The 216,409-nt window shown below is 40.6% G+C and overlaps 3 protein-coding genes across 4 annotated transcripts; 1 reads left to right on the plus strand and 2 right to left on the minus strand.

Moving 5' to 3' along the window:
- Nucleotides 1-8,553: 8,553 nt before the first annotated feature.
- Nucleotides 8,554-18,437, minus strand: PEF1 (penta-EF-hand domain containing 1). Of its 2 annotated transcripts, none has more exons than XM_075264645.1 (5): nt 18,328-18,437; nt 12,596-12,896; nt 11,477-11,632; nt 10,620-10,763; nt 8,554-10,193 (listed from the first exon to the last, which is right to left on the minus strand). In XM_075264645.1, exons 1-5 carry the CDS (start codon nt 18,352-18,354, stop codon nt 9,964-9,966), a joined length of 858 nt encoding a protein of 285 aa, XP_075120746.1. In that variant the 5' UTR covers nt 18,355-18,437; the 3' UTR covers nt 8,554-9,963. The 2 variants fall into 2 exon arrangements, with proteins under 2 accessions (XP_075120746.1, XP_075120747.1); XM_075264646.1 differs by having other exon boundaries at nt 12,596-12,887; nt 18,328-18,430.
- A 239-nt stretch (nt 18,438-18,676) lies between these two features.
- On the plus strand, nt 18,677-19,449 carry IMP3 (IMP U3 small nucleolar ribonucleoprotein 3). Its single transcript, XM_075262757.1, has one exon. It carries the CDS (start codon nt 18,786-18,788, stop codon nt 19,335-19,337), a length of 552 nt encoding a protein of 183 aa, XP_075118858.1. The 5' UTR covers nt 18,677-18,785; the 3' UTR covers nt 19,338-19,449.
- Nucleotides 19,450-39,615: 20,166 nt separating this feature from the next.
- COL16A1 (collagen type XVI alpha 1 chain) lies at nt 39,616-180,699 on the minus strand. Its single transcript, XM_075263112.1, has 73 exons — nt 180,572-180,699; nt 180,412-180,481; nt 168,339-168,426; nt 158,169-158,237; nt 145,772-145,889; nt 144,301-144,424; nt 143,123-143,398; nt 142,943-143,023; nt 139,746-139,889; nt 125,852-125,896; nt 122,909-122,944; nt 117,438-117,464; nt 108,534-108,596; nt 107,967-108,008; nt 105,538-105,582; nt 100,512-100,556; nt 100,362-100,424; nt 95,858-95,902; nt 95,408-95,503; nt 94,749-94,787; nt 94,252-94,296; nt 92,360-92,395; nt 92,157-92,273; nt 90,964-90,999; nt 89,908-89,943; nt 88,603-88,674; nt 86,352-86,396; nt 81,508-81,543; nt 81,254-81,307; nt 81,030-81,152; nt 80,808-80,843; nt 80,602-80,709; nt 79,552-79,674; nt 79,424-79,477; nt 77,550-77,591; nt 77,392-77,427; nt 76,983-77,036; nt 75,874-75,942; nt 75,459-75,512; nt 74,575-74,601; nt 73,732-73,773; nt 73,607-73,648; nt 71,122-71,175; nt 67,957-68,010; nt 67,680-67,718; nt 67,399-67,506; nt 62,940-62,966; nt 62,767-62,829; nt 62,645-62,689; nt 61,867-61,911; nt 59,749-59,802; nt 57,984-58,037; nt 57,234-57,287; nt 56,123-56,167; nt 55,462-55,515; nt 53,379-53,414; nt 52,763-52,825; nt 51,774-51,845; nt 51,643-51,696; nt 50,601-50,645; nt 50,113-50,157; nt 49,957-50,010; nt 49,816-49,869; nt 49,680-49,730; nt 49,506-49,595; nt 49,360-49,395; nt 46,924-46,968; nt 45,862-46,053; nt 44,926-44,992; nt 44,637-44,813; nt 44,343-44,420; nt 42,831-43,370; nt 39,616-41,238 (listed from the first exon to the last, which is right to left on the minus strand). Exons 1-72 carry the CDS (start codon nt 180,697-180,699, stop codon nt 43,174-43,176), a joined length of 4,983 nt encoding a protein of 1,660 aa, XP_075119213.1. The 3' UTR covers nt 39,616-41,238; nt 42,831-43,173.
- Between the last annotated feature and the right edge of the window lie 35,710 nt (nt 180,700-216,409).

The following is a 216,409-nucleotide window of genomic DNA, read 5'->3' on the forward strand; positions in this document are numbered from 1 at the left end:
ATGTGCGACATAATCCATGTGACCCTCAGACACGTGATTGCACATTTGGACATAACTGGCTGTGTGCGCTTCATGGGGAAGCACTGGATGTATACAGACTATTGCCGCTCAGTGGCACACCATCACATTTCTGTGTTCACGTCCCGAGCACTGGTCTGTGAAATATTTGCTTTACAAACAATTGGTTACTTTGATGAGCAACCTATGTGTTTGGTGTTAGAAAGCCCCAAAGGTCACATGCCACCTTTGTGCCAACCCACAGCCCGTCCTTGCTGTCTTTTGTGCATTACTATTCAGACTGTTCTGCTGCACATGGATAGAGCCTACAGCCCGAAGCCAGGAGCCATATTCTAGTATGGAATCACTCACCATTTATTACCTAGGAGAACAGTGCCTGACACTTCTATGACAGAACCATGCTCAGACATTTCATGTGGGCTCCCTGGAATTTTTGACATATAGTACTAGCTACTGCTTTTTTCAGAAAGGGTTGAATATTTCAGAATACTCTGTTATTTTGGAGAACTACTACAGTCTATGCAGACTGAAGGGCATATATATATATATATATATATATATATATATATATATATATATATCTCAATGAACTGTTTCAGTAGTAACAAATTTCCCACATTCATAAAGATAATAGTTAAGGTGAGGTCCTTATGGGTAAAATGGTTATAAAAAGAAATATACAGCAATATATGTAATATTTCTGTCTACATCAATGGTTCCTAATGCTTTAATCCCTGAGCAATATTTCTAGTCCCAGAAGTCACCTACTCTATCTCAATCTAAAGAAGCTTAGTATGGGGGCAGATAATGTACGGTATTCTTTCATTCTTGCACAACACTACACTATATTTTGAATGAGATGTGTTCACTGTCCTGGCACATCTACAGGAGCAGACTACAATAAGCCATATCTACTGTGACAATGACAGTACATGTAACTGCTTTGTTCTGTCAAAAAATCTGATCAGCTTCCAAGGATCTAGGTGAAGAGAGACTAACCTAGGTGAAGATGTACAGTAAGTGCACAACTCCAAGCTCAGATACTGTAAGCCCAGTCTTTAATACTGTACAAGCATGGAGTTTCAGAAGGCAGAAACAGTAGTATACGTAAATTACCAGTATAGATAGGATCCTTGAGATGGAACAACCCCTTTAAAGGGTTAAGTCCCTTATTGCAGTTTTTTTTTTTTTTTTACAGAAACTGCCGAATAGTGCTGCTTCTAACACCGAGAGTGGTGAACGGGAGCTGCATAAACCGCATAGCAGAAACAGTATGGTATGTTGTTTCTGTATCACCTATTACCTCTATGGGACTTACAGAAACAGTCATGTTTAGCTCAGGGTTGTAACACATTGGTGGACCCTGTGCAAAGGTTTTAAAAGTGGCCACCCTCATCACCAAACGTAGAAATACTTGACTTGCACAAATTATATTGATACCTCAATGGCCACTATATAGTATAACACCCCTTAAAGGCTCTATACAGTATAACAACTCCCTATTGGCCCCATACAATATAATGCCTCTTATAATGTCCCTTCCAGGTTGCCCCCACAGGTTGCCTCCCACAGTTTCATGCCCCCCCCCCCCCCCCCACTGTATATATTTAAAAAAATAAAAAACCTGAATACTCACCATTCCACATTCACTCCTCCCTCTGGTCCTGAAGTCTTCAAGGAGCAACAGGCATTATGTAAGTGACATCACTACATTGTGCCTCCTGCTTGCAAGACACCAGGAGCAAAGACAGCAGGCAGGTGATGAAGCAGGGACCAGACAGTTCCCCACTTCATTGCTTTCTTCAAGTCATTGGGGGCTGGACAATGGGACAGCAAATGCAGGACTGTATCATTGTCCAAAGAGGGCCCCCAGTACCATAGGGCCTGGGTCAAGTGCACTGTTGGTACTATGGTTAAAGTGGCCCTGGTTCAGCTGTTTCTGCAATGCCAATCCTAGCTGATGGGAGAAGAAGCACAGTATTCTCATCTCAATCATATCTCAAGATGGGAATACTCCTTTAGGCCTAATTTAACAGAAAAAAAACTGTCAGAAAAATGGATGTACTCTTTGTCTATTTTACACATGAACCCAATGGAAATCTATGGATCAATTTTTAATGGATGTAAAACAAATTGATATCTGAATTTTGGCCACTAAAAAGGAATCTGTGGGTAGGGTTAAAAATGAGACCAATGAAGTTCATCCATTTTTTAAACAGCTTGCTAAAAACAGATGCAAAACCGATGACACTTGGTGTCAATAATGGAAAAGCCAAAAGGATGCAAAACAGACACCAAACATGGATGTTCATGGATGTTTTTCACAGCCGTTAGATCTTTTAAAAACTGCACTGTTCTGTGAATAAGGCCTAAGGCTGCTTTCACTTGACCAAGTTTCATCCGTGTGTCGGATTTCCCGGTTTGAACAGTATGCTGGGACACAGATTCCTAGCATTATAGTTATATATGATGCTGAGTGAGAGTCCCAGCCTCCCAATGAAATACTGTTCTGTACCACAGTCACTATGGGACGGTATTTCACTAGGAGACAGGGACTCAGCATCATGGATAACCACAATGTTAAGAGTTCATGACAGCCTCCCTGTGACTGTTGCGCCACTCTGCTTGTGTGTCTGGCGATCCATTCACTGCTACGGAGTTACCTCATATTAATAATTAAATACAGACACAGAACAGATGCAATACAGACAAATATAGAAAATGTCAGTTTTTGTAATGGAGCATTTTTTGTTTGTCAAAAAAAAAAAAAAAAAAAAAAAAGAAAATCAGATATGGGGATATAAATATTTTTTTTTTAACCCCTTCCCGACATGCGCCGTAATAGTACGGCGCGTGTCGGGTCTGTAACTATGGCGACCGCCCGGGAGCCGGGCGGCCGTCATAGCCGCCGGGTGTCTACTGCTTCAAGCAGTAGACAACCGGCTCTAATGCCTCCGATCGGTCCCGGGACCGATCGGAGGCATTAACCCCTCCGGCGCTGCTGTCAAAGGCGCCGGAGGCACCATCTTCCCGGCGGCGCATGGGCGCCGCCATTTTGGCAGGGATCGCCGGCTCCTGGAGCATGCTCCAGGGCCGACCCCCCGTTGCTATGACAGCCGGGAGCCTTGTTAAGGGCTCCCAGCCAGTCTGCAAATTCTCTCTTTTGCAGGCTGGTGTATACAGCCTGCAAAAGAGATGATGCTTTTTTGCAATGCATTGCAATGCATTAGCATTGTAATGCATTGCATTAGTGATCAGACCCCCTGGGGTTCAACACCCCTAGGGGGTCTAATAAATGCAAAAAAAAAATTTAAAAAAAAGTAAAAAAAAATATAAAAAGTATTAAAAGTTCAAATCACCCCCCTTTCCCTAGAACAGATATAAAAGTAGTTAAAAACTGTGAAACATATACATGTTAGGTATCCCCGCGTCCGAAATCGCCCGCTCTACAAATCTATACAAATATTTTTCCTGTTCGGTAAACGCCGTAGCAGGAAAAATAGTCAAAAGTGGCAATCCGCCGTTTTTTCACTGTTTTAATTCTGCTAAAAATTTGAATAAAAAGTGATCAAAGTAATAACATTTCCCGAAAATGGTAGAACTAAAAAGTACACCCGGCCCCGCAAAAAAAGACGCCCTATGCATCCCCGTACACCTATGTATAAAAAAGTTACGGCCGTCGGAATATGGCGACTTTTAGAAAAAAAATTTTTTAACACCGTTTTGGAATTTTTTTTAGGGGTCAAAATGTAAATAAAACCATATAAATTTGGTATCCCTGGAACCGTACCGAAACACAGAATATAGGGGACATGTCATTTTGGCTGCACAGTGAACGCCGTAAAACCAAAGCCCGTAAGAAAGTCGCAGAAATGCATTTTTTCTTCAAATCCACCCCATTCTGAATTTTTTTCCTGCTTCCCAGTACATTATATAGAATAATTAATGGTGGCATCATGAAGAAAAAATTGTCCCGCAAAAATTAAGACCTCATATGACTCTGGGAGCGGAGAAATAAAAAAGTTATGGGGTTTAGAAGGAGGGGAGTCAAAAACGAAAAACGAAAATCAAAAAATGCCATCGGCGGGAAGGGGTTAAATGAACATGTCACAGCTGTCACATAAGTGACCGTCACATGGCTTTTTTTTTTTTTTTTTTTTTTTTACTCTTGTGTGCATAAGGCCAACCTCTCTACTGTTCTAATCCTCTGATGGATCAGAGCAATAGAAGAACATTTTTTACTATAGTATGAATAAGCCCTTAGTTCTCATGCACACAATCACCAAAATAAAGTCAATGAAAATGGATGCAATATTCATGCAACATTCAATTTTTCATGTCCATTTTGCATTAGTAAGGCAGCCATTTTCAAGACCTCCCCTCATACACTTGAGTCCATTAACAAATTCATAAAAATGGACAAAACGTCCTTATGACGTCCTAATATTTGACGGTCCGTACGAATAGCCCCATTAAAAGGAAATTGTTCCAAAAACGGCCGTGCAAGCCATTCTAAAAACTGTTTTCACTGTTATGTGCATGAGGCTGAAATATCTGCTGTATGTTTTTAGCCTAACACCACAATTTACTATTGTAATTATGGAACTTCTTGCTGTATATCAATATACTCTTAGGTTATATTTACAGGAGCAACAGAGAAGAACCATTACCACATTGTGTGGACTTTCTGTATTAACATGAAGTGTCACATGCATTATGCTCTTTGGTGTGGTTGTATGACATTTTCATACACTCTCTGATCAGTGTATATTTAAGGGGTGTGCTGGCTGCGATTATCAGCAGTAAGTCATGGGCCGAATTCTGAGACAGTGAATGACTCAATTCAATGATGGTGACAATTCACCATATCAATATAATGTATGAATCTGTTACAAACTGAAAAGCTTACTCATCCGGGCCATTTTAACACATTGGTGGGCCCAGTGCAAAGCTTTCATAAGTGAGAAACCTTCCCCCCCCCCCCCCATCACCACCTGCTATTATACCCGTCTGAAAACTGCTAAAATCTGGGATTCTATATGGTGACAGCCAATGGATGAAAATGTATTATCTGACTGATGGAACTTGTCTGCCTGTCAGAAATGTTTTACACATTCATCTCTAGTAATAATCGTTATTGCTATTATTTTAGTGTGTAATGGATATCGCTAGAGAGAGCAGTCGGCGTATTTCACTCTATAAAGATCAGGTATGGACAGGACAGTGACAGTGAAAAATTGTAAACTATAGTGATGACTTTGTTTATCTGTTGTGTCGGTTTAGTGCAACTTTTTTGGCTCTACGATCTGGAAGATGGTAAACGTCTGGGTCACAGCACCAATAAACTTCCTGGTTATGCTAAGTTCAGAGGGTTATTACATAGGAATACTCCTGTAATTAGGAATTAGGTATTACTCCTGTGATTATTCTCAGAGGGGTATTACATTATCCCTCTATGTGACAACCAGGCTGGATTCACACCAGTGCTCACTGTACATTTAGGGATTCCGCCCCTGAATCCACTTGAATATTTAAATACGGTTATGTTCATAGGAAAACCCCTTTTAATTTTATCTATATGAAGTAAACATAAATGCTCTGTAATAATCTATAAGCGCTTTGTCACAGAGAGCCCTCAGAGGTTTACATCATGTAGGGCCCTGGCCTTAAAGACTTTCTCTAATCCTTATTGGTGACAGTCTTTAGTCTTGATCAGTTGGCAATGGATATGACCATGAATGAAGAAAGCTTCTTTGGCCTGCTACTTGACAGAAACCCAGGCATGATTTCCTTGTTGAGTCTGGGTTATCTTCTTATACATGTGGAGCCCCTGCCTGTTAACCCCGCGACAATAAGGAAATCATGGCTGGGTTTCTGACACTTGTCAAACCATACAAAATTCCTGATGGTTGGAGAAAACATTTAAAACTCTGTAACATGTTTAATTTAATTATTTATATTTGTAAAAATGTTTAACTTTTAATTAAATCTGATTATGTTCATGGGAACACACTTTTAAGTCCTAAGTTTATGTTTTTGCCACGTTCTTTTTCTAAAATAAAAAAAACACAAAAATGCCATATGAAAACATGGATGAGCATGTTCACATTGCCCTTTTTATTACCTTTCATTGGATTATAACCATCTAGATAGAACAGATCTGTCAATGCAGTAGATTTCAATGGGATTTTATCTGTTTGCATTCTTTTTAGAACATTCCAGTTAAGAGCTTGTTCACACTAGCCCTTTTCTGCTTTCCTTTCCTCTGCTTCTAAATCCTAGAGTGCATATCTGAAGGCACAACGTGGATTTCTAAATCAGAAGCATGCCATGTCCGTTACTAATTCCTTGTGGGTTTCAGGCTGGTACCAGAAATGCAGCTTTCGTAGTAGTGTTATTAGCCAAAGCCAGGAGTGGACCAAAAACTAATTTAAAGGGGCTCTATCGGCAAAATCATGCTGATAGAGCCCCACATATGCATGAATAGCCTTTAAAAAGGCCATTCAGGCACTGCTAATGTTATATTAAACTACCCCCGTTTTAAAGTGAAACCCTAAAACAGAATATGTTCACCTTACTGAATGTGCACGGGGGGGGGGCATTCAGGGTCCGACGTCATCTTCAGCCACGCCTCCTCTTCCAGCCATGTCCTTGGGTCCCGTCTAACTAGCGAACTGACATTGATAAAAAATGGCGTGGGTGCATGTGCAGTAGCATGCTTAACTAAGTGCTTAACACAACATAATAGTATAGTTTTTATTTTATTTTTTTGTATCATGTAGGGTGGGGTTTGGTGAACATTGTGCTTTATTTATATATTTTACTTTCTTTTAATAAAAAAGAGGTTCTGAAATTCTCACTTGCAGCGCTTAACTGACCTATTGCCAGGAGAAATCAGAAGACATTTGTATTTCCAGCATTTACACAGTTGCCAAAGAGTGTGGGACACGTCAAATAACCGTAGCGCTGGTTTTCTACCACTTACAACAGTACTTTCCTATGCCACCAAGATCACACTTCTAGTTATAAAATACCCAGAGATATTACTAGTTAAAAATACAGTCAGGAATTAAATTAAAGGGAGTCTATCAGTTGCAATATCGATTTTTAGCTAAGAACATGTTGGAATAGCCTTTAGGAAGAGGGGGTGTTACCTCTGTGCTCAATTCTTCAATGCGCCACTAGCAGCCAGGATGTTTGATGAGATGAAAATCCCGCGCATGCGCTGTATACTGGGCCACTGTGAACAAGTATTTTAATTTTATATTGGAATAAAGTTTTCTTGATCATCAACCTGTTGGAGTGCTGAAGTACTACTTTACATATTGCAACGGTTTTCGGTATCTTCTGGCACCACCTTTCTAGAACAAGAGTGTATATCTTATTTTTTTATCCTTTCTCAAAAGGGCTGTCTTACATGATTCAAATATCTCTCTCAAAGACTGCCACCTATCATTATTATTACTTGGTAACTCTGCACTATAATTCTTAACTCCAAATTAGGTTGTATCCACGTATCTCAAGTTTACAAATATACACTTATGCCCCTCCCCCCCCCCAAAAAAAAACAAAAAAACAAACAAACAAACAAAAAAAACCTATACGACAAACTGATAGAAATGTTGCATTGCTGCAAACCTTAGTGTGCAAGTATGTCTCAGGCAGATACACAAATGATTACAGGTGTGGTCAGATTAGACACCAGGTCTTTCCATCAGAGGGCATGAAAGTGCCTTCTCTGCTGCTCTATAAAAACGCTGTCAGAGGCTACATTTCGGTAGTATACCGCTTGCCAAGTTTTCTGCTAGACATGTTATGAATCCATGTTCTGTTTCAAATCTGACAATAGTCAGGTTCAAGTATGGAACCTTTGGGATACGTGCTTCAGTCTTGCCTTGTAAGTGTCATGATCTGGGGAGCCATCATATATGGCTGTTGGTCACCCCTAGTAGTGATACGAGTGACGCTTAACAGTTCAATGCTATGTGCAGGATATCCTGCAGCTACGTTTTGCCTCTCATGAAGGGGGGTCCAACTGGTATTTTTCAGCAGTATAATGCTCACTCAAAGACAGCATGATTTTCTTACAAATGTCTCCACGAGATGGTAACACTTCCTTAGCCAGTCCCCAGGTTAATCACCAATCGCGATTTTATGGGGTCAGCTGGGGTGCTAATTTTGGCAACCTAAGAGTATGCCAGCTCTACAGACCCAGTTGCAGCATACCATACAAAATCTGTATGTCTCCATGCCCAAACCTATCTAATTCTGTATCCAGGATAGAAACAGCCAACTGGGTACTAGAGCTTTCTTTCAATTGTACAAGTTCCCCCAAAAATATTTTCTCTCTAATATTGTGATCCCTTACATATATCATCCTTACATTCACACATATAATGGTTTGTCTTTTGTCACTGAGTGTACTTGTGTTAAACAAGCCTTGTCCATAATACTACAGACTGTATTTCCCTTCTAATTATCAACTATACATTTATTCATGACACATAACTCTTATAATCCATATATACACATATGTTTATTTTAGCACTTTATTATTCGCCTGATAACCTCAGGGATTTTACAAAGCTTTGGCAAATACAAAAGATGGCGAATATTTGCAAGGTTATTTAAAAAATAAAAAAAATATCAGAACAAAATTGTGGTCAACGTTTCCAATGCATAAAAATTCAACCTCCAATGTACTAAACAAATATACAGCCGATGCAGGAATAATGAAGGAATGGATAATAAAAGTAATAAGATACATAACATGTTATAACAGTCACATTTTCTAAATTTAAATTCAGTACTTATCTAAATTTTTCCTCTACAAAATTGCAAACCCCCTCACTTGCCCTGAGCAACTCAGAAAGTGTATAGATGGTATGGGTTCCCAAAAGTATAAATGCATGCAAGATTCCCAAGATGTAAGGGGAAGTCCACAATATAATGGATTTGCTGTGAGAATTTTTGATACGGCATATGCACACCAAACAATGCAGATGTTAGGTCTGGTTACTGGTTTTGATTTTTTCATTAAAAGAAGACCTGTCAAGTACGAAACGCTAAAAGCCAACATCACCCAATTAGTCAGGGCGACGGTGACAATAACATGAAGTTTGTCATTTAGCATTCTGTACTTAGGGACACTCTTTAACATAATGGAGAAAATTCACAACAGATCTGCAACCAATGTGCCACACAACTGAACACCTGAACTATAGGTCAATTCCTATATAGAAAATGTCTGCAGTGTGTGGATGAAATTTGGTCAAGTCTGATTCCCTTTGCTGCTACTGTATTCTGCAGTGGATTCTCCCTCCACCATATTTCTGCCCCATGTTACTATTATTGAGATTTTGGAATGTAAACACATTGACAGTTGTCACCATTTTCATGGAAAGTTTTGTTTTGTGAATTGTTAAGCATAAGGAAGAGAGCGAAGATCTTCTACCATATTATGACCTAGATGTTCGGTTTCTATTATGTTACTTCAGCATATACAAGAAGTCATTTTGCCAAATATAGCTATATATCTTAAGAAAAAAAATACATATAAGAATACAAAGATTAAATGAATTAATATCAAAAGAGCATGCCGAAGTCAATGAAAGGGTTAAACACAAAAAAACGGCAATATGTAATAAAGCAGCATGACATTGTTTTCATGACCGATTTATTATTCACTATCTCCCTCTAGTGGATAAGGTTTGTAAAGGCTTCAAACTGCCGAGTGACGAATAGACAGACCTCTTCAAACTTCTAGTTATACAGTTTTATATACATGAAACGGTGCATTAATACAGGCAAAGGCAAAATGTACAAAAATTCTGGCACAACTGGATTTACCCTCAAAAACGTACTACTATCTGCATGGAAGTATTGCACGCTGTTCTTCACAAGGTTTAATGTACAGGAACAAGAGGTGTGACAAAGACTGTGACTTTACAGAAGACGTCCTACAGTTATGGTAAGAAAATCATCATAGCTTAACCTGACATTGCCTGATCTCTGCGTATCCTTATCACGAAATGCTTCAGTCATGCTCTGCAGCTGGGTACAAATGTGAATAAAGCGGTCAAGCTGTAAGCCTGGGTTGGCAGATTTCACAGAAAAGCGGGTCATGATCTGCTGGATAAACTGAGGACTGACATTATATCCCATCTGAGAGAGAGCTGTGGAAACAAAAAGAAGCAAAATGACAACAGTCTGCAATGGGAGGATATACAGACATACTAAGGAATAAGCAAGACGTCTAGTAACATGTAAACGTATTGTGTAGTGAGTTAGAAGCACTGTACAATGAATGGGCCATTCTCCATGTATAATGAGCCAGAGAATGCAGCCTGCTCTTCCTGTTCCTGGCCCAAGGAAACCATGGTGATGCCCAGTGAAGGTTAGGGCACAGACAATGAGCTACACCCTCTGCTATGCAGACAAGTGCTAGCTCAGCAGGTTCACATCTCCATCTGAGTACTTGCAATATGAAGATGTCATCTCTGAAGAGTATCACCCTGCTACTGTCACCATGCACTATACAAAATCCATACTAGAAAAAGCTTGTGGGTATACAGAAGTCTACTAGCGCCATGGCCAATTACCTTGATGCAGCTCTGTCTGGCTAATACAGCCAGATCTATCCCGATCAAATTGCTGGAACATGCTCTTCCATTGCTGAAGGTAAGTCCATAGAGCCGAAAATCCAAATAGGTCAATCCGGCCAGACTGACTCCTATCAAACATGTCTGCAAAGAAAAAGCATTGCTCAGTATAAACAAAACAATATATAAAAAAAATATAATGCTAAGGGGGCCGCAGTCCGACCCGGGGTTTCCATCCTAAACCCTGGGGAAACTGGACAGGGGACAGCGTGCCGGCGGTCAGCTTTAAAACCCATTCACTTTAATGGGTGTTTAAAGGTCCGTATGCGGCCTCTCCGCAAGGAAACAGTTTTGTTTTCTTTGTTTGTTTTTTTCACGGACACAAAATCGTACATGCAGTTTTCTTGTAAAACTTTAATAAAGACTATAGTTTTTAAAAAAGTTGCATGTGTCTGATTTCTGTCAGTTACATGCATTACATCTTATACTATTAAGAATCAACAGCTAATCTGGATATTAGGACCTAGCTGGTTTACAGTTAATTTATTGTGTTGGTCTATGTTTATTTCTATTACCTATGCAATAAGGATTCTTGTGGCTTTCAAGATCTCATCTTGCAGTCATTTAATGGACACTTTTTTTTTGGGGCTTATTTCCAAAAAAAACTCCCCCCCCCAGGCAAGTGATGGTCCATGCACAAAGTGGTCATAGTCTGTTACGCTATAATAAACAGTACCCCCAGGAAATGTGTATGTATTATTTATGTACAACTGATGGTTTGGATGTACTTATACCAGACACACAAACAAGCATTGCCACTAATGTTTTCCATTATATTTTTAGATGTAAAAACTTACTTAACATCATGATACAAGTTTCATCATTGAATGCCGACCAGTTGGAGTTGACGAGGGCTTGTTTAAGCTCTTTTAACGTTATGTAACCACTTCTATCAGTGTCAACAGTTTGGAACCAGTTATAAGCTTCAGGGTTTACTCCTTGGGGTACATTCCCTGTGTGAATAAGAACAGAATAAAGAATGCAAAGAAAACTAATACATTAAAAGGGTTCCAATTTCTGCAAACAAAGGTCATTCTTTTGAAAGTTACATTTTCCAATGTATTGTCTGTATGGATTTCTCCTGATTTTCAAGATCTCTACTTTCTGCTATTCAATAGAACATTTGGTTACTCACTTGCAGGGGATCAGACTCTGCTGCAATCTTTTGACGGATACCCAGGTACATGGTTTGTTACAGTACGAGAGCTGTGTTTTAGAACAAGTTGTGTACCTGTGTGACCACCAGACAATCAAGGTACATTTTTATCCACCCAAAGTAAACACTGATGATTTATTTCTCTTTCAAAGCTTATAAGTGCAGTTCCTCTACTCCTAAACGTTCCTCCTATACCACTGGAAAAACTATGGATCCATAGCATTATAAACATACATGTCCACAAATATAAATACCAATGCACAAGCTAGGACGGCTCGGTTGACATCTCTGTCACCATTTCTGTTCACTTTTAGGAACAGAAAAGGAAAATCCCGATGGGGATAGAACCGTCATATGATGGACACAAACTGATCCCGATGACCCCCAATGGACATAATGTCTGTTTGGTATCTGTTATTTTGTTGGGTGCATGCAGGGCTTTTTTGGTCACGATATTTCAGAGAATTTGCTATGGAGGCTTCTAACACAACCTCCTACACAAATGAGAACATAGCCTTAGGATGTGGATACTAAAATAATGGTTATTTAGATTTACAAAATGGGGAGATTTGTGAATAGTGTTGTCAGATAAACACATAAATCAATGAGAAAAAGGTAAAAGTGTGCCAGATATATCAACATTTTCCCATTTGTATAAGCAGTGTTGTTAGTGGTAAATATGGAGTTTGAAGCTTCAACCACCTTAATAAATATATATCAGATGATAGCGGTAACAAACAGTATAACATTTCAAACTTACCAGCAGGTCTTTGACCATATTGTCCTTGTTGTGGAGCTCCATATGGATTGCCTCCAGGTGCTCCATAAGGTCCACCTGGAGCATGTCCACCATAGGGCCCTCCTGGACCCCCTGGTGCAGCACCACCTGGTATTTGCTGCCCATAACCATTACTGGACAATGGAGGTCCATACGGTGCTCCAGGTGCAGGTCCACCATATGTAGGCTGGCCAGGATGACCACCACCTCCTCCATACTGCTGGCCTGCATAATAGCTTCCTGGAGGTGCACCAGGGGTCTGTCCTGCGGATCCCTGATATCCCTGAAATAAACAAGACAATAACATCACCAAATCTGTTTATATTATGACAATTATAGGTGTAGACTTCCAAAATAAAAAGATCTGATATAACCTGTTTCTCCAAAAATAAAACCTACCCCCAAATTAAGCCCTAGCGTGATTTTTCTGGATTTTTGGAGTATTCTTAAAATATAGGCGCTACTCCAAAAAGAAGCCCTAGCTACAGTTCATTAGATATAGTGCCCAGGCAGCTATGCAAGTAAAAAACTAAATATAATACAGCAGGATAGATAAGGAAAACAGACACCCCCAAAAGAATCAGAAGACAATGACCTTAAGGGAGCTATCTGTACAAGATGGCACTAGTGAGATAGTTCTCTACAACAATAAGTGTTGACTACCGGTACATATGGGTTCTCACACACAGGTTAGGTAGTCCCACTGGCGTCACTCCACTCTTGAGTAGGGTTGTAGCTACTTCTAGTCACCATGGAGAGTCTACCGCTACACTTGGGTGCAGTGGAATGCGGATGTACTGGCAAGGAACCCAACAGTGTCATGACAGGAGTGAAGCAGATCTCTGTGTGAGAGCCCATCTTCCATTGGCACTTACCAACTCTAATTGTTTTGGGTATAGGAAGGTCTGGCGATTGGACTGTTCATGGAAAAAAATATAAGGCATCATCTGAAAATAAGCCCTAACCCATCTGTCAGAGAAAAAAAATGACATGAAACTCTGTCTTATTTATGGAGAAACATGGTAAGAATTTTTCTTATTTATACAAGCACAGACTTGAAGAGCAACATTATGCACGTTTCTGCCAGTTACATGCATAGACAACTTGCTCAACACTGCTATTAGAGTAAAATAGTCTTGAACAGTATAGTACACTTTGTGCTTTTTTTGACCGCTTATGGCCCTGTTACAAACTCAGCATGCTCATTTTAGTGTACTTTTTTCTGAAAGCAAGCGTACGCTAAAATGTAATATGAACGTATCCTTATAGATTGACTGGTACTTTGTGATGAAAAGGAACAATCTGTTAAACTTTACCAGAAACCAGATTTTCTTTTGCGTATTCACACTATACCAATAGGTCTAAAATCCTCCTTACATACAGGAGAAAATACAGACACACCTACAGATTCTAATGGGACTGTCTAACTTGTGTGTGTGTGTATATATATATATATATATATATATATATATATATATATATATATATATATATATAGAGGGCTCCCCCTCACAATGCTAGCACTTCATTTGGGAGTTGTCAGCTTAAGACAGGTCTTTCCATATGTCTTACAGATATTATAGTTTTTCCTACATAATTCAATGTTTATACACGGTCTACCAATAAGTATTTGGACATCCATGCGAATGAAGATACAGTATCTACGGTGGTGATGTATGTCACGCCTTCCACCATTAAATAGGAAACAGCATTGGCATTAGTCGTATGCAAGATGCCACGAAGTGCATGGTTGGCTGATTTCGAGAAAGGGTAATTGTGGGGTACCACAGACATGGTCGATCCTTAAGGGTCATAGCAAGCAAACTGAATTACCCAAAATCGACAGTGGCCTTTGTGATTACAAGGTGGAAGGTGAACAGTGATTGTCGGAATGAGCTCCGAGGCAGCAGACCCCTGAAACTGGGAGATAGAGACCGACAGGTGCTGGCCAGAGAAACCGCACCCAACCGATGGCTCACATACACCAGGAGTTCCAACAGGCATCCGGGAGTATTATGTCCATCAATACCATCCATAAGGAAGCATCTGCTGGGTTCTGCCAACTATGGAATATGAATAAATGTTGTTTTTCTATTCTACCACAGGTGACCAAATACTTATTGGTAGACAGTGTTTTAGGAAGTAATGGATGTGTGGAGTGGGGGTAAGCAGCAGGATGTGCCATCCTCCGTATGTACTGCTGTGGTAGTGCCAAACAGGTGTGGATAGCAACCAATCACACGACACATCTTATGTGCTCAGTTTGGAAAATGAAACAAATGATGTGAATGACTGATGTGGGCTGTAGCCTCCTTACCAATTTAAAAAAATAAATAAACCTTTTTCCCTCTTGTTAATAAATAAAAATAAAAACACACAATTGGTATCACCACATCTGTAGCACCCCTTAAATTAAAATTAGTATTAGTGTTATTTATTCTACATGACAAACATTCCATGCCGGCACTTCCTTAGCGGAGCGTCAGCATAACTGCCGGTTGTAGGTAGTGTAGGGGAGGAGGGGGAAGGTATCCTACTTACCTTCCCCATCTTCATAGTAGCGCTGGTGCTGCTGTTCATCCTGGCAGCAGCAGCGGAAGTAGTGGGCGGGGCGTAGCGAGGCTTCCGGCGGTTGCGCTGGAGAGCCTCACTTCACTGGCATTGCAGTCGGCTGGATGCTGTGCACTGTGCTCTGCGTGCACAGTAAAGCCGGCTACTGCCTCTTCTGTATGCCGGCTGCTGCCTCTCCCTCTGGGATGAGCTGGGAGAGCCGACTCCCCGCAGCATATGCACAGTGGGCATCTTCCAGCTTATCCTACAGCAGCAGGGACAGTGGACACAACAGCAGAGGCAGTAGCCGGCTTTCCTGTGCACACGAAGCACATCGCACAGTGTTCAGCAGCTGCAAAGATTTTTGGCCATGCCTTATTTTCGGAGGGTGCCTTATATTAGGCAATTCAACAGAAACCCCCCGCATGCCTTACTTTCGGGGGATCTATGAGAGCCTGGGTGTAATTTATTGTTACTCTTACTGGTATGGCACCAACATATTCCATAGCACAAATTGTAAAGTGCAGCGGATCACGTTGGTGCTATATAAAAACTATTATTATTATTATTATAGAACTTTACAGGCGTTTCCAGTCACTGTCCCTATCACTATGTAGTTGGAGTAACACTCTCATAGACTTGCACATAAACAGAGATTCCAGCAGGTATGTGAAACCTTCTGATCACATGACCAGCTGGAGAACCAGTTCAGTGACTAGATTATAGAAACAATCAGCAGGTTGGTAATGTCATCATACATTAGACAACAGAATGGTCTGCACTATGCAGGTAGAGATTACTAAAAACACAAGTGTGGAGCTAAAATGTAGGTCCAGAATTTAAAGCACAGATAGCAGTGATAAGCTATTAAATGGAAATTAAACGGCTTCATATACTCAGCCCAATTCCCCGTTGCAGGTTGTTACCCGAACCCAGCTTTTGAACCATGCAAGTTCTGCAGATAGATTTGTAAGGGACATCTTAAGCAAGAGTGTTCGCCTCTTGTGAAAAGGTGCCTCCGTTACCAAGATATGCCCATAAGCAAATGAGCTCCTTGGAGCAACGAGGCTGTTGTCATTGCCCCAGCGAGGTAAGAGACAACTCCCTGGTTGCTGCAAAAAGTGCATTTCCATATCAACAAAAATGGCGATATCTTAGCAACAGAGGGACCAATTCACAAGAGGAAAATACTGTTACTTCAGGTGACTCTAACCTACCTATCTGTAGGGCTGGGGTCTGGTGATAAACCTTTAAGCCCTTCCCACACCATACTATTGTGTAACTCTGAGCATAAGTTTAAAGGGGTTGTCCAGGCAAAAATGGACAACCCCTTTAACTTATCTGCGACAGTGAAAAAGATTAAAAAAAAATGGTATGGTCCTTCTGCTCCAGCATCTTCTCACAGGTCTCTTCCTGAATTCCACTGAAGCTGCTGATTGGGTTCAACATTCACATGTGCTGGGACTTCTACCACACGTCAACACTGGATCGAGAAGACCGGACCGCACTGGGAGGCACCGGAGCATCAGGGAAAGGCGAGTATGGTTTATTTATTTTTTTTAACCTCACATTACCTATTTAAAAGAATAAATGTTATGTCCATTTTTGCCTGGACATCCCCTTTAATATCTACATTTCCCTGCGTCCCTAAAGGGTTAAAGGACTAGCTAATATTATGACACCTAAATTACACCCCTTAAATGACCTATTATGACACCTAAAATATGCAACTTTGATGCAATGTCACAAGCTATGATACAAATCATGAAAAATGTTACTTCCATCCTTAAAGGTGTTTTTCAACAGCAAGGGGAAATTCACACTAGCACTGTGAATGACCATTACTCAAATCATCATAGAGATAAGAGAAATGGGCTTTAACTGCGATAGAGTGACAAATACAGCCAAAGCCCCCTCCCTCTGCATCTGTTCTCATTGATGCTAATGTAAAAAATATGACATTTTTTCGGGCAAGTTTTACTTTTGTAACATAAAAAAGGCCTAAATACATGTTTTTTTTTTCATCAGAAAAGTTAAGGCATGTTACTTAGTTTTTAACATGAGAGTGAATGCAATGAGACACCTGATGGAATGTGCTGCATTTTACTGGTAATGTCTGTTGCTCTCATCCTATGTTGGAACCCACCCTAAATATTGATGGGCTATCTTTAGGACAGAGACAGAGGTACCGCACTTTCTTCATATGATCATGATGCCAAATGGAAGGGTTCTCCAACCCAGAACACAATATAATAGAAACCACGGCACACATTAAGGTGTTTTTCCAAAGATGAAGTGAAATTTATCAGTGCATTAAATAGCAAAGATCACGTGTGAATCCATCCAGCAATAAGAATAAAGGAAAGCACTCTCAGATCATATGATGATAATGTGCCAGGCAGTAAACTACCTTGTTCAGTCCAGGTCTGTATAAGAACAGCATGCTGATGGTGCCTGTGGCATGTTGGAATCTAAGCATAGAAGTGTGTGCTGTATCTTTATTGTGTTACCTTTAGGACAAGTCATTAACATGAGATCGGTGGCGGTCCAACAACTGGCAAGTCCACTGATCAGCTCATATAGGCTGAGCCAATCGCAACTAAACTCCCATTCACTGCAGTGTGTGAAGAGCCCTTGACCATTAATATGTACTATTAGGCTGACACTATAGGGGTTGGCTATCAGGTGATATATGCTGCCTGTGAGAGCAGGACATGATACATGGAGGGGAGCTCTACGATATAGAAGCTTAGGTGTTTGGCAGGAGGGTAAATCCCGACTGGACTCCTAGGAGAGAGGTGAGAGTCCGGCTTACCCCACCCCCACAGGCTCAGTAGCAGCTCTCCCCGTGTCAGGCTGTCAATCATCCTGTGTGCCTGGGGTGATCAGGACTCTCACTATCTCTCCTAGGAGTCCTGTCAGGTCCTCTCAGAAATCCTTCTCCCGCTGCTACACTATGGAGTAGTCTGTAGTAATCCATTCCTGGACAGAGACCCACCCCACGGCTCCCTGGATCTTCTAGATACCTTAGTCAGCCTCGCCCCATCACTCCCTCTGTGACTCACACACACCCTGCACAAACCCTTTTAGGTTCAGTCACGTGTTCTCCCTAGCTATACAACCAATGCATCTTCCATGCCGCCCGGACGGCAGCGCCTTCTCACCTGGCCGTATGGATTATAACTCGTCATGGTCACCCTCCAGCTGTGCAGCACCGACGTCCCCGAAGTCTGCTGTCAAAGTTCGGCTAGGAAGCGACAGAAGCAGCACGTCACGGCGACTGGTAACTGTAGTAACCATCCAGTAACAAGAGCACATACGGAAGTCACTTTAAGGTCTTCTCTTCAGGCGCCATTTTTCCAGGGTCAGCTTTCTAAAAGCCTGAAGAAGGCTGGACTTCATAAAAATGACGTAAACCCGGTATTACTTGTGTTACGTAGGTGTGCGCTCCTCTAGTGGTGAAGTCAGGCACGTGACGGAAAGCGCAGGGAATTGTGGGATATGCGGCGGAAGTGCTGGCTAGTTACCGTGAGGCTGCGCTGCGCTGTTCACACGTGGAGTTGTCGCTGATCTCTTCCAGTAGTCACAGAGTCACACTGCCGGTACCGGAGGCCGCCGCACAATGGTCCGGAAGCTGAAGTACCATGAGCAGAAGCTGCTGAAGAAGGTAGACTTCATAAACTGGGAGGTGGACAACAATGTCAGCGAGCTGAAGGTGCTGAGGAAATACCACCTGGACCGGCGGGAGGACTACACCATCTACAACAAGCTCAGCAGGAACGTCCGGGACCTGGCGCTCAAAATCAAAGACCTGGACGAGAAGGACCCGTTCCGGGCGCAGAGCACGGCCAGGCTGCTGGAGAAGCTGTACGCCATGGGGCTCATCCCCACCAAGCAGAACCTGCAGCTCTGCAACTACGTGTCCGCCTCATCCTTCTGCCGGAGGCGGCTGCCCACTGTCGTGGTAAAGCTGCGGATGGCCCAGAACCTGAAGACCGCCATCACATTCATAGAGCAGGGTCACATCCGTGTGGGGGCTGAGGTGGTGACAGACCCGGCCTACCTGGTCACCAGGAACATGGAGGACTTTATCACCTGGGTGGACTCGTCCAAGATCAAGCAGCATGTTATGGAGTACAACGACGAGAGGGACGATTTTGATCTTGGTGCATAAGACATTGTCTTCCCTGTAGCCTGATGTATAGACTGGTGCACAGCTCCCATGATCCCTATGTTTACCCTCTGATCACACAATGTGCTCGTGTGTCCCTGCGCTTGTAATAAAGACATTTCTTTCCACAATTTCTCTACAATTTGTCCCTAATATGTGTAATGGGTGCCAAGGCTGGGCCCACCTCATACCAAGATGTCCAGAGGATACAAGGAGTGTAAATGCTCCTCTTGTAGGAGTCTGTGAATGCTTGTGATGCTTGAAAAGGTTATCCCACTATGAACGCCTACTTATAAGATAAATGTATGTTTGCTGGGACCCTTAGGCTGCGTTCACATGGGGCAAGAGGGGACGGATTTTGGCTTGGAATTCACGTCATAATCTGCGCCCTCACAATAGCGGTTTATGTAGACCGCTAGCGCTCTTTTTTTTTCCGTGAGCGACATGTTGCTGCTCACGGAAAAAAAGCGAGCTGCCCTTTCCTGTGGCAGATTCCACGACTGATTCAGTTGCAGCGTCCGCCTTGCGGCAGCACGCTCTGGACTAGGCCCATTCACTTGGGCCTATGCCAAACTGGAGTGCTGCGGCTTTCCACGTCAGAATCAGGACCAAAATCCGCCATCTGCTCCCAGTGTGAACGGGGCCTTACAGATGACTAGATGGGGTTTTCAGGATTCCTGGCCCCAGTTATTGGGCCTGCATTGATTGTACATTTATCCGATTGTTGATTAGGGGGATATGTGTTGTAGGATAACCTTGTTAAAGGGTTTCTACCGTTACCAGCATAACTCTTAAACCACTTTTATTTGCTGTTGTTGGATTGATTAGTGGCATAGTGAACGTCCCTTTATTGTGTAAAAGTGCAATCTTGCTACTGAGAAAATTAACTTTTAATTTGCATGCAAATTAGTGATTTGGCTTTGCTATAGGTACAGCGAACAACTCGCTTACATATAGATAATTTTTTTCTCTGCAGCATGATTTCACTTTGACACAAGAAAGGTATGTTCACATGTATGCAGCCCGGCGTCTCAGTGATTTATATGCTTGTTCTTGTGTTTGTATAGGTTTCCTCCCACACTCCAAAGACATGCTGATGGGGAATTTAGATTGGATATTGACTGGTAACATCTGTAAAGTAATGTGAAATGTGTTTGTTTTATATAAATAGGTGAGTACCTGTAACGGCATGTAAATTGTTTAGATGAGGTTTTTGTTGCAGTAGATTCCCTTTAAGATGAAACAGGCACACTGAGTAATAGAGAACTCCTTTATTAATGAGTTGGCTCTAACAACTGGTGAATGAAATAAGTTAGCATGGCCCTATAACTAATGTTGTAAAAGTAGGCAACTATTTAAAATCTTTCAGTAAATGTTCACTTTTTAAAACACATATTTAGGTCTTCTATGCCACTTCAAGACGTTGCTCACAGGTTACTCCATAAATGTCTGATGTGCTTAAAGAGGACCTTTCATGTCCTCTGGGCACGTGCGATGCACTGCTAGAAAGCCAACAGCGGATAGGGAAGAAGGAGATGGGGACATAGCCTTTAGCAGTCCATTAAGAGTATGTAGAAAACATGATGTAAGTTGACCCTATTATGTGTACATACAGTATGATATAAATGGAACTGAAATTTGAAAACTCCATCCACATGTACCAGAAACATTCTAAATAGACATCAGATTATGCTAAATTCATAATATGTTCATTCTTTTTTGGAAATAGCACACACTTTTATGTAGGAATGGACCCTACGTAATACATCAAGTAATAACATCTGAATGTCGCATGTCCATTTTGGAAGCAGATATGTTACATGTTGACTTTCTGCCCATTGCCGTAGTGTATGGACTGTGCTATAGGTGCTACTGAGTGGTGATTCTAAAAGACACCCTATCATTTGCTTTTAGAAAAGAAGACAATGGCTCTGTAGATTGACATATGGGGATGCGACAATTATTTCTATTTATTGTGATAGTACAAGAAAAAAAACCCTATATGCTTTTCCATGTAAAATAAGATGGACAGAGAACTATAGTGTAGGGTCATATGATACATTGTCTTTGAGGCCGCGGCCCTACATGGCGTAAATGCTGTGGGAATAAAACCCTGTTTTACAATCACTGCAAAGTAGATGGGATTCTAACGATTCCCATCCACACATTGCAGAATAATATGCTCAGCAGACAGACTGCGATTTCTAAAACCACTGCAGTCACCATGAGACCTCTATACTTACAGTATGTCTGACCGCCCTCAGATCCCAAGCCAAACCTGGATTTGGCAGTAAAAACTATATGGTTCCAGTTTGTAGCAGTCCATATTTCTCATTCACAACATCACTGGTAAACAAAGGCAAAGACTGCTGTCAACGGCCACACAGTGGCTCAGTGGTTAGCACTGCAGCCTTGCAGCGCTTGGGGTCCTGGTGTTCAAATCCCGCCAAGGGCAAAAAACCATCCTCAAGGAGTTTGTATGTTCTCCCCGTGTTTGCATGGATTTCTATCCAAATGATCTCTACTGATGGTGTGCTGTGTTATCTGGAACCTGTTAGCAATAAAATACAGGTAATATCTAATTTTGACACAGTAATTCCCGTAAAAACAACCCCCGAGAAAATGGTTCAAATATATTTTTTTCTAATTCCAGCACATTATGAACTTTTTTATCAGCTTCCCAGTTCATTGTGCAAAATATTATTTGATACTAAAATAAAAATCTTAAACGAAAATGTGAAATGGCTGCGGTGGGCAGGGATATGATCCCAGAGGAAGAAATACAGGGGATACAGTGTAAGATATCAGACAGCTTTTTCATGGAACATTGCAGCCTGTACTATACGAGAAAAAAAGGCTGCACAATAAAAATGGTTAATAAAGTTTTAGGAAAATGTTTTTAACTCCTAATAGGTGCAATGGAATAATAAAAAATATGCCTTGAAAACTGTACAGAGACGTTAAAATCTAGTTTCATAAAACGTGTAACAGCTACATAAATCTCTTATCACAGTCACGTCAGAGTGAAGGTTATGGAGTAGACAAAGTAGACAACTACTTATTGGACTAAATTTTTTTTTCACTGTACTACTAGAAAAAAAAATTACTCTGGGCTTTAAACTTTTAATTATCTAAATGCATTGAATGAGTTATTAATTGGGTTAATTGTTATTGTATTAGAGATTGCGGAGGTTCCATTCTATTTTTCTCACCATTGTTTAACAGGTCTCACAGACTTCTGTCCAAGTGGGAGATTATGGTGCCACCATGTGGTAACTAGTTAGGTTGCACTCATTTTAAAAGCTTTCAAATTGAACACCATATTTCTTAAGTCCCTAACTTTTTCCCACACTTACTGTATAACATTTTTAGAATTGTTGGAAAATAAGTTATGGCTTTTAAGCAATATACTCATATTCACAAAAAGAAGGTACTGTCACAGAAGAGTCTAATACCCTTCTAGCAATAGGATCACGTCACATACAGAAGGTCGTTAGATTCAAATGACTTGATACACATGAATATAAGATCAAAGCCCAACTCAGCATAATACTGTGTTAGGTGTTTATTTAAAGGGATTCTATCACTGAAAACAGTTTTTAAACTAAAACCACATAGGATTAGCCTTTAGAAAGCATTTTCATCTCTTACCTATATTTTGCTGGTCTGCTCCACCGTTTTTGAATTTTCTTTTCTTCATTATGGTAATTGTGCTCCAAAAGCACAAAGGGGCGTGTCTTCATTCCGTACATGGACCTTTGTTACCTGGCTGGAGCATTCTGCGGCACCTCCATACTCCAGGAGACTTGTAGCTGGCTGAATGGTCATCCTTATCTAAAACTTAAAAAAGTTATTAGTAGGAACAGGAAGCTTGATATTCAATTTACCGTATATACTCGAGTATAAGCCTAGTTTTTCAGCATGGTTTTTGTGCTGAAAAAGCCCCCCTCGGCTTATACTCGAGTCAAGAAAAAAAAAAAAAAAAATTATTTTTTTGAGGGGGGGAGGGTCTATGACCAGCAGCAATAGTAATGTATAGAATCTCCCATAAAGTAGTGGAAAAAAAGAAGGTTTAAAAAAATATCATAAAAGAATAAAATAAGTGAAAGTTGTAAATCCCTCCTTTCCCTAGAATACATATAAAAGTAGAACATTACTGTGAAACACATACACATTAGGTATCCCTGTGTCTGAAAGTGGCCGATCTACTGAATATAGGATATCTGCAGTGCTCCTGTTCTGTCGGGAAGGGGTTAATAGGAGCACTGCAGATACCCTATATTCAGCTGAATTCTAAGTGGGGGAAAAAACCCAGTCCTTAAGCTCAGGGAAGGGGCAGACAGACAACCAAAACACTCCCTCCCCTTCTCCAGCAACTACTGCACCCAAAAACTCCGACCATTTTAATTTTTGAAATTTTCCAGTAGCTGCTGCATTTCCCCCCTCAGCTTATACTCGAGTCAATAAGTTTTCCTAGTTTTTTGTGGTAAAATTAGGGGCCACGTCTTATATTCAGGTCGGCTTACACTCGCGTATATACGGTATCACGCTTCTTATGCAGCCTATTCTCATTTTGCACTTGCTTAATTTTATTAGCCTAGCTGGTACCTACTCTAGATAAGCATCCGATTCTTACTGCAAAATACACACATATTTATGCCAACAAAATTTTACCCAGAAAGTATAGAATTCCTGTTACCTATCTCCATATTCCAATGAACCAAGTTACAGGGTTCAGGAATTAAAAAGTATCATCCCACCACTTGTCTTGTGTATCTGGGCTGGAATGCTTTTTAAGATACTTATCCCTCTTATCATTCACTACCTGCGTTTCTGCCTAGGTTTACACTACCATTGAAGTCTCCATTCTTCGGGTCCACTTGGAGACCCAAAAAACAAAAACCCTATCCACTTAAAAAGTGGCTACCCATGGGGTATAGATTGAACTCTCTCTCTCTCTCTCTCTCTCTCTCTCTCTCTCTCTCTCTCTCTCTCTCTCTCTCTCTCTCTCTCTCTCTCTCTCTCTCTCTCTCTCTCTCTCTCTCTCTCTCTCTCTCTCTCGTTACATTTTTGACATATATAAACATGTTGAAGCATAACATACACCCCACATTTTCAATAAAGGTGCAATAAATAAAGTTTGTATACACATGTAAAAACACAACACATACGCAAAGAGAAGTTGACTTTTTCAAAGTCTTTTTCTCTGATAAGTTTATAGATTCAATGGTGGCCCAAACAAATTTGTATGCTTAGCAATTTATGGAATAAAATACCACATCTTCATATGCTAGGCCCCAAAGGAAAACTCTGGTATATACAGTAGATATGAAAATATTCTGGGGTCTTGTTCTACATATGGGCATAATGAAAGAACAAAAATTAGACAGTATTGGAGTATAGTCGTCTTGTATAATGTAATCTATAGAATGGCCATGACCAGGGCATGCTTTGATGTGATCCTCGAATTTCTACATAACTATAAGGGCTCGTTCATACGGGGGGAGGTTGGGGCAGATTTTGGCACCGAGAGTGACGCGGGGAGCTGAGTAACTCTCGGGTCAAAACCCGCCTGCCACGACCGTCGCGGCTTCTTTCTCCGGAGTCGGCTCAAATGTTGCCGCTAGTGGAAAAAAGAACGCTAGTGGTCTCCATAGACCACCATTATATGGAGGCGGATTTTGAGGCAAAATCTGCTTTCAAAATCTGCCTCCTTGCCCCAGTGTGAACTAGCCCTTATACACAGTGCCCGCCCCAAGATGCCTCCAACTTTGACTGTCCATTCAGAATCAGACTACTCATTGAGCCCCTAGAATATCCCCCAATCCTAGGAGTTAGTGGGAAAATAGTATGGGATTTGCTGCACCCACTGCTGGCCCAGGGTTATCATCTATACGTGGTTAACTTTTACATCAGCATCCCAATCTTTAGGGGCCTCAGTTACAGGGGAACTGCAGCTTGTGGGACAGTGCGCAAAAATCAAAGAGGCCTCTTTAGGGCACAGATTATACAGTGCTTCATAAGGGGTGAGAATAGGGCAGTCTACAATGAGAATATGCTATTGCTCAAGTATAATGACGAGGGATGTCCTTGTACTGACTACAATTCATGGCAACAGCAGCACCCTTGTCCCTCTATGTGGTACCAGTACCCTTATCCCCAAACCAGATTGCATACAATAAGTACATGGGAGGAGTTGATCTATCTGATCAAGTCCTGAAACCATATAGTCCCAAGTAAAAAGCAAAAGTGTGGTACAGAAAGCTGGCCATGCACATCGTGCAGATGGCATTGTATAACGCTTTCGTGATATCACGATCTGCAGGTAGGGCAGAAACATTCCTTCAGTTTCAGAAAGAAGTTATCAAGACCCTGGTATTTGGGAACCATGAAGTGCCAGGCCCCAATACTTCCAGAGCTGAAGATGTCCATCTTGTACCAGGGCAATTTTTTCCTAGTGAAATCCCACAAACTGCAAAGAAAGGGAAGATCCAAAAAAGTCTGTTCCAAAAGGGGAATAAGAAAAGACAAAATTTACCAGTATGACACCTTCCCCAAAAAACCTGGCCTTGATACATTTCTTGAGGGGTTTAGTTTGCAAAATTAGGCCATATGTCCCAATGTGTACCCATTCATCAGTTTACATCCAAATGTGGGTTATTTCTGTAGTTGGGAGAAAATGCTTAACAAATTGTGTGGTGCTTTATCTCTTTTAGCCCCTTGTGGAAATGCAACAAAAATTCTGTGAAATGCCTGTAGGGTCAAAGTGCACACTATTTTGCTTCTTCATAAATTCCTTGACAGGGGTAGTTTTGAAAATGGGGTAATTTTTTTGGGGGTCCACTATTCTAGCACTTCAGGGGCTCTGCAAATGTAATGGTGCCTGTAACAAATTTCAGAAAATCTGCCCTCCAAAATTCCAATAGTGCTCCTTCCATTCTGGACCCTACAGTGTGCAAAAATTGGACCCTACAGTGTGCTAAAATTGGGGTTAAAGCAACATTTTATAGAAAAAATGTTGCTCTCCATTTACCCGACCAATTCTGCTGAACACATTAAAGGTCAGAGCACTCACTATACCCCTTGATAAATTCCTTGAGGGGTCTAAGTGACAAAATGGGGTCAAAGTATGTGGGTTTCCTCTGTTTTGGCACCTTGAGGGCTCTGCAAATGGGACGTGGTACCTGAAAACTATTCCATTAAAATCCAGCTTCCAAAACTCCATTAGCACTCTTTCTATACCAAACGCTGCTATTGCGCATATATCAGAACCAGCACATATGGGATATTGTCGTGTTGAGCAGAAATTGTGTAACAAAATGTAGGGTGCAAGTTCTGCTTTAGCCCTTTGTGAAGGTGAAAAATTTGCATTTTATTGTTAAAAAAAAAAAGTCATTTTTCATTTTCACACTTCACTGGTAACAAAATCTGTGAAACACCTGTAGGGTCAAAGTACTCACTATACCTCTTGGTAAATTCCTTGAGGGCTTTAGTTTCCAAATGGGGTCATTTTGGGGTGGGGAGTTCCACTATTCTGGCATTTCAGGAGCTCTGCAAATGCAACATGGTGCCTTAAACAGATTCCAGCAAAATCTGCCCTCGAAATTCCCAATATCAGTCCTTCCATTCTTTACCCTAATATGCGTCCATACATCAGTTTGCATCCTAATGTGGGATAATTTCATGCTCAGGATAAATTGCTTAACAGACTGTGGAGTGAAGTTTCTCCTTTAATCCCTTATGAATCTGTCAATTCTAGGGCTAAATGAATATATTAGTGAGGGAAATTGAAAAGTGTAAATTTCACCTCCACTTTCTTTTAATTGCTTTGACATGCTGAAAGAGTTTAGAAACTTTCTAACTGCTGTTTTGGATTCTTTCAGGAGTGCAGTTTTGAGAATAGGGTGACTTATGGGGGTTTCTATTAGAGAGGCCTTTCAAGACCCCTTCAGAATTGAACTGGTCACTTGAAAAATGTGTTTTGGAAATATTCTTGAAAATTTGGAAAATTACTGCTTGACTTGTAAGCCTTACAATATCTGAAAAACATGAAAGAGTGATTAAAGTTTGCTTGCAACATATATTACACTAGCTTTTACCCGCGACTTCGTCTGCGGTGATTTGAGAATTGGGCGGACACAAACGTCTGAAACTGTAAAAGTGCTTTAAAAAGTTTGGTGGGCTAGCAAATGTGTATGTGTATGTAGTGATACAGACAATGTGATGTGTTATATAGTGGAAAGCTATATGTAAATGTGAGTGAGTAGAGTGAGGGCTACTCCTGAGGTGACAGTAAGGAGTGTGCAGGCAGGTTGAGGCAGGAAATGCCAGGCAGTATGTGTGAGTCTATAGCTGGGGCTAGGAGGGCCATGTTGTTTAGTGGCACCAAAATGGGAAAACTATGTTTGTGGAAAATTGCAAGCAAATCCGTCCAGGCGTTTTAGCGTGATATTAGTAGGATATACAGGAGGAGGAGTGAAAGTACATAGCTCTATATACAGTATATATACAGTATATGTTATATACAGGAGAGGCAGTGATAGTACATAGCTGTATATACAGTATATATATGTAATATACAGGAGGGGGAGTGATAGTACATAGCTGTATATACAGTATATATATATGTAATATACAGGAGGGGGAGTGATAGTACATAGCTGTATATACAGTATATATATATATATATGTAATATACAGGAGGGGGAGTGATAGTACATAGCTGTATATACAGTATATATATATGTAATATACAGGAGGGGGAGTGATAGTACATAGCTGTATATACAGTATATATATATGTAATATACAGGAGAGGCAGTGATAGTACATAGCTGTATATACAGTATATATATATGCATACCTCCCAACTTTTGAAGAACCGAAAGAGGGACAAAATGTGCGGCAAATTTAGCCCCACCCACTTTTGTGTTGACTCCGCCCACTCGTTAATTTTTCATGTGCCCGCACACAGTATAATCCTCCTACAGTCACCCGTAAATTATATGTCCCCCCTCTATCTCTCCCCCAGTTTCATATACACCCTTCATCTGCCCCCAGTTTCATGTCCCTCTTCCATCTCTGCCCCCAGATTCATGTCCCTCCATCTCTGCCCCCAGATTCATGTCCTCTCCATCTCTGCCCCCAGATTCATGTCCCCTCCATCTCTGCCCCCAGATTCATGTCCCACATCTCTGCCCCCAGATTCATGTCCCCTCCATCTCTGCCCCCAGATTCATGTCCCCTCCATCTCTGCCCCCAGATTCATGTCCCTCCATCTCTGCCCCCAGATTCATGTCCCCTCCATCTCTGCCCCCAGATTCATGTCCCCTCCATCTCTGCCCCCAGATTCATGTCCTCTCCATCTCTGCCCCCAGATTCATGTCCCCTCCATCCACTGTTACAGACCTAGGAAGAAGGCGGGGCTTGTGGCTTAGGAGAGTGTGGGCGGATACTGTATCCGCCCACACTCTCCTAAGCCACAACAAGCCCCGCCTACTCCCAGCATCAGTAACACTAGCCTGGGAGGTGGGGACACATACGGTGCTCTGAAGACATGCGCAGTAGAAAGAAGAGGAGTGAGAACAGCGCGGATCGGTAGCAGCAGCTGGTAAGTAGACAATAGGGGGGACTTAGGTAGCCGGGGGATTTTTTTAATCACTACACAGCATGGATTCTAACAATTAAAGCTTTCAATTGTTAGATTTCATGCTATGTAGTGAATAGGATTGTTTTTATATCCTATCTCCGATTAGTAAACAAATCCTATTGACTTGCATTGGGATCGGAATTGGGATCGAGATTGGGTTCGAATGAAAAATGATTAGAAATCGGATTTCAAAATCGATCCTGAAAAGTCAAAATCAGCTCAACCCTAGTTTTCACCCATCACCCAACCCAACTTTCATGTCTGCAGAACCTCTGATAGACCAAAACAACGGATGCCTGATGGTAGTGTGAATTTGTCTGGAAACTATATATCACGCAATATCCACTTTTGGAGCACCTACAAAAATATATAGGATTACATAAAATCATTCCACCTAGAGCCTGCAGCCCCACAAGTAATGCACATTCCCTGCAGTTTTACTGTAGATCGACCAGCAGAATGGCGATAATCTATGGACTTGACATGGACCACATAGCATTGCAACAGCCTGTGTGAGACATAGGGGCTGGCATGCAAAATTTAAGGGAGTAGATGTGGGAAAATAGCAATGTAAGCTATTGCTGTGTATTTATTTCCCTAATGTCTTTTGCACATGTTTACCAAAGTTGAACTTTGGCTTTCATCCCTTAGTTTACACCACATTGGATTGGAATGAAAGTGGTGTCAGAAAGGGAAAGCACACTAAAAGCTTGTAAAAGTACTGTGTACAGAATAGTTTTCATCACTACAAGAAAAGCCTATAATGTATGAAAATAACTGTAATTGGAATTTCAGATGCTCTTAAAGTGTGCCTCGCACCGCACAAGGATAATCTCTCCGGAGCTATTTGCTGTAAATCTGAAGTGTTAAAATAGCTGTTTATTCAGATGCATCATGAGGCTTTACAAGATTATAGAAAATCAGATGAAAGGCCACTTCATGCTGGAATCACTACACGTTCTGTAAGACAATTCGGTAATATTTCCTTAAGAATTCTGTGGCACTAACATTTTGCATCAGTATTTGTAATCCAAAAATGAAAAAAAAGAGCACGACAAAAGATTTGTATAATGGAACGATTTGTACCTCTCCATGTTTTAGAATCAATGGTTTTGGCTTATGAGTAAATACCGCTGCGCCTAGCAAAAAGAGGAAAGGATCTCGGCTCAAGGGAAAGAAGATTTGTTTTCTCACCCCTTTCGCTTTAACAACCGAAATTGCAAAAAACTGAAGACGTGTAGCCACTTTAGACAGTGGAATACAGCTATGGAGATTATGGGCTCAAATTTACTTTATGGCAATATTGCTTCATTGCTATATGATGATTGTTTGGAGTTGCTGTATGGCGGTATTTTTCACTAACTGTACAGCGGTATTATTTATTCACTGTTTAGTCACTTCATAGAGGTGGTATAGGGAGATTCACTTGCTAAAGGCCCCTACCTAAAAGAGCAATTCAAGATGCACGGAAGATTTGTTGCAGAAATATCCTCTGCTGAAACTCAGTTCCATACATCTGAGTGGATTTGTTTTTGCAGTTCATGAATATTCGAATGCGCAATTCAGAAAAATTGCAAAAAAACAAGCAATCTATTTTATACAAATATCACTTGCTAAAGAGGAATTTATGGGGGGAGGCATTTATTAAACCTCTTGTGGCCATTTTATTCAAATTCTTCACCCATTATTAAAGCTTTATGTTGTGTGCACATGATTTATCATTTGTGTTTGCCTGTTTTGAAGACTTTTAAGCCAAGGCCCCAGGAGACATCCCGCAGCAATAAAGAGCTGCGGGAAAAACAGAGGCAACGCATCGTGGTTCTTCCCGCAGCGCTTTAAACAGAAAGTTTGTGGAGTTTTCCTCCGTGGACTTTCTGTTACAATTATACCTATGGGCAGGGCTGGCATTGGGGGGGGCAAACCGGTCAATTGCCCAGGGCCCCAGCCCTTGCAGGGGCCCCCGTCGGTGAAATACTTTCCCTATTAATATAGGGAAAGTATATGTTGGAAGATCACAGTGTAGCTGCTGCAGCAGCTAATAGACAGCAGCCAGCTATTGATACAGGAAGCCACATTCAGCGCTTTCCCGAAGCTTCACCCCCCCCCCCCCTTCTTTGGCCGCTCTCTGCCCACCAATGAGAGAATGAGGGGAGCTCAGGAGGCGGGGTTTATTGTTATACAGAAGCTGGACCCTGCCAAGCTCCTGCCCGTCTGCATAGTGCACAGAAGAGAAGGAGGAGAGGATAGCTCAGCAAAGTGAAAGTAAAATGCCTCACATTAATAGCAACCCCATCATGTCCCTCATATTAACGCCTGTGTACTTCACATAAGGGTTACTGATATGTGAGATATATAAGGGTACTAATAATGAAGATATTTATTACCTCCATCCATGTCTCACATATCAGTAACTCTTATGTGAGGCACACAGGGGGTTAATGTGACGGACATGATGGGGTTAACTGCTATTACTATGAGGCCCATGGAGTTACTAAACTGTAATACACATGACTGTACTTTTTATCCTCAATTGTGGATAAAAGTCAGGACTATTATATTTCAGTGGTCCTGTACATACGGCCGTTGTTTTTGCAGCCATGTGTCCGGGCCAAATTGAAGAGCTGCAAATTGTGGAGCAGGTCCCATAGCTGTCCCATAATTGTCCTATACCTAGAGCTTTCATGTCCTCAGAGATGGGTGGTATTATATACCATTAGAAAGATGCAGTACACTGAATTCACTGCACTGTCAGCTTTCACAGTATGTGCCCCTGTGCTGGAGATATTGGTGCTATTAATTTCGGCAGCAATATCTCTCCACTGCCAGAAGAGCGGGTGTTATAGCCCAGCGTCATTCCTGGGCTGTGAGGATCGCCCTCCTGACTGTACTCTTCCATAGCCTTGTACTGACAAGGGGCGCTTTCTACCGCCCAGTGATGCCGCTAGGCTAGAAGGCTCACCTTTCCAACCGTGGAGAGATATCGGTGCCGAAACTAACTGCACCAATATCTCCATCATGGCGAATACCGGCAAAGTTGGAACAACACTGAATTCAGTCAGCTTTCTAGCAGTATATAATACTGCACAACTCTGAGGACATGAAAGGTTCTCTTTAAATACACGTCATCTGCATCAGTTCTTTGGTTATCCAGGACCATTATCCTACCTGCAGAGGTGCCGGGGTATTTCATCGTAAGGCATCAGCACTCACAAGTGAGGAATACATGGCTCCTAGGAACAACCTGCTTATTGCAGCTTACTATTACACTACAAGGCAGGAAGAGGTTAAATGCTGGCTGACATTGAGGGGGCATCTGCAAATAAAAGGGGTCTGGTTATGTTCTTCATATGGGGAATGGAGGCAACTCTGATAGTTGTGAAGTGTTTGGTGCTGTGAGGGGAACATTATACAGTAAAAACAGCTATTTGTGGATTGTATTATGAGGGCAGAGGGGAATCTGGTAGTAAGTGGCTAATGTGAGAGTATTTGGTCCTGGTATAGCGGTCAGTGGTTGATGTGACAGTATTTAGTCCTAGTATAGCGGTCAGTGGGTGATGTGACAGTATTTAGTCCTGGTATAGCGATCAGCGGGTGATGTGACTGTATTTAGTCTTGGTATAGTGGTCAGTGTTTGATGTGACAGTATTTAGTTCTAATATAGTGGTTAGTGGGTGACATGACAGTATTTAGTCCTGGTACAGAGGTCAGTGTGTGATGTGACAGTATTTAAAGGGGTATTCCCACCTCACATACTCATCAGTCTTTACTGCTGTAAAATCTTCTTTCTTCCTGGTTTCTTGCATCATTTGGTGGGAGGGGTTTCACATTCAACCTGCCGTTTAGCTCCACCCCAAATTTGCGTGTAGCTACGCCCACCCATATTGGACTATGAAGTACAGGCAGCAGCAACTCCATTCTGTGTTACATACAGACACTGCCTGTCTCTGCCATAATGAACACAATTGAATTAGCTAGCCTGATAACTGGGAGAACAGAAGAAATGAAAGTAGCTCCTCTCCCCTATCTGATATCAGGAAGCTAGGTCACGTGGTGTAGACACAGGAATAGCCAGATACACAGGCTGCTCCCTGCACTTAGCCCCTCCTCCCTCCCCCCTGAGAGCAGCAGATACATCACTTGACTCATGAGCAGCTAAGTCAGGGCTGTGGCCACAATGAATTGAATAAAGTAAGATGGTGGACAAATAAGGCAGTTTTGCTGAAGCAGTGTATTTAGGAAAAGTCTTACATCCACATTAACAAGCAGTATAGATAGTATCCTTGTGATGGGACAACCCCTTTAATCCTGATATAGTGGCCAGTGTGTGATGTGACAGTATTTAGTCCTGGTATAGTGGTCAGTGGGTGACATTGCAGTATTTAGTCCTGGTATAGTGGTCAGCAGGTGATGTGACAGTATTTAGTCCCGGTATAGCGGTCAGCAGGTGATGTGACAGTATTTAGTCCTGGTATAGAGGTCAGCAGGTGACATGACAGTATTTAGTCCTGGTATAGTGGTCAGTGTGTGATGTGACTGTATTTAGTCCTGGTATAGTGGTCAGTGTGTGATGTGACTGTATTTAGTCCTGGTATAGTGGTCAGCGGGTGATGTTGCAGTATTTAGTCCTGGTATAGCGGTCAGCGGGTGATGTCGCAGTATTTAGTCCTGGTATAGCGGTGAGCGGGTGATGTCGCAGTATTTAGTCCTGGTATAGCGGTGAGCGGGTGATGTCGCAGTATTTAGTCCTGGTATAGCGGTCCTATTTGATAACTTTGTATGTATATAAATATTTTTTAGTCTGGGGAAGGGCATGTTCCCTGTTGCTTCTGCACCTGATCTTTAAAGATAAGGCACAGAAGCAGCTAGTTTGCCTAGGCAAAAAAACTTACAAATTTACAAACAACCACTTAAAAGACATTAAGGCCCCGTTCACACGGGGCACGGGACCGCGTATCTTGGTCCTGATTTTGTTGCTGGAAGTTGCATCAGAATAGGACCAAAATGCACCTGCGTGACTGTCGCGGCTTCCGAAAGTCGCGGCTTTCCGCTCCGGAGTAGGACCAAATGAATGGGTGGGTGGATGGGAGGGTGCTACCGCAAGGCGGATGCCGCGGCTGAATCACCTGCAGAATCCGCCTGAAGAAAGGGCAGCTCGCTTCTTTTTTCCACTAGCGGGAACAAACCGCTAGCGGAATAAAGAATGCCTGCGGTCTACATAGACCTCTATTGTGAGGGGGCGGATTTTGAGGAGAATTCAGCACCAAAATCCGCCCCCTCTTGCCCCGTGTGAACGAGCCCTAAGAACATCCCTGTAAGTACCAGTGATACGCACAGAATGTGACTATGTTGTATGTACGAGTGGGGCCCCACTTTTAATTTTGCCTAGGGCCCCATTTTGTCTAAAACCGGCCCTGCCTATGGGGAAACCGCTGACGTTTTTGTAGGTACAACTGACATGCTGTGATTTCCAAAACCGCGCCAGTTTTGGAAATTGAGGCATGTCTGCACAGAAGATTTTACCGCAAAGTGGGCATGGGATACACTAGAATACCATCCACTTTGCCTGTACTGTAAAACGCCGTGATTTTTCCTGTGGCATTTACGCTGCAGGAAAATTTCGGTGTTTCTGTCCTGTGGAGTGCCTGGCCTTAGGCTAAGGCCCCATTTTGAAGAAACACAGATTTTTTTTTATTGCAGATTTTGCAGCATTTTTTTTTTTTGCCAAATCCAGGAGTGGCTTGAAAAGGAATGGAAAATGTAAAGGAAGAACTTAGATGTTTCCTTTCTTTTAAATCCGCTCCTGATTTTGACAAAAAAAAACAAATAAAAACAGCAAAATCTGCAGCAAAAAACTCCGAAAAGTGGGGCCTTAGACTTTACACAGGTTTATCTCCTTCCTTTTATGTTGGGGAATGTAGGCTTTTTATGATGCATTTATGATGTTCACCTTTTTTAAAAAGGTGCAAAAAGTGCGCAACTGTACTTCACAAGTGTAAATCCTCCCGAAATATCTGTAGTATGACAATAGAAGATTTATTACATACTTGGGCCTCTTCATTAAACACCTTAAAAAAGGTATACATTCCCCAATGTATATTTCACCTGAAGAAGAGCTCGATATGGGCTTGTAAAACGTATTTTGCACATTCCAATAAAGAGATTCCATTATACACTATCCATGGGGAATCTTCAGCGAGAAGCACCTGTATATAGGGCATTATGTCTTCTTTTTTTTGCATAATCTCTGAGTGCCTTACAACTGACCAATACAGTTATCCAGTAGAGCAGGATGATCCCTTGAAGCAGCAGGTACATTTTAGTAAACGCTAAAGGAATTGTGCTATCTCGCACAAATATATCTCTATCTGGTGGTAACTGCAAGTGGAGACTATACATATATATATATATATATATATATATATATATATATATATATATATTCAAACAAAATATATGGAAAGAATTGCCCTCTTGGTAACAGAAGTTAAATAATATCACAATCTACCCCTTCATGTCATCACATGAAAGGGAGTATAATTTTTGTCTTCAATGCAGTTACTTGAATTTTTAGGTATTGCGTTAAAATGGATGAACTAATTTGTCACAAGTCAGGTTCAACATGGATATTCCGAATTCTTCCGTTTTTATTGAAACCGAAGATATGGTGATTTGTCTTGAACGAACTAGAATGGCTGAAGCCACTTGTATTGCGCAGGAAAAATACTGAAGAGGGAAGTGTAACTGTGACGTTTTGCTGCCACCCGGCAGCATCTCTGCCAATAGTTAGTGGTAGGCCATCTTACAGTACTGATGCTATACACACTATGTGCCTGTTGGCATAAACACAAGGTATTGCAGTAATGGTGGATGTAGGGATGGATCTGTTATTCATCTCACTGTATGATACAGAAAGCACTGAGTGCTGAAAACCTTACAAATTTCAATATAGCTAAAGAATTTTAGTAATAAGACAGTTTAGTCAGATCTAATCAATTACAGGCAGATTAATGATATAAATTATTGATAGGATGCTGACAACAGTAGCAGTATTCTGCAGTAATACAGACAAAGGACAGCAAACCCTTTCATTGTCATATAATGTAATTTAAGTCTGCTGTGCAATAAAGAAGCTTCATCTGTCTACACAATGTTTTTTGACATAATTTTTACTAACAGTCAGTTTTTCTAGTAAGAAAAATCTTTTGTTAAGGTTTTTTTTTTTTGGCAATATTTTCATTTAATTTCATGCTGTTCTAACAGTTTCCTCCTGCGTCAGTCTGAAAAAAAATCTGTTTTTATGTGCTGTTCACCCAATAAAAAGTGTGCTGGAGTGTGCTAATCTGAAAAAATATTGGTTTCTTAATAATTTGTTTTTTACTAGAGGAGTGGGAGTGGTGGCACTGGTGGGTTTGGTGAGACAGACATGTTTGCACTGCTGCCTATGTTAGCAGCAGCAATCACACACCGTCATTAGAGATGAGCGAACAGTGTTCTATCGAACACATGTTCGATCGGATATCAGGGTGTTTGCTATGTTCGAATCGAATCGAACACCGCGTGGTAAAGTGCGCCAAAATTCGATTCCCCTCCCACCTTCCCTGGCGCCTTTTTTGCACCAATAACAGCGCAGGGGAGGTGGGACAGGAACTACGACACCGGTGACGTTGAGAAAAGTAGGCAAAACCCATTGGCTGCCGAAATCAGGTGACCTCCATTTTAGACGAATAGTGGATTTCAAATCCGGGTCATATGAGAATGTGAACTTTGTGACTATGAGACAGGGATAGCTGTACAGGCAGGGATAGCTAGGGATAACCTTTATTTAGGGGGGAATGTTATTAAAAATAACTTTTTGGGGCTCTATCGGGTGTGTAATTGTGATTTTTGTGAGATAAACTTTTTCCCATAGGGATGCATTGGCCAGCGCTGATTGGCCAGAGTACGGAACTCGACCAATCAGCGCTGGCTCTGCTGGAGGAGGCGGAGTCTAAGATCGCTCCACACCAGTCTCCATTCAGGTCCGACCTTAGACTCCGCCTCCTCCAGCAGAGCCAGCGCTGATTGGCCGAATTCCGTACTCTGGCCAATCAGCACTGGCTAATGCATTGTATTGGCGTGATGAAGCAGTGCTGAATGTGTGTGCTTAGCACACACATTCAGCTCTACTTCATCGGGCTAATAGAATGCATTGGCCAATCAGCGCTGGCCAATGCATTCTATTAGCTTGATGAAGCAGAGTGTGCACAAGGGTTCAAGCGCACCCTCGGCTCTGATGTAGCAGAGCCGAGGCTGCACAAGGGTTCAAGCGCACCCTCGGCTCTGATGTAGCAGAGCCGAGGGTGCACTTGAACCCTTGTGCAGCCTCGGCTCTGCTACATCAGAGCCGAGGGTGCGCTTGAACCCTTGTGCACCCTCGGCTCTGCTACATCAGAGCCGAGGGTGCGCTTGGACCCTTGTGCACACTCTGCTTCATCAAGCTAATAGAATGCATTGGCCAGCGCTGATTGGCCAATGCATTCTATTAGCCCGATGAAGTAGAGCTGAATGTGTGTGCTAAGCACACACATTCAGCACTGCTTCATCACGCCAATACAATGCATTAGCCAGTGCTGATTGGCCAGAGTACGGAATTCGGCCAATCAGCGCTGGCTCTGCTGGAGGAGGCGGAGTCTAAGGTCGGACCTGAATGGAGACTGGTGTGGAGCGATCTTAGACTCCGCCTCCTCCAGCAGAGCCAGCGCTGATTGGTCGAGTTCCGTACTCTGGCCAATCAGCGCTGGCCAATGCATTCTATTAGCCCGATGAAGTAGAGCTGAATGTGTGTGCTTAGCACACACATTCAGCTCTACTTCATCGGGCTAATAGAATGCATTGGCCAATCAGCGCTGGCCAATGCATTCTATTAGCGTGAACTGAGTTTGCACAGGGGTTCTAGTGCACCCTCGGCTCTGCTACATCAGATTGCTACATCTGATGTAGCAGTGCCGAGTGTGCATCAGATGTGTAGTTGAGCAAAACTGACTCAGCACTGCTAAGTCTCTGCATTCGCATAGGAATGCATTGGCCAGCCTTCGGCCAATCAGCGCTGGCTCTGCCGGAGGAGGCGGAGTCTAAGGTCGGACCTGAATGGAGACTGGTGTGGAGCGATCTTAGACTCCGCCTCCTCCAGCAGAGCCAGCGCTGATTGGTCGAGTTCCGTACTCTGGCCAATCAGCACTGGCCAATGCATTTCTATGGGGAAAAGTTAGCTTGCGAAAATCGCAAACTGACAGGGATTTCCATGAAATAAAGTGACTTTTATGCCCCCAGACATGCTTCCCCTGCTGTCCCAGTGTCATTCCAGGGTGTTGGTATCATTTCCTGGGGTGTCATAGTGGACTTGGTGACCCTCCAGACACGAATTTGGGTTTCCCCCTTAACGAGTATATGTTCCCCATAGACTATAATGGGGTTCGAAACCCATTCGAACACTCGAACAGTGAGCGGCTGTTCGAATCGAATTTCGAACCTCGAACATTTTAGTGTTCGCTCATCTCTAACCGTCATCTCTCATGTCCGAATTTTTATATACATTGCCAAACAATAAATATATGGCAATGTGCAAGATCTGAAAGCAGAAATTTAGCCGTGACCATGCAGAAACAAATGTAGGAGCTACATCTCTAGTGCTGTGGCACAGTAGAAGTGAGCAAGGCTGTTCTACACCTACCTGATCTTCCTTGTAGGCAGGCCACATCTACAGCTAACACATGGTGGTTGTTATCATCGTTATCACCAATTATTTTTCCTCTTCAGTCATCCAAAAGAGAATCTGTGTTCAAGAAACAGCTATATTTGCCCAGTCATCTGGATTAACACTTTGGTACCGCCAATTGGGTATATACATCCGGAGAGTGGTTGTCTTGTTCTGCAAGAATGTACCAATATGTCCTTGCAGCTGCAGAAACAGGGAGCTGGCTGTAACTACATCTGGAGCTCCCTAGAGAATACAGGGAAGGTTTATTTATGATAAAAATTGGAATAAAAAGTGATCAAATGCCTACCCCAATAAGCTCTAGCCCTTTATTCGTAGAAAAAATAATAATATAAGATCCTGTCTTATTTTTGGAGAAACGTGGTAGCATGGACAAAAATTACTTGGTCAAAATGAATCAGGAATGGATCCGTGATGATTTCCACACACTTCCAGCTCATGTCTCCAAATATTGGTGGCCTGGTCTCCCTGTATCTCCATTTAGCGTAATGATACTGCTGCCTGCTACTCCTAAAGAGCTGCCACCACTCAGCCTGACATGTCCTGCAGCCTGATCTGTCATAGTATTCCAAGCCAAACTGCCACTCAAGTAGGTACAGCTACAACCACTGCCACCACTCAGCCAGACATGTCCTGTGGTCTTGTCCATCCAATCATTCCATGCTGCTCTGCCACTCCTTGCCACAGCCAGACATTTCCTACGGCCTGGTCCATGATATTGATCCATGCTGTACTGCCACCCAACTTGAGAGGTTCGTTTATCTCTAATATTGAGTAGGGATGTATTTTGTCTAGTAAGGCTGAAAATATTCTGACCATTGTAGTTTGTGACCATGACAATGTTTGATAATATCATAAAGCACAATGGAGACCAAGGTCCAGAATAGTATAAATTATATTTGATTTTTGTAGTAGAACAAGTATCTACATAACGGTTCTCTGCACAACAACGCATCTATCGAACATTGGTATACAGCTGATACACAAATACCTCCTTAACAGTCAATTGGATTGAGAGCTAACTGTCAATTATAGAAATTTTTGGGAACCCATGCTATATTGCTTGAAGAAGAGGAGGACATATACATTTTTTCCAGCGGAAGAACCCTTTTCCAAGAGGATTATACAATGAGAACTAGGTCGACAGAGACTAAAATGACAAGATCTGGAGAACATAGATGATAGTACATTTACATGTTTTTCTGCATACGAAAGTAACAAACATGGCAATAGCAATAGTATTGATACAGTAAATTTATATTAAAAAATCATTTTCAGAACAATTTGTCAGCTTATATCAAACATGTTTTTACAGAATTTATTATACCGGTTCTAGCTAAGGTAACCTACAGCTCCAAAATCTCAATGGATTGTTTCAGTTTATTGTACCAATTTTAACGAGTATTAGGTAATAAAACCAAAGTGCAGGGATGAGTTAATGGTACCCTGTATCATTGTACTCTGTTGTACCTCACATACAATTCACTGGGCACAATGTTCACTGCTTAATTCTCAATCTATCCATGTGCATTAGGTTTAGTTTAGTCCTACCAAAATTAAAGAAATACCCTTGCCAATAATGTTTTCATTATGGCGTATACATTTGTAAAGTTAGGCATTAAGTGATCTACCAAGTGATTTGGGACAGGCCCCCATGGCATCTACTCTTCAGATGTTTACAATCATCTGTTTGTCTAACCAGCCTTGTGGGTGGCATGAAGGTCCCCCAATATCAGATGCCATTTGTGCAAACCTCGTACATGTGGGTAGACCTCTTACATGTATTAAGATGAGTGAATCTGAAGAATTACATATTTTTTTCACACCTTTATGTACTATGATTGGAGCACCAGTTATGAATTTTCCTAATAATGTGTGATATTACTGTAATTATTAAAAACTATCATGAGGTAATGTAGATAAAGATCTAAAAACATATGTCAACATTTTTTGAAGATATATAGTAGATTCAAATAGTTTCTGTAAAAATAATTTATCAGACTTTTTAGTGGAAAAGTTGCAAGACACGGCAATCTTCTGAAGTTCTACTCAATGTACATTTGGGGGTAAGTGGCTACATTTGAAAGGGATATAGTCAAACAAAGTTACCGGATCTACTGGCATCGTACAATTACTGTATATATTATCAATTCTTTAATCTTTGTCAAGGACACGTTCTGATGAACTCCACAAGGGATAAAGCACCACTACTCCATGAGGGTGCCAGGTAAGTAAAGTGACCAACAGTGGGTGTGGGAGTTTATTACAATTTATCGATAGAATTCCCTATAAGATTTATGGAATAACCATTATACAGTCCTTAATTGGTTGAAATTAGCATGGTTCACCCAGACAATGGAGGTAGCAGAACAGGCAAGATAAAGATTGCTTCAAAGAACAGTAATGGTTCTCCTTTATCTTGAACATACAGAGCAGTATGTGCAAAGCAAAGCTGTAAAACAAGGCAACACAGGAAGGAAATACATATCAGATATACAGTCCTATGAAAAAGTTTGGGCACCCCTATTAATCTTAATCATTTTTAGTTATAAATATTTTGGTGTTTGCAACAGCCATTTCAGTTTGATATATCTAATAACTGATGGACACAGTAATATTTCAGGATTGAAATGAGGTTTATTGTACTAACAGAAAATGCGCAATATGCATTAAACCAAAATTTGACCGGTGCAAAAATATGGGCACCTCAACAGAAAAGTGACATTAATATTTAGTACATCCTCCTTTTGCAAAGATAACAGCCTCTAGTCGCTTCCTGTAGCTTTTAATCAGTTCCTGGATCCTGGATGAAGGTATTTTGGACCATTTCTTTCTACAAAACAATTCAAGTTCAGTTAAGTTTGATGGTCGCCGAACATGGACAGCCCGCTCTCAAATGATCTGAAAACAAAGATTGTTCAACATAGTTGTTCAGGGGAAGGATACAAAACATTGTCTCAGAGATTTAACCTGTCAGTTTCCACTGTGAGGAACATAGTAAGGAAATGGAAGACCACAGGGACAGTTCTTGTTAAGCCCAGAAGTGGCAGGCCAAGAAAAATATCAGAAAGGCAGAGAAGAAGAATGGTGAGAACAGTCAAGGACAATCCACAGACCACCTCCAAAGAGCTGCAGCATCATCTTGCTGCAGATGGTGTCACTGTGCATCGGTCAACTATACAGCGCACTTTGCACAAATAGAAGCTGTATGGGAGAGTGATGAGAAAGAAGCCGTTTCTGCACGTACGCCACAAATAGAGTTGCCTGAGGTATGAAAAAGCACATTTGGACAAGGCAGCTTCATTTTGGAAACAAAAATTGAGTTGTTTGGTTATAAAAAAAGGCGTTATGCATGGCGTCCAAAAAGAAACAGCATTCCAAGAAAAACACATGCTACCCACTGTAAAATTTGGTGGAGGTTCCATCATGCTTTGGGGCTGTGTGGCCAATGCCGGCATCGGGAATCTTGTTAAAGTTGAGAGTCGCATGGATTCCACTCAGTATCAGCAGATTCTTGAGAATAATGTTCAAGAATCAGTGACGAAGTTGAAGTTACGCCGGGGATGGATATTTCAGCAAGACAATGATCCAAAACACCGCTCCAAATCCTCAGGCATTCATGCAGAGGAACAATTACAATGTTCTGGAATGGCCATCCCAGTCCCCAGACCTGAATATCATTGAACATCTGTGGGATGATTTGAAGCGGGCTGTCCATGCTCGGCGACCATCTAACTTAACTGAACTTGAATTGTTTGTCCAAAATACCTTTATCCAGGATCCAGGAACTGATTAAAAGCTACAGGAAGCGACTAGAGGCTGTTATCTTTGCAAAAGGAGGATCTACTAAATATTAATGTCACTTTTCTGTTGAGGTGCCCATACTTTTGCACCGGTCAAATTTTGGTTTAATGCATATTGCACATTTTCTGTTAGTACAATAAACCTCATTTCAATCCTGAAATATTACTGTGTCCATCAGTTATTAGATATATCAAACTGAAATGGCTGTTGCAAATACCAAAATATTTAGAACTAAAAATGATTAAGATTAATAGGGGTGCCCAAACTTTTTCATAGGACTGTAAAGCACCTAGATAGTCAGGCAATTTAGGTAATTCCTCTAAGATTCCTACAGTTTGATGAAGTGCTTTAAGACAACATAGGCAGTACAGGAAGCAACAGAGAAGTAAAAACAAAGAATAAAGGGGTTGCAGACTCTAGTAATTGATATAAAAATAAGAAAAACCTATACAAGGTGCATGAACATATTCTCTCCCTTTTTTCCAGAAAATTCATTGTCTTGATACTGAACAATATATAGAAACAAATGTATCAAGAAATGTGCTGGTGGTCATCAATCTGGTAAGGAAAGAACACAGCTGTTTCAACATGATCCAGTAGGGAGTTGTTGAAGGTCTGAGAAAAATGGCGTCTTATCGTCCTGGCCCTTTCATGCTCTTTGGTTGGTAATCTTGCATTGACATCATGCTATAACAGTCTGATGGATTGCATCTTCCATCTTTGCCCGTGTTACCCTTTGGCCCTGGTTGTCCTGGGATGCCAGGAATTCCTTGTTGTCCTGTTGGTCCTGGAGGGCCCAGTTTGCCATAACCAGGTGGACCCTGTGGTCCTAAATTCATTGAAAGAAGACCATAAAAAGTTAGAATTTGAAATGCATTCTTGTAAGGAAATATGCAATTTGATTCAAAAAATGTTGTCTATTATGAATACTCTATATGAACCTTTTGGTCAGAAAGAATATATGTTGTTCATATACACTGCAATGTCTCCCATTATGGGCGGAATCTGCGGCAAATTGCTACGTGTGAAAAAAGTAGTGGAGCAACTCTTACACAGTCTCTCCAATCTCATGAATAGAAGCTTTCAATCCCTTCAGTTTCATTATGGTCTTGGTGGCCTACCCTACATGTGCCATTTTTATACAGTTTCCAGGGATAGACTGCTGACTGCAGATTTTAATCTTTGCCATATTCTTTCCATTTTTAGTAATTTTGTACTTTAATGGAATTTCAGAGTACATTCAAAGTCACCTCAAAGTACATTGAGGAAATCCTCTTTATTAAGTTTGTCATTACTACATATAGAATCTATTAGCCAGAGCAGGAATAAGTTAATATAGGATAGCTCATTAGAATGTCCCGTATGCAATAATAAATGTACAGCACACCATATCTTTTCTTAGTGATATCAGCTGATCTTGTACTACTGTAAGCCTAGATATAGTAGATTCTATATGCATGGTCTCTGAGGAGGGGGCTGTATACCATCACTTTCTGGAGACTGTTACAGCTACAACATTTCTCTGACTTCCACTAATTTCAGGTGCCATAACGCTCAAACGTTCACATACCCATGTCACACATATCAAGAATATACATGACATACAGGAAGGAATTGGTTCCAGTTCAATGATTTCACATTTAATATTTGTAATTAATGAAGGTTTTCTGTGGCTTTTTTATCTGTTTATCTGTGATAAGTTTGCTCAATATATGGAAACATGGATTTACCATTTCTGTATAAACTTTATACTTAACCAATGTGAATACAAATAATCCAAAATGATAACAGTAAATAATACCTGGTGGTCCAGGTGGACCCACGTCACCCATTTGGCCAACACCGTTTGCACCTTTATCTCCCTTTGGTCCTGTTTCACCTAAAATAATAAAAAATTCAGAGTATGTAATTGAAATTGTGTAAAACATAATAGGTTTGTAGACTGTAATCCTATGTAGAATATAGACAGACTGATCCAATAAGACACAGGAATATAATTCTCCAAAATAAAAAAAAGATATATATGGAGGTTTGTTATATTTTAGATTTCTACCAGTCCAATGTGATCACATTTCGATATGCAGAACTAATATACCTCTCATTCCAGGGACTCCTGGTCTTCCTTCACGTCCAATCTGACCTGGGGTTCCTGGTGCACCTGGCATACCTGGCCGACCTGGTGCTCCATCCTTTCCAGGAGGACCTGGCCTTCCTGGTGTAGCAGCCATTTCTACTGGCATCTGCATTCGTGAGGCGTAGTAAGCCATCCGTTCTATTAAAATAACCATTATTTACATGAGGAAGAAGGTTTGAACTTTCTATTATTATCAATTACGTCTGAAAAATTTGTCTCTATATCAAAGTTCAGGCAGAATCGATCTTACCATCAAAGAGTCTGATCATCTCCTGTCGAATCATCCTTTTTATTTCATCATAATTGATAGGGTCTGCCTATCAATAAAAATAATAAAGTTTATGTAGCATAGTGACAGATAAGACATCAAAAACTTAGCAAATTGTTAAGTATACATTCAGTAGGATTCATATACAGTCCTAATGTTCTGGAATAGAGTTATTTGTTGTAAAGTGGTATTCTGAGCTTTATTATTAATGGACTGTCCTAACAATAAGCCATCAATAGTAAAGTGATGGTCTTCCATGTAATAAGCCATCAATGTGTAACTGTTTGTAGTATGGAACAGGAATACTATCATTCACAGAACAAAGCAAGTGCTTTAAAGGGGTTGTCCAGTTTTAGCAAACAAACATCATTGTTTGTGTAATGAAAAGTTGTTTCCAAAATTTTTCCTCTATCATTTCCGTACAGTTTTTCGATCTCTTGTTGTTGTTATTCTTTGTTTACTTTCAGTGGATGAAAATCAGTCCATGGTCATGTGATGTACATACAGGTGCACAGCTCGTTACATAAGAGAGCTCTGATTACTATGCTGTGACTGTAACGAGCTGTGCACTTGTATTCATCACATGACTATAGACTGTATATCACATGACTATAGGCTGACTTTTAATCCTCTGGGAGTAGGCAGAATGAATGACAGCAAGCAGAAATCTAGAAAAAAGTGAGGAATTGATACAGAAAGTATATTGAAAAGTGGTATAACTTTGCATTGTACAAACAATAACATGTATTTGCTGAACATGGACAGCCCCTTGAAAGCATTTACTGCTATGGCTGAACAGTGCAACTTATGTTAAAGGAGACGTGTTGTTTATCTGCAGTACTAGCCACAGACCCAAACAAGGATGCCCCTTTGTGTGTGATTAACTAGAGTCCTGGTGTCTGACAATTTATTTATTACCATTATTCCAGGTGTTCCTGGAATTCCTGGAGGACCAGGTGGTCCAGGAGGGCCGCTAGATCCCCTCTCTCCTGAAGGTCCTCTAGGTCCAACAACTCCTATAGATGAACTCTTTTCATAACCATTTCCAGGTGGTCCAGGCCTTCCTCTCTCCCCTTGAGGTCCTGGAGAACCTGGTGAACCAGCTTCACCCTATTATAAGAATATAAAGGATAAAGAATCAAAACACATATCCAAAAAAAATGTAAGTTGCTGATGACAGCCAATTATACACATCTTCCTGTGACATCACCCCTGCACTAATACAGAACACCAGTGACTGTCTTTCTGCTGTCTCGAATATCATATCTTTCCTCTATCTGAAACTAAATCTCTCTAAGACTGAATTACTACTGTTTCCACCACCTAATAGATCTGTCCCTGATATAGCCATTGCAGTCTCAGGCCTTACTCCTTAGCAGCATACCCGCCACCTCGGGATTGTGTTTGACTCAGACCGTTCTTTCACCCCCCATATCCAATCACTCGTACACTCATGTCATCTCCACCTCAAAAGCATCTCCAGAATACGCCCTTTCCTTACCAGAGATACATTAAAGACACTTCTTGTTGCTCTGATTCACTTTCTCCTTGACTACTGTAACTCCTTACTAATCAGTCTTCCCCTTACTAAACTCTCCCCTCTACAATCTATTCTGAATGCAGCGGCCAGACTCATCTATCAGTCTAAACGCTTCAGCGATGCCTCCTGTTTGTGCCAGTCACTACATTGGCTGCCTATTCATTATAGAATAAAATATAAAGTTATCACTCTCATCCACAAGGCTCTCCATAATGCTGCATCTCCCTACATTTCCTCCCTCAACTCTGTCTATCGCCCAACCCGTGTTCTCCGTTCATTGCGAGCAGGGCCCTCAGTCCCATTGTGTGAAGTGACTATTTTTTTGAAATGTATCTTTTTGTCAGTACTTGAACCCCACAAATTGCATAGTGCTGTGAAACACACACACATATATATATATATATATATATATATATATATATATGTCAGTGGCCTCTCACCTTTTCTCCTGGGGTTCCAGGAAGTCCAGGCTTACCAGGAGAGCCCTGTGGAAAAAAAAAAAATACATGACTTGTAAAAGTCTTAAACAGTTATCCGCTTAATCCCTTACACATCAATGGCATTTGTAGGATGTATTTTGCTCTAAATGTGCAACACAGGGACGGCACACGAGCAGAAGGTGTCAGTTCTAACTTTTATCTTATATCTTGCTGAATAGTCGAGATCATAAATAATTTGTTCACAGTTGTTTTACCCCTTAGATGCCATTTGCAATACGAGGACAACAACTAATGTTAAACAAAGGTGTTCTCATTTACTAGGAGCAAACTATTATTATGAAAATGATGGGAATTTTAACACATACAGTATATTAATCCTTATCAACACAAACCTTTCCCCTTCTATTTTAGAAAAAGATCTAAATCTGTAGCAGATCCCACAGTAGGTGAACGTTTGGTTGTTCAGCAGCCATCTTGTGATTACCATACAAAATTGCATACTCTGCAAGGCCAAGCAGTGCATGTATGCAGAAAATAGAGATGGGAGAAAGTTACTGGTCATAACCTTTGGCAGTGGCTTTCTCCCCAACAACAAAGGGATAAGTAATTGAGATCCAATGTCCTTATTTCCCTAGACTTCTGCAGTTGGAGGAGTGTCAGAAGGCCCAGACACATTAAAGGTTGGCCGAACCAGACAAAATCATCTTGTTACATATCTAATGTACAAGGTCAGTTTAACAGTGAATGATTTATATAGTTCTGTAGATTGTATTATTCATTCAGTACTTTTTCTTAGGAGCTGATTATACTTGTCAACCTGTGGATATGACAATGTAAGGTGGCCATTTAAACAAGAAATGAAGAACTTAAAATGGGATTTTACTACATCTGCTATACAGAAGATATACTATATTAGAAGGGGGTGGCGTTTTATAATAGAAATTGGAGATCAAGTAAACATAATGGTTACACTGGTGACTATTTAAAAGGTTTAGGCTCAAAAGGATTAGAGAAGTGAAAGTTTCTATGAAATGTGATGTATAAGTTAAAAAAAATTTAAAACATAAAAACAACCAAGGGAAACATGGAGGTGGCCAACTCGCCGCACTTCACATAAATTGTAGTGCAGCAGAAAGCTTTTATCCATGTTGTTTTTGTTTTACTTTTTTTGTCTGCATTGATTATTTCTCTTTGAAATTCACAAGTGGACTCCAGACCTATGTATTTATGAAGCAATTCATGTGCTGATATTTGTTACTTTGAAGAGCAGTTTGTTCACCTAGAAATGGAAGATGTTTGTTAAATAAGATTTTTCTTTCTAATTGAAGACTGAAAACATGGCAAAAGAACAAAAGTGAGTATTTAAAGGGAGTCTATCACTGCCCCTAGCTACTTTAAATTGCTCCCATAGTGCTGTAAATGCCCATCCTGCATTTAGCTTCTCCCCCTGGGCAGTGTGAATTGATCCTCCCAGTGTGAGCTGATCCTCCCACTGTCCAGGGAAATTAGCTGAATTCAGGATGGGCGTGTGTAGTGATGGTGCATCAAGATCGTCATTTGAGTAAAGAATAAAAGTGCTTTTTCTATGCATCCCTGGGGCTCTGAAATATAAGAAAGGTAAGGATTTTATTCTTCCAACAGCATCTACAGCACAGGGAGTCTATCATTGCCCCCAGCTACATTAAACCACTCCTGTGGTTTAATGTAGCTGGGGGCAATGATAGACTCCCTATAATGAACTAATCAAAGAAAGAACAGTTTTACATGTTTTTTTGATATCTCATTCGCACACCATTGATTTTTTTTTTGTATAGCAAGAATACAGTTTAATGTAAATAATGGATTTTAGAAACCCTCATTCACACTCTAAAATATGCCAGATCTGTTGCGGGTTGGCTGCAGAAATCCTATGGATTTCACTCCATTTAATAAGATATTAAAAAAAAATAATAATAATAATTAAGGCCCTATGTAAACAGGAAAATATTTCTAGTATTGATAGCTTATCCTTAGAATAGGCCATAATATTAGATCTGCGGGAGTGTAATACCCAGTAGCTCCCTATCAGCTGTACCAATACAAAAGAGATCCCAGTATGGTGTCATTTTGGAAGCCATGCTGCTCACTCGCCATACAAACACTAGTGGTAAGTGTAGGTACTCAAAGATGATCTAGTAAAATCTACGGCATAGTACTGCAGTACCTACTCTTGGGTTGGTGGCAGATTGCCTTGGGTTGTGAGCATGTCTATTAGACAAACGTCAATAAACTTGTTATATTGTCAATCAGTGCTTATTTTGGGCCTCACATTAGGGGAAGGGCCCTTCCAGATCCGTCCCTCAGAGGCTACACTCCTGCCTGTTGCCGCATGTACATCTATAAATATTACTTTACGGCCTGTAGATAAATATACTTAACTCTAGAAACATTACATACCTCTTTTCCTGGTGCTCCATCTGATCCAGTTTCACCCTAATAAAAACAAAGAAAGATTTTTACCATATGTATTTTACTGACGTATGCAGACCACTGATAATTCTCAGAAATTGTTGAATGGTCATTGTATTCATTCAGATACTTACCACAGCGCCAGGATGTCCTGGGGATCCTGGTTCTCCAGGCAGACCCATCATTCCTCTTTCACCAGGAGATCCTCGTTCACCCTTCATACTCTTCAGTGGAAAAAATAAATGAAATAATTAAGATTACTTTACATATCTTTATATTTTCTAATTATAAATAGTATAAGACCTTACCAGTCCTGGAGGTCCTGGGCTGCCTGGTTGTCCTGGGCTTCCTGAAGGTCCCTAGAAAATAATGTTACAAATGCTATGTGACATGGATATCATAACCGCGAGTATACTACCTTACAAATTATAAGATTTTACTTACTATGTGACCTGGAGGACCTGGTCGTCCTTGTGGACCCATGGGACCGGGATCACCCTAGATAGAATTTATATTTATGGCATTTTTTACAAGAATTTATCATCTGCAGTTTTCAGAAACTAATGAACTAAGTTGTGAGCTTACCTCTGCTCCTGGTCTTCCTGGACTTCCTTGAGGTCCAGCAGGCCCACAATCTCCCTTAAACAAAGATTAACAAATAAGAATTAGTCTATTTGAAACAACGAATGTGTAGTTAGATCTGGAGTGGTAGAGATGCTGAATATTGTTAAACAATTGTACCTTTTGCCCAGGCAGGCCCATGTGTCCAGGTTTTCCTTTGAATCCCTAGAATAAGAATATTATTATAAACTCAACAACAAAAGTTGTAATCCTATACAAATACTGAAAGAACTCCAAAAGAAAGACAATATTTCCATCAACTGATCTTATATTTCATACTTCAATTATGTTACATTTCTCTGTAATTGTGGCCAAAACTGTCTCTTAATTTATCAGTCGCAAACACTAACAGGTAAAGGGCTTTCCAGGACTATGATATCGATAAGCTATCCTCCTGCATGCGGCATATGGAGTTGAAACTCCATGCACAGTCATTATACAACATTCAGCGATGTGCTTGGTAAGCAGTGAAGAGGCCAATTAATATCACTGTTCTGGAACACCCCTTTAAATAGATGATGTCACCATAGCAAACTCGGTATTTCAATGAATACCTTCAGTCTATTCTCAGTGCACAATGCAAAACTTGGCATCATGCATTAACTTACCGGTATGCCCTTTATTCCTGGAAGACCTGGAGGACCTTGTACTCCCTATAATTAGAAGACAAGATAAAATGATACAAGTAGGACTATTTTAATAAGAAATCACTTTGTGTGTACCCGAGACAGTACTTTAAGCTACCTGTAGAATTATACATGCATCTACTCACAATAAAACTAATGTTCATCACTAGTGATTCAAGCCGGGGAACAGCTCCCCAAAAATCCCACCCCTTCCTTGCTGTGTCACTTACAGGGTTATGTGTGCTGGAGTCAGAGCGGAGAGAAGGGGCAGGGAGTAATTAAAAATATTACTCTCATCATTTGTTGCCTGGGGCCTCCACCAATAAAGATGGTGGACACATGGGGCCATTATACTGTGTGAGGGCAGAAGGGGACCATTATTCTTTGTGAGGCATGTGGGAGCCATTAAAATGTATGGGGGCAAAAGGGGCCATAATACTGTGTTGGGGCATAAGCGTGCCATTATACTATTATATGGCAAACTCGTAGCACTGTGTCTGACAGTACTATAAATCTTGTCTCTATTCTACAGCCAAAACCACAGTGGATTTAAACCCACAGCATGTCAATTATAGATATGGGTCTCCTCCATGGTTTTCAAACTTTGCAATGCAATGACTGAAATCTACAGAAGACCTACAGTGACTCTAGGAGGGCTTGCTGCAGAAACCCAGCCAATTTCTTTTTTTTTTTTTTTTAATTGGGGTGGCTTGTAGTGGAACACACAACTGCAAATGGGCCGAATGAGAGAGAATCTGTCACAAAAGCAGCCACACAAACCTGGAGGCAGTCCTGCTCTTATATCTATATATTTGTATTTCTAAGCTTGTTGGGAGGAATAATTTGAATAATATAAATACAGAGAAAGTCAGTTGCAAAGGGCGTATGCAGGCAACAGTTATAACTAAACAGAAGTAACATTGTCAGTACAATTATTAGGGACAGAGGTAGTATATATTAGAAAAAAAAGAACTCGTTCCCTGTCGATACAATTTACTACTAAACATTTTCATTTTGTACATACCGGTGTGCCAGGTTTCCCAACTTTTCCATCTAGACCTTCAATTCCAGGAGGACCCTAAAAAAATAGTTAAGAATGTTAATGGTATTCTAGTATATTACACATTAATTCTCTAAAAAGAAGTGTGCACTTACCTGCATTCCGGGAGCTCCTGGAGGACCGGGTGGGCCGCTTAGTCCTGGAGAACCGCGTTGTCCCTCTGCACCCTGCACACAAAAAGGAGAATAAGACAATACATTATAAAACATGATAAAATGTGCACAGCAGTAAAGAGTATAAAATGTACTAAGTACTAAACTACTATAATATAATTATTTTTGCTTATCTATCTTTTATTCCTATGGGTCATTTTCTTCTTTTTTTTAAATTAAAACCAGAAAATAAAAGATATCAAATTTTCTCATTGTAGGCTTTCATTATACTATTTTCTGTACATGATTAGCATACCTCCCAACCAGGGGTGAACCTTCCCCTTTCGCCGCCCGAGGCAAACGACAGAAAGCCCCCCCCCCCGGAGGAGGGGGCGTGACGGAGCAGAGGGGGCGGGGCTAAGCGAAGGGGGTGGGGCTCAGCGGCGTTCGCAGGCAGAGAGCAGGCACGGAGATGACCTGCTCTCTGCCTGAGCGTGAGGGGAGGCTGCTGGAGCAGCGCTGCTCCAGTGGCCTCCCCAATCCACCGCTCGGTGCTAAGCCAGTCCAGGACAGCTTGCCGCATCAGATATCGTGCCGCAGCAAATTTAGTCTCTCCCACTTCTGTGTTGACTCTCTCCGTTCCCATCCATCTCTCTTTGTGCCCCCACAAATTATAATGCTCTTACAGTTGCCCTAACATTATATAACACATTATATTTCCCCTCCAATTGCTCTCTACAGCAAAAATAAAGTATACTAGGATAAACCATCCATAGGCGAGTCATTTCCTTGTGCATAAAGTGAATGTATTTTGCAGACACAGAATCTAAATATCTAATTTTATTGTCTTTTGAAATATTTTAGCAATTCATACTCCTATATTATTCCCTCATTTCCAATAATACTGATGAAAAATACTTCTTATATGATGCCTAATATGTGATATAGTACAGAATCGTATAGGACACAGTTCCAATCTAAGTAAAATTTACCTTTTCAGCAGGTGGGCCAGGAGGTCCTGATGGCCCTAGTTTTCCTGGAAATCCAGGGGGTCCCTGAAATGAGAAAATTGTCAGATATTATAACATCACAGAAATATTATATTGCTTTATTGTAGGGCTGCAATTATTATACACTAACTGATAAAAAAGAAGCACCCAAATACAAGAATGTAATACAGATAAGTAAATAATTACAGGTGTTGTCTGATGACTAGGCACTGGGTCATGACACAAGAGAACTTACAAGCACTTCCCCAGATGCCCTATAAAGGCTCAGAGGCTACTTTTGGGTACTGCACCACTTGGTGAAAGATCAGTGACTGATAGACATATACTAGTCATGACTTCTATTTGACAGACTTTGGCTCATTATTGAAATGCAACAAGATGTCAAATTAGACTTGTTTGCCTCCATTTCCTGCTATATCCCATCATCAGTGGCGTAACTACCGCCGTAGCAGCAGAGTCAGCTGCCACAGGGCCTGGGACATTAGGGGCCCAGTGACAGCCGCTATGTCACCCATGTCAAAAGTTCGGCACGGGGCCCTGCCATTCCTAGTTATGCCACTGCCCTTCATGTACCATTAGAAAAAAAACTGTTACAAACCTGAAGCCCAGGGAGTCCGGGGGGACCTGGGAATCCCTGTAATTATAAAGAAAACGTTTCAGTATAATATAGTCAGACTGTAACATACTCCACATGGTTTGCCAATGCATTACATATGAGATACAAACGTAGCAGAGTAAGGGAGCCTTCACACGATGTAACACTGCGCTCATTCTAAAAACACTTTCAGAATGAGCGTGTAAAAAGCGATGTATTACGTGCGTAATACATCGAAAGCAATAGGGAAAGCAATAGGGAAAAAAAGCCTCCCATTGATTTCAATGGGGAGCGCACATATGCCAGCTCCCATTCAAGTCAATGGGAGCTGCTTTTTACGTGCTCATTCTGAACGTGTTTTTACGATCAGAATGAGCACAGCGTTACATCGTGTGAAGGCTCCCTTAACGCGGACTTCTGCTATTGGTTAACCTGCTGTAGTTTGATATTTAATAACTAAAGACATCAAAAACATTGAGAAGTCATTGAAAAAAATGTTTTTTTCAATTACTTTTCATTGTCTTTTGTTGTCTTCTGTAACAGTTCAGGTTAACTTTGCTATATCTGTGTATCTGAAGACTGACACACCATTCCATCTTTCACAAAAAATTAATGTATGCCTGCTTTCACACCATGCTTTTTATTACGGGCAGGGAATCACTTGTTTGGCTGGATGCAGCAAAAAGTTAGTCTATTGATCTATTTGCATCATTTTGCATACGTTTTTAGTTTCAAAGGTATTTATTGAACATAAAAAGAGATGAACAAGTACAAGAATCATATAAAAACAGATACAAAATACATCTGGTAGATAATATAAATGTATAATAAAACTATAAGTAAAAAGGAGAACAACTAACATACACAGGGAGCAAAGTGGGGACAGGGGGTGTAAGCTAGAGCACTGCTATAACAATCATATAGAGGGTCTTGGGGTGAACTGAAAGAAAAACAGATATGTGTCTCCTTACTGGAGGAGAATTGTTATTATTATATTATAGGCCAGGACTGCCTGATCAGTTAATCCAGGAGGACCCAATCTTATCGAAATTGAGGCAATTAATTATCAGAAATGGTGGCATTAATCATGTCAGCTAGAATACATGTGCATCCCATCTGTTTGTACAGATTTGTGACAACCTGGATGAGATATAGTACTTATAGTGGTGGGGAATTGCTTGGCTTCCCAGTCTATTATGATAATGCATAGTATACGAGGTCTTTTAAATGACCAAATATATTGAAAGGTTTCCCTCTGCAGTCCCACAAGCACAGAAATAGTATAAAATCCTTGATAAGGTGAACCATTTTAATTGTATTAATTCTTCCAACCCCAGAGAGGGTGTGGTAATTTCATGTGTCTAAATCATTTATCAATTTAGGGATGAACTTCCATTTAAAATAACCATCACGGGAGCTGATTAAATTAATGCCAAGATATGGACTATACTTATCTAGTTTTGAATCCACCGTTCAAACTTATAACTTTGCTAGTAGCTGGAGGGGTATTACAATGCAAAATCTCAGACTTAGTGACATTACTTTTAATATCTGATACTTGGGGCGAAATGGGCGAAAGTATTAATGAAATTAGGGAGTGTTATCAAGGGTTTGATGATGGTGAGGAGCATATCATCCATAAATAGATTAACTTTATATTCCTGCCCTCTGATGCATACCCCCGACATTGCAGGATTAGATCATATAGCTATAGCAAGTGGTTCAATTACAAGGGTGAAGAAGACAGAGAAGGGCATACTTGATGGGTACTCCAGTGGATATTAATTGGGTGTGTTGAGTCCATGGATAGTTGGAGAGTTGGAAAGATGGAGAGCTCTACTGGATTGTCAGACATGAAATATTGACTAACTCTTCAATTGTTTTGGAGAAAAGATGCTTATTAACCCATTATAAATTAAACAAATTAAATAAGGAACATCGTCTACAGAGTGATCTAGATGTGCATATGAGATATATTAAACAGTACATAAACTGAGGCCATTGTATGTCTAACTTGGTACAAAATAGCGTGGTAAAAAAAGATCTATAAAAACATATGAATCTTTACAGTGCGGCAGTTACTCACCTGATCACCTTTCTCACCAGAACTTCCAGAGACTCCTCTTTCTCCTCTTGGACCCTGAATAAGAAATTTAAATCCCGTCACATATTTTATAATAAAGAAAAAACAGAAAGACAGCACCGAGCTGTATATGGTGAAGTACTGTTAAGTTAGAGGTGTAGTGACAGGTTTAAGTGCACTCTCACCTGATAGGGTTGTGAAGAATTCACAACTACTATAAATGCCTGGGAACCAATTCTAGGGGGTTCCTCCCTGTAAGTGATTGAGCAACTGGGTCCTGTTCACCGAGGTGTGAAGGATATAGTTAGGGACCAGAAGGAAGGACCGCGCTTCACCAGATGTCAAAAGATAACCAGTTTATTAAAGTTCAACAGCAAACGCGTTTCGGGCATACATCGCCCTTCTTCAAGTGCAAAGGAACTGCCGTGGTGTATATGCTTGCCTGGAAGACCAAATGTCATTTGGTCTTCCAGGCAAGCATATACACCACGGCAGTTCCTTTGCACTTGAAGAAGGGCGATGTATGCCCGAAACGCGTTTGCTGTTGAACTTTAATAAACTGGTTATCTTTTGACATCTGGTGAAGCGCGGTCCTTCCTTCTGGTCCCTAACTATATTTTATAATAAGGAACAAGAGCATATAAAAAATGAAATAATATCTTACCGATGGTCCAGCAGGGCCAGGAATGCCAGGAACACCAGGAGGACCCTTACATTTTAAAAAGGAAATAATTATTAATATGGAATATTTCTAAATATTACATTAAAACATCATTCCACACACATTTGTTTTTTTTTTTTTTTTGTTTTTTTGAAATCTTCAGCCCTGCTGTGTAATGAAGAGAGAGGCCCCTTACCGGGTACACTCTACTTTATTCAGCCATAAAACAGGTTTCCTGGCTTGTCATGTGATCGGTAGACTACCCTGCTGATTCACATTTGGAAGTCACTTTTCATATGTAAGGTTTCATGCACCCAACTGTGTGCAGTCTGTGGGTCAGTGAAAACGGCATGGATGACACATGGTTTGGCATCAGTGTGTCATCTGTGGTTTCCACTGACCCGTACATTCAAATGAATTGACAGTCTCAATTGTGGACAGGTATTGGATCTGCTCAATTTGCATCTATTCAATTCAGGCCGAACACACAGTCGCAAAAACTATGACTGTGTGCACGGGCCCATTAAAATATATGGGTCTGTACTTTTATCTGCAATTGCTGACTCAAAATTGCAGATAACAACATGTTTGTGTGCATGAGGTCTACTAAAGGGATGAAAATCAAACAAAATATCTTAAAAAAATGTTCACTAAATGATAAATATAAATTTGAAAAAATATATGCGTTTGAGAAAATAATGGTAAGTACCGTAGATATTAAAATAATCCAGTACTATGTCTTCTTTATATTAGATGCTTAGCTACTTACGAAAGGTTCACACTAGTGTTGCATCTATGTTGTTTAGGCCCATAAGGGGACCCAAACCACAGTGAGGCAGACCTCTAAAATGGCGGCTACACATAGAGCTCAGTGGACCCCATTGTTTATAAATAACAGGGATCTGTTGGAAAAGGTATCCAAATGAATGCAGTTGTCCACAGTATCACGCATCCATTTTCTTTTCCTAAAGGAAAAGGTCATTTTTTGAGTTTCTTCTGGCCAATAGTAGTCTATGGATAGAGAGCATTATACAGTACCTCCATTAACAATTTTTACATGTACTGTATACTGCCAGCTGTATGTAAATAAAAGCATCATAATGTACGAACTTACTGACTCTCCTTTTTCTCCTGCTGGTCCTGTGTATCCTCGTTCACCTTTACTACCCTGAAAAGTATGAGTTAAGTGCATTCAGCTATACAACAATGCAAAGATAGAATTGCAACCCCCACGTGGTACTATGTCAAAATGATATTAATAAAAATACAAAAAAAGCAACTAAATCGAGACTTATCATGATACCTCCCTAACTATCTGTTAGTGATACTTGTTAGATGAGCTCTGGTTTGGCACAGAGTCACATATTGTAACAAAGCAACATTCAGTGAAGATCAATGGTCATATTCAATAACATATTCTTTTTGCAGATAGCACTGGACCGCTATACCCCATTACCGCCCCCTCTAATCATCCATCCACCCACATCCCAACCCTCTATACCCACCACTCTCTCTGCCAACCCAACCTCCCCCCATACCCACCACCAGTTACACAATTACAGCACAGCTCAAATTCACTTGAACACAAATTGATCTGTAACAGCGTAGCAAGGCCACAACATAGTGTACAGAATCATCTGCTTATGGCTCCATACACTACTAAAAAGAGGTGACCGACACAATCTCAAATGAATGATCTAGCCAAAGAATAGGTCTTTAATAGTCAGTTTCAGACAACCCCTTTAATAACCAAGTATACTAGCTTTCATTCAGATGAGTTGAGAAGTGCTGATAGTAATATATCTGTAAGGCTATGTGTGACTGCTGGTTACTTATGTTTCCTTGCTATAAAATATCTACTTACAGGAAGTCCTGGAGGACCCAAATTTCCAGGATATCCAGGAAGGCCAGGTGGTCCCTAAATCAGAGGAAGGAGAAAAATGAGTATATCTTAAAAACATAGGAGGAACACAAAGTGTTGGCAAGTTCCTAATTTTTTTTGTCAATACGGAGACATATATGATTTTATGAGATAAATATTCTCTAATGAGTTATATAGTACTCAATGGCGTAACTACCGTGGTAGCAGTGGTAGTCGCTGACACAGAGCTCAGGACATTAGGTGGTCCGGTGGGCCCCTGATGTTTTTTTTTTTTTAATAGGCCGTTATCTGCTGGAGTAACCCCAGCAGGTAATGAGCCCTATTTACTTACCGATCCTGGCTCCCTCTCAAGGCATCTGCGCTTCCCCTTCTGCAGATGTGGCTGTGATTAGGATCAGTAAGTGAGGCTGTGGACCTGTGAACCCCACTGCTATCATCATACTCTGGGGTCTTTTTAGAGTATAATGATAGCAGTATACTGATCGGAGGGAACATAAAAGACACTGTTACTTACCTCTCCTGTGATCCGGTAGGCTTTGGGCCTGTTTGGTGATGTCAAAGACATCACGTGACCCAGGCCAGCGACATTATGCGTCAACAAGTCAACCTGAATCAGGCGATGTCTGGTTCAACATTGAAGAGATCTGTTGTTTTTAGAGATATGTTTGTATCCTCCCCTGGGTCTCTGATTATTATACTCTGGGGTCCTAAAAGACCCCAGAGTATAATAATTGTTCATGGGTGGTCCACAATGGGGCATAATACTGTGTTCAGGGGCTACTATGGGGCATAATACCATATGCAGGGGCTACTATGGGGCATAATACTGTATGCAGGGGTCACTATGGGGCATAATACTGTGTCAGGGGCCACTATGGGGAATAATACTGTGTGCATGGGCCACAATTGAGCATAATAGTGTGTGCAGGAATGCAATTTGTGTGGAGGGCCATGTCAAATGTTCAAATCTTGGGCCCCACCATTTCTAGTTACGCCACTGATAGTACTGACTGTTATATCAGAATACATTCTCTGCGAAAACAGTCACTCTGAGGAATCAGGGTCCAGTAGAGGGATATCATTATCATTGCAAGATTTGTTACTTTCACTTGCAGAACTCATTAGCATAAAAGTCACCAGCATTGAATGGGTCATGCTGACATTTCTGGTGACTAGCATTAATAAAATTGCATTACGCTTTATAGTAACATAAATGGATTATAATAAATGCTACCATTTTTTGGCTTATTACCACTATAATGTGAATTAATGATGCCAGTAAAGTACTACTTTGCAAGTGAAAATCAAACACACATAAAATTAAGTATTCTGATGTTTGTAGTGTTTAAGTAGCGCTCGTGTAAGGCTTATTCAGGCATTGCATCTCTTGCAACCTCCAAACAATAAAAATATTTTATTACTTTAATTATGTTCAGAGTTTTGGAGAAGCTCCTTTGCAAAAACATAACCATAAGTGATGAGTCAAATGATGGGTGAAAGAATGACTGCCTACTGGCATAAATATGAACCCTGCATCAACCTTTTATATTTTATACTGATATGAATATTTTTCAGTCTTTTTTTCTTTAATTTTAAATTATGGCACTTTCACTGAAGCATATTTTGGTCAATATTTTGCATCTATATTATATTGAGTATTGAATATCTTCATTGCTTTCAACTCACTTTTGGTTTACAAATACAGATGCAAAATACTGATCAAAATACTACAATATGAAAATATTACCTGCTCTCCTTTATCTCCATTAGATCCAGGTGGGCCTCTTTCTCCTTGCATACCCTTGAAAAGTAAAAAATATTATAAGTTTCTGAATGATAATTTACCACAGGAGTAAACTACAGACATCACTGTAAATCTGAAAGGTATTTACCTGTTTTCGGAACAGAATTAATACTTACCTATTTTCCGCTGTTGAAAAAGAATACTATATCCCAATAATTGGATCATTATATTGACACTTGCTTACAACTACAAAAAATTGCAATAAAGTGTACGTTTCCTATATGTCACTTTATTGTTTATTATGAAATTTAGGAGAATTTTTTTCTAACAATTCGAAGACTGCATCATCCGTTGGAAGTCTTTGGTGCAGCTATATATTGTATTTTTGTATTTGAACACAAATGTCAAGAATTCTATTATCATCAGCCTAATAACTGGTTAAAACGGTAAGCTGTTAGACATTTAACCATAGTGCAATATCAGTAACACGGGTGACAGGGATTGTATAATGTACATAATACCAGTTATAGTTACAAAGGAATGGAGGGATGTGTATCAGGCCATATTGATTTTGCTTTAGAAATGATGAGAATTGGTGTTCAACAATAGCTATTTCAATTGAATATAATATTGCAGTATTGATTCAAATAGAGTTGTACATTATGTATTAAGAGTTGGTATTCACTAAAGTCATTGAATGACAAATCCCAGAACAGATCCATTAAATGGAATCTGGCAATGGCTTTTTAAGCAGGCATTAACATAATCCATTTGCATGATACAGACCCCAAACATAGTATAGTAAAAGAGACACCAAAGATGGCAGAATAAAGGAATCCCACTCACCAAAAACAAATGCAGAAAACAGCTGCAGTAAGTTAGGGGAACAAATACATGTTAAAGACTTGACTAGGACAACAACAACATTTTGCAACATTTTGATCACAGGGACACATGTAAGATGAGGATGATGCTATCACACAGTAGTGACAAAACACTTAACAAAGTGGTGTAGAGTTGGGTATGAAGTACAAGGGTACAAACGCGGTGACCAAATCTGGTCCTCAATGTCTAGTGCATCTTTATACAGGCTACAAAGTAATAAAGGTCTGCATTTCCTATCAGTCTGTCAGGCGATCTTGAGGACCAACATTATGGCTATTACAGGATCTTGAATAAAAATCAGCCATATAAAAAGTTAAGTGACAAAAAAATAGGAAGGAATATGGAAAACATATTTCTAAAAAGATTAACTGACTTTTTCACTCCAACCTGGGAATTCAAAGGGTTGTTCTAAAGTCATTTTTCCCCTTCAGTTGCTTTAAATAAAAAGCGTGTATACACATCTCTTGATTTGGCCAGGATTCCAGCAGAGTCTCCATTTTATCCCTAATTTGCATTGATCTTATACAGGTTTGCCTATATTGCTCATCATAGGGGAATGCAATCGTTGTTCAGCCTGCATGTGAATGATGGTTTATAGGTTGTGTATAAACACCTGTGGAACAGTTCCAGAAACATGGTGCTAGACTTTCAACTTTATAACTTCATGAACTTCTTGATCTTCTGCCATTGAACAGAGCATCACTGCTCAATCACCAATTGACTGCATTGCTCACATACAGGTCAAAGGTCAGGAAGACCGGGGATCAAGTGGAGACTCTCTCCTGGATCTCTGACCAAATGGAGGGGTAAAAAGAATTTGCTATTACTCATGGTACTTAAATGGTTTGCTTAGGCTCAAAACCACTGCACCCAAAAAACTGATCTGGTACGGATCCACCTACAATATCATAACTCTTCTTTTAGAGTAGCTTGCTATTTCAACTGTTACTATATACACATACACACTTGTAGACAAAATGGCATGGAAAAGTAAACTGAGAATACAGAGGGTGTGGCAGCTGGAGGAGATTTTCAGACAAAGACTGTGAATCTTGAAACACAAGAGATAAAGATTGTATCACAAGTGATAAGACTTGGGGCACATAAGGGGTGAAATTTGAAGTTGCATCAGGTGTGACACAAGAGGTGAGTTTATTGGCACAGCATTGGTGAAGTTATGTGCATTGGGGATTGAGGAAAAGCGAGCGAGCAGGTGGGGGAGAGTTATATTCTTACAGGTAGTCCGGGGGAGCCAGGAGAGCCTGGAAAACCTGGGGACCCCTGAGGGAAAAAAATGGGGTATCACAATCCAAAAGCCACTGTTGGTGGAAGGAGGAACAAGAGCACCCTTTATCCAAGGGAGTGAAACCTGAACCTCTGGAGAGAGGAGCATCAACACTGTTATTAATATTGTTAGATTGTTGTTAAATGTTACACTTAGGATGAGAGATTCTGGAAATCTTCCTGAAGATATTACACAGATAACATTATCTTGCAGTTTCACATTTATAAATCTGTCATATTCTGAGAATCAATCGTTCTGTTTGCCAACAGTGACACAGTGCGATCAGGCAGCCACCAAATGCAATATTTGCACTATAACCTGTATCTTGTGGTAGTTGATAGTCTGGAGGTAACTGAAAAAAAAAACAGAGGTTTATTGGGCAAATATCGCATTTGGTTGTGCTTTTCCTTAGGGAGAGAGCAATGGCTCCTCTTCAGATGGTTAGAGTATAATGCTGAAAGTCCTTTCTGTTTTCTTGGTCTTCTACGAATATAGCTGTCAAAGGAAGATGCTTTCGGGGAAGTATGAGACAATAGACATAAATATTGCTTACAATGCATACCTCATGATCTCTACAAGTAGATTAAACTTCATTTAATAGGTATGAATGAAGTATTGTTTAGAAAAAAGATAATGTTTGTCCTTTCTAACACAATAACATTGATATGTGAAAAATCTTTCCAATATTTGAACATTTTTTTTGTAATTTGGTAAAATGCAATTACTTACTGGTGGTCCTGGGGAACCAGGCAATCCTCTTGGTCCTGGAGGACCCTGATAGAGACAAATCAAGGAATGAGACTGGAGTTTCCACAAATGCACTCCTTTACAATGAATTGTAGGGTCCTTACTTCTACACCAGGTATTCCAGGCACACCCGGGTGGCCTGCACACCCAGAGTCGGGGTCATCTCCCTGAAAATGTGGAAGAGAGATTAAAAAATTTTGTGTGGTCTTTGGATCCAGTTGTGCAATGTACAGCATATATAGCTGACCAACATAGTTAAGTTTAATAAAATGCTTACCACTTCATCAGGCTTCTCCGAAAGGCACTATAAAGTGCAAAAAATATAATTACTTAAATTATTATTTCAAACTTAGAGATATATATTATAGGGTTAATTAAATTAGTTTACAAGAGACACCCAAAACACAAAAACACAAAATAGTTAGCAATATCTTTAAATATGTTCTTCAATGATCCAACACTTGGTTAGATGTTTACTATACAAACAGTCTACCTGTTACTTTTAGCTGTAATAGTAGCAGTTACTGAAATTTCATTAAAAAACATTGCAAGCACCATAGTAAACAGGACAGAGACAGGACTGAACGCAATGGACATTATTATGTTTCACTTATACAAAGTTAGATTAATGGACAACAGAATTTTGTTACAACATTAATAAATGCCTTTACAAACAATATACAGAAGCGATATGACATTTGTTATATACAGACACAGCTACGACACACTGACACAGTTTCAGCTTCTTTCAAAGAGCTATATAACCTTCATACATATCTACATTTCCTAATCATACAGTCCTCTCTTTGTCTTATAACTTCAGTAAAAACTGCTAAGGCTAGGTTCACACCTGGCCTCTGTTCAGGGATTCCGTCCCTGAACCCGCTTGAAAAATGCGGAAGGAAGTCTTGCAAGCAGCAGTTTTCTTTTTGCATTTCTCAGGCGGAAACTCAGCGGACCCCATTATAATCTATGGAGTCCATGGAAAACCCGAACACAGGTTTGAACGTAACCTAAGATCCTATTACACCTAAATATGTTTGTGAATGAGCGCTGATTGGTTACAAACGTGCTGCTCACTACTCGCTCTTCCCTGGTCTAGGAAATATATTTCCAACCCACTGGCTAACACCGTACAACAACGAACATTTTCCTTTTCCCTGGTCTAATCACACAGGATGATGCAGAGGGCACACAAAGGGAGCGACCACTAAAGCATGTATCATTGTTCTTTGGTTACAGAGCTCTTATTAGAGGTGCTGCTGACGGATGATGAAGATTTGTCCTGCTGAAATCAACTGATCACCCAATGAACTAGCAAGAACTTGATTGACAGGTGACTGTCAGCATTACTAGACAGGCCAATTGTCAGGATCAAGGTCCTCCTGACAATTGACAGTTAAATTGCCCTGTCTAACAAGGCCTTTAGTTTGCCATATTGTGTGTCATGCTAAGTAATGTCAATTTATGGTTCCTCTAGAAATGTGAAAAGTGAGGAGTTTTCTGACATTCTTCCAAAATTGTCCAAGGGTATAAGAAAGAAATAGCCAATATTCACTTTTTAATTGTCACTGCCTCAGTGTCTTTGCTCTGGTCGAGCAGTGATAGCCTCATGGTGATCGCTAATATGACCCCTTGCAGCCAGTCACTGTCCTCAGGGCTATACACGCCAGCATCATCACTGAGGCCAGTAATTGGTTGCAACAGTCCTATAAAGATAAACATGATGTCCTCACTACAGGACTAGCGGGGACCAGACTGGTGGGGACTACGGCAGCAACATTTTTAAGATAATATAGGCTTTTTATTTATTTTACAATTTCCTACCTTTGGATGGTTTTGGAAAAGTCTCAGACAGCCCCTTTAATTCTCAATACAGGCACTTACTATAAACACACTTTAGAAGTAAAGACACAAAATGCAATTTTAGGCTTTCTGTAGGTATAATTGACATTCTGCGATATCCACAACCACAATGGTTTTGGAAATTGCAGCATGTACGCTGCGCGTATTTTTCCCCAATGTATGGATGGGATTCGCATTTTCCAGGGGGTGTAAAACATCAAAAATGACTGCTACCTGGGGCCTTAACCTTAGCTATTGTATTGGTGAATGCTGAACCTTGATGAATTTATTTCTGTATTGCTTTCTCTGACATGCCTTCAGTTTCAGAACTCAGAGGGTGTTCCCTGTTAGACATCATTTCACTCACACCCTCTCTACTTTCAGTACTTTGAACAGTGTGCCTGTGTTTCTCATCCTCTGCACTAGTACTGATGTTAAAGGAAAACTTTCACATGAAAGAAAACTATAGACAACTTAATACAACTACAGCATTTCAGAGAATAAAAATGTTTAGACACCCCTAAAAAACTGGATTCTGGGATTCAGGTGTCTGCAGGTTGATTCCCCTTTGGCTTCTCCCCAGCCAGCTTGGCTTGACTAATAGATCTCTTTGAATCTGTGTGTTTGTAGAGACCTGTAAATCAAATTAAGTTGGGAACAAAGAGTCCAGAGGGGAGCAGACCAGATACTTTTCTTCCCTTGCACACTGTTTATAAAACTAGGATTTCCCTGTAATGCTGTGTAACATGTAGTTCTTTATAGTGAGGGAGCCTGTAGCTGCTTTATGCTGCCTGTAGTTATGCAAGATGCATCAGCTGTGATCTTTGTGAGAAATGCAGCTCAGAAGTCTCAGGGCCTATAGCCAGGGCTGCACCTCTAACCTCTAATTTTTGTTACTTTTTTTCTAAACTAGCCCAGGACAGGGCCACTGAGACGCAGACATCTTTTGCTGGGTGAAGAGGAGGAGGCAGCAGGAGCAGCAGTGGCAAAGTAGGTAAGTACTTTTTTTTTTTCTTTTAATAGGCTGCTACCTGCTGGAGTATCCCCAGTAGGTAGCGGCCTGTTTACCTAACTCCTCAGGCTTGCTCATGGCTGCCCTCAGCTTTCCCTTCTGCTATAGGACGTGGGGGGTGGCCCATGAGCAGGCCCGGGCCCAGGCCGCGAACCCACGACTGCGGCCTACGCTGACTGCAGAGTTTAACCTCTGCCCCGACGCAGGCGCAATGACGTGAGTTATCAGCGACTGCAGTCAAAAGAAGGAGGACCCCGGCGGCTCTTAATGGGTAAGTATAAGAGTGTTTGTGTGTGTGTGAGTGTGTGTCAGTCATACTGAAGAGTGTATAATACTGGGGGGTGTACTAAAGAGCATATTATACTGGGGGGCGTACTTAAGAGCATATAATACTGTGTGTGGGTGCCACTCCGGAGCATATAATCCTGTGGGGGGGGGGGGCTACGTACTGAGGGCATACGTATTGAGGATTATATAAAACGGGGAGGATGTGTATTGAGGAGCATATAATCCTGTGTGTGGGAGAGGGTGTACTGAAGAGCATATAATACTGAGGGGATGCGTACTGAGGAGCATATAATACTGTGTGGGGATACTGAGGAGCATATAATACTGTGTGTGTGGGGTACTGAGGAGCATATAATACTGGGGGATGCGTACTGAGAAGCATATAATACTGTATGTGTGGGGTACTGAGGAGCATATAATACTGTGAGGGGGGGTACTGAGGAGCATATAATACTGGAGGGATGCTTACTGAGATGCATATAATACTGTATGTGTTGGGTACTGAGGAGCATATAATACGTGGGGGGGGCGTACTGATAAGCATATAATCCTGTGGGGGGGGCTACTATGGAGCATATAATACAGTGTGGTGGGCCTACTGTGGAGTTTATAATATTGTAGGGGGGGCCACTGTGGAACATATAATACTGTCTGAGGTCCTATCACTATTTATATTACACATCTGTTTTATAGCACACGTGATATTAGTACAGGATGTAAGAACATTGCACGGTCACTATAAAACAGATCCTTTGCAAAGTAAATAGTGAACATTAATTGTTCAAAATTTCAAATGCAGAGACCTTTACATTTCAGTACAAAGTTGTTTGTATTATTGAAAGCTCTGTAAAACCCATTCAGATGGCCGTAATTTGTGGGTCCGTAACTGTCCACAGTTGTGGATCCACACAGTATTAAGTTTAAATTGCCATGTTGGCACTTCACGATAATTTAGTGGGTTTTGGGTTCCAATTTGGGCACTCGGTCTCTGAAAGGTTCGCCATCACTGGTCTATAGCATTATGTATGTAAAAATGACTGCAATAATATCAGACAATATAGAGTCTGAATGAATCATGTAATCACATCGATATTCAAACCTATGTATACTAGAACTGTATAAATAGTATATTTGCAAGTTGCTTAATGTTTGTTTTGCATCATGGACATGAGATGAGCTTTAAAAGATCCTATAGTCACCTCTTCAATCACCCGCTGCTGCAGTGTTGCCATCACAATGGTACCTGCCAGTCCCTGCTTACTTAGCTTTTATACGTATTATCAACATGACTGCCTATCATTGGTGTTAGGAATGCTGAAATGTATGCTGCATGCTGAGGCCATGAGTGATGTATGATACTGATATAGCATGCTGCAAAGACAAAGACCAATGGGGAACAGAAGAGCAACTGAACTGGGGTGGTGCGGAATTTGTTATACCTGGCAAACTCCTTTAGACAATAAAGATATTTGAGCATATACACTTTACATAATCTTATAATTAACATTCCTCACAGTGATAAGCAACAAAGGTAGTAAATCACACTCATTGACATGACAAGGTTGTTCACCTATGTACAACATCTGCATACCCTCTCACAGTCCTCAGCTCCAGGAGTCCCAGGTTGGCCTTGCTCTCCTTTTTCTCCTTTCATGGCGATGGGAGTGTTCTGCCCATTGGCACAGTCCCCACAAATACTCTGTATGAAGCAGGGGGATATCAGATAAACTAGATCACCCCCATAAAGTGGCTGGTCCTTTGTTCCAAGGATTTCCCACTAGACACACAAACTTCAAAAACAGGCCACTAAAATAAATTAAACCTTTGTAGTAGTCCCACATTCCTTTTTGTCTTTCCCTATGACATCCTCACCTTCAGGATATCAATGGTTCTTTCTGCAGCCAGGGCTTCCTGTAAAAGAAAAGGAAACTCTTAGGAATTTATATGGGAGTCCTAAGACACATGGGACACACATAACTGCACAGTGACCCTGCAAAGCAAAATGGCACGATGGGAACACCAGAAAAGGGGAGGGAAGATGTGCACATGTCACAACTGCCCTACTTCTTCTGTGCGATAGGGGATAGGGGTACATATAGAGAGCGTGGCACTGACACACAGCTGAAGCACACCAGCGCTCTATACCTACCAGTTCTCCTGGCAATCCAGGTGGTCCTGGCATACCATTGTGTCCGGGCAAACCCTACAGTCAAGGAAGAAATCTGGGGCTAAAGCATGTGCCATATGTCTCCATTATCTGCAATGTGTGCCTCCCAATACACCCATATAATGTACTACTGATTCCAAAAATAAAGTACTAGCAGGACACACAAGGCAGAAATGAAAGGGTACTGTGCTTCCCCCATATTTTGCTGACTGGCACTGTACTTTCTGTTTTGTGGTATTGCCTGTGTTTGAATGTTGTTAGTAGATTTAACTTAAACATATCAAAGATACGCTTAAAGGGTTTTCCCATAGTCAAAACATATCACCTGTCCAATGATCAGTAGAATAGGGCGTAAATGGTTCCTGTTTGAATGTAAAGGGAGTCAAGCTTGTATATTCTACTCCATTCAACATGGGACTGCCAACATGACTAGATCTTGAATATAGTGGCAGTGTTCATGTCCAACCGCTGCTCTATGTCAACTGGGAACCAAGGTCCCCATTCTTGTGATCAGTGGGGGGTTTAGTAGTGGGGTCCCCAAAGATCAGACACTTATCTCATCCTTTGGTTGATATACCTTAATTATGGGGAAGCCCTTTAATATCCTCCCAACTATTACTCAGTAGTGTAGTGTAGTTGTACAAATAGGCTTCAATTTGTTCTTGTTATGATTATTAACATTTCTGTAACCCAGTGTTTTGTACATAATATAATATTATGCATTGTATTTTGAAAAATTGTGGTTCTTTACTCTGATGACAGATTCTCTTTACTATTGGCTTATTACACTTAAATTTTTCTCAAAACTTAAAAATGTATGAGCGATTGAAGCTCACCCCAACATCCCTGTTCATTCCATGTTACAAGAGTTCTGGGAGATTTGTGTTATTAGAATCCTCACATTGGGAAGCTATTTCAGACTGTGACACAGAGTTAAGCTCCTTGCAGACGACCGTGTGCTAGTTCAGTGTGCTATCTGGGTTTTTCCCGCACAGCACACTGACTCATTCATTTCTATGGGCCCGTGTACATGACCATGAATTACACTTTGCCGTGTGTGGGTCGACAGTCCGGGCCATAAAATATGGAAAAGCTCCTATTCCTGTCCAATTTTGCGGCCGTACTTTTGCAGGTCCTATTCATTGAATGAATGGGGCCGTGAAAGCAAGTCCAGTGCATCGGCAGCACACGGAAGACATCCATGTGTCACCCCTGCGCTGTCAATGCTGCTTATTCACGACCAGTGGCTAGTACACAGTCCTGTACAAACTGCTTTAGTCCAGGGCCCCACGTGGTGTAAATGCTGCAGTTCAGCTGGATTCTAGAAAATCCTATCCACGGAAAATTGTGCAGCAGACATGCTGCAATTTCCATAACCGTTGCAGTATATGCATATTTCAAGCAGAAAGTCCACAGAAGAAACTTTCTGTGAAATGCACTGCAGTAAAAACTATAATGTGTTGCAGCCTTGTTTTTTTCCTACAGCGATTTTTGCTGCAGCCTGCTACGTGGGACTTAAACTTAAAGAGGACCTTTAACCACCTCTACCAGCTCCAACTATTTGCATCCTTTAATAGGTGCTGCTCCATGGATTTTTTTTCTCTAGCCACCTGTTCCTGAGCAATCAATGCTGTTATTTTGAGCATTCATTGATGCAATTAGACTCTCTACTGTCAGGTGAGTAGTCTGTGAAACAGATAGACTGGGACAACTGGGCAAAGTACAAAGGTTTCATGAGTGCCCCCCCCCCTTCATCAACACCTGCTATTATATCCATCTGAAACCTGCCAAAAACTAGGATTTTATATGGTGACATTCAATTGGTGACTATGTGTTATCTGAGCAGATGGGTATTGCATAAGAATACCCTTGTGATTAGGTCAGTGGGGTATTACATTAGCTAATATATATAACAATCAGAGAACAAAAGTATGGCTTATTAAAAGGTGAAAGAACTGAAGCTGGTGGATGTGGTGAAAGGTTCTCTTTAAGGGCCCCTTCACACGGCGTAAGCGCGCCGCTCATTTAGACATGTATACACGTGCCCGAGCCGATATATGCGCGATTCCCATTGAAATCAATGGGCTCTGTTTTGAAGCGCCGTGCTTGGACACATGTATATGTGTATAAATGAGCAGCGCGCTTATGCTGTGTGAAGGGGCCCTAACAGTTAAGATTTAATCCCTGACAAAAAATGATGGTTCTTTAAAGGGGTTATCCAAGATAAAAAAAAAAATCTAAAGCAAGTCAATGGTGTAAAATAATGCCAACATTAAAAAAAAAAAAATAAAAAAAAAAAAAAATGACTCGCTCATTTAATTCCCTCCTCTTCAGTGCCCCCTCTGTATGATGGTTGCCAGTCTCATTTAACTTCCATGCAGGTGATATCAATCTTGTACTGTACTTACGGACAAAATAACTGATCAGCTGCTTGCTTGTAAATCAATAGAGACCAGCAGGGATAGCAGATTGAAGGCACTGAATCAGTAAATGCGAGAGTATTGTTTCTTTATTTTACACCTTTGCCTGCCTTTAGAATTTGTTTTATATCCAGTCAAGTCCTTTAAAGAAGCATTCTTGTTTTAGGGAATAAACCTTACCTGTGACCACTGTGTTTTCTCTGTGTCACATTCAGACATTGCAAAGTCTGTCCTGAGCAATTCCATTTTGTATCTTGAGGAAAAAAATATCACTAGTATCATAAGCAAAAACAATTCTCCATATATTCCCCCTCACATGGTGCAACTGAATATTGAGGTCAACTGCAAACAAGATTGGTTTTTAAGGTTTTGAGTGGAAATAGGCTTAAATATAGCACTGGTGCATTGCGGACAATTGAAATATTACTTTCCTAGATGTACTGAATTCTCATGCTCCCTTTGTTTGGTAGTTATATAACTGCTCAAGCTTAATGTATAATATCCACCCAAATAATGGCATTCTCGTAAACTCACCTGTAAAATGGGCATGCAAAATCATGCATCATGGTGATATCTTCTGTATTATATTTATTCAGGCTCCCTGTGTATTCAATATCTATGTCATGCTGGCTGGAAAAATGTAGCTAACAACAGTGTGAAACATGCATGAAAATTCGCTCTAGACCCAGTGCTTTTCCTTTCTTCCTAAATTAAGAATACGGCTCACCTGGTGACCGGGTAGTCCAGGAGGACCGGGAGGTCCAGGAGGTCCAGGAGGTCCCTGAAACAAAGCGGACATTTGGACAGCAAACAGTTATGAGGAGATTATATGACATAGGATGGAGATGAATGAAAATGTAATGTATAAATATTAGAAAAGTACATTGGTGATGTCCAGGTTCTCCTAGACTGTGTTTAGAGATGACTGCAATGTGACCACAAGATCACTAAAATTATATTGCTCTTGGGTATAGATAGAAAGATGAATAGTAAAGTTGAAGGCTAATAAGAAAGCATTTCCTGGTGTTGGCCATTTCATTATCACTTACTTATAGTAGAAATATGAACTCCATCATATATAGGCAAAAGCACCAAAAGTATAACAAAACCTGCATGTGTAAATTCGTCCTAAATCATAAGAGTTAGATAGGTCACATAGATTTTTTTTTTTTTTCGAAGGCCTCTAAAAAAAAAAAACAAAACAAAAAAACGTGCTCAGGATGCTTTCTGCCATGGGTGTCCATGCCAAAAGGGAATAGGCTCCCGACATCTCTCAAGGCTGCTGGGCCATAAGGCACCAAGCAGCCCAGAGTCACAATTGGGATGGACTGCTGAAGCAGAAGGTCCCGCTTGCTCTTTTCCCCTTGAGCTGCCACCACCTAGGGTACTAAGAGACGATCCTACATCCAGTTTGGCTGCCACCACCTGGGATACTCCTGTCCTCAGATCCGTTGCCTGCCTCCACCGAAGCAGAGGCAGGTCACTGAAGGAGAGGAGAGCCCATTACAGACTCGCAGCCTCTCCACTAGACGTCGGGAAGGTCCCAAAAGGGCACCGCATCCCTTCATCTACACAAAAAAGACGTGACTGAGTGGCAAAACAAAACGTAACAAAAGACTAAACAAGTGATAGAGTGCCCTTTCAGGCCCAGTCTACCAGCCGGATCTGTAAAAATTTCCCAGCACTGGAAAACCAGGCATAAGGAGTGGGTGTCACAAAGGTGTGTATAGTGCAATAGCAATGTGCCAAAGCTCAGTGGGATCCCATCCCCAGTGATATAAGGCGCCCCAGGGGCCACTCGGCACCCCCAGAGCACTGCACTAAAAGCCTTTGAGACGCTTCTCTGGCCCCCAGCCAAGATCCCCAGGCACCCATCCTGTAGTACCTGGTGGTCATGTTGCCAGCATCCATAGCTTTCACTGGTCCCCTACAGTGGCGGACGCCAAACACCACTGGCGGAACCAGATACTAACTACTTCTCCCAGCAACATGTCCCAAGTGGTTCACCATTCCCACAGCTTTCTGATTACTACCCACCAGAAGGGGAATTAGCAACCCTCTGGCGAGCAGACACATACTAACTGCTCCACAGCGTTCTGTCTACTACTGCAATTGGACCCACGACCAGGCCCTCCAGCAGTTTCGATTACTAACTGCTTCTGATAAGAACAGATACTACACTTGATCTTATCCAAAAATCCAAGAAGCAATGATAAATCACATAGATTCTTTCTCATATTTTCTGATGGATAGAAAATGGAAATCTTCAAAAGTAGTAAGACTTTGTCCAATTTAAGTTTCTGATATAGAAAAATATTATTTAGGATTAGAGATGAGCAAACACTGTTCAGATCAGCCAATCCAAACAGCATGCTACCGTAGAAATGAATGGAAGCACCTGTGACTCTGACTTTGCCGGCGGCCGGCTGGCGTCACAGGTGCTTCCATTCATTTCTATGGGAGCGTGCTGTTCGGATCGGCTGATCCGAACAGTGTTCGCTCATCTCTATTTAGGATCATAGATTTGACTTTAAGAAATTACCTGTAGGCTAAGACCCCACATAGCGAGCAACAGCCGAAAAATGTTGCGAAAAAGGCTGTGGTGGAAATGCATTGAGTCTTTTTTATGCAGTGTTTTTCACAGAAAGTCTGTGGAGTTTTCCTCTGTAGACTTTCTGCTAGAATCCCATCCATTTTGCAGGTACTGTAAAATGCAGGTTTTTTTTTTTTTTTTTTGCCACGACAGAAACTATGTTTTGCAATGTGAGGCTAATCCCATCTAAACACTTCAGAGAAAATATCAGCAGCGGAAAACCTAAGTTTTCAAAAATGCTTGAGTTTCTAAACATCGCAGCATGTCAATTATAGATGTGGAAGCTCTGGCATTTTCCATATAGGTATAATAGGGGCAGAAAGTCCACAGAGGAAAACTGAAAATGAAAAGCAATGCTAAAAAAATTATGCATTTCCACCACAATTTCTTCCGCAGAGTGTTTATGCTGTGTCTTGCGATATGGGCCATTAGCTTATCCAATTATTTCCTAGGTTTTAAGTTCTTTTTTATGTGAAACTCACTGTGTGTAGCATTTACTGCTCATACAGTTTGGTTATTGGGCAAATCATTTTTTAAGATGATGTAAAAAGATAAAAGAACTACTTATATATTAGAAACATACAAGAAAGAACTGAGAAAAGGGCAACATAAAACCGACCTGAATTCCATAACGCCAGAAATCACCATTCTCAGAATTACCCTGGGAAGAAAAAGCAAAGTTGATAAGGCTGAAAAATACTTAGATAACACTAAGATTTACATGATCAGAGAAAAAATACCTACCATCCATGGTCCAGGGGGACATGCACACACTCCTGCTTCTCCCTGGAATTAGACAAACACTAGATGTAAAAATCAAATACATGGCCCAGGTGACAGTTGCTGTATACAATAAGAGCACAATAGTTTATTCTTAGGCTGTGTTCACACTGATTATGAAGAAGACAATGTAGAAAAAGACTGAAATCTGACTTCCATTACCTTCAATGGAAGTCCGAGACAGTTGGAAAACTTTTCAGCATGCTGCCCTTACTTGTCACCATTTGTAGCACCAAAGCATGGCTGAAACTATGGCTGCTCTGCCATGAGGTTAAATGAGCCTCTTGCCTCATGCAGCAAGCAGCTACAGGAGGCATTTTTGGAGTGGATTCCCACGTCAAAATCCACTCCAAAAAACTCAGTGTGAACTCAGAATAATAATTCCTAACTGGCATAGACCCCAGAGACTGGAGCCTCTTCATAAACCTGCCGTGTACTGCACCAGTCAGGGCCTTTATTAAGACACCATTCTTAATAAATATGGCACATTGCGTTTTTCCAACATATATTATCGCTGTGGGTACATACCAATAAGTTTGGGATATCTGCAGTATTAATAATTGACAACCATAAGTAAACCAATAACAACTAATAACAATAATGATGATAATACATATATTACTTTACAGCAACCTTTTTTTCAGAGCCTTCTACATCTGCACAAAATATGTTTATGACTTTGATGTGGACTGTAAGGGTCCTCCTGTTTTTGATGATACAAATTCCATAAAGTCCAACAGAGATCTTTATTGACCACATTAACAAGTCATATTTTACTCACTTTACGATTATTAAAAATGCACTTACTTTTTCACCTTTGTCTCCTTTATCACCCTAGAGAGAGAAAATATAACTATCATTGAAGGCCATTTATCCATCAGACAATAAGGAAAATAGAATAAATGTAAAAATGAAGATATATCAAAGTTCAAAGTAATTTTTTTACACAATTTGACTCTGTAAATAGTATGAAATTTTAAATGGTGTAACTACAATGGCGGCCAAAAAAACCGAACCATTTCACAAAATGTAATGATTGTAGCGAAAATGATTTCTTGTCTTTTTCCATTTCTATCCTCTTGTCTCCTGGATGACGAGTATTTGGCAATTTTGTACATGTATATTTTGTACATTTTTCAGTCGATTTTGTAGTAGGAGGTATACATATCATCTGCAGGCATTCAATTTATACACATCACACACATTTTTTTTTGGGCCGTCACTGTAGTCTGTACTGCAATTGCACTCAGTCAATAATCCAGTCAGGACAAAAACAACAGGAGTCTTTATGTAACAGGACAGGAATATGTAAATTTACATTAATTAGAATAAATGATAATGAAGTTATCTGATAGCATTTGCTCTGCCAGGTCATGTGTTATACCTATGGCTGTTCGTGGATTCCGTCCCCCATTCCACTTGAAAAATGCGGAGAGAAAAGTCTTACAAGCACCATTTTTCTTTCTGCATTTTTCAGACGGACTCCATTACAGTCTATTTCCACAGGTAACTGCTTTAAAAGCAGGTTGGGTTTCCACTTTTAGGTCCCCAAGCAGAGCTGAAGACTGGACACCGTTGCACAGGTGTGAACCAATCTGACATTTCAGATCTGTATCAAAGTCTTTCGAGGTTCTTGGTGGCAGGAACATAATGAAAGGCTTAAAGATATACAGTATGGTTCTGTAACTTACTGTTCTACCATTACTTCCTGGGTATCCAGGTTTGCCTGGGGTTCCATCCTGTCCCTGTTAGAAAAAAAAAATAAAACATTAAATAAAACAAAACCTGAATTATTTAGCCTATACATTTACAATATACCAGATGGTTCCATCCAAAACAAAATAGCAGGAAGAAATGTCAGGGAAATAAATATTGCATAGTTACATTCATTACATATTTACTCAGGTTGAAAAAAAATGACATGTCTACATGTCCCCTGAGTCCCTAATGATCAGCAGAATAAAGAGTATTTACAAATGGGTGTGACTGTGCGAGTTTCTGATGATCAGAATAGGTCAACAATGCAAAGTTCTGGAAAACCTCTAAATATCTGGTGTCAATTCAAAGGTTTAAAATAAATTGTATATCAATATCCACTGTACTTACCGGGGGTCCCATGGCTCCCATGCCAGGTATTCCAGGAGCTCCAGTGGCGCCTTTTTGTCCAGTATTTCCCTGCAGAATTTATACTCCATTAATTTAATTCTACTACAATATGTTTTGTTCCTTTTGTTACATATAATGTTACATTTATTTGTATATATATATATATATATATATATATATATATATATATACAGATTTTACATATTGCAATAACAAACAAATCTAAATTGTTAGAATGAGAAGATCAGCTACTGATAAGACAGATTGACATGTACTGTATGGATCACTTGTCAAACACTAGTTATGTTCTACTGATCCAGTTCATAAAACACAAGCCGGGGCCCCACGTGACGTATAAGTTGCGATTTTGCTGTGGTGAGAATGCCAGTGTTTTACAGTCCCTGCAAAATAGCAAATCCTATCCACACATTGCAGAAAAATTTCCAAATCCATCACGTTTTTTGAAATTGCAGCATGTCAATAAATCTTACAGTACAATTGAAGCAGAGATGTCCGCAGAGGAAATCTTTGCAGACTTTCTGTGAAAAGTGATGTGGGAAAAAAAAAGCTGCATTTCCACCATGATTTTTCCTGCAGCACTTTTTTACTGCAGCCCGCTATGTGTGACCTTAGTCTAAGGGTGAATTCACACTGAGTAAACGCTAGCTTATTCTGAACGTAAAACACGTTCAGAATAAGCGGCGTCTAAAGCAGCTCCATTCATTTCTATGGGAGCCGGTATACGAGCGCTCCCCATAGAAATGAATGGGCTGCTTCTTTCACTCCGTGCAGTCCCATTGAAGTGAATGGGGAGTGCCGGCGTGTACGCTCCGGCATGAGCAGAGCTTGCCGTATACGCCGGCACTCCCCATTCACTTCAATGGGACTGCACGGAGTGAAAGAAGCAGCCCATTCATTTCTATGGGGAGCGCTCGTATCCCCGCTCCCATAGAAATGAATGGAGCTGCTTTAGACGCCGCTTATTCTGAACGTGTTTTACGTTCAGAATAAGCTAGCGTTTACTCAGTGTGAATTCACCCTAAGACAGCAATAGCAGACTAGTATCTAATCTTTTTTTCTGTCTGTCAACATTTATTCTGCACACTCACCTTTTCACCTTTAAGGCCAGTATATCCAGGAGGGCCCTGTGGGCCTGGTGGTCCCTATAATTATAGTTAACAGTTATGTCATTGGAAAAATAATGTATATACATATTATAATATTTATAATATTTAATACATTGATATAATATAGCTGAGATATTTTCAGAATGATCAGTAGGTGTCTAAAGTGCTGCCTATGCAATATTGAATGTGATGCTATATGGTCATATTCAGAGCCTCGTACTGTACCATTGTATGCTCACAAACGTTGCGGCTCTTGGGTTCCTTGGAAAACTTTAAGAAAAAAATCTCTTTGTGTACATTTAGAGTCATGCAGTGCAATATGGGATCCTGTACATGATCATATGCTTATATGCCTGAGACCTCATTCATGATTATGGATGATAGTACTCACAGTTTTTCCAGGTATGCCAAAATCTCCTTTCTCACCCTAGGAAAATAGACAAGGTTGTTGTCAGCATTATTGCTGATGCTACTGATGATTATTATATTTACTAACCATCTAATGGTCTTTAATAATAAAATATTTTCAAGTTTCATATTTCCACTTGCCTGTGGCCCTCTTTTTCCTTCACCTGGAGGCCCTGGTTCTCCCTGGTTGGGAAAATAAAGATACACATAAAATACAAAGGCAAAATACAAAATGTCTGAACACTGTCCAAAAGTCAAGGCAGCAAGTCATTGTATTTTCATCCAGTACTGTACTCTGCTAAAAGTACTCTGCAATATTTATAAGCAAGCACATGTAGCTTTACGACTATCTCTCCAAAGCTAAAAATTGGTTGGTCACTGTAGCCTTGCCACATTGCATTTGTAATCCCTACCCTGATCTGCCCAGAAATGCAAAGTTTAGGGAACAACCATATAAAATACACCCTAATTGAGGTCCATCTTGCAGGATAATCTAAAAACTGTATAGTTCAGAAATATGCCCTCTAGTGCTCTGGAGTTTAAATCTTATGACGAAAGTGTATAGGTGGATTTTGTATTTTTTTCCTGCGATCCATTGATTTTTGTCTGGGCACTGTCTTCAGTTTCCGCTCACATTCTAGAAGTGAAAGGCTCCACTCCCAATCATAATATAGGTAGTTTGGGTGGCCTTCTGGGGCCCAATGTTCCTGGGGCTCCCATGGCAGTCCAAACCACCCACTAAGGTTAATTTAGCCCTATACAAGTAGAAAGGAGTATACATTCCTGCAGACATGTGTACAAGCTCCGGACACAAATATATCCAGGATCTGCTCAGAGAGAAGATGTAGGATGGGTAAAGGTAGTTGTGTTGGTTGGTTTGTCTGCCTGTCTGTGAATGTTGCTCATCTCTTATCCTATATATGATCGCTGCACTGCACAGTATCACATCTTTTACCTTGCATAAATAACCCTGACACAGTACCACTTCTCTTGACCTGGGTAAATAGCCACTGCACAGTATCACTTATTTTATCCTGCATAAATAGCTCCTGCACAGTATCACTTTTATTGGCCTGTGTAAATAGCCCCTGTACAATAAAACTTCCTTTACCCTGTATAAATACCTCTGCAAAATAACTCTCCTTTTATTCTGCCTATGTAGCCCCTGGACAATACCACTTTTCTTACCCTGTACAAACACCCCTGCACGGTATCATTTCTCTTCCCCTGCATAAATAGCCCCCACACAGTGCCACATACAGTCCTATGAAAAAGTTTGGGCACCCCTATTAATCTTAATCATTTTTAGTTCTAAATATTTTGGTGTTTGCAACAGCCATTTCTTTTACCCTACATAAATAACCCCTGCATAGGATTACACAAAACAATGGACATAAAACGCCAGATGGAAAGACCTTTCTATTTGCTTGCTGTTTTGTCTTTTTGTTGTTTTTTTTCTTTTGTGTCAGATGGGGTCCTATGATATTCATACAACCTAGGGTCCATGGTAGCCTTAGGGTAACATCATGCCGGGGCTGGGACATATTGTCCATTACTACAATCACTACAGGACAGTATGTTGCTGGGATGTAGGGACTCTTAAACGCATATACAGTATAACTATTATGCTCGGAGTCCCATGATGTTCAGGCTGGTAAATCCGCTGCACACACAGGCCAAGTGCATGAAACTTAGTCATGTGACTCTAGCCTTAATCCATTCCAGATGGCGCTTCATAATATGACGATTCTAAATAATTAATGGAAAATAAAGAATACACATAAATCAGTCCCTGAAAATAACTCACCAGACCAGTCACATAAAACTTGAGTACTGTACCTGAAGAAATCCCACACAAACAAGAGGAATACAGAGAAACTCCATGCTGCCCTTGCTCTCAATGGAGCCCTGGGCCATAGTACAAGGCACCAGTGCTGACCACTGAGCCACCATGCGTGCAATATATAGAGTGCTAAAAGTGAGAAGCTGTGGTGGTCAGGACGGCTGCTACTCACCTGGGCTCCCTTTATTCCTTGTGGACCCTGAACACCAGGTAAACCAGGCTGACCCTTAAAAAAAAAGTCTCTGTTTAGGTAAAAAGTGTGGTAAGACATTGCAAATATTGTGATGGGATATAACTCACTGGCCTTCCTGTCTGTCCCACTCCTGGAGGTCCTTGATCTCCTTTAGCTCCTGGATTTCCAGGTATGCCAATGACATCTGAAAATTCATTTATTTTTACTGGACAGGAATCACAGGCATCTCCCTGCAAACAACATATGATAAATATTAGATTGATTCTGGACTTTCAGCATTATTTTATAGTAGTAGTGGTAGTGGTAGCCTAACATTTTATTTACACAAAATTTTACTGTAGTGAATGTGTCTGACCTGCAATAACAGATATAACCAATGGAAAAGAGTGGCACTGTTCCATATGAGATTGACAGGTGTCGTGGCACACCCACCTAACAGTGATTCTCAGCAGCTGATACACAAAGAATGAAGCAGGAAGCAGACAGCGCTGTTCTCTGTGTAGTGGCTGAATCAAGTTACTACACCTTAGCTCCCATTCAAGTGAATGGGAGTTCATCTGCAGTACCATGGTCTGGAAAGTCAACTTCAACTGTGCTACATCTGCACAAGCAATGTGTGCTACCAGTAAAACTGAAAATATGGATTCGCAAAGAAAACATGGAAGACACTTGATAGTGGAAAAGGAATGTCAGGACTCGAGACTGAGATTTTTTTTAGCAATACTAAGTATTTATCTATATATATGTATATCCATATATGTAATCTGGAAGTCTTCTAATGGTCAGATCAGATCAGATTATGAATAATCAATAAAGACATATATATCACTATAATACCTTATTTGGTCTGTGTATTTGTACCATTGTATTTATTTCATTTTGTGTTGATTCACAGAGTGGAGCTTTGTCTTTGGGAATTAAAGGGGTTGTCCTATTATAGACACTTATTCTCTGTCCTCTGTCTTTAATGAGACAAACCCTTTCATTTTTGTAGGTTAATTTGGATATGCTGCCAATGATTTTTATGTATGGAACACTTTCAAATACATATTTTAGTTATTACAAATGTTTCCTATATCATGAAATACATGTTTTTTTCTGTGTTATAACTGCAACAGATCTAAGCATTAAAAAAGACATTGATATCATATACATACCTTTTCACCTTTTATTCCAATAGGTCCCTGGATTCCTGGTTCGCCGGGTAAACCTGGTACACCTGCAGTTCCTGGTATTCCTGCATCTCCGGTAATGCCAGCCGCACCCTGTATTAGAAGCAAATATAACAATTCAGTGCCATTAATAAGAATTTTCCATAGTGGTTTGATCATTTTCATTTTTCTTTCAATGTGTCATCACTTACCTTTTGTCCTTTCATGCCAGGCCCACCTGGAATACCCTAGAGAGAAATCAAAGAACGGACCAGTCAAAATGATACAACTGCAAATCTACAACTTAATGTGCAGAACTGAATAATTATTACACAGAAACCATTATGAATTCATGATCGTATTCCCATTGATTTTATCTTTATACACATTATCTGCTCGATGTCATGCATTTCCTGCATGTACATGAAACTCACGTTTCTCCCTGGAAGTCCAATTCCAGGTTCCCCTGGTTCGCCTTTATGTCCTGGAATTGCTACAACAGTCTCATGCTGTACTTGTTCAGCGGGGAGAGCTGGACATAAGGTACAAGGCTCTCCCTGTAATGGAAGAGAGATTGATAAGTAATGCTGTAGATATATGATCTATCAAGACAGACCAAAAGAAGATAATAGATATGGGGAAATAAATGATATCTAACCTTCTCTCCTTTTGGTCCTGAAGGTCCTGTGTTCCCCAGTTCTCCTGGAATACCCTGTAAGATACTCAAGTTCCTATGGTTATTGCTTTATAACACAGTGATCAATAAAAAACGTTATGGTTAAAAGTTTATTTGTGAATATTAAAGTACTGCAGACATGTGGACCAACCTACCACTATAATGTCTTCCCTAGTCTGAGTGTGCACTGAATACATGTATGGCAGAGAACACATGAGCTGCAAGATTTTACTTACTGGTATCCCTGCTGGTCCTTGTTCACCACTGTCTCCCTAATAAGAGAATATCACACTAATAAATAAGTTGATTATTGATATAGAGGCAACCTTACAATGCTAACAGGCATGACAGGTCTCTGCACTAAAGGTACATAGCCACTAAATGTGGCATGCAATGTGGTTTTGGCTTCACGATGGACCGGACGTCGATTCTTTACTTCTTACGTTTATTGATTATTGCTTGGTAATTGTTACTGGCCATAGAAAACCATGCAGCAATAACAAGTAGCAGGCAATAACCTAATAAGTGATAACATCAGCAACCCAGCATGTAGCCAAAGATACAATGTTTAGTAGCTCTGTTATCCTCCCAATTTGTTTAACAATTACTTGGACTAAGTGAAATTACTGATTAATACAATTAATAAGGAAGATCTTCAGGAGATTCTAATTACACACATTGTACATAATGGTGAGTTAAGAGATAGCTTTGATGTTCTCATTACTATTAGAAAAAAAGCTGTGCATAGACTACTAATGACAGAAGAAGGCTTCTAAAGTCGAACAAATGAAAGTAGTTGCAAGAAATTTTATAAAATTAAAAGCAAACAATACTGACCTGTTAAATCTCTCACCACTCCAGCTAAAGAGATCTCTGACTTTATTTTCTGGGAGCATTAAGGGCCATATTGGCACAAGGTCAAAGCCAGTCACTGGCATTAGTGGTGAGATCAGCATGTAGGCACATGAATGATAAGGCATTAGTGATGTGTTGGTTTGGTATATCATCACTGCAGGACTACCAGAATATCTGTGCTGGATTTATGGGGGATTTATCTAGTGAGTACTGTTTGATTCTTTTTATAACTTTTTCTTGCAACTATTATAATTTACTGAACTCTTGAACAACCCCTTTAATGTTGAATAGTATCAATAGGTGAGAATTAAACATATAAAATTAACAAGCAAAACATTTCTGTCAGTGACCATTAGATAAGAGATACGGTACATGTAGCATAAGAATTGCTGGGCAGACATACTACACTCACTGGCCACTTTATTAGGTACACCTGTCCAACTGCTCGTTAACACTTAATTTCTAATCAGCCAATCACATGGCGGCAACTCAGTGCATTTAGGTATGTAGACATGGTCAAGACAATCTCCTGCAGTTCAAACCAAGCATCAGTATGGGGAAGAAAGGTGATTTGAGTGCCTTTGAACGTGGCATGGTTGTTGGTGCCAGAAGGGCTGGTCTGAGTATTTCAGAAACTGCTGATCTACTGGGATTTTCACGCACAACCATCTCTAGGGTTTACAGAGAATGGTCCGAAAAAGAAAAAACATCCAGTGAGCGGCAGTTCTGTGGGCGGAAATGCGTTGTTGATGCCAGAGGTCAGAGGAGAATGGCCAGACTGGTTCGAGCTGATAGAAAGGCAACAGTGACTCAAATAGACACCCGTTACAACCAAGGTAGCCAGAAGAGCATCTCTGAACGCACAGTACGTCGAACTTTGAGGAAGATGGGCTACAGCAGCAGAAGACCACACCGGGTGCCACTCCTTTCAGCTAAGAACAGGAAATTGAGGCTACAATTTGCACAAGCTCATCGAAATTGGACAATTGAAGATTGGAAAAACGTTGCCTGGTCTGATGAGTCTCGATTTCTGCTGCGACATTCGGATGGTAGGGTCAGAATTTGGCATCAACAACATGAAAGCATGGATCCATCCTGCCTTGTATCAACGGTTCAGGCTGGTGGTGGTGGTGTCATGGTGTGGGGAATATTTTCTTGGCACTCTTTGGGCCCCTTGGTACCAATTGAGCATTGTTGCAACGCCAAAGCCTACCTGAGTATTGTTGCTGACCATGTCCATCCCTTTATGACCACAATGTACCCAACATCTGATGGCTACTTTCAGCAGGATAATGCGCCATGTCATAAAGCTGGAATCATCTCAGACTGGTTTCTTGAACATGACAATGAGTTCACTGTGCTCCAATGGCCTCCACAGTCACCAGATCTCAATCCAATAGAGCATCTTTGGGATGTGGTGGAACGGGAGATTCGCATCATGGATGTGCAGCCGACAAATCTGTGGCAACTGTGTGATGCCATCATGTCAATATGGACCAAAATCTCTGAGGAATGCTTCCAGCACCTTGTTGAATCTATGCCACGAAGAATTGAGGCAGTTCTGAAGGCAAAAGGGGGTCCAACCCGTTACTAGCATGGTGTACCTAATAAAGTGGCCGGTGAGTGTATATGTGCAATATGCTCCTTAAAACTGATAGGCCAGTTTAGTCTAAGGGTCCATTCACCCGGAGTAAACACACGTGCACGTGTAAAGAATACACGTGTAAAAATAAGACATTTTACACGTGTATTTTGACATAGTTTTTTTTACACGTGTAAAAAATGTCATTGAAGTCAATGGGAGTCTTATTTTTACACGTGTATTTTGCCAAAATGAGTACGTGTTTACTCTGTGTGAATGCACCAGGTGTCACTGGTGGAATCCTTCATACAAATAATCCAGTGAATGAATGGTTGCCTTGCAGCCAATTATATTACAGTGCCTTGAACTTTTCAACCTTTTGCCACATTTCAGGTTTCAAACATAAAGCTATAACATTTACATTTTTTTGGGAAGAATCAACAAGTGGGACACAATTGTGAAGTGGAACGAAATTTATTGGATATTTTAAACTTTTTAACTAAGAAAAAAACTGAAAAGTGGGCCGTACAAAATTATACATCCACTTTACTGTCCAGTGCAGCAAACTCACTCTGTTCAGTTCAGTGAGGATCTCTAAATGACCCAATGTTGTCCTAAGTGACTGATGGTGATTAGAGATGAGCGAGTAGTGTTTGATCGAGTAGATGTTCGATCGAATACTACGGTATTCGAAATACTCGTACTCGATCGAACACTACTAGCTGTTCAAAGTTTAATGTTCGATGCAGAACCAGCATTGATTGGCAGAATGCTATACATTCTGCCAATCAACGCTAGTTCTTCTCTTACCTTTCCAAAGACTTCTCCGGGTTGCGTCCCCGCGTCTTCTTCCGGGTGGAATTCACTCTGCCTAGGCATCCGGCCTAGGCAGAGCCGACAGCGCATGCGTGGGCATGCATGCGCATGTGCAGTCGGCTCTGCTCAGGCGTCGGGCCTGGGCAGAGCCGCACACGCATGAGCAGTCGGCTCTGCCTAGGCCGGATGCCTAGGCAAAGTGAATTCCACCCGGAAGAGGACGCGGGGACCCTGCGCCGGGAGAAGACTTCAAGCAGAATCCAGCCCAACCGTCAGTCTTGGACTTGGTAAGTATGATTTTATTGAATGTTGCCTACCCCTGAAACAAGCATTTCCCCCCATAGACTATAATGGGGTTCGAAATCCGTTCGAACACTCGAACAGTGTGCGGCTGTTCGAATCGGATTTCGAACCTCGGACACTTTAGTGTTCGCTCATCTCTAATGGTGATAATTAGAATCCACCTGTGTGTGACAAGTTTCCATATAAATGCACCTGCTCTGTGATAGGCTCAGGGTTCTGTTTAAAGCGCAGAGAGCATCATGAAGACCAAGGAACACACCAGGCAGGTCCGAGATACTGTTGTGGAGAAGTTTAAAGCCGGATTTGGATACAAAAAGATTTCCCAAGCTTTAAACATCCCAAGGAGCACTGTGCAAGCAATCATATTGAAATAGAAGGAGCATCAGACCACTGCAAATGTACCAAGACCCGGCCGTCCCTCTAAACTTTCATCTCAAACAAGGAGAAGACTGATCAGAGATGCAGCCAAGAGGCCCATGATCACTCTGGATGAACAGCAGAGATTTACAGCTGAGGTGGGAGAGTCTGTCCATAGGACAACAATCAGGCATAAACTGCACAAATCTACAATGGAATGGTTCACAAATAAACGTATCCAGGTGTTAGAATGGCCAAGTCCAAGTCCAGACTTGAATCCAATCGAGAATCTGTGGAAAGAGCTGAAAACTGCTGTTCACAAAAGCTCTCCATCCAACCTCACTGAGCTCCAGCTCTTTTGCAAAGAAGAATGGGCAAGAATTTCAGTCTCTCGATGTGCATAACTGATAGAGACATACCAAAAGCGACTTGCAGCTATAATCGCAGCAAAAGCTGGCGCTACAAAGTATTAATGCAAGGGGGCCGAATAATTTTGCACGCTCAATTTTTCAGTTTTTTCTTTGTCCAATATTCAATAAATTTCATTCCACTTCACAATTGTGTCCCACTTGTTGTTGATTCTTCCCCCCCAAATTTAAATTTTATACCTTTATGTTTGAAGCCTGAAATGTGGCAAAAGGTTGAAAAGTTGAAGGGGGCCGAATACTTTCGCAAGGCACTGTGTGTATATGGCCAACTTCAACATGTTCTTTCACCAAGTACAAATTTCTAAATTCCATATATCACTTGATTTCCGCTGTGCATCTGATCAATTTGGCTCTTTTTTAATCCATCCACCCATTTTAAAAATAATATGTACATTTGCTCTTGTTCTTCAAGTGAACGGTAACCTTTTGTTGTGTCTAAGAAAATAAAAGCTTACCGCTCATTCAGAGATCAGTTTACCTTTGACCTACCATTAGCCATATTATTTGAACAAGTTGACAAGTATAAACCTCCCCTCCAAAAACCCATCAATTTTGATTGAGTGTGTCACCAGAGTCCAGCATATCAACCCAGCCCACAGAGCCTTTTGTCTGGTTCTACCTTGAGCAATATGTTCAAAACCAATGAATGAGAAATTTCCACATAAAACTATATTTGATATAATATATCTATTTTTATATCACTGTATGTAATATAAATTATATTGTGGATTTACAGTACCTTATCTCCTTTGGCTCCAGATGGCCCAGTTGCACCAGGTAGTCCCTGTTTCAAAAAAAAGTTTTAGTTAGTCTTGCATTATTCATATTTATGACTATATTAGTAGGGAACTGCATGCACTATGCTCACTCAGATATTCTTGAGAGACACAACTTAGAGTCCACCATGCTATCAATATCATGTAGGTATAGAAGGAAGCATAGATGTAGTAAGCTGAATTGGTCATGTCACTCATTGTGCAACAGGGTCATTTTAACAAGAATCTTTAGCGTTGGTCATATAGAAAATCTCAGTTATTTTTTGTACAAGTATGTGATCTGAGCATGAGAAAATGACCTGGGCCTAATACATTCCACAATGGTAGATACTGTAATGCAGACAGTTGTATCTGAGTAACCAAGATGCTTAGGTGCTAATAATGATAAGGCTTCTACAATGTGTAATAGCACAATAATGATTTTAGATAGTGATCTTTTTGACAGATAGAAACTCCATTAAAATAAGCCTCTTCCCCCCTCCCTCCTGAAATCCTATCCCTATGTATCCAGTTATACATAAATATGCAGCCTTCAGAAAGTGTTTTTAGATATATCTGAAGAAGAAGCCTAGAAGCTTCGAAACATCATATTCTGTCATCATTATAAGTTAGCCATTAAAAAAGGTATCACCTACTGAAGACTTGCAAGTTTTTTTTAATTTTTTTTTAATATTTCATACCCACTGACTAACACGGTACAAAAACAATTAAAATTGTCCGTTAATATCCATTTCCCATCGTGAGGACTCAGTTTTCTTCAAGAGGCCTAAGGTTAGAATCACACGACCAAGTATCCTTTGTGAAACTCAGTCAGTGTGTTTGCCGGATTTACCAGCCTGAACTTCATGCCAGGAGAGGGAATCCCAGGATCACAGTTACCTATGATGCTAGGAGTCCATGCCTCCCTGCAACATACTGCCCTGTATAAATAACAGTATGGCACAGTATGTTGCTGGGAGCCATGGACTTCTGGCATGAAATTCAGGCCGGTAAATCCAGTACACACGGACCAATTTTCACAAGTGTAAATCTAGGGTTAGAGTTAGGTCAGGAACATTTTTCTAGGATGTGGCAACATCGTCATTTAGTAACCTTATTTTGACAACCTTTAAACAGGAGCAGGTAAGTATTATGACAGTATAGATAGGGCAGAAGAAGAGGGATGATTCTGAGGTCATGTGATAAATCTCAACTTCTCAATGGTGTCTGCAGGCAGAAGTGAGAGACCTCCTCTTTGCACAGCTCCCATTGCTAGAAAAACATGTGATTTGTGACTTATTGAAACAGGTAAAAACAGACACTGCGAATAGTCAGCTATAAATATTATGTGGATTGCCAATCAGACAATATAACGAGCCCCTTTAAAAGTTTATTGGAAGTAGCTGGAAGTGATCAAGAAAATATGATTCTGACATAGTGAACGTCAAAAATGGTTTTCAGAATTTTACAATTGATGATATACATGTTAAAATGGATGATCAATAGCAGATCAGAACAGGTCTTATTCTCAGCTCCTACAATGATTACCTCGTGGAGGGTCCACCATGTATCAGAAGCAGACCCTGCTCAGTATACTATGAACTGGCTGGAAGCACGGCTGCATACACTGCTTAGTGAGTGTGCCTGGTTACTGCAATTCTCTCCCATTCAGTTGCATGGCACTGAGGTGCAGTCACCAGGCACAGCCACTACATAGTGTATGACATTATGCTTTGGGACCTTACACTGTGTAAGTGTGCCTGTTCCACTGTACATGTAGAGGAAACCTGGACACACCCAAGGGACTGCACAAATGTAGTTTATTTGCTCAGCAGAGCTAGGTATGTAGGTAGAAAATTGTCCAAAAGTTACAATTTAGACATAAATAATTGTTTTTAGATCAAGTTGGTGACATTTCGGTCACGGCAGACCTTTCTCAAGCCACATCTGTGTATAGAGAGATGTCAGGTAGAATGGTATGGTATGCTTTCATGAACATTATGGTGACAGAAGGAAATGGTATTACTCTTTTGTAGGGTTGTCCTATTAGGCTATTTTACAAAGATCCATGTAGAGACTTTTATTTTTTTCAGTTTTAATAAAAAATGGTTTAAATTCTTTTTTGTTCTCGTAAATGCTGACCCCATGTTTTAGCTTACAAACTTAAGCATATAAGGTACCAAGAATACAACCAAAATGTGTCTTGTCTATTCTAAAAGTAAAATAGTTACTTACTCGTAGGCCAGTTACACCAGTCTGTATACCACTTGGACTTGGAATTTGTTGGCAAGAAGTACATGACTCTCCCTAGAGCAGAAAGACTAAAATTAAAAACAAATACTCCTAAAGGAGCCCAATATGGTGAGATATGAAGCTAAAGCAATGATAATAAACCCTTGTATTACAGAGGATGGAAGATACGCTTTAAATAAGACTGGACCAACTAACAATTTCATTTACTGTATGCGTGGAAATGAAATGGATATTTCAGCAAGAAACATTACCTATCACTCATATGTCACTCGTACATGGAGAAAATAATTCATTATCAATCAGCAGTTAATTGTAAGCGCTACTACTCCATAAAAACTGTATGAGACTTAGCTAAACAGTTGACTCTCAAAGTTTTTTTGGCTTGACGAAGCCACAAAGCTCTATACAAACTCCAGGGTCATGTGGTTGGAAGTGACAAGATCACATTTCTAATGGTTGATGGGAGTCACAGTTCTTGTTAGGTGATACATACAGTATGTCTCACAGTAATATGCCTTTAATGATATTAGAAATGTATTCGGGGGTAAAGGAGTATAGTCCTTTCTACCAGAGTCAAGGAAGTGACAAAGGAGTTGCATATAGTGATTTGTCTGCCTATAAAATATTGCTATCCTGAACTTTCTAGGACTCCAGCAGCACAATAGAGCAGCCATTAAATCCCCACCCTCTGCTGGACTTATCCCAGACTACACAGCAACTCTGACATGTAAGCTGTAGAAAGATTAATATGTGTGCTCTACTAGCTAGAGTGAAAACTGAAATATTTTAAGATTTATTTTTTTCTGCAAAGATGTCATTTTCTGCTTTAATCATGATAAGTTGATTTTTAAGGGGGTTCTCTTTAAAAACTAGTATACAGCTGCCGGGTTTGTGTATATACAAGTACAGTAGACTATTAGGCAGTACTCATTTCATGAAACTGTTATGGCTGAGATTTTAGTAATGTCAGTAACCTCCATTGCATTGCTTGGAATAGTTTACATTTGGCTCTTATCCCTGCATACCGGCTGTGATGTTCTCAGCCACGGCTTAGTATTACCGACCACAAATTTCTGGCCAAATAGGAAAACATTCAATGCATTTTGACCAGGCCTATAATTTTGTGTAATGTAACATACTGTACTACTTAGCCGTTCTTTATGTTCTCACAATTCAACAAAAGGTTGCATAGCACAGCTACTTAGGTACTTAGATGCTGACAGAATCCTATTTTATAGCTTGTCCCTTTGTAACCCTGTTGATACAAGACTAAATTTAGCACCTTACCTTTTCACCCTTCAGTCCATTTATGCCTGGGGTTCCCTGTATTCAAGATAAAATCACTTAATTTAATATGTTGAATGTTTATGTAACAATAGACTTCTTATATAAAATAACTGAACTTTCCACACATTTTCCTTTTTTTATACTGAATATAAAATAAATAGCATTCCGCCTAACTCCCTCATGAATCATTTCTGACAATGCTTATTTCTAAAGATACAATAAAAAAGGTACAATTGCCATGGGGATGTCTCCGCTGTCCTGTACGTACTGTATCCAGAAGGGCCCACACTATCAAGCAGAGCTGGTAATATATATGAGTACCAGCCATTCCATGCCAGGTATTTCACATGGGAATAAAGCTGTCACTTTCAAGTGTGCGCACTGCCCTTTAAGATAGACATGTTTAGATCAGCACCTTTAGCTCCAAGCTAAACCTAGAAAACGGAAAATATAGTACTAAATCCCTTTTATATACAATAGATCTATGCCTGTTGCCAGTCAATTGCACCCAGTAGAACAGTAACATTAGTTTCCTTACAGCTCTCCTGACAAGAACATAAAATGCGGAACAGCACAAATGATTCTTATAAACGACAGGATTAGCAGTGTTATTATTTTTCTTGCATTTTGGTATAAAAAGAAAATGAGCATGACTACCTAAGTACAGTAACGTGAGTGACGCTGGCTCTTTGTCGTTCAGGTCAGTCAAGGAATCTGAACAACGGAGTGATGGAACTCTAAAACAGTGGTTACACACAAAGCCACTATAGTGTGGTCTGTCAGGCCTGTCTGTCAGGCGTCTGTTGTTTTTAAACTGAAAGTGGCAGAGAAAATGCCCTCCACGTAGAAATTTTTATCTGCCAATTTTCGGCAAACTCTACAACAGAGTCTCCATTGGATGTGAATCTAGCCTGAGTGGAGAAAAGCACTATAGAAATACTATACAATAGACATCAAGTGTAAAAAAGAATAATCTATGAAGCTTTCTCGCAGAGTATGTCAGAATACACAAGACTGAATGGATTGTTTTTGCTTCCCCAATCACGCCAGGTATACCTGTTCACCTTTTGGTCCTGGTCCACCCACTGGTCCCTGCAAAATAAAAAATATAAGAGTCACATGCATGATGTTTTTTTCTTTTTTTAAATAAAATATCCAAGTTATGGGCCTATATTTAACTCTTGACCTCTTAGTGTATACCAATTACCCAACACTTGCCAAACTTCAAACTGTTTTGTTTATTCGGAATATCTGGGCACATAGGGGAATTACTAGGTTAAAGAAGCTGTCCAGTCATGATCTCCAAACTACAGGGACTCTGAGGTAGTCTAAGGGCCCCTTCAGACGGAGGATACGCTGTCTGATTTTGAGCGTGTAGACGTTCCGAATCAGCAGCGTTTAAGAGCAGGTCCCATTGCTTTCTATGGGAGCCGGCATACACGCGCTCCCCATAGAAATGAATGGGAAAAATCAGCCCATTCATTTCTATGGGGAGCGCACGTATGCCGGCTCCCATAGAAAGCAATGGGACCTGCTCTTAAACGCTGCTGATTCGGAACGTCTACACGTTCAAAATCAGACAGCATATCCTCCGTCTGAAGGGGCCCTTAAGGCACACCTCATTGGTTCAGTCTACTGCTCACTCCTCCTGTAGCCCTGCCTCATATTGGCTGTTGTGTATAAACATATCGCAGGTTCACCAAGAAGTCAGTCCATGAAGTCATTACTTCCAATACATAATGATTATTAAGTACAGGCTACTAATTCACTAGTGAGAAAAAGCAGATTATCAGGTTACTGCCAAACATATTGTGAGGGTAATGAGACTTAGTAAGAGGGAGCCAAAGGGGTTGCTTTAAATGGAGTCTGTCACCAGAACCCTCAGATAGGATAGGGTCATCTGAATCAAACAGTGTTTTCCCCTTTTGAATCAGTGCCTTCATTGCCAAGACATCACTGTGTTTGTTGATATGCAAATTAGCTCTTTTTGAGCAATATGGGGGTTGCCATTGTTCCAAAGTAGTAACCGGCAATACCCTGTTTGTTACTCCAGAAAACTCATTTGCACATTGACAAAAAAAGCAATAACTTGGATTCATAATGGAAAAACATAGTTTAGGGTCAACTGAATCAAGCTATCTATCTGTGGGACAGGTTGTTATGCTGAATGCTGGTGACAGACTCCTTTTACAGACTATGCATTGGATGTTCATTACTATCGAGATCAGCATTCTGTATGCAGTACTTACTGGTGGTCCTGGCTCTCCAGTTCCAGGGCTACCTTTCTGACCCTTAACGCCTGGCATACTGATAACTGCTGTGCCGTCTTCAGTGTTGATGGCTGGGCAAACTTCACATGGATCACCCTGCAAGAAACAAAAAAAAAAAACAGATCTACTCTGTATTCTTACTGTTATATAATAACATAAATACAAAGTAAAAGGCACTTTACCTTTTCTCCCTTAAATCCAGGGATTCCTGGTTTGCCCTGCAAAAAAAGAAACAAAAATAAATCAAAAACATTTGAACTAATGGTGCGATTGATAAAAATTAGTTAGATACTATACTTATTGTAGCAGAGGGCTTTATGGTTGGTCTACAATATACATTGCAAGAATAGGAGGAAGTTACAGTCTTGAACTCGTTGATATATGGACACAAATTTACAGTACATAAAAACAATATACTGCGTTCAATCCTATACAATTTTCTATACACATACTTCAAGGCGGTTTATTACTCACATTGGCCAAAAAACTGTCACCATATCCAAAGCCAAACATAAAAATATAATACATAGAGCCATAAAACAACTACTAGGCAACGCTGAAAAGTCTACTGTGTCCTGCCTTAAACCATAGTTCAATATTAAATTTTAGTTTATTTACAACCTTGTACATATTTTGCTTTATGCCTTGTTCTGTTGCCTTGCTTCATGTGGAGGCTGTTTATTTAGCTCCAAAGAAAGGATCTAATCCTGCCAGTACAATATAGGAAAACCTTCCTGCACTGCCATGGGATCTGACACGGTTTTGGGTCTAAATATATGGCCCCAAATCTGAATAAGGCCGTATACTGACCCTTATTACCCAATTCTACATGCCTTAGTTTCGCTTTAGACACAATAAGGCCTCCTGCACATGACTATATTGGTTTTTATTGTCCGCAAATATTGATCCGCAAAAAGACTTGTATGATTCCCTACACTGGTCTGTACTGCAAATGTGGCCAAAAATAAGACGTGCTGGAGGGGGCCATTAAACTGTCAGCAGACATTAAACTGTTGGTTCCTCTTTACAGAGGCTATAGTCTGTGGGAATAATTGGAGGGGGGACATAATTCTGTGAAGACAACTAGAGGGCACAATTTAATGAGAAGGCATGCCATGTTTGGGTGACTTTAAGGGTGTTATACTTTGTGTGGGCATAAAGACAAATGAATGGGAATAGAGATGAGCGAGTAGTATTTGATCGAGTACCTCCCCTGCACAGGTATTGGTGTAAAAAAGCGCCAGGTAAGGTGGGAGGGGCAGTAAAAATTTGATGCTCCTCCCACCTTCCCTGGTGCTTTTTTACACCAATACTTATGCAGGGGAGGTATTCGATCGAATACTACTCACTCATCTCTAAGTGGAAATGACTGAGCCTAAATTTGCTACGGCCCATATATCGTGCTGCTCATTCTGTCCCTCTTTCTGTCCTTTGAAAGTTGGGAGGTATGTGTAAATGCAGTTGTAAAAGAAATTATACATGGCTCCCCTGTAAAAAAGGAAAAAGAACATGACATATACATATACAGATATGTGTACACATATACAGCAAAAAAAAAGAGTGCATGTGAAGAGAGATTTAATTTTGAAGTGACATGGTGACCAAAACACCATTATCAATTAAAGTGGTTTCCCAGCACTATGGAATCGATGACCTATCCTTGGGTTATGCCATTAATATTAGATTGGTGGTAGGCCAACACCCACCACACAAACCCAAACCAACACCAAACTTCAGTTTCAAAAGTCTGAAGCATTCAGACAAGTTCTGTGGCCTCTTTATTCCATAGTATAGCAGAACAGCCCATTCCTTTGCTACAGGCCATGCAAGTCATGAACGATTGTTATTGGTAGAATCTACATTTTCTTCAGTAACAGTTTTAAATGATGTCACTTATAACCATTATGTGATAAGGAAGAAAGAAAATTTAACTATGAGCTTAAGCAATGTCCTCAGAACTATCCGCTACACAGTATAACATGTTTTGTTTATATACTTAGTGACTGTATCAGGCTTAAATGATTTAGAGTACATTATTTGTGTAAATGACATTAAGAATACTAGAAATACTCACTGGTTTCCCCACAGATCCATCTTTACCTGGAGTCCCTGACTGACCCTGGTGGTGGGAAAGAAAATGGTAAGTACTTCAATACCAACATTGGCCATAGAAGTCATCATCCTGTAACCACTTTGTGTTAAAGGAGTGCCCCTCCATCCTGTATATGGGTGTTTGTCATCACATTCCTCCATGCCTAGACAGGAGAGTCAAGAGCGTATTGGCCTAAGTTCTCATATCACCTTTGTAGGTGAGAAGGGCAACATGACTCTTGTTTTTTGTTATTGTAGGGGACATAGTCAGTGTATAGTTAGATGGGAACAGAGTGAAATGAGCTCCTGCAGAACCATACATGGCCTATCTCTTTCAAATATATACCTTTGTGCTTATTTGTTACAGCTGTTTATATGTGTTCAATGGAAATGTAAAATCTATCTATCTATCTATCTATCTATCTATCTATCTATCTATCTATCTATCGTCTTCTCTTTACAATGGCTGAAGTCTCTTACTTTTTCTCCTGGAGGACCAGGTGGACCACCAGGATTACCCTAAAAGGATTAAAAAAACAACAAATTAATTTCCTGTAATATACATAAAATGAAAACATTTTTAAATAACATAATATTAATACTTGTTAGTTGTCAGTATTTAACAGCCATGCAAAAAAGATTAAAACATTGGTAGTGTAAGTACAGTAACTCAAGCAAAAGTCAGTCTCTATTTATGGTTTAGTCACTAATCACATGTGTTTTTAAGCTCTTTGTTGGGGATCCTTCGGGGTTTCTGTCACTTATGATGGCAGGAACAGAGCAGTTTGCAATGTATAACAGATCCAGCACAGTATCACTATACCTATTCTAAACAAAAATCATATTGTGAAATCAATGTGGACGGAGCCTTACTTTTCTATAGGACAATATCATGGAACTAGATAGTATACCAGTATTGTCCATCACAATTGCCAAATTTACACTATTAAACTTTTTATTTATTCTGGAAACATCATGGATCTCAGCCTTATGAGGTTCTCGAAGAGAAAATGGCCCGTGTGATTAATGCATGAAGGCTAAAATCCTATCTGTCATCACTGAGGGATTAGGTAGAAAATACAATAACATGATACGATTAGAGGAATGTCTTCAACTTCCAGAAGAATTCTACAACTCACCGGTTTTCCTGGTGTTCCAACCCCTGGAAGTCCAGGTTTCCCTGGAGGTCCTGGTTCTCCTGCAAGACCCTCAGGACCTACTATTCCAGTTTCCCCCTAAAATAAGGCAGTCAGAGTTCAAGATTAAACAATTGGTGTCAACAAACTATCAACATGTTTATTTTACCAAACTCACATAATGTAAATGCATGCATGACATTATCTTTTGTTATAAAGGAAAAAAATACATGATGGAAGCTATCTTTACATTAGTGTCAATGGGAACGGACACAGAATCAATCTGTGACCATTCTCTGTGACAGTTTAATGTCAGTTGCTGTCATCCTATGACAGAAGACAGCAACAGGCATTAGTAACAGTAGTGTGAACGTCAAGTCAAATTATACCTTGCTACATCTCTACATTTATTTCACCACATAAACACCACAAATTAAACAGAGTGACATTTACCTTTTGCCCCTTTGGTCCCACCACACAGATTTCTCCTGGTCTTCCCTAGAATAAGAATTAGAATTGAATAAGAATACAATTTTATTATGTTCAATCATTTTAGCACATTCACTTCGTTTTGCATAGAAAGGACCCTGCAAAACCATAAAAACTAGGTTCACATCTATGTTATGCCTATGTTATGCCTAAGCGATGCCTCTGGTCTGTGTCAGTCGCTACATTGGCTGCCTATTCATTATAGAATAAAATATAAAGTTATCACTCTCATCCACAAGGCTCTCCATAATGCTGCACCTCCCTACATTTCCTCCCTCATCTCTGTCTACCGCCCAACCTGTACTCTCCATTCACTCAATGACCTAACACTTACATCCTCTATTATCAGAACCTCCCACGCTCGTATACAAGACTTCTCCCGAGCTGCACCACTTCTCTGGAATGCTCTACCCCAGACAATCAGATTAACTCCCAAATTCTACAGTTTCAAACGCAAACTAAAGACACATCTTTTCAGACAGGCCTATCACAAGTTCTAATGTAAACCCTTCCGTACTATAATATAATGTAAATCCATACTATAACTAGAATCCCCAAAATTTAACCCACCTCTGTCCCCGCTCCCACATTACCCCACATGAGATGATGCCATTTCAGGCTAACGTTATATGTCCAAGCTCCATCCACATGTTACAGGACATGACTAGTGTCGGCTCATAAAGTTTTATGTTTATGTAATTACAGTCACCTCTATTACAACATTGTCTGACCTCTGTATAAGCAATGCCGCCCCTGCTACCTCTTGTGTTACCCCCTCTACCTCATAGATTGTAAGCTCTTGCGAGCAGGGCCCTCAGTCCCATTTGTGTGAAATGACTTTCTTTGTAATGTATCTTTCTGTCTGTATTTGAACCCTACAAATTATACAGTGCTGCGGAATATGTTGGCGCTATATAAATACAATTTTTAATTATTATTATTATTATTATTATTATTATCTTAGAAGTTCTGTTAATAATCTCTGATGAAATAGTCTTGTATGGAAGACTTCTTCTTCTAGCACAATGACAGGAAACCTAACAGAAACCTGACTAACAGTCATTATAGTTGTTATAAGTTATGTAAATATCCTGTTAGTTGTACTTATAACTTTTGTTCATTGTAAAAGTATTACTACTGTATATTTTAACTCAATCCACGATACACATTCCAGGATGTATGTAATTAATTAGGTCCAGAATGTTAATGCTACAGTCACTTCAGCTTCAGAGCCTCCGAATGCAGTATCTGCTAAAATCGCCAGACGAAAAAGTCCGGCATGTACAACTTTTTTCATCCAGCATTTTCAGTTAAAAACAACATACACCTGATTGACCTCAATAAGATCTATTGGGCTCTGTACATCTGAGCATCCTGACTCATATTTGCACATAACATAGTTAATTTGTACACAGTCAAACTCATTTATAGGTAATTGACAATAATGTTTTGCTTTGTGTTGGAGTTAGAACATACACCACAACTACTTTTTTCAGGGAAAAAAATACCTTCATAGGCATGTATGTCATAACTCATGTTTTATAACTATCTTCATGCAGGTATATGGTCAGAGAACACAGTCCCTGCCCTGGATCTAAGCATCTGGACTGTTAATATTCATAACCACCCAAGTTACGTATATACTGATTATGAATTCATCTTCATGTTTAATATGCTTAAACTGGTAAAACATTCTGCATCACTTGCTGGGCATACATCATTCTGATTTGAGTTACTCACATAGAGTTATGGCATATTCCAAAAATAATTTATATCCCTGTTGATTTTGTGCATCTTGTTAGCTGGCCCATTCACAGGGGGGAGGGTAAAAAAAAGTGGGGTGGGTTAGGATCCCTACAAAATTAGCCAGGGACAGGGCTAATACAATCAAGCTTATAGTCTGACAATTTGTATGGTCAGGCTTAAAGAGAGGTCTTTTTTTTTTTTTTTTTTATTTTATATTATTCCCTTTCTGTTTTGTATACTGTTGGTTTGTGTGTATTCCTTGTTATTGCATTTTTTTATGTAGATTAGGAGCCCCATATAGGGATCACAATTTAATTTTTTTTTCCCTATCAGTATGTCTTTGTAGAATAGGAGTAAATCCACACAAACACAGGGAGAACATTCAAAATTCTTGCAGATGTTGTTCCTGGCAGGATTCGAACCCAGAACTCCAGCACTGAAAGGCTGCAGTGCCAACTACTGAGCCACCATGTTGCCCCTCTACATCTTTCTTTTTCTATCTGTAAGCACAGTACTTTTTGTGTATATTTAATCTTCAAATTCAATAACATTGCCCTGGACTCTAAAACTCTAAAACTAACGTTGTTACCTTTTGTATGCCAGTGTGCTACAGGGTCACTGTGTGATGCCATAGCGAGAAGTTTTGAGTGGTCTGGGTATACTGGTGTCTCATTTTTAATCCTTTGCAGCCTAGTGTGATAAGTGAGCATGGAAGTGAGTGTGGAAGTGGAGTCCCCCTTTTACATTCACTGTCAAATGTGATTATGTGTTTGGGGGTTATTTGGGAAAGGCCACTGTAGAGGATTATACTGTAGTGGGTTGGCTCTTGGAAAAACATTATACTATGTTGGGCTACAGTGGGGAGCCTATAGTATTATAATAGCACCTAAACAAACCAGGGGGCCAGACCTTTTGAATATTCTTTTAAATGAAAAAACTGCGGGGGGGGGGGGGGGGGCATTGTGGATAATTATACTGGGGGGACCTCTAGAGAGCATATTATACTGTGTGGAGTCAACTGTGGAGCATTATACCGAGGGAGCCTCTGGAGAGCCTATTATACAGTGTGGGGCCTCTGGGGGGCATATTATATTGTGTGAGACTTCTCAGGGGCATTATACTGTGTGGGGATACTGGGGGGCAGTTTGGAGACCCTATTATACTGTGAGACTTATTCTTATGCACTGTAAGAAGCGTAAGAATAAGTAGAAGCCTATTATACTGTGTGGGGCTTTAGGGAGAACGGGGGCGAACCTGCCCCTTTCGCCGCCCGAGGCGAACTACAGAAAGCGTGGCGGAGGGGGCGTGGTGGAGTGGAGGGGGCGTGGCGAAGTGCAGGGGGAAGGGCTTAACACCGTACACCGGCAGAGAGCAGGCACGGAGACGACCTTCTCTCTGCCTGAGCGTGAGAGGAGGCTGCTGGAGCAGCGCTGCTCCAGTGGCCTCCCCAAACCACCGCTCGGTCCTAAGCCAGTCCAGGACAGCTTGTCCTGGACTGGCTTAGGTAACCAAAAATGCCGTCCTCCCTGAGGCCCTGGCATGGCGCCGCCTGAAGTGCTCGCTTCAGGTCGCCTCATGGGAGGTGCGGCGCTGAGGGAGAATATTATACTGTGTGGAGGACACTGAAGAGCATTTTACTGGGGGCCTCTAGGGAGCATATTAAACTGTATGGAGGTCACTGTGGAGAATTATACTGTGTGGGGCCACTGTGGGACATTATACTTCGAGGGTCCACTATGGAACATATTATTTTGTGTGAGGCTTCTCAGGGGCATTATACTGTGTAGGGCACTGTGGAGCATTATACTGAGGGGCACTTTGGGGAGCATATTATACAGTGTGGGACCATTGTGGAGCATATTATAGTGTGTGGAGGCCACTGTGAAGCATTATACTGAGGTGGGGCCAGGCTCTGGGAGCATATTATACCATATGGGGCCACTGTGGGGAGCCTATTATACTGTATGGGGTATATTAGATTGTGTGGGACTGCTGAGGAGTATATTATACAGTGGAGGGGACTGTGGAGCAGTATACTCTGTTGGGGCTCTGAGAAGCATAGTATATTATGTGGTGTCATATAGCATGTTTGGCCACTACGTGGGCTAAGGGGAGCATTTTATACTGTGTTGGGCCACTGTCGAGCATTAATTACCATGTGAAACCACTGTGGTGTGGTCATAATACATCATTTCCATTGTATATGAAAGTTCTTGACTAGAAAAAGAATTTACATTTCAGTTCAAGCTACTATTCTCCCATCTATTATTTTCATGCAGTGTGTCTATGTGGGTGTATTGCTGTTTTCCAGGGAAAAAGCAATCTGCTCAATACATATTGCTACCTCCCAGGAGAAAAGAGTGGCATAAGAATCTTGCTTGTTGGCTGTGTTCATAGGAAATAAAATTGTACAATAATTATAACACTGTATGTGACCTGCTGCCAGACAAGCTTTAAGATAAAGACACAGCTGATACTATGAACCACAGCAAAAATTAATTTTATTCCTTTTCAGCACCTGCTTCTTATACCAACAATGTGCCCATTACTGCCAAAAACAAGCTGTGTCAGAATCCTCTGCCTTGGCACTGGTCTCAAAAGTTTGTTTAGTTACTGAAGCAAAATATTTCTGCTCAAAACTTTCAAATGGTTTGATATAAAAGTAAGTGTGCTGAATGGGGATGAATAAAAAACCACAAATATAAAGATACGTGATACTCACATCTCGACCTGGAGAACCAGGTAATCCCTGATATCCAAGGTCCCCCTTTTCACCTTTCTGTCCCTAAATGGAAGTAAATCAGGTATTACTTTACATGCAAAAGGATGCTGTGTTTTGTAAGATTTTGCTGTATCAACAAATGCGGCTTACTTTTTCCCCTTCTGGCCCAGATGGTCCATCATATCCTCTTGGACCCTGAAATTAAAGAATTTTATAGCTATTATATATGATAGAAAACATTGGATGTTATCTGACTCTTCAAACATCCAATGGAAATGAGTCACTTAGAAATTAATAGGTTGCATTGACACACAACAGATGTTACAGAGATTTCTGCAATTGAAAAGCCATTCTTATTCTTCTATATGAAGTTATTTCAGCAGCAAGCAAATAATGTTTTCACTCCTATGTAATCTAACACAGGACAACCAATAACAGTTTTTTTGTGATTCTAGTAATGATGGTCTCCTTCACAAAACAATAATGTGATCAGAAGCCTTTAGTGACCACCCAAAAATATGCCATTACTGAGTAGTGGAAAACATGGCAATACAATGTGGAACAAAAACGTGACATCTTTGGCCCAAGGGAAGGATAAACAATACAACATTTTATAGTTTGGAAAATGGGTAATATGGGGCATAGTTGACATTTTTAACAATCTGTAAGGATGGTGCTCTAGGATAGGAACCTGTCATTCACATATCTCCGACACAATTAGAAAAATATAAAGCCTGTAATGCTAAAAAAGTTTCAATAGACATATACAAGCCAAATTCATTTCACCATTAAAGGCTACATGACATATTCACAGAATATGCCTTGAATCCCATATAGGTGTCGTTTCCATCTTTTGGTCCAGTGGCACCTCTTTTACTATTTATGCCGTCCACTCCCACTTGGCTAGGTTCAGTGTGGAAAGCACCCATTGGGAATTGGCAAATGGTGGTCCTAGGACCCATTCTCCAAATAGGATGAGAACTCCAGAGGTAAACCTTACACTGATGGTGTATTTATGTGATACCCGTGAATATTATTTAACACAAATATTGAAAATGGAAATACGCTTTTCATTTGCTATATTAGAATCTTCAGTAAGGTAACAGCTGAATTGTGTACAATATTCTAGAAAGCATTAACATGAATATGCTGTGTATATGAGAGCAAGTTGAAAGGTCAGAAAAATTGCTATGCTTTTTCCCAAAAATGTTTGTATTAACACTTTGAATAAAACTTATTCTTTTTATTCTCTTTATTTATTCTTTATTCTCCAATTTTACCAGTGACTCACTTGTACTGTATGCATCTTCTTAAACGTGAATCGTTTTATTAAAGAGGTGAATATTTTATGCTGATACTAGTCTTGCATAATCTCCTTTATTATCTGTTTCTGTACTTTTTGAGTGCATTTGAGGCTTTATGATTGATGAATAGAGAACTTTCTAAATGTTACTATTACTTGAAAATTATTCAGTGTATATAGTATATCAATGTAAGGTGACTAAACTATATTGCTGCTATAATTTGTCACATCCTTAAAGTGATTCTCCAAAACTAGATATTGATGGATTATTGTTAGAATTGACCATAAATATCATATCAGTGGAGGTCCAACACCTGTCGCCCCCATTGATCAGCTACTGCGGCCAGTGGATCTGCAGAGTACATAAGACCAGACACAGACAGATTTGTACACCGTATCTTGCCCTGCAGTGATCTGCTGAAAGCTCTCGTTCAATTGAATGTTAGCCGAGATGCAATAAACAGCATATTAGCTACACAGTGTATGGAGCTGTGTATAGAGCTATCTACTTCCAGCTATGTACAGTGTTCAAATCTGAAAGCTCCAGCGGCATCAAATACTGCATATAAGACTTATTCTAGGTATAGGACATCAATATCCAATTTCATAAAACTTGTTAAAGGGGTTGGCCACTTTCAGACCAATATTGACAAACAAATGTACAATATAAAGATATACAATTTTCCAATATACTTTCTGTATAAATTCCTCACAGTTTTCTAGATTTCGGCTTGCTATAACTCATTCTGTTACTGCTAGTGGATAAAACTCTGACCATGGTCATGTGATTTACGGTCCATGGTCATGTGATGAGCACACAGGTGAACAGCAGGCAGATGTCTGATTACTGTGCTGTTACTGTAACGAGCGGCACCTGTGTGCTCATCACATGACCATGGACCGTAAATCACATGACCATGGTCAGAGTTTTATCCTCTAGAAGTAACAGAATGATTGACAGCAAGCAGAGCTCTAGAAAAATGTGAGGAATTGATGCAAAAAGTATATTGGAAAATTGTATATCTTTTTATTGTACATTTGTTTGTCAATATTGGTCTGAAAGTGGCCAACCCCTTTAAGGCTAAAGCCCCACATAGCAGGCCGCATGGTGGCCATGCATCGTGGTTTTTATCACAGTGCTTTTCACTGAAATTCCACAGAGATATATAATATAATACCTATAATTGGCACGCTATGATTTCCAAAACCTCAATGATTTTGGAAATTACAGCATACCCACTGCTCATATTTTTCCACAATGTGAGTATGGGATTTGCTAGAATCCCATCCTCTTTGCAGAGACTGTAACTCACAGTGTTTTTTCAGCGGCGTTTCTGCCATGAGGAGCCCTAGCCTTAATAAACTTTAGGCTGAAGCCCCTCGCTGTGAAAGCGCTGTGCTCTACAGTACCTGCAAAGTGAATGGAATTCTGGCTTATCCCATCCACACATTGCAGAAAAAAATCTGCAGTGGCAAAGCGAAAATGCAATGATAAACCCTGCGCCTGCTACATGCGGCCTTAACCTTATATGCTTAATTATTAATAACGTAGAATATCACAAGAATAATGACTAAATGTAACATTTTGTGAAGACAAATGTTCTATACATTTATTTATTTATTTTTTAAATGTAGATTGTGAGCCCCACATAGAGCTCACAATGTACATTTTTTCCTATCAGTATGTCTTTTTTGGAATATGGGATGGAAATCCATGCAAACACGGGGAGAACATACAAACTCCTTGCAGATGTTTTTTTTCCCTTGGCGGGATTTGAACACCAGGACTCCAGTGCTGCAAGGCTGCAGTGCTAACCACTGAGCCACCGTGTGGCCCCATGTTCTATACATTTATTGTGGATAGAGATGAGCAATTAGTATTCGAAATACTCGTACTCGATCGAATACTGCTCGTTATTTGCAGTAAAGATTCGATTCAGAACCAGCATTGATTGGCCGAATGCTATACAGTGTATAGCATTCGGCCAATCAATGCTGGTTCTGCAGGACGGGTAAGGGCCGGTTCACATTAGTGCTTGCCTGCTGTCCGGAAGGAGACCGCAGGACCCCACCCCCAAACGGAATATCAGCGCAACTGCAAACGCTGGACAGTTAAGCACACGGACCCCATAGCATATAATGGGCTCTGTGTGCTTGCAGCACACTGCCTGCACAAATGATTCATGCGGGCAGTGCGCGACAAGCACACGGAGCCTATTATATGCTATGGGCTCCGTGTGTTTAACTGTCTAGCGCTCCTCCTCAACACTCCTCAACAGCACTTCGCTCCTCCTAAACACTCTCCTCCTGCTACTCGTGGACTTAGTGACTCTCCTTTAGTCGAACAGTGGTTTCCCCTGAAACAAGCATTTTTTCCAATAGACTATAATGGGATTTGATATTTGATTGAGTAGTCAAATATTGAGGCTCTACTCGAAACGAATCTTGAATATTTCACTACTCGCTCATCTCTAATTGTGGACATTACACTAAATCCTTGTCTTGTTTCTTATATAGTGATTTAGGCACAATCCAAAGCATTGAAGGCTGTTTAACCAAACGCCATAGATGTACAATGGAAAATCCCTGTGCAGATGTCAGTGAATACTGTGGATTTTAAATCTAAAAAAAGCTCTGAGGCTGAGACCCCATGTTGCAGAAACAGCTTGATTTGTTGCAGATTTTGCTGAGTTTTTTTTAGCCAAAGTCAATTTTATTTCAGCAAATCTCTGCATGAATCTTTGAAGGATTTAAAGAGAGTTTGTCTCCAGGACCCAGCATATCCACCCAGCCCTAAACATAGATTGGTTAGGGGCACCTTAAACAAATATTGCCTTATCGTGTGAATCAACGTCTCAGTTGCTGATTTTGTTTATATGCTAATTATCTCTTTGAAGCAATGAGGGAATTGCCTCTTACCTATTTCGGCAACAGCAACACCCTCTTTGCTCCAAAGAAGTATTTTGCATATTGACAATCTTTCAGAACAAAGGTACTGATTCACAAGGGAAAAGACTGATTCAGGTGACCCTAAGCCATCTATCTAGGTTGATATACTCAGTTCTAGTGACAGACTCCCTTTAAGAACAAGCATTTTTTAAATTCCTCTTTGTGAATATTATCCACTGTGGTGTTTCCAGGATATGGCTTGCATATACAGTAACCAGAGTCCAAGATTGATCTCTATAAGAATCTCTACAGTTATATGTTCAGTTCCTTTAACATAGTTTACTACTTTGTGCACTTACACTACCAACAGGTAGACTCGTGAAAAAAGCATAGTACCTGGCACCCCTTAGTGATGAAAATATGGCACTGAGACAAAACTAAAATCACAGAAACTAGATTACTTCTATTAGATTACTAGTAAATGGAGCAATATCCTATTAAAGTAATGAAGCAGTATAGACTACATGGTCAATAGAGTTTTCCTCTATGCTGCTACTGTAGGGTGTCAGATATCATTTATATGTCCTTAAAAATGACATGGATGACAACGCTGGAGAGACTAGAGCCAGTGTGCATGGTGCCTTAAACAGAACTTGGATGGAATCAATTGTATTTTACATTTGACAATAATTTCCAGGAGCCGGATCCAGCTTGTTAAATGCAGTGCACACAATACTGAGAGCTTTGGGCTACATGCCAGGTCCCTAAGGATATGATCATAGTTTGGTTAAATGCAGCTTTTAAGAAAAAAGTAGATACATAGAAATGCATTTAGGGAATAATGTTACATCTTTATGGTGTGCTTTGAGAAAAATACAACTCCCAGACAGCAGAACTATGTAAGCTGAAAATCACAGAGTGAATTACTATTGTGACAAATAGAAGTAGTAAAGTAGGAATGTAGGATTGTTGTGACAAGCTCACCTCTATCCCTCGCTCGCCCTTTTCTCCCTTTACACCCTCTGCACACTGAAACAGAAAAAGTCAGATATATTTCATATAATTCTGATATTAATTCACATTGTATTATGTCTGTAATGTAACACTCTCATCTATGGGTAGCTTGACACTCAGGCCAGTATCATACTGTTAGAATACAACTAAGCTTATAATTTTCTTAGCTCACAGTTATAAGGGAATGCTCTGTGCTAAGGGATGTGATAGAGATGGGCCTATACAGTAGCACGGGGGCCCTCTGCTGTCTGAGTCTATCCCTGCACAAGTGGCTTCACAAGCTACAGTATCGAATGATGACACGCAATGTACAATCTATGTATTAGAGATGAGCGAGTAGTATTCGATCGAATACCTCCCATACATAGTTATTGGTGTATTTGGTCAAATACCATGCAGTAAACGTGGGAAATATACGATTCCCCTCTCACCTTCCCTGGTGCTTTTTTTACACCAATAACTATGCAGGGGGAGGTACAGTCCTATGAAAAAGTTTGGGCACCCCTATTAATCTTAATCATTTTTAGTTCTAAATATTTTGGTGTTTGCAACAGCCATTTCAGTTTGATATATCTAATAACTGATGGACACAGTAATATTTCAGGATTGAAATGAGGTTTATTGTACTAACAGAAAATGCGCAATATGCATTAAACCAAAATTTGACCGGTGCAAAAATATGGGCACCTCAACAGAAAAGTGACATTAATATTTAGTACATCCTCCTTTTGCAAAGATAACAGCCTCTAGTTGCTTCCTGTAGCTTTTACTCAGTTCCTGGATCCTGGATGAAGGTATTTTGGACCATTTCTTTCTACAAAACAATTCAAGTTCAGTTAAGTTTGATGGTCGCCGAACATGGACAGCCCGCTCTCAAATGATCTGAAAACAAAGATTGTTCAACATAGTTGTTCAGTGGAAGGATACAAAACGTTGTCTCAGAGATTTAACCTGTCAGTTTCCACTGTGAGGAACATAGTAAGGAAATGGAAGACCACAGGGACAGTTCTTGTTAAGCCCAGAAGTGGCAGGCCAAGAAAAATATCAGAAAGGCAGAGAAGAACAATGGTGAGCACAGTCAAGGACAATCCACAGACCACCTCCAAAGAGCTGCAGCATCATCTTGCTGCAGATGGTGTCACTGTGCATCGGTCAACTATACAGCGCACTTTGCACAAGGAGAAGCTGTATGGGAGAGTGATGAGAAAGAAGCCGTTTCTGCACGTACGCCACAAATAGAGTTGCCTGAGGTATGAAAAAGCACATTTGGACAAGGCAGCTTCATTTTGGAAACAAAAATTGAGTTGTTTGGTTATAAAAAAAGGCGTTATGCATGGCGTCCAAAAAGAAACAGCATTCCAAGAAAAACACATGCTACCCACTGTAAAATTTGGTGGAGGTTCCATCATGCTTTGGGGCTGTGTGGCCAATGCCGGCATCGGGAATCTTGTTAAAGTTGAGGGTCGCATGGATTCCACTCAGTATCAGCAGATTCTTGAGAATAATGTTCAAGAATCAGTGACGAAGTTGAAGTTACGCCGGGGATGGATATTTCAGCAAGACAATGATCCAAAACACCGCTCCAAATCCTCAGGCATTCATGCAGAGGAACAATTACAATGTTCTGGAATGGCCATCCCAGTCCCCAGACCTGAATATCATTGAACATCTGTGGGATGATTTGAAGCGGGCTGTCCATGCTCGGCGACCATCTAACTTAACTGAACTTGAATTGTTTGTCCAAAATACCTTTATCCAGGATCCAGGAACTGATTAAAAGCTACAGGAAGCGACTAGAGGCTGTTATCTTTGCAAAAGGAGGATGTACTAAATATTAATGTCACTTTTCTGTTGAGGTGCCCATACTTTTGCACCGGTCAAATTTTGGTTTAATGCATATTGCGCATTTTCTGTTAGTACAATAAACCTCATTTCAATCCTGAAATATTACTGTGTCCATCAGTTATTAGATATATCAAACTGAAATGGCTGTTGCAAATACCAAAATATTTAGAACTAAAAATGATTAAGATTAATAGGGGTGCCCAAACTTTTTCATAGGACTGTATTTGATCGAATACTACTCGCTCATCTCTACTATGTAATAGAAAATATTGAAATCTACAATGTTTGATACCTCTTTCAGACATGATCATATTTTTGAGCATTGTGACCAGCTTACAACTTTTCTCCTCTTTAAAAGATAGATATTGTTTGACTGGTGGCGGTTTAACTGCTGGAATCCCACTGGTCACATGTATGGTGGTACATTGTAACCTGATTTTTATATATTACTGTAACTGGGATGAGACTGCTATCCCTAAAACCCTTTTCTATCTCTCCTGCCTATTTTCTTGCTATCTACAGATGAATAATATTGAATATTATATTGTACTTACTCTTAGGGGTCCATCTCCTGAGGTCCGAATACAATCTGCCCCCTGTGATGAAAAAGAACTTTATGAATTAAAGAGGGAATACAGTATCGGCCCTGTCTGTTGAATTGTGCTCTGTTCTCATCTAGAAGAAGGATACCTTCTGGATATGTGGAATTTATTATTTTTTTTTATTATATAGGAAAACATAGTCTGCTGCACGTTCATGTACAAAGGGATATGAAGAAATGTATAATTTTTTTGAATTATTATTATTATTATTATTATTATTTTTTTTTTACAATGGAGATAATAGGTGATGTATGTGTAGACTGTGGCATATGTCATCCATTGGAGGTGTGCATTGAAATATTCTCCATAAAGTGATATTTGAACATAAAGACACTTGCAATAAAAAGCTGTAATACATGGAGCATATTGCAAACACATCTAGTCCACAAACTGCCCAGCATTATTATTAATATTAGTGTTTGGTGGACAGGTGCAGTTATAGAGGCCTGAAAGTATACAGTACAATAATGCTGATCAAACAAGGAATAGAAGAATAAAATCTGTTTGATGGCTACTCACCCGCTCTCCCTTCTCTCCTTTTGATCCATAGACCCCAGTCTGTCCTCTTTCCCCTTTAAGGCCCTGTGAAGAGGCAACACTAAGTTATCATATGAACATGTTGCATTGTCCGACAGGAACTCTACCTGTAAACAGTATTGCTATGTACTTGGGCTGGTATTGATGAATATTTTTTTACACTCTTTGCTGCTATTTTGCAGTTTTACAGTAAGGCACACTACGCCTTTAAGAGAGAATGATCCCATTGAAGCTGGTTTTATGTGATTTTTTTCTACAAGGTGGGTTGCTAAATTAATAAATAGCAATCCCCTCAGTCAGAGTGGGTAGGTTGAGTGAGTTAAAGGGATTCTGTTAGGGGCAAAATGTTTCCCATACTCATAATTGTAGAATGTAGGAGGCTTTCATAGGAGTAGAAATATAACTTTGTGGCAGACATCGATGAAGTAATGCAGATATAATCATCTATTTATTGATGTATGTTTCTGCTTTTATAAAAAGCTCGTACACAGTTATTGGTTTTGGAGGCATTTCGGACCTGACGAATTCCCTGGAAGTAGTTGTAGTTGTAGGTGCAAGTTTGCAGAGAATCTGTTTTCTGAGAAGAGCTCTACTGCTACACAGTGCAGAACCATATATATGGCAAACGTGCCCTAAATAGCCAGAAAGTGGGCTGGATTGCGTAGACCAAGAGAGCTATCTAGAAAGGGGCTTGGGGTCACCGCAGAAAAGTGACAGGAGTGATCAGGGAGAGTGAAGAGCAAATGCCACTCTTGCACCCCAACAACGTAAGTGAACCTTGTAACTAGAAAGACTGAGCCTCTGTTTTGAGGCCATATAACTATTATAAACTCAAAGTAAAACGTGCTAAGAGATATGCCACTTAAATGCAACAGCATCTCTTACTTCTCTATTCCTACTATCAAGGACAACCCAATTCACCATATATTATAGCCTGGGGACCTAAACATTGTTGGGAGATCAGACGCCGCATTCATTCCTCCTCAACCCTGCATTGACTTGAGCCTGTGGGAGGTTTGGCACCATGATGGAAATTACCACTCTGAGGGTCAGTACATACGGAGTTTTTTGCGCTGATTTTGATAATGAATCTGCCTCAAAATCAGCCTCCAAAAAGCCTCCCTATAGGCTTTATAGGGTTTGTCAGTTTATGAATATCTTGTATTATTTAGTCGATTCAGTAACAGATAGTGGGAGGATTGGCAGACACATGAACAAGAGATTTGATAGTTACTGTGTTGGCAGGCTTACTTGGTTTAATGGTAATTTGTAATGTACAATAGCATGCTTTAGGTGGGGTAGATTACAATGTGCTGCCTTGAGGCCCACTGGAGACAAGGGAAAAAACTAGGAGCCAGTGGTCATCCCTGGGACTTTGCTAACAGTTCATAAGAACATGCAGCACGGACACTGAAAGGTCTTTCCTATATACTGTATCTTCCTAGAGGAGGAGATAATGCAGATAATTCACTACATTGTATCTGCTTCTTTATTTTTGATTGAAGCAAGAAGTAAACTTTCACTAGTTTTGGCTACACTTCCTAAGCACACAGCAGTTTGCTGATACAGGGTTTATGAGGGGTAAACACCATCAATGGCTTTTGTTTTTGCTATTTTCCACTAGATTAAGAAATTGCGTATAATGGAATTCCTAGTTTTTCTAGATCTGAACACATGGTTTTAATCATTTCTGAGCCTATTGTGTGTCCTGTGATGTAGGAAAACATGGTGGGATTTCATCTCATCATTTCCATTCTCTTTTCCAACCCTGCTAAATATAAAACTCTATGTTCTACCTTACTGGATTGTTTCTATATGTTTTTGTGCACAGTTTAATCCTTATTTCAGCTCATATAAATAAGCAATAAATATGGCTGTTCCAATAAACTCCATGATTTCTTAAGAAGAATTTAGAACAATAATTGAATATATAGGGAAATGGCTGATATTATCCAGTTGGAATGAAGCTAGGGTTCGGCATGTAGAAGTAATGGTGTTATTAGTAAAGTGCTTAAAGGGATCCTATTACTATGAAAATTCAATCTAATCTGCAGGTAACATAGCATAAATCAGGAGCTGAATGATATATAGTTTTACAAGAATAGATTCAGTGTAACTTGTCATTTATTTCTGTTCTTTCTCTGCTTAGGAGTAATTGAATCCAGTGGGCGGTCCTAATAGTGATTGTATATACACAGAAAGCTGTCAATCACTGTTAGGACCGCCCACTGGACTCAATTATTCCTAAGCAGAGAAAGAAGAAAAATTAATGGATATTTGATATGTTACACTAAATAATCCAAACTTATATATCAATCTGCACAGCTCTTCCTCCTCTATATCATGCTGTCTACAGATTACACAGAATTTTCATAGTGACAGATTCCATTTAAAGGAATTTACCACTAAAGACTCTTATCCCATATCTGCAGTACTGTAGGTAAGTGACTTAACAGTCCTGATCTTGATGGTGAGTTCCACTACTTGGCCATACCCACATATCAATTGCCACTCCATAAAAAAGAGACACAGAAACTTAGCAGTCGGACCACACCAAACAGACTGTGGATAAGGGATACATTCCTTTAGTGGGAAAACATCTTTATGTGGTAATTGCATGATATTATAATCAAGTATCAGCTATTATCTGATAGCTCACTTACAGTCCTATGAAAAAGTTTGGGCACCCCTATTAATCTTAATCATTTTTAGTTCTAAATATTTTGGTGTTTGCAACAGCCATTTCAGTTTGATATATCTAATAACTGATGGACACAGTAATATTTCAGGATTGAAATGAGGTTTATTGTACTAACAGAAAATGTGCAATATGCATTAAACCAAAATTTGACCGATGCAAAAATATGGGCACCTCAACAGAAAAGTGACATTAATATTTAGTACATCCTCCTTTTGCAAAGATAACAGCCTCTAGTCACTTCCTGTAGCTTTTAATCAGTTCCTGGATCCTGGATGAAGGTATTTTGGACCATTTCTTTCTACAAAACAATTCAAGTTCAGTTAAGTTTGATGGTCGCCGAACATGGACAGCCCGCTCTCAAATGATCTGAAAACAAAGATTGTTCAACATAGTTGTTCAGGGGAAGGATACAAAACGTTGTCTCAGAGATTTAACCTGTCAGTTTCCACTGTGAGGAACATAGTAAGGAAATGGAAGACCACAGGGACAGTTCTTGTTAAGCCCAGAAGTGGCAGGCCAAGAAAAATATCAGAAAGGCAGAGAAGAAGAATGGTGAGAACAGTCAAGGACAATCCACAGACCACCTCCAAAGAGCTGCAGCATCATCTTGCTGCAGATGGTGTCACTGTGCATCGGTCAACTATACAGCGCACTTTGCACAAATAGAAGCTGTATGGGAGAGTGATGAGAAAGAAGCCGTTTCTGCACGTACGCCACAAATAGAGTTGCCTGAGGTATGAAAAAGCACATTTGGACAAGGCAGCTTCATTTTGGAAACAAAAATTGAGTTGTTTGGTTATAAAAAAAGGCGTTATGCATGGCGTCCAAAAAGAAACAGCATTCCAAGAAAAACACACGCTACCCACTGTAAAATTTGGTGGAGGTTCCATCATGCTTTGGGGCTGTGTGGCCAATGCCGGCATCGGGAATCTTGTTAAAGTTGAGGGTCGCATGGATTCCACTCAGTATCAGCAGATTCTTGAGAATAATGTTCAAGAATCAGTGACGAAGTTGAAGTTACGCCGGGGATGGATATTTCAGCAAGACAATGATCCAAAACACCGCTCCAAATCCTCAGGCATTCATGCAGAGGAACAATTACAATGTTCTGGAATGGCCATCCCAGTCCCCAGACCTGAATATCATTGAACATCTGTGGGATGATTTGAAGCGGGCTGTCCATGCTCGGCGACCATCTAACTTAACTGAACTTGAATTGTTTGTCCAAAATACCTTTATCCAGGATCCAGGAACTGATTAAAAGCTACAGGAAGCGACTAGAGGCTGTTATCTTTGCAAAAGGAGGATCTACTAAATATTAATGTCACTTTTCTGTTGAGGTGCCCATACTTTTGCACCGGTCAAATTTTGGTTTAATGCATATTGCGCATTTTCTGTTAGTACAATAAACCTCATTTCAATCCTGAAATATTACTGTGTCCATCAGTTATTAGATATATCAAACTGAAATGGCTGTTGCAAATACCAAAATATTTAGAACTAAAAATGATTAAGATTAATAGGGGTGCCCAAACTTTTTCATAGGACTGTAAGTGTATGCTGTATTTACTTGATATAATTCACTGTAAGGCATGGGCATATGTTTAGTACGTGCTGTGTTTTTCACATCATCCTGTTCTTACCACCAAATCTTTCACCATTCACTAGAGATATGCTATTTGCTACTACCTTTCATACAGATCACAGTAGGAAACTCCTCATACCACACAAAAAATAATGGTTCTATGGTGCACAATGACAATCTACTACAGAATCTTTGACAACGAGAGTCTTATGAAATGATAGGGCTTCTTCAATGTATTTGGGACTTGGCTGGCTGAACGATTCACTTTAAAGAGGACCTATAACCTCTCCTGACATGTCAATTTTGGTAAATACAGTATGTATTATCATTCATAATATAAAAATTCTGGATTGATGAATATATCTTTCTAGTTGACTTTACACAAGTCATTCTGAGGCCCTGCCCACATCTGCGATTGGTATTCAGTTCAGGGAGTCCGCTTGCGGTCTATGGGGTTTGTGTGGTTTCATTGCTCACCACTTTTGAATGTGTTCCTTATTCCGTTCAGGGGGTCTCCAAGTGGACTTCTCGAACGGAATACCGAACGCAAATGTGAAATGGGCCTGAGATAAGTGCACAAGGCACACCACTGTGGTCATTTTGGCCCAATGTTACGTTACCCAGCATCACAAGAGATAGTTTGAGAAATGTGTGCTATTACTGCAATGTCTGCCTCTTACTAACATCAATAAAGTAGCTATAGGGCCACAGAGGTAGAGGCCACCAATGGACCCTTTTATCGGTCACATAATGTACCAGAATTGTAAAATGCAAATGAAAGGTGGGGGCCCTGTAACCTATTTGAAATCAACTAACATCAGAGGTACCCTGGTATAAAAGCTGAAAAACAAGGATTCATTGGCTACTAGGACTTTATCTTCAGCTCATATTTTAAGTATTCACAAATTGTGCTGAATGTAGAATAAATGATATAATGATGATAAATGATAATCTGATATAATCACTGCTGGGTTTTATGATCTTTACTGAAGCTAAGAACAAAAATACACAGCCAGTGCTTTAATCTTTTATCATTCATAGTACTTCTTGGCACACACAACAATGAGACATGGTTGGATAGTAAAGCTCATTCTACTTCCTTCCAATGCAGAATTACATGATCTGCATAATGTTAACTGGCTTTAGAAACAAGAAGTAGAATATATAATGTTAGATAGACATCACTAGATGGTCACATGGCATGTTGGCTCTTGGGATAAGAGTTGGCAATGGCAGAAACACCTGACTCTCAAGATATAATTTTGTTGGCAGTCACAGCAGCAACTTATCCTCAAGATAAAATTTTTCTGTAGCTTGTTTTTGCTTCTGATGGAAATTCTTTGCAAAAAAAAATAATGTCATAATGAATTGAACAAACATATGTGAACGTTCATCCCCTTTATCAGGTGCAGATGTGAGTTTTATGTCTGAACTTGCTTCTTTGAAAAAAGGAAAAAAAGACATCATTGCTTAATAATTCCAATATTATCATAAAAGTAAAATATTCCTTTGAACTCCTGGTATTAGGTTAAGGTTGCTAGATTATATTCAGCTTGTCTTGACATCATCTTCTTATATATCAGTTCATCAATTCCCAGTGTTGTGCGACTTTTTCCTACTAAGGCAGCTATACAGGGTGTTTCCAACACTACTCAGTTATAAAAGTCACATTTCATAGAAATGAAGCTTTATCACTTGGACCCCATTACTCAATATGTAGTGGCTTCTGTATATCTGGGGATCAGCTTTCTGAATGTAAGGCCGTGGCCCCACATTAACTGCAAAATGGATGGGATTCTGGCTAAACCCATCCATACACAGCAGAAAAAAGTCTGCTGTGATTTCAATAATGCGAGCATTTTTGCAAATAGCAGCATGTCAATTATACTTATGGAAATAGCGTTTTCCGTATAGGTGTAATAAGGGCAGAAAGTCCGCAGAGGAAAACTCTGGACTTTCTGTGAAAAAACGCGGCGGACAAAAACCTGATGTGTTTCCACCTCGATCTTTTCCGCAGCATTGGGTCCTTGGCCTACATCTAATTTTATGATATTGAGTGACATTTCATACAATGTATGCATGCAATAATTGTAGAAAATAATGGCATCTAATTCATGTGCATACCTCCCAACTTTCAGGGAACAGAAAAGAGAGCACCGTGCACCACTGTTACAGTAGTGTAAACTTCTACAGTAACTCTTCTTTGTGTAACATAGTGACTAAGCCTGCTAAATGCCTCTCACACAGTACAATGCTCCCCTACTGCCCCCATAGAGTATAATGTCCCCTTAGTGCCCCCATACAGTATAAAGCCTCCTTAATGCCCCTACACAGTATCATGACCCCCACAGAATATATTGCAGATAAAAGCAGCTTAGGCATGAAGACTGACCCCATAATCATGTGTAAAAAATAAAATAAAAACTACAATCAGAAAATAAAAATAGATTAGAAAAAGAATACATATCACTATTTGGTTTTGTTGCAGTGACTGATGTACTGCTGTGTGTCTATGTATACACATGGCCTGTCAATGATTAGCGTGAAAAGAGAGGGGAGAACTGTTCTCATGTATACAGTAAAACCAGAACTATGAGTAGGCTGAATCCTTTGATAGCTTTAATCTTAACAGTACAATCTTTTTTTGCCATTTGGACTGTCTCATTAAACAGGAGAACACAATTCAACTGGTTTAACATTTGTATTCTTTCTGTATAGCTGTTAGATTTCTGCACATTGCCTTGTAACAACCAGTAACGGCTTGGTCAAGATTAAATATGTTTCACTTCATTTTTCAGTGCTTTCCTTTTTTTTATGTACATTGGGAGCCCCATCTAGGACTCACAATGTACATTTTCCCCTAGTAGTATGTTTTTGGATTGTGGGAGGAAACCCACGCAAACAGAGGGAGAACATACAAACTCCTTGCAAGTGTTGTTCTTGGCAGGATTCGAATCCAGGACTCCAGTGCTGCAAGGCTGCAGTGCTAACCACTGAGCCACCGTGTTTCTCCCTCTCAGTGTCTTCTATGCACACACTCACGTGTCTGCTCATAGGGTAAAATATATTTGGCAACCATTTCCCATTTGATTTTCTTCATTATGTAGGAGGTCAGAAGGTTTAAGGCTGAGGCCCCATATTGCGGAAAAGCTGCTTATTTGGTTGCATAATTTTGCTTTTTTTTAAATTTTTTTTTTAAGCCAAAAGTCCTTCCTTTAAATTTCCATCCATTTGAGGACAGACTTTGGCTAAAACCCCCCAGCAAAATATGAAACAAAAGAGAAGCTTTTCCACAACGTGGGACCTCAGCCTAAGGCAAGGCTATAACTGCTATTACTTACATCCTCATTATTTAATATTGTTTTGATATTTGTCTGCTGTTTTTTGCATGTTTCCTGTAGATGAAGTTGGTTATATATTATTTTCCTCTTCCATGTGTGTTTTTGTGCTTATTTTGTTGATTACCTTATGGTTGATCAATACATTTTGTATATTGTTTCGAGTATTTGGTTGGTGCGGAAAATCGAAAGTACCCAAGGCTTTTAAATATGGCAATAATTCGCTATTGTATGATGTTCTCCTTTCAGATGTCGCTGCGGAATTCCCTCCCTATGTTGCTGCCTGGAATGCCGATCTTCCTGTGGGTCTGTCATCTGCGGATTGGGACCGGTCCTTCCTGCTTTCCCACAAGATGGCCCTCCCGTGTAGTGCTCAGGAGAGAAATTATAAGATTCTGTCCCGGTGGTATAGGTGTCCAGTGCTTCTTCATAGGATTTTTCCTGCAGTTTCAGACTTATGTTGGCGCTGTGGTTCCGCTAGGGGCACTATGCTGCACATTTGGTGGGATTGTGACGTTCTGCGCCCCTTCTGGGACGCGGTGTTTTCTTTGTATTCCAGGGTCAGTGGGTGCTCGGTGGCTGTTTCTCCCCAGCTGGCACTTCTGTCGGTCATCCCTGGCAGGCTGTCAGAGATTAAGAAGGACCTCCTGGGGCACTTTCTCATGGCCGCTAGGGCTGTTATTCCAAGACATTGGCGCAGCCCCACCCCTCCCTCCCTGCTTGAGTTCCTCCAGGAGTTCCTTCTTATCCAGCGGATGGAGACCTTGGTGGCGGAGGACTCTCCCGCTTATTCCAAGTTTGAACTTTGACGGCGTCCCTGGGTCCTGTTCCAGGAATCGTCTGCCTTCTCTACTGCCTTTGCATGAGTGTAACATGGCCGTCTGTTTTCTTCTCCTTTTTCCTTCTTGCTTCTTTCGTCTTGCTTGTGGTTTCTTTGTTTTTGTTTTGTGTTTGTTTGTCTGTTTCTTGTCTACTCCTTATTCCCTTTTTTTCTTTTTGTTGGGCTGTATTTGGTTTGTGCGGAGGGGGGTCTTTTTGGCCTCCCAGCCCGCTATTTTCTATAATGCTTCATTGTTGCTCGACTTATTTCTTTTTGCTCGTTTTGTATTTTATTGAAAAATCTTTAATAAAACCCGTTTAAGCATAAATATGGCAATAAAATGGTGTTCAGACTACAAATTATACTGCAAATTAAATATATGAACATACTGTATAAAGAATGTATTCCAATAAGCAAATACTTTACTACTAAATTCACCTACCCTGGGGCCTTGTGGTCCTATTGTAACCTGTTCAAAAACACAAAAATACAAATCAGAATGTAGTTATGACTCTAGGTACCATAAATCCCAGCAGACAGTGCTTCTAGAATTACATCCTTGGGAAAAAGTTAAATGGGGATAAGAAAAATCTGGCAGTATATAGAGAGTACATTTGCCAAAATGCCCCTGCAGTCACAGAAGGGGCATCCTGAAGGAACGTACTCATCACGAATCATACTCTAGTTTGTGATGATAAACACAATTGTCACTTTTTTTTATCATTTAAAGAATAAAATGTAACTAAGTAAAATGGAATCAACTTCAATAAGCAGACAGTAAAGAATAACCATGACGTACAATCTTATCAATAAAAGAATATTGCAAGTATAATATATATTTAACATCAGCAGCACACAAAGTTTATACAATGTTATTTTCTCTAAGGCTAGGTTCACACCTGCTTTAAAAATGCGGAGAGAAAAGGCTTCAAGCAGAAGTTTTCTCTCCGCATTTCTTCACCATTATCATGCAGAAACCCAGCAGACCCCATTATATTCTGTCCACGGGTTTCCATGGGTAGTCATTTTTTAAAGTGGATTAGGTTTTCATTCATGTGGTCCCCAATTGGACCTCATGAACAGACCCGAACGCTGGTGTGAGCCTAGCGTAACTGGCTTTAGTTATTTCCTCGTTTTTTGTCTGCTTTATCGGTTGTCTTGCTCCTTGTATCATCTGTCTTTTATGAGAACTCTCACAAGCAGAAAACAAGCAGAACTGGATAGGCTGAGACATGAAGAATGTATCTTGCTCTGGTAGTATACATAAGACGCTGTCTGGCCTTTCTGGAAATCTATGTAGTCTTGTAATAATTAATAAGTTTGTTATTTCTTTCACCAGGATGTCTGGATGATTTAAGGCACACCCTGGCCTACAGACTGAATAAATCAGGAGATGACCTGAGCTCTACCAAAGCATACAGAAGGATAGTAACCTCTTGTCTATGGTATATGTATGTATAAGGGCTATAGAAATGACCCCTCGCAGAGGTTAATGCACCTGGGGAAAAACACAGCTGCTTTTGTCTGTCTTTTTTTCCATATTAACTCATCTGTCTATGTACTCATGCAATGAATCCATGTATATTATGTTCTACTGTCATTGCTAAAAAACAAGCCCATAGCTGCTACTATCTTACTACCTTCATACAATATGGAGCACCAAGAGGCGCCATAAGTATCTTTCATATTACAACACTGCTGTCCAGACCACAATAGCATTGAACGTCTAGAATGAGCTTCTAGTGATAATATGCTTTTATCTTAGAATTGCTTTGTGGCTCTGCACATTAATAAACATGAAAATGTCTATGTCAATATACAGAGCATAGATAAAAACCCTCTTCATCGAACCTAAGTTACTTAGCATGTATTATAAGTGCATTGAACAGAGCCAGTGGTAAAGCTTAACTAAACGGAGCCTAATATGTTGTAGTGCAGGTGGAGCTAAGCAGTTATATACCGTATATACTCAAGTATAAGCCTAATTTTTCAGCCCAGTTTTTGTGCTGAAAAAGCCTCCCTCGGCTTATACTCGAGTCAGCAAAAAAAAAAAATTATTATTATTATTTTTTTTTATTTTTTTTTTAGGAGGGGGGGTCTATGACCAGCCACAATATTAATGTATAGAATCTCCCATAAAATAGTGCAAAAGAAAAAAAAAGGTTTAAAAAAAAAAAAAAAAGTTCTAAATCATTCCTACAAAAGTAGAAAATCACTGTGTAACACATACACATTAGGTATCCCTGTGTCTGAGAGTGCCCGGTCTACTGAATATAGGGGATCTGCAGTGTTCCTGTTCCATCGGGAAGGGGTTAATAGGAGCACTGCAGATCCCCTATATTCAGGCAGACTGAATTCCAAGTGGGGGGAAGAAAAAACCCAGTCCTCAAGCTCAGGGAAGGGGCAGACAGACAACCAAAACACCCCCTCCCCTTTCCCAGTACCCAGCAACTACTGCACCCAAAAACTCCGACCATTTTAATTTTTGAAATTTTCCAGTAGCTGCTGCATTCCCCCCCCCCCCCCCTAGGCTTATACTCGAGTCAATAAGTTTTCCCAGTTTTTTGTGGTAAAATTAGGGGGGTCGGCTTATATTCGGGTCGGCTTATACTCGAGTATATACGGTAGTTTACGTAAATCTCTGTTCTTTCTAAGCTTAAAGGGGTATTCCCACCTCACATACTCAGCAGTCTTCACTCTTGTAAAATCTTCTTTCTTCCTGGTTTCTTGCATCATTTGGTGGGCGGGGTTTCACGGGCAACCTGCCGTTTAGCTCCACCCCCAAATTCGCATGTAGCTCTGCCCACCCACATTGGACTATGAAGTACAGGCAGCAGCAACTCCATTCTGTGTTACATACAGAGACTGCCTGTCTCTGCCATAATGAACACAATTGAATTAGCTAGCCTGATAACTGGGAGAACAGAGGAAATGAAAGCAGCTCCTCTCTATCTGAGTGCAGGACCTAGGTCACATGTGTGGTGTAGACACAGGATTAGCTAGATACACAGGCTCGCTCCCGTGCACTTAGCCCCTCCTCCCTCCCCCCTGAGAGCAGCAGATACATCATTTGACTCAGGAGCAGCTAGGTCAGGTCTGTGGCCACAAAAAAATGAATAAAGTAAGATAGTGGACAAACAAAGCAGTTTTGCTGAAGCAGTGTATTTAGGAAAAGTCTTACATCCACATTAACCAGCAGTATAGATAGGATCCTTGTGATGGGACAACCCCTTTAAGAGTCCAGTGGGTGGAATTATTCACTGATTCCTAGCCTTCGCTGTATTACTGTGTATACAGAAATACAGTAGCGGACGATAAGTAGGACTGCCCACTGGACTCCTACGTGTATGAAGAGCCTAAATGTAAATGAACAAAATGCAAGATACAACATTTTTTTCCCCACAAAACTATATAAATGTTCATTTTCTCCTGCTCTTTAGCACACTGCCCCAGAACAGAGTATGTAAGGAGATGAAGGATAACCTTAGTTTAGCAACCTAAGGTATGGAGATGTCCATGCCTGGATCCATGCCCAAGGCAACCCCAAAGACTTTGCGCCTTTTTTTGGTTGTTGTAGTCAAGTCAGTTCGGTTATTCGATTCACAGTGTCATAGAAAGAAACTACTGTACCAGATGGAACCAGAGGCCTAGTCTGTGGGTGCTTTTGGGAGCACTGCCTGTGGCAACAGTAATGATGCCCACCAGGTTATGTGTGAAAGTTCTGGGTGATTAAAAATGCTTGCCAAAGTGTGTGTTACCTTGTGTGTTGCTCACTAGTCTTATGTGCCTAAAGTCAAGATTAATAAGGTTTCAGTTGTGGTACATAGGAACATCTGGTGGTCTTTCTTCTGACACAACTAGACCAGGGTTCTGGTCAGTGGGTCAGCAGCTGGCTGGGATATTACAAATTGAACGGAGTCTACCACCTCCCCTCCAGCATATTCAACTGTTGCTACCATGTTATAGAGCGCATTACAGTGATAAACAACATGTCTTATGTTATGTATGTCACTTTTATAGATTTGGAGAAAACCAACATTGAACTGATATGCTAATGAAGCATTTGGTGCACATGGGGCAGGCCTTCAGCGCTCCGGAGCACTGCTTTTGTTACTCAGACTACAATCTCCTGCCTCTGCTACCTTGTACAATGGGAGTTGATCCTCCCACTGCTATGACACCACCCATCCATTTTTGGCCATTCTTAGCTTAGGTTCAAAAAAATGCTCCGAAATAGCAGACAAAGAGTAAAGTCCGCACTCCTTTGGCTCAGTAATAAAATTTAGCTTTTAATTATTTTCTCATAAAAAATTCCATGTCCACGAAAACATACAACAACATAAACAAAAATAGTGCAGACGAACAAATAAAAAACGCCAATGCGTTTCGAGGTGCGTTCACCTCCTATTCATGGAATGATCTGACATTCTGTAGTCGTCTCTATAAATAGGTGTACACATATAGATACACACCCCTCTATTAGGGCTTCCACCTGTGAACCTTTCCAGGCAACGCCCTTATCTGTATGTCGCTATACTAGCAATGTCCATTCCTCTAACATCTTTGTAAAACCATCCTAAAACAATACACAGGTAATACATCCGAATCTATCCTTCATATTATAATCCAAACCATATCCTAGCATTTATTATACCACCTAATTACCCTTACTTTATAATTTGGCATACATCGCTTCAACATACTTTTCTTTATATACATTGTACGTATTCCACGTATACCAGAGCAGGACATCACTTCCAAAAAATGATATTACCATTTACCTATTTTCATATCAACACGTATCTGTAGTCCTGTGTTTGTTTTCTCTTCAAAAACCCTTCATCTTCCTATCCCGATAGGCCACATCTCGGGCATCTCTAAGCTACATCCTCATGGGCTCTCTCATTCCGATCACGTGGTTCCAAAGGAGCCAATGGGAGAAACATCTCCTTGCATTGGCAGGGGTTAGCTCACATAGTATATTGCTTACATTGTTACTGTTGTGTCCATGCCTAATATATATATGAAAGGTCCGTCCTGATATTGAGACCTTTAGGAAATCTGCAGTTAAATTTAAGAATAAAATAAGCCTCCCTTTTAAAAAGGGAACTTTTCATGTCTCCTCCTCTGCTTGAATGCTGCATTTTCTCTATACCGAAAAAACGCATCATGTGTGTTTTACCCTCGTGTATTTCGAGAAAGTGCCTAGAGGCACCCGACATGTACTCAACATTTTTTTTAACGCTATCCCGCAGATGTTCTAGGATTCTAGTACTGAGTTTTCGATTAGTACAGCCAATGTAATCCAGGTTGCACATCAAAAAAATGCTGCTAAACCTGCAACAAGAAAGCAAAGAAGTCCTCTGTGCATGACTAGTTTGTCCGACACTTTCAGGCGGACATTGTGACAGAGTCTCTAATGGAGACTCTAGCATGGGTGTGAAGCAATCCTTAAAATGCACTTGTAATGCCACATGGCCAAGCATTGTAGAACAGCAAAGATTAATGAAAACCCCTGAACATTAATTTTACATAGTTCCCTTGCATTCGCATATGTCATAGTCAATCTTCCGTCATGTATTTAGGCTGTCTACTGCTGCTCATAATGAAACGTCAGGGTATTCCATATGTATTTGTTATATAGTTTATATATGCATACCTCATATGCTATTATAAGTCTTATTGGGCACCTTACTATCAGTCCCCTTGGGTGGTACTTAGTTGTACATTGTATAGCCTAATACCATAAAATAAATTGAATTTTAATTATGTGTCTGGTTTTCTCTGTGCCAAAGGATCTAAAGGATACCTAATAATAAAAGCTCACAGACAATAAGGTGACATCCCTGTTTGGAATCGTAATACAATTCTACCACCACACAAGCAATAAGCATTGACTGAGCTAATACTTACATTAGGTTCAGGAAGCCGAAATGCACATGATGCACACTGTAATAAAAGGAAAAGTGATGGTCAGTAATAGTCATAGAAATTGTGTCCTATGAAAGTTAAAGGTAGTCTACCACCAGAACCCAGCATATTAACCCACCCTGCAGATAGATTGGTCCATAGCAGATGTATGGTTATCTCTCTCAGTGGGTTGAACTCTTTTGGTATCTAATGCAAGGGGTTCAGAATACTACTCACCACCCTTGGTCTATAAAGTTCAGGGGAATTTTTAGGCCTGGTTCACATCTGCGTTCAGTATTCCATTTGAGGAGACTGCTTGGGGACACCCGAACGGAAACTTATACGCATTAAAAAGCGGTTACCTAAGAAATCACATGGACCCCATAGACTATAATGGGGTCCGTGTGGTTTCCACTCGGTTTCCGCATGAATATTGCAGAGAGAAAACTGGTTCTTGCAGTCCCCAAGGGGACTCCCCAAATGGAATACCAAACGCAGATATGAACCAGGCCTTAGTTTCAAGATTTTATTGAGAAATCCCTAGAGTTCTTGTTTATAATAAAAGTTTAATTATTATACAATTAAAATGTAGAACACTACTTTAAAAAAAAAAATCAATGAATTATGTCCCCTGTCCTCAGGGCACTATACTCAGACTACCCCGCGTTCCGTCCTTAATTTCACTGCATACCCTCACAATGTATGTTATAGAGCCATGTTCACATATTCATTATTCTGTCTGGTTTGATGTCTGCAATTCATTGCAGTATTTACTCACCATGTGATCATATACTTGCATGACCGCAAATACATAAACGCATTAATTTTAAATAAAACATTTATCTAAGCTATTCTACTGAGCGTAATGGATACTCTGAATTAACAATGTGCATCATTGGAAGTAAAAGTAATCTAAACAGATTGCCGAGTCCAAAACATAATCAGGAATATGGAGTTTATTGAAACACATCAGATGAAATGATGAGACAATGAAACTGTGCCAGCGGCTGTTTGTGCCAGTCTTTGATTGTTTGTGAATAAACCATTGTGTTCATAATTACTTCTTGGACGCTACAATAAGACTTTTCATTCCAAAGGTGATGCTTTTAGTAATGTTTTGTTGCCATGATGTTTATACTGTTCCACTGTGTCATTAGAAAGAAATAGAAGTTAAATAGTAAAAGCTTTAAGAAGAAAATATGTTCTGTACTGCCACGTACAATGTAGACTACACTGGGGTAAACCTGTATCCAGTCATTATTAATGGCCTTATTGTGCCTGCTCTTCTACACTTGTATGCACAATCCACTTGATGCAGTAAGCTTTTGCTCGGGCCTACAGTACTCTGCGGTGTGCGCTAGTAACAATGAATCTTTTATTACTAGATGTGGCTTCAGATTTTGTTTATTAAAAGGAACTTTCCAGGTGATTCATGCAGGTCTTAGAGAAGAAAATAAAGGAGAGAAGCAAAGATCTGTTATATACAGATCTAGGAAGCACCATAATGCATGTATGTGTAGTCAACCATTCTAAAAGTGCAGTAAGTGAATTAAAATGGTTCAATGTGGTGCACCATTCCAATAATCAAATTGAGCAATGCTTGTAAGAAGACTGGAGCCTGATGTAGTCTAGGATCTTTGTTGTTCCTGTTTGGTCCACATTGTCTTAGAAGCAGCATTGCTGTGTCTTAAAACACTCTTGAGTGTGAATGTGAGCATCACCTTTGAGAACAAGAGTGTCGCTCGTTGCCTTGTGTAAATGCCAAATAGCTGATGTTGTTGGTTTGGGATGCACACAACAGTGTGAAGGGGCAGAGCTGCAGGAAAGAGTGGTAGAGGGTCAGCCTGATCCAATGATGAGACAGGAGGTGTGTCTCAGACTACCTTAGACTCCCTTTAGGCACTGTAGCTAAGCCATTGTCACAGCTCTGCCTTAGTTGAGATCTACTAAAAAGCAGCAAAGGAGCCAGATCTAAGGAAAGTGCAGTAAACAGCAGCTAATATTCCTTGCAGGCACTGACATATATATATCATTTTGAAACTCCTGACAGAAGAGTTACTTTAATTTGCTCTCAGCTGTCAAGGGAACTACAGGGAATATACTGGTATTAAAGTGATATTACAGTTTCGGCAAGTACAGTTTATTTTAATACAGTGAAAAGTTAGACAATTTTCCAATATACTTTCTGTAATAATTTGCTTTCAGTCATTCAATAAGAAACTTCACTGTTTACTTCCAAGGGATAAAAATATGTCCAAGTCATGTCAAAGGTTCTTGGCTTATTCCAGCTACATTGTGGTAAATTTATTAAGACTGTTATTTTGTATACTAGTCATAATAAAGGCCTCAACTGGAGCAAGGCACAACTGATCTATGAGCCTGTGCTCTTCATTGGAGATCTCCACCAGTTAGAAAGTGGTGTAGACTAGTAGTGTGAGTTATACTGAATATGTCGGGCCCAGACGTCCTTCACCCCCAGCTGACAACGCTCCCTAATCCACTCCACCATCCGCACAATGTAGCAAACAACACACAGAATGAACGGTGTGTTTGCCGCAAGGATATCATCCCACTCTGCCAGTTTTCTGGTGCAGGGAGATTAATAAATTCCCTTTATTGTGCATATTTGAGCACATGAACAGGACACATGGAAGTAAACAGTAGAATTTCCTATTGAAAGAAAAAAAATAAATATAATGAAAACTGGGGGAAATTGATAGAGAAACTATATTAGAACATTGTATAACTTTTCATTGTATGAAGAATAATATTACTGTATTTCTTGAAAACTGAATATCTATTTAACAACAGCTTTGACCTCTTTACCTTTAGTATTACTATCCACAATACTTTCTATTACTCTAAATTCTTCCACATCATGATTGTATGAGATGTACGCTGAATAAGGATGATATGAGTGAAAACAAATTCAAATCATATACTCACCTCTGGAGGAAGGTCTACAGACATCCCAGATGAGATTTTCTCCCCCTACAGATAAAAATAGAAGGTATTGACATATTATTCCAAATGACTAAAGCTAAACCACTGCATAGTATAATAATCAGTTTTCGGAAGGAGTAGTAGTCTGTGTGGGACGCTAGCATTTTGGACATGATATGACAGTCTGTATTTCTTTTAGTGAGCTCACAAACTAAAATATTTTTCATTCCTTTCTTATACTTCATTCTGTTTGGGAATGATTTGTGCCCACACACAAAGGAACAAAATGTCCATTCTTCTTTATTCTTGGATGCTGTCTATTTGCTAAGATGCAGCACTATTTCCCGTCTTTCTTCTGGTTTTATAAAATTCTCCCGCCTCTTGTCAATTCCGATCTCTTCACCCATAATTTTGGCAGAGACTGACAATGGAAAATGTGATCTGTTTATGCAAGTAGCATGAATGGGGTTCTTTTACACTATTAAGCACTCTCTCATAGAGAACTAAGATTTCTGGATTGTAAACGCCTATTGTATGACAGTATTGATACTGATCATTTTAAAGATATAGAAAATATAATTTGTGAGTTGCAATGAATGAAAATGCATTTACTATTCAATATACTAAATACACTTTAGGTTAGTTGTCTTATGGCCTTATCAAATTAGGTGCATAGTAGGAATGAGCATATACAATGACTTTCAGAATTCCCATTCTTTTCTACAAACAGAATAACCACTTGGACTGGAAATCCCAGAGGTCAGCTTCCTACCTCCTAACTGTCGGGATATTCCCGGATTCGGGTTTCAGTCCCGCAGCCCTGGTCAGCGGGAGGTATGTCTCGGTTTCACAAAGGCGAATGAAGTAGGAACTTTCAGCATACAGCTCCTGCTTCAAAGCTGCGCTCCGGCTCCTGGAGAGATAGGCGTGATGTGATGATGTCACTCACATTGCGCCTACAACTCCATGACTGAGACTGCAGACAGAGCTGCGGGGGAGCGAGGATAGGTGAGAAGGGGCACATGAAACTAGGGCAGATGAAGGGGAGGCGGATAACATGAAACTAGAGGTAGAGATGGAGGGGGACATGAAACTGGGGGCAGAGATGGAGGGGGACATGAAATTGGGGGCAGCGATGGAGGGGGGAGATGAAACTGGGGGCATGGGGCAGAGATGGAGGGGGACATGAAACTGGGGGTAGATGAAGGGGGCACTTAAACTAGGGGGATATTAAACTGGGGCAACTGGAGGGAGACATTAAACTGTAGGAGTAGCTGGAGGGGAACCTGTCTGCCTCTAGTTGCCCCCAGTTTAATGTCACCCTCCAGCTACCCCTACGGTTTAATTTCCCTTTCCAGCTGACCGAGTTTAATGTCCCCCTCTAGTTGTACCCAGTTTAATGTTCCACTTCAACTGCTATTAATTTATTGTCCCCCTCCAACTACCCCCAGTGTTTAATGTGCCCTCCAGCTGCTCCAGTTTCATGTCCCCCTCTAGTTTACACCCGTTTAAACTGGGGTACAAGGAGAGGGACTTAATACTGTGGAGAAGTTGGAAGGGAACATTATAATGTGGGGGAATATAATTCACAGGTAACTATAGGAAGATTATACTATGTGGGGGCACATGAAAAATGAATGAGAATGGGCGGAGTCAACGTAAAAGTGGGTGCCGCACATTTGTCCCTCTTTCTGTTCTTCGAAAGTTGGGAGGTATGTATGATGTGTCATTAAAGTCTACTGTCACATATATAAATCTTTGACCCCTTATACTGTTACTCTCTGAATTAGCGCAGCCAAATATAAATCTCTTGTATAGAACTCTAATAGTGACAAGAAGAGAGCAAGAGTTCTAGTAACATGTCAGTCATAGTAGATCAGAATGCTGTATGTGGGTTGAATCTGCATCATATTATCCAGCCAAAAAGGAACTAAATGAGCAATTATATTGTTATTATATAACATGTTAATTATCTCCTTGTGCTGAGAAGTGTCACCATCTTGTATATAAATAATTCAGCTTTATACAAGGCATCACATTGAAAGAGTATTAGAATTATTGTATTTAGAATAATGTCTACTGTTTTTTTACATCTTATACATCACAGAAATCCTCTGGTCTGTTTTGTTGCAGGAATAATAGCTCTCCTCCATAAAAACATATTGAACAGTAGCTAAACAGTTCATTCCTTTCCAAACTGAATTATGTTCCAAGAATGAATGGAAACAACATTGTGTCCACATATACATACAATCTATACATGGATGCATAGAAATATTTTTTAGGCAGAAAGGCATAACTAGTATATCAAAGATATTAACATTAAAATCTATACATTTTATCAGCAGACCTAACAGTGCTGAATCACATTCCCTTTTGCTGTAGTCATTGTGCTGTGGTGGTGTGGTAAGTCTGATGTAGGCCTCAAGCATGTAAACACTTGGTGTGGTGCTGTATGGTGCCAATGTATTACAGAGATGGTCCTGGCAGACAATAGCACTGCAATACGACATCTCAAAGAACACAGTACAGTTTAACCCAACAGAGAAGAAAACATTGTTTTAAATGCTATTTGGGGAATCCCAAAATAATTTTTGCGTTATTTATACTGTATTTATCTAGAATATGATATAGTATACAATATATTATGTTGCTCTACCTCTGGATTTAGACAAATACCTTCCTATTTCAGTTGATTCAAAATATATTTTTCCATTTATGAGCAAGATTAAAAGGGTTTTCTCATCTCACTGTTTCAGCACTTTGCCTGTTGTCTTCTTCTCACTTCCTGTATTTCTCCCCCTCCCCCTTGTTTAATGGGACACTGAAGTATCGCAATACTTAGGCCCAGTTCACATCTGAAGTCGGGTTTCCATTTTGGGAGTACGACTGGGAATCCCACAAATGGAAACCTATCTGCATAAAAAAGCGGTTACTGAAGTAAACCTGTGTACCCCATAGACTATAATGGGGTCCGTGTGGTTTCTGTTCAGTATCTGCACAAAAAATAGGGAGAGAAAAGTGCTGCTTGCAGGAGAAGTGAGTGATGTCACTTGTCCTATCTCACAGGTCTGTGGTTATGGTAATGCTGTATAAACAATGAATAAGTTCACATAGCAGGCAAACAGAGCTGCATTTCTAAAACAATATATTTAGGAAAAGTCTTAAATTTACATAAGGCACCAGTATAGATAGGATCCTTGAGCTGGGACAACCCCTTTAATCTTACCAGATTTATTTAGATACATCTTTACCAATCCATTGCATTGTTAATAAATGTTACTAGGTGCATTCTACAGGCTCTATGTTTACCAGCAAAATGGAGCAGGAAATATAATTTCATGGGGAAAATTCCGTGTTACCTAATCATTTATTCATTTATACCTCTGCCCGTTCTGGACTTAGGCGTTCAGTGGGCGGTCCTACTGAGTGATTAACAACCTTCAAGGTGTACAAGCAAACATAGTTGTCAATCTTGGAATAGGATGCCCACTGAACTCTATATGCATAGTCATATATGGAGGGATGTCCAGAATGAGCAAAGGTTTAAATGAGTAAATGGCAGGTTATAACGAATATTCCGCCATAAAATTATATCTCAATTTGCTTAGTTAATTTTGGTGTATTAGGCGTATCCTCTGGGATTCATGTGCTGAACATAAATTTATGCCAGCTCCTTGCTGGCATAGATTTATGACACCATTTACAACAGAAAACTGATTAGAAATTTGAGGGAGCCGTGCCCCGCCTTGACTGTGCCTCCTTTGAAAAAAAAGTGGTGCACACAAGATGTTAAATTTCATTTGACTGCATTTTCAATGTGATGAATCCCTTTATAAAAAAAAAAAAAAAACTAAATAAATATAATTTTTCTATGGAAATTATATAGATCTTGCTATAAAATAATAAATGTGTCATTCAAGACGTAATTCTAAAGACATTAACTTATTGACCATGCAATGAAATGATTATCCAGCAATCCTTTGGGTCCCACGGAACATTAACTTAACAAACTAACTTAAGGCGATGTGTAAAATGGCTGGATGGTGCTTGTCACTGCATTAAAATACAGCTTCTGCGGTCTGGTATTAGCAGAGGGAGGAAGAGCACAGTCATGCACAGATTACTCTGCAGAGTTTGCAGGTTTCCACTCTCACTAGTGTCTGGGTAGGAAAGACAAACTGCAATTTTCCAATCATATTGGTTTAGTCCAAACGCAAACAGACTCAAACCAAGGCAAATACTTAAATGCCATAAATATATTAAATGCCAAGAACTAGAATAGAAAGTTGATGTTGGTCTGCAAAGGAAACTCCACAAGTACAACTCAGTATAGGCAATATTGGGGATTTCTATTACAATATACTGATATTTCCTTTAATACCATATGCCAGAGGCCACATCATTTATTGTATTTTATTCCTGTTGGTACAGGGCTGCCAGGAATTATTCAATCATCCTATCCAGCCCATTCATTTCTTTTCCTCTAGCCAGTTTATTAAATTCTGTTCTCAAGCTCTCAAGACAAATGAATGCTGCTTTGTCAGCACAGACTTGGCTCAGTCAGTAGTGGATTCCCATCCAGCCCTCTTACCACTAATGGTTTTTGAGGTTTGCAAGAAAGTTTTTGGAAGCCACATAAATCCCTCACTTCTATATCTTTGCTTTTTCACCCTCCCTTCCATTTTCATTTGGCTTCCATGCTCATTTTGTGTCTCTTCCTGCTGCATAAAATATCACACAGGGTGTTCCATATACGTTGGTTTTCCTTATAAGATGAAAAATAAAAACGTGACAAAGGAAACAGGAAATAGTTTTAGGTGAAACACAAAGACTGAAAATCTGATGAGCTCTGGAAGAGATCTGCTTTACAACATTTACATGATATGACGCAGCTAGGCTTATATGAAGTGTATTGGCTAATTGTAGCAACTGATCATTTCAATATTGGAGGGACCACCTCAAGCCCCCTATATGTGGTCTAATATATAGAAAGCAATACTATTATTTTGTAAGCAGTGGCCTCCCTTTGCCGGCAGGGTCCCTGCACAGAGAAAACAGCTAAATTAAGTTTATTAGTTTTTAATGGACTGTAATAACAAAGCATAAAAAAAAGAAAAGTAATCAGCGAGAGTAAGAATATTACACTTATTACACTCTAAAATGGCAATTAAACTTCATCTTTGGCGAATCTACATCAGTACATTAGGCATTAGGGAACAAATTAAACAGCGCTTCTCTAATATTCTTTTTATCAGCATTGGTTTCTTAAACTAAAGGAGTGTCCTGATAAAGCACAATAAAACCTTGTGGGGAATGTCAAAGTTCCTGCAACTGGCTTGTTGTTAAGATTCTATAGTATGAATTGACCCTCGGATGGAGAAACATGTTAGACCTTATTCACACATCCACATATCATGTGGATGCCACACATACCCATTCCGTTCAATGTATTTATTTAGACATCTGTGTTTCTAAAAGCAAAAGCATGTCTTTTATTATAGTAATGCATTATAAATGAATCAAACCAAAGACAGTCTATAGGTCTGTGAAAAAAACAGACGACATCCATGTATCATCTATTTTTCACTGACCTAGAGACAGACAACATTTAGAAAATGGAAAGATAACAAGTTGAACTTCTTTTTACATATGTGAAAAGCAGATCAATCACAGACACCAGACCACCCACAAATGAATAGTGTCTATGAATAGTATGGACCGCACATGTTCGATGATGCGGATGTGTGAATAAGGCCTTACGCAAGGTTCCCACCTGCACTCAGGTCTCTGTTCTTTGGGTCTGCTTCGGGAGCTCGAAAAACCAAATCCCCCTACAAAGTGGTTAGCCATGAAAACCCGCAGACCCCATGGACTGTGCAAAAAAAAAAAAAATTGCACGCAGCACTGATAACTTTTAACCCCTTATAAAGATAATTAGTTTTGTCCTACAGGACAGGATACATTTTTTCTACTGCAGTGTTTTCTTTCGTGTCATAATTTTTAATTATTCCATTGATGTCACTGTTTGAGGACTTGTTAGCAAGATGAGTTGTATTTTTAATGGCATAATTTTGGAGGTCAATAACTTATCAACTATCAGTTATTCTTCCCTTTTGAAAAGCTCATTTGTTTTTCCGTCTTCTAAAACCATAATTTTTTTTTTGACCAAAAAGGAGCTTTATGGTATTGGTTTTCAGCTTTTTTTTTTACACTGTTCTTAGAGCAAGTTTTTACAAATTGTTGTGCTATCAAATATATTTATATATTTGAATTTTTTACATAATAAACATATTTTTAAATGGCAAAAAGGGGATGTTTTTGTCATTTAAAGGAACTCATTAACAAGAATCCAAGTTTTAGGCTAAGTCTACAGTATGATCTTTATTCTAATATACACTACTTAGAAATCACCAGGAATGAATTATGTTGCTTGAAAATTATTTCTTTGCTTCATAGAATTGCTGGGTGATGTTTACAAATTTTTTCCTCTACAGAGTAGTATGGAAATCTCTTGTAAATCTCTCATTCACATTTTCATTACTTTGTGGAAAAAAGTCTTGCTAAAAAAATTGACAGCATCCAAAAAAACTGTCCAAAACTCTCTTGTGATGGACTCCCCACTTGATGAACTGTGAGCTAAGGAAATAGTTAAGGCTAAGGCCCCACGTTGCGGAAACGCAGCTGCGTTTTTTTTGAGCCAAAGCCAAGAATAGCTACAAAAGGAATGGGAAATATGTAGAAAGTTCTTATACTTCTCCCTTCTGCTTAATCCACTCCTGGCTTTGACTCTAAAACGCAACACAATCTGCAAAAAAAAAAAGCTGTGTTTCTGCAACGTGGGGCCTTAGCCTTGGATCTGAAGAGATATTGGGAAAAATGTAAGTTCTATAGAGAAAACAATCACATATTTTTATTTTACGCTAGGCCATGTGTTTTGCAATGGTTGGAAGGTTGTACTTGACCTAGATTCCCCTGAGGAAACAATGTGATCATGTCTCAGCAATGCCACAGTCTTTCTGTTTCTCTGAGGTTACCAAAATTCATTATGTAACCCTAGCTTAAAGTTATCAAATATGAAAGATAAGAAAGAGAAACTGGAAGTTATACCATGTATGGTGTGAGTGATATCAAAAGGTGAGATAAAGTATCCTATCGACATTTTGTTACTGTTGTAGAAACTGTTATATTTGCCAGATCATTTTGCCCAGGCTGCATAGTGCATTTCATGTCATTGTAACTGTCAGTGTGTGAATGTCAGAAACTGCATGACATTCGTACATGGTAACATTTCCCACGGTGCAGCACCTGCTTATAAAATCTATGCTCTTTCACACCTTAATAAACCGAGAAGCTGCTCTTCATATTCAGCAGTCGGATATTTCCCTCACACAGAGCTGGCAGAGGATACGCCTTACTAAGACTCAAAGGGAAGGAAGGGTCTGTGTAAATGATCAAACACAGATTGGCACATTGACAGAAGGACACTTGGCAGGCTCCAGGGAGATAAGGAGTGATCAATGGAACGCATCCAGAAGTACACGTGGGAACAAGGTGTAAGATTCATATAGTCTTGCATGCAAGCTGTCTGGTCTGATGCCAGCCAATTCAAAGCATGCTGTATTACTTAATACATCACATCCTTAAATCTAGTACATGGTAAAATGGCATTTTAACTACTATACTGATTTTGAGGTCCATGTGCATTTGTGGGAACCTCATATGTATATACAAAAGTATAGATATTATTATATAGGTTCTGCAAATAAGAAACTGTGATTTAGCAAGTATAAGACTCAATGACATACTAGACTTAACCATTATGATTCTATGGTACAGTTGTGTAAATGGGGAGATAAGAGAGACTAAGCACAGCCTACATCCAAAAGGTAGCGTCCAAAAGGTTTCCGTCTTCTGCCCGAGAAACTGGACAGGAGATGGAAAACGGCAGTCTGTTTTCAAACCCATTCATTTGAATGGGTTTGTAAAGTGTCAACCCGTGAGCACCCGTGAGCATCTTCTGGCCTCCGCAGCGAAACCCATATCAGTGCCGGAATTAATGGTACCCCAGGGCACATACTGGGAAAGCCAACAGTATGCTGAATTCAGACTGTCTAGTTTTTAATTGGTTTAGTTTCCGCCAGACAAAAGCTACAAAATGTTAGTGTTTTTTTGATGCACAGTAACTGACATCAGTGATCTGTATACGTAGACATGCAGATAAGAGGAAGATTCCATATTCCTTGCCTGTTTCTGAGTCCCCCATGAATGGGAAATCCCTGTGATGTCATAACTAATGGCACACGGCAATGTTTAGGGGTTATTTATGACAGGGACCAGATTATTTTAGTCACAGCATAGATTTGGGCTATCAGAATGACTGCTGGATTGTGGTCATGATATATTACTTTGTGTTGTCATATCACTATAATATAAAGCTACACATTTCATGACACATATGTCCAGCCAACAGGAAATGTATTGAGGGACACATTTATAAGTATGGTTGCTCTAGCAGTAGGCCAGCCCAAGACTGCTGTTCAGTAACTAAGCTTTCCGCTATATTTCTAAGCATTTTATCAGAAGTACAAGAAAGAATGCAGCTCACCAACACATAAGAACATTTAGGAAGAAAATTACAAAACTGTCTAAGGCCAGGGTCCCATGTAGCGTAAAAGGGAAAGCTTGACCGCACTGTTTCCACTACAGCGTTTTACAGTCTAGCGAATTTACAGTATAGTGGACATGCAGCATGTCAATCATACCTACAGAAACACCAGTGGTTGCCATATACATGTAATGGAAGCAGAAAAGTGCTGCAGGAAAAAACAATGAAGCATCAGTGCCACAGTTTTCCTGCAGCACTTTGTTGCTGCGACCTGCTACGTGGGGCCTTAACCTAAAAGAACAGTTTTGTTGGCCATAACAACCAATCACAGCACAGCTTCTTATAGTGCCTGTTAATACTGAAAGCTGCGGTGTGATCAGAAACATCTTCATCAGTTTGCCCCACTCTTCATATGTGATCCTGAAATCACAGCCTTTCCTCATTTTGGTATGTATTTCCATATGATAAATACAGCCATATGTAACTAGAATAAAGCCTCCAAATAAACAGGATATAAAGGGATTCAAGTATGCTGATGACTTGGCACATATTAATAACATGTGGTTCTACTTAGACGTTAGTGAAAGAATGAAGTGATGACAATATTAATGGTCTTTATAACACTTTCCTTTCATTCGTATATGGTCTTGTCTTCATATACTACTACTGTATGTCTTACCACAATTTTATCTAGTTACACTACTATGCAAAATTTTAAAGGTAATGAAAAAAAATTAAAAAAATGGCGCAGAACCTCATTTTAAGCAAAAACAAGGAGTAGGGCAAAGACACAGAACAGGCACATATTTTGCCATTATACCTTATACCGTAGTCTCCACTACGGGTTTTAGCTCACAATCACTGATGCAAACCAAACACTTACTGTGTGAGTAAGGTCTTATCATTGTGTTAGAAAAGGTGAAACTTTAGTACAAAAAGCAAGTAGATTCTGTTGTCCTTAGGCTACCTGGTCTGTAGTGCACTGGCATTTCTAAAATGCAATCCTGGGTACAGAAATGGGTAAGCGAAATAACTTTTTCAAAGAAACACATCAGTCTATTGTTTTGCGAAACAAAAACAATTTTCTATATGAGACTGCCAAGAACCTCAAGATTCCTTAGAAAGATTTTTAATACTGTCTTGAGCAAAGAGGGCACACTGCTTCTAGCCAGGTATCAAAAAAAAGAAACAGACCACATACGTAAGGAGAGATGTACATTAGACTCTCTGGTTTGGAAAAGAAATTCCTGTTGTCTCTTTAATACAACGCAACGCGAGTCATGAGTTAAAATGGGGATATTATCAATTGGATGGCTAGAATAACTTATTCTAAAAAAAGTGAGTTTATGTCTCAATACAAAAATGAAGCATGCAATTAATAAAAGAAATAAAGGGTCGCAGGAGGGCTTGATGCCTACTATCATACACCTCCTATGAAATGTCATCATATGGAACTGCTGGCAAACTGGAAGAGTTACACTACAAAGAATGTGCATACATACTGGAGTGGATTGGGACCTGAAATTAGCCCTAGGAAAATATTTAAAAGTGGCCCCATTTTTTAGGCGGTTTCAGTGCAAATAGGCGGAGTCAATACATGTAGGCAGGGCCAGCACAACAGCACAAGTAGCTCCTCCATGTGAAGCAGTCCTGTGTAAAGTAACATAAAAGAGAAAAACAAATTCTGTGGAACTCCGTACTTCGGTCCTAGGAATCCATGCACTCCACCTTACTGCTGAGGCCAATCAGCAGGTTTAGCTGTCACTGGAGAGGGACTGGTGACATATATAAGTGACATCACTGGTCCCTCTCCAGCGACTGCCTAGTTGGTCTCAGCGGTCATGCGGGGTGCAAAGGGAATGAGGCACGGTGCACAACGGAACGGGCTGCGGTGTCAGACACTAGAATGCTAGGGAGAAGTATGTCACACTTCTTTAAGATTAATGTCCCACAGTGACTCTCACACAGAAAAATGGACCATAGTGGCCCCTCCACACAGTATATATCCCATAATAGCCCCTTCACACAGTATAATGTCCCATAGTGGCCCTTCCATACACTATAATGTCTTATTGTGGCCCATGCAGTAATCTTTATGAATGTCCCAAAAATTTCAGGGTTTCACTCTGAATTTTTGGAAGTTCACCAACCATAAAACCATAAACCATTATTATAGTCTGGGGTCTCTTCATACCGCAGAATATAATGGTTGGGGCCTCAGGGAGTAACAATGCTTATTATGTTTGTTACCTACCCTGACCTTAGCATATTATACACTGGGGACTGAAGAGACCCTAGAGTATAATAACTGTATCAGTTAGAGCCTCTGCGGTCCAAAAAAAAAAAAAAACACTGGGTGAACCTCGAACAATGAATCCTTGAATCCTGCAAGATTCGTCCAACACATACTCTCAGTGGTGTCCGGTAGCTTCCTATGAAGGCATAGAGTGGGGGCCGCTGAGCTGCAATTCATAGCAATAGTTAGGGTGAGGGCTAGACCACAGGGCACGGAGCTTGCCGGCCCGGCGGCCCATATCGCAGGTGGCCCACCGGGAATTTTCCTGGTGATATAAATAGCCAATCCGTCCCTGTATACAATATATAAGCCCTTGAAGGTTTCCACCCTATTTTGAAAAATTAGGTTATCTCCTGTAGTCAAAACCAGCATAAGTCTAAGTTATGCAGAAACTATTTTCTGAAGAAACTTGATGACTGAAGACTGACCAGCACAAACATCAGATTGTAGGACCAATTTCCTAGTAAGGACAAGGAAAATGTTGCTCAATAGCAGAGGAGTACAAACAAGGATAACTTTAGAGGCATGAAATTTGCAAATTTCACCTAAACGAAATGTTTTAGTGATTAAATCTGTTAGCACTGTTTTAACCTTTTCTAAATGCCTCTTTTTTATGCAATGCATATTACTCATTTACACTGAAAAATATGAGGATATTGATAAAGTAAAAGTACACCAATGTACAACGTAAAAGGATTACGAATCAAGATCTGCACGTGGCGGTCATACTTCGTGACATATGTTGTTTTGAAGCCTTGAGAGTAAGAAAATACACAAGTGGGAGTCGGCGGTTTTTTAAATATTTTTTTCATTTTTAAATAAAACAAGATTATAGGATGTGTTTAAAGATCAAGGAAACAGAAAAGTATTTAAGGAGATGAAACAGGGATTTTCAAAGGCTAGAAGTAGGACATAAAAACTGACATTTGGGAAATCTGTAAAGCATTAGGCATGCTGTGCTCGCCAAAGCCATCCATAGCTTCCATTTGGGTCCCTAATGCATAAAAAGCTACTTTGGATTAATCAATACCTTATTTCCTTACAATCAAACAGCCAGGAAAATAATCATACAGTAGTGCTTTGGTAGAACCCTAGCAACATATCACCCACAAAAGATCCTGGAGCAAAATGTAAAACTTTAGCTATTTATTTCCTCAGTAAAATCAGATCACAAATCTGCAGAGCAATCTGCTGTATAATGATTTCTTAATACATAAACCTGAAATATAAGCAGCGACAAATATAGATGCTAATAACATTAGCAGATAAATATGTATAGTTCCAAAAATGATCTGATCACAAATCATCTGCAAGTCAATGTGGTGTATTATTCCTCTATACCTGCAATTTAGGCCCCCCAAGTAAACAGGCTAAAATGACGAATAAAGATTTGATCGAAGCTGAAAAGGGGGTCCCATTTGCTGAACCCCCTTCATGTACTGTTGTTAGCATCGCTTACACAAGCAGGCGATAGATGGACAGATGCAATATTCATTATCCTCATTTGTGTCAAGAAGTCGTCCCACAGTCTTTACATAGTAAAAGCTCTTTTTGTACAAGCCAACTTTTATGCTAAATTTAAGTGGGTTATAAGTGTTTGATTTTGGTGGGACTGATCACTGAGAACCCTCACTGTTATCAAGCATGGGGTTTCCGAGTCCCCAATCTGAATTGTGAGTTGGCCACACATTTACGCTTGTCACGTGTTTCAGTTCTATGGGACTGCTGGAAATAGCTCAGTGCTGTACTTGGCCTCTGTTCAGCAGTCACATAAGGAAACTGCTGCTAAATTCAGATGCAGACCTCCACGAGGAAAACATTTCTCTACTATTTTTTTTAGCTAAAGGAATAGGTATAATGTGTGGTGCAACCCCTTTAACTATATAGAGAATTCCTTGAAATTAGCCTTTGTGATATTTGATACCGGTTTTTAGAACTGCAATATAATGTGACTATCAGAAGAGCAGTAAGGCCCCCTTCACACAGAGCTAGGGACTGCGTATTTTGGTCCTGATTTTGACACGGGAAGCCATGTCAGAATAGGATCAAAATGCACCTGCCACGACTGTCGTGGCTTCCAACAGTCGCAGCTGCCCGCTCCGGAGTAGGCCCAAATGAATGGGCCTACTCCGGAGTGTGCTGTCATGAGGCAGACGCCGCGACTGAATCAGCCGCGGACTTTGCCTTAAGAAAGGGCACTTAGCCTCTTTTTTCCGCTAGCGGAAAAAAGAACGCTAGCGGTCTGCATAGACCTCTATTGTGAGGGGGTGGATTTCGAGGTGGATTCAGCGCCAAAATCCGTCCCCTCTTGCCCCGTGTGAATGAGCCCTAAGGGTATGTTCACAAAAAGTTTTTTGCAGGCAGATTTTGACGTGGAATCCGTCTCAAAATCTGCAAAAATGACTCCCATTCATTTCCAAAAGTAGCGACATGTCCTATCTTCCCGTGGATTCATTCGGACCTAATCAAGAGTTTGATGCAGCGACGGGATGCCAATGCACTGCACTGCACTGCACTGCACTGCGTCTAGTCGCGCGGAGATGTCACACTGTGGAAAGGGTTTCCGCCTATGAAAATACCCTAAGAGAAGACTAAGTTTGTTATTATACATTGGGTTCTATTCCTGAAAGAACTATACTTTCACAAGTGAGTTTTCTATATATTTATAGATTAACTTAGGCACTATAGACATAAGCATCATAAATAAATAAATGAATATATAAATAAAATATGTAATAAACTGAACAAATGATGGTTCCATTGTTGCCAGATTACAGGTATTCCAATCTGAGCAATGTATCACCTATTTACTGGCAATCAATGGGGCCAGCATTCAGACCACCTCTTCAACCTAATAATGATACTTATCCAGTGGATAGGTGATAAATCTTTGGGACTGGAATACCCCTTTAGACATAAATACATTATGCCAGTAATGACTTTACTGTATTCAGGGACCTCATATTAAGGAGCACAAAATCTCTTTTCCTTACCGTTTTGCTCAATGAATCCTCCAGACAGAAGCATCGTGTGTAACTCTGTTGCTTTGATTTCATAGGTATTTCAATCAAGTTGGTATTTTGTACATTCTCAACATGCTCTACATTACGTCTTGTCTTTGAAGCCTCAGGATTGCACTGTATTGTGAGAAAGATAGAAGATAACATGACTTACTTTACTTACAGATGTATATGTTTACTTAACTTAGAAATGGGCTTGCAGCTACTAGCTTCCCTTTACAAACAATTCCTATCCCTTCAGCAAATATGTAATAGTGTAATGTCACCAGAGGTGGTCACATCATTGTGGTTAATAGAACTAACAGACACTGCGCTAAACTCCAAACTCTGAAACATACAGTTATTAGCAGTAGACCGATAAGCTAATATATCCAGTCTGGACACTGTTACTGTCATTTGGTGCAAGTATAACAAGAAAGACTCTGGTTTGTAGGTTCACCTAACTGGTCTGAGGACCAGTACAATGGATAAGTGGACTGCAAAAAAGCGGTTACATCATCGGATGTCTGTTGTTTTAAACCCTTGGAGACACATCCTAAAAGTACCTTAAAGAGGACCTTTCATGGATTTGGGCACATGCGGTGTTATATACCGCTGGAAAGCTAACAGTGCGCTGAATTTCCTGATCCCGGGTGAAGAGTTATTGGTGCCGGTACTGGAGCTCTTCACCATCAGAAGGGGGTTTCTGACACTATAAGCCGAGGCCCCTAATTTTATCACAAAAAACTGGGAAAACTTATTGACTCGAGTATAAGCCGAGGAGGGGAAATGCAGCAGCTACTGGAAAATTTCAAGAATTAAAATGGTTGGGGTTTTTGGGTGCAGTAGTTGCTGGGTGCTGGGAAAGGGGAGGGGGTGTTTGGCTGTCTGTCTGCCCCTTCCCTGAGCTTGAGGACTGTTTTTTCTTCCTCCACTTGGAATTCAGTCTGGCTGAATATAGGGTATCTGCAGTGCTCCTATTAACCCCTTTCTGACAGAAGAGGAGCACTGCAGATAACCTATATTCAGTAGACTGGGCACTTTCAGACACAGGGATACCTAACGTATTTTTCGGACTATAAGACGCACTGGACTATAAGACGCACCTAGGTTTTAGAGGAGGAAAATAGGGAAAAAAAATTTTTAAGCAAAAACTGGTAAAATATTTAATATATGGGAGTTGTAGTTTTGCAACAGCTGCAAGGCCACATTGACAGGTGACCCTGCAGCTGTACGGGGATGCATAGAGTGTTTTTTTTTGCGGGGCCAGAAGTACTTTTTAGTTATACCATTTTGGGGAATATCTATTGCTTAGATCACCTTTTATTGAAAAAAAAACCCCAGTGGTTTATGATATATGATTTTCTACTTTTATATATATATTCTAGGGACAGGAGGTGATTTAGAACTTTTATTTATTTCATATTTTTATTATATATTTTTAAAGCTTTTTTTTTTTTTTTTTACTATTTTATTCCCCCCCGGGGCTTGAACCTGCGGTCACTTGATTGCAAGTCCCATAGACGGCAATACAACTGTATTGCCGTCTATGGGACATTCTGTCTATTAGTATTACGGCTGGTCATAGAGACCAGCCGCAATACTAATATAGCCGTGACAGGCCGGGGAGCCTCATTAGGCTCCCGGCTGTCACCCGAACAGGTCGGCTCCTGCGATATCGCCGCGCAGGAGCCGGCCTGCAACTTTACAGGTACGGGGCCGGTGGGGACCGGCCCCGGGGGAGAAGGGGCCACAGATACTGACCCGGCATCCGCTGTACTAGAGAGGCGGATGCCGGGGAGGGATAGACGCCGGGGCCTGAGACATCGCTGCCCTGCCCTGCATGAAGCCAGCGGCGGGGGGACGGAGGAGCGGAATAGCATCACCCCTGCCGCTGCTGGCTTCATGCAGGGCAGAGGATCGCAGCGATGTCACAGGCCCCGGCACCTGTAATGGCGTCTATCACTTGCCGGCTTCTGCCTCTCTATTAGAGCGGGTGCCAGGCGCCACATTCGGCCTATAAGACGCACCCTTCTTTTCCCCCAAAATTTTTGGGGAAAAAAGTGCGTCTTATAGTCCAAAAAATACGGTAATGTGTTTGTGTTTCACAGTAATTTTATACTTTTGTATGTATTCTAGGGAAAGGAGTGATTTAGAAGTTGTATTTTTTTTTAATTCTCTTTTTTTTTTTGCACTATTTTATGGGAGAATCTATACATTAATATTGTGGTTGGTCATAGACCCCACCCCCCACCCCCTCCTAAAAGAAAAAGAAAAAAAAAATGTTTTTTTTTTTTTTTTTTTGCTGACTCGAGTATAAGCCGAGGGGGGGTTTTGCAGCACAAAAACTGGGCTTATAAACTTCTGCTTATACTCGAGTGTATATGGTAATTGTTTGGGGTTTTTTATATATAAAAATAATTTTATATAGGAAGGGGGCATATTGGTGCTTTATTCATTTATTAATTTTTTAAATACATTTCACTTTTTTTTTTAACACTTTTTCTTTACATTTATTTGAAATGCGATTGGGGGACCTAAACCAGTGATGGTCTGATCGCTGGTTCAGTACTATACACTGCAATAAATGTGTATACACATAGTCTGAATTCCTCCATTCAGTGGCAAGATCAATCAGGTACAGGGACTCCTGGCAGCCCAGGGTCACTGGTCAGACCCTGGGCTGAAAAAAATTCATATCAGCACCTCCTCCTGATCTCACCGCTTGGGAAGAAGGTGCTCCAATCAGAGGTACTGGAGTAGGGTGTTAGCTTCTACTGTAATAGTTCAGTGGTTTGCCTTAAGACCCAGGTGACTGCACCGTAACAGTACAGTACTCGTGGCCTAGGGGTTAAAAATTAAACCAGTGGAGGTGCTAGACTTTTTCCTTTGTCCAACAGAGACTGTGATGCTGATGTGAACATAGCCTACTAAGTAATTACCCTACTATAAAGTACACAAAACACTATGTAGATGAGATCCATCTTGTTGTGATGTAAGTCCCTTAAGTGGTGTTTCAACCCTAGTGTAGTCCGATCTACAATAGGTTTTCTATATGCTCTTGTGGTGCCCAGACCAAGCTACTGTATAATTTCATGTATATCTACTTAAGCCATTATGAAGCCATTGTAGAGGCTTTTAGTAACCATATGCTATAATACAATGCATGACATTTTACCATTCATACTTACACCTGCGGCGTGGATCTCACAGCATCCTTCTTGCATTGCCATATGAGGATCACAGTATATAAGGAATTTCTGGATGTCAAACTACATGAAAAATAGGAAAACAAATATTATGAAGCAAATACAACATAAAACGCTACAAAACAAATGAAGCTGATAAGATCCTTCTATAGTAAAACTTACATTTACTGGTTCTCCTTTCACCGTATCCAGCCCAATGAATGTGTGACCTTGATTGTTTATAGCTTTTCTGGCCTCAATGGGTTTACTTGATATAAAGCTGCAGTCAATATGAATTGATACCACCCTTTCTCGTACGCTCAACACAATTTTGTGCCATTGGTTGTTAAACAAAGAAAATACTCCTTGTCCAGTGAATGTGCAACCCACATATTCTAAATCACGGCCACTGGCACGAAATTCCAGGCTTCTCTCCTTACCATTGACACCTAAAGAAAGCTAAAGAAGATTCACGTGAAAAACTAAAATGCATCATATAAGCAGAAAATGTATAAAACTGTGATCTACAGAACGGAGAAATCAGAAGCAATAGTTCTTATCTAAGAAAATGCATTTACTGTTAAGCCATGAATGTGACAGCATTTAAGGGTCCATATTATACTCAGACCTTTCCCAACTACACCACATATAGATTACAATCGTGTTCTGTGATGATATAAATCCTGCTGAGTAGCACCATGGAGATTTGGCTATTGTAGATGTAATACAGCCGCTATAATGCAGCCACATTACAGCTATCTGAAACTGATCTTTTAATGATATCTAATACTGCCAATGACACTACATTTTGTTGTTTGAACATACACAAATTGCATTACATTCATGTATAAACACCCTAAGGGCGGGTTCACACCAGCGCTCGGTCTCTGCTTTGCGGGTTTTCGTCTTCTGCCCAAGAAACTGGACAGGAGACGGAAACCCGGCAGTCAGTTGTTAAACCCATTCTCTTCAATGGGTTTGCAAAGTGTCTGCCTGTGAGCGTGTCCGACTTTGTGTCCAGTTAAAAAAAAACAAAAAAACAGGTTTCCGTCTCCTGTCCAGTTTCTCAGGCAAAAGACGGAAATATGTAAAGCAGAGATCGGGCGCTGGTGTGACCCAACCTTAAGTAACACGCATAATACCTTCTTATTTTTATAACAGTATCACGGTGGAAACCAATAGCTATCTTTACAATAGGTGTTCTCTTATAGCACAACAGTAGTGTTATGTCATGGGCAAGATCAGTGGTACCTAATATACCACTAGTCCATTAGATAATGGACTTTGAAGAATAGCGGTAGGGTCTAGTAGGGAGACCAGGTGCCACATTGTATATCCCCTCATTGGTAATATGTTGGTACCTGTGGGTATCCCAGATGGTCACTGATTTGAAATAAGTACCAATCTTCATCAGTTGTTTGCTTCTTTATTAACAATGTCATCACTATTGTGAACTCTTGCGGCAATCCATTTGGAAACACCTGTCTGTGATAAGGTAAATAATGCGCCATGTTATCGATATTTGTTTAATTCAGGGTGACACTTCTACAATGCACTTCACACAATAACCCAATAAAATATAATTGAATTTGTAGGGCAGATTATGTAATTCATCTGAGCCAAGTTAAATGCAAGGGCAGACTATGAACACATTGAAGATGTAAAACACCCTTTCTGTGACCTGTTCAGATTTATGGTCGCAGGTCTCTGCTGAATATCCATTAAGAGATCAAAACTTCTTCTACTAGACTAGAAAGATATAAAATAAGAAAAGTGCAGACAGTTTGCACAATGCTGGCGTTTTATTGGAAAGGATAGCCAAGGATGGTGGTTTAATTACAGCTTAGAGAATAGTTAATTACGCTTGCAATCTCATTATGATGTTGAGAGAATTTGGCTCTAACTAGGCCTTCTGCCTCTGGGGAATTCTCTAATTTATTGCAGCCACTCCTGGCACTGAAAGGGTTGATCATGTGTGACGGTAACTCCTGATTATAATAATAGCAATGGCTCTTTAGAGAAGATCTAAGGCTATTGTGGATACGAGGTAAGTAAGCACAAGCATGAATCGTAATGCAATGTTATGGCTCTGTCTGATAGCGCCATATCGTGGATTACCCGCTGTAATACATGGTTGTCTATGGGATGCAAGCCAAATCATGTTCTGTTAAAGATATTACCAGCAGATAGTTCATGGTCACTTATTTTTAAGCCTAAAATTTTTAAAAATTAAAGTAAAATGTCACAATATACTTTTTATTATCAAAACGATTTCATTTGCAAAATATGTATTATGGTTTATGATGATCATATGGAGTGTTCAGTGAAATCATAATGTTCTATACAATTTTCATGATGATGATAAAAAGCAATATGTATATTTACTTTCACTGGAAAACAGTGTTTTTATGAGTCTAGCCTCCTCCGAACCTTGATTCATCTATCCAAAGCCATCTGGGAAAAATGCCAAGATTAAAAAAATAATAAAAGCTTGCAATTCTGTGTTGCGTAATGAGTTGGAGAGGTGCCTGGCCTGATACTGCGCCCAAGGCTCACTTTCCAGGATTAGGAAGGGTTTACGAGTCACTCAAATAGCTGCCTTCAGGGTGTACATTTTAAGACTATCAATCGCAACAGTTGCTATATCACACTGGGGTAATAGAGGTGGCATTTGATTAAGACCATCTCAGACTTTTTCAGTGGTCAGGATCTGATTCCGTATTGCCTACTACTATTAAACTTACAAGAAGACATATTACAAACAGTCTTGGAATGATGCAGTAAAATATTAGATGTATCCAATAATACATCCATTAGATGTATTGCACTCACCCTGTCTGTTCCACAAGGCGAGCCCCTCCAAGTCGCATGATCAGAGGTCCCTTGGGGTTCCGAATCTTCTTTACCGAACTCATTTTCTGGAGAGAAAATCTCCTGATCAAATTGAACCCTGAGCGGAAAGTTAAAGGATTATTTTGCACGTTATTGTAGTGTTTGTCTTGATTCCTTAATAGTTTCCTTAAATTTGACTGCAATTAAGTCTTTGTGTTGTTGTAGTATTATACGAGCTACATTTACCTCTAGGAGACTCACGATCAGCATGTGTCTGGTTACATTACAAACATGAATTAATGTCTCTCTGCAGGCTATACATGTCAAGACAATGTTGCACTCCCCTCATAATATTGCTCTAATTTATCAGAGTTACAAGAGATGTTCCTAGCGCACGTAATACTGAGGCAAATGCAAAACAAACTGTGCATAATGACTTTCAGTCTAAAACTGTAATCACTGAATGTGCCTTTGAGAAAATATCCTTGTGTGACTAGGCTCCAAGGGGAAAGAACTTAAAGATTCAGGACACACCAAAACCAGAGGCCTGTAATGTTTTTGTGTGGTGCTTCGTAATAGTAATTGCAAAGAACAAAGAAATGCATGGTAGAGATACATATGATTCCCTAAGGGCTCCATACCATAGATAATATGAAAGAATCCTGGGCGAAATGAAGCTTTAACAATGCAATTTTAAAAGTCCCATCAAATAAGGAATGAACTGTATCCAGAGTTGTTTCAAATAAGTTCTACGGTGTTTTATATATTTTCAAGCTGTACTTCTTCATATAGTGGTGAATTTCATGTAGTGCAACCTATGTGGCACATGGTAGTGCTGTGCCTATCAAATTGAGTAGTGTCAGGTAAGTCTAGGTCCTATGGACCACTGGATGATTCAGGACGGACACCATATCTACTGTGGACTTACTGCCCTATTTATCAGCTAAAGTCACCTATGGACCACTGGATGATTCAGGACGAACACCATGTCTACTGTGGACTTACTGCCCTATTTATCAGTTAAAGTCACAAATACTGATGTCTCTCTTATCTCTTTTAGTAAATAATTATATTCTTTATAATTTAAAAATTCGGGAGTATCATGTTTTCTAACTCTTGGGCAGGTTTATTATTCTTCTATAATGTTTAGAACCTACATACACTTACAATATATTGTCTAAATTGTGCCAAATTTGTCATAGTGTCTCATGCCGGATGATAAATCTGGTACTTCTTTACACTCTTACACTGTAAGACCAGTTGCAGGTGACTGTCCTGCAACCGACCTGCCGTGATTTAAAAGCACAGTCTGCACATGGTGGATATAGGGATGTTCCCGAGTTTCGCCCATGCCCAGGTCGTGCTTCCGCGACTCCTATCATTAAATGAATAGGAGCCACGGAAGTACGGAAAGCAAAATAGGACAGGAATAGGACCTGTCCTATCTGATGCAGGCTGGACTGTCAGCCTGCACATGGGACCCTGAACATTACACTTGTGTGTGCAGGCCCATAGAAAAGAATGGGTCAGTGTGCTCTCTGTGAAATACACAGAGAGCACAGTAATTCACAGCATGGTCGTATGCAACTAGTCTTTGGCTATATTCACATCTGTGCTAGAGTCTCCATTAGAAAAATTGTCAATTGTCAATTTGGTACAGATTGCTCCAGAATTCTGGTGTATATTCAGCACTAAATCTGTAAAGTCATTAGTACATGTGCTATATCCTATATCTATTCCTGAGACCACCACTTTCCTGTATACACCCTTACTTTGCAACAAGGAGCTTATGGCTGCACAGCATACCCCCTGTCTGAGCTATTAACCCTTGACTGACGGTTCTTATCTGCCTGCTAAGTTTTGCAGTCTCTTTCAACTACCTGATAGTGTGAATATTTCTATGGAATTTTCTCTACTTGAGTCTGATGAACACCAAATAATACGGCCGAAACTTTACACCTTGTTACGACTATGAATAAAACACTGGAATTGCAAGACATATACAGTCTGAAGTGTGAAGTCTTTTCCTTGATATCCTCTATTTTTCTTCTAGAAATTTATGAATATATTGACAAATGGGTATCATATGTTAGGATTGCGAACTCTGCTGTGGCCCCTTTAAGACATCTGGGTCCACAGGGTGCAATACCCCTTTAAGACTTCAATCAATGTGCTAATATGGGTCTTTATAATCCTGTCCATCTCTGTACTCTCTGCCGGCTATTTGTTTTCTCCTTAGTTTGGGCTCATGCTCCTGCTTCCTATTTGTTACTGAGTACCGGCTTTGTACTTTTGGCTCGTTTCCTGGACCTCCCACTTGGATTGTGATTCTGCTACCTTGCTCCTGTTTGGCTTCTGACCTCTGGCTACCTTCCCTAGATTCGTCTCTGTCTCTATTGTACCTTGCCTGTCCTCTCCGTTCCTAACCTGCTTGTTGACTATTCTCCCGGGGAGTCGTATGTAGATCTGGTGTCTGACTTCTACTAGTGGTGTACCAATTTGCAGTACATTTCTCTGAGGTGTCAATTCTGGCCAAAGGATTCTGCATAGTCCAACTTCATCACCAGGAGCTCTTGTGAAGGCATCTGGAAGCTGGTTTTGACTCACTCTGGGTGTGGTGCGTTTTGGTTGCGGTTTTTATCACCGAGAGTTATCTGGCTTAGTTCTGCTTCCTCTTTATTGCATACTCACTATTCTATAATGCATCTGAACCATAACATCATAATTCCCCTTGTAATAGGGATGCGTCCCTATACTATCAGCACTTATTGGAAAGTGTGAGAGTATCTAGGGCATGTCCTGTGACCAATTGGTAACAAACAGTTTTAGAGTATGTTCACACATCAGTATGCCGTCCGTCCGTTTGAATTCAGTTTGACACTTCAAAACGGACTGATGCACATACTGATTGCATACTGACACCTTTTTATCCTGATAGCAAAGGCTGTCTGTCCCCTAGAGGACAGATAAGGGGATTAAAAGTAGCAATTGTAAACAGAGTAGAGATAAGGAGGACATAAGGACATTTATTATATCTCCTTATCTTTACTTTGTTTGCAATTGCTACTTTTAATCCCCTTATCTGTCCTCTAGGGGGCAGAGAACGTTTGCTATCAGCGTAAAAAAGTGTCAGTATACAATCAGTATGTGTATCAGTCCGTTTTGAAGTGTCAAACTGAATTCAAACGAACGGATGGCATACTGATGTGTGAACACAGCATTAGACTAAGGCTCCACAGGACATCCTGCAGCAAAAAAGTGCTGCGGGAAAAAATGTGGCAGCAACGTATTTTCTGTTTCAATTATACCTATGGGGAAACTGTCGGTGTTTCCGTAAGTATAATTAACATGCATCAATTTCCAAAACCGCAATGGTTTTGGAAATTGCAGCGTGTTCACACTGCAGTTTTTACTGCAAAGTGGACATGGGATTCACTAGTATCCCATCCACTTTACCCTGACTGTAAAACACTGCAATCTTTCCCGCGGTGTTCTCGCTGCGGGCAAATCACAGCGTTTCCATCCCGTGGGGCCTTAGCCTTAATTTATTTATAAATTTGTAGCAGGAATTTCAAAAGAATGTTACAGAGCAAAGTTTTAAGAAAAGATGCTCTGGAATTGTTTCGTGTAGAATACAATTATTTTGTAAAATATACATATTAGACATGGTGACAAGTCTTTTAAAATCTTTTCCTGACATTTGCTATAGTACTTTGGATGTTGGGACTTTAACCCTTTAAGGACACAGGGTAGTTTGTACATGAATGCTCAACGACATTTTTCATATTTTCCTTCCTCGCCTTCTAAAATTCATCTCTGATCCCTGGTTCAATATACTGAAATACATAGTATTGAAGTACATCGCAGCTGCCAAGGCAACACCTTGAACCCTGCAATAAGTTCGCAGGGGATTCATGGGGTGGTGATGGGGCAATCTTGTTCCTGGACTCCCTGCATGCCGTGATATTTTTCTTTTAGACATTTGTTTAACACAATTGATATAATAATTCTATAAATGACATTCATTAAATAATTAATTATACTGGATGATAGATTGTGTATGACCTGAAATGAAACAAGTGATTACATCAGAAGATCTGGTTTATTAATAAAATGACTGCATTGTATGAATCATTTGTATGGCCTCTATATGACTTATCCTCCTTGATAACAAGAGGACTGGGCTTTAAATAATATCATATAACTAGGAAGAGACTCTAGCTTTACTCCTTAACCAAAGCATGAAACTACAGTTTAAACAATCACAAATTGGTAGAGTTGCTATAGTAACAGATAGCTGTAGATTGTAAATTTTTGGTAAACTGGGTTATGCTAGGTTTACACTAACGTTCAGGTCTCCATTGTTTGGGTCCACATGTCCACTTGAAAAGCAGTTACTAGAGGAAACCCGTGGATCCTGTACATTGTAATGGGGTTCATCGGATTTCTGCCTGATTTCCATATGAAATAAGTGGAGAGAAAAGCCCTCCTTACCAGACTTTTCTCTCTGCTGATTTTTTTTTTTTTTTTTTTTTTAAGTAGATTGTAAGCTCCACATAGAGCTCACAATGTACATTTTTCCCTATCAGTATGTCTTTGGAATATGGGATGGAAATCCATGCAAACACGGGGAGAGCATACAAACTCCTTGCAGATGGTTTTATGCCCTTGGCGGGATTTGAACACCAGGACTCCAGCGCTGCAGTTCTAACCACTGAGCCACCATGTGGCCCCCATAAAAACACAACCTTGTCCAACTTTATGTTGTTTGTCAATGTTGCATGTGACACCAATCCCATAGACAGCAATGGTGTAACATGTAACTAAAATTGATAGAAATCCATGCAAACACGGGGAGAACATACTAATTCCTTGCAGATAGTTTTTTGCCCTTGGCGGGATTTGAACATCAGGACCCCAGCACTGCAAGGCTGGAGTGCTAACCACTGAGCCACCATGTGGCCCCTAATCTCTCTGTTGATTTTAAGCTGATTTTAGAGTCTTCTGCCGAGACTCTAATGTGGGGGTGAATCCATGAATGTGTAAGGGAAAGAAAGAAAATTAAATATCATGAAAATTGTACATTCTTTATCTAGGATCCCATTCAAAATTTAACATGTGTCTGCTAATTTAACACTGTTTGTATGTAGCTGTATACTGCATTATGATTCTAAATAGTATTTCTAATAGTTTGAAGTCTGTGATCTTGTGATCCACCTCCACCACCACTAATTTTTATCATAAAAAGGATCTATAGATTTCTTAAATGCCTTGACATGCTTAGATATTTGATGAAAATCAACATTTTTGGCAAACGACCATTGCACGAAGCACAGATAATCTCATTCAACCTTACTGTATCTCTCTATACCTCCATTTTTTATGTAGGGTGACATACAGATTTTTTTTTGGTTGGGTTTCATATGCTAAAACTAATTCTGCGAAAAAAAAAAAAGAACGCCATTCTCATTGTTTAAGTGAGAAATAAACAGGTGAAAAAATATGTCATCAGCCCAAGTAAACCGGGTAATTGAAAGCCAATGAGATACCCTTGCTAGGAATGAACATGCAAAAATCTGACAGTAGGCAACCAGAACTAGTGAAATGCGTGAAAGCACAATTGACGTTCTGATATAGAACACAAGAATTATTTCTCTTTATATTATTTCAATCTAAATATTCCTGATGAACCAGGATGAAGATGCTTCACGGTCCATATTACTTAGTATATTTTATTGTCAGCTGTTGCGTATTTCTATTGTGCTTCAATTGAATACAGCATTGAAAAGAAATTGGTACATAAGTAGAATAATGTGTACTACTGCTTGACATCTTATTACTGTTCTCTTGGCATCAAAAATTTGTGCCGAGTGGCATAAACCTACGGAGATAATGATCTACAGCAAGACTAAAAAATACAGTTAAGAGCCAGCCGCAGGCAGCAAATAATGTTGTTGGTTAGCAGAGAACACTCGCCTTTGCAATGATACATATATCACAGCATGTCACCTTCCAGACACCTACAAATAAGCTGCTGGGACTCCTACAGAACATTTGCAAGAGAATAAGCTGAATTGAAGAAATCAGGCGCAAAGCGGATAAAACCCTGACAAAACTGGTTTAATTTCGGGAAACAAGCAGATAATTCAGATAGCAAAGGTGGAATAAATTCTGCTTTGATATCTTGCAATTCAAATAGCAATAAGGTGATATCTAACAGACTCTTCCTGGCGCACAGAACTTGAGAAACTCCAAGGATGATACTGAATAAAATTGTAAAAGGCCTAAGGCTGGGGCCCCATGTGGTGTAAACGCGGCATTTTACAGTCACTGTGTAGTGAATGGGATTCTAGCAAATCCCATTTCCACACTGCGGTAAAATACACGCAGCAGGCACACTGCAATTTCCAAAACCGTTGTGGTTTTGGAAATTGCAGCATATCAAGTATAACTATGGAAACGTTGGTGGTTTCCCTATAGGTATAATTGAAGCAGAAAGTCCGCAGAAAGAAAGATGTCTTTCTTATTCTACATTGCAACTCCATTCTCATGAAAATCAGAATTTCATTCTTATGCAACTTAGTTGAAAAATAATTTCTGGATATGTCTTCTCCTGCTGGGGCTTCATTCTCTTCTAGATAAGCACCTCTATCTGCCAACCAGCTCCACCCCCCATTGTTTGAGTGACATCTCCAACTTTGTCTGTAGTTAAAAAGTTTGTCCGGGCAAAAAAAGCATTTTTTAAATAGGGCAGGGGAGGCTAAAAAATAAAAAAAAATCATACTCTCCTGCCTCGGGTACTCTGTTGCCTCCCTGCATGGTGTGGTCCTGCTGGTCCATTGCTATCTTCTGGTGGAAGTCCTTGTCACATGTGACCACTGAGGCCAATCACCGGGACATCACTACCTGTCCCTTCCTGTGTTCCTTACACTGAATATGTGGTTTCAGCATAAGGGACCCAAGATGTCACAGCTGGCAAGAAGACAGCTGAGCAGTAAGACCAGACCACGCTGGAAGGACACTGCAGCACTGAGGACAGGTGAGTATGTTTTTTATTTTTTTTCAACTCCCTTGGCCTATTTAAAAAATAAAATTTTAATTTTATGCCAACAACTTATTTTTAAATAAGTTGTTGGCATAAAATTAAAATTTTATTCAAATTTCAAACTGGATTCAAACTTCTACGCATGTGCAGTCGGCTCTGCCATCGGGACACGGGCAGAGCCGACTGCACTTGTGTGAGGCCATTTTTTTGTGGCCACTTACCTAAGCTTACTGTGTAAATGACCACAGGAAAATGGCCGCTTACATCAGGCAGGCATGCGCAGTCGGCTCTGCCCGAAGCCCGATGGCAGAGCCGACTGCGCATGCGTAGAAGTTTGAACCCAGCTCTGGAAGAAGACATGTAGAGAGCCGTTCCTGAAGAAGATGGAGGTGGTGTTGGAGATTTCTCTCACAGCATTGGAGATGTCCCCAGTGCTGTTTGAGTGCTGGGGACCACCCCCAGTCCTGCGAGAGAACTCATCTGCATACATACAAAAACCGGGATTTCTACCGAACGGCAGCACGGAGAAGACATCTAAAGGTAGGAGAAGAATAGCCTTTCTTAAGACTATTCCTACGTATGATCGAGAAAAAAATGTGAATTTAATGATAGAATCCTTTTAAGGGCGGTTATTGGAGCAGAGAGTGAAGCCCTTGGAGGACAAGAAACGCCCCTAATGCCCCTTTTCAGCTAATGTGCATAAGAACGAAGCACTTATTTTCATGAAAATGGAGCTGTAATGAAGAATAAGAAAGGCATATTTGGAAAGTTTAGAAACAATCCTAGAAGATACTATCATTAGTTTAATACTGATTTTCCTTACAGACTCCCTTCCAAAAAAATTCGATTCCCCTCCCACCTTCCCTGGCGCTTTTTTTGCACCAATAACAGCCCAGGGGAGGTGGGACAGGAACTACGACACCGGAGGCATCGAAAAAAATCGGAAAAAGTCATTGGCTGCCGAAATCAGGTGACCTCCATTTTAGACGAATAGTGGATTTCAAATCCGGGTCATATGAGAATGTGAACTTTGTGACTAAGAGACAGGGATAGCTGTACAGGCAGGGATAGCTAGGGATAACCTTTATTTAGGTAGGAATGTTATTAAAAATAACTTTTTGGGGCTCTATCGGGTGTGTAATTGTGATTTTTGTGACATAAACTTTTTCCAATAGGAATGCATTGGACAGCGCTGATTGGCCAGAGTACGGAACTCGACCAATCAGCGCTGGCTCTGCTGGAGGAGGCGGAGTCTAAGATCGCTCCACACCAGTCTCCATTCAGGTCCGACCTTAGACTCCGCCTCCTCCGGCAGAGCCAGCGCTGATTGGCCGAAGGCTGTCCAATGCATTCCTATGCGAATGCAGAGACTTAGCAGTGCTGAGCCAGTTCTGCTCAACTACACATCTGATGCACACTCGGCCCTGCTACATCTGATGCACACTCGGCTCTGCTGCATCAGATGTAGCAGAGCCGAGTGTGCATCAGATGTAGCAGAGCCGAGTGTGCATCAGATGTAGCAGAGCCGAGTGTGCATCAGATGTAGCAGAGCCGAGGGTGCACTAGAACCCTGTGCAAACTCAGCTCATGCTAATAGAATGCATTGGCCAGCGCTGATTGGCCAATGCATTCTATTAGCCCGATGAAGTAGAGCTGAATGTGTGTGCTAAGCACACACATCCAGCTCTACTTCATCGGGCTAATATAATGCATTGGCCAGCGCTGATTGGCCAGAGTACGGAATTCGACCAATCAGCGCTGGCTCTGCTGGACACCACACCAGTCTCCATTCAGGTCCGACCTTAGACTCCGCCTCCTCCGGCAGAGCCAGCGCTGATTGGCCGAAGGCTGGCCAATGCTTAGCACACACATTCAGCTCTACTTCATCGGGCTAATAGAATGCATTGGCCAATCAGCGCTGGCCAATGCATTCTATTAGCGTGAGCTAAGTTTGCACAGGGGTTCTAGTGCACCCTCGGCTCTGCTACATCAGATGTACATCATCTGATATAGCAGAGCCGAGTGTGCATCAGATGTAGCAGAGCCGAGTGTGCATCAGATGTGTAGTTGAGCAGAACTGGATCAGCACTGCTAAGTCTCTGCATTCGCATAGGAATGCATTGGCCAGCCTTCGGCCAATCAGCGCTGGCTCTGCCGGAGGAGGCGGAGTCTAAGGTCGGACCTGAATGGAGACTGGTGTGGAGCGATCTTAGACTCCGCCTCCTCCAGCAGAGCCAGCGCTGATTGGTCGAATTCCGTACTCTGGCCAATCAGCGCTGGCCAATGCATTCTATTAGCCCGATGAATCAGAGCTGAATGTGTGTGCTTAGCACACACATTCAGCTCTACTTCATCGGGCTAATAGAATGCATTAGCCAATCAGCGCTGGCCAATGCATTCTATTAGCGTGAGCTGAGTTTGCACAGGGGTTCTAGTGCACCCTCGGCTCTGCTACATCTGATGCACACTCGGCTCTTCTACATCTGATGCACACTCGGCTCTGCTACATCTGATGCACACTCGGCTCTGCTACATCTGATGCAGCAGAGCCGAGTGTGCATCAGATGTATCAGGGCCGAGTGTGCATCAGATGTGTAGTTGAGCAGAATTGGCTCAGCACTGCTAAGTCTCTGCGTTCGCATAGGAATGCATTGGCCAGCCTTCGGCCAATCAGCGCTGGCTCTGCCGGAGGAGGCGGAGTCTAAGGTCGGACCTGAATGGAGACTGGTGTGGAGCGATCTTAGACTCCGCCTCCTCCAGCAGAGCCAGCGCTGATTGGTCGAATTCCGTACTCTGGCCAATCAGCGCTGGCCAATGCATTCTATTAGCGTGAGCTGAGTTTGCACAGGGGTTCTAGTGCACCCTCGGCTCTGCTACATCTGATGCACACTCGGCTCTGCTACATCTGATGCACACTCGGCTCTGCTACATCTGATGCAGCAGAGCCGAGTGTGCATCAGATGTAGCAGGGCCGAGTGTGCATCAGATGTGTAGTTGAGCAGAACTGGCTCAGCACTGCTAAGTCTCTGCATTCGCATAGGAATGCATTGGACAGCCTTCGGCCAATCAGCGCTGGCTCTGCCGGAGGAGGCGGAGTCTAAGGTCGGACCTGAATGGAGACTGGTGTGGAGCGATCTTAGACTCCGCCTCCTCCAGCAGAGCCAGCGCTGATTGGTCGAATTCCGTACTCTGGCCAATCAGCGCTGGCCAATGCATTTCTATGGGGAAAAGTTAGCTTGCGAAAATCGCAAGCTGACAGGGATTTCCATGAAATAAAGTGACTTTTATGCCCCCAGACATGCTTCCCCTGCTGTCCCAGTGTCATTCCAGGGTGTTGGTATCATTTCCTGGGGTGTCATAGTGGACTTGGTGACCCTCCAGACACGGATTTGGGTTTCCCCCTTAACGAGTATATGTTCCCCATAGACTATAATGGGGTTCGAAACCCGTTCGAACACTCGAACAGTGAGCGGCTGTTCGAATCGAATTTCGAACCTCGAACATTTTAGTGTTCGCTCATCTCTAGTGCTGTATGCTTTCATAAGAAATGTCAGCTGACACTATACATGATCAAGAGATTCGACTGGCAGCAAAGGAAGACACTGGGATTTAATGTCAGCGGGCATCGCCTTTCCTTAATTGTAAGCTGAAGTAGGGCTTCCTGCTGGCAACTAAAAAGAACCTCAGATGCTGTCTGTCTCTGAACTTATGAACGCCAATTGCAAAACAGTACAGTAGAAAGTATCAGCAGGACATTTAGTCTCAGTGAATCTGAGACATTGTTAAAAGGATATCCTTTGACAGTGGAGTCCATCCAGTCATAGTTTATCTGTTACCAGTAGAAGACTGAAACAGCCTAATATACCTGCCTGATATTCAAGGCTGGAAAAACTTTGGAATCCAACCCCTATCTGAAGCTGTCAATGAAGTGGTGTCATTCACAGACAACTGGTTAAATATAATAGTGTGCAATCCTTGCCCAAGGGCCCATACAACTTTCAGTATATCCACCTTTGAATCTAATGCAGCAAAAAAATTATAAAGTTGAAGATTGATATTTGTAGTCTTTTAAATTTTGCTATATAATATTCTGTATTTGGGAACTGCTTCATACAGATCTGGAACACAAAGCCTGTAGAATTATATGGGCTCTGTAGTACCACTATTTGCATCTCATTGTAGGACATGGAAATAATGGGGGAATCACAGTGGTGCATAAAAGGTGGAGCACAATGCTCGTGCACATGCAGACCATGCACTACAGTAGATCTGCATGCACTCCTTATATGTCTTAATGGGAACCTGTCACATGGAAATGCAATCTAATCTGCAAATAGCATGTTACAGTGCAGAAAGAGCTGAAGAAATTAATCTATAATTCTGAGATTCAGTTTAATCTGTATTTTTTGCTATTGCTGTACTGGGAAGTCATAGTGTTGGCCCTAGCAGTAACTGGCGAGGGGAGGGAAATCACTGATAGGAACATCTCCTTGACTTAGCATAAAAATAGTAGAGATTTCAGTGCATATCAAATAGGGGATTTGATGCCAATTTCACCTAAAATAGTTGTAAGTGGTGGTTTTGCACTGGCCTCAACACTTTTCTGAAAATTTGCAGGGACACCTCCCATATCATATTAATTTTCAAGTACAACACAAAAGTGGCATATTAGATGCAGGGATGACAAAGATTTGCTCCTAGGTGCAAAGATGCCAGAATGATGGGCACAGCCTCATCATGAATTAAGCACTGCTTGCACAGGCACAGAGGACATAAAAAAATACACAGGTCTTGATAAGTTCCCTGAATTGAATACAGTGGGTCTATTCACATGTCTGTAACATTAAGAAAAAAACAAACAAACAAACAAACAAAAAACCTGAATACAAATAAAGAGACAGTATTCTATAAAACCTGCATCAAATGGAACTGTAAAATGAATCAACAGGATAATCCAACACCCAATAGACCTACAATATAGCAACTGTATCTCCTATTTCCTGGATTCAAGATAGCAGTTTATTTAAAAAATCCAAAATATCCTCTCCATTCAGTACCATATAAGAACAATCCCAATAACCATACTAGAAGCAGTTATGACACCGATAAAAAATATATCAATGATTATGACTAATAATGCAGTGATGGTGACAAATAATACACTGATAGCAATATAAAAAGAACTGATGATAATAATAAAGAATTTAAAAGATACTGACATTAAGTGGCTTTGAGTATGGGGGACCCTCAATACTCTCAGCGCCATGTCCTCAGCAATCTGATGCCTGAGGCGAGATGTTCATCTTACCTCATGGCAGAAGTGGCCCTGGATGTATGTTAGTTTCTACATACCTGTGTTGTTTTCTTTTCCATCTCCTCCTGTGCTGAGTCCTTCACTTAGTAAAGTTGGGCACTGACTTTCTGTAAAATACAAATATAAAATTCAGATATCTCATTAGATTCTTCTTTGATTCACATTCAAATTATGAATATAATAAGGGACTCTTGACCTAGTGATAACAGAGGGCCAATTTAGTGGGAGCTGTATTGTCTGCTGTAAAGGTGAGGAAGGATGTGTGTTTTTAATCATTTAACTGAAGGCTTCATAATCCTGTTTTTCAAACTTCTAATATTATATTTTTTGCAGTATATATAAATCACTGTTCAGTTTTTCTTGCTCCCTAGGTTAGTCTATGGGAAAAAACTACAGCATATACACTGCATTTTTGCAAGAGTAAAGCAACACACAGCAAAAACTATAGAGCAACCACAGTTTTCTATGCAGTTTATCATAATCTTTTCATTGCAACAACTGAAATCTGAAGGGGTGGCAGAAATAGGCAGGAGCGGTACTGGTAAGTAGTGCCACAGGAAGAGTATTTGATGAACAAATCTCACGAGGTTTTCCTGGCGGTTTTGTTCAGACCAAGGATGTCTGAAACTAAACTGCTATTATTATACTCTGGTGTCTCTTCAGACCCCAGAGTATAATGAACAGCGATGCAGGAGCGGTGATAAACATAACTAACAGTGTTACTCACCTCTTCTGCGGTGCCAGTCTTTAGGGCCCCTTCAATGACGTCACAGACTCCTGAGTCCTGAAATTGTGCTTCAACGGTCACGTGTGTTTTGCCAGTGTCTGTGACGTCATTGAAGAGGTCTGAAAACTGGCGCTGGAGCCCAGGAGAGGTGAGTAACACTTGTTTTTATGTTTGATCATCTTCTCTGGGCCTCTGAAGAGACCCCAGAGTATAATAGTATGTGGATGGTGAACCCCAAAAGTTGAAATTTTTTGAATAATTGCAACAAACACCGTATGGGATACTATGTAAAATTATAGTGTGTGTAAATTGAGTATTTAACATGTGAGGGCTAGTAAAGGGAGCACCAGGAAAGGGGACATTATGCTATGTGGGGATGGGGGATGCAACTTAAAAGTTTGCTATGGGGCTCAGTTTCTTAGTTACGCCACTGTCCTTAGTAGCATGTTCCATTTTAAAAATTCCATCACAGTGCATTTTCCACAGCAGAGTTTTTCCACAGTGTGTGGATAACATTTAGAATAATCTCATCTGCTTTGCTGGGATTGTAAAATGCTGTAGGTCCCCAGCCTTGTGTGCCAGGCTTTATTCACACATCAGTATTTTGATTAGTGTTTTGCATTAGTGATTGTGAAACCAGGAGTGTAGATTATGCAGACACATAACAAAAGATATAGAAAGATTTAGTATCTGTATAGTAACTGAAGCAAAAGAACATTTCTGCATAATGCGATACATGTCACAACAAGTTGTATGCGACACCAGCGCCAGAAGCTATACAGGGAAGGGAACCAGAAGCAGAAGGCCCTTTCCACTCTATAGCGGTCAGCCAGCAAAATTACTATTCACTTGGATGGAAGAAGAGCATGGCTGCTGTACAGTCCTTTCCTGGCAATAGGCCATCAGTATCAAAGACAACACCCGCTCCTAAAATCTCTTTAAGGCTAAAGCCCAATGTAAAGAGTCTCAGCTAAAAAGCACTGCGGGAAAAACCACGGCAGAAATGCATTGCGGGTTTTACTGCAGCGCTTTTCACAGAAAGTCCGCAGAGTTTTCCTCTGTGGACTTTCTGCTTCTATTATACGTATATGGGAAACACTAGAGTTTCCGTAGGTTTAATTGACATGCTGTGATTTACAAAAACGCAACCATTTCCTCTACAGATTTTTTTCTATAGATTCTATACAGAATCCCATCCATTTAGCAGGTACTGTAAAATGCGTGGCAATTCTGCTGTGGCCAACTCGCGACATTTCCACTATGTGGAGCTCTGGCCTAAATTTGATGTCATTGTATCCATACTACTTTGAATATTTTATCAGGTAACTCCCACATCTAGCGATCTTTTCTGAAATCATCATATTAGAGGATTGTACTAGGTAACTCTCAAATATACTTAAAAATAGAATCTGTAAAAATTAGGTACTAATGTACTGAAAAAGACCCATAAAAAAACATATTAATACTTCAAGGACCTGGTAGAAGATACAGTGTCAATATAAATTTAAAAAAAAAAAAAAAAAAACCTCTAAAAAGAGTAAATAATGTCAATTCAAGAACCCAACATCTCTCAATTTATAAACATGTGGACAGCATCTGTTTCTGGATATATTTATATCCTCATAAAAAACAATTCTTTAACCCAATCACAAGACCGTGGTGATGGAGCCAAAATACTGCCCTTTGGAAATGGGACAAGCTCAAACCATACGTTTATGGACTAGACTACAGCTACTGTATTCTAGGAAAGAAGAGGAGATTCACTTTCAAATGTCATAGAACTTATTTGTTTCCCTCTAAGAAATAAAATGCCGATATTCAGAAGAAACTGGAGAAAATGCGCCCAACAAATCAACCTTTTCTCCATATATTCTGTCTTATTTGTAGTAGAACAAGTGGTTCTCACTGTATTAGCCTTTGCTTTTCCTATTTGTCCCTTTCACAGCGTGGCATTTTTATTGTAGCAGCAAATCTTTAGATGTATTAGCATGTAAGCCAGACTCTTTTGATTTGACCCATGTAGCACAACTATGTCTTGCCAAAGGATTCTCAGTCTAAGAAAATCTGATGTTTGGGAGACAATCCCCTGGTCAGTATTAATCTATTTCCCTAGTCAGAGTTTCAGGACAGACTGCTTTTAGGTAAAAAAAAAAAAAACTTTTTTCTTTGAGAAAACTAAAAAGAAAAGAACTTTCACTAATTGCTTGTTCTTTCTAGTGCTTCACTTGTAATACCCATCAAATATTCTATACACCCTTATATACCTATTCCATACACCCAAAATACAATTATTTACAGTGCAAATGGTATTTTATTCATTTTCTTTTGATCTATAGCTTATGTTCTACAACATTGCATATGTACACTCACCGGCCACTTTATTAGGTACACCTGTCCAACTGCTCGTTAACACTTAATTTCTAATCAGCCAATCACATGGCGGCAACTCAGTGCATTTAGGCATGTAGACATGGTCAAGACAATCTCCTGCAGTTCAAACCGAGCATCAGTATGGGGAAGAAAGGTGATTTGAGTGCCTTTGAACGTGGCATGGTTGTTGGTGCCAGAAGGGCTGGTCTGAGTATTTCAGAAACTGCTGATCTACTGGGATTTTCACGCACAACCATCTCTAGGGTTTACAGAGAATGGTCCGAAAAAGAAAAAACATCCAGTGAGCGGCAGTTCTGTGGGCGGAAATGCGTTGTTGATGCCAGAGGTCAGAGGAGAATGGCCAGACTGGTTTGAGCTGATAGAAAGGCAACAGTGACTCAAATAGCCACCCGTTACAACCAAGGTAGCCAGAAGAGCATCTCTGAACGCACAGTACGTCAAACTTTGAGGCAGATGGGCTACAGCAGCAGAAGACCACACCGGGTGCCACTCCTTTCAGCTAAGAACAGGAAACTGAGGCTACAATTTGCACAAGCTCATCGAAATTGGACAATTGAAGATTGGAAAAACGTTGCCTGGTCTGATGAGTCTCTATTTCTGCTGCGACATTCGGATGGTAGGGTCAGAATTTGGCGTCAACAACATGAAAGCATGGATCCATCCTGCCTTGTATCAACGGTTCAGGCTGGTGGTGGTGGTGTCATGGTGTGGGGAATATTTTCTTGGCACTCTTTGGGCCCCTTGGTACCAATTGAGCATCGTTGCAACGCCAAAGCCTACCTGACTATTGTTGCTGACCATGTCCATCCCTTTATGACCACAATGTACCCAACATCTGATGGCTACTTTCAGCAGGATAATGCGCCATGTCATAAAGCTGGAATCATCTCAGACTGGTTTCTTGAACATGACAATGAGTTCACTGCACTCCAATGGCCTCCACAGTCACCAGATCTCAATCCAATAGAGCATCTTTGGGATGTGGTGGAACGGGAGATTCGCATCATGGATGTGCAGCCGACAAATCTGCGGCAACTGTGTGATGCCATCATGTCAATATAGACCAAAATCTCTGAGGAATGCTTCCAGCACCTTGTTGAATCTATGCCACGAAGAATTGAGGCAGTTCTGAAGGCAAAAGGGAGTCCAACCCGTTACTAGAATGGTGTACCTAATAAAGTGGCCGGTGAGTGTATGTCTAGTGTACATTTTTCATGGGCCATCAGCCAAGCTGGCATCCTACTACCCCAACCTGGCTCTTATCTGCATCCTCCGTGTACTGCCCAGCATCTCTGCCCTCTACCTTCTATTTTTTTTTTTATAGCAATAGCATCTGACAGCTGGTTGGGGACTCTGGTGCATCTCTTATCCACTGCTTGCCCTCAACTGAATATGAACATTATGAAATGGACCTCAAGACATAGATAGTGAGCCTCATAGCTGTAGGGTGGTCTGAATTTAGCACTCACTTGTATCTCCTAATTTGTCTCTTATTTTATGCTTTTAGGAAATTGAAAAGATTGGATGCTTTCATGCTTGTGCTTCATATAACTTGACACCATATAGTGCAAATACACAGCTAGCCCTATGCTTTCAATGCACACCTAATGAAAGTTATATTTCACTGTCCCTCTAATGGTCAGTGATATAATTATCAAGTGTGGGGATTCCAATATATCTTTTTTTTTAACCCAGCTTTGAGTCCATAAGTGCATTATATATGTTTGAGGTTATTGCTGTTTAGTGACAAGACTAAGACTCTACTGTTTTGCCTGAACTCCACCAGCCCTGACCACTGCCCATCTTGCTACAACTACTGTCTAACAATTCTGCACTGCATCCTGGAGTTATGAAATATGCGAATGGAAAAGGAAAATTTGCTCTAGTGCCGCCCTGTATCCTTGTATTAAGGTTAAAGGGTGAATACCATGGAGCATGTCATGATTTATCATCCTTTTTTCCAATTCACATATTGTGTCTATCAACTTTCATTTTTCTGCAGATAGAATAGTATGCAATACACCTGCTATTGCTTGAAGGTTATAACATCAACCTGAGAAGCTTCTGCAGTATCAGAAGTTTTCTGGGCTTGTCCAATTAGCAGCTGAGGAGGCATTTTTTTTAAAAAAATCCTTTCCTCCTGAGCCAGGTGCCTGCTAATTTATTTTTCTAGTTTGGCTCTGTAACCTGATCGTGTGTATTGGATTGCCTCATTCTGACTCCCGGCCCATTTCTGGTTATTCGTTTGTCTGCTGATTCTGCCTTTGATGTTACTGCTCAGAACTGAACCTTGGCCTTCTATTGAATATCCATATTGTCTCCTGAGTCTGCCCCTGATTAAATTTCTTGGTACTGACCATTTGCCTGGATATTTATTCTCCTGATTCATATCTGCCCTATAAGTTTATTGTGAGTTCTGGTGTTGGTTTCAGTTAGTGGAGTGTTTATTTCTGATATGGTTTCTGTTGGTGATAACTTGGGACCCAAATTCAGCAAAGTCAATCTGGCACTGTGGTTGTTGCTGGTAAAGGTGTTTGGGAGTCTGGACCTATCTTGCAGCACTGTATTATATTTAAGCATGTGTTCTACTGCTCTCTGTTATCAGACAGATCCTATTATTTTGTGATATTTGCTCCTGGAATTCTAACATTACAGCTGTTGTCTAAACTGTCCCATACACTTACACATCCAATTCTGTCCAATTTTCATATTTAAAAATGGTGTTACATTCCACTTGGGTATGTAAAATCATGAAACTAAATCCACCATACAGCAGGCCCAGTGAATAACTGCTAACCCATCATGTTGTTGGATTGTCCTGGCTTTCATTCAAGTACTGGTGGAGCTCCATTTGTGTTGTTTTATATTATGCCTGCTTAGAATCTCTGTTTTTTAGTATATAGCAGTAAACCTTGCCTGATTAGATTTCCTGACTGCATGATGGCTGCATGACATCTTTGTTCTCTCATTAAAAACAGTGAGAAAAAGGCTAAATATCTGCGGCCGTTAACAGGGATGGGCCAACAGTCCTTTACTAGACTGATTGTATAGGATACTACCTTCATAATTTAACTTGCACATGTGGAATGCCAAAGTATTTTCATATAGGGTTTAAAATGAAAAAAAAGGACCCTTTTTTGATACTTTTGGGCATTTGGTAGAAGTCCTGGGGTTCTTGGAGAATGGTTGTTCAATAATGTATGTGCTTTTAATGAGGAAAGTGGAATCATTTGGTGCCACACAATTTGTTTTGTTTTTAATACATTACCAAACCACATATAAAGAGTATACGAGTTGGAATAGAACATGAAGTGACTAATATATAGTTATAAGAAAGTACCAAGCCAAATTCCTGTTGCTTTTCTTCTAAAATGTAAAATAAGCTACATATAGAAATGTACTTAGCAGCCATTACATTTACACATGTATTATAGATAGTAAGTCTTCTGGAGCAGAGGTCTGTTTAATAGACGTGATTGGTGGCTAAGCATATGTACCATCATTTTGTTGACATAGAGCACTTTTGGACCCACGTTGTCATGATTGCTGAAAATCCAAGTGGTTTGACTCCAAGAATTAATGGGGCAAAATTGGGAAATTGCGCAGAGCCCCCATCTCCAAAGGTTTTGGGAGAGACTTTGGCTTGTTTTTTTGAAAACTAAAAGGACGCTATGGGGACACTTGTTTACGAAAAGTGACTTTAATTATAAGGTTGGGAAGGAAACAGTACGTACTGCATATGATGGGGGCTCTATTTATAATGATAAACTATTATTAATAAGGCTAGAGGAACTAATATTTACTAGAGGGAGCTATTTATACGGATGAACTATTAATAATAGGCTGAGGAAACTGTTATGTATAAGGGAACTATTTATATAGGGGAACCATTAATAATACGGCTAGGGGAACTGCTATATTCATGAAGGGGCCATTTATAAGCAGGAACTTTTATAAATACCCCCTCCCCCACAATTAATAATATTTCTTCAACCTTATTTATTTATGTAGATTGTGAGCTGCATATAGGGATCACAGTGTACTTTTTTCTTTTTCATTTAAGTATGTCTTTGTAGAATGGGAGGAAATCCACGCAAACACGAGGAGAAGATATAAACGCCTCACAGATGTTGTTCCTGGAGGGATTCAAACTCAGGACCCCAGTGCTATAAGGCTGCAGTGCTAACCACTGAGCCACCATGTTGCCCCTCTTGAGTCTTATTTTTAATAGAACTGTTAATGAAACCAGGGGATACGTTATTTAGAAGGGCGGCCTATTTATAAAAAGAAAATATTATTAATAATATTGCCAATCACAAGTGTTTAACCCTTTACATGCTGCGGCATTTAAATTGTTTTGGCAGGAGGAGAAACCTCTAGCCATCAGCACATAGTCCAATGCCTTGACATGGAAACCTATAAAAGGCCTCTAGGACATCCTTACGAATATCTCTACTAGGCTGTACAAAAAGGCATAGCTAATAGACTGCCTGCCAGAATTTAACAGGCAGTATAATACATTGCCCTACATAGGTGGTGTAATATATTATACAAGTGATCAGAAGATCAAAAGTTTTCATAACCTTCGGAGAATAAAAAAATTAAGTTTTATGAAAAAAAAAGATGCGTTTTCAAAAAACACCCGCATTTTCAAAAATCATGACACGTTAATGTGGAAATGCTAGCGTTGCCATATAGGTATAATTGTGGCAGAAAGTTTTCAGAGGAAAATGCTGCCAAATTGTAACATTATTTTCCAAAATGGCATCAATAAAAACAACAGGTTTCCTGCAAAAAATTAGCCCTTACACAATTCTGTTGACAAAAAATAATTAAGTTATAGGTCTTGGAAAATGGTAATGCAAAAAAAAAAATTGTTACAAAAAGGATATTTAGTTTGCAAAAGCAGTAAAACTTTAAAAAAAAAAACGTATGCTGGCCGGGAAACAACATTGAGTCCTGCTGGAGCCCATGAGAGGTAAGCATCACTGGTTTTTATGTTTGTCACTTCCCCTGGGCCTCCGATCATTATACTCTGGGGTCTGAAGAGACACCAGAATATAATAACAGCAGGCGAACCTCATAGGAATCATGTGGGGTGCGTCCAAGAAATACTGTTGCCAGGAGCCTGCAGCTATGGTCCTACTGATGTGGTAGTATCACACACTTCTTTTGTGGCATTCAGTGTTGTCCAATTGTTGTAAGTGACAGACATCACCAGATAGCTGAGCTCTAAACTGTTTTCTGCAACTATTTCTTGGCCTTATTTTAGATTGTCAGACAAAAAATTAATGTAGGCAGACAGTGCAAATATACTTCAGTATGATTCACCTGGAGCATGTTACTTAAAGGGGTATTCCCATCTCAAAGCTCATACTCAGACTTGCAGCTTAAGCTAACTGAAGTATTTTACCCGATACATTGCTTTATCTATCTTGCCCAGTTTGCCACATACAAGTAAATCTCTTTCCTCCCTGTTTACAGCGGGTTGCCCTGTTCGCAGGTCAGAAGGATGACTCAGTCCATGCTCCCGAGCATACATATTCTCTTCTCTCCCACTTTCTGCATACTACTTTGGGTTTTTGAGCCCCTAGTACAGTTACTTGAGTAGTGTTTCTGTTATCTTTGTATACAATCCCATAGATAACTGTGCATTTACAACAAGCAGGAGCAGCATGCTGGAGAAGGAGCTGAAAATCAATAAGTGGAGGTGAGAGGAGACAGGGGGGCAGCTGAAATCCTGAAATGAGAAAACCCCTTTACCTTTAAAGACCTTCTATACATTGGCGTAACTAAAATCTTGTGGGCCCTTGTGCAAACATTTGTTTTGGGCCCCTATTTCCTCCCTTGAGCGAATTATTGATATTGATGGTTACGGGTGCTGCAGTGATATCTCAGATACTTGAAAGGGATACAGCTGTAGTACCCACAACTGCAATTATCAATAATAGGGTGAGTGAGCAATGCCTGGCATGTAAACAATACTGGGACAGTATAATATGCTCCACAGTGCCCCCCCTCCCACACACACAGTATAACATGTTCCACAGTGGGACCCCACACAGTATTAAGCTGCATAGTGACCCTCCCACAGTATTATATGCTCCCAAGAGCCCCCTCCACCAAGAACAGGTGCTATTATTATACTTTGGGGTCACCTCAGACACCAGAGTATGATAAGTAGAGGCCCAGGAGAAGTGATTAAAAATAATAAACACTTATACACACTTGGCCTCACCTCTCCTGGGCATCCTTGCGCCCTCTGGATGTCTTTAGCATCTTCCTGGTTCTTCTGCCTGACAACTTAGTTCATGTGCCCCAGATGTCATGACCTCAGCAGTCATGTGGGGTGTGATGACATCATTACGCCGATGTGACCTCATTAACTGTCAGGAAGAGCCCCAGAAAGGACGTTGACCCCAGGAGAGGTGAATATAAGTATTTTTAAAAAAATTTTTAGTCACTTCCCCTGGGCTGGCATCAATTGGAAGGGGACCCGGCCACTTTCCCCGACCACCATCATGGTTGTCCGGTGCCCCGACCATTTCCATCTGGCCACAGGCCCCATGCCCCTCCAGGTCCAGTCGCAGTCCCACCCCCTGCGTCCATGATCATTACTCCACTGCTTCTGTAGCTGATATTATGCCTGCTTTTCTTGGTAAATCTTGCACATTGAGGCATTGTGGTGTATGTGTGTTCCAGGATGCAGGTTTTACTTGTCTTTTTTAGAGTTTGCAACTGTTAATTACTATTAACAGTTGTCTAACATTTGCATAAACATCACATCAAAGAACATAAACTCAACATACAAGTTCTGTAATACAAACACAACCTCAGGCAGAAATAGACAATAGGCATAAGTGAACATTGCAGCAATGTTCAAAGGGGTTCACAAAATCATAGCTCCTTTCTTCCAGAGACGTCTCCATGTCGAGTATTGTATCTCTGTTCCAACAAAGTGAGAGGGTCAGGGATGCAATATGCAACAGAGTGTATAAAAGAGTAGGATATTGTTTTTGGAAGAAAGCAGCCACATTTTTGTCTAATCTTGTACAACCAATAGTTATAATAGGCAATAGTGGCACATTACCTGTTTGAGGTAGGATTCCTCCATTGCTGTACACAATGCAGCTGATCAAGTAAATTGCAGATGTCCAGAGCAACCACATGTCTGCGGTCTATAAATTTGGTTAGCTCTATCAGATCTGGAATGGAAAGAAAGAAAGATGACATTTACTAGGCTCACATATCTGCAAATAATTATTTATTGGGAATGTGAAATAAAAGTTTACCATAATCTTTGGATGACTTTTGAGGATCAGAAGACATGTGTATGTATACACATGAAATAACATTAATTTTGCACATAATATTCCTTTTGGACTTCATTGCAGGCTTTATCTAATTATCAGTTGTCCTTGATCTTGTAAGAGGAGATTAAATGCAAGGACTATGGAGTGTGAGTCTTGAAGTTGGAGTTAAAGGTCAGTTTTGGTTACAGTTAGAAAACTAAATGATCTACTAAATCATATTATCTTATAACGTTAATTCATATTGTATGTTTAATTACTTAAATGCATAAATTGCCCCTATACAATACTGATATGTGACTATTATGCAATGTATTCCTTTCCTTGGCTAGTTGATGAAGGTTCTCATAAGAAACCCAAATGGATTATCCAGCAGACGGTGGCTCCATAAAACTTAACTTTTAATTTAACAAACCAACATCATAAAATATGAGAAACACTTGAAGTTAAAAAGTTCCCATTTAATGTCAGAGACGGCTGACCCGTTTTGGAGAAACTCTGTTTGTCTCCTTACTCATAGCCAGGCTACATCAGGCTATGAGTAAGGAGACAAACAGAGTTTCTCCAAAACGCATCAGCTGTCTCTGACATTAAATGGAATTTTTTTAACTTCATGTGTTTCTCATATTTTATGATGTTGGTTTGTTAAATTAAAAGTTAAGTTTCATGGAGCCACCATCTGTTGGATAATCCATTTGTGTTCTACACCTTGCTTCAAAGCCAAGGGAGCCCCTTTTCCGTGCAACGGTTGATTCTTACAGGAGTGACATTGGGACTTCAGTGATTGAAGTACCGTGAGTGGGCTGTTATTCCCTTTCCCTTTTTTCCTTTTGATCATTGTTCTTATAAGATACTTCTGTCTCTTCCTGAACAGCTCTGATATTGACTGTTGTCATCTGAGGGTCTTGTCTCATCTGAGGGTCTTGTCTCATTGAGGGTCTTCTGTCTCAATGGGCACTGATTTTTTTTTTTGTGATTTGTTCTTCTCCTATGTTATGATCACAATCATTGCCTTTCCATCTCTTGTCTGACCAAGGTCTCCTCTTAAACCTAAATGCATACAAAATTGTGCAGCAATAGGTCAGTGGAAAAACACGGATGATATCTTTATTCCGACTGTACCTCCGTTTCATTGAGCCTAGACTGTAAAATGACAGGTATAGGATCTGTCCTGAATTTTGTCCCAGGCTCACAGTCCCATACATGGACCCATGATAATACACAGGAATGTTTAATGGGTGATAGTAAATAATGGGTCAGTGTGCTACTTGTGAAAAAACATGTCTAGCACATTGACAAAGCGCATGTTCGTGTGCATGGAACCTTACTGCCATGGCTTAGGCATAGAGTGATGCCACCTCTAGAACTGACATATTTCTTCCATTTCAGCTCTCCATAGACTGATCATATCTGACAATATGCTTTAATGTATTGCGTTTATTCAATGTCATGAATGACTTAAGGGGAATGATTGACCAAGAAGGAAGTATTTTTTTAAACCAAGTTTTATGTTAAATAATTTTTAATTAAAGGAAAAAAAAATTCTGCTAGTACAAGACTGTAATCTGAATGGGCCCTAAAACTTATTAAACTTCTTTAATTTATTTATAAGCTTTACATTATGTTTTGTTTTATTTCAATAACTTTTATAACATAAATTCTGCTAGTTTCCTTGGATCGTCGTCATACATGGAACTGCTGTAAGGGGGTGTTCACACTACCATCGGTGTCCAAGCGTCCGCTCCTAGTGTCCGTTCAAAATCTTGTGCGGACATTAGCAGCGGACACTAGCTGTGTCCGTGACATTTCGAATTGATTTAAATGGACATCGGGTGCGTTCTTTTACAGTCCGTGTCTGTCCTTAACTGTCCATTCCCAAAGATGTCCGACTTTTCAAGCGAACAGCAAAACCCGACATGTAGGTCTAGTGTCCGCTGCTAATGTCCGCACAAGATTTTGAACGGACATTAGCAGAGAACACTACCTGTCGGACACCGACGGTAGTGTGAACGCTCCCTAACAGTGATCAGTTTGTCTACTTACTCTGAGAATTTATTGTTATGATGTTATTATTATTATTATTATTATTTATATAGCACCATTAATTCAATGGTGCTTTACATTTGGGGGTTTACATACAGTACACAAAATATACAAACAAATATAATACTAACAATGGCCGACTGGCACAGTGGGATAGAGGGCCCTGCCCGCGAGAGCTTACGATCTATGAATCTATGGCTCATGATAGTTAATATGATGAATTATTTTTACATTTCGGCCCATGCTGAATTCTTCTGTGGGAAGAACTTTACATGTATTCAGCACAGGAACAGACTAGCAGACTCATGAATTACCTTACAGTACACCTGGGAGAGACTAATTCCATTGTGGTATTTTATAATGTTCTCAACTAGGCCCGAGGCTGTAGAAAGGAATGTACAGGATATAAATTGGATCAGGATTCCTTGTATAGTTTCCATTGGTAGTCACTGACATGAGTTAGTGCTAAATGAGTTTTAGATATATAAACTATATGGATATAAACAGTCAGTGAATGGTTAACAGGGCAGTTTTCTGTGTCACTAGGTGATGAGCTTGTCCTGACAAATCTCTCTCACAGTATCAACCGGGACATGCAGGTATATACATGCTAGGATTCCTAGCTACAGAGTTGGACCTACAAAATACCCCAGGCCCTGGGTGTACGACCTCTACTCATAAAACAAAGGAAAAGCATAGCAAAGTAATAGACCAGTTAAAGGGAACTGCCATACTTCTCGCCTTATTAAGAGAGTACAATGAGTAGACAAAGCACTGACTTTAAGAGGAGTGAACTCTCCTACATGGTAAGACATGCAGCTGTCTTAAGGAGCATGCAACATATCAGCTCTGAAAGGAATGGCTTCTACAAAGTCTTAATATTCCGTTTAGGTGATAATAGGAAAGAATAGACTGCACAAAATATGATTAGTATAGACATTAACTCTACAGTCCCTAGTATAGGTTTTATGTAGAATGTAGGGAAGATATGGACTTTTCCTTGTATATACAGTGTATTATATACACTATGCATGTTGCACATTGGTCATTTTCTAAATTAAATGTCATTGCTACAGTATACAGTATTTCCTAGCACAATTTACAGTGTAATAAAATTTAGATGATTATATTAACATTCCTAACATGAGTGTTTTGGTAATCCCAAAGTTATAGGCATTCCTTTTTATCCAGCAGCTAAGAGTTTCCTTTGAAGCAAGCTGAGTTATCTCATTTTTATTTGTAGGGAATTCCACCAATATTTTCTAATAAAATACACTGGAGTTTATATAACTCAGAGATATTAACTGGAGAACAGAAGAAAAGTCCAGCAAAGGGACAATGTGCTCCAAGACTGGGGAAGATATCAAATATCCTGAGTCTAATCCCTCCCCTTACTTGATGGGATCCAGAAAACTGCAGAAGTTTTCAGGTTTCCTAAAATTCATTGCGTTGGCAGGTCTGATGTAATTATTTGAGCAGAGGTTGTTTCCATAGGAGGATCTCCAGAAGGAGGCACATAAGAAGGCTATTTTGCAGGGTTCTGCTTTTCCTATTAGTGTTTGTTCACTGAAGAAACTACAATGATGTTTGTTTGACTAAACTCTTATATTAATCCGGCAGTAAGCAATAAACTATATACTTGTAAAACATAGTGTCATATAACCACTAGTCATCACTACACACATTGCATTACCTAGGAGATTCTGCAAACAATATGTTATAGCTGGATGCACAGAAAAATGTGGACTATTACCCATTCTCATTATACACTGAGCAGTAGTTATATTATTTTAGTAGATTCTATGGCAAAACTATAACTTTCAGTAATACTTGTCACTGAGGACTATCCCTGATGCTGCTTTGTGTCTGATGTCCTGAGATTTAACATCCAAAAGCAAGTCAAGAGACCCAAGTGCAAGTGTGGACACTGCCCTCTCTGTCTCCTGGTACAGAGGCATCACATCACATCATTCATACTCACCGTCCTGTGGGGCTGACCTCCTTCACATACAGGATTTTGGATCCATGTTGCAAATAAGTTAAAAGCTGAGCGATATTTCCCCTCTGTGCTGAAACTTCACTCTGAGTCTGTGTCTTCCCTTCCCCTCCTGTCTCCTCCTCCTTTCTCAAACTTATTTTTCCTCCCCTCTTTTTCCAAATTCTCATCCCCCTCCTCATCTCACTATCTTTCAATCTGTGCATCTGGCTCTCGGTTTTCTTTTATCTCTCATTCCACCGCTTTCTCTAGCAGTCTTCACACTATGTTAATAATTTATGACTGACTGAATATATCATTGGGCATTAAAGGGATTATATAATTAGAAATCCTTTTTTAACTAAATACACATAGGAAAAGCCTTAAGAAAGGCTTCTTCTCTTACCGTTATTGTTCTGATCCACGCTGCCGTTCCTGAGAAATTTCTTCTTTCTTCCATATGTAAATGAATTTTCTCGCAGCACTGGGGTGTCCCAAGTGCTGCTTGATAACTCTCCAGTGACGTCTCTGTGTTCTTTTCTGGACAGCCTCTTCTCTCGTGCTCCCATCATGTCTTCATCCAAAAGTTCCGTCTGTGTGTGTCCGCCGGCAATTTTCTGACTGCGCTGACTGCACATGTCCGTTGGACATTTTCCTGTGGCCAAACAGGAGAGGCTACAGGAAAATGGCCAACTTTGCATGCCCGTCGGCCATTTTGCTGTGATTTCAGCTCACTATCAACTTTCTCGTTCTGTGTTCCCAGTGAAGAGCTGTCAGTGCCGGTGCCGTAGCTCTACACTGTCAGAAGGGCGTTTCTGACAGTCGGGGCAGGTTCACACCAGCGCCCGATCTCCGTTACGCAGGTTTCCGTTTTCTTCCGGCAGAAGACGGAAACCTGCATTCGCTGCCTGGCCATGAGCGCCTGTGAGCGCCTTCTGCTCTCTGCAGCGACACCTTTTTTTTTTTTTAACCGGACACAAAGTCCTGCATGTCTGACTTTGTGTCCAGTTATAAAAAAAACGGTTTTGCCGTGGAGAGCAGAAGGCGCTTACAGGCGCTCACGGACGAACACTTTTCAAACCCATTCAAATGAATGGGTATGAGAAATGACTGCAGGTTTCCATCTCCTGTCCAGTTTCTCAGGCAGGAAACGGAAACTTGCATAACGGAGATCAGCGCTGGTGTGAATCCGCCCTCAGTCAGGAACACCCTACCTCACAGTAGCGTCTATTCTGCTGCACTGTGAGATGGGGCGTTGATTACCATCCGGGGATGGACGAGTACTATCAAGAATGGAAGGAAGCATTCCTCACTGCTCTCACAGTACAGCGATTGAATTTCTGAATCACAGCCCCCACCTAACACTGCCCTTCAAACATTACAGAGCCTAACAAACAGCACCTTACGCACCAAAACTAACTGCGCTTGTTTCTTGGTAAGAGTGGAGAATAAAGATAAAATTTCAGCTGTTCTGGAATCAGTGGAGTGGGGCCTATTGACTGATTTGAATTGGTGGAGGTGGTGAAAGGTCCTCTTTAAGATATACCCACACTCTATTAATTTTAGAAATAAATTCCCTTAAGGTCAGTCTTTTAGTTTAAACCCAATTGGCTTCTAGAGCTTTCCTCATCTGGTATAAGACCTTTTGTATCTCTAAGCCTACATTGTCATCCAGCTCTTACATCTCTAGGAGTCCCAACAAGAGATGCGCCTCAAGACAAGAGAAGGACTCTTGATGGGTTTGAAACTTCAAACTCATTTGCTTGTTGTGAAGAAAACTCTACGCAGGTGTTTCAGCAACAGGGCTCTGTTGTAGAATTCTGTGCTGAAGATGGTAACCTTTCCATGACCCATAGAGACACATAAGCATGGGTAGACATAGTAGGAATCACGCGCTGTGACAAGTTCTCCAGTTCTTAGCCACAATTGTTTCAACCATCTAATAAAATCATGTTGGACAAAGAAAGATGATGCCTGTTTCATCATTGCCACATTGACCACATTACACACAGACATGCTTGTGTTTACAATGGGAGAATAAGCCACTCCCAGACAGCTCTGGTAGGATCTGACGTTCTGGTTCAAGCATGTTGTAATCCAACATGCTGACTGCAACATCTGCTCCTGGGTTCAAGTTCAAGTAAAGTTATAACATCCCGGAGGCCAAAAATTCTGAATATTATCTCTAACTATCAATAACTGGAGGGGCATGTGCAGGAGGCCTAATATCCATGTTGCTTTCAGACAATTGGTTGGCAACCCAATTGTAAACGATAAGCAGTATCCAAAACCACAATTCCAAAAGAAAGTTTGTATACTGTGTAAAATGTACTGTGTAAGGGCCCATTCAAAAGGGCACAGAGGGGGCAGATTATGGCGCGTAATCCACGTCATAATCCGCGCCCTCACAATGGTGGTCTATGGAGACTGCTAGCGTTCTTTTTTCCACTAGTGGCATGAAAAAAGAAGCGAGCTTCCCTTTCTTCAGGCGGATTCCGTGGCTCGTTGAGCCATGGTGTCTGCCTGGTGGAAGCAACCTCCGAAGTCGGCCTATTCATTTGAGCCGACTCCGGAGGTGGAAGATGTGACCGCGACAGTCGTGGCAAGCAAGCTTTGACCCGATAGTGACGCAGCTCCCCGCGTCACTCTTGGTGCCAAAATCCGCCCCACCGCTCCCTGTATGAACTAGCCCTAAAATGTAAAAAACAATCATTTGGAAATTTCATATAAGCATACAGTGGGGAAAAAAAGTATTTAGTCAGCCACCAATTGTGCAAGTTCTCCACTTAAAAAGATGAGAGGCCTGTAAATGACATTATAGGTAGACCTCAACTATGAGGGACAAAATGAGTAAACAAATCCAGAAAATCACATTGTCTGATTTGGAAAGAATTTATTTGCAAATTATGATGGAGAATAAGTATTTGATCACCTACAAACAAGCAAGATTTCTGGCTCTCACAGGCCTGCAACTTCTTTTAAGAAGCTCCTCTGTCCTCCACTCATTACCTGTAGGGAGAAACCACCTTCTCAGGTGTGTGGAGACTTATATCCATAGTTGTTCCACTGCAAAGGAACATGGGAAGAATATGCAAATCTGTCTCCCAAGATGTAAACAGGGAGACAGTGCCTCTGCTATGTTGCCCTCTATAGCAAGCAACCCTGAACATCATGCCCGACTTCCCAGAAGCCTTTGCTGCATGATGCAAGGTTATAACCAAATCAGTTTCTCAACTACGGACGGCACCATTTCTGTCTCTTTGGACGTCATCAGCGCAGCCTAGAGAGAACTGATTTGGTTTAAGTGAGAGGCTGAAAGACCAGATTGTGGGGATAATGTCTATCCTTAGGGAGAGACCACCTTCTCAGGTGTGTGGAGACTTATAGCCATAGTTGCTCCACTGCATAGGAACATGGGAAGAATATGCAAATCTGTCTCCCAAGATGTAAACAGGGAGACAGTGCCTCTGTTATGCTGCCCTCTATAGCAAGCAACCCTGAACAACATGCCCAACTTCCCAGAAGCCTTTGCTGCATGATGCGAGGTTATAACCACATCAGTTTCTCAGCTACGGACGGCACCGTTTCTGTCTCTTTGGACGTCTCTGTGAACTTTCTCTTAAAAGCACTGCGGAAAGAATCGCAATATGTTCACACAGCGGTTCTTCCCACAGCGCTTTAGTGCTGCGGATACGGCCCATGGGGCCTTAGCCTTAGACTAAGGTCCCATGGAGCGAATACTGCATTTGTGATTTTGCGTTTCTGCTGTGGTCTTTTCCGCAGCGTTTTTTTTGTATCAATTGAAAAGGAAAGAAATATTTTAGTAATTCTGCAATTCTTCTAATAATTCATTTGGTTCAGAAAGAAAGAAATATTTGGTAATAAGGTTGTTTACTAACCATTGAAATTCCTTACTCACATCAAAAAGTTACCTGGGAATTAAAAAAACAAAACTTTTAAGCTTGATTCACATTGTGTATTGTGGATGTCTTTTTAGAGTGATTAACCCAGCAATCCATGGCAAACACTGCCTTGTCTATCACAGATACAGCTGCGCTCACTTCCTCCTGTATGCTGACTCAGAGCTTTCTCACTTGTCTTCCACCAGCAAACGTTTGTGATGTGACAACTATTTGTGGATACAAGAAATTCTATAGTGATGTGTCTAGGCCAGTTGACAACTCATCACCTTGATACAAACTCTAAACCTGCATACAGAGCAGCATAGTGGAAACACGCAGAATATTTATTTTGAGAAACTGGGTAACTAAATAAATTTTTTAAATTGTGTATATGAAAACAGTTTTCAACCCCTTAACCCCTTCTCAACATCCACCGCTCTATAATGGCGAATGTTGGGCATTTAAAGATGGCGGTTTCTCTGCTGAAGAGCAGCTGCCAAAGCTACCGGGTCTTCTCTGTAATCTCTGATTGTGAGGCTAACCCCCCCCCCACACCTCCTAAAGTAGTGGGAACAAGCATAAAAAGAGCCAAACCACCACTTTTTATTTTTTTTTTGCCTGCCATAAAAATGTGAATTTCCCTAAAATGGTAAAACTAACAAGTACACCTGGCCCAGCAAAAAAAGACCCCTTATACATCCCTGTATGCAGAAATATATAAAAAAAAAAGTTACAGGAGTCAAAATATGGCAACTCCAAGAAATATTTGCTTTGCAATTTTTTAAAGGGATTCTATCATTAAAATCCTATTTTTTGTCAATCACATGTAGGAATAGCCGTTCGGCAGAAATCACAGTTTTCGTCGGTATGCAAATGAGTTCTATCACAGCACTGGGGGCGGTCCCCAGCGCTCAAACAGCACTGAGGGCGTCCCCAATGCTGCGAGAGAACTTTCCAGCACCGCCTCCATCTTCTTCAAGAATGGCCTTTCTGTGCGTCTTCTTCCAGATCTGTGTTCAAACTTCTAGGCCTCGGGCAGAGCCGACTGCGCATACCCACAGGCCACAAGAAAATGGCCACTTACTTACTGTTGAGCACTGAGGGCCGTGCCCCAGTGCTGCGAGAGAACTCATTTGCATACAGACTAAAACCCGGATTTCTACCAAATGGCGGTGCGGAGAAGACTTCTAAAGGTAGAAGAAGAATAGCCTTTCTTAAGGCTATTCCTACGTGTTATCGAGGAAAAAATTAGATTTTAATGGTAGAATCCCTTTAAGTCTTCTTATGGCTCTGTGAACGGAAGAATAAAAAAAAAGTTTTGGGGTCTGGAAGGTAGAAAGTCAAAAATGAAAATAGAAACATTCCTCCAGAGGCAAGATATTAAAGGGGTTGTGCAGCCTCAAGTCGAATTTTCATACTGATGATCTATCCAAGGAATAGATCATCAATATGTGATCTGTCAAGGTCAGACACTTGTACCCAGTACAGATCATGTTTTCTAGCAACCTCTGGGTGTTAGAATCTGCTAGTGGATCGGATCCAGCACTGATCCTATTCAAGTAATAGGAGTGGCACAGCAGTCACATTCACTGTATATCAGTGGTTCCAGTGAACTGCTGCGCCACTCTTATAATTTGTTGCCTATTACTTTCCCTGTGGATAGGTTACCAGTATACAAATTTGATTAGGAGCTGTGACTGCTGTGGGATGTCTACAGTGGATACCATATGCAGTGGATCCACCTATGGCAAAAAAAAGTAGATCTCATCTTTGTGCAGCGGGTTTCATGAGCAGTTTCTATCTGCAGCAGAACATAGAGCAATAATGGCCATGCTGTATGTTCAAAACCCACATTGTAAACTATGTTGTGCTGCGGGTTTTTATGTGCAGATGGGATTTGTTTTAATCTCATTTACTACACTGGTAATGCATATTGCATCAGGGTATCTGCTGGTGGCTACACCGCGGATATCCTACTAGCCTCATTGACCGGCATAATAAAGAATAAAATAAATAAGATGCTCAACCTTCTTGGTCCAGTGCTACTTTATAAAGTAGGCCAATGACTTGGAGTAACCCTAAACCATTATCTATAGGATAGAGAATAAATATCTAATTGGGGAAGGGGGTCTGACCACTTTCGTCTTCTGGCAGCACCAGGTCTACATGCCTATATTTTTAAGTGCCTGAGACTGGAATGAAAGTGCACAAGCTAAGTGATGAGTATGTCGGTTTACACAGCAAGACATGTCTGGATGTAAGGAGGGCAGACATTACCAGAATTTTTGGCCCCTGAATAATGTTTTAAAGAGTTATTCCGATCTCACTCTTTCAACATATATACATAGCAAGTCCAAGGCAATACAGTCATGGTGGGTTACCCTGGTGCCTCTTCACACACTCTCTTTGTGGGCTCAGTGTTGCAGTTTATCAAGTGCAGTCTTTATGGAATTCCACTACATGTACAATGGAGTTCTGCCCACCAAGGCATTCTTCCAGGTGTACAGGTGATGACCAAAAGGCTTAGGTCACTAATAGGAAGGTATGCCACTTTGCCTTAAGGATACGTGGTCTGTAACCATTCACAGGTTCCTCTACAGGTTTCAGTAGGGGCACTATAGACCCAGTAAGTATTCACAGACTCTTCACAAATGACAGGTGTAGGGGTGGCTTCCCTATGTCCCCGGTGGGTTCTCAGGTTAAGCTTTCTTAAGTTCACCATACACAATAGATTTTAGACGGCCATCGTTCACATTCATACATTGTTGCAGGTGTGTGTAAGTAGTATAAACACGTTCCCACAATAAACCCACAGATCTAGTAGTCTAGCCCATACACAAATAACTAGAGCTCAACAATGAAAGAAAAAATCTAACAGTTTACAAAGTTGGGGGTTATGCCAACAGACGCACCATTTCCTAGACAGTCATTTTAAGGACTATGCCACAGCCACCAAGGGCTCTGCATTCAGGTTTGAGGAATGACAGCGCTGAGCATATTGTGCCCTTTCATGCTCTGTGGCTGGATCGATAAAGATTTTACTGGTCACAGACTCCTTTTAAATGCTAGAGGAACTTTAGAAGTGTGAAGTTTTTAATAAATGTGCTTCATATCCAGTATCTGTATAGCTACCATAACAACATTGTTGTGCATATATCAACAAACATTCCCTCCTGCGTCTACAGCTTCTTAGATCAGCCCTCAGGGAGTGAATTTGAAAGCAAGTTATAAGTTCAATTTACTTTATATATCAGCTGTCTGAGACTATCACAATGTTTAATTCCATTCCATAAGAGACAGAGAGGCATTGGGCAAGGGGACACTCTCTGCTTCTGACTGGACAGTGTCAGAGAGCTCAGAATCATATCCCCTTATCTGTTCTGACCCGGGACCCTCCACTTATACAGTAGAGTGTCTAACTGGCTGACTGTCAGCTGCACTGATTGCTGAGGAACAATGGGGACTAGAGAATAGTCTAACTGCCCCGGAATCAGCGGAGCACCCAGTAATAAAAGCTGCAAATAATTGGAGTTGGTGGAGATGGGTGAAGGTCCTCTTTGACTAATCTTTTCAGCAGGTGGAGCAGTGGACACAGTTCTTCTTGGCTATGACTGCTTTTAGTTGCATTTTATAATTTAACACAATGTCTGTGTGGGAGATATGGAGCTCTGTGACACAAAATGGAGCTGCTATAAATGAATATGTTACCTGTAGTTACACTTTCTCTTGAAAACAGTGAACTTTTATGATTTGCTAAGATAGCAGCTCTTGCGGCATATCTACTGCTACATAGTGAGTTATATAGTACTTTATTTGTGAGATAACAATCCTACTAATATTATAAATGTGAAAGTTTGTGTGTTTGGATGTTTGTGGGTTTGTGTGCTTGGATGTTTGTTCTTCAATCATGCCTAAACGGGCAAACGGATTTACCTGAAATTTCACACATACACACCTTGGGTCACGGATTGAAAGATAGGCTACTTGGTATCCCCGTAGACAACTGGAATTCACATCCACAAACGGTGATTGTCACTTAAGAATTCGCTGAAGGACCTGAGATGACGTCATCCTAGTGCCTTCAGCCGCTCACCCGGTTAGCTGGCGCTTCTGTCTGGACGGAGCTATTGGGTGCCCAGCAAGCAGACCAACATGGCGTCGCTCAGCACTCCGGAGCGTCTGCATGCTGAATCGTGGTACCAGCTCTGGTGAGTACGCCATGTCATTCGGCAGCAGGGGAGTTAGGGGAATTTGCAGAGGGGGGCCTGCTAAAGAGAGGGGGGTTGGGAGTGCAGGGGGTGCCCGACAGGTGGGGGCCATAGGAGGGGGTCTGCAGGAAAAGGGGAGGTGGGGAGGTTAAAGAGGTGATCACACCTAGGAAATATCCAAATACTACACTGTCTGCTCACAGTGGTGAGACTAGACTAGACTGACATAGTTAAACACAGCTAACTGACTACCACATGATGTCTATGATAGGCTATCATAGACATCATGTGGTAGTCAGTTAGCTGTGTTTAACTATGTCAGTCTAGTCTAGTCTCACCACTGTGAGCAGACAGTGTAGTATTTGGATATTTCCTAGCAATTCAAAGTCCCCTGATGAGTGGCGCAAGACAGTGCCAGGAAACGCGTAGGGACTAGGGATCTATATATGTATTATACCAGGGACATATAGGGGCAGCTGTGGACTGCCCTTGTCAGGGCGGGAGTTATTTGGGCTCTGAGGGTTAACTTGAGGTGGTATTATAGGCAAAAATCCTTTGATGGACCCCTGACCCTATCAGATTCTCCCACCTGCGAGACAACCCTGGTAAGACCATTTCAAATTACTTTATATGATACACGGATCTTGACTCTGCTACATTGGTGAGAATTGAACGGTGTATTTTTTTGAGTCTATTGTATTTGTGACTACTCATGAATATGGTCTTAATATGAGGACCTTGTTGAAGGGACCTTTTTAAACAATATAAATAAATGTTATGTTTTAAATATTTGCATCAGTGCTTTTGCTTTTTCTTTCTTCTGCTACCACGTGACCTCCTGTGAACTGACTCGGCTTGATTGACTACGCTTTGACTTCCTCTGGAACCTGTTCGGACCTCTGGATTACCAATTTGACCTGTATATCTGTTTCTCCGTGCTGACCTGCTGTCCCAAACTTCTTACACTGAGGTTAGTGTCTGGGTTTTTCTTGGTCTTTTTTACTTGGGGTTTGCTGGGTATGCAGAGCTCTCTGGGCGGCTGCGGTTCTGGATACCGGATTTTACCAAGTCCAACTCCACCATGGAGTTCTGACGAAGAGCGTAGTACACTCAGGACTGTTTTTGCTTCGTTGCCTGGGGATTCTAGTTGTACAAAACTTACAGTGATTATTGTTGTGTCAGGTTCCTAACACACATTCATTGCTATAGTCCTTAAAATATCATTGGCACAAGGCATATCATTCATACTAAAATGATCAAGGGTTGTAAAAGTACAGTATGTGTACTAGGTAGAACTAGAAACAATACAAAGAAAAAAGTACACTAAAAATTAACTTTTATTAATACCGCTAAAAGTGTTATGACATATAAGGCTCAATGGCCAACTCAGGAATAAAATACGTACCCACAATTCAGTCGATACGAAACTAGCGTACCCTGTGTATACTTCTTTCAATATTAGAGATGTCCTGTATTATCCCAAACACCCCCACTAGTTTTTGATATGGATCTCTTACCCAATATTAGTTGTCTCCTCCATAAACACACAGGGCAAAGAAAAATCAGGACCAGGACAGGAACATACATACACTGACTAGACCAGTCTAATGTGCTAACTTACCACTAGTTAGAGAGCTTATGCTACACTCCCAAAATTATGACTAGTAACATGGGTGACTATAACTGTACATTATCCTGTGGCAGGTATAGTGAGGTATAGCAAAATTCCTGGGTAGTCCACAAGTGGTCCCTGTGTTGGAGAAATTCCTGGGTGGAGTAGTTCCCCTGGTGGGCTATTGTGAAATTGTTGGAGGGCTCTCCATATAAAGGTCCTAGCAGGAAGAGTGGTAACCCTAGTGGGAGGTGTGTAAGAGTGAATTTGCTTGATTGTTGAGGCAATCTTTAAGAGAGGGTGGTATAAGTGCACACATAATCATAAGGTGGTATGAGTGCACATGTTAAATAGATGCCTGTTATCCCCTTCATCAGAATGAACAGTTGAATAAGAAAAGGATTATAGTTAGATAGGAGAGGGATTTACCTACATGGCTCAAGTTAAGCTGTTGTTTCTTAGGTTACACGGCATCATTTCTTAATTTTGATTAGGACTTGTTTCTGGAGCCAGATTGCACAATGACTTTTAATAGGAGAAACAGAGTTGCATCCAAGCCTTGCAACGCAGAGAAGCTTTGTTTTGCCATCCTGCAAGGCAGACCATTATAAACAGGAGTAGCTCAGGCTACCCATGGAATGCTATTTAAGGCACCTTTTTATGCCAGATAGGGAGGAAAAGTTCAGCTTCTATGAGGAGGTAAGTTCAAGACTAGACATGGGTAATGCAGTAGACGTGGTGTACCTGGACTTTTCAAAGGCTTTTGATACTGTTCCACATAAACGGTTGGTATGCAAAATGAGATTGTTGGGACTGGGGGAAAACATATGCATTTGGGTTAGCAACTGGCTCACTGATAGGAAACAGAGGGTACTTGTTAATGGTAAATATTCAGACTGGGCTACGGTCACCATTGGGGTGCCGCAGGGGTCAGTATTAGGTCCTCTCTTGTTTAATATCTTTATTAATGACCTGGTAGAGGGTTTACAAAGCAGGGTGTCTATATTTGCAGATGATACTAAACTTTGTAGGGTAATCAATAATGAGGAGGATAGTAGAATATTACAAGGGGATCTACGGAAACTGGAAGCATGGGCGGAGACTTGGCAAATGAAGTTTAATGCTGACAAATGTAAAGTAATGCACTTTGGTCAACGTAATAAAATGTATGATTATGTACTTAATAGTAAATTACTGGGTAAGACTGCCAATGAAAAAGACTTAGGGATTTTGGTGGACAGCAAGCTTACCTTTAATGACCAGTGCCAGGCAGCTGCTGCCAAGGCAAATAAAGTTATGGGATGCATCAAAAGAGGTCTAGATTCTCATGACAAGGACATAGTTATGCCAGTGACAGTGACAAGAGGACACCCTCTACATCTGGAGGAGATAAGATTTCACCAGAAACATAGAAGGGGATTCTTCACAGTAAGAACAGCGAGGCTCTGGAACTCTCTGCCACAGGAAGTGGTGATGGCGGATTCACTGAACAAGTTCAAAGTGGGCCTGGATGCCTTTCTTGAAGAGAAAAATATAATGGGTTATGGTCTCTAGATTTTAAGGACACGTTGATCCAGGGTTTTATAATGACTGCCAGATTTTGAGTCGGGAAGGAATTTTTTCCCCTGAAATAGGGCAATTGGCATGAGCCCCATGGGGTTTTTTGCCTTCCCCTGGATCAACACTGTAGGGGATTGTAGGGTTATAGGTTGGACTTGATGGACTCATGTCTTTATCCAACCTCATCTACTATGTAACTATGTAACTATGTAGCTTTCTATACAGAAGCAATGGTTTGCTGCTGGAGGTCTGCGCTCAGGGATTGGTCAACTTGAAGACACATAAGTGACCCTGAAATATCAACTGAAACTATACTTTACTTAGTATTTGCACTGGTTCCTAGAGTTGCAAGTGTTGTAATGCAGATAAGCTGTGTGTTTCTCTCCTGTAGGACAGTCTGTTGTAAGCTTGGGCAGCCCAGGCTACCCATAGAATGCTATTTAAGGCCCCTTTTTCATACTGGATATGGAGGATGAGTTCAAGTAGTTTTTGATATAGAAGCAATGGCTTGCTGCTGGAGGTCTGCAAACAGGGATTTGTCAACTTGAGGCATAAGGAAAGGAGACACATCAGTGACCCTAAGATGTCAATTGAACCTATACTTTACTTAGCAGTTGCATAGGTTCGTAGGAAGTGGATGTCACTAGAAAGTGTGCTGCATGTCACTGGGACCTAGAAAACTGCTCACTACTACGATCAAGATCTACTGCTCATCTCCTACTACACTGCCTTGTCTGCTATGGTGTGACTACCCTGCAGCAAAGTTGTAAATATGAAAGTTTGCATCTTCCTTTCCTTGCCAGTCCAGGGTTCCAGTAGGTAAGATGCAAGGAATGGTGATATGGCTGAGTGATTGCTGCATGAAGGATTACCACTGCTGTGCTGGTCATATCTATAACATTGTACATTGTACTTCTGGTGGGGGATGGGGGGTGATCTGCCTAGTGCTCTGTTACCACCTTGATATTGTTGAAAGTGTTTCAGGAGACGTGATGATGATGAGGATTCTCTTCCTGCTGCAGACCTTCAGTAACTGAGACTGTTTACTGTTCTGGGGATAATTTACCCTAGACTCTTAAAGAGGACCTTTCACCATTTTGCCCATAGGCAGTTCTATATACTGCCGGAAAGCTGACAGTGCGCTGAATTCAGCACACTGTCGGCTTTCCCGATGTGGGCCCGGTGTAAAGAGCTTACGGTCCGGTACTGTAGCTCTTCTATGGTCAGAAGAGCGTCTCTGACACTCAGTCAGAGACGTCCTTCTTCACAGCACAGCCAATCGCGCTGTGCTGTGAGAGCCGGGAGGAACGCCCCCTCCCTCTGCTCGCAGTACTCGTCCAGAGACGAGCATTATCAGGGAGGGAGGGGGCGTTCCTCCCGGCTCTCACAGCACAGCGCGATTGGCTGTGCTGTGAAGAAGGACGTCTCTGGCTAATTGTCAGAAACGCCCTTCTGACCATAGAAGAGCTACGGTACCGGGACCGTAAGCTCTTCACACCGGGCTCAGATCGGGAAAGCCGACAGTGTGCTGAATTCAGCGCACTGTCAGCTTTGTGGCAGTATATAGAACTGCCTGTGGACAAAATGGTGAAAGGTCCTCTTTATTGAAAACTCCAATGTAGCTGATCAGGCTTGTTGCTGGTATCCCTTATCAGCATGTGAAGGTCATGGAGCCTGTGTAGTTAGGGAGCCTACAGGGTTTAATCCTGGGATGATGTGGATATAATAAGAAAAAATGACAATATACAATCTGGCGGACCTCAGAGACTGGGATCCTGAATAAGTCGGAAACTCTTGGACTTAAGCAAGAGGCCAGAGTAAAGTGAGATGAATGTCTCTAGGCTCACCTCTAGACAGTCCTCCCCCTTTTTTGTTTACATTAATAGACTGTGCTTAAATCCAGATGTTTATAGAGTTACCAGTTAAATGGATTGTCTAGGAGTTAGAGCAAATTTTGGGTTGGCTGGTTGAGTGAAGAATTAAAAAAAAAACATATTCATCTGTCCCTGGCACTCCATTGTCCACTCACAGTCCCCTTTCCATCACATCCTGGGGCTTACGCTGACTCATCAGTGGCCTCCTCAGTCCCTGGAGTGGGACCTCACTCTCATGTCACCAGTTCCTTACCAGCTAATGCAGAGGCCACTGATTGGTCTGATTGATCCCATGAGCCTCACAGTTTCTGGCACTACAAGCTGTGATACATGACAGACAGTGGACCAGGAATGGAGTTTTGGGAGCAAGTGAATATTCCTTTTTTTCACACCCAACTCAGCACTTCAAATCCTGGAAACCCCTTTAACTAAATGATCATGCATCTGGTTCAAGCACAACCAAAAGGCCAAGAAGCTTAGTTCTGTCAAAGTCCAGTTTATTAGTCCTACTTAGAAAGTATTGGAAATTGTAATGTAATAAATTACCCATGATATATCACATAAAATTATAAATATGACAGGAATTTTTAAAAAATATCATATTATGCAAATACAGTTTGTAAGATCAAGGTTTTTGCTCCAGTGACAATTTCCTTCTTTAGATGCAATGGGCAGATTAACTGTTAATATGTGCCAGTATTCTACTTAGATTCTGCTCCATAAACTGACTTACATTACTTACATCATGTTTATTAATAGTTTTATACACATTCTGACACTTCTTGTTAAACTTTTTCCTAGAATATGTTCTGGTCTCCCAAGATGGACCGTCAGATCACAGAAGTATGAAACTGTAGCTGACCAAAGAAGTCCATGGACAGGACAGGGTGGAATAGAGAGGAAGAGCTGAGTAACACAGAGGAAGAGATGCAGGCTAGCTATTTCACTCCAATGCTTTATTCTCATTACAACTCTTCTAAATGGCTGTATAATGCCCCCCCATCCTACTTCTGAGTGAGTGAGAGAATTAGGCAGTACTTCCATATGCTGTCTAAGAGACATTATAGCAAATATCATCTACATTAGCTTAGTGACAGATGAAAAATAAGAAGTAAAGGAAAAATTGATTGAAACATTCTATAGAAATACTTGGATTCAGTGAGCAACAAATTTATTGTTCTATGCTGTGCCACATAGTGAAAATCACAATTTTAAATGACAGAATCCCAGGATATGGGGCTTGATAAGTTCCTGCCATTTGTTTGAAAAGTATTTGTTCTGCAGATACATAGGAGTTGACTTTAAATTATATCTAAATTTTTGTGAGAGTTTTTGACAGTCAGAATATTTATCTCATTTTTTTACGAGGTAGGTTGGTGCAGGGCATTTGGACCTCTGAAATTTATCATCATAATTGATACCAGGAAAGAGCTGGCATAGACCTTTGCTTAGGCACATGGACTCTGAAGGATGCGCCTAATTCATGACAAGGTGTGACTATTGTCATAAATTAGGTACAAACTCTGGACCAGCATGGAAAATGTTTTAATAAATCAGCCCCATAGTCTTAAAATGTACATTTGTCTTCTCCATGTAAAAACCTAGACGTCACTCTGTTGAGTCACTTTGTACATAGACAAAGAAGCTTGACTCATAGTTTCTGCATTTTTCATTTCTACTATAATATTCCCCTAACTGCTCATTTTGTTCTTGCTGTCCAGGCATTTCTGAATACTGTGACAATCCTGACCTCTGTCACCTCTTCTTGGAGGCTACGGTGAGAACAATGGACACTCCTCTCATCGCACAGATGTTCTTCTTCCATGTATGAGTTAACCTCCAATCCCTATTTCTCCTTATCTGGAATTTCTCTTACCACACAGACAGCTCTGAATAATTAATACCAAAATTTCCCATGGTCATGTTTCAACACATCAGAAAAACTCAAAAAGGCGCCATGCTCTGGATGGAAAGGAGTGGTTGTACACTAAAATAATACTAGAAACTGGATAGATGTGTGATGGAGGACTTTCTCTTCAGTTCACACCTCTACTAGTCTTCTGTTCTGCCTATGACTCAAATACACATCGGCTTCCTCCATTATGGGCTCCTGACTGTTTACATCTCCGTGTAAGATGTTGGCAGGAGCTGTAGCTCTTTTGGACGACTCAGAAATTCACCCCTCCCTATGTCTGCTTCAGGGCCCCCTCTGTGTCTAGAACCAGATGTGTTTTACGCATTACATTATTCTCTATAAACTTCCAGCTCTGATGTCAAGGGGTTTGTGTACGAAAGCTGGTTCAATTAAAGTATCCCAGCGTGGCACTAGTTTACTGCTCGATCTGTGACTCTGTGTAAAAAAAACAACCCAAAAACTGAATTTTAGACATGTAAAGACACATGCATGGTAAAAGATGCATGTAAAGTGCAATAAAAACAGTAGTGCTTGTAAATTTGTTGAGGAACTAAAGGAGTTGTCCAGATTCTACATCCCCTGACTTCCTTAAAATAGATCTGAGTATGTGACATCATTCTTATATGCTTTCAAGTTGTTACTTTTTCCTGGACAATTCTTTAGTTTGCTTACTTTTATAGCATTGACATATTCAGCAGTGGTTTACAGATATTGTCCTCTACAGGGCTCACATTCCCTATTGGTATCATACTGATACTGAATGTGCAAGGAAATCCAAACAAACACAGAAAGTACATCTAAACTCCTTACAGGTGTTTTCCTGGGTTGGATTCAAACCTAGGTCTCTAGCACTACAAGGCATCAATGATAACCATTGAGTCCACATGCTGCCCATAACTGCATTTTCTTGGGCCTCAAGATGTTAGTGACTAAAATGTTAAATTTGTAATGGGGCAGAATTATAAAGTCTGATATTGTCTACTCCGGTATCAAACCGAAAATTGTCAAAATGAAATGTGCCAAATGTATTGATAATTAAAGGGATTGTCCAGACAAAAATGGACAACCCTTTTAATGTTAAAGGGCCCCTTCACACAGAGTAAACGCGCGTGTGGCAAAATACACGTGTAAAAAAAACACGTCAAACTACGCATCAAAATACATGTCAAAATACACGTGTAAAATGTCATTGAAGTCAATGGGAGTCTTATTTTTACACGTGTATTTTTACACGTGTATTTTACCAAAATACATGCACGTTTACTCCGTGTGAAGGGGCCCTAAATCAGCTAGGGGCACCCGTGCTCTTGTGGACTCTTCTGGACTTCAGTCTAAGCCACTGATTGGAGGAGGACCCGTGATGTCAAAGGTAGCAACATTCAGGCCGTTCTCTGATTGGCCTCAGCAGTCACGTGACCACTGAGGCCCATCAGCTGCTTCAGCGGAACTCCAGAAGAGACCCAGGAGAGCAGAATAACTAGGATGTGCTGGAGGACACCGGAGCATCGGGGACAGATGAGTATGCATTTTTATTAAGGCAAAAATGTACCCTTTTTCCATTCTTCTGAGTTACATAATTTACATAATTAAAATCTTCCTAGCCAAAAGTTAAAAATACTTGAGCTTTGCTACATTATTTGTATAGTATATTGAGCTTTTCTAGAGTATGTGTATAGTATATTGATGCTGTATTGCACACCAGGCTGTGTTCTTTGCAAGGTACAGGAGCTGACTAGTAGTGCAAAGTGAGACATCATACTGTATGGAGGCTGCTATGGAACATTATACTGTGTTAGGGGCCACTATGGCACATAATACTATATGAAGGGGCCACTTTGGGACATTATAGTGTGTGTAAATGGGATGTTATACTGTGTGGGAGCCAGGTAAGGGAGTGCTATGCCATGAGGGGGGCCCAAGTCAAAAGTTTGCTGAGGGGTCCAGTTTTTGCTATTTACACGCCTGAACCAAACTGAATTCACGACCACTAATGCCATCCATGGACCTCACTGTCATATGAACCCATTTGTTATAAACCTTTCAATTCATTAGGGTCACGTTCACAGAACATTGGTAAAGATGTACATGCAATTATTTATATTATGTGTACCCTGGATAGTGTAATTTACTTTTTATTACTTAATTTATTAATTAGACAGGATTTAAAAGCTGATAAATTGCAGGAACTAAGCCCCACCCACATGTTGGGAAAAGTGCACAAAGTGTTAAAGGGGTTTTCCAAGTATTTTTTTAAATAAAGAAAAACATACATACTTATCTCTCTGTTCAATTCTGTGTGTTTGTCAATCCCCACACATTATTGTGTCATCCAGTCAATGGCTGAGCGATACATTACCATTCAACGACTGATCGGTAGCATTGCTTATGTGTGGCCTGAAGATCAGAGATCTGGCTTAACATCAGAGATCAGAGATCTGGCTTAACAGAGAAGTGAGTATGAGTATGCACATTATTTTATTTTAAGTCTCAGTGGGGAAGAAAAAAATTGGAACACATCTTTAATAAATATAAGGCACATACACCAGATTTTTTTTAGGCAAAGTGTGAATTCAATTACATTTTCATTTGTAAATCTTCCCTATTTTCTTGATTTTAGTAGGGCCCTGTATGCTCACGTCAATAAATTATTAAAAGGGGGTTTCCCTACAAATAAAACCATATTTAAATTTGTTAAACATTTTTGCAAATATACATAATTTAAAATTGCGTAGCCTTTTAGAGATTTTTTTTAACTAGCCAACTAACTAGTGATAAAAACTTAGGCTATAAGATGAGTCTGAAGAGAACCTAGATTTATTGTGCAGCCACTGTGATAAATATGGGGCAATTTTCAGACTGCCTGGTCTGTTTACACTATTTGACTAGTAATAATTGTGGTCAATTAATACAAGGTACCATAGTAATAGATATAGGAGTTTTACAAGGTAATAAAACATGACTATTTTCTTCTAGAAATACTGTAGAATCACACTTGCCCATGGGTTATGTCTGGTATAGAAGTGAATGGAGCCTAGCAGTGCACTGAACCACACAGAACACATAAGAAGCGTCAAACATCCACAGGGCCATAGTCCACTCAATCTCTACAAATTCATTCTCTATCTACAGTTAGACACAATATTAAATCCCTACCCTGTAATGTAGTTACAGGGATCCAAGAATCTGATCTTAGAGTTATTTGATGACATCATTACAATTATACACAGTCCTAACTGTTCTTCTTTCATGGAAGATAAAAGAGGAGATACGGAAGATAGACACGGAAGATAAAGAGTTTATCAAGGTTTTTTTTGTGTCTATTTAGCCATAAAGTGTCACAGTGTTCAGAGGTCACTACACTATTTCCTTGGTTTAACAGGTTGGAACAAAGACATCGAAAAGCAAATTTCTGTGATGTGACATCATCATATAACTCCAGTTAAACCCATTGGATTTTGAGTGCAGGAACAGAGTTATTTTACATTATGGTAATACAACACCAGTCTTCTTAAATGGAAGGAAAAAATGAATTTTTATAAATGATCTCATATTACTGCAGGGATGACTGCTGGAAAAAAAAAATTATTTTCTTTTGCCAAAAAATAAGATATTTCTAATACATTCACATATCAGCTGAAAATTAGCTTTACTGCATTCTCCATATCAATTTCTTTTTTCATATGCACAGCCATAGAACATTATTAACCCCTTAAGGAAGTGGCTTATTTTAGCCTTGAGGATGGACATCGTTTCCTTTCCGATTTTACCATAGCCATATTATTATTATTATTATTATTATTATTATTATTGTCATTATTATTCATTTTGGTTTGTATTTTTTGAATTTTTTTTCAACATAACATTTAGTCATTAGTTTAGAATGGGTTTTTTTAAGTGGAAATATTGTAATTACAACTTTCATGTGTTGTTCCCTATGGTTCTCTAAGCACCTTCAGGCTATTATACAAAATGGACAGGCTATTAGTACATACTCAGGACTCATGGCCATACAAATCTCTCACCATCTTTAACATATGTGTGGCACGTAGAAGTGATCTGCTGTGGCAGTACAGTTTTACATTAACTAAATACAAGCATGGCTGCAACTAGTCTTCTCATAAGCATGGGGTATTCTAATAGTGCGGTTAGGGTGTGCCTTTTACTGGTGTAGCTATAAAATACCTTGTCCTTGTAACCATTAAGTATAAAATTGTCTCCAGTTACACCTATCTGATCCCTGGATTTGGCAACTTTTTCCATAGCCAAGATGGATCACTTATAGATATGTTTGTGAAAGATGACATTTTGCTTACATATTTATATGCCTTAATAGTATTTTATTAAACTATTAGTACAAATATATCAGAATATAGACATTTTAAGGTCTAAAATGCACCAGACTCTGTCATACTATATAAATTGGAACCTAATATACAGTCAGGGACAATAGAGAGTTTCTTGAACAACATACACTGCTCAAAAAAAAAATAAATAAAAGGAGCACTCAAATAACACATCCTAGATCTGAATTTATTAAATATTCTCATTGATTACTTTGTTCTGTAAAAAGTTGAATGTGATGACAACAAAATCACACAAAAAAAGTTATTAACCAATGGAAGCCTGGATTTGTAGTCACCCCCAAAATTAAAGAGGAAAAACACACCACAGGCTGATCCAACTTTGATGTAATGTCCTTAAAACATGTCAAAATGAGGCTCAGTAGTGTGTGTGGCCTTCACGTGCCTGTATGACCTCCCTATAACACCTGGGCATGATCATGATGAGGTTGTAGAAGGTCTTCTGAGGGATCTCCTCCCAGACCTGGACTAAAGTATCTGCCAACTCCTGGACCATCTGTGGTGCAATGTGACGTTGGTGGATGGAGTGAGATATGCTGTCTCAGATGTGCTCAGTTGGATTCAGGTCTGGGGAACGGGTGGGCCAGTCCATAGCTTCAATGCCTTCATCTTGCAGGAACTGCTGACAAACATCAACCACATGAGGTCTGGCATTGTCCTGCATTAGGAGGAACCCAGGGCCAACTGCACCAGCATATGGTCTCACAAGGGGTCTGAGGATCTCATCTTGGTACCTAATAGCAATCAGACTATGTCTGATGAGCACATGAAGGGCTGTGTGGCCCTCCAAAGAAATGTCTTCCACACCATTACTAACCCACTGCCAAACCTGTCATGCTGAAGAATGTTGCAGGCAGCAGATCGCTCTCCACGGTGTCTCCAGACTCTGTCACCTTTGTCACATGTGCTCAGTGTGAACCTGCTTTCATCTGTGAAGAGCACATGGCGCCAGTGGCGAAGTTGCCAATCCTGGTGTTCTTTGGCAAATGCCAAAGCTGTGAGCACAACCCCTATCTGTGGACGTCGGGCCCTCATACCATCCTCATGGAGTCAGTTTCTAACCATTTGTTCAGACACATACACATTTGTGACCTGCTAGAGGTCATTTTGCAGGGCTCTGGCAGTGCTCCTTCTGTTCCTCCATGCACAAAGGTGGAGGTAGCGGTCCTGCTTCTGGGTTGTTGCCCTCCTATGGCCCCCTCCATGTCTCCTGGTGTACTGGCCTGTCTCCTGGTAGCGCCTTCAGCATGTCATGTAGCACCACAGACAGTCCAGGAGTTGGCAGATGCTTTAGTCCAGGTCTGGGAGGAGATCCCTCAGGAGACCATCTGCAACCTCATCAGGAGCATGCCCAAATGTTGTAGGGAGGTCATACAGGCACGTGGAGGCCACACACACTACCGAGCCTCATTTTGACATATTTCAAGGATATTACATCAAAGTTAGATCAGCCTGTAGTGTGTTTTTCCACTTTAATTTTGGGGGTGACTCCAAATCCAGGCCTCCATTGGTTAATAAATTTGATTTCCATTCATGACTTTTGTGTGATTTTATTGTCATCACATTCAATTTTGTACAGAACAAAGTATTCAATGAGAATATTTCATAAATTCAGACCTAGGATGTGTTATTTGAGTGTTCCCTTTATTTTTTTGAGCAGTGTAGTTACGTTTATTAAGGCATATATATCCAATATCAAAAATAGAGACATTTAAGAAGTACAGGAGGTGGGGGAGGCCAAAGTGGAGGGCTGTCCCTCAAAAACAGGGATACTTTGGCATCACCCTAGGTACATGTATAAAACCAACATAACACCAGCTGGTAATCAGCCTGTTTAATAGGTCCTGAAAACTTTAGCCTGGGGCCACAAGCTACACACCTTCTAAGATCATGGTAGTCTTAACCAGCCTCTGAGAACACTTGAGTTACTCTATGCATATATGTAAAACCTTATATTTTGGTTCTTGGCAATTGCCACTAGATGGGTCTAGGAAACTTACTGAAAACTATTTAGGATTTAAACTCAAATATAACATAGTGTGCAGTCAATCCATATACTGTATACACTATATTGACAATATATGTGTGTATTCGGGCACACATCTTAATCATTGAAGGTGTTTCATTCAATGCTATTGCCACAGGTATATATAATCCAGCACCTAGCCATACAGTCTACCTTTACAAACATTTGTGAAAGAATGGGGCATTTGAAAGAGCATTCGAAGGAGCTCACTAAATTCCGAAATAGTAATGTAATAGAATACCACCACTGTAACAAGTCAGGTCATGAAATTTCTTCCCTAGTAGCTGTGAATAGCATTATTAAAGACTGGAAGTGCTTAGGAATCATTTATTGATACTAATTAAAAGCCTTCTAACCACTAGATAAAATGGTAAGTGAACAAACAGAGAAGGGCTATTCTGGAGTGTGTGTCTATCTGCTCAACTGTGTAATTCCAAGGATGCACGGGTGTGGACCCTAGATACTATACTGGTGCCTTACAGAACCCTGCCTGTCAGGAGTAGCTAGGCAGAGCCTATAATAAGGAGGATCCCTTCTACAAGTCTCAAACACCCCAATATAGCACACACCTATACTGGGTTTGCAGCTGCCAAACCCAGCACTAAAACAGTTGATTAACCAGGATAATGGTTCACTGGTTAGATTATCACACACATCACATTAACACACACCGCCACAGAAAACTGCCTGACGTGTTTCACCGATTAATTATCGGTTCTTCAGAGGCTACTATATTTCTATCATGGCCTAAACAGTGTTACCTAACTAATGGGTTAACATTACAAGTAGCAGGTATGTTCCTAGTGTTGCAAGCGTCCGGCATAGCAATGCCCCTACTTCCCGGCCGACGTAGGCGAATCAGTGGCACTCCCGAGTGGCAAGCCCATCACTGGGCTCCTCCCCCTTCATGACGCGATCACTGTGTAATGACAGGGAGACAGTAAGATACAGTAACTCTCTGCCAATGGATAAGATGCCTACTGCATCTAATAATAAACCAAGGAATTCAATCGCGGATATACCTCCCTCCAGGGAAGCCCCTACATAGATGACAGATCACTACAACAACACAAAGGTAAGCAAATGTGACAAGATTCATAAACACCAGAAAAACCACCATGATTACCAAGGGTTAAACCCATCAACACACCCAGCAACACATAACTTAATATATGGGATAATGCCCCGATCCCCCCCCCTCCTTCTCCCCCTCCCTAGATCACAGATGGGAAACTAAAAACAATCCATCCATCATAACAAAAGTATAAGGGGTATAATAGGGGACAATTGACTATAAAAAGGAAGTATAAGAGATAAACTCATTAAGCCCCTTCGGAGAGACTGTATCAAAAATGAAGGTCCAGCGGGCCTCCCTCTGGAGGACTTTTCGATCATAATTGCACCCTCTCGTTTGATGTGTGACCAGTTCAACATCCTGGAAACACAGATTACCGCTGTCCCCTCCGTGCATGTCCCATATGTGTCGGGCTACTGACGTGTTTTCACTTCTTGCGACATCATTGATATGTTCTCTGAAAAACGGAAAAAAGACCATAAAAATGTAGAAAACATCAACAGTTTCTCCTATTACACACATATTACATGCTTAAATATGTAACCATTTGGATATTTCCACAACTAGTTTTCCTTTGGGACAATATACACGGCACATAAAAGTCACCAACTCACTGATGACTCAATAACCTCAGAGCTACAAACAACCTCTGGCATTAACAACAGCTTAGACCTGTGCATCGAGAGCTTTATGGCCTGGCCAAGCAGCTACATACAAAGCTTACATCATCAAGCACAATGTAAGGATCAGATGGAATGGTGTAAAACGTGCTACCACTGGAATATGGGGTAATGGAAACATGTTCTGTGACATATTACACTTCTCTATCTAACAGTCCGATGGATGAGTCTGGGTTTGGTGAATGCCAGAAATGTAAGCTAACCGTAAAATTTAGTGGAAGAAGGATAATGCTGTGAGGGGTTTTTTTTGGTGATTAGAATAAGCCTTTGTTTTAGTAAATTGAAGTCTTAGGGTGCATTCACACTGAGTATGCACTAAGTTCTTTCTGAACGTAAAAAACGTTCAGAATGAGCGCGTACAAAGCAGATCCCACATGAATGGGCTGCTTTTTTCCCTATTCCTTTCAATGTGATAAGCGCGTAGGGAAAAAAGCAGCCCATTCATTTCAATGGGGAGCGCATGTATGCCGGCTCCCATAGAAATGAATGGGATCTGCTTTGTACGCACTCATTCTGAACGTGTTTTACGTTCAGAAAGAGCTTAGCGTATACTCAGTGTGAATGCACCCTAAATGTTTCAGCATATCAAGACTTTGTGGGAACAGTTTAGGGAAGGCCCATTTCTGTTCCAGCACGACTGTGCCTGGGTACATAAAGCAAGGTCTATAACGGCATAGTTGGGTCTGATGTAGGAAGATTTGACTGTCCAGCACAGGGGCCTGACCTAAACCCCACTAAAAACTTTGGGACAAACCAAAATGGAGATTGCTAGCCAATCCCTTTCCTTCAATATCAATGTGTGACAAATGCTGTCCTGGATAAATGGAAAATAATTCCGACAGATGTACTCCAAAATCTTGTAGAAGAAGAGTGGGAGCTACAGCTACTTTACCTGTGGGTGTAGGTGTGGCTATAGAATACAATATCATAAAATCTCCTGTATGTGTGAAGTGTAGGAGTTCCAATACTTGTGACCATGTATCGTATGTCTATGCAGGAGGTCTAGAACTTTATATTGGGAGAACTGAGCTCTGATTACTGTTTAGAAAAATTAGGAATTTAGTTACAACTAGAAATGGGCAAACCTCCAAAGATTCATTTCTTTTAGGGTTCGGATGACTCAGGTCGATTTGTTTTGGGTTGAATGAGTTCAGTACAAATCACACCTTACATTGGCTTAAAACATAGTGTAGAATGCTCTCAGGGCTGCTAGGAACCCATTTCTCCAATTCCTAGCTCTCTAAGGCAAACACAACCTAAATTATGACAAAGTTAAAGTGACATTTATGTCTATGAAAAAAAACATTGCAAGCAGTGGATATAAGCTCCAACTTTAACACTTGCTTTTACACATTTAACATCCAAAAAGGATACAAAAATCAAAATTTTTGGGATGAATGGGTACTTCTCCATTTTTATGGCCTGCATGTGCTACAGGGGTTAACTGTAAATGGGAGACAAATTTGTGGTTGTGAGCCATTGAAAAGTGATTAAAAATTGGCTTCCCAAAAAAACCCACCAAAAATGCCCCTAATTTTATTTTTTATTTTTTGCATCAACAGCGTGCTAGAGTGGAATGTGATGGTTGCCCAGGCTGCAGGACATGTCTGCCTGAGAGGTGGCAGTGGTGATAGGGACTAGACAACTGTGGCAACATGTGTAGCAGTGCAGCAGGGCATAATAGGACACGTCTGACTGAATGGTGAAATTGTTGGTAGGCACTAGGCATTATGACAACAAAATACGATAAACCAGGCCACAGGATAAGTCTGCCACTATTTTCAGACAGTTGATCAACAGCCTATCCTGATAATATTGAAATTTTTCTTCTCTTTGGGAGGGAAGAATTCCCCAATTTTGTCTTTATAGTGAGGTTCTAAGAATACTACCATCCAGTACTCATCTCTCTGCTTGATGCTAATAATATGTTTTTTGGTGTGTTTGCAGCAGAGCATACAGTCTGCCTTGCTTTCCAGAATAGGAGCGGACCCAGGTTCCTGACATGGTTGGTGTTCTTGGTCAGCGTGGTCATCATCATCTGGAAACAGATAAGGGTCAGCCTCCTCCCCGACTACGCCTGTGACATATCAAGAGCCTGTGCTGCATCCAATAGAAAGTCTTCCTCCTTTTCCAGTCTAGAAGTCCCTGTTCCTCTAATTTAATGACCATGACCTGGATCCATGCCAGGGCCCTAGGGAGGGCGGCATTTTTGCTTATCTAAGCCAGTCCAGGACAAGCTGTCCTGGACTGGCTTAGCACCGAGCGGTGAATTGCTCCAGCGGCCTCCCCTCACGCTCAGGCAGAGAGCAGGTCCTCTCCCTGCCTGCTCTCTGCCTGCAAACACCGCTAAGCCCCGCCCCATTTGCTTTCGCCTCGGGCGGCGAAAAGGGCAGGTTCACCCCTGCCTGGATCCTTACCCTCCTTCGTCAGCACAGGGCAATTACGTTGCCTAGGAGGTAGAAACCGTTCCTCTTTTCTAATCCCTCATTGCATGAGTGTAAGCGTTTCCTGTAAGATATACAACAGAGGAATCAAATCCCTGCAGAAAAATTTGGTGTCTTCTTCAAAGTGCTTGAGAAGCGGACAAACCTCCCGCATGAGCCTACAATGATGTATCTAGAAGTAACACATTGGTCCTACGATCTGCTGTATGCAATAATGCTCACACAGTCCACCATATTTAAGGTGTAGGTCAAGATATTGTGGTGCAAAGGCAGATCGTGTTCTCACTGTAAATTGAGAAGGGTGTTTTTTCAACATAAAAACTGAAAGCTGAAATGTGCATAAATTCTTCTGGTTATGAGAACCATTTGTTTTAAGCCACAGATTAATTATACAGGATAAAAAAGTAGTGTACCAGATTAAGAAAATGAGCCATACAGGGACAATGCAAAATTCATCCTAACTGATGCGCAGCAACAATTTAGGTGCCATTGTCACTGGCAACCACGACTGGGCCGGAGGGATATGGGCCCAAAGCCAGCTGGAGATGGCTGGGGCCCCAGACCACTATATGTATAGTTAATGAAAAGGGGCCTGGCCAGGTAAGGTGACTAAAAATAAGAAATACTCACCTCTCCTGGGCTTCTGACATTCTCTCTGGGGATCTTTTGGCCTGTGACTGAGGTAATAACAACAGTGCGCCACACGTAACTGTTGAAGCCCAATCACAGGCCCCAGCAGTGATGTCTGGGGAGCATTACTCCTCATTTGCAGGCAGAAGAGGACCTAAGAAGATGCTGAAGAGAGCCAGATGTTAGCACGGATGCCTATGACAAAAGATTATGTTATTTTTAATCACTTCCCCTGGGTATCTACTTGTTATACACTGGGGTCTGAGGAGACCCCATTATATAATAATATAATAGCATCAAAGCATATTATACTCTGTGGGGTCACTGTGGAGCATGTAATACTGTGTGAGGACCACTGTGGAGCACAAGATACTGTGTGAGAGTCACTGTGGAACATATTATACTGTGTGGGGGTCACCATGAAACATATTATACTGAGTGGGGGCCACCATGGAGAATATTATACTGTGTGTGGGCCACTGTGGAACACATTAACCTGTGTGAGGGCCACTTTGGAGAACATTATACATTGTGAGGGCCACTGTGAAGCATATTTCACTGTGTGGGGCCCCTTCACTATTTATATCATACACCATCTGTTTTATAGCTGTGCACTATTAACACAGGCTGTAATAATATTGCATGGTGATTATAAAACAGATACTGTGCAATGTAAATAGCAAAGGAGTCTTGGGTGTTGGATTCCCCACTCATCTCATAGATCTTTTAGACTGTTAGGACCCTGCTGATCAGCTGTTTCCAACAACACGCTGCTCTCATCATTGTTTACATGCTGGGTGCTGTGCTACTCACTCACTATATTCTTGATAATTGCAGATGTGGATACTAAAGCTGTATTCCTTGCAAGTATCTGAGATATCGCTATAGCATTCATAACCATCACTATCAAGAGTTTGTTGTAGGAAGGGTGTAGGGGGCTTACGCAAAAGTTTGCAGTGGAGCCCACAAGGCTTTAGATATGCCACTGCCAGTTGGAGTTGGTGAGGAGCCATCCAGCAAGATACTTGTTGTAGCATATAGAAAAGCCATTCCTTTGCTGTGTGGCTCCTCTGATCAAGACACATCAATTGCAAAACTGAATGGCAGCACTTCACCTTACATGTATTTATTTACTTGTATAGCACCTTCATATTTCACAACGCTTTACAGACATTGTCACTCACTGTCCCATATAGCGCTCACAATCTATATTCCCTATTAGTATGTCTTTGGAGTCAGGGAAGAAACCCATGCAAACACAGGGAGAACATACAAACTTCTTGGCAGGATCTGAACCCCGAACTCCAGGGCTGTGCAGGAATCCTAACACTGAGCCACCATACTACCCACATGAATGAAATGAAGGTGTGGAGAAGGAAAAGAAGTGGAATCAACAACTTGCCCTGGTGAAGGTAGTGGCAGGAAACGGTACAGAAGAGGATCCAGAGGAGGGGATGGGCCCTGCATGGTGTTAGAACTGGGCCTGCAAAATCGGGCCTGCAAAAACTTGCACCTGACATTGCTGTGTTTCTGGATTGTGGCAGCTTTCACTCAAAACATTGATCCAGGGGGCCAGGTACAATTTTTCTTCTTCACGGTGAACAAGAACAAACCTCTTCTCCTGACTGGTGGTGGTATTCCAACCTTACTCGGGGCTCAGTTTTCTCACCTTTTCCACACACGTCTCCTTCAAACTATAGAGTGGAACAGAAGACTCCCTGTCTCTTCCTACTCTCTCACCCTCAGAACTCCCTCTTTAGGATTGTACCATTGCATAGACATTGCATGCTGGGGGAGACTTATTAAGCAAAATGAGCCAAAATTCTGGTGTAATTTCTGCCAAAAAACCTGTCTATCATGCCTTGCACCACATTTATCACGTTTTTAGATACTTTTTAAACAGTTTTACGACTTGTATGACAACGGGACAGTGGCTTTGTGGGAATGGGTAGGGCAGAATTTGCAATGCCATAGTGCAAAAAAGAGGTGTAAAGTTAAACCAGACAGTCTCTGGCAGATTTATCAGACAGCATCAGGCAGTTTTAGGCCGGTGCCCCACAGGAAGTAAACGCCACGTTTTGCCCGCAGCGGAGACGCTGTGGTAAAAAATCGCAGCGTTTTACAGTGCAAGCAAAGGGGATGGGATTCATGCGAATTCCATGCCCACTTTGCGGAAAAAAACACAGTGCGGACACGCTGTGATTTTCAAATCAGTTGCGGTTTTGAAAATCGCAGCATGTCAATTATATCTACGGAAACACTGGCGGCTTCTCTTCAAAGCGCTGTGGAAAGAACCGCAATGCGATCATGCAACGGTTCTTCCCGCAGCGCTTTATCACTACGTTTACGGCCTGTGGGGCCTTAGCCTAAGACCGTCTAACTTTTAGATAGTACTGATAAATCTGCCCATTTATATACAATAATGGACATACACAAATGTAGACATTTTGTGGTCTTCCCAGCGAGACACTACACATACAACGAAAAACAGACTGAATTAACTTGCAGAGATAGTGAATATATGAGGTCATAGTTTTAGTGTCTCTTTAAATAGAAAGAAAATAAGGAAGGTTTTTGTCTCTTCCTGAAGCCCTCCACGTGGAAACCTTCCCAAGCTGCTGTGTTTGTTACTGAAGACGATAATGAGCAGCAGATGCCCCTCCACGTCACTCAAGACTAGCACAAGAGAATTAACCAGCTCCTCTAACTACGCATATAGATGAAGCGACTATAAAGGGGTTCTTAGCGTTAACGTAACGCCGTAATGTATATTGTAGATCACCAAACTAATTGCTGTATTATTTACTATCAAAATTACCTTTTGCTGTATATACTAACTTGTAAGCAATTTTCTCTACTACATGGTTGAAATGTATTGTATGTCTTCTTGTCATATTTCTATGCTAGCAGGTGAGGCGACATATGGCAAAAAAGATACTATTACTGTAAATTGCCCACTGAGGAAGAAAAAAATCTCATGAATGAAACATGCTGTAATTCAGGAAGATTTATAAGAGATAAAAATAGAGAGAGGCTGCAGGGTATCACCTAGGGAATCATCTGGCTCTGTACAAGACTTTGAGATCCTTCTGGCCAGAAAGGAAGTTTTGTCCTTCATGAACAAAGTGATTCGTTGGCACTCTTCTATTGAGTCTCCCCAGAGGCAAACAGCTGGGGCCAAAATACTGTGATCACAGCTGATATCTTCTGTGCGTTCAACCAGGGTCCACACGCATGGCGCGTCACTGAATCATTGTTTTACTGCTCACACGCTGTTCACTTTGTATGTCCAAAAGTAAGGCTAAGGCCCCACATAAGCAAGCTGCAGCCAAGACCACTGCAAGCGCTGCAGAAAAGACCACTGCAGAAACACATTGCGTTTTTTCCGCAATGCTTTTAACAGAAAGTCTGAAGAGGAAAACTTCTGTCTCTATTATACTTATACGGAAACCGCCAGCATTTCCATAGGTATAATCGACATGCTGTGATTTAAAAAAAATGCAAAAGTTTTCGAAATGGCAGCATTTCTGCAATGGATATTTTTCTATATGTGGATGGGATTAGCCAGAATACCATTCACTTTGCAGGTACTTTAAATCACTACCTTAGGGAGCATTCACACGGAGTAACGCCGGGCGTGTACCACAGCCGTACATGCCGGCGTTACAGCAGACTGCTGAACAGTTCCCATTCACTTCAATGGGAGCGCTCGTAACAGCGGCGTTTATGAGCGCTCCCATTGAAGTGAATGGGAAGTGTTTGGCAGTCTGCCGTAACGCCAGCGTGTACGGCTGTGATACATGCCCGGCGTTACTCTGTGTGAATGCCCCCTTATACTGTTTTTGCAACGTGGGGCTCCAGCCTAATAAAGTCTTTGAAATTTTATATGAGGCTGAGGGTCGGGGGCCCGACATGGCGGAGACCACAGTAAATCCCACCCACACATTGCAGAAAACTATGCACAGCGGTAACGCTGATATTTCCAAAACCGTTGCAGTTTCAGAAATTGCAGCATGTCAATTATACCTAGGGAAATACTGATGGTCTCCCATTATAGGTATAATGGAGGAAACCTCTGCAGACTTTCTATGCAAAGCACTGCAGGAAAAACAGCAATGCAACCATGGTTTCTCCCGCAGTGCTTTTCACAGTAAATCTACGAGCGGCCTTAGCCTTACAATGTGTTTCTTACAGATTGCATAGACTGGCATTTTGGAACATGTTCCAAACAAGTAACATTTTAAGCCTTTTGGAAAAAAACTATTGAGACAATAAAAAGCCTCTTTTGAGATTTCTCATAAATGCCATCCTGATATAAAATTATACAACAACATATAAATATAGCAATGCTGATTTTTACGATGCAGCAGAGCTGAGCAAATGCAAGACAAGTAACTAGGACCCAAAGCAAATGTTGGAATGGCAACGAAAGTGTGCCAAGGTCATAAAACATTCCACTGACATTTCTTTCTTCCCATAATTTTCCAGTGTTCTTCATTTAGTTTTCCACTGTCCCTTCTACTATTCTCTTCTATCATCCATAATAATATTCCCCTACGTGGGCATGGATCATTTAGGCAGCAGATTAGCCTACTTACCTATAGCTACCTTATATATAACTACTTGTATAGATTAGTATTTTGCATATTCTATTGCATCTATGGTTCTCCATTGTATTAAACACAACCTTACTAAGGTCACTTTAAGACATTGTGAAGTCTGCATATAGTTGCTGCCAGTGACACCAACACTTTAGAGCAGGGGTAGGGAACGTACGGCTCTCCAGCTGTTGCAAAACTACAACTCCCAGCATGCACACTTGCTCTGCTGTTCTTGGAACTCCCATGGAAGTGAATGGAGCATGCTGGGAGTTGTAGTTTCACAGCAGCTGGAGAGCCAAAGGTTCCCTACCCCTGCTTTAGAGGTTGCAGTTATATATTTATATATCATAATGTCATAGGAACTAATTGAAATATATACCAGTCTAAATGAAGAGCATATTAATACCTGGAATAATGCCCCCCTCCTCTTAATTTGAAGAATATTAGCAGCCCCCAAAGCATTCAATTACTGTACATGTACAAGTCTAACCTGGACCTCAGGTGTGAATTGTTACCATCAGCAGTGATGCAGAATTCTAAAATACACATGGCTGTAGCAATCTTTTTCCTAAAGGGTAGAGGGAGAGTTCATGTCTGTTAAGGAGTTGGCAAAGGTGCACCAACTTTCTGCAGAACAAGATCTTCAATGGATTGTTCTTGTAGGAAAAGAATAGCAGAATCTATGTGACACCAGTAATCTCTGTATAATTGTCATGTTAAACACATAAGGGAAAAATTTCTATATCATTTAGAACCAAAACAGTAGGAATGTCTTTCTACAAAATCCTTAAAGGGTTTGAATAAATTTACAAAAAGGGTTCACATCAGCGTCACACTATCCATGAAAAATCATTTACTCTATAGCTAGCATTAACAACATTATGAAGCTGTCAGACCAAACAACTTAGAGTTAACGACAACACAGATGAAGCAAATGCTGTTGACGTGGACTATTTACAACTAGAAGTGCTTTTGGCATAAAGCCACAGTGTTATTGTAACCGGCAAGGATTGCATGACTCCAGTAAATTATTATTATTTTATATTTATATAACATTGGTTGCATAAGCATATACAGTACAGACCAAAAGTTTGGACACACCTTTTCATTCATAGAGTTTTCTGTATTTTCTTGACTATGAAATTTGTAGATTAACACTGAAGGCATCAAAACTATGAATTAACACATGTGGAATTATATACTTAACAGTGTGAAACAACTGAAAATATGTCTTATATTCTAGGTTCTTCAAAGTAGCCACCTTTTGCTTTGATTCCTGCTTTGCACACTCTTGGCATTCTCTTGATGACCTTCAAGAAGTACTCACCGGAAATGGTCTTCCAACAGTCTTGAAGGAGTTCCCAGAGATGCTTAGCACTTGTTGGCCCTTTTGCTTTCACTCTGCGGTCCAGCTCACCCCAAACCATTTCGATTGGGTTCAGGTCTGGTGACTGTGGAGGCCAGGTCATCTGGCGTAGCACCCCATCACTCTCCTTCTTGGTCAAATAGCCCTTTCACAGCCTGGAGGTGTATTTGGGGCCATTGTCCTGTTGAAAAATAAATGATGGTCCAACTAAATGCAAACCAGATGGAATAGCATGCCGCTGCTGTGGTAGCCATGCTGGTTCAGTATACCTTCAATTTTGAATAAATCCCCAACAGTGTCACCAGCAAAGCACCCCCACACCATCACACCTCCTCCTCCATGCTTCACAGAGGGAACCAAGCATGTAGAGTCCATCCATTCACCTTTTCTGCGTCGCACAAAGACACGGTGGTTGGAACCAAAGATCTCAAATTTGGACTCATCAGACCAAAGCAGAGGTTTCCACTGGTCTAATGTCCATTCTTTGTGTTCTTTAGCCCAAACAAGTCTCTTCTGCTTGTTGCCTGTCCTTAGCAGTGTTTTTCTAGCAGCTATTTTACCATGAAGGCCTGCTGCACAAAGTCTCCTCTTAACAGTTGTTGTAGAGATGTGTCTGCTGCTAGAACTCTGTATGGCATTGACCTGGTCTCTAATCTGAGCTGCTGTTAACCTACGATTTCTGAGGCTGGTGACTCGGATGAACTTATCCTCCGCAGCAGAGGTGACTCTTCTTCTTCCTTTCTTGGGGCGGTCCTCATGTGAGCCAGTTTCTTTGAGGTGCTTGATGTTTTTTGCAACTGCACTTGGGGACACTTTCAAAGGTTTCCCAATTTTTCGGATTGACTGACCTTCATTTCTTAAAGTAATGAGGGCCACTCGTTTTTCTTTACTTAGGTGCTTTTTTGTTGCCATAATACAAATTCTAACAGTCTATTTAGTAGGACTATCAACTGTGTATCCACCTGACTTCTGAACAACACAACTGATGGTCCCAACGCCATTTATAAGGCAAGAAATCCCAGTTATTAAACCTGACAGGGCACACATGTGAAGTGAAAACCATTTTTGGTGACTAGTCACTGACTACCTCTTGAAGCTCATCAAGAGAATGCCAAGAGTGTACAAATCAGGAATCAAAGCAAAAGGTGGCTACTTTGAAGAACCTAGAATATAAGATATTTTCAGTTGTTTCACACTTTTTTGTTAAGTATATAATTCCACATGTGTTAATTCATAGTTTTGATGCCTTCAGTGTGAATCTACAAATTTCATAGTCAAGAAAATACAGAAAACTCTTTGAATGAGAAGGTGTTTCCAAAAAGAATTCAAGCAAAATAACTAAGATTAAGGCTATGCAAACAAATGTACAACCATGTGAAAAATGACCCATTATGTTCTAATGGCCTCATACACATACCAGTGTATTATTGTGGTCAATGCATGGGGCTGTGAGCCAAGAGCAAAACTCAAGACAGGTTCTATTCCTTTCCATTTTGGGGTCTAGGTTCAGTAATGAAATATACATGGGCCAGTGAGTTCACAGGTTAGGAAAGGATAGAATGCATGCTGTCTGTGCCATTTTCACATGGAACCCACACATGTACAAGTTCCTCTGCTTGTAACTTAAAAGGAGAAGAAATGAAATGTGTGTGTGTGTGTGTGTGTGTGGGGGGGAGATGGTTGAGGGTCAGTGGATGGTAGGCTCAAGATATGTCCGTATAAAAATTAGTTATGTGAGTGATAGGCGCAGAATTCTTCAACATTGTGTTCATACACAATGGCAATGGCTAATGGCACTATAGAACTGAAGAAAACTTTGTGGCACACTGTCAGCATGCCTGTCATTAGAAAGTAAAGCGATAAGGAGTTTACTACATAAAAAAGCCACCAAAATTGTCTGTTTTCCAAGAGTTGACAAAGATGGCCCTACATGTCGGGTTTTTCTGTCCGCTTGAGAAGTCAGACATCTTTACATGCGGACAGGTAAGGAAGGGCACGGAGTGCAAAAGAATGCACCCGATGCCCATTTAAATAAATGATAGGTGTCACGGACACAGCTAGTGTCCGCTCCTAATGTCTGTGCCAGATTTTGAGCGGACACTAGGAGCAGACACTACCTGTCGGACACCGACGGTAGTGTGAATGCCCCCTAAATGTTTATGAAAAATATTTCTCACAGCAGATCCCACATGACTGCTAGAGAATGGGGTCTGTGTCAGTTAAAAAGACATGGTTGACAGTACAGTAAAACAGCATGGTAGATTATGTGTTACAACAGAAGAGGAGTAACATACAGAACCGTGACTCAATATTTTTGGTTCACTCCTTTCAAAAACATCTTTAATCCCCTGGAGAATAACAACTCTGTGGCTACTTGCAGGGTTATTAAAACCAGAAGTAGTGTTGCTGTTGCCATCCACATTCTTATTATTGGTACTTGCACAAGTATTTCCTCCTTCCCCTCTTTCTGTCCCCTTTCTGCCCTACTTTTTCAAGTCATTTTACTGCATTGCTTAATTATAATAGTGATTAGCAATAATTTTGACACTGCATGAATTTTTCATTATATTTCTAAAAAAAATCTATTTCAGGAAAAATCAATACATATACTAAACCAAAGAAAAAACACCCTTAGGGCTCGTTCACATCAGCGTTCATCTGTCCTTATTGCAGGTTTCCGTTTCCTGTATAAAACAGATGCAGGAGATGGAAGCCTGCAGGAGACTTTCTCACCCATTCATTTGAATGGGTGAGAAAGCTGTCCGGCCGTGAGCGGCAGTGAGCGTTTTGCGCTCTCCGCCGCGAAACCGGGTTTTATAATCCGGACACAGAGTCGGACATGCACTACTCTGTGTCCGGATAAAAAAAATCCGGTTTCGCGGCGGAGAGCCTAAAACGCTCACCGCCGCTCACGGCCGGACCCGGTCTATGGTTTCCGTATTCTGCCATGCAGAAGACGGAAACCATAGAACGGAGACATGAACGCAGGTGTGAACCTAGCGTTAACAAACTGAATTTTTTTTTTCAAATTAACAGGCTGCGCGACACTGTTTATTGAGTGAGCACTAAAAAAACTTAAATAACAGACTTTTTTTTCAGATTAGTGCAGACTGTGAAACTGTATGTTGGATGAGCAACATAAAAACACTTACTTAGAAGTGTTTACTTACTAAGAAATAAATATTTTTCAAATTAGCAGGTTCTATCATACTGAATTCAGCGCACTGCAGTCAGCTTTCTAGTGGTATATAAAACCACACTTTCATGAGGACATGAAAGATCCTCATTAAGGCTGCCTTCACACGGAGTAACACCGGGCTTGTAAAAAGCCTCATTCACTGCCGTACATGCGAGCACTGAGGAAGGCTCCCGAATACTTCCCATTCACTTCAATGGGAGCGCTCGTAACGCCGGCTTTACGAGCGCTCCCATTGAAGTGAATGGGAAGTGTTCGGGAGCCTTCCTCAGCGCTCGCGTGTACGACTGTGAATGAGGATTTTTACAAGCCCAGCATCACTCCGTGTGAAGGCAGCCTAATAGAAAAAGCAAACTCTTGCCCAAAAAAACGTTAACAAGATTTTTTCACTAACAGGACTAATTGTCATTAAAAACTATGAACACAGATGAAACTGCTCTATTGCACAAAAGTCTTGTCTGTGTCCTTTGTATTAATGCAAGCTTCTGCTGTCAGGTTCGCAACAACTGTTGCACTTTTGTTCATTGGTGGTGCTTCGTGGTAGGGTTCTCCACCCAGTGTACATGTAGAGGAAACCATGAAACACACAAAAGATTAATTGCAAGCACAATTGCGGTTTATTGCTTAGCAAATTTAGGTACAGTGCCTACAAGTAGTATTCAACCCCCTGCAGATTTAGCAGGTTTGATAAGATGCAAATAAGTTAGAGCCTTCAAACTTCAAACAAGAGCAGGATTTATTAACAGATGCATAAATCTTACAAACCAAAAAGTTATGTTGCTCAGTTAAATTTTAATAAATTTTAAACATAAAAGTGTGGGTCAATTATTATTCAACCCCTAGGTTTAATATTTTGTGGAATAACCCTTGTTTGCAATTACAGCTAATAATCGTCTTTTATAAGACCTGATCAGGCCGGCACAGGTCTCTGGAGTTATCTTGGCCCACTCCTCCATGCAGATCTTCTCCAAGTTATCTAGGTTCTTTGGGTGTCTCATGTGGACTTTAATCTTGAGCTCCTTCCACAAGTTTTCAATTGGGTTAAGGTCAGGAGACTGACTAGGCCACTGCAACACCTTGATTTTTTTCCCTCTTGAACCAGGCCTTGGTTTTCTTGGCTGTGTGCTTTGGGTCGTTGTCTTGTTGGAAGATGAAATGACGACCCATCTTAAGATCCTTGATGGAGGAGCAGAGGTTCTTGGCCAAAATCTCCAGGTAGGCCGTGCTATCCATCTTCCCATGGATGCGGACCAGATGGCCAGGCCCCTTGGCTGAGAAGCAGCCCCACAGCATGATGCTGCCACCACCATGCTTGACTGTAGGGATGATATTCTTGGCGTCGTATGCAGTGCCATCCAGTCTCCAAACGTCACGTGTGTGGTTGGCACCAAAGATCTCAATCTTGGTCTCATCAGACCAGAGAACCTTGAACCAGTCTGTCTCAGAGTCCTCCAAGTGATCATGAGCAAACTGTAGACGAGCCTTGACATGACGCTTTGAAAGTAAAGGTACCTTACGGGCTCATCTGGAACGGAGACCATTGCGGTGGAGTACGTTACTTATGGTATTGACTGAAACCAATGTCCCCACTGCCATGAGATCTTCCCGGAGCTCCTTCCTTGTTGTCCTTGGGTTAGCCTTGACTCTTCGGACAAGCCTGGCCTCGGCACAGGAGGAAACTTTCAAAGGCTGTCCAGGCCGTGGAAGGCTAACAGTAGTTCCATAAGCCTTCCACTTCCGGATGATGCTCCCAACAGTGGAGACAGGTAGGCCCAACTCCTTGGAAAGGGTTTTGTACCCCTTGCCAGCCTTGTGACCCTCCACGATCTTGTTTCTGATGGCCTTGGAATGCTCCTTTGTCTTTCCCATGTTGACCATGTATGACTGCTGTTCACAAGTTTGGGGAGGGTCTTAAATAGTCAGAAAAGGCTGGAAAAAGAGATAATTAATCCAAACATGTGAAGCTCATTGTTCTTTGTGCCTGAACTACTTCTTAATACTTTAGGGGAACCAAACAGAATTCTGGTGGTTTGAGGGGTTGAATAATAAATGACCCTCGGAATAAACTTTTCACAATTAAAAAAAAAAATTAAACAAAGAAATAACATTCTTTTTTGCTGCAGAGCATTTCACACTTCCAGGCTGATCTACAGTCCAAATGTCACAATGCCAAGTTACTTCTGAATGTGTAAACCTGCTAAATCTGCAGGGGGTTGAATACTACTTGTAGGCACTGTATGTATATTTCCGCCGATTACACTTTAGATATAAATAATTGTTTACAGATGAAATTTGTGATTTTTCAGTCGCAGTATATCATTTTCAAGCCAGATATGTTTATGTGTTATTTTACTTCACTCCATTCTATATATCACTAATCTAAATGTAATTTAGTAAATCTGTCTAAATTGATCTATTTCTAAGATTCTCTAGCACTATTGCACTATTTGTAATCTTTTCAGAACTCAGTGCTCTGTATCATACAGTAAGATAAATCACAGATCCATCCCTAAATCCACCCTCACTGCAATTCCTCAGATTCATGATTAAAGCACCTTATATAGTGATATCAGAACTGTAAGTTGTCTGCCTACCACTGACTATTGGCTGAAAGGCTGTCAGCCCTTGTAAGTTGTTCATTTTGGTTTGCCCGAGATGACTTGGCATTTGTTTGGTCTCATTACAAACCGAACAATTTGGAATATTCAAGTCAAACCTGGCTCATAACGAATCAGTTCACCCATTTCTACCTGTGTAGGATCTGTGAAAACAGGTGCCACACAGATGTAAATCATAAGTGAAAAATGTCATGGGGAGCGCTTAATGAATTTGGTGTGTCTTACTTTGGCTTAGGGGGATTAAGACTGGCATAAGAAACACTAGTCTTAATAAATCTCCTCCAATGTGTGCATACTGATGATACGTGGCCAAAGATATACAAATAGCTTTATATGACAAAAATATTCACTTATTAATCTCTCCACTGTTAAAATTATTGCTTTAATACAAAAAAGTTCAGTGTTTACAAGAAGAGAAAAAAACAAAGATGATATAGATAAGCAAGACAGTTGTAAAATAAAAGGGGTGAAAAAGCAAAAAAACTTATAAGTTGAACTCCTTCTGATTCCATGGAGCCTGGAAGACTCTAAGATGGCCATCACCTAGCTGGCTCCAAAAGTGTGACAAAGTTTCTTTTGGTGTCAATAGTTTATGTAATATTAGGCCTTTTCTCATGTTTCAGAGACAACCCCATCTGTTCATGATTCTCATCTAGTTGAGATTTTTCTTGGTCAGTGCATTCTCCTGACAAGGAGTTGAAAATGGGGGTTAAAATGTTTCTTCTTTCCTGGATCCTGAAAATCTGTGTTCCCCATGACCTTTCCACACCTTTCTCTGATGCCCAGGAATACATTTGTGTCTTGCATTTATGACATGGCTGGCCTGACTTTCTCTGGTAACAGCAAACCATCAAAAGGGAATACCATTCTCAGAAATTGTAAAACCATAAGGTTTTTTTCTTTGACCACAAAACGATAATAATATCTTACTCTTTAATACGTCATAAACACCACGTATAGTCACACACATCAAGAATACAATTCTCTGACAGATATATACAAGTAGGGTTTGATTACAGACTGATCACTTCACCAAATGGTTGTTAGATTAAAGTGAAGTAATTTTTTGCATTCAAATTGTTTTTGTTTTACATATATTTCTTATTGTGTGGGAAAGCATTGTTTATTGAAAACATTGCCACAAATTTGGGAGCACAGAGTTCACTACAGAGTCATTAAATGAAAGGCATTACATTTCCCATAAAAAAACTCTCTGTATTAACAGTCTTCATGAACACAACCCTATGGTACAGAGACGGTGTGGAGCACTGGAAAGCAACTGCATGTGTGTCCACCACTGAATGCTGTAAAATGTGGACATACACTTCAGACACAGAAGAAAACAATAGGAGGTTCTACTACAGATGACCTAGTAATATAAAGAATAAGCAAAACATCTTCATAAACAATGGCATTAAAGGGATTCTATCATTAGAATTCCCTTTTTTAACTAAGTACACTTCGGAATAGTCTTATGAAAGGCTATTCTTCTATTACCTTTATTATTTTAATCTACGATGCCGTTCCTGAGAAATGTATTGTTTCTATCATATGTAAGTAAGTTTTCAGACAGCACAGGGGGTGTTACCCTGCACTCAAACAGCACAGGGGGCGTCCCCTGTGCTGTCCGAGAACTCTCCAGTGACACCTCCGTTGTCTTCTCTTCCTCTTCTCCCGCATCATTGTCGTGTCTTCATCCAAAAGCACTGACTGCGCATGTCTGTCGGTCATTTTCCTGTGGCTGAATGAGAGAGGCCACAGGAAAATGGCCAACGTAGATGCACAGTGTATGCAGTCGGCCATTTTCCTGTGGCCACTGGAAAATGGCCGATGGACACGCACAGTTGACACTTTTGGATGAAGACGCAATGATGATGCGGGAGAAGAAGTGGAGAAGAAGATGGAGGTATTGCTGGAGCGTTTTCAGACACCCCCTTTGCTGTTTGAGAGGAGGGGAACACTCCCTGTGCTGTCTGAAAACTCATTTAAATATGGAAGAAAGAAGAAATTTCTCAGGAATGGCAGCACGGATCAGAATAATAATGATAAGAGAAGAATAGCCCTTCTTAAGGCTATTCCGACATGTACTTAGTTAAAAACAGAAATTCTAATCATAGAAGCCCTTTAAACTTCCATTGTTCTACAATAATCCCCTGATCTGTCATTAGTTATGACCCAGGTTATATACTGGAAAAGAAGCAAGGCGGTGGAAAAGCTGTTGTGGGAACAATCCAACTACACAAGGTGACCCGGTGACCCCTGAACTGACCTCCTGGACCACCATTATTAATTTTATAGCGATGCATGGTCAGAGCACTCTTGTATGTATTTATTATCTTGCTAGACACTGCAATTTTCATTAAAGATCTCTCGGTAATTGTGTTACATGGTTCATACATTTAGTTTTATCTTGTAAACCACATTTTCTTGCTACTTTAAAATCAATGTAGCACCACTTTTGGCCCAATTCAGCAGTTACTTCAGAAAATGTGTCAGAGCACTTGTCGTCGTATAAAAGCCTTAGCGACACTGGCCATTTTTGTTGTCAGTAGGTCCATTCATTAAAATGATTTTTCATAAGTACATACTATGTTGTTAATCTTGTCTTATCCTCTTCCTCACAATGTGCTTTCCATATTTCTTCTCACCAGCTTTGATCCAGTCTTTTCCTCCCTTTGTGTTCTGTTTCTATTTTGGGGTTATAATGAAAAGCTGCATATCGCCTTGATAAGTGCTTAGCTGTGCAGACTTTTAGTACTCCCCTTGTCTTTTATCCCCCTCCCGTTGACTACAATTTGGGTTAGCTGTTCCTCCACACTTTATTTCCTCGCGCCACATTGCCAGCGTTTCATCTGATTAGACATACTGTATGCAGAACCAAGAGATGAAGTCCCACTAAAACAGATGGGGTTACAGTGCTATGTCACAAAGGTCTGAGGCACAAAGACTTAACAAGGCATTAGAGGTATTGTCCTACATTTGTGAACCAGTGCAAGAAAAAAGCAAAGACGAAAACCATATTTATACCAAATCCCATGTCATCGAAATATCTTAGGGAACCTGTTTATTGAAATAAATTACACAAACTTCTAGCAGCAGTTCAATATATCATTGTCATAGTTATTAAATGGTGCTACTTAAAACATAAGTCTCTAGAGGTCCCGTGATACGTAAGAAGTTATAAATCATAGCAAGGAAGATTGACAGGAAAACACGTACAAATCCATAAAGAGTTAAAATTAAGAACAAAAATGATTGAAGTTTTAATAATACCAACATGGGGGTCTATCTTTAATGTACATGTCTTTTCCCACCATTTAAAGACCACCTTGACATGTATTCAAAGACAAGAGTTTCTGAAGCTGCTCTTCTGCAACAATGTAATTGTTCTAGATAAAATACCATTATAAAAGGTGTAAATCTAGAGTGCCCCTTACTGTTGCCAGCTCTGCAATGTTCATCTTTCAGTTTTTGAGCCCCATAGACATATTTTTTGTTACTGACTTCTCAGGAGATTCTTACATTCATTCCTTAACCCTTTCCCTGTTATGGGCTTTGAATGTATTTTTTCTGACTGCAACTTTAAAGTGGTTGTCCCATCTTATCTATACTGGTAACTTATGTAAAGGAAGTATATTGCTTTAGAAATCTTGCTTTGTTTGCCTGCTATTTGAACTTATTCCTCACATTGCTTACACAGCGTTGCCATAACCATGGACCTGTGAGATAAGACAAGTGACATCATTTACAGCTCTGCCAGCAGGACAATCAGTTCAGCTAATTGCAGTTTGCTGATGAAGCCCTGTCTGTTATCTCTCTATGTAAACACACAGATAACACTGAGTCCAGTCTCTACAAGCATTTGCATATTATCTGACCTACATAAGTATTGTGATACCTCATAGTGTCGTACAGAAAGCATGGCAGCTATTCAACATACAATGATGTTCAAAGTAAACAGTACAGAGACCACAGTGCTTGCCTTAACGCTGCAGTTTCTTCAACGAGCAGATGGAGGTATAGGTGTTGTTGCACTCCACCTATATGATATTGATGACCTACCATAACAATACTCTAAAACCTTTCAAGCCTGTAAAAATCTGATGGCTTTAACTTGCATTTGAACACTGGCAATCGCTCAAAAAGCTGAACACAAGGTGGGGGGCACTGTGAAAGACCCTGATCATGTCATAAGTAACCGTCAACTGAGAGGATGAACATTCCATAAAAATTTCTAGTGTTTCTGTAAAATTTTGCCTAGATTCTGTACTTTACATTCAATCCAAAGGTAAGAGCTACAGAAATTTTAATCTACCGTGTGTCCTACGTATTGTGCAAATTGGATGACAAAATGGATGGGGTTGAATGAAAATGGTGGGGCAGTCTGTGAATAGCACGAGCTTCAGTTGTGGAATGAAGCCACAGTCTGCACATGATGGACTCCCTCTGGACTAAATCCATTGTCTCGCCTCAGCTAGAGCCTTTAAAGAAGTGAAATGTTGCTTTATTGCACTAGCTATATACAGTTCATATATAACATATAGGTATATTGGAAAGAAATGTGTCCTAACAAAGCACAGAATAAAAGTTTGTGCATAAAAATGTTGTTTCCCTGTCGTCCCTACCAGCGGCACAATGTGGGGTATTTCGTGCCCCTGTGTGCTGGTAGGACAGGCGGAATTTTAATTAGCCATGTATTAATTTCACATGGCTTGTTCCCTTTAAGAGGGCACAGATACCTCCCCCCTGTGCGTTTTTTTCTGTCCTGTGTAAAGGATCGGACAGGTGGGGAGGACTCTGTGTCCTCCTAAAGAGAAAGAGTAAGAAGAAGTTTCAGGTACTTACCTGCTCAGACCTGTTCAGGTGTCTTCAATCATGCACTCTGCCCCTTTGGACTTCTGTCGGTCCTGCAAAGAGAATAGGTAAGATTAAAGTTACCTATTTTGCCCACCTCCCTCACGCAATCCTACCTCCTGTTCCCCGGCATCCAGTCCTGCTGGGCTTCGGAGCCGCGCGCAGCCAGCCGGCGTGTTCGCGCGGCTCCATGAGGGGAACTTCCGGTTTTCGCGGAACCTTTCCTCTGCGTAGGAGGGTTCCGGCCGGTCGTTTAGAAGTGTAACACCGGCAACTTCCGGTTTTTCGGCATTCGCCGCTCCGGGACCACGCGAACAGCAGCGTTGGACACTGGAGGTCCTCAGGAGATTAAGGTACGTGCCAATGTAGTTGGCTCAAGGGGGGAGCGTGACTTGAAGGGCTAGGAGTGTTATGAAGGGCAAAGGAACGGAGCTTTTGACTAAGGCCACGCCCCCTTCCGGATATGGGGCTGTAAAAAGGGGGCAGGTTGCATCCCTCATTGCCTGCTAGTCTAATCCCTAGCTGGTTTCTGCGCTGTGGCTTGTGGTTACCGCTTCAAACTGCATTTATTCTACTGCAAACTCTGCTGAAGGTTGGTAAGTGGTCTGCAGAAGCTGGGTGAGTCTCCTCATATGGTTCCTTGAATGTACTCCTCTGATGTTTCATATTCCATGCTTAGGTATCGCTGAAAGCTAGCTTCTATTTGTCATGTCTTCCTCTTCTACCCCTCCCGGGGATCAAGTAAGACGGAAGAAGTCTTCTAAAAGGAGACACCTGGCTTGCATTGATTGTGACGTTCCACTACCTGATGGTAGGTGCGTTTTTTTCGTCTGCTAATTCTCCCAATGGTGGGAGTATCCTGAATGTCATTGTTTTGCCTTTAGGCTATGACTGGTCACGCTGCCAGCAAT

The sequence above is a fragment of the Leptodactylus fuscus genome, chromosome 2 (genome assembly GCF_031893055.1).
Source record: "Leptodactylus fuscus isolate aLepFus1 chromosome 2, aLepFus1.hap2, whole genome shotgun sequence".
NCBI lineage: Eukaryota > Metazoa > Chordata > Amphibia > Anura > Leptodactylidae > Leptodactylus > Leptodactylus fuscus.

Excerpts from the sequence above, each read along its gene's own strand:
- COL16A1 (XM_075263112.1), bottom strand. The coding sequence starts at position 180,699 with ATGGCGTACTCACCAGAGCTGGTACCACGATTCAGCATGCAGACGCTC. Across the intron at positions 143,024-143,122 it reads TGAAAGGAGAACCAGTAAAT|TTTGACATCCAGAAATTCCT; the intron begins GTAAGTTTTACT and ends TTTTTCATGTAG. Across the intron at positions 73,774-74,574 it reads AAGGAGACAAAGGTGAAAAA|GGAGAAGCAGGAGTGTGTGC; the intron begins GTAAGTGCATTT and ends GTCTAATTCCAG.
- IMP3 (XM_075262757.1), top strand. The coding sequence starts at position 18,786 with ATGGTCCGGAAGCTGAAGTACCATGAGCAGAAGCTGCTGAAGAAGGTA.
- PEF1 (XM_075264645.1), bottom strand. The coding sequence starts at position 18,354 with ATGACGAGTTATAATCCATACGGCCAG. Across the intron at positions 12,897-18,327 it reads GTTATAATCCATACGGCCAG|GGATATCAGGGATCCGCAGG; the intron begins GTGAGAAGGCGC and ends TGTTTATTTCAG. Across the intron at positions 11,633-12,595 it reads ATATGGTCAAAGACCTGCTG|GGAATGTACCCCAAGGAGTA; the intron begins GTAAGTTTGAAA and ends TTATTCACACAG.